We start from the raw sequence: 237,193 nt of genomic DNA on the forward strand, positions 1-237,193 counted from the left end.
CCTACCATGTGTGGTTTTGGCTTCCTAAAAACAGATAACTATTACAGCGTGTCCATATCTTGACTTTTTGAATGAGTGCTTGCTGTTTGAATGACAACAAGTAACCACTAGTGTTTGTGTTAGTTTACAATCCAGTGTTTGCTATATAGAAATCACAAACTGTACAGAATATTACGCTCGGCTCACCTCGGCCTCACTTAGGTCATGGGTGGTGATGACATGGTTCTCAAATATCATGTGGCCATGTTAACCTGCAATCCCTCAGAGCTGGGTTCACCGCATGGCCATGCAGGGCGTGGCTCCCCTCACCCTGCCCCGCCGAGACCCACACTGCCAGCTGTGCTTGTGCTGCCCGCTGTCTGCTCTTAGTGGTGAGGCCTCCAGGCCACGCTGACGCTCCCTCAAACTCAGTGGCATTTATATTGCATCTTGTAAACAGTAGTAGTAGTAGGGATTTTCAGCAGCGGGATATTATTGCCTGCCACATGCCCCCGCCATCCTGTCACAGCACACACCTAGTCTGTCCCAAAGTGGACTAGCAGGTCAGAGAAATCACGCAGGGCACTGAAATATCTGTTTTTGCTAATTATACTGGTCTGTGTCTGTCTGTTATTATCGTACTAGGTGTTTGTTTGTGTCACTGTGTCTTTCCCGTGGTGTTTCCCTGGTTTTCCATTTTTGTCTCCCAAAATTTGGCTTTCTCCTGGGACTTTCCCAAGTGACCCAATACCCCAGTGATCTTGTCCTCCACTTGAATCAAACCTCCTTTCCCCTGAGCACCCCTGAGTGCGTGTGTCTCTCCCCTCTATCTGGGTGTATCATGCCAAGGCTCCCAGTCAATGTGTTTCTAATTACATGTTTTTACTGGAAGCCCCAGTTTCCTGTGTTGCCTGCCCATTTGTGAGTGTGGCCAGACTGGGCCCCGACCAGCATCCACAGAGGCCCATGCCAGCCCCGCCCACTGTGCAGGAGTGTCATTAGCACGACGGCTACGGTTTATGGCAAACCACTGTCACGTTGGGAATGACATGGACACGCTTGTCTGACCTTGGTGTTTGGCCGGCATCGCCATGGAAACAGGTAGCCTCCCCTTCCACTTCCCTTGACCAGGGGAATGTGGAATGTGGATGCCCAGTGAAGGGTGCCATCCAAAGGAATTTTAATATGTATGGGCGGGGTGTGTTTAGGGCTATTCTGAGTCACCCTTTCAGCATTGATGGACATTCCTTTAAAGCCTTGCTTCCATGGAAACACACAGAGTGGCATTTGGGTACCTTAAAATCCTTGATACTCAAAACCACCAAAAGGTCAAATGCTTGACACAAGGCTAGAGGGCTTGAGCTTCAAACTTGCCTCTTGTCTGTGAAAAAAAAAAAAAAAAAAAGGCCGACAGATAGCCTTTGGATATTCGGATTAGAGACAGAAAAAGCTGCATAGTTAAAATAACTGAAAGACAGCCGTTTGATAGCCTAAATTGGTCAAAAATCCTGCAAATTATGCTACTATCAACCAGTTGCTGGTCTCTCTTTCTCCCTGCCATGCCCACTTTCTGTCTGTCCTGTTCAAAAAATTACAAGATGGTTCTAATTTAATCTTCAGACTCCACCCCAGGCAAGAGAATGGTGTATCAGGTCAGGTAGACAGGGATTATTTCATTAGGAGGAAACTGGGAGAGGAACTATCATTAAAGTGTGCCCAGCCACTCCCCACCCCCCATCCTGCTCAAACCCTCCACACCTAATTTATACAAAATCACTTAAATGTGACCAAACTCAGTTAAGATTCAAAGCACAGGGAGAGTGTTTTCTTAAAGTTGTCCAGAAGATTTTTAATCTACCTATGGCTATTTAAAATGTTCAGTATTTATTTCATAAATAAGTGGTAGTACTTTCAACCCAAAATATGAAAATGATCCTAGTGTTGAGGAAGAAAAACAGGGGCAATGTGTTGTATCAAACTGAGTTTCCCGTGAGAAAAAAAGACCCTGAAAAATCAGATTGTCAGAGATGTAGATTGAAGGGGAAACAGCGTGTCCAGAGTGTTTGTGCTTGAATTTGGCTGCAGGAAATGGGCCGCATTTGAAGCTCTAGAGCACAATAGTGCCTCGGACTAAGAATTGTGAGAAAGACAAGAATGTGACAATGTACAAAAGGAAAAAAAAAACTTGTCAGAATGGAGAATTGTCTCCTATTCCCAGTTTTGAACGTTTGGAAAGTTAGACCCGGGATTGTGATGAAGACGCCCCCGCTGTCAAAAAGTTTGTAGTAAATTATTTGCTTTGTGATCAGTGTGCTCCAGTATTTCACTTGAGGTTCTCTTGAGTTCACGGATTCAAGATTACCTCATTCTGAGAGCACTGGAGTGGCCTTCATGGAAGAGATTTGTTGGTTGGATTTCATCAGATTATACTCTATAAGAATGGTCAGGCCTAAACCATAATGACGGTCAAGAAGTGCTTCTAATTCAAACAAATGAGTGTTTTCTTTTTCTAAAACACAGAACAAAAGAGGGATGAAAGATGACAGAAAAGATAGCACAGAGTATAGAGGCCAGCTCTGAGAGGCTGGAGGTTAAAAGACGTCAGTCAGTACGCTGGCTCACCTCTGGAGCTTTAGCGTTAGTCACTTCTGTCATCGGGTTGTTGCTGTGTGCCGTCACTCCTCGGTCTCATTAGTAACTTCAGTGCTGTCCTCACCTCATACATACAAGCGAGGGATGCCTTGTGTCTCTGTTATGTGGCTATACATTGTAGCAACAACAGATTTCTTACAATATCAGAGTAAGACAAGATTGGCGATTTATATTGTGTGATCCTACAAAATTGACCACAAATGACAACCACACTACGCTGGTGCTGTGCTCAAATTCAACTGTCCCAGTACAAATTTTCCTTGGTGGAAAACAGACGATTGAACAGCAAATCCAATCAAATTGTGACCTTTGCCAAGGTTTCCTTGTGGCCCACAGAGCAAGAAAACAAAAATATGTCTTTGATGAGTGGCCAGAAAACAAATTCAACCCATTCTTTTCTACTAGTTTGTGAATGTTTGAAAATGCTGTGTAGTGGCTGACTCTCTCAGAAGCAGAGTCATCTTTCTTGGTTTTCCATCCCAACAAGTTTCATTCAGTGCTGCTCAGGGATTTATCGCTAGGTGATTAGTGATGACAGAGAAGACTTAACTGGTCTAGCCAAAACATTCGTGCAAATGTGATGAGAGATGTGCCATATTTCTCCTCCTCTCTCTTTGCTCAGACTGCTGCTCTCCATCCCCCCTCTCTGTCTCAGCCCTCATAATCTTTGCATTTTTGGAGCCCAGTGTTACACACAGCCCAACACAAATAATAGCAATCTCCTGCTGGGCTGGAGAACCAGTTAGGACAAGAGAGGCCAAGGGTAATGACTCGAGATGTTTCATCACCAGAACACACACAGAGAAAACAGAGAAGGGGATTCACTCTAGACAAAGACGTGCATTGAAGCACAGTGAATGTGATTCTTAAGCTTCTCATGTGTCTATATACAGGATAAGTGAACATGCACATCAACGTGTTGAATATAGGAAAACAAATTTCAACACAAGCTTAATATTTTCATTTTTAGATTCATGTGTTGGGCACAGCAGTGAACAATCTATTGAATTGAGCTTAACTAGTGACATAACATTGGCCTTATTGTCCCCTCTCATGCTACATTTCTGCTTTGAATTTGTACCATGTTTGAAATTGAGTCCTGTGTGTAAGTTTGGAGAAACCAAATACCAGAGAGAGGGTCTGTTTCCTGTCAGAGAGGCAAGAGAAGCAACACTGAGATACACACCTTTCATGTGCTGATTTAAGTTTTGCTTGAATGAACACAAGAAAACACACGCATACACACGCACGCACACGCACACAACCGAACACGCAAACGTGAGCTAACTTCATGGAGAATGGCCTCCAGTGTCTGTAGCCTCTCTGAAACGTGTGAGGTTGGGACACAGTTTGCGTCTTGAGGCCTGTGAATTAGGCATGCTGAACCTGTTAACCCAGACCACACACACACACAGGCAGACACACATACATACGTGCACTGAATTGTAATTCTCCAGCCATACAGGGACATCATGTGAGGGGAGTGACGGTTGTCAGAATGAACAGCTGCCCGGGCCAAAACACATCTATCTTTCACAGGAAGTTATTGGTCAAACAAACGTAATGAATCCGTTGTTCCTGTGTTGTTGCCGGAGCCACGTTACCATGACCATATTTGTCCACCCCACTCCCATACTCACATAACACTGTCTCTCTCACACACACACGAACACACGTACGTATACACCCGTATGTGCACACACACACACACACACACACACAAACACAAACCTATATGCGCTCTCTCTTTCTCTCTCTACCTCTTGCCCATAAACAGAGACAGCAGAGTGGGAAGAGAATCAAGGTCATACATCCATTTGCTTTCAGCGCTCTATCAACAAAAGCTGTCTCGGTAGCTTGTATAAACACACACAATATGTGAGTGAGTACAGTCCATACAGACGATGCTGTAAAATGTCAGTTTGTTATTGCTCTGCATGGCTGGTGATAATAGCTGTTATCAGTAACATATCACTGAGGACGCATCTTCAGATGTGGATTAATCCGGGACAGCCATTGGATTCAGCGGAAAGATAAAGGGCTAAAATGGCTGTGTGCTGCCAAAAAAACCCTTTATCTCAATGTGTTATTTAGTGTTTAAAGCTTGTTTTTCTAAACAAACAACAAAAAAATTCTGCCATTGGGATGAGATAATCACTTTTTTTCCAATGCACTGTTTTCAGGAATGTTTCCGGTGACTCGAATGATTATGTTGAAATAACCAGCCTACAAATATCAAGAAAATTACTCTTTATTCAAGAAAAAAATCTGTTCAACACTGGGAGCAGTGGTATTGGCTCAAAAACGAGATTTAAACTCTGGATATCAGGCTAAATGACTTAAGACGCAGTGTGCTCACTGACATAACAAAGTGGTAATGCTGTCACGAGCTCCTCAGACTAATGATGTCTGCAGGTGAACTACAAACAGAAAGAGACAGAGGCATTACTGTACAGCAGGAGCGGTAACTGTCATGGTGCATTTCTGTGAAGTTGGGAAAAAAAAAAGAGCACACATGCACGACATCAGACGACGCTCTGCCTCGCTGCCTCGGGGCTGTCATCTACAGCAAGTGATTTATAGGGGCCCGTGTTCATGTTCACTTGTTGGAAAGCTGATAAAATAAGGAAGTGCAGATACCTGTTCCCCAAGCGGTGGTCTGTAAGACATCAGCCTTGATCCCATAACTCCAGGAGCCCAACCCTGTCAGCCTGAAGAATGAGAGAGGCTGACCTGGGTACAGAGTAGCCAGGGCCTTCAGATAGTCATAAATTACCTCCTTGTTATAAATAAAAACCTGCGCCCTGCTCACTGAAACAGTAAGAAGATGCGGAAAAACCCAGCTTCTGTTCACTACCATGAAAGTCGGAGGTAAAACACTGCATCATGTAATCTTTTTGTAGATTGACATTTGAAAACAGTGTGTATTATATGAAAAGAAAAAAAATGCTTTGTTTCCTTCAAAATGAAAATAGCCAGATCCTGAATGAGAACATCTACTGGACAGCAAATGAAAGAGACCTTATTTACATGCTCAGGTTTCAACTTGTGTGGTGACTGGGACAGTTTACCTCCATGTCCTTGAAACAGTCTTTGAAGCACAAACCCTCAGTCACTGCGCCTCGGTAGCAGACAATGATGTGTGTGTGTGTGCGACTTTCTTCTTGTTTCCCCTGCTGAATGTGGGCAACCCGTATATTTAACCTCTGCACCAAACCTTTACAATCGTTGCTCTCACATCTGTCTTTTCCACTGTGCAGTTTAAAGTGATATGATCACAAGTTTACTCATGCACAACACAAGTGTGGACTGCTCACACTGCGGAGCGATATCTAAGAGCCATTGTGCTCTAAGCCGTTTCAAACCCTGTGTTCTTCACGGCAAATGAGTGAGGCGGCTCTCAAGCCCCATTAAGCGGAAGGCAGTTATTTATTTTTTTTTTTTCAGCTCTGGACACGGCCCGCCACAGGTGCAGGGTGAGCCCAGAGACCTTGGGGCAGCAGTCTACCAAAAACAGTAGTCTCTGTGGGACGTGTAATGGACCTTACACCCGCTGCGACTGGGAGAATGGACTTATGACCTCCGTTTTTCAAGTCACCAAACTGACACGGAGCATTTGAATTGGTCTACCACATGTACTCATTTCACATTCAGGCTGGGCGATATGGACAAAATCAAACATCACAGTTTCTTTGACCAAACAACTTGTTATCAATATTACGACAATACTGTAGAGATGACCACCAATGCTTTCATAAGATATTTACATACAAGAGATTTTTGATAAACAGTGGATATGACAGCCATGTAGGTAGATGCAAATATTAGAACAGCTACAACAGTCTAACAAGATCAGAAAACTGTAGCCCTTTATTGCAATGCAGCCTTTTAAACCAGGCAAAGACAACACTTATACCACATCACAATACTATGATATTCAAAATCCCAGGCAATATCTAGTCTTCTATCACGATATAGATACAGTCTCGATATATTGCCCATCTCTTGTTCACATGCATGTTATTGTAAAAATAATTTTTTGTTTCATGAAGCCTATCAGCATCATTATGTTCTCTTAGGATTATGAATGCTGGTGGGAGCATTTACATTACCTTGACATGGTCATGCTCTTTAGCAGCACCCTACTGTTTCAAAAGGACTTCTGTGATTTATAACTTTAGCCACTTTCACGCCATAACTTTTCATAGTACCTTAAGTTGCCCCAAAATGGACCTGTTCTTTTTTAAACCGCTGGATTAGCAGTTTCATTTTATCAGAGCTCATACATGAAGCTCTATCCACAATATATACTTTTCATGGGTCTCCTTCTGGATTATAATAGGCTTTGGATGCCATAACTCGGGGTCAGTTATGTTTCAAGAGCAAAATCACTCCTGGACGAGCTTGTGTGATGTGAGGATAAATTTAGAGTCAATGAGCGTTTCAGTGGTTTGGAAAGTGTTTGTGGTCCATTTTCAAGAAATACTGTACATGTTCCAGTGAGCACTGCAAGGGTCGCTCGGGAAAATCAAATACCGTGTAGCTATTCAGCCGAACATCTAATCACGCTGGTGATGTGATTCTCAAAACAACCAGTCCACCACATGCTCTGGTTTGCAATGATTTTCATACCTCTCAAACCTACTCATGTCCACCTTAAAAACAGGAAATGTCGCCAAGGGATACCGCGGTTACAAGGTGGATTAGTTTGCCACTTAGGAAACAGTCAGGTTATGCTAGCAGCACCATTGGAGCTATGCTACTTTTGAGGGGCGATATTTATTAAAGATTATGTTACAATATATAATCCTCAAGTCAGTGGGAAACAGTTTAATCAGGAGTTTCAAAACACACGACTAGAGGCAGTCAGTTCCAAAACCAGTGTGACGTATTCACTGTCCTGCTCAGTTTTCTGATTGCTGCCATTGGTTTGAAATTGCCATTTGTTTGTTTTTTTAAAGCAGTTTCTCTTCTTCAAAGTGGTGTGGGGTTTCAGTAGCCTCTGCTTTTGCCCGTTACCGATCTGGAAGTCATAAGCAGCTTTAATTGTAGTTTATGCACATGTCATACAGTTTTTAAAACAAAATGTAATTCTAGATAGTAGAAGTACAAAGTTTGGATACATTTGTCAGGCTGCTTTGCAGTGTTTCGGGAACTAGATGCTTTGGAGGGGTCTTGTTTGGAGTTGGCCCTTTTTGTGAAGGACTGGTGTTTAGAGCTGTGAGCACGCTTTAGCCCGGGTCACCTCTGCAACAGCTTTTGATTCTCCGTCTTTGTTCTCCAATCAGAAACGTGTTTCAGTTTGAGTTTCATTAAAAGCATGTCCTGAAATTGGATCCATCCCTTTGTACACTCGCTGAACAGGAACAGTACGCAACCTAACTGGAAGCAGATCATCCTATCCTTCATCAATGGGCTTAGCTGTGTGTGTGTCTGTGTGTGTGTCTGTGTGTGTGGGTGGGTGGGTGGGTAGGTGTGCGTATGTGTGTGTGCGCACGCAGGCGTGCACGCATGCATGGATGGGTGCACACCTGTGTTTGTGTGTGTGTTACTAAGTCCCGTGTGTGCTTGCGAATCAATATAAACCAAAGTGTCACTCTCTCTGTGAAACAATATCTTAATCTTGCATGGCCTGGCAGCAACATTTATTCAGTGTGCATGACATCATTCACCCCTCGGACACATTAATGATTATTTCATTCTCTTCTCCTGCCAAGGAAACACCCTCGCTTGTAACAGAGCACAGCAACACACTTAGCATAGATTTTCCACAGGAAAAAGCAGGAAAAAAAGGACTTGAAACAGCTCTGTCACCACCCTCTAACCCAACAATGTGTCAAGTGTTGGGCAAACATCACTGAAATTTCTTGTTTGGCTCAGAGAAGGTGGTAGCATGCTGTACCTGGAGTGCCTCCATAAACTGTCTCATCTCTCTGCTCTCAAACGAGAGGTCTCAGTTTTCTGAGCTCAGAAGTGACGAGCCCTTCCAAACTAAACAGGTGCTAAAGACTCAGCGTGGAAAGCAGCAGAGGAGAATTTGGAACTTGTTGCAAATTGCTATCATTTTGATCGTTCTTTATGCCCTGTCTGCTGGGGAAAGCGATCCCACAACGTGGTGGAGGAATATGTCCAGAATGCATTCATTAGCCTAGAGCTGTTGTGCAGAAGTCTCAGTCTCCTTTTTCACATCATCACAGGAGCTTCACAATCAGGCCTCCTGGGAAAGGGAAAGTGAGCAGAGAAATGTCTATGCAGCACATGTAGGGAAGAGCTTCCAGATGTGACATGTCAGCAACAACGACACTGAATGAAGGAGGGATGACTGACAGGCTCTCAGCCTGAATTAAAATATCACTCAAGGAGAGAGAGACAGAGGGAGAGAGAGAGAGAGAGAGAGAGAGAGAGAGAGAGAGAGAGGGAGAGAGAGAGAGAGAGGGAGAGAGAGAGAGAGACGGAAAATAATCATCTTTTGTAAGGCAACCTGTTTGTATCTTCACACACTTTTGAGCAAGGTTATCTTCATGTGTGAGTGACTACACTTTTGTGTGGTGATGTCTTTTTGCCATTAGCGTGTGTGTGTGTGTGTGTGTGTGTGTGTGTTAGACAGAGAGCGGAAAACACACATGCATCCTCCACAGAAGAGTGCCACTGTGCATTTATGAGCCTGCCTATGCATGTTGAAAGTGTGTATATCTGCTGAATGTGTGCATCCACGTATGTGTTAATTAGAGCACATATACAGTAAAGTAAAATATGTGTGGTGGTGAATACCAACGTTGGGTCTGTGAGCCATATGGAATGCATAATCAAAAAGGGGGAAGCCCAGCTGGAGAAGCTGAAGCTGCTGAATTTCTAAAGTGAAGAGCAGGTCCAGACAGCCGGTCCCTGAGGTGACACACCTCCACCGGGGCTCAACACACACACACACACACACACACACACACGGAGAGAGAGAATAAGCACATTACTGTACATTAGCTTGGGTATGTCACCCACCTCAGTCACCAGGTCAGCTCCTATATATACCTTCATTATGGCTCAAAGGCAACCTCGTGGCCACACCTCCATACTGGCTCAATGGGCAAGAGGGAGTGGATTAGGGCCTCAGTTTCACGCTGGGCACAAAGTCACTCTTGCAAGCATCGGGCAGCACAACAGCCATATGTCAACCAGATGCTGCTGGCCTCACTCCCCTTCAAAGAAACAATTAAGCACAATTATCGCAACATATAAATGAATTTCATCCGTGATTAAAATGTTTGGGGTAGAGTGGAGTAGGACGCACAGCCAGGTGGTTGTAATCTTGGTGGTAGTCGCAGTGGGGCTTCGCCAAAAAAGAGCGAAAGAAAGAAAAACCTGCCGAGCTGTTTATTCAGGCACTTGTACGTCTAGTCAAGTGCCCCCCTCCCTCCCCCCCCGCCCCACACACTCGCCCTACCAGCAAAGGCATCTGTCCCTTAATACCGCTTTAATGGAGGTCATTCATTTTAATGGAGCCTCATTTCAAACTCCAATAATTAAAGCCTGTGGTGCACTTGTCTGAGCAGTTGTTGAGACGGAGCGAGTGCCAGCTCTGCAAATAAACAGTCCCCTGCAAGCCATGGGCATCTGAACATGGTAATCCAGTGGCCCGGTTCACGGTCATGGAAAGGGGAGAAGGCAGTTCAGCTGCTCAGAGGAGAAATCTAAACCATGTTAGAGAGATGAAAACCACATTTGGTTAAGTGGCAAGAAGGATGACGGGAGGCTCTGAGGATAACAGAACAATCACGTGTAATTGGGTTTGAAATGTTGAGAGCACAGGAGGAACTGTCGAGTGATACAATGAGATTCTGATGTCAACTGTTTTGTCAGACCGCAGCTCCAGACTGGACAGAGCAACCCTCTGCAGTTCCACTCAATGAAGGATCAAACTGCATCGCGCTCAACGTACCATCTGTGTGTGCGAGCTTTCATGTGTGTTTATGTTATCATCACAGGAAGAGGAAATAAAAAGATGAAGGAAGAATACAGGAGAGTGGACTGAAACATAACTACTGGGAAAGAGAAAAACAGGGAAGATCTGTGTAACCCATGACAGATGATAGTTTCTCTGTGTGTCCTCTGCTACACTGATGAGCGCAGAGCCTCAAGGTCTCCTGGAAAATCACCTTAGACCTTAAGAGAGATGTGCTGCAGCAGTGCAGAAGAGTGCTCAGGACAGAGTGACAGCATGCTCTGATTCTTGGTTGAAGATGAGGACAAAAGGGCTGTTCACAATGTCACTGACCCAGGGCTAAAAGACTGTTTGGCCTGGGCTTAAGGATGCTAGGGCTGTGTCCACATGAAGACAATTTTTTTTTGACGTGAGTTCATTTTTCTGTGGAAAAAAAATAATAAATAAATAAAAAATAAGTTAATGAGTGTTTTTGATGCAAGTCGAACTATGATCCTGTATGAACTATGAGCCTGTGCAAAGAAGCTGAGGTGTGACTGAAGTAGTTTGTTTACATCCCAGAGTCAGTTATAACCACAAAAAAACATTAAACATCTTAGTGTCCAAAACTGTATCGAGTTAAATGATAAAAAGAGGGTGAGTTGTTTATATGGGCGGAGAAGGTTGAGCTCCTTCTAAAAGTCACAGATTAATAAAGTTGTTGAAAAATAACTGCATAGGCAAAGTGGCACCTGTGTGAGGTCAGCTTCCCTGCTGTCGCGCCAGTCACATCAGCGTTATCAAATTGATTCGTTATCACTATCCACATGACAAAAGGAAAATGACATTTTCACTCATGCCCTCCACTTTGGAGGGTATTTTCCAAAAGTTATATTTTCAGTGATGAAAAACACATTTTTTTGTGGACAGAGGGACAAAATAGAAAGAAAAAGTGTTAAAAAAAAAAAAAAGTGGGCTTGCATCAGCCATAGCCCTAGGCATCCAGGTTAGTGAAGTTATTTTCAACCCAGCTTTTGCTCGAAAAGTTCTGTCCACACCCAGCCTGTACCTGAAAGATAATTAATCTTAACTCCAGCCCAACTGATACTCAAAATCCACACTGTCCCATAGATAATGATCTCACACTGGAGTCCCACAGTCCTACAGCCAATAATATAGTTTGACGGATGAGAGAAGAGTCTCACTCCTGGAGAGACAGGAATCCTCAGGAAAAAGAGGACCAACTATTGAGCCACCATAGCCAATTAGAGGCTATAATATAACTTATCAAATGGGCAAATGGCTGCTGAGAGCCTATAGGATTACATGCCAGAGCAAATTAAAACCATGCTGCTCTTTGGCTCTGCCCGTTCATTATTTAACAAAAAAAAAAAAAAAAAAAGTCACTCAGCTCGACCCGACCCAAAAAAAGAAATTAAGCCCAAATCCAAAACAACCCACAGGGTACTGTCAGGTATGGGCATAAATGTCAAGTTTCTAGTTAAGACCAACTTTTGGAGCTAATCCCAGAAATGTCCCAAAACACAGAGCCAACTCAACTCAGTGTTAATTGTGCTAGTGGTAACAATGTGAAATGGATATGGATATGGATATATATATATATATATATATATATGTATAAAGAAAAACACTGTTTGTGAATTGCAGATGGAATACGATGTAAACACAGAGTTAATGAATGCTTGTGTGAACATAGGACAGGTAATCCCTGGGCTAGTCGTGGTTCCAGATTAAGGCTAGCCAGGAGCTGAAGTAGGTGCAGTGCGGGGGCGTCTGAGAGCCTATACCACGTTTCAAGGCTGAGTCCTTACTGCAGCAGCTCAGGTTCAATTCTAAGCCGAGCCCTTTGCTTGCCTTTAATGTTTCTCTACAATCTCTACTGAATAAAGCAGATATCCCAAAAAAGAAAAAAAAATCTTTAAAAAAAAAAGTATGCAATGTGAAAACACTAAAAAAATGTTACTAGCACCTATCAGGCTCTTGTTTAGCTGCATGGTAACTGCCAGCAAGGTAGTGAGATAGTGACATGTCAGGGTCCCACACACACACACACACACACACACACACAACTGATGTTATGATTTCCACCAGGGTTAATAAATTCCTCTCAGACATACATCGCTTTGAATTTGTATCATGCCAGTGACATGTGAAATAAACACATTTTCTTCCTCAGACATGCAAAATAGATGTGTGAGCTGCTCGATCTGTTTCAGCCATCAGATAAAATCATGAAGGCTACATCTCAACTAAATTGAAACCAACTTCCTATGGACATGGTTAAGTATATCCCAGGGTAATTTATGTGTTTACTCCTCAGATTAAAGAGATCCATCTTTTAGGTGTGTCATCTACCCAGCATGCTTTGCCGTCTCCTGGCGTCAGCCGGTATAATTTTGATGTATGATCTGTGAAGAGGAGCCTTGTTTTATCTCCAGCGTGGTGACATGGGATGGTTGTTTTATCTCCTGTACGGAGGCATGAGGTGATCGTCCTGCTCCCTTGGCCTGCCTGCCTGCTTAGGGCCTGATGAAAGCGCTCGGCCACCTTGTCCCGACAGGGCACATCCATCAGAGGAACAACATGTCAGACTGCGAGGGCAGCGGAGAGTCATCCTCGGGGTGAAGGAAAGGTACTAGCTCAGTCTAACAGGGTTTAAGCTTGACAAACACAACAGGAGTGCTCAGGTTGGTACAGAGGCTTAGATCACAGCAATCGCTCTAAGTGAAATAGAAGGTAAATCCACAGCAGCATGTAAATACAAAGATACAAAGCAAAGCAAAGCATGGTAGGCAGTTACAGTCTGGCTCCTCTCTCATGCTACTCTTCCACAGTAAAACCTCCCTTTTTGTCTCTCGTGTCTCAGCTGAAGACAGAAAAACAGAAAGATCATTCCGGCAATAAAAAACATTATTGGATCACCAACAACACTATTAAAATGTACAAATGTGTTTAGCACAGACAGATAATTCCACTCACATGCTAGTCAGACCATATTCACAGATCAAGGAATACAAAAACATAAAATTTTGGGGGCTTCCCCCCCCCCCCCTTTCATACATTTCTCCATTCAGCCAATGACAGACTTTGAAGTGGCTTTTGAGGGCTGATGATGGGCAGGCTGCCCAGACACACAAACCAAATGTTTCAATTTTCACAAAGTGACCCCTCTTAAGCAGATAAAACCAAAATGCTTTGGAGACAATTGCTCAAACACTTGGATCAGAGTTTATTTCAATGGGTCCTTTATAAGTCCCTAAAGTTCATCCTCAGGGCGTAGTGACGGGATCTGCAAACATACAATCTTTACATTCTCTTTCTCTCTCTCTCTGTGTGTTTACTGATTGCTTCCACACACTGAAGGTGAAGTCCAGCTGGAGACTGTAAAAATAAACTTCATGTTTAAAAGTGGGTAGATTAGCCCCTTTAATTGGTTTCTTTTCATGTTTGTGTCCCTGTGTGTCCAACCTGGCAGGAGCCAGCAGGTTGAGAACAGAGAGCCAGAAAGGGCTGCATGCTGCATGGCAGTTTTTGAAGTGAGGAGAAACTCTAATTGGCAAGGGAGCAGAGAAAAAGACTTGTCGCTTGCCAGATGTTTCTGCTAAAGCCGTTAGTGTGCCGCAGGTCCGGAGTGAGGTGTTGGAGGCCTTCACATCAGGATCCTGGACTTGTCCTGCTGTACACCTGGCTTCCCGTCTCCTCGCACAGCTGTGAACCGCATTGTGTTGCGTCATGTTCAGGACGTCCCGTCTGGCTCTTTATGTTGTGTATTGTCAGATTTAGTGTACTGTTAGGCGGGCTCACCATGCTGGCTTGTTTCTGTGGTGTGGTCAGACAAAGGCCACTGATAATTCACAAATGGAAAGTGAACCTTTATCTCAAAATTCTTACATAATGAATTTGGCTTTGGTGTTTTATACAGAGATCTTATCGGCTCATCGACCTGTATGCATAAACAGATAAACACACAGTGAAAGGCCTTTTGTAATAGGTTGTTTACAGGATATCAGTGAATATACCCTCAGCATTCCCTCATCATGTTATTCGCCTATCAGGGCTGTGGATTTTCACATCTAAATTGCTGCCTTTATTTTAGATTCTTGTACTTCTTTGTCTTATATAATGTTCAACCCCAGGTCAAAACTTAAGTTTATCTAAATCCCCTTGAAATACTGTGCAGCTTATGTAATGTATTATCATATTACTTAAGAGCATTTCTCTAGATGTAGCACACTGTAGCTCTAATCTAAACAAATGTTTAAGACAGCAACATTTTTATTTCATGGATTGAAACTAAAGACTCAAGAGTTTGTTAAGGGTCAAGACCGGCCCTCATTTTTCAACAGTATATAATTTTTCTATCACACATTATAAGACCTATCACTCTTCACTAATCACTTTTGTGAAGACATGGGAGAAAAGAGGCTTACAGTGAACCTTAAGCAAAACCCATCGAGGATGCTTAGTTACTAATAAGCTCTGTTTTAATAAGCAGTAAATCTGACATCCCAGATCAGCATGGGAACCTCCAGAAGCACGGAAATGTCAGTGTTTGTGTGTGAATGTGTATGACTATGTATCAGCACTGCTGCACTGATGTGATGTCAGAGTTGGCACTGTAATATATAAGTGGTGAGAATAGCGGTAAAAGAATGAGTTTGTCGCCGGAAAGTCATCAGTTTGAATCCATGGACCGTCTGTCAAAAGACAAACAGGGAATTTAATGACTCCTGTCCTTCGACAGCAACTACTTGAGCAAGGCATTCAGTAGAATGGCTCATTTTCTTATTCCCTTTACATGGAAATACAGCTGATAATTTATGAGAAAATGAGACAAATAAAACAAGATGAGACAACCACAGAGGAAATAGACAAGGCAAACAGATATATCAGTATGTGGATGGGGGAGATTCTTAAGGAGTGAGGATGGCTAGGAAGGTTTTATAAGATTGAAAAGAAAGAAAAGGAGGGGAAAAAAGAGAAAATGTAGAGTGGAGCTCCAGTGGAACAGCTCAACTACAACAGTGGAAGACTGTGCAGCTCCCAGCAATCTGTATGTGAAGGTGCCCAACTGTGTGAATGAGAAGCAAGGTGTCGCTGGAAACGAGCAGGCATAACCAGTTCACTTTGCCAGGATAAATTAACATTAAAAGAGTTGATCCTGTACACCTGCAGCATTTGAAAGCTGTTATTTATTTAATTTAAATGAGTTTATTTCCTCTTTTTTTATCTAATGAACACACCAGCACCAGTCTTTCACTCTCGGGAAAACATGATCTATGCTATTCTATTCTGTTAAAACAATAACAGTGCCCTATCCATATGTGCTCACTTGTAAACTGAGTAAATAGAAATACACACGCTGCCAGGCTGTGTTCATTTTTCCATCTCAGGTCCCATTCCATAAACAATTTAGTCACCTTTACACGGCCAGACTTTGCTGTCACAGATGAAGCCATTAAGAAAGGTCCCAAATCCGTTTTGGCTCTTCCAGCAAATCATCGGGTTACACAATAAAAACCTCCACAGAGAGAGATTGCATTTACAAGTGTCGCTGGAGTGTGGAAAAGAGCTTGTGAGATCTATAAATATATAAAACGGGTGATTTCACTTTTTGAAAAAAAAAAAAAAAAAAAAAAAAAAAAAAAAAGGACCCCAGGACCAGCTGTAGGGTTTGTAAGTAAAAAGGATCTGTAAAACAAGTCGAACTCTGCACAGGGACGATGGGAATCACATGTGCACTTTTTGCCACTGACATTCAAGTGTATGTGTGTGTGTGTGTGTGTGTGTGTGTGTGTTGTTGAAAGTTGCTTTATGTTGTAACTGATCTTTACCTTCAGTGAAAAGCTAAATAATATCAAAACCAGGATATATCAACTTCTTTGATAGCGTTTAATCAAATTTTGCGGGTAGGATTGCGTATACTGTTGTACTTCAACATCAGATAACAGTTCAAAAACAGTTCTGCTCCCAAACACATGTTCCCAAACTGCCCACAATATGCAGGATGTGAACATTACTCTGATACAAGCAATATAAAAGCAGACCTCGTGCCTTTTGCCAATGGCTAAATTTATCTCAGCGCAACAGTTAAATCATCTAATCTAGCAGTCAGAGTAAACCACTGAAACAAAATAGGGGCTGAAAAGCAACATCCAGCACTGAGGGGGATTACCCCGAACAACAAAAATATACAGCTCCTGTAAACTCTGGTAGGTCTGATGTGTGAGAAGATCATCTTTTCTGTCGGATGAGATCATCCCCAGCATCTCTCTCTCCCTCTCTCTCTTTCTTTCACTCACTGTCTTGTTACGAAAACATCAGCACAGCAGTTGCAAGTCAAAATTGTAGGCTGCTGGTATCACAGACAACCACAGACCGCACCACAGATACACAGAATTTACAATAGATGCTGCCATTCAGTCTCACTTTCATGGATGCCAAGCACTTAAGGGGAGGAAAAAATTGGCAGTAACAAACAACCACCTGGTCCTTGGCAGTGTGGATCTCTGTGTGTGGGTCTCAGGGGAATTGCCAAAAGCAAGTCAGTCAGACTTCATGAACTTTACACAGAGCACCTTAAAATCCATTAGTTACTCTACTGGAGCTGCACACGAGTCTGAGATATCGCTCTACAAAGTAATGAACACAAATAAGTCATTGTCCAGCGTACAAAGTCAAGCACCGCTTCAGTTAACTGTGATTTGTGGGCGCCATTAAATCCTTTACCTCAAAGTTATTTGGTTTTACATCACCTCTGTCTGTGACAATCTGCCATAACTGAGAGTTATAGCCGTGTTGTCTTCACGTCACTTCAGTCCACAAGTTCCTCAATTATCGTGCTGGTCTGCTGAAGGAGAGATGAAGGATCTCCGACTTGACCATTAGCCCGAGCTCTAATCTGAGCTGTTGATTGACACTGTCTTCAATGGGTTTGTTTACACATGGTCTCGCCGTTAGCGTCTGTCATCCAGTCACCTCTCATACACGTCACGGACGGAGCCGCGTGTCCCCACGAGTCACAGCAACATACACAAACCCAGCTGTCATCGTCGCTAACTTAAATTCCACATGTTCTTGACTCAAAGGCAATAACCTTCTATATGTAGTTTAGAGGATAACCTTTTTGTGTGTGTGTGTGTGTGTGTGTGTGTGTGTGTGTGTGTGTGGTGAAGGTGGCGGCCATCATCTTAGTTCCCTATCTCCTTTACATTATTGCTGGCAGCACGTACGCAAAGTCAATGGACCGGAGATATTGGCTTGTTTTCATACATTTAAGATTTTTTCAGGCATTTTTGCTTTATTTGATAGTTTCAGTAGAGAGAGACAGGAAAGGCAGTGTGAGAGAGGCCTGGGCTCTGAGTGAGGACAGCCTTCATGAGTGGTACACACCCTATCAGGTGAGGTTACCCCTGTTTTCACAGTTTTAAAAAACACCATGTGTCACTCTTCATGCTTGTGTTGTATGAAGAACAACTTCTACAGACGTGACAACCGCCTCAGGTAAATAATCCATCATAGTAAACAAACTTAATTTGTAACACTTAATATAGTTTTGTCAACATTTCTGTTTTATTATTATTTCAGTGTTTTCATGTCAGTGTCCGCATCACATTACACTGCTAGGTGTCAATCATCATATATTAATATTCACAAGATGGATTTACCCATGTGTGGCAACTTTAATGGTATTTCTCATTTGAATGGGAGTGAACTGAAGTTAGTTAGCTCTGATTTCAAAGCATACCTGCCAACAGTCATGTTTTTCCATGGTTTCTCCAGTATTTCAAGGCCAACTCCCAGTGCTTTTCCATTTTATTGTTTCTCCTGGGAAAGTCGTAATTTGCATGGCCCCCAAACTTCGTTATGAATAATTGTACATGGATCCATACGTTTTGTATGTTTATCTGACGTTACTCAAGTTGTCAGATCGTTTATGAAACACAGGCTGCACACACGATCCACACACTAGAATCCATACAATTTCAACCCATCTGTCCACTCTCACAACCTATTACTGTACACCCCCCACCCACCCCTCCTCCCCATCACCACCTCAACCACACACACACACGCACACACCAACCAAGTGCTTCTAAACATATTCTGTACTCACTTACACAACTGATATTTGTGATACGATCATCTCGGTTGACATGGAGTCAAAATAGGACCGCTATAGTCCTTTAAAGCTCTTAATTTCGACAAATCTGGTCTTCTGGGCTGCTCCTGAGGCTGTAATCTTATTTGTTAGAATCTGTTCAGAGCAAATAAAAAACAATCACTTCAAAGAGGCATCAACAGCTAGTAGCTAAGGTAGCTTAACTTAGTTTACCGTAGCTGGCGAATGGCAGAAAAAAGGAGCCAGCTCACAAATTCTCTCTCTATAAAGTTATCTACACAAGCTATAATAGGTTTGACAAGTGTTGAAAAATACAATTACAATTACAATTACAGTGGCAGATACTGCAAAATGATTTTAAGAAATGCAAGCTAGACGTAGACAGAAGTAAATGAGCTATAAATCTAAGTGACACCAGTTAGCTGGTCTTCTTCAAGAAATTATTTTCGTCAGGCACGCCCATAATCATAACAAACATTCACATCCACTTGCCTTCACCCTAAGCAAATTCAGAAACACTTCCTTCATTTGTCATTGGCAATTAATGTCTCATTTCCCCATCTCCATTGTGACACTGATACAGTGTGTGGGGTCTGAGGTATATAATGAAGTATGCATTTCAGTCCAGTAATTACACACTACAAGGTGCTCTCGGGGTTCAGCAACCCTCAGGATATCATGCCATGCCTCTCTGATAAGCTGGGAAATTCCCATTTTAGCAGCCTGCCTGCTCTTTCAGGTGTTCAAGTGAGCTTTACTGTGGAATATCGCCCAAAAGCTTTTGCCATAACCTCGCTCAAGCAGGGTTACGGTTCTGCTGGAGGTCTTTGATGAACAATTTGAACTCCTGCGAGACAGTTTCTACTGCTCTTTGTTGGAAGCAGTTCAATCATCAAAGGTTTTGTGCTCCAGGACCAGGAGACATAAATGATTATGTCTGTTTACTTGCGATACAGGAAGTTACAAGGGTAAAAACAGCAGCCTTTCAAAGAAAACAACTTTAAACTGTGATGGCAGGATCAAACTTGACCAAACCAGAGTGACGGTGGGGGAATAGATTGGGTTTCGTGCAGGAATAATTTAACACTTCTGGAACATTTCACGTCAAACACATGGCCTGGGCAGCGCTCCTCCAGGGGAGAGTTTTATTTCACAGCCCTGTACCTGCGTTCAGAGCTCTGCCGTCACATCTCCCCAGTTCAGTTAACATCACCACACATACCACAGTCTTACTTTGCCTGCAGCCACCACAAATTGTCTTTGTGTACTGTATTTGCTTTGTGGGAATGCATTTAGTCATAATGCATTTGTCTGAGTGCTGTCAGGGTATTCAGTAAGCCTGAGCTTTTTCCATGCCGGGGACCACAGCTATGACATCATGGGATGGACAAAACCCATGTAACATGTAACTTTTCATGACGATATTTCATCCCAGTCATTGAGTGGCGTTCAAACCACCTGAGTCTTGGATCACCTCATTTTGTTGAGGTGCAGCTCTCACCAGCTTGTTTAGGTGGAGTGACATGATGGCAAGAGGAAGTTCACCACCATCACCACAATGTGTCAAGAAATACTCATCGTGGCAGTCTTCTATCAAAACATAATGGCTGACATGAAGGTTGCCAAGTAGTTAAGGCATACAGCTAGCTAGGTGAGGCACTAACCTGCTGCTGCCACCTGGAGGAAAGTATCTTGCTCCACGTTTCTCTGTCTGCAGTGGCTAGAACGGTTGCAGCATCTTATTGACACTGGGTGTTACCAGTCAGCTACTGAAGTGACATTTTTCTATGTGCATAGCTAGTTTACAACACATAGCAGTGAAGCTTTGTTTGGTGAAGTGCATTAATGTTGAACGAACAGGTGATGAGGCCTTGACCAAAGTCAGTTATTCAGAAAGAACCGACCATAGAATGCCTCATAGTAATGATTTATTAACTACATTTCTTATAAACCAGGATAGCCCTATGAGAGGTTGCAGTCTCTCTGAGTTATAGCCTTTATGAAGGTTGTGTGATACCACTTTTACATCAAATGCGCAGATTTTACACTGTTTTCTTTTTTTCACCCTGCATGACCTGCTAAAAAAATGGACTGTCACCATATTTGTCAGCCGACATCCTGGACCACATGTTTCGCCTCCAGGTTGACAGGTGTCACTACCTTCCAACTGGCTGAAACACAGCATCCTCTCCAGTGCTCTGCCCCAGAAGTCAGCCATTATGTCCACCCTATGAACATAAGTCTACGTCCAATCCAAAACATGGTGATTTCCTGCTAATTTATTACGTTATATAGATTACAGTTACACTGAGGTTAGGATGGCCTACATAAAATGTAGAACATGTCCCGTCTCATTGGGCCTATGTAGGTCACAAACTAGTGGATGACCTGTTCATCAACTCTGAATTGGATTTTTGGTCAGTGTACAGTAAAAAGGGTATGAGAAAGTCTTCATTTTATAAAGTTATGTCATCCATCCAGTCTGTGTAGCATGCATACCACTTATTACTGAGGCTCATTTAGCCACAGCGGCCTGGGAAATCACTTGAAAATACCATTACCATATCTACATCCATATCATGCCCAACGAGGATAATGAATTACAGCACTTAACTGCTTCTACAGTCACTTCATAGACAAGTGCCATTTCTTGCCTTTAACCGTTTTATAAAGAAAGCCGCTCAGTTCCACATTTAATTAAGTCAACGCTTGACCGGACTTTGACAGCCAAAACAACAGATCAGCTGTTCCATATCTAATTTTTTCACCTATATTTGGATACTATAAACTTACATATTTTGTACGTTTTGCTCTGCTGTTATCGTGTGGTTTTATAGTTTTGGAGGTTGCAGTGTGTTGTGGGCAGGCAAGCATTGTGAGGATGGAATAGGATCTGTGATAGCGGAGTGCTTGGTACACTATATTTCTCCCTCTTGAGTCAACTAGGACCTGTCCATCTAGTCCTTGCCTACATGCAGTATCTCAGACTTTACACATGGTCGCCACTTGAGGGTCTCTTTCAAAAACAACGTATCAGTTATTCAAAAATATTGCCCCTTGAATTTATCAAACACTTGTCAAAATTATTATTAAATCTTAACAATGTTTGAGATAAATGTCACTTATGGAACGATTGATATCCCATTTTGCAATAAAACTTGAGTTCAAAGTAAGTGCTTTTATTCACACATTTAAGGGAGATATCCAAATAAAGTGCATTGAGTAAGAACTCACAGAGGAAAAATATTGAATGAGTGAGTGAGAAACATAGAGAAAGAGGGAGAAAATGGACTTTGAAAATTATATTTTGATGACTATAATTAGACTAAAAAGGCGATTGCATGGGAGGCTAATTAGCGGTGCAGAGTTTTCACCCAAACTAACATTTGACAAACTCCACTAATGTTTAGGGCTCTACTGTAATCTGTTTTGACCTTCAGCTGTGTGTTTCTTTTGGCAGCAGACTATGTTTGATATTGTTGTTTAGTCCTGAACTTTGAAATGTGATGATTCTGGATCTTTTTTTTTTTTTTCTCAGGGAAGCCAAAGTGTCTTGTTTCCCTGTCCTACCTTCCCTCTTCCATCCTGGCTCTCTTCTCATTGGGTTACAGTCAGCAGTTCGTCCATCTCTACTACAGGCGTCCACCGCTAAAGCTCCTTTAGAGAGCCATCCTCTCAGCCGTGAAAATCATTCCTGTGTTTAGATGCAGCCTTGCGACAAGGGCTTTTAGCACTGTGAGGCCAATGAAGCGTTATCAGCTGTCCAACATGGTCTAAAAGTTCACAGCTACTAAACACAGAGGCAAGACACCGACGGCAAAGTTGGACCACAATCCTCGTTCCAACAGAGGAAAATCAACACTCTTTGTACATTCCTGGATAAAATCAATAAAGTGTAGTTGTGATTAAACAAGAAGTCTTTATGGCAAGTTTCTGGAGAGCACATTACGCCTCTATGGGTCCCTGGGGAGCGGAGGATGAAGGAAGTGGTACAGTGCAGAGGCCGATCCATCACGTAATAGGTCATGATCCAAAATTCCTCTCGCTGAACGCTGATCTTCTATATAAAACTCTAGAGTGCCTCCAGATTGGAGATAAGTAAGGGGCGCTGTGTGCCTGTTGGAGTGAGTGAGTGTCTGCTGGTGTGTGTGTGTGTGTGTGTGTATGTGTATATTTGTGCGTGTGCCTGTGTGTAGGCTTGTGTGTGAGCGTCTCCAGACTGTACAGTAGATAAGAAAGGGCAGCGAGAGGCACAGGGTATCCATTACTCACTGGATGCCTATGGAGAGCAGAAGAGGCAGCACCTGAATCCTGTTTAATGGTGGAAATGGATGCACACTCTTCCCACAGAGTAATCCCCTTTATGGCCAACACTCACCTGTGATATATGGAAAGAAGACAGATGCCAGCAAGGGAGGCAGGGGGACACGGGGTGATTGGACAGATTCTCTGGGTGATGCGGAGGCTGTGTGTATCTTTGAACTCATGCCACAGTCCAGGGTCACGCTGGGGGTGATTGAGTGCCGCTGTGCTCCCATAGGAGAGAGAAAAGGATGAAAACTTACTTCCAGTGAACCAACTGAAAGAAGAGAATCTAAATGGCCATACCTCAGCCCAAGGTCATTACAGTGCAGTCCGACATCACCCTCAGCTCGAAAAAAAAAAGTAACTGTGGTAAATAATGGAGTAAAGGACAAGTATGCTTATAGTTGTGTAACTTGTGTGAACTTTTCCCAAACAGCATCTCTGTTTAAGAGCCAAAAAGCAGTAATAAAAGAACAGTTTCTCCAGCATTTCCACATGCAACTGCTCCCTATACTATGAGCATAAACTTTGACTATGAAACTATAACCTACTTCCATCCACCAGGCCAATACAGGCATCAGTGAGGGCAGCTGCATCTGCATTACCTCCGTGGCATCTGACCCCAAACCTGCTCATTCTATATTGTCTGTAATGGAGAGAGAGAGAGAGAGATTTCTTGCTTTCTCCCAAAACCCAGCAGAAGCTCGAAGGCTAGAAGCCTCATTAAAGTGTGGGAACCTGCAAGCTATCCCATGGTAATTAACACAGGAATCAATTAATAAAGCAAAGCTGCCAGCTGTTGTTTATTTCTACCAAGTGAAGTTTTTCATTGTTAGGTGTTGTGTTCGTGGTCTTATTACCTCATGAAGAATTTATGTATATTTCATCACAGCGAGGATAGGGTTGCAATAAAAGAAATGACTAATATCCAAAGCGATGAGCAAAGGTCATGCAATCCCGTTCAACTCCTGCATGAAATAAAAGCTGATATCATGGGTCAGGCACTTGTGTGGATGTGTTGGTGTGGAGGCTACTGCATGTGTATCTTTGTGCATGTGTGTACATAACTGTGTGTGTATTCAACCTTACAGAGGGTTGGCAAAACAAATAGGAGGATAACTGTTTAATAATGGATATGTTTATACCACTCTACCTATTTTGCATTTGTATCATCAAAAAACTCAAAACTCAATACTTAAGTATTGCTTTGGGGGCATGAACACAATCAGAAAGTGCATCTTGCTGCATGATCCGCCCTGCCACGAAGATATTATTCAGTCTCAAAATTAACGGGTACCCACAAACACAACTCTACACACACACACACACACACACACACACACACACACACACAGGCCTATAGTTCTTGTTAGTGGTTATGGATCTGTCACAGGGCCCCCTCTTTCATGCTGGAGCGTAGGGGGAGTCAGAGCACAGAGGACTGAACTGCCAAGGCTTTTATTGCTTTATTGCTTCCTCCCAAAGAAAAGGAGCACAAAAGATGGTGAAGCCCCCTCCCCAACCTCCCTTCAACCCCCTACAGACCCCCTCCTGCTGGGAAGAACAGGCCTGCAGTGGGTAGGAAGCCTCCCTTTTGAAGGCTGGTCTCTGAATAGTTGGCTGCGGTCATCGTTATCCTCCCAATTAACACTCGTTTGTCTCCAGTGAATTCAATTAGAGCCATATTCATGAGTGACCAGCAGGGGAGGCGTGTGTGTGTAGGGTTGCAGGTCACTTCCCCACCACATCAGAGCACTGTAGGCCGGCTCCTGTTCAACCAAGACAACCACACATATGCGAGGTCACCCCTTTCTCCAACCTTGTGAGGGAACAGAACAGAGCAGGGAAGAGCGGGGGATCGCATGGAATTTCTGACCAACTCAAATAAGGAAAAATAATTTAAAAAGTGAAAAAATGTGTCTTTGTTCTTGTAAAGTAATATATGTCTGAATATGACCAAAATCTTTATTAATCAATTATCAGTTAAATATCCACTGAAACTTGATTTGCATCCAAACCTTTTATAATCATTGATTTTTAAATCTTGGTTAAAAAATAATAAAAGGCTTTTATGAGGAGAAATTTATGAGGACTATTTTGAATTAGCTGGCCATCTTTATTTAGGCTGCATGCACCAGAATGCCGCAGTTTGGATACCACAACCAGAGCAGATGTGGTCTCTGAATTTGCTGAATTATATAAGATTAATTTCAAAGTGTATCATAACCTTGCACAAAAAAGCATTGCATGGAAAAATGTCAGCAGCCAGAAAATACTGCCAGGTTTATTTTCCTGTATTACTAATGGCAAAGCTGACTGTCCACTCTGAGTCTACACCCAAGCACAGCTCAGACTGCTTATCATGTGTAGGCATCCTAATGGACTAAAACTGGGAATTTTTTTGAGGTATTTTTCAGAGCTACCACAGTTGGCTCAAATGCCCCCACATATTTCAATTGCAGAATTTTTTTTTTTTTTTTTTTTTTTTTAACAAGAAGCTTCTCACAGTCGACAAAATTGTTGTATCAAACAAGAGACAACATTGACCTGGCAGTGCATTGCACTGATTTCGTTTCCTTGTTCAGTTAACAACACAAAACTGGGTGCAGTTGAGTTTCAACCATTTGGAAAAGGAGTGTCAGCAACAGGTGTATACAAAAAAATACATGTGATGCAGGTGATTGGATCAGCCGCCTGTATATTAGCTAACCTGCCCAATCAGACAAATAAACCATACGACCTTGCATGAGAGCACCAAAGCTAAACTGGTTAGCATGCTGGTGTATGATTCTTGCTGATTTGTAAGGAAAATCTATGTTGACGTCCTGTTGTTTCTGTTTCCAACTGCACTGTAGCCTCTGTCATCGTCACCACCTCAGCCACCCCTGTAGTTCCTCAAAGGACGCTGATTGGTTTGGTCGTTTTGCAGCTTCCAGTAGAGTGGCCAAATGGTTTTTACATGTCAAACAAAAATGTCCTTCCGACAGAATACAGAAATTCATGTTATTACAGCCCAGCTTCAAAAATACTGAAGCTGTCCTTTTAAGAATTCAGAAAGTCAGACCTGGTAGACAAGCCTTTTATAAAGCGTGAACCTGACCGTTTCCAAGAAAAGTTTGAATGTGTTTTTCTTGGTATGGTCACAGCAGAGTGATGTTAACTGACTGTGGTGTCAGACAGCAGCAGTGGAGAGATTGAGTTCAGGTTTCACTCTGGTGTCTTTGCCTCCGCCCTCAGTGCCGCTGTGTAATGCTGTCCTCGCATGCAATGCAGACAGGATGTGTCAACAGATAAAAGCAAATGAAACACATCTGTTTGATAGTCTGGACCGGCCTCTCTGTGGTCGGCATCATGTCAGCACTGGGACACGCCAATCACACTTACCGGCCCCAGCTTCAGACCCGTCTCCATAGGGAGAACGAGCCTTGTCTAAGTGGTGAGGCAGAATGAGTGAAGCGCTTATTCCTCTGCGTGTCTGACGCTGAGGGTGAGGAGGAAATCAGATAAAATGTCACTGAGGTTGAGCGACTCTGACGTCTTAATTGAGAATCCTGGGCCTCTGTTGCTCTGCGTGAGCCACTAGATGGGATGAGGTTATGGGTTTTCACTTCCTGTCTTACGAGCTAAATTGCACAGCTTAGCTGCTAAAGTGAATTTAAGATACAGTCTCTCTCTCATGCTTTTACAGGGAATGATGAAGGCAGAACTACTATGACATAATGAATAGTGTGTAACATTTGTCATTGTTATCTAGGAGACTGAAATCCAAGCATTTTTTATGCACATTTTCCTGTTACGAATAAAAATACTCAATGGAAATGCCAACTGCCAGCTGCTGCTGACCTCTGACCTTGGACAGACAGCACTGGCTGTCAGGCATGGCAGTGACATCAACAGGTACAGGTCAACAGGTAAAGACATCAGTTCTTTTGTCTCATATTAGCAAAGAATGGAACAGCATTATTGGACAGCAAACAGCAGTGCAATGCGACTATAATTAAAATTATTTTGATAGATTCTGTTCATCTTTGCAAATCTGAGCACAGTCGTGTACCTAGCAAACTATCTGGTTGCCTGTAGCAACAGTCATATGATGATGATGATGATGTAGTAGGATATCATCATTTGGCACCCACTGAAGGATATGATTTATAATATGCATTCTAACATTCTATTAATTTGCTAGATTTCATTTTTTATTTGTTTGCAATTAATTTGGGTGTTTTATCTCATTATATTTATGTAATGAGCATAAAAGCCCTGAGTTGCCTGTTTGGCCTGCTGTGGATGTGCACAGTGCCCTCATTCATACTGAAGGATGAGCAAACTCTCTTAACGTGACACTGAACTAAATCATAATGCTTCACAAATTCAGATGATATGCACTCTTGGAAGAGGAGTGGGGTGGTACCACAGTTTGTGTGTATGTGTGTGTGTGTGTGTGTGTGTGTGAGTATGCCTATAGTTGTCTGTGTCTATGTGTGTGTGAGTGTGCATGTATCGATGTTTGAATGTGAGCAGCCTTGTTGCACTTCATGTCATTAGTCCTTAACGTTCCAGTGTGTGTGAGGTCCGCCCGCTCGGAGACTCCATCGGCCTGTAGCCATGGCACAGAGGCCCTAGCGTCTCCTGAAATCACCTTCATGTGGAGTGACTTTTTGCTCCACTGGCGACAGGGCAATCCCACTCTTCATTTAATGGCTCATAATTACTTCAGAATAGTTTAACGATTGCACTAAATCCAAGCTGAAGTGTTTAGGCCTCTTGTCTCTAGGATACAGGGCAGGCCTGGCGTCAGACAGGGAGAATTTCCCCGCTGCATCCAATACAATGCCCCTGCCATGAGCCCTTGTCTTCACTGTTGGAAATAATCATATGAAAACACAGCAGAGTTGTGAAGAAATGATATCAATTTCAATGCATAAGTTTTCCAGTGAGGGCCAAAATAAAGAATGAAAAGATTGTTTTCCAGAAATGGGATCAGTTTGGCTTCATTTCATTCATGGCATTAAAAATGAAGACTTGCATCCAAAAAGGGAATAATTTTGCCCAGTGGAAAATAACTACATAAAGTCTTGAAAAGACTGGGCAGTTTAAGAGGCTGGAAAGTTTTTTTTTCCTGTCTTCTTTTATTATGAAAACAAATATATTTCATTCTGAGAGACAGCCGGTATGTGATGTGCACCCCAATATTTCCTGAATGTAACAAGGCCAGAAGGACGTAGAGAAAAGAAATAAGGAGAAAAGCAGAGCAAAACATCTTCATAGTGTTGTGAAATCACCCTTGATACAGATAACATGCTGTTTCTGTTCTGTGTCACAGCACCAGATGTGAAGCTGTAGATAGCAGTTTGGCTAAAGACAAATAAAGTTATAAACATAAGCATGGTATATGCTGACAGTTGTTTCACCATCAAGAACATTAGCTAGCTAAATCAGCGCCAACTGTCAATAGTCTCTGTCAGACAAAAGAACAAAACAGTCAGTCAGACAAAATGACTGGAATGAATTTTCTCCAACTAGGACTGTCATCCACTCATTTTGGGTTCCTGATTGGAGAAATCACATTTGTTTGTGGATGGAACAGGTTCTGTCAGCTCACTGAGGAAAGTATTTGGCAGGAGATGGATCTCCTTTTACTAACGAGGTGTAGGCTTTGAGAGACAGATGTACAAAACAGAATTTTTCACAGTCTTCCACTGTCATCACAGTATCCAGATCAGACTCAATCAGCCCCTTCCCACTTTATGAAACATGACTGCCATGCGTGGCACCTACCTTAAAATGCAATGCAAGCAGCATGGGTGGAGCGTCTATGTGAGTGTTATTATAGTTTGTACATGGGGCTCACTGTGTACGACGTGCACCATTTAAAATTAAGGCTAAGCCGCAGCGGTTTGGGTTTGAATCTAGCCCAGACCCTTTGCTGCATGTCAACCCCTCTCTGCCCTGTGTCTTTCTCCACTGTGTCTGTCCAGTAAAGCAAAAATGCCCAAAAGATAATCTTTATTATAGTTTCTATAAACCTACTTTACTTATCTTAATCTGTCTTTATATTATGCTTTTTGCTTGTTGTTTTATTTAGGCTACCTAGGCTATATAGGCTTACGTTATTTAGGCTACCTTTATTCCACAGTGTGTGATTTCTTCCTCTAATCACCATGATCATGATCATCATCACCATGATTTATTCATTCACCCATTCATTCATTCATTCATTTCCTCTTGAGCAAGTGACCTACTCTGGCCTTTAAGCTTCACTGACGAGTTCATAGAAGCGTGAGCTCACTTCATAGTTGTCACACGTGCATCCCAGTCATAACACAAGGAAACCAGTTCAAAAACAAAAACAAGCTTGTATTCTGACCTTTGGGGGTGTCACAGGATCACATATTATTGCCGCTTTCTAGAGGTCACAAGGTTTTGGGGAAAAAAAAAGCCCATCTGGAGGAACCTATGACACAGGGGTGTGGAATATCAGGTAACACTTGGGCCATATTTTTTCCACAAGTGTCAGCTTTGGAAATGTTAAGCTCTTGTACGAGCATTTGAGCCTGACAGGCTTTCATTTAGAAGCTTACAACGAAAGTTTCACAACAAGGATGTCTTTGATTCTGACACTTCACACTGAGGCTCCACCAGCGTGACACTACAGAAATTCATGTGAAAAGGCAGCCGCTGTGGGCATGAAAGCAATATCCGCAACTACCATTTATTTTGAAATGTTATATGTCTTTCTTTCTTACTTAAAGAAGTCTTAACTCTGTAAAACAACATAAGTGATATCCTTTATTAGGTCGTAAATGTTTCTTTTATCTTTGTTGTGACAAATAGCTCTGGTAGCGGTGACAGCGAGCAGCTGAACAGGACACTTTGATTGTATGGAATTAAACACAAGCAGCTGGAAGGGTAATCGAGGGATATGCCATTTGGCTTTAATTACAGAAATGTCATGAAGGAGCCACACTAGCGCAGTCGAGTTGAAAGAAAAGGGGAAATAAAAGAGCACATGAGAGAGGTTGTGTCTTGCAAAGATTTGTAAGATGCAGGGAAAGATCAGTGTAGACGACTGAAAAAATGAGAACAAGGACAAAGCCTCCGATTGTATGTCTTTCTTTACGACTCCAAACCGACACAAAGATAATGCATTTGTTGGCCATACATTTACCATCCTGTGCTCCATTAACAGCTTATTTTCATGACTCACTTAATTGAGTGATGGCCCACTAGCTCACAGGAAAGACACTGAGACCAATACTTTAAAAGGTAGACTAATGTAGGGGAATGAATGTCTTAGTTTGTCTGCCTTGTTTGTGACTGGTTTAGATGTCTCCATCTAAACAAGCCATTAAGTTTTGAAATCGTGCTTTTCCTGAAACCAGTCATAAAATCTGTCAGTGGGATGTGATAATCCCATTTGTTTCCAGTGCAGTTTCACTTGTTTCAGGAATTTTTCTGGGAACAATTTTAAATATATGGAAACAAGGCAGAATTGGGCACAGCTGCCCATTAGTATCAAGAAAATGACACTTGATGCAAGAAACTTGTGGAAACATGTTGATTTGCATTGGAAACAAGTGGAATTATCTCACTCTGCTGGCAGATTTTTTTTTTTCATTTGTTTTAAGGAAAACACTATTTTAAAATATCTCAATATGAGACTGAAAGACCTGTTGAGAGGGTGATTTTTATTTTTTTATTTTTTTTTGCAGAAAACTCTTATTATTTTTTAACTTAACATGCAATGGCACAGCACTTGGAAGCATGGAGTTCAGTGCTGTTGTTTATTCCAGCAGTAGTTCAGAAAATTCCCACTTCACCCCAAGACTGTCTTGTCATCAAATGCTGATCAAAGCGATGTTTGCCTCTGTCGTTTTCCTTCCCAAGAATACTCAGCCCATGTACGATGGAGAGGTCAGTGCAGGATGGGAATCAAACCAGTTAAAAAAAAAAAGAAAAAGAAAAGAAAAAGTATGCCGTGTGAAGTTAAACAAGTCGGTTGCGGGATTACCCTTAAACAGATGCAGTGGATTAGGGGTGGAGCAGGCCACACCCAACCTGGCACAGACTCATTACACTTGATTGATTAGTCTGTAATTAGGTTGGTCACTGATCACTGGTTGACAAAAATACGCATCTCATCCTTTGCACTGTGGATAAACGGGCCACGGAGACGGGACACGACAACCAGCAGCCAAATTTGAATGAGAGTTCATCCACACGGTAGCCTTCAAAGGAAACAAAACCTCTATCTTCAAGTTTTCTTTTTTCAGGGATGACGTTTACCATAGCACTTGGGGATTTTTGTGCGGTTTTCTGGTGACAGCTGTAAGTGGGCATGGATCACGTAATAGTAAACAATGCTGCTCACTGTTTCATAATGATGATTCACTGCTGAGGTGACAGGGCAGCAGATAAAACTGAAAAAAAGGTTTCTATTTTACCCAGCTACAGACAAGTAGACAACAGGCGTACCAAGTACCAAAGTGAACCAGGGCTTGGCACAGCCGGATCAGGACACAATATTACAATAATTCATTGAAGCTGGAGTGTCAAGTGTAGGCAGAACTGCGTCACAGCTGGTCACGGTTTCCTCTGTACGAGCTGTGGCTTTGGCAGCCGACTCTCCAGAGACGGTTATTGTGAGGGGGAAGTAGGAGGAAGGGCTGGCCACCTTTCCCAAGCTAAAGCACAGAGTTCTTTTCTTACAAACTCAGCTTTTTTTCGTCTTCCACTTACACACCCAAGCCACCCCTTCCCCCCCTCCACTCACACGAAACCAAGCTGTCGTCACCAGCGAGACCAGTCCTTCCTCTCTGTCTGTCACATATGGCCAGAGGTTAGCCAGTCTGGTCTGAGGGTTCCTGTCGACCTAGACAGCAGGTGAGGTCCTGGTGAGCGTGGAAACCCCGCAATCCAACATCATAAACAACAAACCATTTAAATGTATTGGGGTAACAAGACCATATGACCCACTGGAGTTTTCCACATTCCACCGTATATAAACCGAATCCATATTTGCCATTAGCAGGTCTCACTTTTACTGCCTAACATAAAGTAGGCCCACAGTAAACATTAAAATCTTCAAAATAAAACACAACATACGTTTTCCATTCGACACATAGGCGTTAAGTTACAGAAAATTTTCCACATTAAATTGTAGTTGCCATTGTCTGCTTTCTAACTCTAGTGGGCAAATAACATTATTGTCATATATTTAAACAAGATTTTTCTTTCTCTTCATTTTGGTGTCACCTTTGGCCATCAGTGATAATTACTTTGGTACATACGGTAATAGTGGAGTTACCCAGTGTAGACGGCACTTTCTTATATTCTTTCCAAACAAATCACTGTGGTTACTTCCACAAACATAAATACACTTTCACTTCCTGTGCTACAGAGGATTATTCCCAGGAAGGAGCGAGTCGGGCCAGCAAATGTAAAAGCTTTCATGAGGTGGATATAGGTTGTATCACCACTATGCGGTCACAACATGTGACAGAGAGAAGACATTTATTGATATGAAAAAGTTGGGGAATATTACTTTAAACAGGGTGAAGTGCAGACCCCGATGTCTTGCATCTGCGAGGTGCGGAGAGCCCCATAAAGTTCTGGAGATGTTTATAGAGGCGTAGAGGCTGGGGAGGAAGATGATGGCTTTACAGCATCATGTGTGTGAAGGTGAAGAGAAGCTGATAGTTCATTACATGGCTGTTAGTTAATTACCTCATGCTATACAGTGTATAGGAAGGCTGAGTGACCCTCTTTGCACTCCCAGCTCCTTAGTGTCTTTTTCAATGAACCCACTGTGGCTTCCCATGGTTAACATATTTTTCTTCTCTTAATTGTGGCCATCCTCAAAAAACAAAAACCCCAAAAAACACAACTTCTAAACATCTTAAGTAAACCAAACTCCCATTTTCTCTGGCTGAAGTTTGTAAATCCATCAGCGAAGTATTTCAAGAGCCCACTTTGTTTTATGGCAGCTAACCTTGGGCTCACTTCCTGACAATACCTCCAGCCCCCTCTGTAGGTTAACAGACATTCCACATAACCCAAGAGGGGACCCGCGGCTTGCACAGGGATCACCAAACACACAAAAGCACTGGCTATCACAACATCACACAACAACATTTTACAGTCATTGTAATGAAGCCATAAAACCACACATGGTCACAGAAAACACGCAAAACATTATTAAAATACTCTTAAATTCACATGCACACACAAAGACGCAGACACGTAGACATGGCTTTTGGCGATAATTTAACCAAGGGCCCCTAATCCTAGCCTTAAGTTGTATCTCATCCAAGGTGTAATGATGTTGTAATGGTGAACATCTTCGGTCACCCACCAGGCCTATGAATATAGATGATTTCCGGTGTCTTCTTCACCCTGCACGTCCCGCAAGAAATACGATGCTTGCAAATCTTAGAGAGGAACAATGTGACACATGACTTTAATATCCGCACAGTGACAGCACATGCGAGCGTGAGCCGAAAGCCTCACAAAGCTGCGAGCCCCTACAACCCGCACCCTTTGGCGCTGAAACCTTTAGCTGCTATTCTTGTCTCCAGCACCATGTAATTAAGTTCCTGTCGTTCTCTTCTCTCAAACATTGCTTAACATAAACGGAGCCCTTGCTCATTAATTAGTTCCAGTGTGCGATCACGAGCCACTTCTCTCTCAGACGCTGAAATGAACCTACTCCCTCCCTGTTTAAGTATGGTGGTGGAGAAAAGGAGGGCCATAAATGAAAGTGGAACATCAATCCTGAGAACGCAATGGGAGGGAGCCCATGTCACATTAATGAAGAGAGCGAGGCAAGCCAGGCATAACACTGGTCCCGATTATGGCTGCAGTGACTTCCTCACTGAAACGATACCTCAAATTGTTTATCTCTGTTCGCTTAAAGCTTTTAGCGCATGTGTTCAATCCCCTGTTTTCACTGTGAGCAGTAAGGAAAAAGTTTTTGCCGGGTAAGTCCTTCAAAATTGGTCATTTTCTACAACTTAAAAGTTAATTTTTCTTACTTGCAATTGCAAATTTCACATGCATTTACTGAAAATTATTACATGAACTATTACTGTATATGTGATCATGCCACCATTGCATACGCTACTCTAGCTGATACTGTATAATCCCATCAAGAAGCAAAGGTCATGCATCTGCTATATTGCTGCATACATTTACGCTGAGAGAAAGATGTGCTATGTTGCTTCCATGTTTGACGTGAATCATATGTGACAAATATGTGATGCGATGTATGGTACAGGTGGAAAGATGAAGTTCCTTGGCTTTCATCTTCAGATGCAATTACTGTGCTATGGATGGGCAGTAGTGATTAATGCAGCCTAGTGATATACAGCACCACAAAATGGAAGGGCATATTTATGAAGTCCTTTAATCTCCCCTGACAACAGCCTCATATGAGCCAACGGGCTCATCTCCCATGGCCACATTAGGCCAACTGTTCTCTTCTCTGCCATGAATTACTGCTGTCACCTGTCGGAGATTTCACAGGACAGCACCTCATTTGAGGTCAATTTCTGTCTTTTCCCGCAGATCAGTGGGTCCAGCAGCGAGGCAAGCCGATAAAGTTTGGGATTTTGAAGAGTGCGGATTATAGGATCAAAAGGCAATGGCGCTAATCCCTCCCCCGTTATTAAAGATGATAGCGCTATAAATGACAACACATGCAAAACTTCTCTCAACTCCAAACTCCTGACTTCTGGTAGCGTATGTAAGTACTTAACGGAACCAGGCTCAAGGGATGGGGCTGCCTCCAAGCAGGATTAACCAGGGGAGAGGGGATGTTGATCCTATAGTTACTCTGTCTCTTTCTCTCTCTTGGTTCCCTCAGTTTTTTTTTTGCTTTCTTTTTTGTGTGTGTGTGCGAGGAAGTGCATGACTATCTGTGGAACTGAGATGGGAATGCTGCAGCAGGGAGGTTGTGGAAGCTCCTGTCTCTCCACTGTACACTGCAATTATCTCCAGAAGCTCAGGAAGCTAATTGGAAGAGATGTGGGATAAATCCCAGCCTGGGGGAATTGTTCTAATTTTCCACTTTCAGCTGACCCAATAAGAGGGCCATTCACTGCAATTGGAATGATGGTACAGTGGATAGAGAGAGTGGGAAAAGAAAGAGAGAGAGAAAGCAATGCCATTCTCATTCTCCCCTAACATGCATACTTAATGACCACCATGCATTGTGATCTAACACACAAACCAAATTATGTTACTCATTTTCTGAATTTGGTGTCCTCTCTTACTCGCACGAACATTCCGGTAATTTCCAAACGCCCAAGTGCGTTATTTCTGGGAATTAAGCCCAGTACCTCTCCAGCTGACACTGCCCTCATATTACTTTGTCCAGCGAACATCCCGAACAGCACGGACACTCGTCTCACAGATTCCTCCTGAGCAGTGGAGTGTGCACGACCACAGTCAGGACTCCTCTGTACATATGACAAATCTAATCCTCCGCCTTTGGGGTTCTTGCAGGGAAGTCTCTATTCAGACATGACCTTAATCACATTAACCCCCTTTTCCACTGTGTGCCAAACCTGGAGCTTGAACTTAGTTCTGGGGTTCCTGCCCCTTTCCACTGCGCTGGGCTAAGCCAAAACGGAGATTACCCAAGAATTCAACATCCTCAACACGGCCAAGTTTACAAGCCGCAGTATGTCATAGAAAATAGGAAATGACTGCTACGGTATTTGATGGACACATAAAACAAACAATAATAATAACCAGAAATACTTGCTGTGTAAACTTGGCAATTATGCAGAAAAAGAGTTTATAGGCAAACCTACCCTTCTGCTTTTTTTGTGTTAACTACGAACATTGTCCAGAGCTGCGTCTTTTTAATCCGTAAATAGCTGTTATTAAAGAAGCACCAGATATTTCAGCTAACTAGCATGTTAATGATTTTTCTGATCAGATCTACACTGAAGGAATAGAGCATGAGCAGCCAACTCTCCATTTTTTTTTTTTTTTTTTTTTAATGTAAAGAGAACCAAATCATGGCTACCACACAATGTACATATTCAGTGCACAGACATGATATTCACACACAATGTACAGTAACAACATTTGGTTGCTAAACCACAGATTTGCATTTATCCACTATCCTTTTCCACTGTCTATCTATGTGCTTCGGTTTCAGACAAATGCCCCAGGGCTTTTGGCTCACAAGTGAACAGTATTTGTGAACAGGCCATCAAACCCCCCCCTTTACCATCTGAATCTTAATCCCACCGGTGTAAACTGGAGAGCACATGATCATTTCAGGCTCTGACATGGCTTTGGATGACTGAGATCATGGGATGTGCAGCACTTTAGCTGAGAGAGGCTTTGAAGTCCTTCTGAGAAATTAAATGTTTGGCAGCTCTGATCATTAACCCGTAGCCTTTGTTGGGCTCACACAAGTGATATTCCTGTTTTTTAAACGAATGTTACACAGTTAAGTAGATTTATTTTCAGTATTGACGCTGTGTGGTATTTTTCATGTCAAAACAGAGACTTTCAACAGATAAGATTTGGTATAACATGTTTTGAAAAAGCGTCTTAATCACCGATGACGATGCTACAGTTAGACAACTTCACTTGGGTGTCATCTCCAGGGTGCTCCCCTCTTTCCCTCTCGGCTACCATCAATATTTCCACAAACTTTTATAACACTTCTGAGCAGAATTATTTTGGAATAATCAAAAGAAACAAGAAACCCCAGAAACACCCTCCAACAGATGCAAGCAATGACACGCAAAAGCCTTTCCAGAGGCCAGCTCATAATGCCTTTTAATGGTCTTGTTTAACAAGCAAGGGAAGTGGTTTCCCCCCATTACCCACAAACCCCCAAATCTTGCTCAGCCAAGGACAGGGATATCCCAGAGTTCAATGGGAGAAGCATCAATCTTCCTGTCCCCAAAGACATGTGCTTATTCAATAGAGCAGGATCAGCCGAGATCTGGACCGTGTCAGAACTCACTAAACACGCATCATACAGCCTTTGCTTTGCTGGTTCAGCCAAACCACTTGCACTAAACTGAAATGCCACCAGAACAATCCACTGTAATTGATGTTTTCTTGAGAGCAGTCTCAACACCACTGAATAAATTCAATGAATCATCTGCATGTTGTCTGGATTACCACGAAGAAACTTCAAACGCTTGGATGGCATTATTCCCACACTGTCATCTGAATGTGCCCTGCAGCTGACAAGAAAATTTCACATTGTAAAAGACATCGTGCTGGATGACGTGAGGAAGAACAGGACATGTGATAAGATTATGAAAATATCTGAAAAAAGCCGCAGACAGTCCATGTTTTCGGTGCTTTGTTGCATCTAGGCTAATCCATGAGCTCATATTGAACAGAACCTGGATAATGATGTAAATATCTTTATTTAGGATAATGACTGAGATAGGAAGAAAAACTAGAATCTCACAGCATTGTACAGCTAAAGCTCATGTGAACCAGTCATTTCGGTGTTTTGACAAAGCTGTGTTTGCCTGTGTATATACAGTATGTGTTTGCATATAACAGTGGGGATTTGACGTTCTCAGTGATCTAAATGCTGTTTTGGGCTTTGGGGATCGACTGGATTATCATGGCAAATGGTTTTGTCTTTTCTTCTACAGTGATCTCTGCCTACCTGCCATCTCACAAAACAGTACACTGATGATGTTTTCTGATGTTTTTCGATGATGCACTATTAGTGCGATCTTATATTTTATAAGACATTCATAAACACATTGTATTTTTTTGTACTGGGACAAACAATTTTATGAAATAAAGCTTGATGCTCCTGCCACATAGTTTTGATAGATCTCCCTGTGAGATTTTTGGGGGAGTGGTGTGGGTTAATTTCAGTGTCTCAAAATGCAAATATGTTCTCGGTGCATGAAAAGTGAGATACATGTTTATTTGATTTCATTTATTAACTTTTATTTATCAAGGAAATCCGACTGCAATTAAAAAACAAGACAAGACAAATATTTAGCCAGAACAGCCATACAAAAAATGCTGACAATTTATATAAAACTAAATACTGTGATATGCAAAACAACAATTTGTTAATATGAATAAAATCAATAAATTGTTGAAAATATGCTTGAAATCTAATCCATGAAAGGATTAGTTGAAGGAGGCACTATGAGAAACAGGTAAACCTAAGCTACGTGGTCACCACCACCGTGTGCTGGACCGCTGTTGACATCTGCCTTCGACTTGTTTTGTACAGTGAGCAGAAAACATCTTTTATTTTTTTCTTTAGCAAAAGTGGTTCTTATTTAGCCACGATCAAAGCCTCTCCTTAACGTTAGCCAGATGTTTAGTTGCCCAACCCCAAAGTTTTTGTAGCCTTAATCTAACCCAAACTGTAACCAAATTGTTTTAGTTCCCTAAGCTTAATCCTGACTTTAACCAAAGTTTTTCCACTAAATTTAACCGTCAACTCAGGGGTTCCCAAAATTTTTACATATCAAAGATACCCCACATGGATTTAAACACATCCAAAGACTATTTTGTTGTTATATATGACTTGATGCAATATCACATAACTGTGGTAGTGCAAAGAGTGAAACCTTTTCACAAGATAGTGCTCCTTACATATACCTTACACACACTACTAACTACTAACTACTAACTACTACTAACTTCAAAGAAATAGGCTAGTGAAAAATAAACGCGCATTTTTCTGTGGACCCCCTGGACGTCATTCAAGGACCCCTTTTCATGAAAGAACAGGTGCAAATGGACTGTCCAGTTTGCACTATTGTCACAAAACCCACACTGCAAAAACTCAAAATCTTAACAAGATTATTTGTCTTATTTCAAGTCAAAAATGTCTTATTCCTAGTCAAAATATCTCATTACACTTAAAATAAGACATGATCACCTCAGACGTAACTTGTTTTTAGACAATTGTCTCTTGTTTCAAGTGAAAATTTGCTTGAAACAAGTGAAAATTTGCTTGTTTCATTGGCAAAATTTGTGTCTTGTTTCTAGCTAATTTTCACTTATTTCAAGTGAATTTTCACTTTTTCCACTGGCAAATTTTGCCAATGAAACAAGCAAATTTTCACTTGTTTCAAGTGGATTTTCACTTGAAACAAGTGAAAATTGTGTAAAAACAAGTTACTTCTGAGGTGATCATGTCTTATTTTAAGTGTAATGAGATATTTTGACCAGAAATAAGACATTTTTGACTTGAAATAAGACAAATAATCTTGGTAAGATTTTGCGTTTTTGCAGTGCAGTCTGCACATAATCTGTGTTAACACCACATAATCTGCGTCAGAGTTTGTTCTCATTTCACAAAATGTTAAGAGACTAATTGTAGTGCCTCAAACCAACATAAAGTTAGGATCCAGGTCTCTGATCGGACAAAGGATTTGAGTTTCTCTTCCATTAAACACAGATAACAAATTTAAGAAATTATGAACATGTGTATTTTTACAATAGCGTGGTAAGTGCAACTGTTGATATTTGATAATGACTGAAAACTGGACAGCCACCACCTCTTTATGAATACATCCTGTTTGTATTATTTCACAAAGCTGTGATAATCTTATTGGTCATAACCATGTAGACAATGAGGCAACGCAGGGAAACGGTGGGTGTCGCTATGCTAAAGTAGGATTGATCTTAGTCATGTGTTAAATGTGCAGCAGATTGTCAGAGACACCAGGCATAAGTAGAATAGTTTTGCAAACTGAACAGGTGAAACTAAAACAGGTGACTTACATGTGAATGAAAACTGAACCTCAACTGAAATTGTTCTCCCACTAAAAATTGTTGTAAAAAATTGTTAAAAGGTGAGTAATTAGTGGAGACAGCTACTGAGAAATAAGAGCTTATGACCAACAATTTGCTTTGTCATTATCCTAAGAGATACTTTGATTAATTAACAGCTTCAGGTCTCTCTCTCTCTCTCTCTCTCTCTCTCTCTCTCTCTCTTTCTCTGAGAATACATAACATTTTCTGAATTCACTGTATGGTGCGTGTAAAACCATATTCTGCAAAACACAATATTGTGTACAATATTGCACCATGAAACATACTGTAGTGAGCTAAAAGCATCAAGTCTCATGAAGTGGAAATACTCAAGTAACATCCACAAGAAAGAAACACTGTGACCTTGGGTCTATCCTACAGGGTGGTAACACCAGGTTGTAGGCACAATGACATTGATCAGATAGGTTCAGGTAGGGTCAGATTATATTGTTACACTGTATCTCCACATTTAACAGGGATTATTATAATTTCCGACAATGTAGGAAAGCGTCACCTTATAATCCTCACCACTCCTCAGCGGTGTGAAAGGTCTGAATTCAGTCACAGTTGAAAAGCTGAAGTTAAACTCATCTCCTCAGCTCCTGATCACATTCATAGACACAGGGTACGGCAGCTTGCTGGTTAACATTGTAATTATAGCTAGATCGGGGTAAGCGCTTGTTTTTAACTTTAGCACAGAGAAGCATGTAGTGTGACGAATAGCTCCTCCTGTAAGAAGGGATAGCATGCAGGCTCACAGGCAGGTGGGGCTGACACCACACTGTAACACGGGTTTGACTGAGCTTTGATGTTGACTGGCATTTATGAGGAGAGTTCATAACTGCTTGTCAGCTCATATCCTCGACTCATGCTCCATTGGACAAGTTCACCTCCGTCTCATAACAGGAGGACATAAAATGTTTGAGGAAAAAGACACAGAGGGGGCCCAGGCCACCCTGCACCCAGTCATGGTAATTAAGGCATTGACAATACAGATCTGCTCTCAAGGAGGAGCACAGATCTGAAAGTGACAGACAGGACAAGAAAGGCTTAATCACAAAAGTAATAGTAAAAGGCTAATTCCATTTCCTCTAAGGAGTTGAAAAGATTTGTATTTGTCATTTTCAAAGGAATTTGGCCATAATGACTGAGTGTATATAAGAGAGTTATGTTGTTGACATATGGGGGTCAGCGCTGGGAGCTGCTCTGTGTTTTCGGAGCCAGAGTCCTGCTAGGAGAGCAGCATAACAAAAGCGTGGCCTGCTTTGTCCTGAGCTAGAAACTATCTGGTTCAACCTCACTGAACAATAAAACTTGAAAGCCAACGGCTCACATTGCTAATGTTCAGGGCAAGATTTCATAAACACGCTATGCTTCCAATCTGTAATATCCGCTCTTCTTCCAGGGGAACAGAGAAAGAAGGAAACATTAAAGCAACCCCCTGAGGTTTTCTATAAGGCCCAGAGACACGCAGGACATTATTGCACAGTGTAGTGCTTCTCTGGAGGAAACTCTGTGGATATCCCCAAGAAAAAGCTGAAATCTGCATCCCCCTCCCCCTTTTCATTCCCATTTGAATACAAATGAAAATATGTCTGCATTATTTTTCTGTTATTATGTTCCATTTATTCATACATTTTGTGATCGGGATATTGGCAATTACACAAATGTGCAAGCCTCACCAGAGCCTTGAATAGCTGCTGAAACATTTTGTGGGTTATGGTAATTTCCTGGAGGCTGTTTTCTTTCTTTCAGTTCTCAATTGTAATTGTAAAATAATGCATTGCATTGCACGTGCAATTCATTCCCCTGTATTCACTGGATTGTACAGTATGTCACATGAAATGGATACAAGGGATAAAATTCTGCTTAGCACCAAGAATGTTTTCAAGAAAACACTATACTTCCATTACACCTGTGTGTTTCACATTTCACACTGCTAATAGTGCTCTTCTCTCACTCTCTCTGTCTCTCTGTCTCTCTCTCTCTCTTGCTCTCTCCCTCTCTCATTTCTCGCCTCTCTCATTCTTCTTCTTCCCACTATCTGTCATGTTAATGATCCTCCTGTTTTGGGTTCCTGATATCCCAGCTCCTCTCAGAGGACCCTGCTTGGCAGAAATAGAGTTGAGAGCAGCAGAGCTGTTTCCTCATTGATTTTGGATCTGACCTTCCTGTAACCTGACGTAAAACAATCGCCTGTGCCCATAGTCCCCCCTGCAGCAGGACGAGATCAGCCGGCCGACTGCAGAGACAGTCAAACATAGAAACAGGCAAAGAAAAGGGAACTTTATCACACTTCCCTCCTGACAACACCCTGCTTAAAAATGTGTACAATCGCAGCAGTGAAAACACAAGGGAGACAATGGGGTCAGACAACCTGAGAATATGAAGAGCTGCTCTGTCCCAGGGCTGGTCCTCCCTCATGAGGGAATTCAATTTCCAATGATCAGTCAAAAATAGACAATGTTTAGACAAGTATTCATAGGACGTAGTCGTTAGCTGCATAAATAAAGTTAAAGGCCATGTAATTAAACTATCATTGAGTATCGTTTTTTCTTTATTTTTCATGGAGAAAAAGACATCCGTAATTGTCTGAAGAAACAGATAAATTAAGGGGGAGGTAAAAAGGTGAGCCAGAAGCTTCCAGCTGCGTGCTGGACTGAAAAGCATGACTGCACCGAATTCAGGAAGACAGACAACCTCAGGGTCATTACTCTGTGATTAAATACTGTATGTGCTAGAGGTAAAATCCAGGAGGGGCAGGGGGAGGGGTGATGTGGTTGTTGTACAACTATGTAGTGCACATTTTGACCAATTCAGACTACTAGAGTGATTTCCCTTCTCCCTCTTGAACCCTAAACATCAAAACTCTTCAAATTCATCAAAAAGCCTATCTTTTTTCACATCCATTCACCTTTTCCACTCCCAGCGTACCTACATTACGCACCCAGTTCACCTTTACACACATCTGTTTCTACACTGTCTTGTTATCACGGTCCTTGGCCGCAGTAGGGAGCTCGCTTCATAATAGTGATCATAGTGATGGATGAGCTGGAGTTTGGAGAGACCTCTGGAAAGAACTTTAGATCCTCCTCATAAAGCCTGATGGGAGTCCAAGAAGTCCTGGAGAGAGGGAGGAAAGGTTAAAATCTGAAGCTGCAAGGTTATAATCAGAGCAGAACTAACTGTTAAAGGACAAGCCAAAAATCTGGCAAACATGCTTTGTTCCAATAAACTAATATGAGTAACTGGGTTGGCAGGGATACAATACTCAGTGGTGGAAAAATAACTCAGATCCTTTATTATGTAAAGATAGCAGTGCCATAATAGAAAAATACTTCATTAAAAAGCCCTGCATTCAAACTTTCACTGGGGTAAAAGTATAGAAGGAAGAGGAAGACAATATAATTATGAATCAAAAGTTTGCATTTTGAAAAATAGTCCCACCAAATTAGCAAAGCATTAACCTGTAAGAAACATTGTTATGCTGTCAGTCTAACTAATCCATCCGGCCGTGTAGTTAGTTTACACCCTAAAAAGGCACTACATTTTATGAACTCACGCTATGGTGCATGTAAAACCTTATTCTGAAAAGTAGCTGGTACTTGCAGCTGCCAGATAAAAGAAGTGGAGTACAAAACACAATGTTGCGCGAGGAAAAGCTCTCTCTCTCTCTCTCTCTCTCTCTCTCTCTCTCTCTCTCTCTCTCTCTCTCTCACCTACACACACACACACACACACAGATGCACACTTCCAGTACATGCCGACCTTTCTGCCTATCCGATTGGGGGTGTGGGGGGGTGTGGGGGGGTGTAGGCACAATGACCATGATCAGACAGGTTCAGGTAGGGTCAGATTATTTTGTTATACTGTATCTCCACATCTAACAGGGATTATTCTAACCTCAGATAATGTAGGAAAACCTCACTTTATAATCCTCACCGTTCCGCAGCAGTGTGAAACGTCTGAATTCAGTCACAGTTATAAAGCTCTCTCTTTCTGTCTCTCCCTCTCTCTCGTTCACACACACACACGCACACACACACACACACACACACACACACAGAGAGAGAGAGAGAGAGAGGGAGAGAGAGGGAGGGAGAGAGGGAGAGAGAGGGAAGGGCAGGTCTCAATAGGAAGTGCTTAAATTCCATGGAGTGGTCAGGGTTCTTTTTAGGACACGACCGCCCATTAAAAGCACTCTTAAACTTAACTTTACCATCCTATTGCTGAGGTGACACATTTTTGAGATTGTCTGTGTACATTTGTAGGTGAGAATGTGTGTGTCTATGTGCGTGTGAGACATTCCTGTGGGCTTTAGACTCGGGTCTGTTGTTGTAGTTGGTGATTGTATGAACAGCAGCAGGACAATGCCTCAGACTGCACCAGCTGTTCAGGACGGGTCGATGGTGAAGCTGCAGACACAGGCTGCTCTGCTACTTGTTACCCACAGAGATATTACATTACAGTGATTAATGCTGCCATATGTTCACCTATAATGCCAAATATTGTCTCAATGAAGGAATTAATGTTACTCATTCTTCTCTCAACCAGCGTGCTCATTTTCATATTTCCAGCTGCTGGATTGAATAAAAGGCCTCTTTGCTCCTTCTTTGATTCTTTGCTTGCTCCTCTGAATGAAATGCTGATATGCAGCATCAGCCATGTCAGTTTACTATGAACAGGTATACTGTATAACCAAAGAAACATTGCACTGGGACCATAGACAGGCCAAAAATAGCTGCACACACTAGCTGAGGTCCACACATCGCCTCCATCTCCTCACCCATTGCGTGTAATTTCTTCTTTTGTACGGTGCCTGTCTGAGGCTGTCAAAGGTCTGTAATGAGAAGTATTAGCCTCCACAGTGCTTGTTAATTGCTTTTCTTTGTCAAAAATGAACAGACGGAAAATCGCTCACTCTGCACATTTTAGATAGCATCTCCCCTTTTCTTGCCTCTTTCTCTCCCATCTGGTTCTCGGCATACTGGTTCTCACCATTCTCTGGAACATCCTTTTAAAATTCCGGCTCGCAGAAATGTGAGGAGCCCAGAGGCTATGAGACAGTGAGCAACCACCAACGAGTGTTAATAATATGGTAAACCACTAACAGCTATACACAATCAAGACCTGTCATGAAAGATAGGAGTTGAAAAGTCAGGTGGGGTGCGTTGGGAACAGATCCAAACAAGACATACCAGCGCCTTATCGAGGGCGGCTCCACAGCAGCAATAAGACGAGGGTGGAGAGAGTTGAGATGTGCAACCTTGACGCAGGAATGACCTTTCTCATGGCGTGCTGAATGTGAAAGCGTGTCTCTAGACTTGCATAATCACAGCTCATGGGGTGATTGGTGTCATGGGTATTCATATCTGTCATATCTCATTTAGGCCATGTTATCACCAAAAACTATAAACAGTATGCAGTGTTGGAGAGCTGCTCAGCTGTTATTGACTTGTTAGTTTCACTACATTTTGTTGTGCTTGGGTAGTTTGGGCAGTTAACTGCAGATACCTCAAACTCCTCTCCGTCCTTTTCAGTCAAAAATGGAGAAAAACAATTAAATCCACGTTTCAGCACCTGTATTTTTCAATTTCAGTTTCACTTTTCCCCTACTGCCCTTTGTAAGACACATCACCTTTTGTTGTGGTTTGACTAGTTAAGTACATCCCATTGGTTAAATTCGATTATAGGTAATTATCAGCTGTCCCTATAAATAACATTTGTATGCAATAAAAAAAAAAAAAAAAAAGTTGAATTTCAGGCACTATCCTTATTTCTTCTTCATTCCTCTCCTCTTTCTGTCTCGATTCCAGATAAAACAGATTTCAGTGTCATGACCTCATGTTCCCTCTTGACAGTGAGTTGTAAGGCGGCTGCAAATTGATTTCCATGCAGGAAAACTGTATTTGAAAGTTCAAAATTATTTTGTTCCTTTCGGTTACTTCAACTTCTTTTGATGTAAAGTTGCAAGTAACTACATTTTCAGAATTATTTCTTCATGATTGAAATTTTTTGCACAGACAACACAAAGGCAAAGAGCACCTGCTTGCCTGTCAGAGGTGGGAGAGGAGGATCAGACAACGACACTTAAGGCACTTAAAGTACTTAAAGGATAAAACCCATATTGATGCCTCCTGAGGAAGCTTCCAAATTTTCAGAAGTGGTGCTTTTGAGAGTTCAGAAAACTATTAAGGTGTTTTCTGGGAAAACTAAATCAGTAAAATCATTAACTTCCTCGTTCCGTGTAGCATTTTATTGGATCTCAGTGTGTCAGGTGTTTCAGTTCATTCTATTTTTACCTTCAATTTTTTTTTTTTTTTTTTAAATCTTATCTCTCCTGGGACTTGGAACAGCATTCAGCGCTTAGTGTTTCGGCCCAGAAGCAGATAAATACACTATCACAGCCAACGATAACAGGTGTGAGCCAAAGCCAAGCTTTTACTCATGCAGCTGAGCTGTTTCATTGGTTGAAAGTAGTTTGCTATAAATCATTGATGAAGCAATAAGCTGTAGTAGTTGTATTTATTGCTGTGCTGTGCTGTAACATCTGCTTTTATGGAGGCCACCCGCGCGCACGCACACACACACACACACACACACACACACACACACACACACACACACACACACACACACACAAACACTCACTCACTTACTCTCTCAAAACTGGCATACTTGAGGCGTGACCACATAAGGTAAAGTTTACCAGGCTTTATTTAGAAAAGTGTGTTCTAGAGATTTTTTAGCAGTCAAGCAAATAAACCTCAGTTTGCTCATCTGAGTTGGACCTCCCTGTCAGATGAATAAACCTGTACAGCAAGGGCAATCCCTTTAATGAGACCTATTTAAGGAAGAGTCACAGTCAAAATCATGGGTTTGTAGAAGGGGATTGTATGACAGATTATAGATGATTAGGTGATGAGACTCATCTCGTATACGTAGGTCATGGCCCCTGAGCCTGTGTCACGCCCCCTGAGTTCTGCTCCACATGATGGAGGAGGTGGAAGTCTGTTTCCCGCTAGAATCACAAACAAGTCTTCCCCAAACTCACTCCTATGGAAAAAAACCTTTTATTTAACTAAATCCACGTGCAATAGGATAGGACTGAAACCTCCTCCTCATTTGTTCCCCAGCTGCAACTCCTCTCCGTCCTTCTTTGCCATCAACTTTTAATTTCTAATCCATTCCACTAATCCGCATCTCTTTCCCTCACTACTGTATGTTTCCCCACACTCATCTCACCACCCTTTTCCTTCCTGCCACCCTTTATTTTTCCACCTCTCCCTCACCCTGCTGTTTTTTCCTCTCTTCTCGCTTACCACCAACCCCCCCTTCCCAGTCCACTTTCCTGTCTTCTTTTTCCATCTTCTTGCTCTCTTTCAGAAAATCTTTTTCCACTGCAGCCATATCACCTAACACTAATGAGAGCTTTAATCATTTATATGGGGGAACAGGGGGATCACATCCAGTGGCACAAGATGCTGTGTCTGCTGAAAACACAGAGAGAGGGAGAGAGCAAGAAACACCCATGCTACTGTGTATACTCAATTACACTTTATCACAAAACGGAGCAGATACCACAATCTAGCCACGGCCTCTTTATGATTGTGCTGAGCAGCCTTGACATTTGCCCCAAAAACAGAGCAGCATTCCGAAGCTGTGTTGTCCATCTAATTTTCCCATTTATCTGGACATAATACAACCCTTAGCAAATGTTCAAACTGGATTGTAAAATATGGCTCCCTCTGTCCCCTTAACTAGCCAAAGCGACGTGCCAAATGAGACTGTCATGATGCTAGATAACAGTTAAATGAGCAGATGTTAAGAGTCTCCTTGCACTCTCCCTGTAGTGCATTTATATAAACACAACACTGAAGGTCACCACGATGCTGCCACCCACCCCTGACTCTAGATGGGGAACCACAGTATTTACTCAGGCAAATGTGTGTGTGTATGTGTGTGTGTGTGTGAGAGGCTTGAGCTCCATGGAGAGCATCCAGACCCAGACACCATATTCAGAGCCAGAGCTGTGATTTCATACACACCGGTCTAGTGGTCCCTGGGCCCTTGTAAAATTAAAAGTGGCTGGAAAGTCGATGCTTTGCAGAGTGAGTGAGTTGCATCTACGTGGTGGTTCTGCTGGGACTGAGCTGGCCGAGAGCACCTGCCTCTTTCTCAGGACTTTGCCCAGAATCTCTCAGCTTCTATCATAAACATGAGCTACTTTCCCTCTGTTTGTGTGTGAGTGTGTGTGTATGTGTATGTGTGGGTGTGTGTGTGTGTGTCTGTGTCAGAACAAGGTCAAATGATGAGTGGAACAAATAATGTCTATTCAGATGTTACAGCATCTTCTCTTGTTTGTGACCTCTGGCTCGTGCTGTGAAGAGTTTCACAGGAAGTTGCCGTTTAAAAGAGACACTCTACATAAAAGGTCAACTCACCTTACAAGTGTAAGGTAGCACTAGCTATTTTGATTATGCTACATTAGATTAACAAAGCCAAAATGAACCTGTACACAAGTGTATTATGTGAAAATAGGGGATTTCTCTATTGTTCATGTTATCCAGTAAAAAACACATATAACCAATTTTGGTGATTTTCATCTTTTTACTTAATTTGATAATTTACCCTCCTCACTATGGTTTAAGAAAGTTCAAAATCCTCTGATTTGATATTAAAGTTTGTCAAAACTAATTAGATAAACTGACAAATACACAGCTGTCAAACTAAAAGCAAGACTGTTTTTCTTAGTCTCTGAAAAACTGACATTTTAGAAACATGTGGTTTTCACTGGACAGCGTTGATATATGACCATATGAAATACCCAGATATGAAACAAATTTGAAAATCGGCACATATTCATATAAACATGCATGTTGAACATATATTACAAATCAAATGTATGCATCCACTGTTTTCATATATACACATATAAGTTAAATGTTTCTATTCAACATCTAAGGGCTACACATGAAAAAAACATATGACAGTATTTGGTATAGAGGCATACATGTTCATAGACTATATATCTGTGTGGAAAATACAATTCTATATGAATAATCTCTCATTTTGATGAACTAGCTCATCAGTTATCTCACAGTAGAGTAAATCAATGGATGATTAGAATCTGTGCATTGGTAGACACATGGCTTTGTTGGCTACAACAACAGTGACACATTTTCCACTGCAGCTGGGACTGTTTTTGCCCCTCACCAATTATTATTGATTCCTCTATTTTTGGTTTTACTACTTAAGGGCACAAAATCATTCATTAACTCCCCACAAATATTGACATCTGCAAATTGCAAAACGGCCCACATGGCAACCACAATAATGATTTAAAGCTGTAACCAGGGCAGAAAATATTTAAAGCTCAGTTTATGTCTGTTTTTCCATGGGAGGGGGGGATGTTGTGTTTTTTATGTCACATTCTTTCACACGAAGTGAAAAGGCAGGAGTTTGGGAGTCCTTGCATCCATTCAGTGGGGCATTACCATGTTCTTTGATGGACTTCATTGGGCCCAAAAGAGGAGGACGTAACCCTGTTTATTTAAATGCACAGCTTTGTGGGCCCTTAAATGCTGCTCTGTCTTCATCCCTCAGTCACTGTGCCTCTATTCACAGCAAAAAACAAAAACCTTTGACCCCCTTTGTCTGTTCAGTTTGTTGGTTCATTTGATTGGAATTTTTTTCACCTCAAAGATTTCTTAATTTAACAATTTTCATGGAAAATGAGGATGTTTCTCCACAGACCTGCCATCGCTTCCCTGGCTGTATTTCTATGCCACTTTGGTGGGAATCTGCACCTTTTTTTTCAAGTGATGTTCTGGTGGGAAAGCTTGCCTTAATGACACCAGCATAATAGATTTAAGTCTTTCTGCTTGCTCTCCTCAGTCGGTTACAATTAAAACCACAAACAAAGACACAAAACTGATTCGTAGCCAAGCAGTGACTGGTTTTGGACATTTGTTCTTACTTCAGATGATAGCAGGATTAAGCAGCAGCTAATTCACAATTGGTCTTTATTTGAGCTAATATGGAGCCCTTGCTCATTACAGTGTGGGCGTGACAGGTCAATCTCTTCATACTGTGGAAGATTATAATATTTCATCTCACTAAAGAGGTTTTTAGACTTCATGTCTTAATTCAGCCCTGTGCACTCTTTTTTTTTTTTTTTTTTTTTTTTTTTAGTTCTCAGTTAAATCACTATGGGTAGCTTTTGAAGGCAATGACATACTAATTACAAAGCCTAAAAAAGCCTGTTATAATGTTTAATATATTTAGATTTACCACACATCTGCTTTAAACCTCTTTACCATGGATGCTATGATAGGTGTACTCAGGTGAAACTGGTTCTAAGAGTTGTTGTTAATGCTGTGTAGTTAGTGCATTTGTGTGTTGCTTTAGGTGCTTTATGTATTGGGGCATAGCTGGCCCTGTTAGTGTCAGTTTATGAGCAGCTTTACGAGGTAGTCACGGCTCTGCTGAGAGAGAATGATGTAGAGGCCTTGAACAGTGCCATTGACTGGGCTAACTGCAGTTCGTCTGGAGAGCCAGCTAAAATCAACACCAGTATTATACGCTTTAGTGAAAGACCTGCCAATAAAACACTTCTTTGAGAAACACTGTTTTGGGCATTCCCTTAGTGACTTTTAACTTCCCCCAATGCTACATTAACATTACCCTCAGCGAAACATGCATCCACTCAGAGACAAGCAAACCACACTGGAAACGTCTCACAAATATTTATCTGATCAAATTAATGACTACACAAGAACAGTGAGGGGGGAGTGCAAATTAGTGTCCCAATAAGTAAAGAGAATGCATACCTTACAGGGAGGCTTGTTCTCTATTGTGTCTTTCACTTTTCAGGCCCCTGGCTATTCATAATAGTGTGGTAAGGTCCCTCCACTGTGCCTCAAGGAGCCTCAAATCCTACAGTTTGGCCAACTCCCTGTCTTAAAGACCATTACATCCTACACCCTTATGACCATTCACTCTGCTTTTAAAGACTTCACATACCAGTTCGGGTTTTGGAAGAAAATATGGCCTCTTGAATGAGCCTCACATTGTTACCAACCGCAGAGAGAGTGTAAAAGAGAGTGAGGCAGAGACAGACAGGGGGAAGCGTGGTAATATGAGGTGTTTTATAACACCGCTAGGGATAGCCTGATAATCGTGAAATACTGTAGCAGCACTGGGGCCAGGAATCCTGCCTTTCGAGATCATGGGCAATGTTTCTCTTAACAGGATCATAAATTAGTTTGGCAGGTGGGTTCTAAACTGGAGGCCAGAGAGGATAAAGACTTAACCTCAGAGTCTGGCTTCCCATATCCACCCCCGGTGCTAATTGGCCAGGTTGGTCCTAATAATTCCATGTACATGGTGAGTCCCAGTCCTAGGTTGTGAGACTCTGATGTCACTGCCACAGAGAATTAATTAAAGACATTCAGTGTTTTGTTGTACAGTGGGCATCACAGAGGCATGGTGCACAAAAGTAAGGGTCAGAATGAGCATTTGTGCTTTTTTTTCTACACAAAAGACGCATTTGATGTCCCAAACAAAGACAATATGTGCGACCTTCCCAAGGGAGACCTCATTGGTCCATGCTGAAGAATGAGACAGCTTTAGTAAGCCAGGGCTCATAAAGTGGCCAAGATTTATTTGGAGTGAAGAGTATGACCAAGCACACATCTGAGTTATGTGCCCAACAAGGACTAGTCCATGCAGAGAGAGAGCAGGGGGGGTAGAGGTGTCCTGGACTGTGGATGTGGAGTGCCTCTTATTGGACCCCTGTTGTCTCTCTTTGCCTTATGATTTATGGACTGAGGATGTTTCTTTACCGTGAGACCCATTGTCTAAAGTGATCAATAACTCGATAATAGTTGTATCCACTATGTCATTATTAGACAAAATTGTGACTTTTAATTTCATTTTTGTGATTTTAAATTGTAGTTCAAAACTGTATGAGGGCACAGCTGCAGTGTTGCAGTGACATGACAACAAGACATTGCAATTTGTCAGATTACTGTCAAACCGATGGATGTCATGAGTTTGCAAACGGTAATACATGAAAGTACACGCAACTTGATCCCTGTCTTGACATTTGAGCCAGCGATCACTCTATCCAGGTTATTTAGGACAGTTAGGGTCATCGTGCGAGTTAGCGCTGCTGCCATGCTGCTATGTTTCCACGAGTCCGCAGCTGTCAGGGTCCAGCTGAACTCTGGCTCAAGACCTGACACTGAGAAGAGATCCACCCCTTGAGGAAATTACTTTGATAGCACGAATGAAACCCACGCTTGACAAAGCAATTCATGCAATTAATATCATCAGCATTCCAGAAACTTTGTGTTTAGTGCCATTGTCTCTTATTTAAAGAAGTCATATCATAGGAATTAAAATTTTGCTGGTACGTGTCGGCTGGTGTGGAATCAAGGACGTTAAAATGAAGACAGCATCATAATTATATTTCAAATTTTGTATAACTGCATAAATAGTAATTAGCATGCAACCTTTAAAAAGGGAACTTTGACTGGATTTGCTATTACAATGCTCTTAATGCTCTGTGTTAAATAAATTCAGTTATTAGCAAATGGATTAATTCTCTGCCCTGATCAACACGTTGCATGGCACATATTGTTATCAGTTAGATTCATTACACTTTCAGCAAGCCCCACATTTACAGTAATGACTATCTCATTCTGTGCTAGTTTGTGCATTCAGCCCTATACATATATAATGGAACAGAGTGGTACATATGTTTTTAACATTTTTTTATTGGTTGATGTTTGTTGTGTTTATTTTTTTATACCATGGCTGCAAAACAAATTTCCTCTTTGAATTTGAATTATTGTTTGCCTCTGATAGTCCATGCATCAGACAGAGATATCTGATCTGGATCGCATTCCGCGCCAAAAGCCGGACCAGATGACTGCTTTAAGAAACAGCTATCATAACATAGTAAACTTGAACACAATACAAGACAGAAATAAAACGCTCAGCTCTACATATGAATTGTATAAAGTGTACTGTGGACTGCAGGGCTTAGATAGATGGCCGGGTGTGTGGTGAGCAGAGTTCATGACAGTGAGGTGGAGCGGGTCACGGGGAGGTCACCAGGACTAGCTTGGTGGTCTGCAGATGCTGAGGGTGACAGTTAAGACCGGGGTTTTCTCTGGGAGACTCGGAGGCTCAGCCACAGCACGGGGTTATCACAGTCACCATCACATAGTTCCCAGGTTCTGGTGACATGTTATGGCTATCACTGACAGCAGCTTAAAAGCAAGTTACATCAAATAAAGAACTGCAGCCATGCATGTAAAAGCCCTTTGCTCTAACATATGAGCCAAATTAAACCTCTGCGTGGTTTATTTTCTGCTCGAGAGACTTTGTGTTATTTTTGCAAACATTAGCCAAGGTAACCAAAAATTATATGGTTTGCTAGAAGTAAATGATATCGGATCAGGAATGACCCAGCGTTTGAATTTGATTGGACGAATTACGGAGACGGTTTGTGAGCTTTAGCTTACCTCATTCGCATTTATTGTTTGTGTGCCAGGCTAGCACAAGGACTTACACAGACAATGGCACGCACACACACACACACACACACACACACACACATACACACAGTGAATCAGAAGCAGATCCAAGGGGTTTGTCCCTACTTTGTGAAATCCCTGGGACCTTTTTAAGTTGTTCCCCAAGTAAGAATGAGTCATTGGCCTTACAATGGGCCACAGTGACAGCCTGTCCTCCATGGAGCTCTGATAGCAGGAGAATGCCACTCTGGGAGGGTTTCAACGCTTTATATTGTCTCCACGTTGAGGTCCTAACCCCCTGTGTTGGCCCCCTCACCCCTCACCTCCTGTCTCCTCTAATGTGGCTTTATTGACTGTGACACACTGAGCATGGAGACGATGACCAAACAATTAAAAGTGCCCCCAAAGGAAGGGCCATTAGAGTCACAAACCATTGCAAGGGCTTTGTGTGAATGTGTGCATGTATATATATGTGTGTATGTGTGTGTGCATGTGTTTGTGCATGCTCAAAAGTGTGACAATACACGAGCAGTAGCAGACAAGTGAGGCGGGTAAAATTCCTCTCACCATACCATCCCCCCATCAGCCCATGAATATGAAACAGGGCTCTTAGCTTTCTAATCTACACCAACACTGCCAGAAACAACAGACACCCCTATGACGGCCCACACTGCCTTCATTTTGGATGAATTATCAGGAGAGCCCAAGAGATCAAGAGGATCGCCTGATTCGATTAGTGCTATTTTTAGCTCACAACTGTAACTTAAGCCTAAACTATTTAAACCAACAGTTTTATAGTGTTCTTCCCTGCGATTACTTTGTGGCAGCGTACCATTATAAATCTAAGCCTCGACATCCTTCAAAGAGCAACAGTCTAACTGGGTTATCACAGAAATCAAGACTACTAAAGCAAGAGCAAACATCTCAGAGATCAACTGGATTATGATGACTTTCAGTCTGGGGTGTATTCAGCTGCCACGTAAAGCTCACTCTCTGCAGAGATAGCTCTCTAATGAAGTGGGGAGAAGCACTGCAAGTGGCTAATGCTCTTAAAGAAACACGGACATACGTGCACACGCACACAAACACACACAGACCACAGTGCAGAGCTGCACAATGATTCTGGTGGCTTTGAGGCCTCTAATCTTGTTCTTGTTTTAGTCCTAGCTCTGGTACTGTTCTGTCTACAGCATGGAAATGTGAAGCGAAGCCCCATAATGAGGCTGCTAATGGTCTGGTTGACCTCTGACCTTTTGTCTCTGTCAGGGTCTTCACAGGGCCAGGGGCCAGCCACATAATCGCTTCCATGAAGAACTCACAGCCCTTTCAAATGTGACTTTTAGCCCTGCTAGAGAGTAAAATGTTAATTTTGTGAAACACAGCTAATGCTCGCCTGTCACTTGTCGTCAGTTTTGATTATGTTCGTGAGCTGTTGTTTGTCCCGCTTTATTAGTTTACGCTGTGATGAAATGATCTGTGTTTCATTACGACCTCCTGGAAACAATCCTCCCTACAATTTAGGCCTGGGTTACACACGCACAACAAACACACACGCCCGAGGACACGCGCACACACACACATATGCAGTGCAAACAGTATTTGAATGGCTAAAAGCTAACAGAAGGGAATAGGATAACAGAGAAGGGATCAGTGGATATAAGACTTTTTTCTGGCTATGCTTGATTTATGCTGTGACTGCCATTCTGAAAACTTCATTAAAGACAGGAAAAAATGTTCAGACATCGTCCTTATTAGAGGTTGTTTTTCTCATCAGTGGAGATCTGTTTGATAAATCTCTGAACCAACATCTTTGCATCCAGATAAATGTCGATAAACTTCATCTGTGTTAAACTTTTACCAGATCCCCCCCACCAAGACGTTTTCATTACTGTTGCAGATGACATCGGACCAAAACAACTAGCTCTTTTATCCTATTTAGGAACGGTAACAATTAGATTTGCTGCTTTTAAAGAAAATTGGAAGAACATGAATCATCTAGCCTGGACAGAGTTAAACTTTTGAGAGGCAACAAGTATGAAGAATTCAGCTTTCCTGTCTGCATGTTTTCATTCACAGAGGAAATCATTAACTTATGAAAACATCCCTTTCTCTAGTTAGCGTTCCTCATCAAAACAGCTACAGCTATAAAAAGTATGAGAGCCACAGGTGTGTAGTTTTGTGTGTGAACCCTACAGACTATGATTGGCTCGACAACCAGACAACACTTTCCCAATCAACAAATACATTTTTGATATGAGGCCTTTCACATGAGCTGTTATGTAATTCTCCAGTCCATGGTTTGTAGGTCCACCCAATGGGATGCACATCAGATGAAAAAAAGATCAACTTTGAGTGGATATTATTAATTTCAGGACGTACAACATGTTCTCCACTCATCCTCTGCTTTGTATCTGGACTTTCTGTATTAATGTGAGGTCTTCTCTTATATTTTTAGGCATAAAAACAAAAAAACACTTTGCCATTTCATCAAGTGTAGGTTTTATGCTGATTCTAATTTCACTAATAAACTACTATCGTAAAAAAAAATATACAAAGAATGAAGTGCAATAAATTTGTATATGCAGGTCCGTTTCTGCACTACAAAGTAATGTCTTATATTACCCCTTGGACTGAAGCCTGCTATGTGTGCACACATGTTATTCACACACACACACACACACACACACACACACATGCTCACACACACACAATCCTTCTGAAAGCAGAGAAAAAAGTCCAAGGTGACTGGAAAAAAAGGGTTACATTGGGGTCATAGATTATACACACTCATGCCCGCTCTGTCATCACCTTGAATATACTGACTATTTTCTTATTAAAATAAGTCAATTGCTAGTTTCTTGTGCACCTGGAACACCTGGAAACCAAAAAAAGAAAGAAAGGAAGGAAGAAAGAAAGAAAAGAAAATTAACACATCTGAAACACTTCATCTCATTATAGACTATTTAATGAACGCACTCAAATATCCACTGCAGTGCACTGCAGCAGCCTTGTTTGAGAGTTACCCACTACTGCCATCTACTGGAAATTGAGCCTTCATTTAACTGGTCCACTCTGACAGAACCACCTGCAGTAATTAAAAAATAAAGGCAGGGTGACTTTAGGGTCTTGTGTTTCACGTGTTGGAGCCATAATCAGAACTAAAGAAGAAACAGGAACCCTAAAGATGGTGCAGAAATTGATCAAATTCTGCTGATGGGGAAGCAAAGTCCCAATTACATTCTAAACACTTTGCTCAAGAGGATTGTTTCTCCAACATCCAAATATGACCTCAGAACACTGGCGCGAGAGTGCAGTGGGTTTAACCCAAAACCAAGAACATACGGACAATAAAACGGCAACTGTGAGCCACACGAACACAGGAGCTACTAACTGTGATGAGGTCAGGCCTCGCTAGACCCTCTCCTATTCCCGATGCCATAAAAATGAAAAACAAAACAAAAAAAAAGCCTTTCCTCTGGTCTCGTAAATAATCACTATTTGATTCGTTGCCAAGCGTTCTCTTGCAAAGTCAATGTTTGCTCTGTAGCAGAATACGGCAAGCTGTGCTATAAAGCTACGTCTCAAAGTGACATTATGGAGGAATAGTTTTAAGGCCATTGCATATTGTACCTCACTAATGGAGAGATAGCGTTATAGCAACTCATCCACAAATTTATCATACACACAGAAACTCATAAAATGCACTTTTCTGACATTTTAGTTGTCACTGAATGGGATTCAGTGCTACCATTCTGCAGGATAGGCTTAAATACACCACACGCACACATTTGCATTGTGACAGATCATTTTTATCATATTGTATGAATTTTTCAAGCATGATGCTCATGCTTCTGAGGTTAAAATACAACATAAAGAGCCACAACACAGTAAGTAGCGGAAGATGGTGCCTCAAAAGGTGTTATAATGCCTTTTGAGACAGTGCCCCCCTCTGGAATAACATAGGGAAGCCACTCTGGTCCTTGCACATCACATAAATGTCAGATGCAGATTATAAGATATAAGGCATATAGTGTGAGATGTCCTACAGCACACAGTTAAATATTAGGATAGTACAGAAAGACAGGTGCAGACTAAATGGTATAGACATGAATAGCTGTCATAACACATCCATGGTTTTTGTGCAATTTGCTGCCCGCACCTTTTTTCCTTGGCTTGTTAAGGAGTGATTGATACCACTCACAATGTGATGTGGAACATCTGCCAAGCACAAAGAGGATGTTGGTCCTGTCATAACATTCCTGAGAACAACAGCGTGACATTCCCTAATCAAAAGACTCTGGGCAAATCCACCGGGATTTTAGAGATTTCCAGTCTCCTTTCCTCACACCCAAGGACTTACACAACCCCAGAAGAATCTGCCCAAAAAGGGTCCCATGGAAATAAGGAGACAAATGGCCACAGCAGGTCCGATGTGAATCCCTGTCCAGAGGAGCCAGACAGACACCAGAGAGGCGGTGAGACAGACAGCAACATCCTGGACTGGAGAGGTCCAAGAAGGAATCTGCACCTGCTCTCATTAGTCGTTCAGGAACGCTGACAGCCACGTGTATTAGCATAGGGCTACTATACATGCATGAAATACAAATCAGGACGAGGACAATATGGAAAACCCTATCCATTAGAAGAAAAACAGGTGATTTAAGGCCTGCCAGCATACATTAAATTGTCTTTATCTTCAGTGTTTATCAAAATCACAAATTACAAAACTTACTGAATTTTCAAACAATTCAGGGAGATTAAAACTTGGAAGCAAAGCATTGTGGAACCGTCCTCTGGATAACCTTTGAGAAACTTGTTCCCCTTAAAGTCTTTTCTTCAGCTTTATCTGTTTTATTGATTTATATTGTTTACTAGTATTTTTTTTGAGCCGTGTAGTTTGCATCCTTGTTTGTTTTGGACTCTGATTCAGTTTTTTTTTTTTTTTTTTTTTTTTTTTGTCGGAAACTTCATGTGCTGCTGCTTATCTTGGCTAGGACTCAGTTCACTGCAAAAAAAAAAACAAAAACTCAATTTCAACAAGTCCTATAGTCTCATTTTTAGTCTTAAAAATTTTGTTTTTCTTTATAAAAAAAATCTGCCTGTTGGATGAGATAATCCCACCTTTCCCAATGCAATTTCTCTTTTTATAAATATGTTGTATAAATATGTTGAAACAAAGTTAATTAACAAGAACACTTGATCAGCAACATGTTGATTAGCTCTGGAAACAAGGGGGTTTATCTCATCCTGTTGCAAGATTTTTTTCACTTTTTTAAAAAAAGAAAAACAAGAAACTAAATGACATGTTAACATGGAATTTATTTAATTGATTTTTATCTTTAATCTTAGTGATTTTATAAATAAAGATTAATGAATAATAAATTTCCTTTGTTCAAAGAAAACATGACAGGAAATTACAAGTACATTTCTCAAGGATAATCCAGTCAGCCAATCAGCAGCAGTGTACCTTCCTTTCTGTCCATTTACACTATACCCACCTATTAGCTTAACATCCACTGAGATATATAAGACAGTATACACACTTCATTCTCAGTAATCTATTCACTTATTTAGTGGCATACTCACCTCATCAACTATCACTACAGCCCCTCAGCTGCCAGCATACCTTCTTTTTATCAACATGGAGCTCCTTCACAGCTAATCACTGCTCTGGGTCCACTGTGAACAGCGGTGCTTTCGGCACCAGGCAGGCCGAACGTCAGCCCGTCATCCCAGCATACACAGAGGAGAGGGCTGAAATCACTAGCACATGGGCCCTAACACACACACACTCAGCTTGTGTTTGGAGAAATGGCATGCACAGCACCACACGCCTGACCCCTGATGCACAGACACTACTCCTTTTAAAGAATAAAAATAAGCCCACCTGGGAAACATGAAGTGCATCAGGAGATATTTAAGCCTTTAAAGGAGGAATCAAAGAAAATGATGCAAACATAATGAGCGTGCAAATGATTTTGCAAACAATACCGGCATTATGAATGCGTGGCACACACTTTTTTTTAATTGTATGTCTGTTAGGATCTTGCTGAAGTTTGAGTTGTGTTAAAGTGTGAGAGCATGTTTAAATGCTCACATGCAACACAAAGAGCTCTTTGTGTATCGCTCTACACTTCAGGAGGCACCACCAGTCCGCATGCTCCAACTTTATGTCAACGAATTTGTGACAATATTTATGTAATGCTTACATAAAAATTTATAAATATACAGGTGTATTTACCTGGAGGGACAGGAGAACTGCTTTTTCCCGTGTCTGCTTTGAGAACAGGCACTGTGAAAGCGGTGTTGGACACATCAGGGCAGTGATTTGTACGTATTTGTTTAAGACTCAAGTTTCAGGCTGAGCTGAGTACGTGTCACTTTCATTAACACATCGGTGCCGCTGGCCATGTGACTGCAAGGTCATCTAGAGTTACAGACTTTTACTTTGTGGTTAACTTAAGTGTTTTCTTTTTACAACCATGAAAATGTATCGAAGTGGACATTAAATTTATATGTTTCTGCCCAGAATGGTGCAAATATTTGCTCTATCAGTATATTATGCCTGTATATTTAGAATTTTTGAGGTGTCATCATGACATTGTAGGGGAAAAATTTCAATGAATCATGCACTGTGCATCTGGCCTGGCCCTCGCTCTTCAGTGGCCTTAAAGCTGCACTATTAGCTAGGTTGCTGGAGATTTATGAAGTCCTCACAGCGCAGTATATTAAACCACCACTGCCTGCCAATTTGCAGAGTGCTGCAGGTGTCAGTGTGAGTGTGAGGTGAGCTGAAGCTGTTCAATGGCCCCATTATGAACCCGACACACACAGAGCGGCGCAAACACCCCGAAAAAGTTTGGTGCTGTGATTAAACTGCATCTATTCAGGCCAACAAATATATAACCACTCATATAGTACATGCACACACATGCACATATTGTGAAATATCATTATGTGAGAAAATTTTTACACATTTAACCTTAAATGTCAGTTCTCAAGTGCCATGTACTATTGCTGAGCTTACACCATAGACAGACATGCGTAGATGGAAATTTACACACATACACACACATACACACACACACACACACACACACACACACACACACACACACACACCAGAAAACACGAGTGCACAGACGCATACACATACTGTGACACAGATAACTGCATGGTTGCAGCTAAGCTGTTAATGCATTTGGTTTGGGTGTTATTGTGTAGGAAATTACAGTCGTGTTGCTTCTGCAGGGTAGAACACATGATTAAATTTCCAAACTCCTTATACTTTCCCAGCATGGTAAAAATATTTGACACGGCTTTAGAAAAACAAGATAAAATGTGCATGTAGAGAATTTAGGGCATCTGACACATTGTTTGAAGTGTCGGTGTGGTTGCATTAAAAAATTCTCTGGTGTTTTTATCTTTTATTTGAGGACTAAAAACAGCGTTCCAGATCTTGAAAAGTAAGAGAACAAAAGAGAGCTCCAAGATGACAAGAAATAACAAAATAATGTGCTATGAAATATGGAGGGGTAATGTGTCGGGAGGTTTTCATTGTTATTATCCATCAGTCACAGCCAAGTAACTCTAGCCTCTGTGGGAGAGACGGCCGAGGAAAGAAAGGGTCTCTCAGTTTTCTCTGTCTGCTGTTTCTTGGTCACTCTGCCTCTGTTGATGTCTCAGAACTTCTCAAAGCATCCCTTTCAAAGTAAAAGTCAGTAGCATATTTTGTTTGTAGGTTAGTGTTAGGCCCTGAGGTTTCTAATTTAACCCGACAGTCAATTTGAGGATCATTAGCCATCAGAAAGTTAGCGTTTAAGGCTTATTATCCTGATTTCCTTTTGATGTTGTGGACTCTGAATCATGGATCTGCTCAGTTCAATTTAAATTCACAATGACCAGGTGGCACGACTACAACCCACAGAAACATTAGTGCCAAAAAACATTCTCCTAAAATCTCTCACAAGAACACAATTAATTTCCATCTCTCACTGAAGTTTTGACTGTTGCAGCAAACCAATAAATGCTTTTGCATGTCAGGATTTTCACTTTTAGTTAGTTAGTTTGCTTCATTAGCCACTAAAGTTACTTGGTTAAGGTTAGGGTAACGTCATGGTTAAGATTTGGGAAACGTCATGGTTAATTTATTTTTAATGCAGAAGCATAAAATACCAACATTTTTTTTTTTTTTTTACTGTTGACCAGACTGAAATCCCACAAATCAACTGCCTTCACCAATTGTACATCTCTGATTGCCTCCCGTGTGCTGAGGTGCTCCCTCATTCTTGCAGAATTGATAGCTGGTTTGCATGAAGAACAGTATGCTTGTCGTTTCCACTCTCCTCCTCAAACACAATAAAATGTCTCTAACATGTCGGGGCCTGGAGCCGAACCCACATTAGATTTGTGAGTTAAAGGAGCAGAGATAATCATAGAGTCTCTGTCTTAAATGACCAAAGCACTTTGTGTTTATGGGTTCATGATGCAAGCCAGTGCAGAAGTTTAAACTGTTTTTAATTTGTCCAACAAGGTTTAAGTTAGGGAGAGTCGTGGGGTTGGGTGAGGGGGTGGGGGGGTGTATGTGGGCGGAGGTGAGTGGGGTGAGAGGGGGGTGGCAATGAATCAAACTGAAATGTGTCGCCACAGGAGCCTCGAGGTGCCCAAATGGAGTCAATTACCAGTAAAAACTCACTGTTTCTGAACTGCACAGTGGGAGAGGTCCGAGGTGGCAAGGTTGCACTGTCAGACAGACTGTGAAAGGAAACAAGATGATGATGGTAAGACACACACACACACACACACACACACAAAGTATACACTGAGCACGAGCGCGATTCTCCTCATCCCTTGTGAAGTATCTGTGATGTGAAGCCCCAGCTGCTGGGCCCACAGGGTGTCTGAGTTTATTTGGATTTTGGTTTCCTTCATCTATCAATGCCAATTATCAGAATAGGGTGTAATTGCCTTGTTATGAATGCCTCTTTCTTGTCTCCTGCTTTCTGTTTAGTTGGCTTAAGGCATCCATGACAGACAACAAAGACATCTCGGCTTTCTTTGTGGCTGTTTTTGCCTTCTGACAGTGACCTCACCATTGTGCTACAATCAGAACAAGGCTCTTGAGGGAAAAACAAATTTGGCTTTGATTTCAGCCTGGACTTAAACTTTACAACAACAAGCTTAAATATCACTTTGCATTTGCTAACACATCTCTGGGTGTGCCTGAAATGACTCAAACCAGAGCGCTGCAGCCAAGTCAGTGCAAATGTGGAATGATGTCTCGACACACAACAGACAGGTATATTCATATACCAGCGATAATGTTTAGCATTCCTTAAATTCTCCATGTGCAGTGCAGGGAAATGAATGAGAAACACTCTCATTTCCCTCAGCAACCACGACCAAGGTGCCTCAGTTCACAGTGGCTCCAGTGAAGCTTAGTGCCCAATAGTAGAAGACTGTGCAGCTCTCACATGTGAAAGTGTGTAAGTGTGTGTGTGTGTGTGCGTGTGTGTGTGAAACAGGGTGTTACTGAAAAATAGCATGCATGCTCAGTCAACTTTCCCTGGATAAATAAATGTTTAAAAAAATACTCACCACAAACATCTGTCATAGTAATTAGAGATAATACATCCAGTCCGTCCTGACTGGGCCTTGCAAGGCGAGGAGAAGAGGAATAAGCTCGGGCTTGCTTCAGCTCAGCAAGCCTCATTAGCCATCAGGGTTGCATGTCAAATATGTGATCCAAAACTGAATTTTAGCCAACCTGAGGGCTGAAATTCATGCAGAGCTACTTACAGACATAATCAGCTCAGACTGGAGCCTTAAGGAAGACTTCACTTCACTGTGCTTCTCCATCATCAGCAACCAGCCACACAGCAGGGAGAAAGGAGGATGGTACCAAAAATAGCAAAGGGGATAAAAAGAAAGGGATCAGATAAGGCATGGAATTAATTAAGTCTATTTTAAAATAAAGTCCTATCATCCACCATTGCAATCCCTCATCTTTAGATGGAACCCGTAAATGTTTGTTGCAACAGTACCAGTGCTTCTGCATTTCCCTCCCTTTAATATAGCTCTCACATAATTGGTAACTGAAAGATACATGTGTTATCTACAAACGCCTTTATGTTCATGTATCATCGTTTTCTCCCTTGAGGTGAAAGGTTATATCATGAACTAACTCACGAGACGCAATGCTATACGTTTATTCCTCATATTTTCCATTTTGTGCCTTACATTAATGACCGATACTGCTCTTTCAAATGACTGGAAACAGAATACAGGCCATTTGACCTGACAGGCCACTAAAATGTGATTTATGTATCAAAGCTCTCAGTTTGCAGCGTTTCCTCAGTCTCCAGGCTCCACAAGGCAGATTCTCGACATATCTGAAAACCTTAGCAGATATACTTGGCCTTAAACAGTGAAGACTGGCCTTAGACAATTTATCTCTGTCATAAGCTACCACTAAATAATGAGCAAATAGGCTAACTGTATTTCTCTTTGGAAACATTTTTTTTTTTTTTACTTTATTGTGTAGCTGGCCACTGTCTCTGTGGAAACTTAGGACTACATAAACCAAAAATAAGAAACCAATAAAAAGAATATAGATGCACCCAGTTTAGAAACAGCTCGTATTATTTTATACAAAACTATTAAGTTTACCGGTCATTTTTCAATGAAATTCAATATGATACTGTAAAATGTTGTACAATATTAAACTGCAGCCATTTTCTCAGCACAGCTTTTTTGACAGAGTTGACAAATTGATAACATGCGCATGCAGTTTGCGTTTCAATATGTGCAGCGTGCTTTAATCAGATTAATCAGGTTTTAATTACATTTACATCATAGTTATTTGATTGTTTTCTAATTATAATAACAACATCTAATCCCGACAGTGATGGCTTCTCGTGTCTTTCATACTCTGTGTCCCTTTCAATTTTCCGTCTGTTTAAATAAAGAAAAAATATATACACTCACAGGGGAGTGGACTGCCTGCTCTAATCAAAACATTACAATGAAGCAATAAAATGGCCAAGGAAACCCTTCCCTATAATTTTGGTGCACTGAAAGGATTATAATTTACTGGAAAGCAGATGAAAAACAGTGTGCACTGTCGTCTACACAATGTTCTGGGTTGTTTTGTCATTATTATTATTATAAAGTTTCAAAACTGCAAAAAGAGAAAAAAAATAAGGGAGGAGTTTTACTTTCTCTTTTTGATCAGAAGCTGCTGTATTTTCTATTTTTGGATTAAAGTTGTCAGAAAAGCGAGTGAAAGTCTCACAGGATAGTGCATGATAAGTCACACAACCCACTATCATCACAGTTCATGAAACAGTCTTGAAATTTAATCAGTAGAGTACAATAGTGTACAATTTGAGTACATGGACATGAATTTTGCACTTCTTTAGTGAAGGAAACATTAGCTACTTAGTTAACGACTTGGTTAAGGTTAAGTCATGTCACTGATTGAGCCATCCACCAGCCCACGTTTCTGCCAGGTCCTGTCCACATGGTAACCCTGGATTTGTGCATTTAGGGTTAAGGTTTGGGCAGAGTTAGGGACTGTGTGAGAGTTTTACAAATCTAAGGTTACCATCTAGACACGACTTCCTCCTAACGCAGATTTTGCGGCTCTTAATTCTACCTCACAGTACGTAATGCAGGCGCAATCGATATTTCCAACTGAAATAAATTAGTTTGAGTTGAGTGTCAGGAAAAAATAAATCTTGTCCATGTAAATCAGTAGGTTATATTTCATGAGAATTTCAAGTGCCATGGTACAAGACTGAATTCACAATATGTCATCAGTATTGAAGTGAATTAAATGTGGTGTAAATTCATTTTATTGTCAAGTGATTGTTTTTTTTTTATTATTATTATTTATTATGATCAATTGAATGCTTTTGTGTTGAGTTTCTGATAAATGTTTTACAAAGCGTTTTGCTCTCTCACATACTCAGTCATAATAAATTACCCGTCTTTAGCTGCCCACCCCGGCACCTCCGGTAAGGAACCTCAGTGGTTTATTCATTGTGAGTTATAACTGCTGCACTGCAAATCAGAATTATTCACAGTTCTGTCACTGGTGTGTTATGCAAACACACTGCACATGTCTGCTTCATAAATCTCTATATAAAATATCTGGTGTGGAGAATTATCATAACACAGCGAAAAAACAAACAGAGCCTTTTAGCTGTTGCAGCAATATTGATTTGATTTGCTTCTTAAAGGAGGAAATTTATAGATGTCTGCTGTCTTCTCCAGAGAATGATATTAATTTCCCAGAGGAGGAAAGGATACTGTCTGAGAGAAGCGTACAGAATTGGGTCCAGACTCGCAGGAGCACGGGCCCCGGCGTAGATGTATAACATGTTATTAGAAGGGGAAAAAGTTGTTACAGGACCATTTCTCCTGAAGGTAACCTAAAGCTATCCCGCTCTGTGGTCACAGCAAGAAAATTTATTTCTCACACAGCGCTAAGCACCAACACAGCTGACGACACTAAGCCCCCCTCTCAATTTCTCTGCTTTCCCTTTCTCTTCCTCCTGTTTTCCTCTGTTCACAGGAGTTGCTACCTCAACCACTCTCATTTTCGCACGTTTACACACACAAACATGCGCACACACACACACACACACACTGACAACAATATGCTGTGGTTAAGTAGATATCTGCATCATATGAAATCCTTGAAGCTCCTGGTTAAAGTGGTAATCCGTGAGGTTCTCTTTCTATTTTTTTTCTTTTGCAATACCATCAGCATGATTAGCATTCACTGTTGTGGTGTTTTTACACAGTGTCACCAAGACTGTGACATCTCTTTCCTGTTGAAAAAGTTCAAATTTCTACAGGTATATAGATTTTTTTTGTCTGTTCCATCATGGCAGCCATCACTGCTTATGCTGTCTACCCAATTCTTCTTATATCCAAACAAACTGATGCTGCTCCGGCCAGAAAGGTAAAACTAATCACTTCATGTGTGCCAGATAATTTTTTTATGAAGCCTTACCAGACACTGAGTGCACTGCTGCCAACTTGAAGACCCTAACTTGATGTAAGCGATGTTATAGTCCCCGCTGATAACTTAATTCTTCTGGCTAACACAAAGAGCTCCTTTAATCTTGTTGGATTATCACACAGATGATGAGGGACACATCCAATGCTGGTTGGATATCACCAATTTGAAACTAACAAATTACAATGGCAATCGCTGTTGATGGTATAATAGTAACTTTGTTCCCATGCTGTAGTCTGCAAAACAGTCTCCACTGTGAAAAAAGGAGGAAGTGGGACACACCCACCATCCTCTGATTGGCCATCCATCTGACATTGATAATAGTCTTAATTATTTTTGTCCTTTCAGTCGTCACTCTTTTCCTGGGGAAACATAATGCAGGATGGGCAGAAGCTGAAACCCCAAAAATTCCCTCCATCTGGTGAAACCAGAAGTTCAAGTAAATAGAGGAACTTTGTAAATGGCTAGCATAGCAGGTTGAGGGGCAATGCCCATTCATGTGATTGGCAGGCGGGGGTGCATTGTGAGCTGGAACATGAGACCCAGTCAAAACCAACGCTCTGAATATCGGTGAATAACGCCAAATGAATGGAGCCTGTCCAGACCAGCAGTGACAGCTTCTTGCTGTCTAACAGAATCAGTGTGAGCCAGGCCATGACAAATCTCACTGCTTTTTCAAACCATCTGGAAAAAAGTTAACGTGTTGACTCCCAAAGCATTCAGCAACAAATTGGTACAGTTGATGCCTGTCTAATCCAAGAAGTTCAGGTCACAATGCTTCCCATACCATCAGGAGGGAGGGAGAGCAGGAGGGCCTGTCAGCTTACTGGTCTGTCTATGCATGCTCATTGTATATTAAAGAAAAATCCACCATAGCACTCTCAGACACTGTTAAAAAATGTTGTGTACTATTCTCTTATTCTTGTAGTTAACTGGCCAAACCTACAATTGAGATCAATAGCACAAGCCCAGGTTTTTCGGCTATGCAAAACATCATAAAACTTGTAAACACGTTCCATCTTTTAACATTAGTTTACTCTACTCAGACTCTAATGATGCTTCTGTCTTAGATAGCCTGTACAAATATATAACTAATCATAACAAAATGCATTGGATACAGCAGGGTAAAGTAATGTAGTATATGTGAATACTACAATAAAATAATGTGGTATATGATACAGTTCTTGCAGGAAAAATAATCAATCTTACATGAGGAGAGGGGATTATAATTTATTTACAGAATTTCCTGGTTTTTTTTTTAATTAAAGAGGTCCTATTATGACAGTATAGGTTTTTAATCATTTCAAAATATCACGTGAAATCAAGGAGGTTTAATGGGCAGGGTAAAAAAATTTGACAGTTTATTGCATTCATCAACTATGACATGTAAATTCAGATTAGCCCCAGTTGCCCCATCATAGGTAGATTTGGTCTTGATTGGCACCTCCTAAAAGCAACAGTTTAAATATTCCCATTTGCATCATTAAAAAAGATCCCTAACTGGACAACATTTTTTATGTTGTCCATAACATATACATATGAAAAAAAATCATAAATTATGTAGTTCTTTTCCTAAGACAGGGTATACTTGAAAACAGAGCATGTGACTGTTAAAATAAGATATTTTTTTTATCTCCTCAAGAGTATCCTAAAAAAGGATCTTTGCTATTACTTGATGTCCCAGCTCCCATCTGCAAACATTTTTCAGATGCTATTTTGCACGGCCCATTGTAAACTTTATCTGAATTTATTTGGAGATGAAAAATGGTATGGTGGTAAGTCATCCGACAATGCAGGCAAGGCACACAGGCACATGGACATATGCAGTGTGAGTCACAGAAATCAGCTCATACTTATCACAGCGCTCCTGTTCTGTCTCTCTTACCGTACACATTTCAGAAGGATCAATTCAGTGTCCTGGCAGTTTCAGTCCAGTGGGCCAAATAATGTGTTGGCTGCATCTGTGGAACAGGAGGTTCTTCCCAGCTCAAATCAGCAGTGGATGCTGATAACAGAGTTCCATAGGTTCAATGTAATCAGCGTCTGGGGTGACAGACGGACTGAGAAGGTATAAGAGAGCTGAAGTGAGGCGCAGCGACGGTACATCTACAATACGGACCGCCACCATGATGTGGAGACTCACCTTGTTGCTGCTCCAGGCAGTATGTGGTGAGTTGCTCAGTTAATACTAACTACTAAATCAGTTGTGGGAAATTAGTTTTATGCATTCAAATCAAAATCTAAATCCAACATAGCATCCTTTGTTGTGTTGTTTTAGTTTTTGGATGTGGTACACCCACCTTCAAGCCTAACACCAACAGGGTGGTGAATGGGGAGGATGCTCGCCCCCACAGCTGGCCTTGGCAGGTAACACTTTTTAAAATATATATATATTAATTCCACATTTAATTTTGAGATGCAATTCTTCTTAGTTAAAAGTATCCCACTTGTATTTGTAACAACTGTTTTTTTCCTCAGATTTCCTTGCAGGTGAAGCATGGCAGCCGTTTCCATCACACTTGTGGAGGAACTCTGATTGGTCCTCGCTGGGTCCTGACTGCTGGCCACTGCATCTGGTGTCTAAAATTAAAACACGCTGTTAGCTACTATATTGTACATGGTTCACTCTGGATACTTGCTAAGAGGTTAATCAGGATTGGCCTGAGAGAGTGGAGTGACTCAGTGGAGTCAGCCAGTATTTCTTGTATGTAAAGCTAAATCAGGGCTGACATGCAACACGATGAAAATGAGATTCACAGAGCTGCAAAAAGAGATGAGAAAAATAGTTGAAAGTCAGTTTTGAAAGGCTGGAAACTGAGTGACATTTGCTTCACAGGCCGGGAGATGTATACCGTGTGGTCTTTGGAGAGCATGACATGAGCCAGCAGGAGGGAACTGAACAGATCAGAGATGTACTGCGTATTGTTGTTCACCCCAACTGGGACATTGACCACGTGGGTGATGGGTGAGTGGTCATCTCATTGTTCAGTTAGCTCAACAACAAAGCATAGACAGCAGGCTGCAAGGCTCAAGTTATATGAGCATTTCATAAGCACACATCTTGAAAAAATGACCTGGATTTTAATGATTTTCTCACAGCAATGACCTTGCTCTGCTGAAACTGGATAAGAGTCCTATAATGAATGACAACGTTGGCCTGGCTTGTCTTCCTGAGGCCGGAGAGATCCCTGCTCATGGAGCCCCATGCTACATTTCAGGCTGGGGAAACCTTTACAGTAATGTCTTTTTGTCCTAGACCTGATTCTGTCATCCTGTCACTCCACTGATCACTACTTTCTGGTCCTGCCACTGTGTAGCATTTGAATTTGTGTGGTCAGTGAATAGGCTTCTGACTTGTGGGAATCTGAACCCTTAAAAATGTTTAAGGGTCTAAGGTTTAAAGTTTCCTTTACTATTCATGTTTGACCACACATGTAAAATGTACATTAAAGCTGTACAGGGCAGCTTTGTATGTTGACAGCTCAAAATAGAAGTTGACTGCTCAAAAATGTTTAACTTAAATGCCCTGAAATAATGAACTGCATATGACACACTCATGGTTACTAACCCTCATGTTTGCCAATCTGTGACTGTTTTATATTAAAGTCAAACTTTGTAACTAAACCCTAGACCGAAATATACTGATCTCTAACTGTGAAAAGTTGTACTCTCTGGGTGATGACATCACCTGCTACCAAATATCAGGCAGCCCTAATTGCTTTTCACCGCTTGAGGCCAGGCTTCAGAGGGATTTGGGTTTGGGGTTTAGTTACTCTTTAAGGAAGAGAGAGGCAAAACGTCTAATTTGGGTTTACAGGTTTCTCTATATTTTTGTCTTTGTTCAAAGTTGTTTAGGGACACTTTGTATTTTAATAGAACATATCCATGGTGCCTCAGTTGGGATGAATGAGATGATCTTTTCAATTGTAGCCCGATTTTGTGACTGAGACAGCAAAGACAAAACAAAACCTTGCCTAGTACAACTTCAAAATAAATAACCCAACATAAACTCAATGGACATTGCTTGACCATGACCACTCTATGTGCTACATGCAGTGTATTGTGTATTTACATGCGTTTGACCAACTACATCCTCTCTGTGTCCCAGCCCATGGCCCCATGCCTGATAAGCTGCAGCAGGCCTTGCTGCCTGTGGTGGAGTACAGTGTGTGCAGTCGCAGTGACTGGTGGGGCATCAATGTGAAACGCACCATGATCTGTGCTGGAGGAGACACTGTCTCTGGCTGCAATGTGAGTGAGGCACCAAAACAATCAATTTGTTTCTGTTATTCCCAAATCACCTGTCATGAACAAGGACAAGTTTCACCTCTCCATCCCTCTTTCCCTCTCTCTCTTTCTGGCTCTCTCGGCCTCTCTCAGGGAGACTCTGGAGGTCCTTTAAACTGTATGGGTCAGGATGGTAAGTGGTACGTCCAAGGTGTCACCAGTTTTGTTTCCTCTCGTACCTGCAATGAGGTGAAAAAGCCCACCGTCTTCACCCGCACCTCTGCCTTCATCAAATGGATTGATGATGTAAGTTAATCAACACACACGCAGTATCACCTCGCCTGCTCAAATGTTCTGTCTGCAGATAAACAAAAATGTACTGCATTCCGTGTAACTGATAAATCAAACATTATACTCATGAATAACACATGAGAACATTTCTGACTATGTCTCCCCAGACCATGCTTCATTACTAAGGATCTACTGGACACCAACAGATGATCAACTAAAAAAAAGTACCGATGTCTCATGACTCAATAAATCTTGTTTTCATTATCCGGATGTTGCTTATGTGACTGCTTATGTGTGTCAGTACTGAAAGAAAGAAAGAAAGAAAGAAAGAAAGAAAGAAAGAAAGAAAGAAAGAAAGAGAGAAATGCAGACCATGGTGCTTAATAATGAAAGTGTTCACTGAAAGTATAGTGCCAAACGTTACAACAGTTTATGTGACTTAATTACTCTCAATGTATATCTAGATAGTTGTAAACACTATTTATAATGGCAATTTGCAAACCTCTTTTAATAATCCACCTATAAAATTAGGTGGTGTGTATCAGTACATTAATGTGCATATGGATATAATATATTTAGCCTACATTTAATTGAAAGCCAGTTTTTTTTTTGTTTTTTTTTAAATTGCAGTCAGCTTTTAGAAAAAGAGAAAGCCTGTCATAAAAAAGCACTTCAGCAAAGAAGACAAAATAAGCCTTTTTTCTTGTCTTAGAAAAGATGAAAGCAAAGTGTTGAATAAATGAACATCCTCGATAAAAATGCAAGGCACCACTTTATATTTCATCCCCCCCGCTGTGTGACAAGAGGATGAATAGCTGACCATCTCTCTGCGAGGAGGACTTATGAACCAGCATCACAGATCAATCATCACCGAGGCCGGCCAAGTGTCAGCGCTTGTGAACCAGCAGCATGCTCTCGGTGGGAGTTAAGCTGGGCAAGGGGCTTTCACATCAGATAAATGGGCAGCAGTAGCTAACCTTGGTGTCAAAATGCTCTTCCTCAGCAGTCTGCAAGATCAGACAGGAACATCTCCAGTCATTTTTGACAAACGCATAGCTTATCCAGACTCTGACAGTGATTTTTATATTACTTTGAGCATGGTGCATCATTAAAACAATGCAATCTGATTGGTCCATATCAGCACACGGTGGTGCACTATGCTTCATATTTGCAATATGATTGGTTGGAGTAACAAATTAACAAGTTAAAATGTGAACACTGTCTAAGAATAATATAAAGATCATCTACTGTAGCCTACTTGAGGTTGTTGAGAGAGTTTTTCTAGCCCACTGCATGTTGACTTGTCTTTTAAGTTAAACTGATTTAAAACCACTTGGGTAAATTTGTAATATGCCTACATTTGTCATTAGGTATCCTGAATGCATCGAAGCTCTATGTAGAAGGCCATGGTACATCCTCGCACACTGTATGAACGTTGTGTGTCTCTTTTTAAAGGATAGACAAGTCTTGCCCATCCTAAACTGTTTAGCAGAGAGAGCTGTGGTCCAAGGATTTATTTTTAGTCATTAAAATGCACAAGACTAGCCACAGGTACAGACTGCGGGAGCACACTTTACCACTCGACTGTCTCTCAGGAGGTGAAATGTATTAGGTAGATAATTTAGCCCTTCACATATTGTACCTTCTGCTAAGATTTCAGACACTTCATACTAAATAATTCAACGTGCAAAGTGGCTCTCAATGTTCGCCTCTGTGTGATGATGTGAGAGAGATAAGAGACAGATGAAGTCAATCTCAGCTCCATTATACATGGGGCGGCTGCAGTTAGTGTCAACCAATAAATTAGTAGATTAGAGAATGTTTTCTTTGGTGTTTAGCTTTTGGGGAGGATTGTTTATGTTCACGAATACTGATTTAAGTGGCTAAAGTCATAGGATTACAGTTTTAACGAGTGAAGTTTTGATTTAAACTATGAACCTGAACTATGAGAACAAACTGATCTTTATACCTGCCCCCACCTGCTGGTCAAGAGGGGAACAAGCTGGACTCTGCCAGCAGTGTCAGAGCAGCTCCACTCAGTAAAGAAGCTGGAGAAAGGTCAATGCGGCATGTCAACTACTATAATCACTGTTAAAACAAAATTACAGATATTGCATTATGACATATAAACTCTTATGATACACAAGAGATATATTACTCCATGATCAAAAGGCAATTTGTCACTGATTAGTGTAAAATTACATTCCCATTACAATAACTATTCATAGGGATTCTATGTACTTCACACGGCTGTTGGCCCATTATTATCTTTAGTCACCACTGTAGCGGCCAAAGTATGAATTGTTTTATTCTTAGTGATCATTTCTTCATTGTTAATGTCTCTATTACATTACATGGGTCATGGGAATAAACCCAACATTCAACACCACCTTTTGCAATTAAGTGTGCCCTCGATGGAACATGCAACACAGAGTGTGAAGATGACAGCAAACTCCAAAAGTACAGTTTTTGCACTCCATCCAATAATTTATTCATTTTTTAGATTAATTAAGTCACAGTAACATACAGCAATTGTGTAACAGTTGCTAGTCAATTAGATTATGGCCAGTCGGGGGCAGTAGTGTCTCACCCAAGCCAAAAGCACCATACATCAGTATATTCTGGCATTATTAAGAACTTAGAAGGAGTAGTGTTAAAAGTAGTGGTGTCAAATTATCGCGTTAATTGAGATTAATTAATTACAGTCATATTTAGCGCGTTATGTTTTTTAATCGAGTTAATCTAATTTTTAATCTCTAATTTTACTTTTTATAAAATCGGTTTGCAGGCGTTGGGCTTCCTGTGCTTAAGTTGTTGGGGGTGGAAAACAATGGTCAGTCACACCCTGAAGTGGACATTGATTGGCTGTCATTGTGTTTGTGCCGGCCTGTCACTGGCCCGGTGGCCTGACCGTCTTTTTTTTTTTTTTTTTTTTTTTTTTTTAAACAGGTCGCCGGCCAGGCCAATCAGCTGTCGGTCCGGTCCGGCTGGCCTCACCAGTCTGATCTTTTTTTTTTTTTTTTTTTAAGTCAGAGAGACAAGCCAGGCCAATCAGAGGCCAGCAACCTGTGAAGAGGTCAAGACATGATTGGTTTGTTTTGATTAACACCCGCCCCAACAGTCCGAGTCCGTAGTAAACAGGCAGCGCATGTTGAGGAGGGGGTGTCGCGACTCGTGTGTGTGTGTCTGACTGTGGAGGAGAGGAGAGGAGAGGAGGTGGAAGAAAAGGTTGCGTGATCGAAGTTAATACATTACCGTATGCATCCGAATATAAGACGATATTTTTTCCATTGAAAATGCCCTGAAAAAACGCCCTCGTCTAATATTGGGGGTCTAAGCAAATATACATGTATTGTGCATATGTAAACCAGTAGGTAGGCTCGCCTGATGCCGCGATTACCGGCGAATGGCCGCATTGCGCAGTCATTGCAGCCGCGTATGAACAAAAATTGATATGGCAGTAGGCTATGTGTGCGCCGCTCACCTGTCAGATCCGGCAGACCAGACCCGGTGCCGCGGCCGGCCCGCCTGATGCCGACCGGTGGCTTTTTTATTCAAACAAGATTTTGTCCATATAATTTTTTTTTTTTTTTTTTTTTTTTTTTTTTTTTTTTTCCAAAAAAGGGTCTTGAAAAAGAGGGGTCGTCCCCCGACCCGCATCGGACTGATCTGCTACAATAATGTAATGAATTTAAAGGGAAATACCTCAAGTTCAGGGCTTTTCTCAGCAATTTTAGGTGAGATTAAAAAAGAGATTAATTAGATCAATTAATTACAGATCATAATTAATTAATCTCTCAATTTTTTTAATCTCTTGACACCACTAGTTAAAAGTTTCATAATTTATTAATCAAATAGTTGGTTGTTCATGATTTTTTTTTTTTTTTTCTGAAAGGCTGTTTTTACAATTTTTAAATGTTATCTTATGGAGTATAGGATTACTCTGTTATGACAACATGTTCAGGTACCAAACATAGATGTTGCATAACGAAAAAAGGTGCTTTCTAGGCTGCTACAGGTCAGTGTGGGTGAGGTTACCGTTACTGTCAAAATCAAAAACGAGCTTGGTTTTTTTTTGTTTTTTTAATAGTTAATCTAAAAATGGTATCAATGTCCATTTCTCTAACAGATTAAGATTTGAGATTAACAGGGGCAAACTCACACAGGCTGAATTCGCTGTATCCTACTTTCCATCACATCCCAAATCAATGCCATTACATGGTCATGACCTTGATAGCAGCTCCGTCTCACCACCCTCAGAGATTCAACCAGTTAGGACAAGTTCTCGCAGCTGAGTTTTATGGCTTTATGGATTCCAGCACAGCCCACTCATAGTGTAGTAGTACAGGGCGGCCCCCAGCGGTAACAAGAGGGCAAACTCTTTGACCTTCTGTGGACTGTGCCAGCATGGCAGATATGTAGCATCAACTCAGTGGCCCTGAGGGAAATCATTGACTTTGATGCTATAATAATTCTCATAAAGAAAACATGAAACATTCAAGAATCATTATATGAGGCAGTGGAGGTTATTTTGTTCTTGTAGGAGGCTTTATATGCATATACAACAAATACACCCAGGAGACTGAGAAAGGGCATGCTGTGCTGATCACTTCGTGCATATTTTTGCAACAGAAAAAAACTGGTCAAGTGAACAGAAAAAGTTGCAGTCATAGTTTTGATTAGCGTGTGGGTGGAGGGCCAATGAAAGCAGCATTCCAAAGGTTAAAGGTAAGGCTCAGCTGATCTTTCCAACTTATGTGGGTCTTCTGAAGTCACATGTGTAAGGGCATTGCATGAAATCTAATGGGTTAGTCAATGAATAACTGGGTGAACTGTAAAATATAGCCTCTGCTAGATTCTTTTTTTTTTTTACACTTTACTGTAGGCTACCCACAAAGTTGTAAACTTTTCTTTCAAGGTTAGTGCTATGAAAACAATTAAGGGTCATTAATGTTTTGAGCTTGTGATATGATGTTCTCAAATAATTTAACAGCGTGCAGTTGTATATTAAAAAAAAAAGCATGCTCTTATCTGAATGTGAACAGAATAGAATCTAGATGGTTTATTAAACTCATTTACCACAGCCTACTTATTTTTAGTGCGTTAACAATCATCGAGTATGTTACTTAATAAACCCACATGTAGCTGATTGAAAGAATATGGCCGATTTAATAGACACACTTTTTTATTTTACCTTTGGAACCTCAACTGTCATTTAAAACAACTGTAAACAAGGTGGTTCAGGAAGCTAGTTAGCATTTATCATAAAACTGGATAAAAATCTAAACATCTCTGCAAAACATATTTGAGATTCATGTCATTGAGAGCCAATATACAAGTACTTTGCAACCTCTGGCTAACATTTGCTTACAAACTCAGCTTCCTAATTTAATTCATCAATACTGCTGATGTGAAGGAAATCAGCTTAATTTACCATCATTTCCAGTAATGTCACTTACATAAAGATATTTTCTCCTGTGGCGCTCCCTTCGATTCCCATTCCAGACAAAGTAAATGTAATGTAAACTCTTGAATTTGCATCAGTTCACACATTTAAATACACGCATGCAATTTTGATGTGTGTATGTTGATAAACAACTGCAGGCTGTCACATTATTTGTGAACACCATTTCACAAGCTCAAAATATTACTGACCCTTATTTGCTTTGCATGCACAGCAATACATTTGTATTGTGTGCATTTGTGCTGTGTCATTCACTTGTGTGAAAAACCACCTGTGGAATTTGCACCCAGTTGTGGTAAAAAACAGGATTTTCACAGGTTTTGAATCACCATAGCTGCAAGAGGTCCTTGATCATACAGTTATAACTGTGCACAAAAAAAATTAGGTTCTTAGTCCCAGTAATATGCAAAATTAGTTGCGGACAGATACACACACAGATGGACACACACATTTACGGACACACACAACCAAATGCAATATCCCCTCCAGGCTATGCTGCCTGGCAGAGATAATAGCTATCACACACAATATCGTGTGGTCATAATTACACTGAAACTAAATCATTAGGTGAGGACACAAACAGTAAATTATCAGTAACTGATGATAAACATATATTTAATCACTTTACCTCATTAGAATCTATTTTTATAAACAGTTCTGAACTTAGTTAATGATTACACCTGCAAATATGCAGTGATTCAAAATTTAAAGAACAGATCAATCTGTCTTAAAGAAAGAGAAATTTGGAGCTGATGTGGATATAAAAATTAACAACATTTAAGCTTTTCATGGTCAGATTCAGCAACCAATGCTGTATGGGGTCAGAGGAATAGAAAATTAGTTGGAATAAAACAAGATAAAACTCCATGAGAGGCAATTAAAAAAAAAGGAAAAAAAAAAAAAAAAAAAAAAAAAAAACTTTGCACCTCATTTAAAAAAAAAAATCTGTTGATGTTGCAGGGTCAATCAAGTGTTTCTTTTACATATTTAGGCTCAAAAACCTTTTTGAAGAAAAAGATAGCTCAAAATAGTTAATGGAATTTTATTCATTTGATCTCTCTTTCTCTCTCTCTCTCTCTCTCTCTCTCTCTCTCTCTGATTGTTTTTCCATTTTTTGCTTTGTCATTTCTACATGCAGTCAGAGAAGTATCCCCACTTTATACTCTGCTGGTACTTGTCACAATGCACTATAATTGCTACTCCAACCCCCAAGTAAAATTTTTGAAAATTCAAAATGTGTTCTCTATTCAGCTGTCAGAGGGTGTGAGGAACAGGAAAGATCCAAAAATAAGACACATGAGTTTTGTATTTACGTGCATGCAATAAATGCATTGTTTTAGTGAGTTTTCATGTGGCAGTGTTTGAGTGGAGGCTTTGCTTGGCCGTGTTATTGTAATTGACAGATTGAGGACTTTGGTTGCTTTTCATCTCACCTCGGAAACAGAAAGTTTTTAGTTCTCATAACTTGACTGCTTTATTGACTATTTGTGATGCCTCTGGTCTCAATACATAAGCTAATACAATTTTCTTTGTGTGTTGTCCCCTAGCCATATTTTATTTTAGCAGTGTGTCACTTTAATTAACTATGCTGACGATTTTGCTGTACTTTTCTGTTACATCCGGAGGTTATGGATATTCACTTTCAAACCCTGAATATCTTGAAATGTCCCTGAGATAAACTCAGACAAAACTGAGCTCCATGTAAATACCTAAAGCCTTTTGTTGGCCCACAAACCTTTATCTAAACTGTTTCAGGATTTTTATTTGAGTGATAATCAAGAATTTATTTATTAATTAAGTATTAACAAGTTTGGTGTTTTGAAGAGAAATTACAGAAGCTATGTTATCTTTATTTTAGTTCTGTAATTAATGTTTTACCTGGGGATTGCCTTTTTTTTCTTGCATTTTACAGTTCTCATATTATTTTGATGCATCCAAAAATACTCCAGATGAGTATTTATCGTATGCACCGATTGCACTGGTAGGCCATAAAGCTTGTGTGTGACAGGCCCAGCTTATTTCATTATGTTGCAATTGATGAGGCTGATAAAGCTCAGGAGAGTGGTTATTTTATGTTATATTATTATTTTGCTCTTCAGTTAGACAGTGGAAGTTTTATTTAAGATTATTTATTTATTATAATCATAATAATAATTAGTATTATTATTGCAGAATACTAGTTGTCCTATTTTACATGAGAACAAACCCATTATATTATTTATCCTACAGGTCAAATAGCTTATAATTATTGTCCTTGAGCTGTTGTGCTGAAGTTCTCAACCCTTGCTGAATTTAGCTATGAGAATAAAGAAGTGTTTGACTAATGTGTTGACTAATCGCTTTAAAATCCTGTAAGAGACTGAATACATTGTTATGTCATTGTTTCTCACTCGGTGTTGCTGTTACATGAGGACCAGCAGCTGGCCTGTAAGGGTTACTGCCACAGGTATTTACCACATGCAGTTCAACAAAGACCTAAAAAAAAACATACAGTTACACAGTGACATCAGGGATTTTATACCTCTCCTGCTGACAAGCATAAAATGGTTGAACAGGGCTTGTGCCATTACGGCCAAGTCCTTGACGCAGCAGCCCAGGTTTGCTGCATGCCATCCCCTCTCTCTGCTCTGGCCCTGTCCTATCTGTCTCTGTCGATTATGAGTGTTTAATGAAACAAAACTCCCCCAAACAATGCTCTTGGGACAAAAAAAAAAATGGTTTGCATCAGGGTGGACACTTAGAATCTGCTGTCAGAGTTCAGTTTCAGAGACAAAGTCATAATCTCAAAAGAGCTCAACTCAAACAACACTACTCCATGACTTTATTATAGTAACATAAAAGTTTAAACATTAAGAACTTTTCTCATTTCCAAGTAAAACATTCTGTTCAACGAATCTTATGAAATAATTTATATTATATGCAATACTTTGTAGAATTAATTGCAGACCAAAATCATAGACAAGATTGCTGACGAGGGCAACCTTGAGCTGAAATGAGCTGATAATCTTTTGGTTGAACAAGAACTAGGAATTACTTCTTGAACTACTTCTGAGAGTACTTTTAATTTGAATTGTTCTCCAACAACTCGAATGCTTTTTATAGGCAAGCACGGCGTGAAGCCTGTACTTATTATTTTATTACAGTTTGAATCAAACTGAAAAATAATTTTGTTTAATCTTTTAGAGATATATAAAGGACAATATTTACTCCATTTATTTCCAAAAGTAATATACTGTGTTGTTATATTCATATCTTCTGCCATAAAGTTAGATTAATATGCAGTAAATGTGTGTGTATGTGTATGTGTGTGTGTGTGTGTGTGTGTGTGTGTGTGTGTGTGTGTGTGTGTTATCTCAGAGGCTATAAACATGAGAGAGCAAGAGAGAGAGTGAAAGAGAGAGAGAGAGTGCTCATGTGTGCCAAATATACAAAGCTCTACGTGTGTGTGTGTGTGTGTGTGTGTGTGTGTGTGTGTGTGTGTGTGTGTGAGAGAGAGAGAGAGAGAGAGAGAGAGAGAGAGAGAGAGAGAGAGAGAGAGAGAGAGAGAGAGAGAGAGAGAGAGTAAGGAGCAAGGTAGGTTCTTGGGCATTAAGATGCATGGCTGGACCTGTGTAATTGCACTTGCAGTTGTGGTCACAAACATTATGCTGATTATACTACTATCAAACTGACACATTTTTAAATTTTATCTTCAAGGCATGTGATATCAGCATGCTGAGTTCTTGATTAAGGCACTGCCCAGATAATGAGATGCACTCATTACACCCAGTTATTGCTCCAGTGTGTCACCAAACACCGAGGGCAAATATATTGCAGTAATATTTGGGGGAGTTTCATACAAGATGCTGTAAACGTGTATGAGTGTGGTTGTGGTTGAAACACCCTCACCCAGGGTGTTTCCCTGCCTTTCGCCCAGTGCATGCTGGGATAGGCTCCAGTCCCTCTGTGACCCTCAATATAAATAAATGGATATGGAAAATGGATGGATGGATATCAATGCACGGCACATGGCACCTTAGAGAAGGGAGCATGCCAACAGAAGAGAGATATTTTCCTAAAAGGCATGTAGATGAGGGTAGTAACCGAGTGCTCCATTTACAGCCACCAGGGGGCAGATCTATTGAGGTGATGATTGACTTATGCACTGGCCTATGCCCTGTGCCTTGAGTGAGGCTGTGTATGTGCAAACTGATGATGTATTTAGAGTATGTTCCATGACACAATCCAAAAATAAATGAATGATCACACTGAATGATTAAAAAAAGTCTACAAAATACAAATTACCACAACAGACAGTGCACGCTCATATCAGTAAATAATGAATATTCATTATACCTCAGTGAACATCCAAAACAAAAATATTGAAAAAAACAACATAGATAGATAGATAGATAGATAGATAGATAGATAGATAGATAGATAGATAGATGACCATGAAATAAAGTTTGGCTCTAGTGTTCGCCACTAGATGTCGTGGTTTCACTATTTGCTGTGGTTTCTTTTACTGGATGCATGAGAGTTTGTTTGATGCGGTAATTTATTTTTTCAGTATTGTAAGTTTTTTTCCATTACATTTTTTATTGTTGATTTGTGGCCCGTATGCTTCAATGTCCAACAACATACATTGAATTTTGATTACTTTTACTTTTAATGAATTCATGTATCTATTTATTGTCTATATTTTAACCACAGAGCCAACTGTAGTGGGCCAACAATATTTTCAGGCTTTACTACAATAAAAGAGCCAAAACATTGATGTGTACAGTGAGAAATAAAGCTGTATATGGCAAGCTTTCCACATTATTTATTTATTTATTTTCCTTTTTTCCAGTTTTCCTTTGTGATGGACTTCAGTTTTACTGCCGTTCTTCTCCCACTGTGTGGAAAGTTATCTGACTGGGAATTTTCAGTTTTATCAACAGTGTGGCCCATATTTCATAAGGATGCCCGGTAAGGCCACTTTTCACCGGCACATGTGTGCACGACCTTTGAACAGAGAGCAGAGGGTTCCCCCTGCGCGGCGCTATAAAAGCAGCACCCGCAGCCTCTCGTGCACAACAGGTAACCCAGGTAAAGCCTCCTCAGCCTCCAGTTCACCGGCCAGAGCGCCTGAGCAACAAGCACTCCGCTGCAGGTGCGTATGCTGCCAGCATTATAATCATCATGTTGAAAAGCGCGGATGATCCCATATTCACATATTTCATTAGGAACAGTTATCTTTTGGACATTGTGGCAGCTTTGTTAAATGTTTTGATATCATGAAGAAGTACTGCAAGTGTCCAAAGACCGCGGAAGAGTGTGTAGGAGATTGTATTCACACACGCAATTACTAGATTTATCCAATCTTTTACTGATTTAAACTGACTTGGAGGTCCTGAATCCTGCAGGTGAAGAGAGTTTTGCCGCTGGTTTTTGTGTTGACACGTTATTTTTATCTCTCAACAATCTTGGTGATTTACACCAGCTGTTGAAACTAGGTAGTCATGAGGGGATGTTTCAAAATAGAATATGATAATATACAATTTCTCAAATAATTTTTTGAGGTTGATGCCAAAATCAGGATATTCAAATTTGATTTATTTATAGGGACTGATGTAGTGTGCAGCACAGAAGAAGTTTTGTTGTTTTATTCAGCTTAATTATTTGTTAACTCTATTATTGTTGTCATTATAACCTTTTTCCCCCTTTATTCACCAGATAGTCATGGCTCCAAGGCCAGAAGTGGGGACTGATTCTTCTCCCACTCTTGGTATGTTCTTTTCTCTGGGATGAGTTACATCTGCGAAACTGTGCCAATGTGCCATCTTGTAACATTTCTCCTTTCTCTCCATTAGATGATAATAACACTCCATCCAAAGATGCAGCCATTCTACCGGCTTATTCTACTGTGGACTTAGTGGATGAGGATCCGGCAGAAGATCCTTGGGATCTCCCAGAGCTGAGAGACACCGGGGTCAAATGGTCAGGTGAGGCAGCTCACGATTCTTAGTGCACAATGATGTTAGGACAGAGAATGTCTTAATGTCTTCACAAAACCTGCTGCTGACTAAATTCTTTATTAATTTATCCTTATTTTATTTGTTGTTGCAGACCTGGACACGAAGGGAAAGATTTTGAGGGTACTGACTGCTATATTGAAGCTTGCCATGCTGCTTGGATTCCTATACATGTTTGTCTGCTCTCTGGATGTCTTGAGCTCTGCCTTCCAGCTAGTCGGAGGTAATCTGAACCCCTCTGAATTCACAGACTGTTTGCTCTATGGCATTTGGTGTCTTGATTACTCTCTCTCAACACAGCATATTGTGCTGCATAAAACTCAAGTGGAGATAACTGGGATTTAGAGGAGGATTGTGACACAGAATTTTTGGGTTATTATCAACACCCATCACTGCGCATTTACCTGATTCATTTGATCATGCCACACACCGTTAATGTTGACGGACCTGCTTGTGCAATGCCTGCGTCCATACGGAGTAGTGTCTGCTTTGTTTTTGACCTGAGGGTATTTGTGTGCACAGGCAAGGCTGCTGGTGACATCTTCCAGGACAGTGCTGTGTTGTCCAACCCTGTGGCTGGACTGGTGATCGGGGTGTTAGTCACAGTGCTGGTGCAGAGCTCCAGCACCTCCTCCTCAATTGTGGTCAGCATGGTGTCCTCAGGATGTAAGTGCATGATCGAGGCCAAATGCACACACACATGCAAATTTATTCACCAACTTGCCCAACAAAACAGCTTTAGTATCCATTAACATAATATATTTTAAATTCTCTAGTGCTAGAGGTGCAGTCTGCAGTGCCAATTATCATGGGTGCCAATATTGGGACATCAGTCACCAATACCATTGTGGCTATGATGCAGGCAGGAGACCGAAATGAGTTCCGCAGGTAAACATGAGTGTGAAGTGATAATTTGCCCTGAACACATGCAGGATAACAAGAATGGTGCAGTAGTATTCCTTAAAACAATACTGGAATTTGTTCAAGAATACTGTCCGTTGTCCTTCCAGAGCATTTGCTGGTGCTACTGTCCATGATTTCTTCAACTGGCTGTCTGTGCTGATCCTTCTGCCCCTGGAAGTAGCCACAGGAGTTTTATACAAGCTCACCAAGCTTTTGATCGACTCCTTCCAGATCGAGAGTGGGGAGAATGCCCCCGACCTGCTCAATGTCATCACAGACCCGCTTACCGACTCCATCATCCAGGTAGCATCGGTGATAATGAAAACATTCAAGAGACATGAGCAATAACAGCATAACGCAGGCTTTGACAGACTGCAGTAAAAGCACAGACAAATCTTAAGTCATAAATGTAGAGCAATAAATACAACATGAGCAAAAAAAAAAAAAAAAAATCCCTCAGTAACATATCGTTTTGGTCAAATTTGTGTTCCTGCAGCTTGACAAATCTGTCATCAGCGGCATTGCCACTGGTGACGAAGCAGCCAAGAACAAGAGCCTGATCAAAATATGGTGTAAAACGAAGATCAACACGGTAAGAAATCCGCAGCAGCTTCGTCAAATACAGAAATAAGCTTGCCACATGCTGCACTGAGCACATCTGCATGTACACGTTTTCAAACAGTAGAAATAAAGATAAAGCATGTGTTAAGAGAGGGCAATCGTTTTACCACAGTTTATTTCGGTTAATGATTGATATTATTGCAGTTGTATCCAGGGATTGTGTTGTCACGTTATACTGTCAAGGTGCACCTTTGCTATTTTATAGAAGGTATCAAGTTGTGCATAATAGTTTAAAAGATTACGAAGATGATTAGATTATGATAGCTCTTCTAAATTGTACAACTACTGCGTATTTGTTTTCCTGGATCACTGTGTTGTATTCATTTTTGCTTCACTTCTTTTTTTCTTTGAATTCTGTTATCCTAGACCTTTTATAATGAGACAGTGGAGAACTGTACAGGCAATGCCATTTGTTGGGAAGAGGGCAACCTAACCTGGACTCAGAAGAACATAACTGAGACCATCTATCTCAAGAAATGTAAGCATGCCTCTCCCCCACTGAATAGCTGTGATCTAAAAAACTACTACAAAGCAATTAGTATTACCTGATCTACTAAAGCTCTGTGAAATATGAGAGACTCATTCTACCACATCCAGACTTACGGCCATACGGACAATGACTACCATTGAGTTCTTATAGTGACTCAGCAAATGCCCTCGCTTGCCCGCTCTACCTGGTCAATAGGTCTATTCATGCTGTCTTGCTGAAGCACCTGATCTCCACATCAGCATTAAGTGATCACCTCTTCTTGGTCTCATACAGCCAATTAAAGCAAATATTTTTGTGCTTGGTTTTAAAACAGCCAAGCAAAATAAGCAAAGAGCCCATCTCTCTGCTGTTTGTTCAGATCAAAGCCTGGCTTTATGTAATATACCTCCTTGTTGTGGGTCATTGGCCGTTGGACTGCTAAGTGCTCAGGCTCTGTTCGAATTAAAGGGACAGACAGTTCCTTCCACGAAATACCAATCTTGCTGTTTTATCAGCTCCATTTATCAGGGAAGGATTGTTAAGGGCATTTTATGAAGTGAGTCACCCACAAGAGGCTGCTGTTGTGTATTGCTAGCCTAGACAGAGAGAGAAAGAGAAAGAGAGAGAGAGGCCAGTTTAATGTTAAACATGTCTTCAACTGTCCTTTGCAGGTGACCACATCTTTGCGAATGCTAACCTTCCTGACCTGGCTGTTGGCCTCATTCTTCTCGCCCTGTCTTTACTTGTCCTCTGCACCTGCCTCATCCTCATCGTCAAGCTGCTCAACTCCATGCTGAAGGGACAGGTGGCTGTTGTCATCAAGAAGGTGCTAAACACAGGTACATAACAAAAAAAAAAATCTCCATATAGGTGTAAAACATCCTGTTTGATAGTCGGCACATCTGTCTGTCAATGGTGGTGCCCGATGAGCAACACAGGAAAAGCCTCCCTGTTGCTTTTGGCTCACCTCCAGGTTCATCAGTCCTGCTGTGTGAAGGAGAAAGCTCAGGCACAAGCCCTGTTTGACAGAAATCCTCATTTGCTGTGGTCATGTGGTCATAATGTGAGCAACCATACAATGTTCACTTCATCAGTTTTATTGCTCACCTCCTGTATTTCTGTTTGTCTAGACTTCCCCTTCCCCTTTGCTTGGGTAACCGGCTACATTGCTATTTTGGTGGGAGCAGGAATGACCTTCATTGTTCAGAGCAGCTCTGTCTTCACTTCAGCTATAACTCCCCTTGTCGGTAAGTCAGATTTTTTCCATTATTTACCTAATTGTTTGAATCTGCTTTTCCCCGTTTTCACATTTGAAGCTTTAATTCAAGCACAATCAATGCAGTTCCTTCAGTGTCTGGTTAAGTGGTTGTCTACTTGGCACTGCACCATGGCTTATGTCTTGTCACAAATTCACTTCATCAGGTATTGGTGTCATTAGCCTTGAGAGAGCCTATCCTCTGACCCTGGGGTCAAATATTGGCACAACGACCACTGCTATACTTGCTGCTATGGCTAGCCCCAGTGAAACGCTAGCCGAGTCCCTGCAGGTTAGTTGCAATACATGGTTTCCCTTGAATTAGCTAATTTTTTTTTTTTTCATATTTGCTGTGAGAGGCGCATTAGAATCTGATTGACTCTTTTTGTGTTCCTTCTCCTAGATTGCACTTTGTCATTTCTTCTTCAACATTATGGGTATCCTGCTGTGGTATCCTATCCCCTTCACGCGGATACCCATCAGGTTGGCCAGAGGACTGGGGAACCGCACGGCTAAATACCGGTGGTTTGCTGCATTCTACCTCTTCCTTTGCTTTTTGGTGATGCCTCTGACTGTATTTGGCTTGTCACTGGCGGGCTGGCAGGTCCTGGTTGGTGTTGGTGTGCCCATCATTGTTCTGATCATTTTTGTGATCATTGTAAATGTGATGCAATCTCGTTGCCCACGCTACCTGCCCAGTATCTTGCGCAACTGGGACTTTTTGCCCCGTCCTCTGCACTCCTTGGCACCCTGGGATAGAGTGGTGACCTCTATGACGGGCTTCTGTGGCAAACACTGTTGCTGCTGCAAGTGCTGCAAGTGCTGCAGGTCCACTGAGGATGAAAAGATTCGGAAGAACAGCAAGAAGAGTCTGGAAATGTACGATAACCCAGCCATGTCGAAGGATGAAGATCCAGACGAGACAACTAAAGAGGGTGTCAAAGCTACACCTCTTTAACATAACACAGTGTGTTAATATTAACTGCTGTATCTGTAAGAAATATTCTATGCAATAACCTATTTGTAAAGTACTTTAAATTTCTCATCACTTCTCAGGTTGTAGTATACTGATGCTCCCTCGTTATTGGATTATACACCATGCACTGTAAATCATCACACTGGACAATTTCACCAGAAGTGTTTAGCACACACTTTGTTTTTTTTTTTTGTTTTGTTTTGTTTTTTTGTACCTAGGACCTACTGTAGTTATGTCTGTGATATTTTACGATGTTTTCCAGGTCTCACTCACTGTCTGTAAAGCACTATGGCAATGGCTTAACTATGGGTGGCTCAGAATGTTATGACTTATTTTTATATTTTTATGGTAAGAGGCATCGGGTTCATCACAGATTATATGAGGAAATATTTCATGTAGCATTTAAGTATTTGTTATTCTTCAGTATTTAAGAGTATATGATTTTTGTAAATAAAAAATTATTATTTATAAATTGTCATTGTCTTGTCACTTTTGTTTTTCTGGTTCCATCATTTCAATATTTGAAGGTTCGTCATTATGGAGGCAATATAAGCCTGGTCAATATCAACTCAAGTCAAAATATTAGCTATAGTATGTGATATATAATTTTAAAAAATCAATTTATTCAAACTTAAGCCTGGATAGTGATGGGCATACACACACTGCGTGATGGTTCAGAAGATTTACCGGCCGCAGGTAAGTTTGCTTAAAGAAAAAGACAAAGGCTTCATGCGGTTCTGTAGCAATAGCTGCTCACTGACATGCCTTTGAACAGTAGCCTGATGAAAGAGGACTTTGCCTCGTCTTGCGACCTCTGACCTGCCGGTTCTAATGAAAAGAGTGCACCACCCACAGTCTGCTTATCCGCTACACTCCCCTACAGCACTATCTTTATTATATGGTATCCATGAGCAGCAAGTGGACCTGACATAGGGTATGTCAGATGATCAAAGGGAGCATTTCACCAGTTATTACACTGTTTATTGCTTTATTATTACTAACAGTCACTAAATGTTATTATCAGTCTAGATATTAGGGTACACAGTTGTTGGAAAACAGTGACACAGTTATGTAATTAGAAAGACTGTATAGTGTTTCCTGTAGCTCGCAGTGAGCAGTGTTCATTTTTCACAACTAAGTGTTAATGGTTCCAGGCTCACCTTGGATCGAAACAGCTTGTAGTAACCCCTATTAAATAAATTAATTTAGTAATAACAATAATGCAAAGAAAAAAAAAACTTAAATTAATTAATTTACCTCAATACTGCAAAACATTTCATATGAACTCTACGAGCTTTAATATATTTTTAGCGCCCAAAAAAGATTTTCATACTGATTGTATCCACAAATATCAACCTGTAATGCATGTAGTGTTTTTTGTGACACAGCAGTGAGACAGTGTAAATTTATTGGGAATTTCCATTAAAACAAAAAAGTGTCTTCAAAATTTAAACAGCAAATTGTCAAGTGCTTTTATTTAAAATTTAAATTCATTGTACAGTGGTCCACGGAGTTGTCAGAAATGGCAGCTTTATCCAAAGAATAAACGACTGAAATGGTATTCATGATTGCGCATGGGGCTCTTAAGAGAACAATTGCTCAGGCGTGAATGTGTTGTGCCCTCGAGTTCATGCAAAGCTTTACCCAATTTTATCTTCAGTTCAATTCCTCAAATAACGTTTGTTCAGTTTTTGTATTGTGCCACATTTCCAGCCTTCACTTAAACCACTGGCACGTTTCTGGTGGTTGCACAATTGAAAAGAATGCCATTAAATACACTGAAAACAAGTCATTGTGTAAGGAAGCAAATATAATGATATCTAGTAAACGCTGAGTGAACACCATAAAGTCACATAAGGATCATGAACAGTGCACCGAGTCACTCATGAACAAGACTGACTGGCTCCCTTAGTAGCTGTACTAGCAGTGGTGGGAGTAGCAGTAGTATTTGACCATATACTGTGCACACTAGCAGAGTATTATTAACATGAGTATAGCAGAAACAACTGCTAAAGAGTATGTTCAGTACTAGCCTGCACCTCCACCAGTGGGATTTCATTAATTATGAATCATTTCACATTAAGACTGAATACTGACACCAAAACCTCTTAAATCAAACTACACTATATTACAATTAATATACAGTTTATATTACAGTAATTAGCTGCGGCTAAATTTTGCCAACAGGCTTCACAGGGCAGTTAGTCACATAAAACACTTCAGTTTCACTTTGCTGTAGACTTCTTACCCAACATCCAGCGTCCATTTAATCCAACGGAAGGAAATAGCTGTCCATTCCACTCCTGTTGTCACACTTTACCCTCCCATTATCTTTGAAGGGCCAATTTCACCTCATTCAATGTTTAACCTCTCTAAAGATGTGATTAACATTGTTTTTTAATTATTATTATTTATGCATCTATTTTGTTTCATTTTTTAATTACTTTTCCTGATTTAATGTTTTCAAAGTCATCTACATATTTGGTAGGCATAGGTGTTTCTTTGGGGTCTATTTGTCCCCAGGCTTTTTAAGCTGTGTAAAACATATAAAAAATACTAACATTTTACACACATTTTGACATCTGCCGTCACTCTAACTTCAGTCATGACAAACTATCAGCAGTCTTGGTGTGTTGTTGTAATTCCATCACAGTGAAAACTTTAGTTGAAAACATTTTTGCAACAAAAAGTCAGGATTGTTAAAGAAAATGCAGCCGCCATCAGAGCCAAGTGAAGGTGGGCTCTTACTGGCATGCATTGCCATGGGCAGAAACAGCTTAATTGTTTTGATGCAACTCTAAATTGCTTTTTCTGATAGAAATTCCATGTGAGTATTCTGCATACGGGAAACAGCGAGGTTATGACAGCCAAAATAAACGTCTGATGTAGATGGAAGGGTCTGGATGAGGAGCGTGTCATTTTGAAGCGCTGCCTTCACTGTGCAGGTGAAAGCACTCAGACTGTCGTGCGAACCCAGCAGCCGCTCTCCACTCGCTAATGAGAGCGGCTCTTCAGGGACTGTCTGAACTTTATGATGCACAGACACTCGGCACCTTGAGCAACACTGATCAAGGTGTAATCATAGAACAAAATCTCTTAACAAGGCAACACTTGAACAGATGTTTAAACTAGAGCCTGACCCATTTATCAGCTGGCCAGTATTATCAGCTGATGTTGGCCAATCACACATATATCAGTGTGGGCGTATATATTGTCTGACTTGCACCAATACGATTTTTTTTTTTGTATGAATTCAAATATTTAGATAGATAGATAGATAGATAGATAGATAGATAGATAGATAGATAGATAGATAGACAGATATTGTTGTTTATAATTACTAATTCCCTGTGGAGTTTATTTCACATTGCACTGTCATTTTCAACAATAAAGTTTATTGTTAAACTGTACAATATCCTGTCTTTGTCACATCTTTGTGTAATGACCACATTTGAGGGATAACTGCAAAAAATGTGTGTATGTCAGTGTTTAGGTATATATATATAATATATTATATATATATATATAATATATATATATATATATATATAATATATATATATATATATATATATATATATATATATATATATATATATATATAATATATTATATATATATATATATATATATATATATATATATTTTTTTTTTTTTTTTTTTTTTTTTTAATTCCCTGATATCAGTGTCAGCATTAGCCTCAAAAGTCCAGTTTTTTTTTTTTTTTTTTTCCCCTGCCAGTGTTTTGACTTGACTTGATTAGTGCAACATTTGGGTCAGGCTAGCCCAAGGAGATGACTAAACACAAGAATTTGTAGAACATATTGTCGTTGTTTTGTTTGTTTGTTTGTTTGTTTTTTGTGCCAAGTCAAATGACCTCAAAGGGGAGGGTAGTAATTTTCTGTAATATGAAACATTAGCAAGGTCATACCACTGTTTGATATTTGTGCTTGCTGGAGATTTGGCAGAACTGTGCAGTATGTACAAGAAGTACAGCTGAGGCAGGAGGATGAGTCTTGATGTGGAACTGCACGCTACGTCTTCATGTTTAGCAGTAAGTACGTTCTGTCATGCTCTTAACCAGGGGATGCCAGAGGACAAAATGCAACGTTGCCACAATTGCCACTTCATGTGTGTGGATCAATGCACATACTAGAAAACATGACAGAATTTCATGTGGAAAATAGATGAACTCTAACAGGATTATGATTATTAACAGGATTATGTATGTACCAAAAATTACCAGTGGGTTAAATTCACCCACATGCCTACAAAATGGCCATAGATTATCTTAGTAAAAACACATTTTTTCAGACGGGCCTTTTCTAAAATCACATCAAGAAATAGAAGCAGCTCATTATTTATGTTGAATTTTTCCTGTTAGATCAAGAAATGCAATTGACTATGTGAAGGAGTGAACAGTGGTTAGGTGTTACAGCGGGTTGTTGAGTTTGTTTTATGTCTTATGTTTTCAAAGGTAAATGTACTGTGAACTGTCACAGTATTTTTGTTTTATAATGAGCCGTGCACTTTTTAATCCCAGTGCATCTGATCACAAATGGTGCTAAACTCTGACTCTGAAAAGGCTCATAATTTCTGAACGGATTCACACATCATAGCAACAGGATATGTCACGGGCCACAGAGGACCTGAGTAGCTCTTCAGGCCATTCAGGCAAAACAGAAAGTCACATAACATGCCAGTGGATTACAAAATTGGGCTAAAGAGCAACATAGTAATGTCTCACACTGATTGGGTGATCCCACCCCCACTTCAGTTTTGTGCAGTTTCTCCTAACGGGGCCTTGCCGGGTGTCCTCTGACTCAGCATGTAGCTGCTGACACACAGCTGCGTCCAGATTCTGGATCAGAGCTATTCATTCCACTGAGGCTGATTCATTTGTTTGTTAATCTGATCAGATCATGAAAAACTCTCCACCAACATTCTGTTGTTTTACATCTACAGTAGCTGCTTCACATGCTACTGATCAAAGCGTGTGTGTTGGAGGGGTGGGGGAAAGCATGTTCACTTGTTCTGATTTGCCTCGTCGTTGGTCTCTTTTCTCTTAACTCTGTCACTCTTCACACACCGCTGAGCTGAAACTTGAATACAGCAGGCCTGTAAAAATAAATGGGACAGCGACTTGCTTCTCAAGTTCTCAAGCTGCCATGAAGCCGTGCTCCAGACTCGCAGGCAGAACACGCTGTGAGTCTGTGAGCGAACATCACAGCATCTGTGTAGCAGCAGCACAGGCTGATGTTGATCATAAGCTAAAGTAAAATTATGCCAGTGCTCTCTCTTTAACATTGTGTGTTTGTGAGTGTGTGACAGAACGCTGCCTTAACCTCAACCTTCATGTTTTCATCTTACTACACTTTGTAATGACTGTTGACTGGCTGTATTATTTTGTCTCTCCACTCCTGTCGAGTATTTGGACCTATCAAATATCAGTTAATTACTCACTTTTGGCTATCAACTATTTTAAAGGTGCACTATGTAAAACGATTGACAATTTAGACACAACCGACAATTATTTATCAGTTAGTAAACTTACAATAAAATTATGACTACATCTTCTTTATTCCATATTTTTTGTCATTTCAGTCTCAACAATCCTCATTTCAGTTGACCCTCTGCAACTTTGCAAAGTACACCTTTAAATGTTTTGGCCAAAATATTGTATGTGTTTGTATATGTTATATTGTATATGTTTACAACTTGCCCAGACTTATACATATTGTACATATTTCATGTAAGCTTAGCATAAAGACTTGAAGACTATGCAAGTCATTAGCCTAGCTCCATTAATGTGAAAAAATAAATTCCGCAGCTGCATTATTTACTCGGTGTATCATGTGTATTTGAAATACATGTCTTGAAATTGTATAAATAAGACAGCTCCAGAGTTGCTGTATAGTTTATTATTTCACTTTGAAGGAGCTAGGCTAAAGATTTCTATGGACTTAAAGTCTTTAGCTATCATGAAATGCTACCCATGTGAACCAAACCACCTGACGTGCAGAGGTGAAAATGCTATTGACCATCTTCTCTCAGTCTGGGTAAGTTGGAAAAGCGATATATTGCTCAAAATGTTGGAGTATTCCTTTAGGTTCAAGTGCCAGGCAGTTTGTTTCACCTGAAAATCCACTGTGCTGTTTCTGCAAAGGCTGTTTGGGCCAAGCTGTGAAAAGTCCATAATCATCTTTATTGGCAATCTTTGTCAAACTGTGTGTTACATCCCAAGGATCAAAACATGGCAGTGAAGGTGACAGTAGAACATTGCATCTTTGGCTTTTCATAGAGGATGTGTGTATGATTATGATTTTTGTCTCATGGAGAGGCTCTCAAGCTCTCAGGCTGGATATGACTGGAAACTGTGCTCGTTGTGAATAGCAGAGCCACCTTAATAAAATGTCATTGAGGGTGCATTATTTTATAGTGCACTGACTAAATGAAATTAAGTAAAATTATCTTATCATCACATTGTATGATTAATAATCATGGAAATTAAAATTTCAATATACAATTATACACAATTAATTGGGTAGCCATAATAATGTGTGAGGTTTCCTGACAGCACATGCATAATAAGAAGCATTTGGGTGCCACTAGGTTTGAAATCATAGGACTCTGACACTTCCACAAATCAAATATACAGATTTATTCTTGACAAGAATGCACCAGCGGTCAAAGTTTTGATCCCACCCTGTTACTCAAACAGGGCAGAGAGTTCAATGAGAGTTTATACTCCACTGAATAAGAACCAACAGTGTGAAGGCAATAAATCAAATATGAGGCTCTGTCACTTTGCAGTAATACTGGTCAGGTGTCCATTAGCAATTAACTCAAACAGAGTACATAAATTCAAGGTCACATCCATCAATATGTTATCAACCCATTAAACAATCCAATTTAAATCTAGAGGATCTATTAATAACTTAGCACTGCATCGGAGGCATGAACAGCCAGCTAACCTCATAAAAATTAAAGAAATGAATTACTAAAACATTTAAAATGGCAAAAACACCCCTAATAACTAATGCTTCTTGTTGATGGGATGACTGAAACGTCTCAGTGGCAGAACAGTGCTTTGGAGCCAAAACATTTGGCAGTGTTTGCTTTTGGTTTACGGTAGTGCAATTTGTTTTCCCCGAAGTGTGCTGGCGTCTCTAAAGCAAGCAAGGTTGCTTTTGAGACACCAGCACACCACAGCCAGTCTAATTGACTATCATACTTGGGCGTCACCTCAGTCTGGCAGAAAGGAAAAAGGTAAAAGTTACATCTTAAAAGACAAATTCATCATGGTGGTCTACAGAGGGATATTTCTTATTAACTACAGAGATTCATGTCTTTTCTAAAACATTTCAGTGTATTTAGCTGATGTACTTTTTTTGGGATATTTATTTCCAAAATGTAAGCCAGGTGGGCTTACAGGCTAATAAAAATTCAGCAGAGAGGTGCCCACCAGTAGGGCGCGTACCACTTACTCCTTAGGCTAATTCAGCCTAAGGAGTAAGTGGCTGCATGTCCTCCCCCATCTCTGCCCTGTCTGTCCTGTCTCTCTCCACCGTGTCTCTCTAATAAAGCAGACATGCCTCCCAAAAATGTTTCTTTATTTAAAAAAATAAATAAATAAAAATAAATTTACACATAAACAAAAACAGCAAGCAGGTACTGCGAACACTATAGTGAATATCTGATACACTGAGCAATTTTTAGATTTGATGACCTCTCCCTCTAACTGGGAAAAGACAGTAGAGAAAGAGGACAAGGACAAGGATAGAACAAGGAAGAGGCAGATCATTATTCCATTCCCAAATTACATAGACGTTGTCACTCTAAACTGAGGGAGCTCCAAATACTGCTGTTTACACTCTGAAACTCCTTATTTAACTAATGACAGCTCCATGAAGCCCAGGCAACAACACACGTTGCTATAAACTCCACGTCATGACAACAGTCATCTAGAGCTGTAAATAACACTTAACAGAATAACACAGCCTCTTCAAGATTGTTTGTCACAGAAAAAAAAGCCTCTATCAATGTATGATCTTTGTAGAACTGTAACACCAACACCACAATAAAAGCCCCCTCCTTCTGGCTTCAACTCCAGGAAGTGGTCTAAAGGTGTGTTAGGGCAGGTAGTCTCCTACATTGCTATGGTAACTCAGCTTTAAAGCCCAGTTTCCTGTTGTCACCTCCCTTAGTGATGGGTAAGACAAACTGTGTTGCCTCGTTGCCTTATCTTATGTATCGACCAGGACTGATGAATCTGCCCAGTCAGGGACTAAATCAGTAACTACTAAAACACCAGTGCACTGGCCTTGGACAAAATGTTTAGGAGGAGCCATGTGTGCTGTTGTTGCATGTCCAGTCTCCGGATAGACACTTATCATCAACATGACACTGATAGGGCCAGGAACAAGCCTTAATAGCTGACCTATTAGAACACTGTTCCTGTCCAATATCTCCCATAATCCATCAGGATCTGGTTGAGCCTTTTGTGTCGAAGCAGTTGCCAAGGCATTGCAATTTTAAAGCTATTGTCATAAAGGAAAGTCCTACCAAAAAAAAAAAAATGTCTCAAGCAATTAATTGGTGATATTAAGTTAAGACTTCCAGTGCACATGTTGCACAATAGAGGTTCCATTGTCTTCACGTGGTACTCCCCCCACAGGAGAATATATCATATAGATCAGACAAGGTATTAATAAAAGGAGCCGCATGATAAGCATTTTGCACAATGGAAACAAACAATGGAATAATAGTGAGTGATGAAATCATTATCAACTGCTTGATAAAATAGTGCACACACATTCCTATTGGCACTTTTCTTATGTCATCACCCCAAAGTCAAAGTGAGTCAGATTCCTCTGAGATACAGATGTGTCATATGAATAACTTTGTAACCCGTCCACTACATGTGAGCTCTTATGTAGTGTCTGGAGCTTTGCTGTGGCTATTGGATCACTGTGCTGTGTATTGTGTGTCATAAGAGATGATAGAGTAGTGTGGTCCAGAAAGCACACAGACACACACCTGACACAGTCACAGCCAAATCACCGGTCTGCCTGAGCCACTGTTCACCATTCACAATGGTAAGCCAGAGAACCTCAGCCACTCTGTGAGTTCTAGAGACGGCACCCTGTCTTCCCATGATGCCATCTTGTGCTCTATTCCAGTTGACTGGAGTTTGATTGACAGCTGACATCCTTGTCCTCAGCTGCACTGCATGGTGACTGAGATTCCTTTGGCCTATTTTAATTTGCAAAGAAAAGAAGATGTTATGTGTTCATACATTGTTAATAATGTCAGCGTGATCATCATGTTAAACCACAGAGGTTTCTCTTAATGATAAACAATTTAAAACAGCATGATATCAAAGAGTCACAGTAACATAGTTACATACATTATCTTTTGATGTAGTATGGAGGTAGGTGTCAGTAAATCAGTAAGTGGGGAAATTCTGCCACCTTGTGGCAAATAAATGCAAATGATGGATGGGAGAGGATCATAATTGCAGACTTACCAAGGCAGATTTGCATTGGCACAATAATGATTATGATGAAGAAACCAATAAAAGATGCATATACCTATGGAGAAACAGGAAAGGAGAGATTTAAATAAATTATCACATTTTTTCATTCTATAGCCACATGTCATGTTTTAAATTTCTTATTTATGCCGGTGTTATTTGCATTTTACATATACTAACTCAGCAGAAGATGATACAGAATACATCCTTTTATCAAGGGAATATAACATAGTGGTGCACCCTGTGGTATGTTGAATTCTGTATTACTACAAATGAGATGATTACGTTATGCCTACCAACAAGAGCTGTGCACTGTTGTGAGTCATTTTCCTCAAGGCTTTTCCCATCTGGACTCTGAGCAGAGCTAAAGAGCATGGCGTTACAGCTTCCTCATCTTCAATCTCTACACATCTTTACGAACGACACAATGAAAACTATGTCACACATTGTGAGATCAAGCCTCTGTATTGTTCATCCTGCACAACCAGAGGCACAGCATACTGTATTGCCACCACCATTACTACAAGTACCATGGCTATCCAACATCATTAATCTGAGTAATGATCCGAATGTGATACATTATTCATTGCTGTGGCAGTTTTTTGATCAAAGACGCACCTTTGTAACATCTTCTCCACCAAAATGTCCAGCTCATCTTGATGAGACACATTTAACAAGCCTTGGATGCTTAATGGAGGAACATGCCCTTGTTGTGCCAAAACAACTAAGTTGTACATTCCCTGTGAATCAGTTGGATAATAAAATCAGGAGACCTTAACAGGGAGTTGATGGGTTGTTGAGAAGGTTTCTAAATAATAACATAGGCATACTTCTGTTAGTTGTTTTTATTAGAGCAGGCTTAAGCCAGTGGAAGGTTAATTAAGTTTATTATAGGGTGAGTTGTGAGATTACAGCCTGAGTCAATCTGTCACCTGAGGACTGCCTGCGAGAGCTGCTCTGCTGTACATCGATATGGCCCGGCCAACCAAGGATAATGAGTCTTCCTGGTTGCTGCAGGAATTGTAGAAGTAGTCTCCCATTTTCAGTAGACCTATAAAACAGGATATATACTTGCTGCTTAATAACCAGATTGAAAAACACAGAGTTTAGGTGAACATGGCAGGATAGGAACTCACCAGACGGATGGGGATCATAGTTAAATGTGGAATAGTTATAATATCTCCAGTGACAATCATTACCAAGGTTCAGCTCCTGCAATTGGAAAGAAATGAATATTGAATGAAACGCAACAGAGGGGTTCAGCAAGGATGAAAGTTACATTATCAATCGTTATAATTTCTCTCTGGCATGGGTTTTGTTGTTTCCCATGTGACTTGATTTATGTGCAAACATGTTGATAAGCTACATTCAGTGAATACTGATCTGAGCTATTTATCTGAAGCTACAAAGAATGAGAAGCAAATAAAACAAACACATTTATCCCCATTGCTATCAAACTACTTAATGACAATTGTTGAGGAAAATGTATTCACTTTTGACTGCTACACTGTTTGAGTGATGTTTTTATTTATTTTTAATGATTGTTATGCGTTTGTTCTGAGAGTTTTTTTATGTGAATAGTTGCTTTTGATGGATTTTGATGCAATACAAATTGTATTTTGGTATTATAATAAAGATGGAACTGAACCAAAGTGAACTGAGCTGAACTGAACTATGATTGTAGCATGTGCTTAAGATCAGATTTAAAGGAACTGTCAGTGTTTTGCTAATACCGACTGTCTCGGGGACAGAGATGATGAAATAAAATGAAATAAATTCAAAGAAAACATACCTCACACAGGTGAGCAACATTGATCTGGGCAAAACCCAAACCAGTTTCAGCTGCCAAAACATACTTCATAAGAGCGTCACTCCTGTGAAAAGAGTGTTTGAAAATGTTCCAACAATACAACATAAATATGTAAAGAAGCAAGAGACACTTGACAGTGACTAGGGTGGCAGTGATGAAATGAGCATCAATGAAAAATAGTTAAAATTGCTGTACTTACCAAGAACCCTGGAGGTAGGCTTGGAGAGCCACTCTGGTCATGTATCCAAGGTGTCCGTTCTGTTCACAGGTATTTTTTAGCAACCTACAATACAAAAGAGTAGATTGTTGATAACATATTATGGAGTTTAATTATCCTGGGCAAAGCTGAATGGAGAGTCACGGATTTACCAAAAGAGTGGTACAATACTGTAACATGACCTAAAACACTTTGTTATTACCTGAGGTTATTCTAAAAACAGCCACTACAGTAGCTTCAGATTTAAATTCATAGGACACAAAAGAAACAATGCTAGGCACGGTCTCTCTATGCGAGACAATAATGCCAATGACAGTGGCACTTATTTTTAGATATGCAAATACCAGGTTCTGACCTTGAATTAGCCACTGTCATTGAAATTAGATTCCACTGTGCTGCAGGCTATGGTGCAACAGCCCATAACAAAGCTTTCTTCACTAAGCTAATGAAAGCCTCTTACATCACAGCTCTTTCCACATCCTGAGACACCCCTTCCAGGCTTCCTGTCGACAGGTACCAAGCCGCCTCCACTGATGCAGCTACATGACCAAAGCTGGATGCATTTAGAAACTGCTGGAATGCAGCCGTCTGTGGATCACATAGCAAACAAGAACTAGGTGCTTGATCATGCAATGTGAATGATAACACAACTTGCTGTTAATTTTGGGACTCAAACCTCATTTCTCCGCGGGCTGTCGGGGTTGTCCCCACTGAGGTGGTAAATCCCCAGGTTATACATGCCATCATCACTCCCATTGAGTGCAGCTCGCTCAAAATATTTCACTGCAGTTTTGTGGTCTTTCAGTATAGCGCTGTGATACCATCCTAAGCCATTCAAGGCATGAACTGACCCCTAAAACACAGAGATGGACACTTGAATGCATAGAAAAGTCACATACTCTAAACAAAGACATTGATCACCAGACTGTGGAGCTGTACCATTGCTGCAGCTTTCTTAAGCAACTGAAGACCAAGGCTGGTGTTTTTTGTTACTCCATGGCCCTGGAGGAAATTAACATCAATCAGTCAATCAATAACTGTCAAAAAACACACATACACTAAAAAGAAAAACATTTCCAGTATTCGGTTCTTGGTAAATGAGCTGCAATCTTGCAGTACCTTCATCAACAGAACAGAGTAGTCATACATGGCCGAGGGATCCTTCATCTGTATGGCACTCCTTCTTAACCACTTGACTCCACTTGCCATGTCTTTTGTGGCTCCATTTTGTCCCCAGAAAAGAATCCTCCCAAGGTTTTTCTGGAGATAGTGGGAAGTGTTTTAGCTCGCATTGGCCTTATCTCAGGTGTTTGTGAGGTAAAGTTACATTGAATGCACATAAAAAGCAAATTCTTTTGTATTTCACACATACTTGAGATTCTGTATCTCCACTCTCTGCTTTATATTTCAGAAAGTAAAAGGCGTCACTTGTCTCATGGATCATGTTGTTTAAATCCTCCTTGTTGCTCAGATAGATGTGTTCAGGCTGGTACTGCTTCATGGGGGACGGGGGAAATATTAATTTAGCACACTAATGATTATAACAATATAAACAACATCTACAACAACAACAATAATAATTGGCATTATTATTATTATTATTATTAGTAGTAGTAGTAGTAGTAGTAGTAGTAGTAGTAGAAATAGTATTTCACCAACAATTTCAGACCATTTTACATTCAGCATTTATTGTGAATTTACCTGTTTTTCCTGCATATTCCCACGATCGATAATGCTCTGCACGCCCACGTTGGAATAGTAGCTACAAGCCATGTCAAAGTCTTTCGGAAACTGATCGATTCCTTGTGTGTGCTTGTACCCTATATGCATGAGGGCCAAACGATTATCACCCAATGCACCGATCAAACTGTAAACATGACCCTGGAAAAAAAAAAAGGTCAATAACAGAAGTCATCGATGCAGAAATGCCAATACTGCAATAAAGTAGTAAGGACAGAAACAAGGAGAGGCAAGGTGTGTTGATTCTACCTTTTGTTGGTCCACTGAGCGCCCCAGGCCAGCCAGGTGGATTGTGGCTAGCAAGAGAGATGCTTGGTGATTTCCAAGGCATGAGGACGCCTGCAGCAGAGCCATTTTTGAGGATGTGAGGCGGATCTCTCTCAGATCCATATTGAACATTTGACCGACTGCCTGCTCAAACAAACTCCTCCTGATGTGGCGAAGGTTGTTCATACTCGATGATCCTACAGATATCAAGAGACTGATGTAAATAACCAAGAAAGAAGTGCGTGGGTTTTAAAATGCATTACGTGGGCTATATGTATGTATGTGGACAATGGAAAAAATGTATGACACCTGCTCTTAGGTCCTCTTCTTTTGTTTGCAAAAAGTGGAAAAGTGCACTGTACTTAAGTTGTGTCTCCCAGGTCCATGTCTGTCTGCAGATATTCTCTTTGAATTGGCCCCTGAAGGGTTTGAAGTGAGGATTGCAGAAACCTGAAAGAAAAGAGTTTTTTTTATTTCACACACATGCTTTGTAAGTCCCAAATATGGCCTTGTATAGCTGTTTTTGTAGAGTATGACACTAACATCTCCAGGGAAAAAGGGTTCAGTTCCCTTGGGAGCCACCCTACAAAAAAGTCTCCCAAATGGCGTATGTTGTGTTGTGTGATGTTTTTTAATATTTCAAGGCTGATATTTAATTCAGTGATCCCAAGGGAAGGACTCCAACACCCGTTAAACAGACTCATTAAAATAATATTTTACCTTTGTTTAAGGTTATGCGACTTCCAGTCACTCCCTGCAGAAAAGCTGCTGTAAAGCGTTTTATTTCTTGACACTCAAGATGAGTCTTATCCAGATCCTCTAAAGTCGTCTTTGGGGAAAGTGGATTTTTCACCTGTAACATGGTTGTAATAGCATCATATTTCAATGCACTGAGATTAACAGGAAAGGTATTTACACAGCTAATAGAGTGGTAGTGGTAGCAATACGAGTAGCAGTGGTTTATTAATCCCAGAAGGACAATTTCTTAATCACAGAAGCCTTCACCAATGATACAAGAGCACAATAAAGTTGACATAACTCAAACAGGGCAAACACAGACTGAAATTGTAATTGCAATTGTAATTGTACAAACAGTCAAACTTTCTCTGATAAGTACTTTTAGACAGTCAGGTTGGCAGAAATCCAGTAACATCATTCCACAATCTTTTAATGCTGTGAATAAATTATTCTTTATGCGTTTGTGTAGTCAATTTTGAAAGCATGACTCTACTGTTTAAACAGATCTAAATGATATATTGTTTGGCATTATGTTGGGATCACTGTGCTTCATTCAGTTACTGATATTTGACTGGTGAATAGAAAATCAATAAATAAGTAACATTCGATCACCGTACCTTCTCAGTTCCAAAACGATAGTATTTGACATTCCCAAAATAGCCATGGATGCCAGGCAAGTATCTGCTTCCTCCAATTGCAAAATATCCACTGGTGTCCTCATAGTGGATGCTGCTTTGAAATCTATGGGACAGTCAATACCACTCAGAACTGAAAAACTATCATTATGACAGCTGCATGCAGCAATATCAAAGCCACCCTCTTCTACACCATGTCTCCTTACTTTGTGTAGTCATTGCTATAAATGTGTAGCTTGCAGCACCTCTAAAAAAGGAAGTATTTTGCATGGAGTCAAGTCTGAAAATGCACAGACTGGAGTAAGTGATGGCAATAAGTCAGGCTGTGTTTTGAAATGGCGATTGCGTGTTTTCACTGATGTTATAATTTGTGCTCACAGTTCATTTCACTTCAATTTCACTTTCATTTCAATAATTGAGACACAAGAAATATGGACATATAGAGCATCTTTAAAAATAAACAATAAAACTTCTTACTCATATGTGTGTCTGCGAGTTTCATTATCCCATGTTGTATCCAGCATCACCTACAAGTCAGGCAAAATAAAGTATTAGCTCATGACACACTGATAAACCTACTCAGCTGTGAACGACTCCAAATTGCAGTACACTCTGCAATCGCCTGGAGTTTCCCAGCTGGAAATGAACCATCTTACAGGATCTTACAGCTGTTCCTAAAGGAAATCAAACGCTGGAACGCCAGGATTCCAAGCTAAACCACGATGAAAAATCCTGACTAGAAGGTTTTGTCATGAGCTGGATTTGAATTGCCATTCCTTATCCCGCCTCCCGGAGGCACCTACTGCAGTTCCATACCTTGGAGTCCTGTATGTAACAGTCTAATCTAATCCATTTCCAGAGGGGCAGCGCCACATGGGATCGGAAAGCTTCATCTCTTCCAGTTGTCAAACGTGCCTGAATAATGACATCCCCTATACAAGAGATATGACAGTCTTATATTTCACCACAGGAGACGCACTGCTCTTTATTAATACGTAATGCAGTCTGCTCCTCAATCTCACAAAATACACATCATCACTCACAATAATCACATGACACCTCAGTCTAATCCCCTACGCTGGTATCAGGTGTATCCACAAGCTGCTAGGACCCACCTGTGTCTGTAAGCTGCATCAGGAGGGTGTCATATAAATTTTGACTGTCAACATGATGGATGATCCCACAGAGGTCCCTGTGACACCACTTGAGCAGGTAGATCCACACAGATAAGGTGATGCTGAAAACCAGGCAACCAAACATGATTTGAGTAAAACATATTTCTTTGGCCACTGAAGCATAAGATTAAATCGGAATCACTATACTCTCTGCTGGAAATGACTGGCCTCGGTGTCTTTCATCAACCATAAATAAACAGCTTACGCTCTGATGAAGAGGCTTCATGAAGCCCATGAAGTCGTTTATAATGACAACAAAGTAAAAATGAAAGTGGGGTGTGCTGTAACAGCTGCAAGCACTGAGAGGGAAACAGTCATGAACCTGTGGCCCACTGAGACTGTAACATCAAACTGCTGAGATCAACACAAACCCCTCTGCCTTGAGCCCGATCTGGCCATAGTGCTTTAAAAACACTGGCTTTATCTGTCGCAATACACAGGGATATCGCATCAGAGCTGTTTTAACTGTTGCCAAGATTTTGGGCACCACTTTACAATAAGACCACCCTTATAAAGGGTTTATGAAGGGTTTATAATAAGATTATCAGTTGACTTTATCAGTCATTAATCAACAATTGTAAACAAGTTATAACACAGTTTTCATACATCTATGCAGGCTCACTATTTGGCGAGGTCAAGTTACTGCTGTACCGCGTCTATTCTGTTAAATCTCAGATCTTGCTTAGCTTACTTTATCTTTTCCCTTTATCTGTCTGCCATCCTTGTTTATAATTGCTTATTAATCATTTATAAAGTGTTTACAATCTATCCCAATTATAAACTATTCATAAACCAGGGCAGTCTTAATGTAAAGTGGTACCGCACCAGCTAAAATAAACTAAGTGAGACTGGCTGATAACTGAAGTGCAAGTCCAACCTGGGACGTGTCACAGCATGGAGACGGACTCTCTCCAGGTTTTTGTTGATGAAAGGCTGGAACTTTCGGACCACTCCAAAGTGTTCCCCGGTGCTTGCCAGAGGGAACTTTAGCATATCAATTGTTTCTGTGGGAAAAAAAAAAAAATTAGTCAGCGAAAAAATTTGTCTTTGACAGTGTCCTCTCCTGGAAAAAGCAATGTTTTATTCTTCCATTAAAAGCTTCTCGTTCTCAGCGTGTGACCTGCAATAGTGATGGAACTTGGGCAGTGTGCAATATGAAAACATGACAGGGTGATTGAGGTCTGACCTGACTCATGTGGACACTGATAGATTTTATTCCTGGTCAACTGCCACATCAGTTCAGCAGGCCACGAAGGGCACTGAGTGGGAGGTTTAGTCAGACTTGCAGACAGTGGCACAATCCGTAGCACTTTATGGATCCTCACCAAAGAGCCACGGTAGGTTCTGCGTTCATAGCCATCTTTAAGACGCTCTAGCCAAGCATGAATTGTCACATTCTGGGCCTCAATAATGTGCCTGTTGAAAAAGTCACGTTGATATTTAACGGCTCGAGGGAGCCTGAGCAGCACCAGGCGGGTGCAGGGGACTCTGGGGGGTTTGCTGCTGATCCATTTCCTCCTAAAAACCACCACCTCTGTTCCTTGTGGTATGGATATCATCGCTTCCACTGCAAGCTGACATGGCCTGGAACATTGATACTTCACACTGATCGCTGAGCCATCTATCACTTTGTCACTGGCAGAGTCAAACCAGATAAAATTGCCATGTGGGCTTTTCCCACTCAGGGATGAGGAGGTTGATGAGGCTTGCAACACACATTGTCCCTGCATGGAATGAAATTAAAATCTAGTGAATGTAATGAATGAATGACATGAGTGTCCTGTTAAACAATGGTAGCACTGTAATTCAAACACACTCGACAGCAGACATATTTAGTGGAGATAATCGCGAGAGGATGTTTGTTTAAATTATACATGCTTGTTTGTTGAAATACATATTTTAAAAAGTTATTTGAAAAGATCAGTTTTTCACAATAAACAAATTTGAAATCATATTCATTATAGTAAAATGTAATAAAATTCCTTACCATTAATATTACAGCAGCTGTAAACGTATATCCAAAAATGTTAGCAAGCAGCACACTCATTTTTCAACAGGTTGTTTATCTGTTGAGTATAGTTTGCATTTGGTTTAAGATCAATTAATGAATTAGATCAAATAATGATTTAAAAAAATGAAAAATGTACATAAATATTCCATGATCCATTGTATGTGCAACGCGAGTACAGCATGAGATAAAATTGCCACTGTGAAGGGCTTTCCAGGTAAGATTCGTTTCAGCACACACCCAATGTGATGTGGAACAACCTGAAATTCTGGTGCTGCAAGTCCAGCTATTTCCATGAAATGCCTTTAAAAGCCTAACTTGGGCTTGGCTGGATTTGTTTTGTTGTGTCACAGATTGACTTGCACCTAGTCTAACACAAATGGTGTTTGTCAATTTTATTCTTCATTCTGTTCTATTCTAATTCTGTTCTTTTCTGTTCTGTCAGAAACTGTCCATAATTGTAATTCATCAAAACTGAATTCATATGATATTCTCATTCAGTGCCTCAAGTTTAGGCTTTGTCATCATTTTGTAGTTATCCTCTTTGGACTCCAGGCCACACATATAACTTTGATGAAATCATGTTGGTGCAAGAACCTGATCTCGCAGCCAAACTTAATTACCCGTGGGCGATTGAGGTTTATGCGTCCAAGTCAAGGTAATGAGGCATTAGAGGCTGCCACACCAACTTCATTGTCTATATAAAGGGCAGCTACTGTTAAAGAAGATGTACTCTACACCTGCATGGCATGTGAACCCTGTATTTGTCAGAGAATTACCTTGAATGGTTACACGGGATAAAGAGGGACCTGATGGATCAAAGAAGCAAATCAAATGATAGGACATTTTACTAGTTTTTTTGGTTATTTGTTATCAGTCTGCGTTATATTCAATGGCTTTGCAGGATTTATGCAATTTCAAGGACATCTTTCTTGACAGTATTGCCACAGAGCAGTCTTCAGTGACTTTTGGAAAGAACAATGGACGCAACTATATGAGCGGTTTGCCCTTGAACAAAAGCCTGAGCCTCTTTCATTTTTATATACCAGCTGCAGAGTACCTAGATGAAAGCCCAATAGAGTTTGGCCAAATCAGAGTTGTTCAGAGCTCCAGTGCCATGCCATCCCAGGACTCAATGGAGCCAACCTTCTCCTTGCCCATAGGCCTCCCTCTTTCTTCCTCTCACTCTGTGCCTCTACCTTTCCCCATGTCTCATGGCACCACAACCCTGGCCTTTATATTCCAGGGTGGGGTGTTGGCTGCAGCAGACACCCGTTCCAGTTGCTCTGGGCTTGTTGCATGCCCAGCCGCACAGAAGATCCTGCCCATTCACAGTCACTTGGTGGGTACCACCTCAGGTACTTCAGCTGACTGTGCCCTCTGGAAGCGAATTTTGGCTCGGGAACTGCGGCTTTACCAACTGCGCCATGGCAGACGGCTGTCCACAGGTGGAGCTGCCAAATTGCTTTCACACATGCTTCAGCCATTTAAGGGCACAGAATTGTGTGTGGCTGCCACGTTGTGTGGCTGGGATGGAGGAGAGATGGATGGTCATGGGGGCAAAGAGATGGATGTGGACTCCCACACAAAGACAACAGATAATCAAATGACTGACGTGGAAAACTCTGCAAGTCTTAATCTGGAAAAGGCAAAGACTCAGTGCCTCTCCACAGCTGTTGGTGGCCAACAGTGCTTCGGTAGAGAAAGATCTGGACCCAGTCTGTACTATGTGTGCAGTGATGGCACCCGCCTGAAGGGAACTCTCTTCTCTGTGGGCTCAGGATCACCCTATGCCTACTCTGTGCTGGACCAAGGGGTGCAATGGGGACTGACAGTGCAAGAGGCTGTTTCCATTGCCAGAGAGGCTGTATTCAGGGCCACGTACAGGGATGCATACTCAGGCAACTGTGTAGACCTGTATCACATCACCTCAAAAGGTTGGACTCGCAGAAACCGAGAAGACTTGAAAGAGGAGTATTACAGAGAGAAGGAGAGGCAAAGGCAAAAACGTGAGGAGGGAGAGACATTGCATGACATCTCGGTAAATAAATGAAAGAAATAAAAATGGTTTGAGGAAAGTGAGCAAATATTATTTGGGGGTATTTTGGAGAGACACGATGGCATCTTGGCAGCAGAGACAAAATTAATGAACAGGACCAGCAGTTGCATCCTTCAGGCTATTTCTGAAATGATTTGGGCATGCATATTGGTCCCTCCAATAAACAGCTGATGTTATGTTTCCACTTATCATAATAAATGTATTACAGCATTTATGAATTACTAGCTGACATTTTGATTTAGATATTGAAATGAACTGAAATAATTTCAAGCTGGGTGGATGATTTTAAACCCACTATGTATTTGATTCAGATAAAGCTTAGAAGGGTGTAGAAGTAAGGAGCAAGGCACACAATAATTGATAGAGGGGATAGCACAAAGGGAATAAAGTTCATACATTTTAAATGACAGTATCATGTGCTGTGTGTTGGATTAAGGTACATATTTTTGGTTGTGGGAAAAGTGGTTATGGGTTGAATACTGAATTCTACAAGCTGAATTCTTCAAAAGTTTCTTCAATAAAAATTTCAACAAATGATCTTTTGCTGATCTTGCCTGCTCATTCTGTCGGAGTGGTCTTGTAATAAATTAAACATACCAAGAATTACGAGTGACCATAGCTCTAGAAAGGATATTAGAGAGAAAGAGATAGAGGTGTTCACCCTCAGTGGAGAGTTTCTTTTTCAACTTTAACAGTGGAGACAGCCAGAGAATAATGGTGAAGGATTTCAAGGGCAAAGCTTTTCGCAGAATGGGAGGGGAGTTCACAGCTCATAGCTTAGCCCTCTGCAGAAAGGTGCAGAGCAAAAGTTTGCAGCTGGGGGTTAAAGGTGTGGATTGTCAGTCCACAAGCCGATACTGAGCATGTTTTTACAACTTATGACGGAATTTCTAAAGGTAAGTGTGTGCATGTGTGTGTTAGTGTGCACGCAGACAGTATCTATGTGTGGTCCACAGTTCAAGATGTGACCATGCTCTAACGACGAAGATCATATTGCACCGAGCACCTCCACTTGAACATCCGAAGTCTTGAATGTCTTGGAATAGCCAGCCATGGTTGTCTTAAAAACGTTGGGGGAGAATGCAAGGCCTCACATCTACATCCTCCTCACCCGCATCCAGATTCCCAGCTGGGTACCGCAATATGAGGAGAACACCCCGGGTCACATGCTTGCTTGCAGCTCCCCTCCGTCCCCATTTGCAGAGCTCTGTGCAGGCTTTTTTTGTGTGAGTGACTCAATCAAAGATTTTTTTTTTTTTTTTCCCCACAAAAGGTCAAATCCTCTCTCATGTCCATCCCTGATGAAGACATTTGTGTCACATTCCCATGTGTACTAACATAACAATGACTCAGTCTTAAGAAGCCTGTAGTATTATTGTTGTTTATGGTGTGACCATAATGCTCTTATAGGGTGCATGGTTTTAAGTTTTGCTGTGATATTTGCAGGCTGTTGTATCTCTCTCAAATATAGCCCGCTATAGTGCTTTTTCATATGTAGTACTATAAAAGTAAAAAAAAAAAAAAAAAAATACTGGGGCAAGGGAGAGAGAGAGAGAGAGAGAGAGAGAGAGAGAGAGAGAGAGAGAGAGAGAGAGAGAGAGAGAGAGAGAGAGAGAGAGAGAGACTGGGTAGTGGACTGACTGCACATAGGACTCAAAAGGAACCTTGGTATTCTCCTTTCCCACGTTGGATCATTTCATTTCACTTAAACCAGCGGCCAGTCGGAGGAACAGCCCGCACAGATTTGTCTTGGACGGTAAGATCGATACATCACTAATCGATTTTTTTTCTTTATTTTGAGGAATTCCCTCGTAGCGTCCTGCGGTGATGGCTTAATAGATCTCTCAAGTTTCCAGTCGTCGGCTTTACTTTACGGGCTGTGTCGTTGACTTATTTATTCTGGATGCTGCCGGTCATTAATCAACGAGGGGGGGCTATAAAGTGTTTGAGTGTGAATTTTGGAGCTGAGTGCGCTCTCAAAATAAGAGATTATGGAAACAGTCCTTTGGGGTTTCTTCCTTTTTGTACCACGAGCAGATGTTACCGTGTGCTATTTAGATGAAACAGACAGCAAGGTTTGCAAAAACAGACAATATTCTGGGTGAATGAACTAGGCGCCAGGCTTTGACAGATGGTACGGATAGTGCTTAGCATCCCTCTTCGTTTTCTGGCTTCATACAGTACCTGTGTTTGTGCGTGCGCGTGTGTGCATGTGCATGAGTGTGTACTTGCGGCGTGCGCACGCCCGTGCGTATCTCTTTGTGCCTATATCTGTATGTTTCTACGTGCACGCGCGTGTACTGTATCCTATGCCGTTGCGTGCGTACTCACCTGCCGCGTGCACTTTAACAAGGGGACGCACGCTTCCCAAAACGCTGGGCTCGCTGGAGCTCGGTGAGCAGCCTACAGTGATATTTGGAGCTTTGCATTCATTATAACAGTTAGACCAAGTGTGCAAATCACATTAACATGCATCAAGGAGGTCATTTTTCTAGTTCTCTCTAACAAGACAAGGTCATGCTCCAGGCTGTTGGGTGTATCTCTACTATATGCTAATGAACAGTCCTGATGTGATTGTGTGTGTGTGTGTGTGTGTGTGTGTGTGTGTGTGTGTGTGTGTGTGTGTGTGTGTGTGTGTGTGTACACACGCGTGCATGTATGACTAAAATAGAGAAGCAGGATGAGCCTGCTTTGAGTAGTGTTATAATGCCATCCTGTGTATATACTATGTAACCAAATGTGAGAGAAGATATTTTTTATCACCTACCTCCACTCTCAACTCTCAGAAGTGTAATTATTTGCTCACATATAATCTCATTTTTGCACACGCTCTCTCTCACACACACACACAAACACACACACTCTCACTGGCTGTCTCACAGTACCTTGTAAATGTAGATGTTGCAGTGGGCCTATCACAAGCATATTCATTTGACAAATAAGAACACGGCGCAACACTTGTTCAGCACAGTGCTTTCACTGCGATATCACTTGGGATTAAACTGTCTGTCATGTTGACAATGAGGAGGTGACTGACATGCTGAGCACAGTCAACCTCTCCTCGCCAGTTTGATTTGGAAAGACTTAAGAGATTTCCACATCCACACTGAGCTGGAGAAAGAGAGTGAGAGAGGGGTAGAGAGAGAGAGAGAGGGAGAGAGACAATGTATGAGCGATGAGCAGTCTTTAAACATTAAGACAAATGGCAGTAAGGGAGAATGTCAGTGACATGCATGAATGGAGCGGTCTCTCCATGTCTTGGTCAGGGAGGCTGTCCCCATCCAGTGTACTTCTACCCCCTCTCTCCCTCTGCGCCCTCTCTGTCTCTCTTGCATTTTCCCTATGTAAAAGCCTGACATGCACAGGCTATTTTTAATAAAAATGAAATAGCCTTGTTGCAGTGAAGCGACTCGACACAGAGTGAAGTGAGACTGAAACAGCGATTTGCAATTTAGAGCTATGTCACCACTCATCATTCCTTTCTGAGCCAGCAACAGCAAATCGCCCTCACTCTTTCATCCTCGATGCCTCCCCTTACATTTCACACATATCTTATGCACACTCATATCTCCAAAGGCTTCAAACAACAGTGAATGACATGTATTGCTGCCAAAGCTTGCAGGGAGAAGTGTGTCCCATGAATTCAGTTTCCAGTGGGGATGCTAAAACACAATAGCAGAGAAAGACAATGGTGTTTGGGGAAAAAAGACCACTTGGGTTTCCTTAACAGTTAGAAGATGATGGGAAACAGACACCTTGATTTACATTTAATATTAGGCATTAATATTTAGGACATCGTTTTACGTCTGTGCAAAATTAAAAGAAAAAAAAAATCCCTTTCAAGGGTAATTTCTCTTTTGAGAAGGAATGATGTAAAGAGAATAGAATTAATTCCACAATATTTCCTGTGATCAAAAGCTGAAATTCTTCCTCTGTTCTCAAGCCTGCTTTTTTAGAAAGTAGGTCATTTTAAGTGGAGAAAAAGAGTGAGGGTGATTATTCTCATGTGTCCTTTTTTTAAAATAAACATTTCGATTTGGATATACACTTTCAAACATGTTCTAGTCCATATTACATAGTGCCATTTAAGGTTACGCTAACTAATTAAAAAGGTTAATAGTGTCTTACAGTAGACCCACTCTGCGCACATTTGCATTTAAATTAATGTATTTTAGAGCAATGATACACTTTTTCACAGTACCTCCATTTAGCCAGAGAACAGAAATAGGAGCAGAGGATTTCAAAATGCAAAGTTATGGGTTTATAGATATGCACTGTGTCGTTTATATTCTATAGGCATCACAATGATCAAGTGCAAATCATGACAGCTCTTCTATGAACATTTGATTATTTTCAGAAATGCATCATTAAACTTTTTTTTTTTTTTTTTTACTGTCAGCCTGATCTAGACAGAACTTTGTTGAATTCTTGTTTGAAGGCCACATCAGCATGTATTCATCATTTAAGCACGAGGCTCATTAGGTGTTTCAGAGCAGTGGTTCTCCACCTTTCCGGCTCGTGACCCCGTAAAATGAAGCGGCACCCACTCGCGACCCACGTCACAGGCTGCACATGCAGAGTGTTGAGCACTTCAACCAAAGAACGATTTTCCCCTTTCATGTTGTTTCCTTTTGATTATCAGTGGAAGCAGAGAGGTTGGAAATGATTAATTATTCCACATGAAAAAACTAAAATAATTAAAAAAGAGGGAAAGAAAGTAAATAAATACATAATAATTGAACAGGGAGGGGGGTCACAATCGTCAGCCCTTAGATTGAGAACTGTCTTAGAGTGTGTGTGGCGGGGTGGGGGGATGGGGACGGGGGCATTCATAAAGATGAAAAGTTTCAGCGAGAACCGAAGATTTAGATTCACATCAGGAAATAGTAAGGCAGAGTGATGGATGCAGACGAGGGGTGGATGGACAAATTGTGATTACACATTATCAGTCTTGTTAAGCCATTGACAGATTTCAGTGCATCATGTCTCAAAGATCGATGGCTGGGATCTGACTCTAATACTAACGAAACTCAGATCGTTAAACTTTTTGGAAATGAGGACATAAATTGATTCCATTATTTATGAGTCTAATTAATCTCTTAAGGGGGACTTCTTTCACCACTGGGCGTTGAGTCACGGGAAGACCATCTTTAGGGATGACATCAATCACCTGATAGCCAGGCAATTGTGTGTGACAAGAAACAGTGAAGTACCTGCACTCTTCCTCATTACCGGGCCCTTAGGCTCAAAACTAATTGAAAAATTTTAAGACCACACTTCACAGTGTGAAAACAGCTGCATGGCCACGGCACCGAAGCTGAAATTAACACAAGCAGGATTCACATTCAACAACAACAGCAGTGACACCTGTTAAATAATGAATTACCCTTTTTCAGTCTGAACAACATGCGTATAGGAAATGCATTTATTGAATGATGAGGCACAACAATAGGTTTGACTTTGGCAGACTAGGTCTTCTTTTAGGTTTGCTGCTGCACACATTTGGTTTTATAAATCACTGCGGCATATACATATTTTGTAGGGATAAAAGCAATCCCCCCTAGACCATAAAAAGCGATGCAGGTGGAGCTGGGGAGGAGGAGGGTTAAAGCGATGCTATAACGCCTGAGAAGCAGCGACAGGGCAGCTAGGCAAACAACCTGTCAAGGTAAGCTGACATGACATTTAAAAGGCTTTGAATTTAGGGAATGAGGTGATGATTGGTTAACTATGAAAAGTGTTCCTGTCAAGAACCAATCAGCTGACGGTACCTGGAGAGTTTCCTGTTTGAACTCACTCTTCTCGTTAGTTTATCATCATGTTCATTGCATAAAACTCACAACTGTTTTTTTGGCACAAAGTCACAGGAAGCTCAGCTAAGCAAACAGTAGCCGTGTAAATATCTGTAAAAACAAACAAAAAAAAAGTCAAATTTTCTCCACAAATCTGCCTCATAAAAACATCACACCACTCCGCTTCTTTATAAGTTGATGAGAAACGTGTCAACTTCTCTGCATGTCTTCACTTCTGTACCTCGAAGCAGTTTGCTTTCATTTTAATTAAGACAGCAGAGATTACACTAATTATCTCTTCTCTCAGGTAATCCTGTTCTGGCCGTGGGATTCCGGCAGCATGTGTACTGCATGGGAAAATCTGCGAGAAGAAAACAAAATGAAGGCTGGCCCTGGGGAGACCAAAGGAAAACATGATGGAGGAGAGGGAAGAAGACACTTAGAATAAAAAGACAGGATGGAGCATTGTGAAAATCTGCCTCTGATCAGCCATTTTCTCTCAAGCACTCATTGACACAAATTGACCAGTGAACCTCAGCCATGGCAACGCAGACTCTGCTTCTGTTTCTCCTGGTCTGTATAGGGGAAAGGCTGAGAGATGGCACCTCAGTCGCTGTTAGCCTTTCAGAGGAAGATCATGAATTCCAGGTAAAATCTCAGAAAAATCTAAAAATCCTACCACACCCAAAGTCAACTGATACATTTTCTTTTCAGAGAATCAAAGAATTGGAGGACCCTGTTCAAAATAACAAGGACGAAATGAGAACGCAGCCAGGTGTGGCTTTTAAATTGAATGAGACAGAGCCTAATGATTTTGACTTTGCAGAGAGCAGCTTAGCAAGGCAAACAGTTGTAAATCTACGTTCAGAATCCACTGCCAAATCCCTGATGCTCGACCGTACCCTTCAACCCACAGTGACTCCTGGAAAAAGGAGCAATTTGACTAACAGTGAGGATGAAGTTGTAAATAATGGTTACAGTCTAGACCCCAGTTCAGCGGAGGAGCATGCTGTCCAGCCTGAGCTCCGTTTGGAGACAGGTGTTGACGTTCTGCTTCAGAGGACACAGGGCCGCTCTAAATGGGTTGTGGTGTCTGAAGACAATCGGTCAGGGCTGCATCTGCTGCAAGCGGAGCCTCGCTCTCGCCGCCGGCGGAGCTGGCTCTGGAACCAGTTCTTCGTGATTGAAGAGTACAGAGGACCTGAGCCTGTGCTCATTGGACGGGTAAGCTGTTGTCACAACCGGTCAGAAGCAGAGCACACATGTGAATCACCTCTGTCCAGCTGCAGTGTTTGCACAGCAGCCACCACTACCACCACCACCGCCATCACCCCCCATTGCCACCGCACACAGACACACACACTTGTCAGTTCACATCGTAGGGCTCAAGGTTGTTGAGTCTCTACAGTCGCCACACCAGCAGCGTTCAACCACTGTCGGTGTTGCAACAAGAAAAGTGTCTGAGATGATTTAATCCACGGCACACCTGAACCATTTGGATCCCCGGAGGTTACTTGTAGCACTTCACAGGCAGGCGCTCCGCAGCTAATGCAGCTGCTGGCAGCTTTGCTCAGAGTGTGGATTATATCAGCTGTAACGCTAACAGGGAACGCTGCCAGGCACTCTAGCTGTAGCTAGCAGCATACTTTATACTGACAGTCTAGATTGGATTCTTACCAATGCTGTATACACCTCATAAATGTTTAATCTTGCTCTCTGGCTGTTATTGATACAGTCAGAAAGGGATGGTAGAGCAATCAGTAGGCACAGAAGACTGCTCACTCCTCTGTAAGATGTTGATTACTTGTAATAAAGCAACTCTGCGCGGTGAGGGGATTGGATGCCCCATTCTTGCTTTTTTTTTTTTCTCAACCACTGCTACTTTTATTTGCCCAAAAAACAAAGATGATGATGTCAAACCCACTGCAAGCTTTGGGGCGATCTATCAACAGCTCGAATCTCAATATACCCATAATATAAGAAGCTGCAATTTCACTGTCAGAGAAAACAGTAATAAGAGGATCAGAAAGGTGAATATACTGTAAATGTGAAAGGAGGAGATAAATTTAGATTACACAGGAGAGTAAGTGACGAATGAACAGGAGGAGAGAGCTTTTCCTCCTTTGTTTTTATGGATTAGATCATTTTCCTTCCCACCGTGAGAGTGGTTTACCATGCTGACTGATGCTCAGCAGGACTGAGCCAGCAATTAGACAGAGAGGAGAGTATGGCTGGAAAAAAGAGAGGATGGGGGGGTATAAGCAGGAGAGTGAGATAGACACAGACACTGACAAAGATGTCTCTTGTGATGAAGTGTGGGATCAAAACCGAAGCTCACATTAAGGAAGAGAGAAAGAAGGGGTGTGGGTGTAGGAATGAATAAAAAAAAAAAAACTCTGAGTCCCTCATCTAGCAATTTGTAGGGTATGCTATCATGAGTGTCTATAATCCCCAACTTTATCCTCCAGCACACACACACACACACACGTGTTCACAGTGAGACACTATTTTTTCCCGGCCTATGCTTACATATCTGTGTGTATTGTGTGAACTGGAGCTGACATGAACATATTACTCGGGAATGTGTAAACACTTTCAAGTAGAACAAATGGACAGATGCTTTGACGCACTGATTTAACTACATACAAAAATATATATGTGTGTGTGTGTTTGTGTGTGTAGAGAGAAAGAAAGAGAGAGAGAGTCAATGTCGGTGTCTTACAAATAAATGTAACCTTTCATAGATAAATAAGCCCTGCCAAAACATTGCTTTGTAAAAGTGAAACATGTTGCCGCTGAATTTTTAACATCCAGGGTTTCGTTGGCTTCACTGTGAGTAACCAAGGTCCACAGCAGAGGGTGTGAGTAAGCCTTGTGGATTATGAACATGTGCAGATGTGCCTTAAGGGTAGAGAGATGTGAAGGTTCCTGGTCAGAAAGCTCTATGTGATGAAGGCTGAGTAATCTCTTTAGCTTTCTATTTCTGTGTGTCTGGCCTTTTACCCATCCAGCTCACACTAATATCCTCACTGCCATTAAATACTGAACAAGCACTCTGCACCGGAGAGCAAAATAGAGAATCCGAGGGAAAGAGCGAGGGAGAGAGGAATGTGAGCAGATGGACATTCTGAGTAACAGAGGTAGCTTAATAAAAAAGACAGAAAGGAAACCGGAATTGAAAAGGAGGTTTAAAGGTACAGGATAAGGCAGGCAGATGGATTAAAGAGGGGAAGAAAGAGACAGATGGGTAGAAGAGATAGAAAGACACATACAGATGGACACTTTGGCTGTCAGTAGTATGCATCTGTGAACACAGGACATTTCCAGGGCCACTGTCCACACTGATGTGCTCTTGCCCTCAACAAGCCCCCAGTGGCATGCTTGGTCCAATGGCTTAATTAGCTGTATGCATCAGTACTCATCCTGGTCCCATATGTATCTTCCACACCTGGTACCATTCATTTCAGACTCACCGAGCACATCTTGTCTTAACATAAATCATCTATTTCACACGGTCATGTTTGCAGTACTTGCCAGACAAATAGACTAGCGTTAATGAGGGATGTGGTATTTGAATTAGCATACGGTGCCTCAGTGCGAAAAGATTCACAACATGAGATCAGACAGCAGAACAGATAAATTGGTGTTTGTGTTAATTTCATTTCCTCCATGTGTTTTTTTTTTTTTTTTTCTCACAGCTGCATACGGATATGGACAGAGGTGATGGTCGCACTAAATACACACTGGAGGGAGAAGGGGTGGGCTCTGTGTTTGTTATTGACAGTAAGACAGGCAACATACATGTCACCAAGTCCCTGGACCGGGAGGAGAAGGACCAGTACCGCCTTATTGCAACAGCAACAGATCGGCAGACCGGCCGCGCCTTGGAGCCATCCTCTGAGTTCATCATCAGAGTGCAAGACATAAACGACAACCCGCCCATCTTCCCCAATGAACCTTATGTTGCCATGGTGCCGGAGATGGCCAACATAGGTATTTACACTATGACAACATTAAGATGGCTCAAGAATTAGCTGCCACTGTTAATTTAAGTTCCTGGCGTCTCCCTTTCCTGTGAGAGCCTGTCATCCATACGGTCTCCTCTCTCCAACAGGGACGTCCATAATCCAGGTAACAGCCAGAGACGCCGACGACCCAACATATGGAAATAGTGCCAGGCTGGTGTACGCCATCACCCAGGGCCAGGACTATTTCTCTGTGGATCCTCAGACAGGTCTGTGCACGGCTACACATGCACTGTGCATCCCTTCGCAGCTTTTCACCATAATGTGCCTGGCTGGCTAATGATCACTACTGTATACAGGAAATCCCAGCGGCCTGTTTAGATACCATATGTTGTATCTGTGCCACCATATGTCCAGCATCCATCAGTACATTTTATCTTGCATTTTACATTATCCTTGGCTAATACAAATATGGTAAGGCATCATGGGCTTTATGAAACTGGAGTTTAAAAATGCATGCCCGTGCATCATTTTGATGGTAACTTCAAGAAACATGGCATCACTTTGATCTTTGTTGCCGTAGTGTTGTGATTTACTGTTTCCTGTCCTATTCACCCTTTCCTCCAGGTGTCTTGCGGTCAGCCGTACCTGACATGGACAGAGAAACTCAAGATGAATATCTGGTTGTCCTTCAGGCCAAAGACATGGGGGGCCATCTGGGTGGGTTATCGGGGACGACAACGGTGACAGTGAAGCTTAGCGACGTCAACGACAACCCCCCTCACTTCAGACGAAGTAAGCACCGCTGTTATCCGATCACCACTTAACTGTTGGCTGCTTTCGATCGCAGCAACCATAGGAGCGTGTGTGTGTGTGTGTGTGTGTGTTTGGGTGGGGTGGTGTGTGTATAAGATCAAAATGATGAAACATCTTGTAATGGCATTTGTGACAGTAGTCTGATATTTCTTTGCCTCCTTTGGGTTCTTTTTGTCTGGTCTGGCACAAGATAAGATATGAGCTCTAAAATCGCTTGAGATGAACTGTACATTAGTCAATATTCTTCTCTCATTTTATGCTTTGCTGCTAATTATTGTTTTCAACATCATTTGCAACATTTTGACCTTTGCTGATATAATTGGCATTAAAATGTATGCAAACACTTTTCCATTCGATGCCTGAGGTTCAAATGGACTGTGTCTTGAGGAGGAAGAGTGAAAGATCATGTCGGCCTTTTCTTATCCGAGCTTTTCCACGTTCCACGGTATTAATATTTAATCTTCAAACTTCAGTGCTTTCTGCTTCAATAGACAGCAAAATCACTGCAGAATATGTGTAACACTCTGAGACATACAATGCATTTCTCTATGTATCTCTCGTCTCTCTACTCGCTTCTTCCTCCTTCTCTAACTCTTCTCCTTGACAGCCTCTTCTTACTGCCATTCATCTTAATGTTTAAAGACCCCCCCCCCCTTTTCCCCTTACGTTGATATACTGCACTATAATACAGTGCTTTATAGACGCAATTTAACCCTCCTGTCGTGTTCGCGGTCAAATCTGACCGGTGTACAAGTTTTCTCTCCAAAAAATGCAGTTAATTTCATCTGTTTGTCATGAGGTTCCATGACTTTGTTCACACATGGCATCTGAACACATAAAATAAATTTGGAGAATTTTCATTAATTTTTGAATGTTTTATTTAACTTGTATACACCCATCGTGTTCCCGGTCACAAATGACCGGTCATTAGAAATGAATGGGTAAGACTACAATTAGTGTATAAAATAGAGTTAAACACATTCTCACACTCCTTTCCCACACCCCAACATGCGGGTGTCTTCGAGCAGACACAGATGTGTGTGAACACACACACACACACACACACAAACACATCTTATACCCCTTTCTGGCTTCCATGGCAACCCCCACAGGAAAGTATCTCTCAGACTTCTTTCCCACACCCCAACATGTAGGTGTCTTTGAGCAGGCACACACACACACACACACACACACACACACACACCTTATAACCCTTTCTGGCTTCCATGGCAACCCCCACGGGAAAGTATCTCTCAGACTTCTTTCCCACACCCCAACATGTAGGTGTCTTTGAGCAGGCACACACACACACACACACACACACACACACACACACACACACACACACACACACACACCTTATACCCCTTTCTGGCTTCCATGGCAACCCCCACGGGAAAGTATCTCTCAGACTTCTTTCCCACACCCCAACATGTAGGTGTCTTTGAGCAGGCACACACACACACACACACACACACACACATGGACACAGACACACACAGACACACACAACTTTGCCCCTTTTTGGCTTCCATGGCAACCCTCACGGGAACCTTCCACGTGAACTGCCAACACCTGTCACCTGACACCTGTCAGGTGTCAGGTGTCAGGTGTCAAGAAGCCCCAGCTGAAGTTGTGGTCACCTTCAGTCCAAAAATGGTCATTTTTCCTGGACCTCATCCCCACCTGAGAGGAACGGTAAGCTTCCATGTGAAAATGTCATGAGGATGACTAGCTAAATCATAGTGGTCAATGCTGACGGGAACACAAAAGATGCTATTTTTTTGCCAATATTTAGAAAATTGAAATGTTTTCAAAACAGTGTCCTTGGAAAACATTGAAATGAAGTACTCTGTGATAAATACTACAATATGTTTCATCTGAGTATTTGTTATAGTCAAAATAAAATCTATATAATGTTTTTTTCCCTAAAAAACGAATGGTATGATCTCAGGTAAATTAGGCCTACAGCACATACATAGCAAATAGAAGTTCAAAACTTGTCATTTTCACAAGAGCAGAAGTTGATAAAAAGATCTAACACAACATTAGGTGATAATATGTATCATAGTGGATTTATAATCAAATACAATGTTACCGGTCACATGTGACCGGGAACCTCATGAGTGTTAGCCCAAAATGAACAGAATAGGAGGGTTAATATTTCCAAATGCTGAGGTTTTATTATTTATTTACTGATATATTGCTGCATCTTCCCCTCCACACCAGCTCACACTAGGTCATTATTTTCTATTTGACAATAATGCCACAATTTAAACAAACAGCTCATTCAGTATTCCCTTTGAATGTAATAAAGGTGGGATTTTAAATGTCCTTTATACTGAAGGGGCTCTGAATTATTAACAATGAGCAATAGATGGAAATATGCCCTGCTCTGCTTTAACTGAAAGCGTTGCATCGATTTTGCAGCTAGTTACCATGCAGCACCAGAGAGAGCGGCAGAGATCATCATGTAGTGCCAAGCAAACGACAAGACCTGCCACAGATTATTGCCTGCCTTTTTATGCCCATTCAGTGCTCAGTCTGTGATCCAATCAAAACAAGAGCAAAACTGCAGCACCAAACAAATTATGACACTGAGGAAAGTTTGAATCCTCAGACTGATTAATAGAACTCGAGATGCATTCGGCGTGTGACAGGCAAACATCAGTTTTCAATGTATTTTGTCCATTTTAAAATGTTTATGTTTCTTATGTCAGTTACATTTGTTTTACCATTAGAGCTGCAAAATGCAAACATCTATCTTACATCTGCAATTCAATCATTAAAACAAAAAACTATTAGAAAATGGCTGCAGTTCACATGGTCACAATAAGTTGCAGATGAGAGCCTTACTCTCAGATTTTGATTCAATCATCGCTTATTAATAAAGCGGGGTAGGCTGCTCCTTAGGTAAGATATTCAGCTCTTGTGTCTGTAAAATATGCAAATGAAACACTAATAGAAGTGAAATTATGACAGCAACAGCAGTGACATAACAAGTTATGTTAATATTCAATTTTTGCAAAAAATAATTGCCAATTCAGTTTGCATCTGAATTTACAATTCAAATGTTTTGGAAACAACAGTGGTTTCATGCACAAAAGGAGCTCTGCAGACACTTTCCTGTGTTTTTTAGTCACTTGCTATGTCCTGTTTTTATATGTCATTTCAGCCCAGTGATTGGCATGATTAATGGTTCGATGATAGGGAGCTAAATCAATCATTAAATTCATTATTTTTCCTCCTGTGCTCTATCCACTGCAGGTGCATGGTCATTTTCTGTATCTGAGTTGGCAGCACCAGGGGTTGAGGTGGGCCGTCTTACAGCCACAGATCCTGATCTGGGTGAAAATGCTCTGCTGGAGTTCACCATCCTAGAACCCGAGGAGGGGGACATGTTTAATATAACTGGAAGAGACCAAGAGGCGGTAATCATTCTGAGCAAGGTGAGCGAGCGATGAGACTGAGCAAAGAGAGGACACAGAGGCACGGACAGAGAGTACATCTATACAGCAGCATTCATTTCATGCTAACAAAAAGTGTACATACAATGGCAGTAGCAAACAAAAGCAGAGGACGTGGGTGACCCAGCTCATTGGATGTGCTCCCTTTCCTGGCACAGAGATTACGCTGAATATCATTTCAATCTGTGTCTGTCTGGGCTGCTGATACGTTACAGTAAATAAACAAGATACGAGACAAAAACAGATTCAACTCCAGCCACCCAATGTTATCCATCAGGTCTGCTGTGTTACCCACATGGCTGAGGCTGAATAAACTTTAACAAAGCCTCCTTTCACCTTGGATGGGTTTAGAGGTCCTTTGGAGCTTCATTTAGCTGCAATGAAATGAACTCAAACATTTTAAGGGCCCTTTTTGAATGTATGCGCACACTGTTGTTCATATTTTGAATAGGCATTGATGTGCTCTTCAAAGTATCAAAGTCATGCAAACAGTTAGATTCCCTCTGTCCCCAACAAATTCAAATTAGCAAATTTCCACAGTGTGCATTTCAGGGAATAGAGCTGAACTGAATTCAACACTGGCCATTGAGTGATAATCATTGTACAGTGCAATGTTGGATTAAGAAAATGAGTTATGATGAAAGCCTGAATAAGAAAATGAGGGTAATGAATAAGCAAAAAAAGAAAGAGAAATTTTTGATTTATAGAGGGATATGAGTGACACAAGAAGGAAGAGACTTTTATGAATGGTTGCACAGCCAGCGTATATATTTGAAAGTGGATATGCAGCCATACATGAATCATTTATGGAGGGGCCTCAGTAAAGCATGTGGTCTAAAGATGATTTATTTCCCATTCAACAGCTGCTGGATTATGAGACCCGCAGTTCGTATTCTTTCACCGTGGAGGTTGCTAACCCCGTGGTGGATGCTCGGTACCTCAGGAGGGGGCCCTTTAAGGACCAAGCAACAGTCCGGATCATGGTCCTCAATGCTGATGAGCCCCCACGATTCTCCAGGGCTCGGTACCATCTGGATGTGTCTGAGAACTGTCCCCCTGTCTGCTCTGTTGGACGCGTCTACGCTGTAGACCCAGACACGGGACAAAGCACTAACATCAGGTTATTGGTCATTACATGCTCACAGTCAATCAATCACCTGCTAACTCACTCTCTCATTTCCCTCTCCTCTAACTTCTTTCCTTCCTTCTCTCTCCTCTGTCTGTTTCTGTATCTCAGGTACTCCATCGATCCCCAGTCAGATCCTGAGGCGCTGTTCCGCATCGCCTCTGATACAGGCTCCATCAGCACAGTGATGGAGTTGGACCGCGAGCGGGAGCAGTGGCATAATATCACTGTCATCGCCACACAGAGGGGTATGTCAGCCCTCCTGCCCTCCAGCACAATGAGCACTAGAGCTTAGCACAGAGTCATATTTCACTGATAGTATTGCCTGTGGTTGAGAATTGAAAGTGGGGAATAGAAATGTTAGAAATTCAGAGATAACTTCACCATTAACGTTGGTTTCCTTTCTTCCAGACAATCCCAATCTTGTGTCAAGGGTTGTGGTTGCCATAGAGACACTAGACCAGAATGACAATGCGCCAGAGTTGGACAGGCAGTACACAACGTCCGTATGTGACTCTAGTGCCCCTGGCCAGGTCAGTTTTTGTCATCACTCGCCTGATATTCCATTTCACCTCAGACTGTTTTGTGCTTTTGATCCTTTTTTTTCCTCCTGACTTCTGGCGAGTGAGTTCTTTTTTGAGAGCCTGTGTCATTTTATTCTCATTTCTGTTTTGATGTTTTATTTGATTTCTTCTATTGCTAAAAAAAAAAAATTGCAAAAAGGGATAAAGTGCAGGGAAGCTTGTCTAATCTTGGTTTTTAATTTATAAATAATTTTTGGAGGACTTCTTTTAAGGCTAAAATGAACATATGATCCAGAGTTATTGCAGACTGTTACAGTGTCTAAGAGTTTTCAAAATGTTCTTTTTTTCATTATAACAATGGTTTTATGCCTTATCTTCATCACCTACTGACATTTATCCTTCTGCATTAATATTCCATACCTGCAATAAGTAGACTACTGCTCAGTTCAGTTCAGTGGTGTATTTTCTCAGGTGGGAAATATGGTTTCTAGTCCGGCCTCAACACAAAATTTACATTTTAACATTATGCAGTCTATCAGCACACCTTAGAGGGATACAGATAGACATAAAAACACAGCCTTATCATAGAGTGCATTTAAAGTTATCATTTGAGTTCATCTATGGTGAAAGAAGAAAAATAAATTTTGTATGAATCAAGAAGGTTTATTGAATGGGGAATGAGGGAGCTTTCCTTTTAATATGCCTGAATTCTTAATGCAGTTCTAATCACCATATTTGCTAAACCCATTTTATCAGATGAGAAAAAACAAAGTGTAAGCATTAGAGAACTACAGTAATTTTATCACATAGAATAATTCTTCACCGTATTATGCAGGTAGTGCAGGTCCTGCGAGCCATCGACAAGGACCAAGGCGGACAGGATGCCCCGGTCCATTTCAGCATCCCTCCAGAATCAAGCTCTGCGCTCAACCTCACCATCAGGGAAAGTGGAGGTAGAACTGTCTGTTTTTCTGTTTTACACACCATCGCAAAATATAATGCCAGCCAAAACTGGTGTGTGCTAGTTGTCCAACGGCTGTGTTTGATGTTTTGTTTTTTGCCCTGTTATCAGGTGTGACAGCCAGCCTGGTGCTCCAGTCAGCCTTGGAGCCCGTGCCTGGCTTTTCCTCCTCTCTGCTCACCCTCTATGTGCCAGTTGTGCTACGCGATGGGGCCTCCGGTCTAACCAACACTGGCACAGTCACTGTAACCATTTGTCCCTGTCTGAGAGGAGGCATGCAGACAGAGGATAGGGGAAGGCAGCGGGACAGGAGATGGGAGAGGCACATGGTGTGTCTGCCCCTGCCTTCTGCCTCTCCATCTCTCATTTTCAGTATGGTCACTTTACTAGCCATGCTGGCCTGCATCACCACGCTGCTGGGTACGTTTGGAAAGCCTCACTGCAGAACTCAGTCGTGTCATTCTATCCTTTATTATCCTTCATGGGAAATTGTTTTTGCCGCATGAACATGAAAACAGAAAAGCATGAGCATATGGAGATGTGTGAAAAGTCTAGGATACAGACAATTTCATAAGAAGCTTATGTATGACTCCATGTGGCCTATCTAGTCTAGTTACAGTTTACTGAGCAAACTGCATGTAGACGGTGTGTGGTGTCCTTTAAAACATTTTGTTCCTTCCTCAGCAGTCTTCAGTTATAAAGTTCAGCTACACTAGACTGGGGTGGCCTGAAAAGTTTACCACTGATGTTTGAAATTAAAGTTTATTCAGATCAGCTGCATTTGGGTTGCAAAACCAGCAGATGATGCAGTAAGTTAAAACACCTTCAATAAAAAGGTTCATAAAACATGGTAAGAATGGTTTTATCAACTACAAAAGAAGAGTTTGCTCGAAAGTAAAAGTGTCTGCTCTCCTTTGTTGTAGAGCTGGTCATAGATATATGATAGCACAAGCCGCTTGATGTGCTTGAAATATTTTGAGCACTTGTGTCAGGTTGCGTCTTAGGAGCATGTGGTCATATGTCTCTTTTTTGCCCTTTAGTGGTGTGTGCACTCTCGCTGTCATTGCGCCATCAGAAGAGAGACTCCAGCTCACCATTTGAGGAGGATGATGTCAGGGAGAACATCATATCCTACGATGACGAGGGGGGAGGGGAAGCAGATACTGCCGCTTTTGACATCACAGCGTTGCAGAGCATGCACAGAATACAGCACATGCAAAACAACAGGAACATGTGAGCTGTGTCCTAAAACCGTAGCCTTGTGATGATTGGCTTATGGAAGTGTGTGTGCGTGTGTATGTGACACTCTGACATTCATCTCTTGGCACAGATGGTACACCCAGCAGAATCCGCCAAGGGCCAGGACGTACAGCTGGAGTCGTAACCCCCGCCCTGGCCTGGACCCTCAGCGGCCAGGCTCTGCTCCTCTCTATGGACGTCTCTGCTATGGCATCCACACTCTGCCCGTTCTCAGAGACTATCCAGAGGGGCCACTGGAGGCAGGTTTGCAGCTAGCCCAGCTGACCCACGGGTTCAGTGGCAGCCACGCCAGTAATTCCCTCATCATCCAGAACCAGAGCACCTTTGAGCCTGCAGAGCCTGGAGCAGCTCACATACACTCTGCTGAGATGGGTAGTTATGAAGCAGACCGCATGCCGGCTAAGAGCAAACACACCGACAAAAATGGAAGCAGCCAGGCAAATTGTGACACAAAACAGAATCAGGAGCAGGTTAAGGTCAGATATTAACCGAAATGAAATGAAATTCACAGATGAAATAATGTCTTTGTGTGTCATCTCATTTATTTTCTCTCGCTTTGCTCTCTACAGACAAACCTGACAGAAACGGAGTCGACACTCACAAACAAAGCTGCGACTGTGACCTACTCTGACCCAAACGAATCTTCGTGCCAGAGTCAAGCCAGCTCTTCATCAAACCAGCCAGAGGGAAGGCCAGGGTCATCTCAAACACAGATCAGCACCGGGGTAACCAGCTCCACAACAGATGAAATTGATACCGATACCTCTATTCCCTCCATCTCAGAGAGAAATGATTCTAACAGTGGCCAAATCAATACTGTTAATGGTCCTGTTTACCTGAAAGGGGATGCATACAGCATTGTTGGCTCACTGAACCTGAGTAACAGAGGGATATCTATAAACGGGACCGGCAGCAGTGGTTTGTACCCAGGGGGAGTGCAGCTTCTGAACATGTACAGACTGGGGAGAAGGGACCTCACGCCACAGTCTTTGCCCTTACCTGGAGGGATGTTTGGATGCAACAAGGGTTGGCCATGTGGGCCACAGCGTGCGCCCGAGAAAACAGGGCCGGCCAAGCCTCTCAGAATGGAAGATTTTCTGAATTTTCGTCTGGATCAGGTGACCTTTGACCTGTCCCAGCCACCCTACGACTCACTGCAGACTTACGAGTTTGAAGGACGTGACTCAAGGGCCGAGTCTCTGAGTTCACTGGAGAGTGATGGGGACAAGGAGGAGGGAAGTGTGGTGCGCGGGATGGAGGAGCTAAACCAGAAGTTTCAGAGGCTGGTGGAGATCATCAAAGAGAGGGAAGAGGAGAAGGAGCAAGAGAGGAAGTTAACAGAGGAAGGGACACCGGTGGTGGAGGAAGGACAGAATATGGAGGCTGTTGTCAAGGAGACACATAAACAAGAAACTGAGGAGAGCAGTGACAAAGAACAGCAGAGATGGGATTTCTAGAGAGGACTTTAACTGTATGGAAAAGAAAGTTCAAGAGAGCTGTTTTGACAGTGATGGATTTTAAACGTGATAGGATGGCAAAATACACAGCTCCTGACAGAAATTGTTGTGTTTTTCCCCATACCTGAAAAAAAAATAATCCAGGATGCTGACAATGGAACCAAGATTGTGGCAGAATCAATGCACATCTCATAGATTCACTTCTACTGTGTTTATAGAAATGCATTGGAAATCTGTCACTTTTACACTGCACTTGTAACTGATATTAATAATGCACTTAGGCTTTCAAAGCTAAACTTATGAAAAATTCACTTTCTGAAATATTGATTCTCAGCCCTGAAAGCTGCATTGTTAGAAAATAGGCCTCATCAAAAATTGAATAGAATTGTGATACTTAATATTGATAATTTAATAGGGGCACACTCACTAGGATCACTTGGATTTTCAACGTTAACTTTTGCTCTGATTGGAATTGGTAATGTGAATCAAATCAGTTTTCAAACTGCACAAGCATACAGTATGCATCCTATAGACCGACACTGCCACATGCATTCACAGAGCCTCCAAATCAGTGTATAATGCATACATTGCTCTGTATACATTCACATTTTGTAGCCTTGTAGACCCAGTGCAACATGGAACTCAAGCAAGTAGTGATCATTATGGTAAAACCTGCTCACTATGCAATTTACACACAGACTTAGGAGTGATTCGTTTGTTTGATATTATACTAAGCACTGTCAAAAGACCGCTGTGTGCTGTTGTGAAAGTACAGTAAATGATGTCCATATGTAGATACAAACTGACCTCGGCCTTTGCAGTTATTGTTCTATAATTGGCACTTTTTTGGGAGAGACTTACATTGTATTCACTCACTGGAAATTGTGTGTTTTTCGGTGATTACTCTTAGCAATGTATACATACCGTGCCCCTACTCCGCACACAGTTTAATACAAAAAAAAAATTGCACTTGTCACATTTGTATTTGCATTTCCTCATTTAACACTATTTCATATGGCTTGTTTAGCTCCCGGCCTTTAAAGCTGCCAAATTAAAACACGATAAAATCAGACGTGCAACTTTCTTGAGTGATGAGTGAACAGCAGCAAAATAATTTACTTTGAAAAATGTGTAATGTTATTCAGACAATCTCTCATTTGACCATGACTCATATCTATTCATTTGAAAACTCATTTATTATTTAGAAGGTATAGTAACAGGGTAAGTTATTAAAATATTATTTACAAATACCATGATAAAATGTGTTCAATTTGCCACATTGCTTGCCACTCTAGTTTGCTTTCTGTGGGAAATTATATCTTAATCAACCCACTATTCCTATAAGAATACAGTGTTTTAAAACCAAATTTGAAAATCTTTGGCAAATTAAAAAGCAAGATAAGGTGCATTAAATTACTAGGCTCTACTTTGGACAATAACAGGAAATTAAGAAGGAAAGAAATGTAAAACTAAATATGACCACCCCAATGTTAAGCATATATCATTACAATGAACACTGTCAATATAAAGTGGCAGATGCCTCCTGTTGTAACAGTGCAAGCTGCAGGAATACATGAAATATTATAGTATCAAAGACACACAGCATGACAGTTTCCTGAGATCATGATCAGATTTGATGTCATATTTAACTAAATATGTGAACAGAGTACTAACAGATTGCTGACTGAACTGCTAGCTGAGTACATTCAGCAAACATGTTCAATCAGTTTGTAGCTACGGCAGTTATCAGTACAGTGTTGCCACCTCAAGGCAAACATGTGAATTACAGCAGTGCATACTCCCAAGCAGAGAGGTTAGCAGCATAATGGCTGCAAACACTGATGCTAAAAAGCAAGAAAAAAACGGATGGAAGTTACATGACCAAAAGAAGTATAATGCTGAGGAAAAACTGAAGTCATATCAAGTCTTCATGTAGGACGCTTGGAGGAGAACGCAGAAAGCTCATCTTGCACCAGTTTTTTAGTCACTCCATTAGAGACAAGAACACAGTGCACACCTGGGGGAGCAGAGAGACAAGAAGGTAAGTTGCCATGTTTTGTCCGTCGGGCTTTAGACACAGAGCCCTGAAATGTTAGGAGTTCTCAATGTATGTGAGTGCATGTTTTTTGTGTATCCATCGCCAAGATGTTTGACAATTTGATTAGAGATAATAATTGACCACTTGGCACCCATTGGACACCTGGCCAGCCTGGAAGGAGCTTCCCTCTTTCTGTGATCGCTCCCACATTTTTTCTTGCCTGCTATGGGGATTTAGGTCAGAGGGTGTTGTGTTTTTTCTATAAACTCTGGGCCTGTAAAGCCCTTTGAGACTGTTAACAGTGATCAAGGGCTCTAAATAAACTTGAAAACTTGAAAAGCTGAACTTGACGTCTTCATAACCATTCAGCATAGAACCATGAGAGAGGAAACAACACGCTGTGGACACACAGGGCAAAATGATGAACCTATTACCGCAAATGGCCAGCAGGGAGAACTATGATCACAATTTAAATTACAAAAAAAAAAAAAAAAAAAAAAAAGAAAAAAGAAAAAACAGACACATTGGGTCCAATAATTATGGCACTCAGATTACACACATTAAATTTTGACATTTCCATATAAATATGCAAATTGAAATAGAAAAGTCTGTCATATCAAAATAATTGCCAATTCTGTTTTCCCCCACATTTCTATCTCATCCACACTAAACTTGGTCATAAAGCATTGAAATGGCGTATATACATTATACTCCTGTTAGTAAACCATAGCATATGGTCACCTATTTTGAAAATCCACTCAAGAGGTTCACCTCAACATCACGTCTTCATGTGGACCTTTTACACGCAGCCTGAAATGTGTTTCTAACTGGTCGTGGAGGCTTATTACATAATAGTTAGTGTGTCAAACTTGATTTTAATAATTAGTGTACATGTAACAACTCTACTTTCAACATGCAGTTTCATTCAGGGTTACATGAACCTCTGTGTATGCAAGTACACATCCCGACTGTCCATAAATATGGCTGACAGGTTTGACAACTACTAAATTAAACTACTGCATTTTTTTTAACTCGCTCAGCATAAAACCAAAGTAACGACACTTACAGAAATACAGCACTGTAGCCTACAACTGGTTTTAGCTCTTTCCGTAACAGCTCGCCTGATTTACAGAGCAGTTTCTCTGCTGCCAGAGCACATCTCTCCTAATTAGAGAGCGAAGGCTATTAATATGATGGTCTTTCCACATGGCCAACAGGGTGCGATGTGAGATATGAGATAATAATCAGGTTATTTGGTTTATTTGATTATGTCTGGTGCTGGAAAGCCAAATTGACAATAAGGAGCATGACATGTTGCAGACATCCAGTGAAACCTAATAAAATGAAGATATCATCTTAAAATGATGATTAAATGTGTCAGTAAATACAGATAGTGTACAACTCCAATGCATATTGGTGGGGATGTCATATATTTGCATTTGATTTCAGCTCAGAATGGAGCCAAACACAGGAAAACATCTAAAGGAGAGCCTGCTTGAGCCAAATAGCCTTAGATCAGGCTGATACATGCATGGACACAAAAATGTGATGCTATATATATGTAGCTTACGTGGGAGTGAATTCATGTGAGGTTGAAAATACCTAGTCGACTGACGTCCATTATGTTTCTGTGTTCATCATCAAAGAACATCATGTCTTGGAACTGGCATCCACTGTCGGCCTGTATCCTGGGGAAAGAGAGAGGATGACAAGTCCATATGTAACCAACTCCAGCAGTTCAGCTCCAATCCCACCACATGTCCCTTCTGGGGTCACGTTTTGATAAATTATGTATGTGGAATTGTGAGTTGAAACATTTCTGATCATGCCAGTCACATTATTTAAGAATTTCTGATGGCATGAAAATCAATCTCACACACCCCACATTCCTCGAAGAAAATGACAGTGAAACATTATCAGAAAATGCTTAAAAGATAACTAGCTCCACCTGGGAAGCTTCAAGGTGTAATTCATTTTTTTTTAGCTCAGAGATGAACATCTACACTTACTCAGCATTTGGGGTGCAGAGGTGACATCTAACAGTGGCTGTATTTTACCACTTTATATCCAGCTCCTTTCCACTACATTCAAAATAGCAGCATTACTGGCAGAAATGTCATAAACCATTTGAATGCATTTTCAGACTTACCTTTTAAAGTGTGTGACCTTTGAACCAGGGTATATTTGTTTAAAGGTGATGTACTTGTTGAGATCGAAGAGCGACAGCAGCTGATTGGCTCCATCTACTTCCCCGGTGCTGGGAAACAGAGAGAGGGGGGCGCACACCAAGAAAAAAATTGCTCATATCCGTTTATGGTAATGCAAAATGTCCTGGTTTCCTGTTGGGAACTCACCGTGAGGCGATAGCAATGGTTATACCCTGCTGGTGGAGCGAGGTCAGGATCTCTGCTGTGTCTCTATAAAGAGAGATCTTGCTCTGCCTTGAGTCCAACACCACTCCCCTACAATGCAACCCAGATGGCATATTCTCAGTTAAAACCTCTGCAATCTGCTGTGTTTATCCTTAATATCTGGGAAGATTAAAAACACATGTATACATGTAACAGTGAAAAAAGGCAGTAAAACTCAGGAGTCCAACAAATATAACTATAAAATATATTTTCAGACGCTTAAAAGACCCAATTCGCTATTATTGTAGTTTTGAATCTCTTGCTGACTTACTAGGTGATTAATGTGATATACAAGGCTCATAAGGCAAGGAAGTTCACACTGACTCCAGTATTGTTAGGGTGTTATTAGTCGACTACCACATTCACAGCACCTGTCAAACCTGTTGAATTACATTTATTATTAGTTTGTGGATGGTTTCCTGCAGTACTGTACTTCTCTACATTTTAAATCACATCTACAACAGAATGCAGATATTGTGGCTCTTCATAAGCATGAGAAACTGCACCATCATAGTTTAGACGGGCAGCTTTGTCGCACTAATCAGCTCAGGAAATTAACCACCCCTCCAGTAAATCACATTCTAGACGCAGGTGCATATCCTGGTTTATGCTCATGGTCAAGACATGTGTCAGTGTTTCATAATATTGCATTTGGTGTCATTTTAAAGGGGTCCTTCGCAGCTTTCATTCAAGCCCAGTTTTGAATCTTTCTGACAACACATGTTACCCTGGATGTCTTCATAACATAATGAATACATTTTAAATGAGCTGAATTTTGCTGCTTTTACTTAAAGTAGCCCACTTTTAGGTACAGCAGGTCTCAAGTAAAACAGAAAATTAAGATTATGTAAAGTCCCTCTCCACTTAAAAATGTGTTCCTTATGTTAATTTCCCCTAAAATATCTGACTTTGACTATACTGACCAGCCTGGACTGCTGGTTGTGTTTCGTTTCCAAAGAAGCAACAAGAACAACTCACACTGGCTGCTTCACATGAACACAATTAGTGTAACGAAGAGGTTTGCTATTATTTTAATGATTACATTATGAAGTTGGCACAGTTTTCCTGAGTGTCTTGGGACAGGACGTCCTGTGAACAGAGCTCTGGTTACCAGCCGGTGTGCCAGCAGGCAGGAGGCATATTAACACATCTATGCATTTTTAATGAAAGCAAGGTGTAGGATCACATTAAAGGGGTGTTTTCTCATACAATTAACTATTAAATATGTCGTAGTGGTGAATTTCGGCGGCTTAATAAATGACTAGAGGGGACTTTAATGGCTAATTGATTAGGTTGTGCTAATACACTGCTACAGTAAGCTACAGTAAAGTCTAATGCACATCAATGAGGGACAGTGTGTGTCAGAGAAACTGTTTTACTTACTTTTTATCTTTGTGAAAAGGTGGGTCGACGTGGGTGTCCACCCAGAAGGGCCACAGGGTGTAGTCTGGGATGAAAACAAACAACCAGGCAGTTCAGAGGAAGACCGCTAGCTAGTTAGCCACACAGACAGCTGGAGTGGAGACAGAGACAGGAAACTTACCCAGGTCGAACACCACCAGCCGAGGCTTGCTCATGTCGACTGATTTGCCTCTTACCGAAACGGCGTCAGTTCCCGGACACAAAACAAAACAACAAAACAGCTAATGAATGACACAAGGCGGTGACAGTCCAGTCATGTGCTGTCGGATATTCACCAACCCGGAAGTGTCCTCCCCGTGCCGGCCGGCCCGTGCATACCTGTCATGTGATTGCCTGCCTCGGTTCCGCTCTTCCATGATGTGTGTTTTGATTACACTGAAAATTTGTCATCGATCATCAGCCTTTAGCCCACTGATCCGTGAAAAAAACACGTGCATCCCACCGGACAATGCCGATTTACGAGGGACACTTGAATGCTGCTTTCGGGTCACGTGAGAAGAGTAATCGTTGTGGGCTTTCCTCAAATGCTGTCCATCTCTGGCTTTTAATTTGAAATACTGAACAGATTTTGTGTTGGCTTTTGGCTCGACCATGATACTGAATATCAACAATAACTTAAAAACATGTTGTCCACAGTAAACAGCTGTTGTTTTTAATCTGGCTTTTATTTTAGAGCAATGTTACAGCATTAGTTTTACAGTTAAATCAGTGGTTTTCATATTTATTTTATCTTTGTGTTTATTTTATTTTATTTTATTGACTTCTATTTGTTTTTAATGTTCTATAGTTGTTACTGTTGTACTTGTAGTCTAGCATAATTTTATTGTTTTTTATTTTTTTGTCTGTGTTCTTTTAATCTTGCAATGTGAAGCAGTTTAGGCTGCATGCTTGTATGAAAGGCGCTATATAAATAAAGTTGAGTTGAGCTGAGTCAAGTGAAAGAAGAGAAATAGCCTGTCGTTTCAAACAACATCTATAGTAGCAATTACAAGGTTCAGAATAACTGAAATCTAGTATGCAAGTGTGTGTGTATGTGTGTGTGTGTGTGTGTGTGTATGTGTGTGCAGTACACAAAAACTTGTTGACTGCTTCTGACTCGACTGAAAGAGTTCAAGTCGTTTTAACCATCATGTCTTGTCGCCAGTTCTACATAAATGCATCATATAGCTTTATTTATCAAAACACATTCAAATACATTGCACTGCATGTAAAGTTTGTTGAACAGGTTTTTATATTTAAGTCTCACACATCCAATCACATAGCAAACAGCATGTACATTACACATTTGTGAATCAAAATAAGATTAAAAGAAGCCATTGACAGTAATTTACAGTAATTTTTTTAATTGCACATGTCTTCACTCATCAGAATAAATTACACAGCTGAACACTGTGAGGGACAAAAGCAGATGTATTGATTCGTCTCTCTGTTACTGTGGGCTGGAGGATTGATCCGTTTCTTGCCAGACATTAGATCAGCCAGCTTGATTCAACAGCTCTGCCACAAGTTCTACTTTTTAAGAAAGTTAATAATGTTCAGTTTTTGTAGACATTGTTGTGAATGTGTATGTTTATTATTGAGGTTGTAGTTTGCAGAGGTCTTGTACTGGACTACATTATACTGAGAGGTTTTTCTAATTTTTTTGTCCTCCCTATACATATATAGAATAGTGGAAACACCTCTTAATAAAATGCAGTCTAGTACAACAGCACCACTAACTATGAGTTCAATGCCAAACATAAAGTTGAACACCTCTATTACTGTCACAAAAAGAAAACCTGAGCATAGGGATCATAAAATCAACTTTATGGCAGAGCAGTTGTTTTGGATTGTATTAGATTGTGCAGGTGTACAGGTACACCTGTACAGGTAATAAAGTGGCCTCTGAGTGTGTGTATTCAGTCAATATGGTGCTCAAAATACCTTTCACAGAACAGATCACATTAAGGCTACTGAAAATTACCAGCACACAGATGCATTTATCTTTAATTTCTGAACTGCATATAATGTTAAAAAAAAAAAAAAAAAAAAAAAAAACTTTTAAAAGCCTGCAGGTAGCTATTTAACTGTTCAGTGTGTGGTGGGGAAAACTCATCAGGGCCCCAAAATACACACTCCCTGGTGGCCTGTGTTCACTCTGTTGTGTCCTGCCCCCCTCACCAAGTGATCCACGTATTCATACCCCAGAGGGGGTGAGTAAGATCATCATCTTTTAATGCCTTTTTAGAGTGAGGCATGGTGAGCCTCGCTACTTTTAAGTTTTTCTTTTGTAGGTTCACCTGCTGTTGTTTTTACTTTGTTTTGCTTTTGTCCCCCTGTTGTGTTGTTGCCTGTTTTTGTTTTGCTACTGTTTCATTTGGTTATTTTTGATACTAGCATTTTCTTAAACCAACTGGATTTATTTGTTTATTTACTGCTTTACTTGTTTGCCTGATTAACTTGTTTAATTTATTTTTGTATTAATCCCTTTTCAATTTAGTGAGCAGAGAGTCATCTTGTTGGGAGGCTAGACACCCGTGGTGAGGTCCCAACACTTGTTTTGTGAGGAAGCAGTGAGTGAGTAGTTTGATTTGTGTTGGACTGACTATGTATTTTAGAGTAGGACAGTTTTTAGCAGTATTAAAGCCTTTTAGCATAATTGTATTAAAGTAATTTTGTTCCCTATCTTGGTTTTTGTACTTTGTATTTGACTATTATTCCTTCTCTCTTTTCCTCAGCAGTTCCAGTCCCTGCTCTTTTGAATTCATTTCAATTAAATAGTTATTCTGAAAAAAACATCTGTCCTATAAGCAGCTAGTCTGTGGCTACATTAAAGGTTATAGGGGTTTCAGTTCCTGGGGTGCAGCTCTCTAGGTGTCGTTGTCTGTCCCTAATTCCCACAAATTCTCCCCTTATTGCCCTCACCACAAGCATATGACCTTTCAAAAAGATTTCCAAGGAACATTAAATCTATTTAGGCTAATCTGTTTTAAAGGATAAAGCACAGCATTACATTAGCAGCTACCTTTCCACATTCCCAGGTCAAACAGTGCAACAGTAGTCCTAACATGGAACTATTCTGATATCGCTTTTCATCTTGCTTACATGCAGCAGGTTTCAAAGATTTTTTTTTTTTTTTACATTTTTGTAAGCCGCTCATCATCTGGGAATGCTCTGTTATAAACACCATCCAGGTCCTCACATGCGATGCCATTCTCCACCGCTTTGTCCTGTGCCTCCTCTTCATCATTCTCATCTTCTGTGAGTCCCTTCTTTTTGCTATAAAATAATTCAGAATGACCAGGATTTAGTCATCTCATGTATTTACAAAATGAATTGATGTACTGCAGCTAAAATCACTCGCATACCGTCTCTTTTGCAGCACAGTAGACACAAGCAGACCGATAATGCCAGCGCAGACAGCACCCATGACCACCCCGAACACAATGAGCCATGGAGGGGTGGCAGGGTTGACTGGTGCCGCGTAGGTGGGAGGGATGCCGATAAACTCCAGGGTGCTATCTGTCAGCAGAAAGGCGCTGTTGATGCGATGCCTGGACATTCTGTTGGACAGATAACAGCTTGAGATTCAGTGTGCACTTTATTGTGCAAGGGCCTCAAGAGCTGATTTACATCCAGTCAGCAGAACTACACAGTAATAGTTTTTACAATGGATTGTTGGCCATACTGTTGGCATTTTGAGAATTAGTGCATTGAGTTTTTATAAATAAATAAAATTCTTACCCTTCCTGATAACTGACAGGATGAAACTTTTTTTTTTTTTAGCTGTTGTTTCCTATTCATCAACCATATGAAATGCCATAATTTATCCAAGTATTTGTACACATCTCTCAGTTGGTTTTCTTTTTCTAAACCTATGCATATCCTTTGTAACATGTGTAATGACTTTTTGTTAGGTTGCAGTAAGTGTATTTTCTTTTCCTTTAAAGGAGCTGCCAGAGGATATCAAAAACGGAAAAGAGATGAAGGGCAATCATCCAGTCTGTGTCTTCTTTATTCATATCTCTGGCTGTCTGGGTGGATATGGTGGCAGGTGATGAGGAAAAGTGAGAAAACATGTGTCAATAATATACGATGTTCTGATGTAAAAAATAAATAAGTGAATAAACGAATAAAAAAATACATGGAAATAGTGTACATTATCTTCATCATCCGCAATCTGATGTGCCAAAGTACAATAAGTACTCCAAGATTTAATGCTGATACCATATCTTACATACAGCCACCGCAGAAGTCCCATGTTGTTGCTGTATATGATGCATGAGTGTCACTGATGCTTTGTGGCACCATCCCTAAAGGAGGAGTAGTTTGTAACTTGTACACATACACATCAGATCAGATCATTCTACGATCTGAAGTAAGTAGTTCTCACTGCAGTGCTAATGAAGCGTTGATAAGTAATGACTTTTATCACTACGATAGCTCTGAGTACCAATAATGTAGCTCATAATTTCAGAATTAACAAGGATTTATTATATTTGGCAGCTGAAAGGTTGGATGTCGGCATGTGGGCAGCAGGGTTGCACAGAGAGTGGGAAGCCGGCCCTTCAGAGAAAACCCATCTGCGCTGCTGAAATGCCCTTGAGCAAGGTGCTGACACCCTGCCAGCCTCAAAAGCTGCTGCTCTGAAGCTGACACTGCGGTCTGACCTCCCTGTGGTAAGAGGCAATGGCAAACAGAAAGAGTATTTCATAAAATATCATCATCATTACCTTATGGCGTTCTCCACATCTGCCTTATCAATTAGCTGTGAGGCGTTCTGAGGAGACACCACCACAAACCAAAAGGACACCCGCGGAGTCTCGTCACACACAAGGATGCTGGACACACTGGTTAAGTTCGACAGCACAATAAACACCAAGTCAGTATTGTAACATCTTAACAAAGTGTCACTGGTTTACTTAGGGTTAAGGAAAGACAATATACTCAGAGTCAGAAATACTTTATTGATCCCTGAGGGGGATACTGTGTCAGCGGCTGTTGCTCAGATTCTTGAAAGAAAATATATATAAGCTCAAGGGAAATTATAAGAAATAGAAAAGGAAAATAAGAAATATAAAAAAAAAATGTGCATTAGAAATTTGTTTTTTAAAAGTGCATTATGTAAAAGTATGTGCAGTAATCCTACAATAATTTTACAACAATAAATACACAGATAAGAAAATGAGTATATGTAAAAAGTATACCAATATATACACTGTTGGTATACGAAAACTATACCAATATAAAAAGTATACCAATATATACACTGGGTTTTGTATTATTGTGCCTATTTTTTAAACACATTTTCTTACTTGAAATCCTCTCTGTTGAAGTATCTCCTCATGGCAAAGGCCAGAGTTGCTCGAAACAGGAACATTTCATTTTCGTTCCATTCATACTGTAACATCAGAATAGACCATCATGTAATTACATGCTGTTTGAGGTGAGGACCTTTAAGGCTGCATGATCACCAGCTGGACCTTGTCCTCATAATAAGTAATCGTGCTCACTCAGTCATCACTTCAAAACAAATTCTAGGAAATACTCGACACGTACTACTTTTTTTTTTTTTTAACAAGAAATGACATGTCCAATTACATCTGGATAAAATAGTTAAGACTTCAAATGTAAACAATGATTTGTGACGTACTGTTTTGATCTTTTTTTTCTTTCAACTTGATAAACATTTAGATAAGATACATACAGCTTCGTCTCCCAAGGCAGTTTTGATGCTGATTCGGACTTTGTAGCCATCTGAAGTATCTGTGAAAATGAGACATCACTGATTGCCTGAAAAGTTTCATGAATTTGTGTCACATATCTCAAACAAAGGGCAACATGCAGTTGTATGGCACTGCTGGAAAGCGTCCAGGCGGTATTGACTGAGAACTGGCGAAGGGTGTGCATTTAGATTGTGCTCGCTCAACACAAAGACTGTTCCAGCTGTTAAACGTGAGTTACTGTGAGGAGAACAAATCAGAATGTATTCAAAGCTGTTTTCTGCTGCAGTGAAAATTTGTCTCCAATTGGTTTTAACTTTTGAGTGTCAGCTGTGCCTTGCTGTGCTGCAGAGTCGACCATGTAGACCTCCAAATATGCTTTTTAGGATCTCATCTTTATTCTAATGGAAGGCAGTCTAATGAGGATATGATTGGAGTTATGTAGCAGATTTCATTTTGTTCTGATTAAAAGACTGTCAGCTGCATTTCACATTAGTTGGAGTTGAAAAACAGCATGCAGTTTAACAGTATTGGCTTTACTGTAGCCATCAAGCGACATGTTTCCTGAAACTATGTTGAACGTCAGATTAAATACTGTATAGTGGCAGAAATACACTTTGGTTAAAGTACAAATAAAACACATAAAGCCAAATGCGTACAAGCGTATAATTTTTAAGTGACTAACATTGGGAAGAAAGTTTCCCTGTGTCGAAAAGGGCTTAACAAAGTACCAAGGATCACTTACCTTTCAAACAGAGCGGTTCTGACAAGGCAGATGCCAAGCAGAGCAGAAACAAGGTCTTCCCCAACATCGCCACTTATTAATACAAGAACTGAAACAACATGAAACCACAGCAACTCAACTCAAAGTCCCAATCGACAGGAATCGGAAGAGGTCAGCTTCAGGTGATGAAACCTGGGTTTAATGGTTAAGCTGGGACACACCTGGACTAACTTGTCCTATTGAAAATGGCCCCAGAATCGTCAAAGAGCCAGCTTTCCCTCACTGGAGGACCAGCACAGCATGGAAACAGTAAAGTGGGCGCTGCAGTGAAAATGCTTTTGTTTGTTCAAGCCTCTAAGGAGCCAGATAGGTTTGAGAGGCAGACCTCTCGCAGAAAAAACACACTGGCCTGGTGTGCTGTTGTTTACTCAGTGGTGTACAGTATGTGAGAACTGTTTGGCGTGCCAGGCACTTTTATGGAGATTAGCAACATCTTTTGCTTTAAGAAAGCAGAAACACAGATAGTATCAAACCAGCTATTCAAGCTGGGGAACAGATACAGACTCATATCAGCATTTAATAAAGATATACACATAGCAGCAGTTATATTTTCCCCGAAATGTAGAGAGAAAAAGCGTCATTTAATATAGAGGTTACAGGATGGTGATTTGTTGTTCAGCTTTTAACATTTCATGCTTGTGATTTGTCCTATACATCACATAATGAGGGCTTTACACTTGATACAAAATTACAAGTTAAAAGTTAAAAGTCATAGTCATAAAGTGATCAAAAGGAGCAGGTCATAAAGTGCATCTTAACATTTAGACCATGTTATGTTTAATCATCCTTCCGCCCAACAAATATATTCACAATGTGGATAATTTTTGTATTACAGCCCTCTACGTTAATGTTTGTTAGAGTTTTACTTGGAACATTATCTTGGGCTAACGCGGTGTGGGCAACCAATTTACTGTGGGAGATTTAGCTGACATCATTCAATGATTTACTTCCATCACATCAGTACTTTTTAACAAATGTACACACAATGTGGTTAATTTTTTAACCGCTGCAGTTTGTGGGCTGCCTATATCAGTATTGATGAAAAAGGTTCCCACTTTCTCAAGGCAAGGCCAGGGGCTACACGTTCGCTTTTTATGCGTCTCTCCTGCTGACCTGAAATAGTTTGATTTTATGTATTGGATAGATCCACTTAAAATCCAGATCACAGCCAGGATCATAAAATTGTGCTCTTCTGGTAAATGACCTTGTGCTCTCATAAAAAGTCATAATTGTTTTCCATTAAACAGGCAACACCCATGAGGACTGATACAGCCTGAAAACATTTTGCTGAGATTTACAGGCCGGTTGAGCCATTTCCTCTGACAAATGGTACGCCATGCTTGTTTAGTATGTAAAAATGTACTGTGTGGCTGCCCTTGGCTGTAGTGGAAAAAAAATATATTGTGTTGAATATTTTCTCATTAGACATTTGGTTGTTTAGGAAACTACAATGGAAAATCTGATACAAACATCAACCAGCTTTTAGCCAAACCTGAAACTGTCTGACTTACCACTGCAGATGCTTTCCTCAACAGTGGATGGCAGTAGAGGCATTGTGGGTACATCTGGTGCTTAGAACCCTGGAGTGTTTTGCTTCCAGAAGCCCTAATTTGGATTTGACCAAGTAGAAAGAACAGGTTATTAGTCAGTGTATGAACTACATTCATGGTTTCTGACATACTCCGACCTTAAAAAAGAAAAAAAAAAATCTCAAAAACTATGTGGGACTCATTCATCCACAACCTTCTCCTCTTGATGGGCTGTCATCCAGTGTTGACTCTATCATGTGCAATTGAAATAAAATAAAATCTGCTCATGCAAACACAGCTTTTGGTTTAGTTTAGTTTAGTTTTTTTTAACTGAAAATAGTAAATTAATGCAGGGGATCACTTGCTGAGGAGGGTTACAAGGGCTCTCCAGTAACATGACAGATTTATTTGTTTGTTTGATTGTTTGTTTATTTGTTTGTTTATTAATTTATTATTTCATTGTTTATTAGTAAGTGCTGAACAGTTGTAGGATGATGACTATACAGTTTACTGTAATCTCTGTAAGAGATATACAGTCCTCAGCTAATTCACAAAATAATTATAAAACTAATAGTACAAATCTTATCAGGTGGTGGTTGGTGGAGTCACACGATAAAGACAAAAGATGTGAGGGCCTTTGTGATGAAAAACTTTGGGAGGTGTGACTGTTTGACTGGACAATAGAGAGAAGACTCACCGCCTTAAAGCTCTGTTCTAGCGCCCCCACAAGGCGCAGGGTGGTAAATGCTACAATCAGCCATAATAGGCAGTAGTGGAAGAGCCGAGCAGGCAATCCTCACAGAGAACGTACTTGTCGGTGGTGATTGTGTCCTCCCCTTGCCAATCCCTCATCGGACTAACAAGAGACGGTGGTGGTCAGGAGGGGGGATGCGGGGATTTGTTTGGTCGTGCGGTGCCACCGGTAAATCCATGGTGTCAGCCTAGAAATGGACCAGGAATCCGCCGGTGTGGCGTCTAGAGGGAGTTTCATTCCCCTGAATGAGAATGAACAGAGATATTACTCAGGTCTCCATAAACTGTGCCAAGCTGACACTTCAGGAAAACTATCGGCCAGCAAAGTGGGCGAGCTGTTCAAGGCGTCTCAGCTGCCTCCTGAATCCTTGCATCAAGTGAGTATCGCTGCCTATCGCACATCTGCGCTTGCTTGGACATCACATGTATCAAGTGTGAACTGCGGCTGTACTGAACCTCTGTGATCTGCAGGAGGCTGACTGGGATTTCAATTAACAGCCTGCCGTCACCACCGTATGATAATGTGCCAAGTCATAAATAATTTCTCCTTGGTGTATTAGCTTTGTGGTGGTGCGTGAAAGGTGTGTGCATGTGTGTGTGTATCACAGATTTTACGCACAGCCCACCCCTCCACCCCCCTGTCCTCGGTCACACAGTAACGGGCACTCCTTCTACTTAGCTGTACCTCTGTCTTTGTCAGCCCTCACAAGTACTGTACAGCCCACTTTTACCCCAGTTCCTGGCGTTTTTTGAGGTTTAGCAGAGGAAGGGCTCATTTTATGGTTAGATTACAGTGAAGGGTGGGTTTAAATTAGGGAGAGGGGGATGACTATAGTGGGAATATCCTCCCAAGTGTAGAGATGTGTGTGGGCGTGAGTGTGTGAAAGAAAGAGGGAGAAACCATCTCAGTTGTCCGGATCATAAACCGTTATTAAACAGGTTGATTAAAATGACTAAATAACTTATAACCAACTCCGCTATTTCAGAGGAGCTTATTTACTTTCAATACTAGACAGGAGGCAGTGAGCAGGCGCACTTTTCAAGTGTCAAGTTGTGTGTCAAGTTGTTGATGTGCCTACCTGCCACCAAAGTCAGATATACAGAATGCCTTGTGTCTCAAGGTCCCACCCACACATTTACTCACTGAAGCCTTCAAAATCCTGTCATACAAGTCTGGGAATCTGATTCAAGCCTGCCAAAACAACAATACGCGAGACAACAGGGAGAGTCCTCTGTTTTCTGTTAGACACCCAGGGTTGAATGGCTGAACAGCCCCTGTCTGTCTGCATGTTGTGATTTTTATTTTCCTGGGATGATGGCAGCAAAACATTTGAAGCTGTAGCGTTAAAATATTTTCCACTGGTTCCAGCACAGAGCTAATGTGTTGGAGGCCTTCAGTACAAATGCTGTCCCGTCACAGAGCTAAAACTGCAATTTTCCAGCAGCACATTTCACAGCAGGTAGTGGCCCCGTTCACGCCACACACTGTCACAAGGGGGTCCACTCCCAGCGATAGCAGCCTATTGTGTCTCTGTGTGGTGTCAGGAAGTTTGGCATTGAGCTCTGCTTCCTTCCCATCCGGCCTGGAGTCCCGCCATAGCATGGAGGTGATTGACACCCGGCCTTTTGAGCGCTGCTAGGTCCTGCTGCAGGATGCCTGCAGGATCACTTCTGGACTCAGCACTGACTTTTAGGCCATTTATGTCACACGCTGTCAGAGAGTCATAAATATTGTGTTTCCGTCAGGTTATATGATGAGTTAGCAGTTTGGTTATGATTTGGTTGGGCCTCTGCCACTTTTTGGTTCACGGTGTAGGATGAATGAGTCAGGATTTGGTTTCAGAGGGTGTTTGAAAACAGACAGGATTTAGTTGTGAAGTTCAAATTGTCATTACAGAGCTCAGCACTTCTGTCATAGTCTGTTTGTCCTTGAATCTTTCTGTGCTGACCATTTCTGTATAGGCACTAGGACCAACAGATAAATCCACCACTCTTCTCTAATACCTATTACTGATTCACTTTGGGAGATTATCAGAGCTACTGAAAATTGGTTTGTTTCCTTGGTGGCACATGAACATGTCAAAGGGGATTTTTACCAATATCCTTACAGGCAAAATATAGGGAGTAGGATTAGGATTTTATTAGAATCCCCATTAGCTGATGCAGAACATCAGCTATTTGTCCTGGGGTCCACACAAAACACAAAAGCATGACAACAGATAAGACACTTGCAGACAAAACATCTACATGAAATTAAAATCAGAAAAGCATGACTAATATTCTGTCTTGCAAACATATTACTATACATGTTCTTATTCATATAGACTTATGTATAGTAATATAAACTGAATTCATAAGCACTGAATATACAAACAAAGTGTAATCCTACACCATGTTCATATACATATTAATTGTCCTGTTAAAAAATGTGTTGACAGGTGTAGGGCTATTAGGTGTTGCTTCAGTTGTTTTTTTAAAGCTTGTTCGGGAGTGTTGACACAAACTGTCATGTTTAAATTTTTTTCTCTTGTTGATTTTATTTTGTTTGTTCACCAACAGATGAAATTCTGCAGGAGCCTGTGAAAGGACATGAAGATTAGGAATTAGATTTGAAATATCAGATGTGATGTTGAAACGTCTGGCCTGTGTTTAGGGTAAATATGTATTTACAGCGTGGCACTCCTCGCCATCGGGCTGTCGCTGCTCTCTGTGAACAGTCTTGCGACAAAAGGAAGCTCTTACGCAGCTTCCCTCATGTTAGTCTGCAATGAAATCAATTGCTATGGTGATTACATGTGCTTGGAGCACAGAGTTTTAGTCATCCTGTCACTGACTGAGATTCCCTGCCAACAGATCAATATAACTTTACCATCAAAATTTGTAAACAGCCTTTTTCAAAATAGTTGACTCAGCTCCTTCTCTGTGTTGCAGATCTCTACAGTGTATGAAAATTTGTTGTTGCTGTTTTTTATCACTACATTTGCTTTGAATCTGGATTGGAAATTATTTTTGTCCATACTAACTCATGCTGAAAGATTTGAAAATCTCTTTTCCAGTCAGTCTATTCAAAGCTTGATTCATGAAATCCACATCGTCAGCCAGGGCAAAAAAAGGCACATACATGTCTCTGATTTTCCAGACTGAAGTTTAAGTCATTGATATATTTTTGTGCTGCTGCCACATCAGTGCACAGTAACAAGCTTGGGAGCATGTAATGATGTGTTGCTCAGGAACCTGTCTGGGTGTGGCCCCACAAGTGACAGAGATCTAGTGGTCAGATGCAGGTCTGGTAGTGACTCAGAGTGTTAACAGCAAATCTATATTGACACAAAATGCACACTGATCTTGGTTGCCTGGGTCATGCTGTTCCTTGTGTTTTTTTTGTTTGTTTGTTTGTTTTTTCATCTTTTCACAAGTGATACTGAATCTGCTAAACACAAAGTACTGTGTATGGTTTCACACAGGAGTTATAATTTAGCCTATTTGTCATTCTGTATGATTTCATAGTTTTTGAGCTATCATGCATAATAGGGGGAAGATATGGATGTCTGTCATCTGCTGTGCATCTAGTCTGAAGCAAAGTAAAATAAAAGAAGATAAAGAATCTCATACGCAGTGTTGCTCAGATGTGCCACGTAACCAGCAGCCTAATTAAATTTTCGTATATAAAACCCCATGGTTACCATTCAAATTAGATTTTCCTCCTTCATGTTGTCAACAGGGTATATGATTCATTACTTTGAGAAATGTAACACCAGTGATGACGATATATGCAGAGGTGTTTTTGGCATTTTCCCATCTTCTTAAAATAACCATCCCCTTCAGGCTATACATCTGACTTTCCTGTCTGGTTACCCGAGGCATTCACTCCTGAAATAACCCCTGCTGTCTCTGCCCTGCGACCTCAAGTACACTCACCTACTGTAGACACGAGCTGTATCGCCTCCTCAGCCTGTCAACGCACAGTAGTTGTTTGGATTCTCCTTTCTCTCTGAAAGCTGCTGGGTGAATACAATGCAGGTCAAGCAGAAATAATTTGTCATAAAGCGATATGACCCTCCCACCCGCCCCCCACCCTCATTAGACAATAGATATATTAACGGCACTGCTGTCATTCTGTATCACTCTCTTGGCATTTCTTCCTCCGCACATACCAGCAAATGTTCCCCTCTAAGCCTGTCGCACCCCTGCGACAACAAAACCTTCCTTACATATGCATATGTTGCTTTGTGCAATATTCCACTGCACTGTATAGTACTTTGTTTTTGCATGAACTGGACTCAAATTCTTGGATCTTGAGTGTTTATTGAAAGTGTTAATCCATTTTAATCCTTTGTTGCCACAAGAAGAGTGCAATGTTTTCTCTATTTGATGGTCTGTCGTCCTGCAGGCGCCCCAGCCACCTTTAGACAAAAAAAGAGTCCCGCTCAGGGCCGCTGATTTGAACAACATTGTCTCTTTGCTATGGAATGCTGCTGGAAATGAACATAAGTTTTAAATGGGAGCCATATTGTTTACTTACATAACAATATTTGTGTCTACTGTGCATAGCAAGGGCTGCCATAATGCGGAAGGAAGCACGTTTTGCTGACACTGGCATTGTGTTCCTTATTGAATGGTTTTAATTATTATAGTTACGTTTTGAGGGATTAGCTTTCCAATATAATTGAAAAGTGAATGAAAAGTGTTTTTCCGCTGTAAATTTAGGTCCACACTCTCTCTCTCAGATATAGTAAACATGATAAACATTCAAAAATTCAGCTCAGTTGCCTGGCTACAGTGAGACTTGCAGCAGCTGCAGAGTTATAATGGCTGAAGTTTAGAAAGTTCATTCAGATCTACATTGCTGCTCCAATATTGCGTACTCATTGTGCTGTATTTTTTTTTTTATTTTTTTTTTTTTTGCATCGTGATCTACTTCTCTTGGCATTAACGCTTCAGTGACAAAGAGGGATTAGAGTTACCCAGGGTTCCTTTGTTTTAGCAGTGTATTAAACAGCGGCCCGTGCTTTGGGTCACGAGGAGGCTGGTCTTTACTCTCTTTATCCACTTTCAAAGATAGAAAGTGAACTTGCAATTCAAAACATTAGACTCAGGTATATAGAACATGTGTGTGTCTATGGAGGTTTTCCTGCAGCTGTATTTTGTGGAAGTCCTCTTTAATTGTCTCTCATAATCGTAATCTTCTTTGCTCCCAAAAGCTGCTCCCAAAGCTGTCATTGTACCTCTAATCAAAAGAGGTCTGCTACAGGATAAACAGATCCTACTGTGCTGCTTATCCCCCTCATTCTGTATCTCCTGTTCGGTTTAGTTGAGCCCATCATTTAGCTGTACACATTATTTGATGCAGCATATGAAAATCATGCATATACCTAGTCTGCCCCTTGCTAGAACATCTACTGCTTTACCTGAAAACAGGAAGCTTAATACTGTATTTCAATGAGCTCTTACTCGTTCTGAACTTACAAACTCTGGAAACCAAATTGTGACTGAATCAGCCTGTCCAAAAACAGGAAAGCAGCCTTCTGACTGGCGTGGAAATTATTCTGAACTTTATCTCTCCTTCAGATAACCGAGGTGTGCGGAGCCAAGCGGCTGGGTTACTTTGGTACAGCTCAGTTCTACGTGGCCCTGAAGCTGCTGGCTGCTGCTCAGTCTGGTCTGCCCATCCGCCTGGAGAGTGTAACGGCCAGTAAGTCTGCTGTTCAGGGCGGAGGCGTCTTGTGAGAGCAAAAGGGGATCAAGAGATTATCTTAACATGCCTGGATTTAGTCTAATCTGGATAAAGGGGGAGTCGCGTGGAAAGGGCTAAGTGGGTTTGCCCTGATTACAAGTGCACACAATCAGTCACACCCCGACCAATGAGAAAATCTGTTTTGTACATAGTTTGGCACATGATAGCTCAGTGGATTACTGCAACAAGTATTTTCAAAGTTTTAAACTCAGTGTAGTTCGTTTCCAGTGGTTAAGTCACTACTATCACGTAACATTTGTTAAGATGCTTATCCTGTTTAATACCTTCAGTTCCGCTGGTATCAGATTTTATTATTCAGGAAGCCACTGATCAAGCGAAACTGAAGAATCACCCCTTCCATTCACTCTATGTTATCCTTGTGTGTGTGTGTGTGTGTGTGTGTGTGTGTGTGTGTGTATAATAGTATAATAATAATAGTGTATATATATGATATAAGGACAGTTTATGTTATTTTTCATTATATAATTTCATGTTCATTTTTGTGTTTTGCTTCATTTTGTGTTTTCTTTTTCATTTAGTTAACGTGGACTGGTCATACTTTAACACTGACATGAGGAATCAGTAGAAGTGATGTGATTGAGACAGAACAATTATCTCATTTTCCAGCTCTTTTTTTAATATTGTAACAATTTTCTCTGAATTAATTTAGAGTGAAATTAATTACTCTTTTTGCTGAGCACATCTAGAGGGCCCTTAAGATCCCCTTGCCACACTAAAAAAAAAAAAAAAAAAAGATCAAAATGCCTTGAACACACACTGATATTGTTATTAAACAGCACTGGAGACTGGCATGATTAAGGCAGACTCATAGACACTGATAGCATAATGAGCAACAGTAAATAAGCATCTTAATGTCTCTGTTCTGTATTTAACACAAACTGTCTCGGGCTCCCCTGCAGATCTACCTCCACCCAGATTTGTTGGACTGAAGAATGATCCAGATATGAGGTACTCCGCCGTCCCTCAGAGTATAGACGGTCAGACAGCACAGTGTGGGACCGCAGCGGTTTCTGTCAGCTGGACTCCAGCGGACCGGAGTGCCTTCAGACATCTGGAAGCCAGTGTAGAGAAAAAGGTGGCTAAGTTATGCTGCTTCATGAGTTGCAACTTAAACTATCCACTCTTAGCTGTAACAGATCACGTTGTTGGAGTCTTTGTCTTTTTGTTAAGTTAGTAATATAAATATTAACTCTGTATTTGATCAGTGGTTTTGAGTTGTGAATAGAGTTGAGAGCCACATTGCATTCCTCAGTCTGTCCTAAAAATACACTCTGAGGCCACTATATTAAGCACACATCTCCATTTGTCTAAACAGCTCATTCCTTCAAGTCACATGAAAATGCAATAAGGATTAGGTAAGCAGGCCAGGTTGATAGGGTCAGTTATTGGTTGACTAAACAGAGTGGGCAAAATTTGTGGTTTAAGCAAATTTGGGCATTCAGTGATGAGTTGGCACCAGACGAGCCAGTTCCAGTGTCTCAGAAAGAGCTGCACTCTTGAGATTTTTTGGCACTGTAGCATTTAGAGTTTACTAAGAATGGTGCAAGGACCAAAAAACAAACAAGTCAGAAGAGAATTGCACGACTTTGTTTAAGCTGACCAAGTGTGTCTCCTCATAGCCACAGCCTGGTCTTTGTCAGATGGATGGTTCCAGGCGAATAAAGCACCTTATCACTAAGCTCATCTCAAGATTGTTCCAGGAACATGACAGTGACTTACGTTCACTACATTTACCTGCACAGTCCACAAATCTTGGCCTAATAGAGCTCTTTGGGATGAGGTGGAATAGTATTTTTGTAGCATCAATGAGGCCATGTGAGTTATGCATGGAGTAAGTGGCACTATCAACTCATCATGGACCGACATCTAGAGTAAAAAGGGGTTCCACCAGGCACTACTTAGATAAACCTAATAAAGTGGCCACTGACTGCATGTGTTTTTGGAATATGTCATCTGCATGCTGTTTTTGCGTATGCCAAATAACATGCATACTGTGTTTGTACTGAAAGGAGCCTTGGTCCCCGCCACGGTCACCATGCAGCTCACCACCTCGCTCGCCATCAGCTTACCGCAGCTACCCTTACACCATGCAGAGAAATGGGGCGGACTCACAAATGGGTAAGGCAGCTGCCAGTTACTTAACGACAGTACACACATCAAATACCTCATCTGGTTTGTTTTGCAGTTTTACTCTACAGGCCAGAGGAATAAGGAAGGCTGGATCAGAAAGGCTGTGAGAATGCCATGGCCTTATGTGCTGTGACATTCATCACCGCTGATCTTTCAAATCTCTATTCTCTTTCCTGACAGCACCAAAAACCTGTCCTCAAATTCCTGAAACTTATTCAAACATACTTTTTCAGGTGTGGTCATCTTCAGAAAGTCCCAGGTAGATAAGCAGCTTAGCTAGAGCTTTATCCATTATTTGTTTTCACCTGTTCTAATACAGCTGGGTCACTCTCGCTTCTCAACAGTTTTTGAATCATCATACAGGCCAACTTTTCATTTAATAGCTGTTTTTGAGAGATCAGTTGTCTTTATTTTTAAATCTCAATGTGTATGAAATTTACTTGTAGCAAAGTGAAAATATTTCAGCATGTTTAGGCCATTTTCATCACATCACATTTCATTTGTTTGGGGGTCTATTTGATATTGCATATTTCCTATTGATTGCCTGTGAAGTGAGTGAATGCTGCAAGGAACTAACACTCCAAGAATTGGAGGGACTGTGCATATAAATTATGATTGAATTTAAATGAAAAACATTATTTGACAGCAGTGGGTCCTCCATCCTGTCAGCCGTTCTCTGAGTTCTGTCTTCTTGCTTCCCCTCTCCAGGTGCTTTAATCTGCGAATCTTTCTCGTCTTGCTCATTCACTGAAATATTCATGTTTCACATTTTCTCACTGTGTAATTGACTGCAAATCACTGTATTTTGCCCTCAAGATTATCCTTCACCAAAGCAGTGTTTTTTTTACCATCCCTCAGTCTATGAAAGCAAACATTCAAGGCCCATAATTCAGCTGGAGCAGCACTCCTCACCCAGTAACTATGGGACCAAGCCCACTGTGGAGCACCCTGCTGTTCCTCGGGTAAAGCCAGAAAACTTTTTTGCATAGCCTTATTGTTGTGAAATTCTCTCTTGTGTCTTTGTTAAAGGCTCTATATGTGTATATGTGGATGATTGATCACAGATTCATTCTGGACAGACGTCTCTCAGTTCATAGGGGACGTGTGTGTGTAATCTATTCTCCTCCTATATTTCTGTGCATTCTCCCAGGCCCCCTCCATGGAGAGGCTGGATCAGCAGGGCGTGGTGGATGATTCTGATGACGACCCCTGGAGGATCACAGAGGAACAGCAGGAATACTACACAAACCAGTTTAAGACCCTGCAGCCCGACCTGGGGGCTCTCATCCTCGGTATGAATGCCTTCCATTAATCTTACACTGGCAGACAGGACCTTATGCGGTGATTCATGCACTGATGCTGAAAACAGTAGATGTGTTGCAAATTACAATTCAGGTATGCTGTGTTATTCTACTGCTGCATTACTCTTCACTTTTTCTAGGAACCGTTGCAAAGAATTTCTTCACAAAGTCGAAGCTTCCAATACCAGAACTTTCCCACATTTGGTGAGTGCTGATTCACTGTACTGTCCCTCTTTATTCAAGAGTCATCTTGGTCTGTGTCAGCCAAGCACCTCAGCATGCCCACTGAGTCAAACAGCATCCTCATTGTAACACCGCACAATTATACCGTCTATTCAGTCTCAAACAAATAAGTAAATTACGGATGCACTACAATGACATTTTAAACTATTTTAACATTTACTGCAAGAAAGAGGATGAGATATAGCATAGATAGAGCATATTTAATTTGAGAACCAGAGGAGTGCACTCACTTAGAGTGAAGATCTCCGCCAGGGCTATCTCCTTTTTTCCAGACTGTAGACTGGCTACAATAGGACAGTAAATGAAGGGAGAGCGGAAATAGTGATAATGTTTTTCAGTGGTTTTGAATCAAAGCAACCACAAGACACACACACACACACACACACACATACGCACACATACACACACATACACACACAAACACAAACACAAATACAAACACATGATCTCCTCCATGCTGCCACCCGGCAGAGATAACAAAATGTCTAAGGAGCAGGATCCTACTTGACCTTGAACACTGTTCTACTACTTCAATCAGCTGATGAGAGAAGTCGATCATAACCATAGTGTGGATGACACTAATAATAACTTACATGGTTCATATCGTCAGAATGTGTTTAGTTTTTATTTGTTTATGTTTGTTTTTTTTTTCACTCAGAGATGCAAAATAAAAACTGTGAAAATGTGAAGCCACTTACTACTGCCATTCCTCTAGCTCACTGGCAGCAATCTGCCACCCCCAGCTTTTCAAGCCAGTCAGAGTTTGATCTATCAGTGTTGAAACAGAATAATTGGCAGAGATGTTGGGCTAAAATTTGTGTAACCTTGCCCCTCCACCACCTACTTCTTCCCAAAATCTGCTCCCAGGTCACCTTGTGAGTTGATTTACACTTAGTGCGCCGCTCAAGGCAGTTATCAGCCTATGGGAAGCAAATCACAACATTTGCTCATGAATATTAATTACTAATAGATGGTTACTTTCGCATAGCACTAAGAACTGACGTGTGTGAGAGGAACAGGCACAGGCCTTCATAATGGGGTAAAAACAAATACATACAATTTTTATTGTTAAAACAATTACAATTGTATTAAATAGACATGCATCAACAGTAAGTGTTAAAATATGGGACCTTAACCTTCACAGTTTATTAAAATGACATCATGATTTTAGACTCCACTGTTAATAATCACAGAATATAGATACGTCTGTAGTACTGAAACATCTTATTTCATTCTGTAATTGAAAATTGTAAAGATTTGCTCTGTGATTATTATATTATATGTTATAAGATGGCAAAAGTGGATTAAAAATGTCTTTCAAATCATCATGGCAATAATCATGTTAAATAATCCAGATTATCATGACGGTCATAGTTGTATACTCCTGCTCTTAAATTCTACGGGTGTTCTTCATTTTTTTCAACTGTAATTTTTTAAGGGAGTTGAGTGATGTGGATAGAGATGGAGCTCTCACTTTCTCTGAGTTCTGCACAGCCTTTCACCTGATTGTGGCACGCAAAAATGGCTACCCTCTCCCAGAAACCCTTCCTCCAACCCTGCTGCCAGGATTTTTCAAGCAGGAAGAGGACATAGCTGGTACTCCTGAAGTAAGGGAGGCACAGTTATCCATCAATTCAATTATCCATCAATTCATTCTTCAGTTTTTGTGATCATTCTTACCTCTAACTGCAGCTCATTCAAATTGTTTTCCAGAGTGTGCAGCCTCTTATTGTCTTTGAGGATGCTGAGCCCCAACCCAGTCAGCTGGTAAACAACATCCCCAGATTATCTGATGCTTGTTCTCAATGACAAGGTAGTTTTAATGTACAGTTCCTCTTCAGTGCCTCTAGGAGGCACTAACAAGCTGCTTTTCACTGTTTTGCAGGACATGAGTGCTGCAGAGAGGCTGCAGCCAAGCTTGACCACAGCAAAGCAAGATTTGAAAGACGATTCCTGTAAACAAGGTAGTAAATAAAATAATAATTTTAAAAAAGACTAAAATAATAGCATCCACACTCTGAAAGATCAACCCATATTCCACTCATGCATTTCAGAAAATTTGCTCAGTTTTTTCATAGAAGCATGGAAAGCAAAAATGAGGGGATTTTTTAAGCACAAAAAGACATAGCATCTTTATCTAGCTTAGAAATGTATATATAATCAATCAGTTAGATCTGCATATGATAGATTGGATCTTACAGTTGTCATCTTTATTACCATCTCTGCAGACTTAACTTCAAAGAGGGTGGCAGCATCTCAAGAGAAACAAACTCTGCAAGTTGGTGCTTTTGCTGAGAGGCCAGGTGATAACAAAACTCCTCTCACATATGGAAATAAGGGAACTCCCCTCCTTCCTTTCCTTTATACACTTCATGTGTTGTGATTTTTAGTTGTCAGCATTGAGCACAAAGGAAAATGTCTTGCTTGCAGTGAGAATTCTGCAAAGTTCATGGTAATGCTGATCTTTCAAGGCTCAAGCTGAGAGGCAAAGCTCATATCTGACCTCTGTAATCAAGAGACCAAACTGATATTGGTCCACTTACAGTGAGGTGATGATGAATGCTTAGTTGAAGTTAAAGCATCCAGCTGGAGTTTATTTCATTGCAGAGTTAACAGAAAGTAATTGTGGCTTTATTGTGGTACTTTCCTCTTTGCCCACACAATGCAATTCAGCTCACTGTCATTACCACAGGGTGTCTAAGATTTCTCTTCTTTTGATTTCCTCACAGTCTTTCAGACTCTAACCCTCTTGCTTCCAGTATAATAGGAATATGAATATTTTATGGTGGATAGTCACTGTTGATGTTCCCTACAATGTACCTTCCCTGCATCTGCTCCTCATTAGTTGCCAACTACAGAAACCACTATAGACTTTTCATTCAAAAATGGTATAAACATAAAGCATATTGACATATTGTAACATAAAACTTCCAAATTGAATGCAAAAGTACCTACAACAAGTTGGTGGTTAATTAAAATAATTCTTGGGAAAATGGTACCTCACATACAGTATATATTTTCCAATAAGGAGGATGTTGCTTTAGTAGAGCTCAGGTAAAACCAAAGGTCTGATCTGCCTTTTGTGTGTTTATTTTATACCCTTTCACAGAGCCGCCTCAAGACCTGGACCCACAGCTGAAGACAAAAACGAGGCCGAGGTGAAACTCAATCCTGCTATTATGAAATGATGATATAAGTTAGCGTGATGAACTGTTCATTAACCCTGTCCGTCCTCTGTTGCAACATCATCTCCAGGTCGTACTCCAGCACCTCTATTGATGATGCAATGAAGAAGACGGAAGAGCCACCCACGCCTCCGCCTCGACCCCAGAAAACCCACTCCAGGGCCTCCTCGCTGGACCTTAACAAGCTCCTCCAGCAGGGCACTCCAGGTGCAGCTCACAGGCTCCACTAAACCGCTCTCACACCATCAGCTTTCTCACATGGCCGCTTGTAGAGCCTCCTATTGTCGTAGGACACCAAACACCTAGAGCTACGGTGCATTTTGCAACCGAGATATTGTTTTGTTTGTGACAGTTCTCCTTTATAGTATAACAGAAGGGGAACTGGAGACAGGTGCTTTCAATTGTTCAATTTGACAGATGAGAGGTTCCCATGAGGATGGAATACATACAAGTAGTGCAATTCTCTGTTTGTGATTAAGAAAATGTGGCTGGGATATTTGAGTTTTGGGAGTGAAATGTGAATCTTGAATGAACAAAGAGCAGGTACAACTACCCACACTGGTATAAAAAGCTTGGTAAATTTTGTCTGTATATTAGGGGTAAAAAGTGGATGGTTGCCGCCTCCTCCAGCCCTCCCTCCCAGACCATCAGCCACACAGGTAGGCCTTGTTTTATTACAAACCTACACGATAATTTGTCACTTTCCAGCTGGCAATCAATGTGTCAGTGGTGTCTTAGAGAACCAACTTTTATGTCACATTGTGCAGATTACAGGTCTACATCTGTTATGTGAACTCATGATGAAAGTCATGATGAAAGGGTTGTCTAGTTAGATCAGCTCTGCCCTTTTGTCCCTCTTGTCAGGTTTCTCACTTCATCACTGCACCTGAGAAAATCCCCCAAAACACAGTGCAGCAGCCAAACTTTGCTGACTTCAGTCGCTTTAGAGAACAGGTGAGCAGAAAATCTCAACATGAGTCTGTGGCTTTTTATCAGAAACATTTTCTTTTTATTTGATTTTTTTTTTTTCTTCACTGATGATTACTTACTGTTTTTCCATTTCATTTGTTCTGGTATGTGTTCATGTATGTACAGTGTTGTAAAAGAGAAATTGTTTTTGCAAAAGGGGGAAAAAAAAGAAAACATCCCAAATTGTCAGCGTTTTTCACTTGTCTATTTTCCAGCCCCCATCTCAGGTAGAGGACCATAAATATGTCATCTAGGTCATGTTTGTCAAATATATGGGTTTCTATTCTCAGACAGACACAAATGCAGAGGCTGTGACAGCAGTGTACATCAAAGCCTGTTGTGCTGTGTGCTGCATGCAAGCAAATGCATCTAGGGTTTATTTATGGCTGAGCATTTTGTCTCAACCCTTACCACGCTCACCCTCTCTTTGTCCTTGATTTGTCCTTCTTGACACTTTATTTATTTTATTTGTGTGTGATAATCCTGAATTACAATACAGAACAGTCCAGTGTGATGTTCAGTATTGATGCACATCCAAAAATTATTCCAAAATATTAAAAAGTACATAACAGTCTCCAATAAAATCAAAGCGGATTTTTTTTTTTTTTTTTTTGACCAGCTGAAAAAGTCTCTACTAATTTATATTTGAGATTTTTGATGTTATCACCACCTCCACCCACCTCTACATCAACCCCAGAAAACCACTCCAGGGCCTCCTCTCCAAACATCAAAAGTCCAACATTTCAAAAAATATATTTATTAATTACAATGAATAATTGACACTCTACTCTATGTTTAATTTCCCTTTCATAGCACATTAAAACAAAGTTGATAAATAAAGGCATAAATGCTAAATATCGATGCCTCCCCTCGTTCCAAAAAGCTGGCCTGAATGTGTTACTTTTATTTTTATTTTTTGTAACAATTTTACCACAAACGGAACAGGCATCTGCACACATAGTACCCCAAAATGTAAACTACACATGGCTATGCAAATTGAGGCAGCAGTTTTCATTTATGTGGAGAATAGCACACATGGTCCCAAATATCACAATACTCTATATTACTGAATATTGGACCAAGCCTGTAACATTGTAACACTTGTAACACCCACTCCTAAAATGTGATCCTGCCTTTAGGCACTGTTCCCTGTCGAATCCCACAGCATGTATTTCTGATTAAAGCCTACTCATCCTGCAGTGTTATTTTACAGCCTCACAGAGGGAGCGGAGGGAGCGCTTTATCCCGTTTTGTCAACCCCGCCCAGTCTTGTCTCCATGTCTCAACCTCTGGCAGCGAGTTGTGTTGTTAAAACCGATACCTTAATGAAATACACTTGTCATTCTCAGCCCTTCCTTTGTAATTCCAAGTCTTCCAGGACCTTTTTTTTCATAAAACTTGTTTATAGAAAACAGATTTCACGGTTGAATGTAGACCCACTGATATCTTTTTTTTTTCTTCCCATGATTTCTGCGGTGCTACAGACACGGATCATTAACACTCCCTGTTACTCCAGTGAGGAGTATAATCCAGGGAGCATGGAAAAACACCACATTAAGTCGCATTAAATCTCTTCTCTTCATAATCTGTTTCTACAACTATGCCTCCTCCTACAGGATGCTGGCTCATTGGTAATTACACTGACATATTGTGTTGTTTTCCACCCATGACTTTTCACGATTAAATGCACATCCTTCGCTTAGTAGTATCATTTTGTAGAATAAATTACATGGTAATCTCTATTTTGCATAATAGTTTAGAGCCTGCTTATAATGTTTGTTTGTTTTTTCAATGTGAAACAACCAAGAAAACCAATGATATTCATTCTGTTGATAATACTAAATTTTGTCTAGGGTTTACACTGTCTGTTTCTGGCACTGTCCAGCCTCAGACTGCTGATGCCCAAATTTGAATATCGAGGGAAAAGCTTACTGAAAACAGTTCTGTTTTCAAACCTGCTGTAACTAATTTTCCATTTTCTAATCTAAAGCCAAACAGGCACAATGAACAAACTATGTGAATGCATAGTTGGAAACCTTGCTCAATGAATTGGGATCGATTGTAAGATTTTGCTGTTTCCTGTAAAAGCATTTCCCACGACAGTTAAACTGTAAGAGACCAGGAGATCATTACATACTTGTTTTGAGTGCTTTTTTGTCAGGTTTTTTCCTATTTCCCAAGACTCAAACACAATCCCGCACTCTCAAGAGTTTAGTTTTTTGCAATGCTCTTCTTTCCATTTGTCCATCCTCATTAGGACAGAGCTTTATGTAAGGAGGTGGTGCTCTGTCTGTCCTCCTGTTGGACCTTTGAGATCAGGTGTAGTCAGTTTTAAGGTCAAAGGGCACAAGAGCTCCTAATCTTATTCAAACACACTGACACTATCCTGCCGCTTTTCCCATACATGTTGTCTAATCCCAGAAATCCTGCCTCCTTTTTTGAGTAAGGCCTGATATCACAATAAAGGGCGAACCGCACACATCTTTTTAAACTTAATTGCATCTTTCACTCCTGGTTTGTATCTCTTGTGTCCTCTCTCACGTGTGCTCCTCTTCTTAAATCTGTAACGGCTTCTTCCCACCGCTGGTTGTGCAGTATTATTGTCTTTCTGTCTTCCCACAGGATGCTTTACTTAGAGTTAATTAAAACCAACCAGATTGGAGGATCCCAAGGTGGGGAAACCTCGTGTGTATATTTTTGACCTAGTAAGACAAGCCGAAACTGATACCGGCCCTGCCCCTCAGAGAGACATTCTACAAATGAATCAACTATTGCGGTAGTCAAAAATAGCTTCCTTAATGTGAAATAGTCTCAAGTTAAGGATGAATATTTATAATCAGGTTTTATGTGGCACTCTTGGGATCAGCATTGTGTGTGAGAAAAACGACATGTTAGAAAAATGCCTTGGTATCTTTGGGCAGCCAGAGTTCTAACTAAAGTCTCACGTGTTGCACACACACACATATTTTAGAGGGTTGAGAAAACTTGCATGCATGTACATGTAACCTGACTTTGCACATCACTGCACATGTACAATTTCTTTATTACCATCCAAACAGGCTCATTTGCATAGTAACTAGAGTCTCTCTACTACTACTGTAGATTTTGCTCTGTTGAAGAATTATATTTGATTGCATTAGGCATTTAAATGTGGAGCAACAACCACATTTAGCTCTGATGTGAACAGGGCCAAAGTGACCCGCAACAGAGGGTCAGTAAGAAGAAAAATACAGTTGGTGAGCCACTGGGCAGGCAGCCATGAGTGTTGCTGCTGCAGCCGTGACCTAAATGTCACATCTTTGTTTTTCTCTGAGCACAGCAGAGCTAAATATCTGCCAAGCCTAACAACCATCAGGCTTACCACAGCCCAGTGTCTCATCCAGAGAGTGGAGAGAGTCTGCATTGACCCATTATAGAAGTTAAGACGTGGTGAGCACTAGTGACAGACATGGCCAAGGCCCCCTCGCCTCCCAGGACAATCACCAGATGGGGCTGTAGTGTACACAACTACTTTCTACCTGGATTAGATTTGATATTTTTGCCACCTCCTGACCCCATGCCCCCCAGTAAATACTTTTTACCACCATGAAGGAGAGCAAATGTCCGGGTCTGTCCATCTGTCAACACAATAACTCAAAAACTATTGGATGGAAATCAGGGCTATAGTGTCCAAATCCATACACGTAACACCATAAAGCCTGCAGGAGGGCTGCTCATGGGTCAAGGCAGCACTGACCACCTTCCCACACTCTCTGGTCAAAAGGGTTGAGAAGGGGCGGGGCTTATCACAAAAAGAATCCTAGCTTTGAAATGCATCCATATAACATCGTGAAAACTGGTGGAAACTGGTGGCCACTGAGCAAGGCAGATCTCACCAGCTTTTCACACTGATTGGCTGAACAGGGCTTGGCCTAGTGCCTGTCTAGATGGTAACCGTAGATTTGCGAAACTCTTGCAAATCTGGGGTTAGGCTGGGGTTAGGTTAAGGTTATGGTTATGGTGGAGTCAAGCGCTACTGTGCGAGATTGTGCGAGAGTTTTGCAAATGTAGGGTCACCATGTAGACACGACCCATGGCCTGTTACAAAAGAGACACTAAAAGAGAGCGTGGCTTAGCTTAAAGAGGCCTGTAACTTCCAGCTGCAACCTTGGTGGAGGTCTGCGCTCTACTTAGTGCTGTTTTTTTTTTGTTTTTTGTTTTTTTTTTAAATAAAATGAGTCTAGTTGTTCCTCAACCTTAACCCTAACCCTTAAAATCTCTGTGACAGTATGGTACCCTTTTAATCCAGACCATGTTTGATAGGTTGGCGACATGGTAATAAAAATAATAGCCTAACTTTACTGGAGTGAAGCAGCCATGACCTGTGACTGATAGGACCGTGTATATGTGCGTGGTGCCCCTGTGGTTTATTGCCATCGTAGCAACTGCTACCTTCAAATGTTTCCATGCTGTGGTTGTATCCCATCCAATAGAGCAGTGAATCTTATAGCCACGTATTTGTGTCTGCCTGCTAGTCAGTTGCGTGGCTCAGCAAAATAGACTTTTATGTTCCTAGGGCCCAATTTACAGCAGTAGCATAAGCCTGTTTAAACCATCAGTAAAGCCCTGGCATTGCAACTGCAACCACAAGTGAGACAGCCTACCCTTAAAAGTTAATGGATCAAATTCTGTAAATACAGCATTAACATATGGGAAATGTTGTAACGTTGTAAACTTACAATGGCCCTGCCTTGTATAAAATGCCTTGGCTATAGATGGCCATGTGTTGTATTCTTACGTACCCAGCAGCTCTGACTGATTTTGACAGTGACGTTATCTAACCCCATTCCTTAACTTTTCCAAATGTAGTATCCAGGCTATGTGATGAAATTAAGTAATTAACCTTTAACTGCAGGACCTGTGCAAAATGGCCTTCAGGCGTTCTTACTTTATTAGCCTCTCTGGTGAATGAAAGCAGGTGGTGGTACATTATATACTGCGTCTATGAGGGAATAATGGATTAAATGCAGGGAGGAGACGCAAAAAAAAAAAAGCAGGTCGATCCATCATGGCTGCCCCCAGGAAGGCAGGAAGCCATGGCTGGAGAGCAGTAGATCATGGTCCCTGTAGGGAAGATGCTGATTTATCCTCGGTGAGGTTGGATACATTTCATCCTGCCACTTCAGCAGTTCCTCCATGCCATTGCACCTCATCACGACTAGACTTTGTTCATTCTTGCCATCATTATTAATATTGAGCTCTTTCCTTGCAAGTAGGAAGTTTTGTGAGTTGTGGCCTGGCGATATTTCTTGTACATTTTAATGTTGGTCATGGTTTTCCTTTTTTTTTTGTTTTTCTGTGCTGCAGGAGGAGAGTAGTGTAAAGCCTGAGGAACAGAGTCCAGTGCGCAGATTTGGGCCAAGTACTGAGGACCAGACAAACACACCAAAACAGGTCAGAACTGCTGACATGGAAGTGTGTGTGTGTGTGTGTGTGTGTGTGTTGCATCTGTGTTGGGATGGGGGGTATTATGGGTATACACTAGGCTCAATATGTTTTGTTTGGTTTCAATCTTCTTCCAGGGCATTACTGGAGTCTCACACAATCAGGCTCCGCAGAAGCCAGTTCGAAGGAAATACCACCCAGAGAGCCAGAACCTGGAGCCCATTCCACCTCCTACCATGTCATTTGCTCCCACCACCAAACCTGCTCAAAAGTCAGTGAAAAATCACACTTTATTAATCCTAAAACACAACCACCTTCACATGTCAGCTAAATCCTCTTTATTGAAAAACAACAGTCTAAACTGCTTGGACTCTCTGTGGCTGCTGTGGTCCAAGATCTATGACGGAGTTGGCTGATGTTGAAAAATATTTAAGATAAGTGTTAACCCTTGAAACCAGATAGCCAGACGGTGAAATTCAACCCTGTGCACTGATAGTAGTGTAGAGACATCATGCCACACCCTGACTTACCATAATGGCTCAGACATATGTGGCTGTGGCTCCTGAGTGTCCGGACAGCTTGTACAAAGTTGTGTCAGTCACTGCAGGAGAAGGTGACCGTCAATAACAGCGGTGATGGCTAACGATGTCCTATTGACGGATGTGAAGCCCCAGTCCTTTAGTCTGGTTGTTGAGAGGCCTTAGTCATTGATCACTGATGAATCCCTAGTTTGTTTACTGTGAAAAGAATGCCTCATGATATTTAGTCCCATGTTCATACACTGTACGTAAAGCCTTAATAGAGTAGAAATAAGTGGAATTAATTGTTGAAGATTGTTCAGTATCTGCATAAAAATGTATTTGTAGAATCCCACCGTTGGTGTCAAGTAAACGCATGTTATATTACTGCAAAATGAGGTAAAAAAAAAAAAAATGGATAAAATTGGATGAAATACTTTCTTAGACCGCTGTCCAGACAGAAGAGAGAGATCCAGATGGCCATCCGTAAGAACAAGGAGACCAATGCGGTGCTGACACGCCTCAACAGTGAGCTCCAGCAGCAACTTAAGGTGAGTCCCACCCTATGTATTTTTTTCCAAGAACATCAGGCAGAAACTTTAAAGTGTTTGGCTTCAGGGGTATGTGTGTGTGTGTGTGTGTGTGTGTGTGTCAGTCCATATGCATGAGTATGGACTGCATTAGTGGCCGGCCACATGGGCGTTGTGTCTTTCACAGCCCTTCGCCTGCCATGGGTCCCTGTGAAATAGGAAAGCCAGTGCTGCATTCCTTAGAAAACACATTGAAAGGCTGCATACTTGACCCATTGAATGCAAAACAAAACGCATCCCAGGGCAGGCGTACTGCCTCTAGTGCATATATTCTTGGCGTCACAAGAAAAACCTGTATATTTATTGTGACAGTTGCTGACAGACTCTATGTACATATAATTGGTATGTGATGATGTTTTGTTGTGAGGGATCCTACCAACATCGTTTTACAATGTGAAGCTTTGTGTCTGACAGCTTAATGAGGGTAGACGACTGTGTTCTTTCCCTCCACAAGTATGAGAGCGCAGTTGTGTTCGCTTTAACGCTGTTTTGAAAGTTCACAGTGGTGTGGCAGAAGTCAGATTCTGCCCGTTCTCGGCCGAGTGTGAGAACAAATGCTCCCGTTTTCCCAACATGCTGAAATACCCCTGAACTGTCTGCTGCCCTACCCATCACTCATAGTTGAACTAGTGCCACAGACTTGGCTGTTTGGATTAGGGATCTTCCTGTGACACGCTCACTCACATTTGGAACACATGCTGCATGCCTGTCATTCTCATCGTAAATGATCCTGTAGTGAAACCTTCATCCTCACATGCCCGAGTGTTTTTATAGCTTCAATACAACGGAGCCCAAATATTAAATGCAGGAAACAGATCCGGCAGTTCACAGGCAATTCTCAAATATCATGCAATGTCTGAGTGGGCAATTTGATTTTCAGAGTTTATAATAGCTTTCTGCCTCCATTTTCACCAGGCTGACCCAGGTTGTTATTTATTTGCTCCAATTGTGCTGGTTCCTCCAAGCATCTGTGGAATTTTGTAGAGAAAGGCATATGTGTCTTTATATAGATTCTTGCTGTGTCGAAATACCAAACAGCCATTGGCATTCACAACTGCCTTTTTCAAAATAGAGCATTGGCCAACCAGGCAGTCAGCTATGTGAGCATGGAAGGGAGGGTGAATGGAAAGAAATAGCAAGCATTTCTTCCTTAGCGTTTCCCTAAAGTGCTATGCAAATGGAAATAGAGAGGCATATTTTCTGATGTTTAGAGGCTCATCAACAGTTCAAGAAAGTTCTCTCAAGTTGTCCACAAACCACAAATACCAATTTCTGCCATTCACGCCAAGGTTTATTATTAACCATCATCACCATGTCAAAAGGAAGCAGATAAGGGATGTCCTGGTGGCTCACCACATATCACTTATCAAGGCTGTGTCCTTGCTGCAGTGGCCTGGGTTTGAATCTAGCCCTTTGCTGCATGTCGTTCCCTCTCTCTCCCCTGCCTTTCCTGTTTCTCTCCACTGTCACTATCAAATTATCAAAAAAAAAAAAAAAAAAAAAAATGAAGCAGATAAAGTTAACAGCACCTGAGTGGGGTGATCAAAGCTCATTCAGTCTTGTTGCCTGCAGGTGGTTCACCAGGAGAGGGTCACCTTGGAGTCCCAGCTGGAGCTCCTTCGGCCCGTCGCCTCCACGTGACTGGGCCACAAATCTGGATAGAGTCATGCTCCCAGTATACATCACCCTCTAGATGAACCCAAAATATTTGAGCCAAGCCTGTTGTCTTCCATGACATTTAGGGAATAAATATAAGGGCTGATGATAATATAAGCAAAGGTGCATTATAAACTCAATGCTAGGGACAGGACTTTGCCCATCTTTGTAATGGACAATGCGTTCCACATTCAAATGTAATGTTTATTTTGTAATTTGAAGCTTGGACAAACAAGGGTCAACATTATATATATATGTATATATATATATATATATATATACATTGCAGGAGTAAACTGTGCATTTTTTAAAATCATTGTAACAAATGCAAATGCAAAATATGTGAATTTTCCTTGCCAAATTTAAAAAGAAAAAAAAAGTTTATTTTGGTGTTACTAATAGTTACTCCCATGGGCAATACCTTGCTCATGAAACACCTACCAGTTTGTGCACAAATAACCATGAAACATGGTTATTTGTACAGCGTTCAGTGTATTCTCACTTTAGTTTTATTGTGTGTACATTTGAATTTTATTTGTGGCCACACATGGTGTAAAGCAGGCGATGGTGCTACTGATGAATGTAATGTTCAACAGATGCACACATACAGTATTAAAGAATGAATGCACATTTAGCAAGTTTGTTGGTCAGGTTTGCAAAAGTCAGATCTGTGTGGTTGCCAGCATGCACACAAAGTGAATAGTTGAATGAGAGTTGATTCACTGGACATCAGACCATAGCACTGACAAAAGTGGCATTTGGACCGAAGAATGTTTTTTTTTTTTTTTTTTTTTTTTTTTTTTATAATTGGATTTGTACTAAATGTCTACATTTTACTTGAAGATTTATAGATTGTTTGGTTTCATTTACACACTGTCTTAAAAAAAAAAAAAACCTACACGTTACATCCATTATATCTAGCCATACTGCATCCTGTTAACATCCATACTGACATTAATGACTTTGATGGTGTTCAGTTGTTTGTTTGTTTGTTTTTGTTTTGTTTTGTTTTGTTTTGTTTGGGGGGGGGGGGGGGGGGGGGGGGGGGATATACAGGAAAATAAGTATTTTCAATCTCAAAATGATGGTAGAATAAAGATGTGGGCATTGCTTTACACCATTTACTTCCATACATCTTGATGACTCTGTATAGAAACTGCGGTATAACTGTGTTTTATGAAGGTAAATCAAATGGTTGTATAACATGACAGCATGCTTCCTGTTGCATGTTTGCCAAAATGTTGTGAGCACTGAGCTGTTGGTCTGAGTCCCAGGCTGTGGACAGTAATCAAACTAATCAATAAAATTGTATATTTTTGTCTCTTGTTATCATTTTAATGCACTTACTGAATGTATGAAGACCCTATGCAGTTCATGATTAAGTTAGATAATATAGGAAACTATAACACACATTCTCCCCTATAGATCAGTACACTCAGTTGCACATGTCGTGGGACATCAGTAGTCTGTGATCTGTTTCTGCACACTCCCTGCTGTGGTGTAGTAGTCAGCCGTATTCTTTACGATGCAAGTACGATTTTTATCATGAAAAGTACATCATATATCTGTATCACATACTGTAGTTGTCTCCTAAATCCATCAAATCTATACACTGAATACCAGACTTCTACACCTACATGAAATACAAGATATTTCCCCTCCAATCATCCAATTTGTCATTGAATGTGAAAAAAGAGTGTACTAAATACACACACACTGAGAAAGAGAGAGCAAAAAGAGGGATTTTGATCTTGTGTTCAAGCACTTTTCTGCCAAGAAACCAATCGGGAAACTACATTTGCCCGGGTTCATCAACAGTTCAGCCTGAATCTGGAACCTTGCAACTAAGCTCAACTTCCTACATGTCTCCCTTAAGCACTAAGAGAAATTTTCTCAATGAGAGAGACTCTTGAGCTCCAGCAGCAGTGTTTTACTTGTCATTTTCACTCCAAAGCCTCCAACATTGAGTGAGTGGCGATATATTTACATTTTACACGCATATTATACGTAAAGTCAGCACTAAATCCCAAGTGAGAGAGCAACACAGATGTACCAGGCTGCTGCCATAACCCTCCTAGTAACCTTCCAGCTCTTACAAAGCAGCTGCGCTCTCTCCAGTGCAGACACAACAACCAAGGGGCACGGAGATCACCCCTGATGGCTGGATTCCCAGACCCTCGTCCAGCGCTGTCCAGAAATAACCATTGACACACTTGGCTCCCATTAAGACACCTTGCACACTGATAGACCCATTTCTCTCTCATTCATGCTGCACTCAAACTCCCTACTCATTTCTCCACTTATGTCCATCTACACGCTTCAATTCAGTTCCCTCAAATGTATTACAGTCACTCATGATCAGGAACATTATTTTCACATAGGCATTTCATCTTTTATGCTTGCCAGCAAAATGTAGTCATGTCTTCACTCCTCCAAGGACATCAGTACAGCTTACAAGGGGTGTGACAGTTCATTCACTGAAATTGTGCTGATCACAATCTCTGCCTTTTCAGCTGCATCAATCAGAAATAATAAATCAAAAAATGAACAGAATGTTTTGACTTTAGCTTGAATCAAATTGAAATGCTTTGAATGGAATCATTCATAGCTCTAACATGGTTATCCAAAAGAACACTATAAAATACAATATTTTGTCTTTTTTTAGAAAAAATGTTTATGTGATTCTGTTGTCTATTTTTGCCACATTTCATAAGAAAAGGGATAGCCCTTCCATCATTATTACATGTGTTTAATATTTAAAGGTTATACAAAATTTGGCTACAAGTAAGGGCTTGAATTATTGACTCAAATTATGGTTTACAAACTCAAATCAAATTGAACTGTCCCAATTAAAAATGTTCTTAAATGAAATTAACAACTAGTGAATTGTGAACTGAATTGCGTCTCTGTTTAACCAAACATCCACAGCCCTACAAGTTAACATTTGCATGGCTAATATATTTTGCCTGAAGGATGCCTCTGATTTTTCCTGGGAATACCAGTATGCATAGCTCATATTCAGGATACAAGGTACTCTAGCAAATGACTGAACACAGCACAAGACCAAATGTGACTGCATAGGTCTTCACTAGTGATTAAAGATGTGGGGATTTTTTTTTTTTTTCAAGAAAGAACAACATGCAACAGATTCTTGATCCAAGTCTCAAATCCAAGGAAAACAGCTGAGCAGTGTTTGATCCTGTGTTGAAGCACTCTGGCCTGATATGTTGATCCCACATCTGAGAGAAAAACCAAACGAGCTGAAATGAATGAAATCAGTTGGGGAGACAGACACAAGATGCCAGACGGAACAAACTGCTCACAAATCCTCTTTCCCATAACCAACAATTGGCACCGTCCCGCATGTGAGCGCCTGCAACCTCTGTATTAGCCTTACATCTCAACTACTTTTACAGGTAGATGCAAGTCTCTGTGCATAAGCTTTATATTATCTCATCTTACACATTATAGGAGATGTCGGGTATATGCATTCATTAACTCCTCAGCAGGGAGTCATTCTCATTGAGCTATAAATACCACTTGAGACTGTTTGCTTTGCATTTCAACATGACAGCTGCACGTGATGATGAAACTATATGTGTAAACCATGTGTCGCCTCTAAGTATATGCTGGTTTGATATAATTATCATATGCACTCTGGTATCGCATACGAAGTAAGCGAATGGCTTATGATTACCGAGTTATCTACATGGTTATTACTATTAAATGATTCCCCTGGCTGGAAGCGCTGATATTTAGTGCTCTCAGACAGAAATAGAGCAGATCATCAGTGACAGAATAAGGCCTCTCCACCTCCGCATGAAACTTTATGCCACAGAGAGCAAGGGAACTCTGCAATCTACAGTGTAATGAGCAAATATTAATTTGAGCGTGACAAAAACTCAACCATACATGTGTTAATCAGATGAATTGAACACTATTCAACACAGGATATTCAGTAAGTCTCTACAAACAATGCATTAGGACCACTACGTGGAGATTACATTTATTTAAAATCAGTATAATGTAAGTGTGCAATACCATTCCAATAAACCATATCACCCCAGTGGCTAAAAGATAAAGCTGACTGTTCTAGCAACAAAGATTACCAGCTTTTGTCTGTTCAAGTTAGCCCTTTGTTGTTTTACCATGACTCAAAGATGACGACATACACCATTTCTCTGGTCTCTCCTTTGTCCCAGCCAGGCTTTGCAAAGGTTGCACTTCTGGTGTGGACATTAGTTAGCCCACAGGAAGGGCTTTAGGCTGTCACCTCTGCTGATTCTGGCCCCGTCAGCTGGGATTTAGTTAAACACTCATTCAGCAAATGTGAATGAAGCTCAGTCTAGGCTGTCAAGTCTGCGTACAGAGGTGAAAGCAAAGATTAACCTATGTAGGCATATGACAAAGTAGCACAGGAATCCTCAAAGTTCCACTGTGCATTGAGAATGAATTATGCAGATATTTAATTTATGTATTAATAAACCAAATCATTATGTACTCTGCCAGTTTCAAAGATGGATGTACTTGGAATCACTATAAAACTTATCTTTAATTTGGTTGGCAGATTTGGTTCTTGGGCTTGATGTGACTTATAGGAATGTCACAGACAAAATAACCCAACTGTGAGGTTATTAGAGGACACTGACATGTAGCAGGTACAGACTGCAGCCAGAGAATAAGCTGAGACGCTGACAGTCTCCATCCATCTCCTTTTCCACCCACAAAAACACCAATAGGCCAGCTTTTCCACCTCACCTTGTGTGAATAACAGAAGCAATGTGATGTTTGTGTAGGACATGTTACATAATCTGTGTAATTTATTAATGACTTCATCTGTTGTCGCCTCTGAAAATGGAACAGTAAACAGTTCAAAAGTATGAAAATACATTTTTAACCTCACTTCACTGAAATTTCTTTGGGTAATACACTATATGGGCAAAGGTATTGGGACACACCTCCTAATCATTGAGTTCAAGTGTTTCAGTCAGTCCCATTGCCACAGGTGTATAAAATGAAGCACTTAGCCATCCAGTCTGCCTTTACAAATGTTTGTGAAAGAATGAGTCGTTCTAAAGAGCTCACTGAATTCCAGAGTGGTCCTATAATAGTAATGTAATAGGATACCACCGTTCTTCCCTCCTCGATATTCCATCATCAACTGTAAGTGGTATTATTGGAAAGTGGAAGTGTTTAGGAACCACAGCAACTCAGCCACCAAGTGGCAGACCAAGTAAAGTTACAGAGCGGGGTCACTGAGTGCTGGGGTGCATAGTGCGTAAAAGTGGCCAAAACTCTGCGGACTCAATAACTGCAGTGTAACAGTGAAATCTTACTGCTTCAGCTTACCAATACATTTTGGACAATTCTATGCTTCCAACAATTTGGGGAAGGCCCTTTTCTGTTCCAGCATGACTGTGCCCCAGTGCATGGTTGGATGGGTAAATTTGGTATGGAAGAACTTGACTGGCCTGCACAGAGCCCTGACCTCAACCCCATCCAAAACCTTTGGGATGAACTAGAACACCCATCTTTAGTGTCTGACCTCACAAATGCTTTGCTGGATGAACAGGCAAACATTCCCACAGACAGTCTCCAAAATCTTGTAGAAAGCCTTCCCAGAAGAGTGGAAGCTGTTCTAGCTGCAAAGGGGGGACCAACTCCATCTTAACCCTTTATAGGGCAAGTGACTATTTTTGGTAATTTCAGAAATTTTACATATCAGGCCCATCCCCTGTCTCAGTTAGTTCAATAATCATTTGGTCTTCACCCAGCCAATCAGCAAAGATCACTCTACATCCCAGGTCACATGATTGTGGCATTTGACCAATCTCAATGGCTTTGATTTTCTATTACAAAATGAAAATTTTCAAAAAAAAAAAATTATAGAAGTAATAAAGTCCTGTCATGTTCTCTAATAACAGTCTAGGGTTGTTTTTTGAATTTCAAAGTATTTCAATGAGTGCCCTATAAAGGGTTAATGCCTATGGATTTAGAATGGGAGGTCATAAAAGCTCCTGTAGGTGTAATGTGCAGGTGCCTCAATACTTTGTCCATATGGTGTAGCTGCTTTGGATATTTACAGGAGTGGTCTGTGTGGATAACACATTCCACTCAGACAGAAAGTCATCAGGATAATTTACAGACTGTGTAATTTTAATCAATTTCCACCGATTGAAAAAATAAGCTCTGTTTCTACATGCACTATTAGGGATTTGCATAGGGTTACCTTATTGAACTAGATGTTGTTGTTGTTTTTGTTTGTTTGTTTGTTTGTTTGTTTGTTTGTTTGTTTGTTTGTTTGTTTGTTTGTTTGTTTTTTACCTCATATCATATATATGATATTGATATTGTACTTTTGCGGTTATATTTGGGGGTGCCCCTCTTACATTTGTTTTAAGATCCCAGTTACATTTGCTACATGGGCTGGGAGGCAGCCCCGCAGCTTGAGCTGTAGCTTCAGCAGGCAGGGAGTCCGGATCCAGGAGAACTGGGATGCCGCTCCAGGTTTTAGCATTGTCTTTTTTTAAAACCACCTCTACTTTGGAGCCGTGAAAAAACATACTAGCAATAGGCAGCAGATGACCGGAGCAGCAGCGAGGAGCACAACAGTCCTCCCTAACTATGCATATGCTCACCAGAATTAGAGAGTGAAAGGATGGGGGGCATCAGCAGTTGAATTCAGTAAAACTGGATCAGGGGGCGGGGGGCGAGAACTGTTTTTCTGCTCACTCTTGGGTCAGTTTTACTGGATTTACTCCCAGGTCCATATCAACATGCCATTTGCCAAACGAGTCGTGGAACCTCAGTTACTGTGCAGGCACCAGATCCCAAACGTAGAGGGCTTGCTTTTCGAGGATCTGTGCTCCATCAGTAATGTGGCTCTTTCTCGGACCTTGCGGCAGCTCTCGGACCTGGCCAAGCATGCCTGCTCCATATTCCAGGAGCTGGAAAACGACCTCATGTCAACCAACCAGCGGGTCCGGGGACTGCAGAACAAGATTAACAAACTTCAGGAGACCAGCTCCCAGTTGGATCCCAAAAAGGAGGCAGTGCGTGAGTACTTCACCCCACTTTGCTTTCAGTTTTACTGTCGCTGCCTGCGCACTCCAGCCGGTCCACTTTCCTACGGGGCTGCGCACTGGTCCAAAACAAAGCGCATGTGGAAAACAGAGTGGGACTCCCTCACTCTCACAACTAACATTACAAAGAGCCATCGCAGCAATACGAGTCCCTGTTGGAATATAACAGGAATATAACAGGAGATGAAAACAATATACAGTTTAGTAAGGTCAATGTAAACTCACCACTGACCATCTCAAACCATACGGTGCCGTAGAAATTAGCTATTGTGAAATCACAGGAGATTTAAACTGTCACAAAGTGCGATCAGGTCATATTTTAACTCACTTTTAAGTGCCATCAGCACTCTAAGCTCCTGTAGGAGTTTTGTTAGGGTAGCCCTGATTTTTCGTCGAGGAGAGTGGATGCTGGTGGCTGTGAACAGCCTCTGTATCCTACACAGTTTTTGGCCCCAGTCCATTTTAGATGTAATTTTTGTCATCATTTTGGAAATGTGTTATACTTATTCCATAAAGGGAGACATGCGCCGCTGTTTTCTCTCCCTCCCACGCTGAGGGGCGTGTTGCAGCCTGGCTGTCCCGTGTCCATGTTAGGTGATTATAACACTGCTATAATTTATGACTGAGACGCTCTCTCTCTCTCTCTCTCTCCTGGAGTAACATTGCAAGTTACATTGCAGGCTGGACAACCTGATGGGTTTATAACCACTTAGGACTTACAGGGAACTTTATGCATTCTGCTGTCGGGAAGCAGTTTTGTGGAGAGTTTCTCCAGTTACATTTTCTCAAAACACTGTTGTTTTAACAGTTAAAACCACTGTTATTTTAAATATTTCCCAACTTGCGGACGCAGATATGACAATCAGAGACACGTAAGCCCCAGGGCTACTTAGTATTGATCTATTTATTGAACAGACTTTTAGGTGCATCTCTTATAGATGACGTGAAACTGGTGAACGGTTAAAGATGAGCCTTGTTAAAGTTTCTGTTTCACCTGATATATGTGGCAAAGTGGTGAAAGCAGTGTTTCCTGGTTGTTTTTGTTTCTTTTCATGAGCTGAACTTTGCTTGGCTGGCGGTAAGAATTCATTACACTGATAACACAGCATGGGGCCACTGGCTGACTCTTTAAATCCCTGTGTCCCCCCTGAGTTACTGGGATTGATGTTTGGTTTTAGTGTGTGTGTGGTATGGTGTGTGTCGTTGTGTATACACCCACTATCCAGGAAGCTCTCATGAATCGTGTGCACCCTCGTACCCCCCAGAACTGTCCACCCAGGCAAAACTCCTCCGGCCTGGACATAACCCAGAGGATTTGCCCTGCTTAGTTAGCTTAGACTCTACAAGCCCTTGCATGTTCTCCTTCCTGTGGTCTGTGAATGGGCTAGTTTGCCTAAGGGTGTTTATCTCCTGCATACATAAGGGCCACAACCAAAATAAAAGACTCTTCTTAAAAAGCCTTTGGTTTGCCCCCCTGACAGATAAAGGCTCTCCTGTTTCATAATTTTTACCTTATTTAAATTTTGAGGTATGAATTCAAATTCTTCCCCAGTGGACATTGACCGTTCTGGTTACAGGCAATATTCTCAACTCCTTTTGTCTGTGTGTCTTCATCTTGAGTGCGGTCAGAAAAGGCTGGTTGCAAGTTCTCATCTCACTGGGCTGGGATGATGCACAAAGGTATGATCTGAGGTGTCACAGTATCTAATTTCCCACAAGGTAATCATATTTTTCCTCAAAGACTTGCAATTTCCAGAGAGTTCTCTAAAGTCCCATCCAGACTCATAGTTTGTAGTTCAAACTTGTTTTTTTCTCTAATCTTGCATTGACTTTACACCAAATGCTGAATTTTGAATTCAAGTCATGCACCAGCTAATTCATCATACCTCTCCATAGTTCTTCTTGAAGTGAATATGACTGCATGAAATGGTAGACCAAATCCCTTCATGCCAGACAAGATTTTGCTTGCCAGTTTACCAGAACACCCCTTTGCCTGGAAAAGCCTAATTACTCTTAATTGTGCTTTTTATATTAATGGTGTCAGGGGCACCCTTAAACAACAGGGCCCTCCCTAATCTGAATGACAATTAGTGTAAATGGAGCAGTTCAAGGCACTGAGCACGGGTGGGGTGGGGTGGGGGGTGGGCTTTTTACGATGTGGCTGCGACTTGTCCACAGGACGACTGCTGAAGGACACAGCTGCTGCTTCGCCATATTGGATTATGCAGAATCAGTTATTGACCCATTGGTAAGGTACCACAAGTGCGGTCCCCAGTTTGCAACCCCTGGCGTTTTTAGTGTGTAGTTGCAGAGCACCAGTGAATCACTTCTCTCTTTGATGTGTAATACAGTAAATACTTATCTATTCCATGTGCAGCTGGCATTTTTGATACTGACACTGACATAATTAGGGCAAATGATGTGGTTTGCTAGAAGTGCAGTCTCCCTTCCACTTCCCCCATCTCATATTGAGCTTCCTACAGTCTATTAACAGAACTCGCTGTCTCTGACCTATACTTATATCAATAGGACACCTCACTGATGCCCCTGTATGACAGATTGACTGACATGGGCATTAAGACAGGAAGAACAATATAAAAGATCCCTTTTAACAAACAGTACATCATTTAAAATGATTTTAGTAGAGGAAAAAGAAATGGTCTTGTTTCTATGTGGTCATCTCTGATCCAAAACCACAAACAGACGATGCAGAAACTTTCCCTCCCTCTCTCTCTCGCTGTCTCTCATCCTCTGTCTCACACACACACACACACACACACACACACGTGTACATAGACACACACTCCAGGCGCCTGGCGTGGATCCCTCACCCCCGTGTTTGGACAGCTATCCTGTGACACCCCATCAATGTCTGTGTTGGACTCACGTCAGACCTACTCAACCAGACCAGGCACTAGATAAAGCAAAGTCCCGGGTTAGAGCACTCTGGTGGGTTTTAAGTTACACTGGGAGAGCGTGGAGGGGGAGCCGTAATGCTTGTGGCGGCAAGTGGCGCTCCCTGGCTTTCTTGTCCAAGAGCACATGGCTGGCAGTTTCCCACATTCCTCGCACAGACCGAGCCAGAAACTGTCTCAGAATACTGAATCGCGAGGCGCAGAGGTCGTGTAGCTCCAGAGACTAAAACCGGTTTTGAGCACAATCGCATACAATAACCCTTGCCTCATCCTTTTCCCACAGCATCATGCTCTCCCTGCACTTAAGCCATAGTGCATTTGTTTTGTTGCAAACTGTGTGCTGTGTCCTACGCAAGGATCCTTAAATATATAGTCAAACCGCAACAACATGATTATTAGTTTTGGTAGCACAGCAAACTCTGATATACTGATGAAATGTTTTGATCATCAAAACTTTGTGACGGAGAAGCAACAACATTGCAGTATCAACACATAAGGCCATCACATGCTTTACCTTCATTGCATTCCAATATATTTGCACCACAAGAATGCAGTGGTAATGTGATATCTGATTTGAAATGAATGAGCATCTATTGCAGAGTAAAGCCAGATTAAAGTGTGATCCCTACGTCAGCCTGGTGCACAAAGAAGCGTGATGCATATTTTTCAGTGTTAAAACCCTTAAACATTTCTATCAAAAATACATGTATATACAGTTTGAATTGGCATCTGCAGCACGATTAGTTATTTAATCTACAGAGTGATAACCAGAGAAGCAGTTTCACTCATTTCCGATTTTAAGTACATAATGTTCACAGATGTGCAGGGAGTGTCACAGCATGTTTGTGCATTTACAAAAGGGCTTGTCCATGAAAAATCAAGACAAACAGTATGGTACACCAACAACCCACGTACAGGACCAAGCTGGCGGAAAATCCATCTGTGTGCCTCGGCCTTTTATGTTAAATTATCCTTGGATGTCATCATTTGCAGAGTGATCACTGAGCCATGAAGTTTGTGTTCCAGATACGTGATCGCATACAGCACAGTTTGTACCAGCTGTCGCACAAGTTATATGTTTTTTTTTCTCATAAGAAAGTACACTGTGTTTTTATAAGATTTTAGTTTGGACACAGGTCAACGAGTCATGCACACATGGAGCACTCCACACACACAGCATTACTTTTGAGCACACCACCTATTCAGACTTTGCATATGTTGCCGTTTCTGCTGCTATAAGTAGATGCAAGGCACGCATATATTGAATAGCAGCATAGCATAGTTCTGAGGTCATGAATGGTTTTACAGATACCAAGGCATTATGCCTGTGCATGATTTTTGATCTCTGTATGTCACCATGTTGAAGGAACTCCTGAACGAGGTTTTGCCTTGTTGAATACATTGACCAGTTTACCACACCTTGTTCTGACACCGGGGCATCTTAATTGTCAGAACAGGTTTAAAGACTTACCCAGTCAAACATTAAGAGCTCAACCTGGGTATTGACACAGGCATAACAACCTGGAAGAATTTGCAATTTCCTCCTACAACTGAGGCTTTTTTCACTCTGAAATAGTGACTATGAACAGCTGATTAATTCGGAGGTATTTAAATTATACCATTACCGTGTTTGTAATTGCCAAGTGCAGTAGGCCCCTTTAGTTTAATCTTAAATGCTTGAAGTCTAAGAAATGTGCTTGCACAGTGCCTTACTTGACACAAACTATTTGTTATGCAACTTTAAAAAAAAAAAAAAGGCGAGGGCCTGCGGCAGTTATACTTTCTCTCTGCTCTGCATAGAACCAGCTAAGAGGTGAGAGCTGGTCTGTCGTTGCAGAACAATGACTGAGCCTCAGTGGCGTGCTATTAAAGTTTCTGTAGCACATCATCATGCCACTATAAACTCCACTGAGGTAACTTAGCCCAGAAAACTACATTAGCCTACTCACTGTCCTTCCCTGTCGCATTTCATTGACCCAGTCCACCCATTACCATGACTTTGATTTACTAAGTGAGGTTGTAACATTGAATCAATGCACACTGCATCCTAGGTCAATATCAATCAATCAATCTTCGTGATAGAGCATCAGACAATGGTCAAATGAAAATGCACATGAATATTTGTGTCAGTCAATAAAGTAATGTTATTTTCAATGCAGCATTGTGATGATCTCTGGTTTTGATAAAGTTTATCAAGTGGTTGAGCTCAAATTATGTGGTTTTAACTAACATGTTGAAGGAGATAAGCTGAAATCTTTTATTAAACTTTTTTAATTTAATGCTTCTATGCTTCTACCAATCCAAATTCATGCAATTTAAATACAACTCGTGCAGGCAGTAGCCTCGTTCCAGAAGAAGAGCAAGAAATACGGAAGGATCAAGGATTTAAAATCAGTCACACTCAGCAATATAATGCATCTTGGATCACATTTTACGATGGGATCAAGAGCTTCTACTTTTCCTTCCTCTTTCATTATGAGAACTGTAAGCATATTTCTGCAGGTCCAGACAACCTGCCGTAGATATAGTGCCCCTGCTAATTATAGACTAGATTTCAAAGGTTTGCTCACTCATTCCTGCTCCACCCCCCACATCCCAGACAGACACTGAGAAGACCTAGACAGCCTTGTCGCTGCGGCTTGTTGTTTTCATTCAAATCTCTTGCAGCTGATGTCATCCATTCTACACACTGTAATTTATTTCCACTTGTAGGTCTGTGTGGCCCCCAGTTCATATCCAGTACACTGACTTTGCACTTTTGGATGGAGACAGAGTGTGAAAAGTATCAAAAGTATCAAGTGACTTTGCACTTTTGGATGTAGACAGAGCATGACAAGTATCAAAGTATGAATGATTCATCGGTTTTCTTCAATATTCAACATTACAGCCAACCTTCACAGTTTGGTATAATGACTTTTTCTGTGTCAGCAACAAGTTTTTTTGTATATATGCATCAGTATGATTTGACATTGAAATGAGAGGCATAGTACTTACACCGGTAAGAATTGGAGGTTTCCCCCTCAGTAGGCTTTGCGGACTCCATTAACTGTGTGTGCTTCTCAGCACCTCAGCCCTTGGTGGATTGCCTGGTCTGCGTTTGAAGTGGTTTCTGCTGAACCGTTCTGTCAAGTCAAGCATTCCAAAAAGCCAGCGACCAAGAAACCACAATGCTTGCTTGCACTTATGGGACCTTGCGCCCCACACATGCTCCCTAAATTGGGCAGCATGGCTTGTGTGATCAGGGGAGGGTGAGATGGAAAGCGGAGACAAACTGGGAGTGGTTTGAGGTGTGCTTGTTTATGAAAGAGGGCGTTTTTTTTTTTTTTTTTGTGAAGGTAAAGTTTATGTTTTTCATGGCTTTGCTTGGGGGAAATGTGTGAGTGATTACACTTGTACATTCCTGCGGTGAGACCCTCAATGAGAGCAAGTGCTTCCGAGCATGGGCGTCTTAAGGCCTGCTACTCACTCTGAACTAAAACCCCCACCTCTGGTCTACTGTATATTTTCAGGTAAACAAGCTAACATTTGTGTTGTGAAGGAGATTATTATATCCATCATGTTCTTCCTCAGAAAAATAACCTGTCCCCTCCATTGGAATGCATGCATGTGAAAAACTCTCCCCTTGACGTAGCGCTATTTATTTGTATCTTGTTTGTCCTGAGATTCCTCCAGAGGAGGCTGAACACTGGTTTGCTGTTGTTGAGAGCAGATTGTTTTTGTTACAACCTTATACTGCAGAAGGGGCCATGACAAGCTACCTCCTTGCCTTGAGCTGTGTAGGTGTCACACTCGCTCAGGCACACTTATTAAATAATGTCCCCCACCAATACTCCACACACAGTTCTGAGTGTGGGACACAAGGCACCAGGGGACAATTTAAGCCTGTCCTGAAGAAGAGGTGGGGGGCCCCCTGACCTCAAAAGCTTGTGTCCCTCCCAACCCCCTTCATGCCCCTTCAAGACACAAAAGAGCAAACACAGCCACCTCCATCCTGCTTATCACTCAGTCTCTAAAGAGTTGTCTAAGTAATTAGAGTGGATTTAACGTTTGACATTACACTGAATAGCCACAGGTCAGTGGACCAGCAAAACCCCAGGCCAGCACCAGGCATGATTAGGCCTTCAGATTCGACTGGATAACTAGAAGACTGCTTCCGTCCTGGTTTACATGCTTGACTAACGAAGAGCTGAGCCATGCACACACGCATGGAGAGTTGTTTTTTTGTTCTACACTTCCTGCAACTGCCACGACTTCAAACAAGTTTTCCATATCTAATTTGACATATCTTAATGAGTTACAGCAAAATCTGTTCTCTTGAAAAGTTACTGATTTCATAACCCCGTTTTTAAAGGCAGATCAGTCACATACCTCGCGCAGAGTAGTTTAACCTACAAACTAGCCACACCTTCTGATCTTACATTTTCTACTCTTCCAGAGAGGGCAGTTCAATCAAAACCAATTTCATGCAAGTGCTCCATGTAATTTAAGATCGCAGTGATCTCATCCATACTTATTCAGTGTCATGAAAGACATTCTTTTCTTTCTTTTCTTGGCTCAAGGAAGTCTGGCTCAGCCTTCTTCTCTGTGAACAAGGCCAAATGTGGCTGTTGCTGCTAATACTGAGGTGTGGCATGCTGTTTAAAACATCTCACCCTATAGTGTGGTCTTTTCCATGGCAACCTGGAGAAATATTGACAGGTCCGAGGGCTGTAAAACCGTTGTTGGCCAGTCTTTGTCTTGTCTCCGCTAGCCAGCAGCACTTCAGCCCACCTGCTTGAGTTTCCTCTCATAACTCGAGCCATCTTTCTTCAAATGATATGGATCTCCCGCTCTGCTTTTGTGCTCCTCTGCAGTCCCTCCTCCCCGGCCACCACCATCACAAAGACAGACTTAACCATTACGCAATGGCATTATTCTCACAAAAATGTTAAGCGCACAACTTGGGATCTTTGCAAGCAGACAATGAGGAGATAAAATGAAAAGTAAAATAGTCATGAACTCCCCTTCTCTAACTCTCCTTGGGAAAATGGCTTGTTATCAACAGGGAGAGATTAGGAGGAAGAGAAAGATAAAGGATCTCAGGCACTGATTGTAATTCACAGTTCTCATAAAAAGAACCTTATATTGTATGAAATCCTCCCATTCCCTTTGAAATACATCCCTTTCTGCCAGTAGGATATGCGAAGACAAATCCACAGCTCATTCAAGTGTGTGGAAAGTTATATCACGTTGTTTTGAAAAGAAATTCCCATCTGAAATTAAGACTTTCTAAATGTGTGAAAAACCCTGGATGATGGGGAAAATGTGTTCTGAAAATGACTTGGTATTTTAACAGGAAGGAAACATATGTGAATTGGAAGTCTTTTCCATGCAGGTGTTTAGACTGGGATTTTAGAGGAATGTGAACTCCCTTCACCTCGCCTCAGTATAAGAGCCGGTGGATCTGCCAGGTCGACTCTTTAAAGCTGAAAGAGCCTTTTCATAAATCATCCCACTATCACACGGGGGCTTCAAAAAGAAAGCACCTGTGGATATGAGGGTGTGCATAAAAGGTGTGATCATCAGTTTTTAAGCTAACTCAATTTGCTCTGACTTTTTTTTCCTCTCTTTTGGTTCAGTAGAGTCATCAGAAGGGACTTGTACAGGCAGAGCGATATTCAGCTATAATTAATTGCGTTTACTTCTGGGGATCTCCCTAAGCTGATATCACAGATCAGTACTGGTCCCAATCCAGGCATTTTCAAATCGGGATTGGCCAAAAAAAAAAAAAAAAAAACACCCAGTCTAATTCTGATCAAAATCCTTTCCCTCTTTTGCTGAATTTAGGACATAGTGTTGCAAGACATAGTGTTGCAAACCATCACTTTCCACTACTTGTGGCAGTAAACAACATGAATTATTACACTTTGCAAACTGAAAGAAGCTCATCAGCTACATGCACAAGCTTTTCTAGAGGAAGAGAGAACAAACTCATACAACACAGCAGAAGTTCATATTTCAAATAATTTTAAATACCTTATTTATGTTTATAACTGGAAGACCAATAAAAAAGAGGCTATTTTTCTCAAAGCAAAGCAACTACTGAAATATTGAAATGAATAAATCTGGAAATATTGAGTGACTTCACTGACTTGGGTCAAAAAGCTGATTGATGAATGTTGATGAAAAGTCGACCCTCCACTATCATCAGCATTATGAAACACTCAGAGCCACTTGGCAGCCTCCAGCAAGTAAGCGGCAGTTTCACACTCCTGACTCTCAGCTACCTCTCAACTTGATTTCAAGTGTTTGGCAGCTTTTTTGGTTTTGTTTTGTTGTTGTTGATGTGTTTTGATGTCCATTTGTGACACATCATGGTCCATCTCGACACAAAGTTTGCCTCTTCTCATCTCGACTGTGAGTAACTTGTGCAATACACTCAACAAGAGCCAGGAACTCCCATTTCACCAGCAGAACAGACAGTACTATTGCTTTTATTGTAAAATAAACTAAAGAAAGAGCTATGGGTGGAAAAATGAGTGAATTTTTTAATATCTTTTCTGTCAAGTACTTGGCAAAAGCTTGTTTACGTAATTAAGCCGCAGCATCCCGTGCTCCCCTCACACTACCTCTGTCATTTTAGGGCCAACTCCCTCTCCATGGTCTTATCTGGCAGCCTGCTGTGTCTGTACCCTCCTGTAGGCCCTCACATGTCACACTGATTTACACTTTGTGCAAGTAGTGGAACAGGCCATGTAACAGGCAAGTGGAGTGTTTGTGAACAAGCGTCGCTGACCTGGATACAGAGTTTTTGGTTTTTCTGCTTCTTGTCACCTCAACACCTTTTCTCCAGTGAACGGCGTCACTTTCAGCACAAAATCCCTCCCAGGTTCAATAAAATGTGTTTCTTGTTAAAAATTATTCTTATCTAGATCTGTGAGTTTTATGAAACAGCGCCAATTATCCCCTAAAGCAGTAATTCGCTGAGAGATGGTGCATTTACTTAACCTGCTCAGCTTTCTTGGCTCCTTTTTATGTTCTTTTTTATATTTGAGATTTCATGCCAGATGTGCATAATTTTAATGCTCCAGATACCACTGCTTGTGGCATGGTGAATGACCCCTTGCCTTCCCCAGGCCTCGTTGGACAGGTTAACGTGATAGGAGGACTCTTTTCCACCCTCTTCATCATGCTCTTGCACACATGCAATTTCACCCTCCTGCACCGGCTTTTGTTCCTGCCTCCTTTCACTCTTCTCCTCAAGGATTTTTCCTAGCCATCCGGATTCATCTTTTATTCTTGCCAGTAATTTCTGTGCCTGCCTGCACCCTCGGGCATTTTATATACTTTGTTCTTCTTCTCTGACTGCGTGCTTTCTCCCAGCTTCTGGGTCTCTGTCTCCTTACGTGTCTCCGTCTCTCTCTCTCTCTCTTTCTGTCTGATTCTCTGTGTCTCTCTCTTCTCTTTTTCTCCGGTCCTCCCTTTTGCTTTCACTCTTGCTCTAGCCTCAGTATCCTAGTTTCTTATTTTGGGACTCAGCCAATCCCGCTCTCAGCAGCCCCACTGGGGAGAGACTGTCCTGCTGTAGCAGCAAAAAACGGTTTGCCATAAAAATGGATGACCTGTTCCCCATTATGTTCTCCTCTTCAGTTTGCAATTTTCTGTATCAAGCTTTTGCGAACTGCACTCATCACAGGGTAACTCTGTACAGATGCATATTTTTTGGCTTCATATATTCTCTGTGCAAACATATACATTTAGGCACATTGTTGACTTTGCACATGGTAATAAATCATTTGAATTGAACTTGTAAGTGTATTCCTGAAGTCCCTGTTTTATATATAGAGAGAGAGAATTTCAAATCATATTCAAATGAGAAGTCAAATATCCCATGGCAGATCCTGAAACAGTGAGAGTGTTCATCCCAGGAAATCCCTCAGTATTTTACCGTGTGCATTGTTCCTGTTCTCCTGAAGCATCGGACGTCTCAACTGTAATTATGTCGCATTCTCAGAGAATTCCTGCCATCAGAGATATAATTCTGAAAATGGGGGAAATTCTAGCTCAGTAACAATTCATCCCATATGCTTCCAACAGAGGGACGCTTGCCCTGAAGAAGGATCTTGTTACCAATTTGAAGTTTGCACTCACAGTACTCAGTGGGGAGCTCTGACTTAGAGGGGACTTCCACTGACATCTGAGTGCTGGGAACATGTATTGAACAAGACATGCTATTGTGCTTTGGTGCCACTTTTCTGCAATCAGGGTGCAGAAATAGCTGAGCATCCTAATGCCACCTGTCCAGTTTTTAAGATACTTTAGTGCTTTGCTGAAAATCCACTTTTTATCTCTCTCTTTCTCTCTTTTTTTTTTTTTTTTTTTTTTAAATCATCTAAGTCAACTGTGATGTGACCATATACACTTTAAAGTGAAGAAACTGTATGACGGATCAGGGGTGATGGGAAGGGATAACATTTTCAGGTAACCTAAATGATCTTCAGCATGTGATCAGTATGTCTTGTGAAGTGTCAGTATCCCCACAATATTAAATTTCAAGACTTTGAGATGTGCTTCTGTGAACACAGGAGCATGATGAAAAGCTCACACTTTGATGATGTGTGCCGCTAGACTGCACTCTGTCAATACACAGGGGACCATTAATAAGGCCTTGTTGTGTTGTTTTTTTGCTTCTCTATGCTGCTTCCTGGTTGCAGATAATACGGTACTGTGGGACCAGAGAAAAAAGGGCCGGCAAAACTTTTGGGACATACCCAGTTTCATATCCTCCATGATAGCTGCTGTGGGCGGATTGTGATGATATGCCCAGTCTGGGCAATCATTCTCTACCAGGCAACCTGCCATCGCACAACAATTAAAGAGCCTCGTTGTTACAGTTGTACAATGTTACACCAGCCACATATGCTCTTTCTTTTCCTTTCTGTTTCTTGCTGAAAGAGCAAAGATAATATCAAGAAAGCTTTTTAAGAAAGAAAGCAATTTTAAAAGCATTTTTTGCTTTGTGTACAATTGAGGAATTATTGATTGTACTGAAGGGACTGTCATTCTGAACTAAGTGATAAATGGAGTCTATGAGGTGGAAAGGAAAACGGTCTGGAAAATCAGTGGCTGGATATCACACAGCTTTTACTCCTCAGTTATTTTGGCAAAGATGCGAAGACTGTGGGCACCAGTAAGGATCAGGGACGAGTGGTGAATAGCCCCGGTCTGAAAGCCGCCAGAACAAACAGGAGGGACTTCAAACAGGGATCGGCATTGGAGTAAATCTGTGATGCTACTGCCGAAGGTGTATAACAATGATGCTTATTGGTGTCAAAGGTCATCACAGCTGGCTAAGCCTCTAGCTTTTGTTCTCTTGTGACCTTTGTCTGGGAAGCGTGGCTTCACCGTGAATAATTCCTTGCCTGTAGGTCAAGAATTTGAATTATATTTGAATTCAATAGATGATAGTTGTTGTTTTTTTCTCAGATATGTATGTGGTTATGTTAATGTTTTGAAACAAATTAATGACAATTTCTGTGTGGATTTGATGTATTCACAAGACTTACAGTTTCATTTGTAGTTGTGCTCTATTGTGGTTTATTTTTTTACCGTCAGACTCTGGAGAAATAGTTCTTGGAAACAGCTTTCCCATGTTGAGTCATTTATGGGAAATCTGAGGGCTGTTGTCCCTTGTTGCATCAGAGGACTAATGAAGGGTCAGGTTGGTGTGGACTCGTTCACATCGCTTCATCTCATGAGAATATTCCCGCAGTCAGGCTGTATGTGAAATGGTTGTTGGACATGCTACACGAGGGAAAGTACCTACGAGTGTCACGTTGTTACCGGCTCGGGTCTCTCCTGAGAGACAGATAAGTCCCATCTGTTGGCAGTCGGCCCAGTCTGCTGCTCGCAGCACTGTGGAAGGTGTCTTTCATTAGGAGCACGGACTTTCATTTAGACTCTCTCCACCCACAATCTCACAATAATACCACTAAAGTGTAACCAGACATCTGTGTGTGTGTTTGTGTGTTTGAGTGTGTGTGTAACATTTTCCTTTTCCTGTGTGGGAAGCTGAGATATCTCATGAAATGTTTTCTCTTTCCAACTCTCCAGTGCCGTTTCTTGGCCCAAATAATCCCCACATAATTCGCCATACAGTGCGAGCCTAGATTTTTACAAGACCAACTTTATAGATCCTATAATGAAAATTAGAGGTTTAACTTAGCCCAGCATGGCTCTGAATTACTCGGTGGGCAGAGCTTTTTTAAAGTATGTATCAAATAGTCAAAGTTACTGATCCGTATTTTAAAATTGCTTGACAGCTGTGATGTTTATCAGTAAGGGTGATTATGACTCCGACAGTACCTCATCTTCAGGTACTAGCTGTTCACTTTGGGAAACCCCCCTGACCCCACCAGCGCAATAGACAGCTCTTTGTTTGTCTGTCAGACCCACCAGCTAGAAAATGGGAGTGAAGTGGAGGTGTGTCAGAAGATACAACTTAAACAGAGGGTAAAGAGAAACTTGGCTGTCTGAGATCCTGACACAAAAGAAAGGCGCTTGTTCAAATTAAATTGAGAACAGGGCTTGAATGGCTGCCACAGTGAAACAGACTGGAGTTGGGATGGCAGCCTACCCTCGCAGATCTCTTTGTGCGAGGTAAGCGAGAGGCACACCAGCTGGCTGGCTGCTGGGAAGTTTTGTGTGAGCCATTACCTCTCTGTTAAGCGGCACAATGCTGGGGCGCGCTCACCGATCAGGACCCAGAGTCTCCCAGCCTCCCGCCTTCACCTCAGCTCAAGGCCAAGGTCACAGCCTCCTTGCTGCGATAAGGTCTGGCCGCTTCATCATCTAGCAGCCAATCAGTGACAGAGGTCAGGGTCGCACGGACCTGTCTGAATGAGGCTGTCAGCAGGAAGCCTCCATTCAGTTCATGTCTGGGCAGTTGCCTTGGCAGCACCTTGTCTAAGGAAAGAAATGTCCCAATTGAACCCATTTGGCATGACACATTCATGGCCACTGATTTGCGCGCACCATTCTTTTCTTTTCTGTGTTCTTAAAGTGTGTTCCCTGTTTTATTGGCCTACTGTTTGTTCATTGTCCAACTAAACACTGCAGTGGCACCAGCTTGTGACAGAAATATCTCATTTATCATGCTAATTACTTTTATTTCTGTCATAAAGACTGTGTTTTTTTCCTGGTTGAGCCAGTGATCCTTCTTGTTAGTTTAAACAGAGCTGACCCTAAGGTGGAGAAACTATATTAAGCAATGTTTTGAATGTGTTCTCTGTATGTTTTTAGAGGTAAAGTGCCAAGGGGAGTGTGAAAAGGTGGATCAACGATGGCTTAACTCTGACACATGAGAATAACAGCGTAATCAATGGCATCTGCAGCATGTTTGAAAGGATCTAGGTTGTAGATAGAGAAGTCTGACAAGAAAACAGCTGACGTGACGAACGGTGTGAAGAACAGCCGCGGTGTTAGTCTGGGCTTCAAAAAAAAAAATATCCAGCCACATTCCAAACCATATTATGATGACTTACCATTTTCTGTGTGTCGCCTCTCTGCTCTCACTGCCTGTGTGGGGTCTTTAAGTGTACATCTGTATAGATTTTCCATTTTGGCTAAACAGATCATATCAGGTTAACCCAATAACCAAAAGTGGGAACCTGTGAGACTTTGCTGGGACCATCTGTGACTCTGCAGATGGCTGTGCTTGTTAAAGTGGGCCGTGGTCGGACCCTGCCGTCTACCCCAGGACGGGACAATGGAGATTAGGGGTGTCTGATCTCTTGGTTTAAGCACATTCTCAGGACTGCAGGCCAGTGGGAGGGGCACTCTGCCCTGATCTTTGAATCACACCACTGTTGTTTTATCCAGATACAGGAGTAATAACACATGCATGCTTTGTTATGCTTGGACTATGTAGCATTGTCACCTTGTCACTTACTCTGTCACTGGGAGTGCATTACATGTATTCACAGCAAAAGTTGTCCCGGCTTTATGAGGGTGACTTGGGGTTTGTTGTCTATTGTTCTTGGTGGGCGTTTTTATGTTGGCATTTGTTTTTACACCAGTTTTCCCTCAGCTGGTGGTTGTGCTCCCTTTTTGTTGTGGAGGCCTTTTCTTTTTATAGTAGCTGTTTGTTTAAAGGTGAGCTTGAAGAAGGTGGCGTACACAATGGTATTACAGAGTTTAAAACTACAGAGAGAAAGTTTGGAAATGTGCGTTTTACTTCTTTAACAAGTCAAGTTGAGGATTGCCTTCTTTTCTTTCCTCTTTTTAACAAATCAGTATCTATCGAGCATCTGTCTTGACCATACAAAGAGCGCATTCCCACACCCTATTTGGTATTTCTTGTTTCTTGATTGCTGTTGATATTGGTGCTCTGCCAGAGAGCTATCTGTTGCACACAGACTGCAGGGCTGCCAGACTGAAACATAGTAGGCTGGCAGATGGAGGAGTCTGCAGAAGCTACAGGGGAAGGAATGCATTACCTTTCCTTTAACCTTTATGTATTTCACTGAAGTTATTGAGCACAAACACACTTTTTCAGTAACACCCAGCCACATAGTCATACCTGGGAGCTACCCGGTTCAATCACTTATTCTTATTCTGCAAGCCATGAAATAATTGCGGGCTGAGTACCATGCTCAAGAGCAACTCGACTATAGTTACTGAGGGCAGGGAGATTTTCTTTTGCAATTTCCCATGACAAAGGCTATTAAAACTGAAAGTGTTTTTTTTTTTTTTTTTTTTTAAACAAATTTGTCTACTGTTCCCTAAATGTAGCTGAATTTACTTTCCTGCCCAAACTTTCCTAGCCTGCTGGATTTTAACTCTTTAAGTATTTGTATTAATATGTGTGTGCATATATAAAGGTGAATGATTTTTTTTGGATTTATGTTTCACCTTCCCTTCTGCTCCCACTCATCAAGGAGTCAAGAAGTTAAAGAAGAGCTGATCCTGATCTCACTGAAGAAGTGGAGGTTGAAGGCAGAATGAGTAGGATTTTCCTAAAAAAAAAAAAATTCCTGAAAGACTTTCCTGAAAAATAATCTCTCTCCGTCATCACTTACAACCCATACAAGTGTGTGTTGGTGTGTGTACCTGCAGAGACCCTGATCTCTGCCTGGATTTTCTTGTTTTGCTGAGCTTGGGACTCCTCTGGACATCAGTGTTTGGGCAGTGGGTGTGTAGCTCCCAGCCAGTCACAGAGCACAGTTGCAGATCAAGAGCACAATATCCAATAGGAAGCTACGAAAATCGCAGGCTGTGGAAAAAGGCAAATATAGTGAGGCGAAACACCAAGCGGCCAAATCTCGATTTACAATGAAAGTGAATCTGGGGTTGGTTTTCACCTGCTGGCGAGAGGATGAGGATGAAGAGTGATGCAGTGTTAGCCTGTTTTCTGTTAGACAGGTTCATGCCGACAGGCCAAATTTTTCCTAAGATGACAACGTTACATTTTGGGTGGTCACTTCATTCCGTCGCCATCCTAGGAAATTAAAACTCGCTGCCTGTAATTAGCTTAGCCGGGGAGATGGGGCCAACTTTGAATGTAGTGTTTACAAAGCCCAACCAACAAGTCCTACTCGTTCTGCCTTAAAGCAGCGATAGTTTATTAAATGACAGACTTGTGCAATAGCAGCATGACCCAAACTCACTTGGCTCCCTCATTGAGCATGCACAGCTGATACGCTAGGCATCGTCATCGGTTATTTGTCAAGGTTTGCTGAAAACCTTGTGAGAATAATCACTCTGTCTCTTGAACATTCTCCAGAGCGTGGAGATCCTGTTTGGCAAGCATGTGTTTTGGAGTCATGTTGAATATTTTGTTATTTCACAACAATCACTTGACTGGTTCCTCTTCTCACAGCTTTGTTTTCTTGACCTCTGCCCTTACAACAGTGAGGAAATCGGAGATGTTGGGAATGATCTGAGCCCGAGGTATCCAAGAGTGATTTACTCCCCTGTTCAGGCATGACTCTTAATCCGGGTAACACCTTATAATTTATGAGCCCTAGTGAGGGAGTAAAACAGTCTCAGGAAATGTCTAGGGGTGACATTTGAATCTAAATGATAGAGGTTACTGCAAGATTAAAAAGCTCAAATGCATTGAGATGTGCCACTTCAGCTATATTATCCTCTTCAGTGGGCCCATGCCTTTAAAACTCCACTATAATACCATATATTTGCACGTTACATTCAGCTGCATGGACTTGAATTAGTGACTCATTCCATTGTCTTTGCTGATATATGTTTTTGATCCACGAACAAGGTATTCCTCTCACATCAGGGGAGCTAATGGCATCGAAGTTAGAAAACTGATCGAGATGAAGATCAGTGTCAGCTGTAAAATATAGACATAATTCCTTCCAAATGGGTTTCTTGGAAGTTCTGAAGTAGCCTAAATGCTTGACTCCAAGTTTTAATGTCTTTGATCATATCATGTTGCACCACATACAATACCGAATCAGATTTCATGCAGAACAGTTGTGACAATGAAAAACCATTTCAGCATGGGTCATTCTAAGAGCTTTTTATGAGCGTCTCAGAGCCAGATCAAGGACTAGCTTATCATGCAGGTTTTGTTCATGCCTGCTTGGTTTTGTTTGTGTGCCTCTATTATGCTATAGATTGAGGGTTACGCTTAAATCAACATGCAACAATATATTGCTAATTTCAATCCAAAGTCCGTGTGCCTTTCTTATGATGTCATATATAGCCAGTCATGCCTTGACTAGGAGTTATGGAGAGCACAAACATTGGTATCTGACTGTTTGTTACTTAGTAGCTCTTACACCGCTCCAGGGTCAGGGGTTTGAATCCCGCTGTGGCCGCCCATTCTAAAACTGCTCACATTCATGTAATTTTAATAAGTTTTAGGGCCAGTGCCATCCAAACTGCATTGTAAAAGCAGCTGAAATGGGACACACAAGTTATTCAAGGGGCAACTGAGGTTGGAGTACAGGAGATGCCTCAAACAAAATAGAGATACAAGAAAGGGAAATGGCATTAACAGAGCCATCTGTCTATTTTTGGGTGTGTAGAAGGAGTGTGAGGCACGCAATCTCTTTTCTCATAGTATTTACTTTTACTTCTGTCTCAGGGGTATGTTAAATATTGTTTTTCCCTCTGAAAAAAAAGCCAGTTTTCTGCACAACTATATTGTCAATATTCTTGTTAAGACAGTCAAGCTTTGTGCAGTGGCTTGTGAATATCAGACTTTCAGCTCTCGCATGTGTTGTTGTTGGAATCTGCAATGCAGATCATGTTATTTGCATTGTGTGACTATTATCTCATGGCAGAAACATGCACCATTGTCTCAGCAAACCAAAACAGTTTCAGCACGTTAAGATCATTTGATCTTGATGTGGTATAGCTATGAAAGGCTTGCAAATTCTGCTTCCCTCAACACAAAATGTTTCCAGTTTACAGCTGATAGAACATCAGATTATCTGCGTCACGAGTTACCACTGCGACATGAAAATAAACATGGCTGGTCGTCAGCGAGTAATGCTGCATGTATTGCCAACCAGTCCTGAATCCATCCTCAGTGAAACCAATCAGGGATCATCACAAATTCACAAAGTCAGAATTTGTTATCTTTGCAGCTTTGGATAGGTTGTTGTGTTCTGAAAACTAAATTACAATAGGAATGTGACATGGATATACCCATAACTGCAACACAGTATAACTTGTAAGTTGTCTCACACATCAGTCAAAGTAGAGTTTGGTATGAGATGAGCAGCGGTGCTTTACCATGATGACAATAAACCCCGTTCTTGTAGCAGGGCTTGTTCCAGATGTGAATCCATTGATTACCCCTGGACACACATACACACACACACACACACACACACACACACAGGTCCAGATTTATGGGGGTGCTGCAGGTGAATTGCTCGCTGGCTGAATGGGTGATGATAATGGCTTTACAACAGATTTTAAAGCCCTTGTTTGCTGTGCGTCCATGGAAGAGAAAGGAGGATGCTGCAGCAGAATGAGAAGCAATACACCCATTTTAAGGATGAATACGAATCGGTCTGTATTGCAGCTGCACGATGACTCACACCAGTCAAAGTTCACTTGTCTTTCCGTTTGCTGTCTCACATCCGCTGACATCTTCTGTTAGTAGTTGTGTAAGTGGGGCATAATGAACACGGGTTACGCGGTTAATACTTTCATTGCCCGTGGTATTTCAGTGGAATTAATTTACAAGTGGATTGTGTGGATTGCTGGTGCTCAGTGGGGTAATCCAGTTGCATATGTTGACATGGTAAGCTGTCTGTGGAGACCCTGAACAACGATGTACACTCAACACTGAAAAATCCTCAGCTGGAACAATGGACCTTTTCACCAGACCTTAGGAGGAGACAGAAATTCTGTGATAAGTTGTCAGAAAGGGGCCAGTTCTCAAATCCCCAAATTTCACACATAACTCTGAAAGCATGCTCGGTGCTGAAAATGCATGCGTCCAATTTTTTTACAGTCTGATTACTAAGGTTCATGACGTAGAACCAGTGACCGATAAAATTTGCTGCATAGATATTAGTCATTGCAGTGAATTTGCATATTCCCCTGATCCCCTTGGATTATGATGTTTTATTTAATCTGTCTTTTATGATGCTGCAGGATTCTGATGAATAAGTAGCTTGAGGCTTGATTGTTTTTTGTGTCTGCATCAGCCTCGTCAGATCTTATTTTTGTGTGTCTAATCTCTGTGATGTGTTTTCGTTCATCGTCTACATTGCTCCTGCCATGCCACATGGCTTCTGTTTGTCATGGTCATCAGTGAGAGTTGGGAAAATGGGAATGGGGAGGAGGAAAGGGAGAGGGGAGGATAACCTTACGGTCCCAGTGTTGCCCAAAGCCCTGAGGCTAAAGGCATATCGACACAGGGAAGAGAGGAGAGCTGCCAGAGAAGAACAGTTCACATTCCTCCTGTCAGGACAGATGTGACCTGTCTGTCTGGGCTTTTACTTTCAGCAGGGTCGTAGAATTGATGAGTGTGTCCAGATAGCGTGACAGGGGCAATCAGAGGTCTGGTTCTGACATTTGGCTCATGTTTCTTGTCAGATGTCACACCACAAACATGTTGTTTCCGCACCAAAGACAGTCACCAGCCTAAACCTCAGTCCATTTAGACCTCACTTCCCTCCATAAACAAACCGTGGAGGGCCTCCCGAGGGAGGTGTCTAGACCACAATTACTCATAGCTGCTAAATGTTTGGCAAATGAAGTTCATGCTGCAACACACACACAAACACATATCGGGTCAGTGCCAGTTAAAGAGCTTATATTTAGAGTTATGCAAGGTAAATCAGAGTTCCTCCAAAACTGTTCCTTCCATTTAAGATGGAGAGAGGGGGAGATGTTCAGTGGATCAGACGACCAGCACAGCTCTCACAATGGGGTTGGACGTTATCCCACCAAATATGAAAGTCATTGTTACTATACCTATTTCACTGCTCCTTTGAGGGCAGGCCGAACTCAGTCATGTGACACTGAACTGCAAACTGGGTTCATGTGGCGAAAAGTCAGGTGGGCCTCTTTTGAAAGTTATTCAAAAACAGCATGATGAGACGGTAGTGTTACACTTTTTTCAGACATAACATTTTTTTTTTTTTTTTTTTTTTTTTTTTTTACCAATGATTCCTTTTTAACATTACAAGTAATATTTTATGTCCTTTTGGATAACAAACAGTCAATTCTGAAAATCCAATTGCTTCCAAACCTGGAAAAAAATAATTTTCATTGTTGATGCCAGGCTGAACAAAAATAAAATAAAAACTAATAATAACATCCCATTTTTGAACAATCACACATGAAATGAAAATGTTTTTCTCTCTTTAACTAATCATGCGTTTGTTTACACTTCCTCTCCATGCTAAGCTCCGCCTCTACAATCTGTTTCAGCTTCATCAAATTAAGGAGCCAAGAGGCTCTCAAAGTACCATTTCAGTCTAACTAAAGTGGTTTGGCTCTTCTGCACATGCAACATTTCTATTGATCAAGTGAATGGGAGCATTAGCATAGTGGCTGCTGACTCCCTCTGATGATTACAGCACAGTCACCTCTAACATCTGTTTCGCTCTATTTAACCTCACCCTGATCTTTTCAGAGGTGCCGTTTGCCCTGTGCACCTTGTCAGACTGTATTGGGCTGAAGCCAGAGGCATTTCTGCTGGCAGGAGGCGTTGATTTTTGGTGCACTTGTAGGCTACTATATCATCTTTAAAACTCAAGTTGACTTTGCTTTTTGGCCATTTTTTCATTCAAGATATTTGTTTCTTGTTATCACAGTTTCCCTCAGTATTTACTATGTATGTATGCATATTATGCCATGGGATTATGTTGAGTGTTCCTTGAAAACAGAGCAAGGATTCTTGTCTAATGTGCACCATACTGCTTACCATGCTGGACTGGGAAGCACCATGTTCCTCTTGACCACTAATCTGCAGGGCCTTTGTGAGACACAATATGTATGAGTACCTTTCTATGAATAAAAAGCACAGGACATTCACCTCACCTCAGACAGATCTCCTCAATCTGGGACACCCTCACACTGGCTGCCCCTAATCTGCTGGCTAAAAAGGGGATCCTGTGTGAGGTGACACACTTCTGTCCCTGTGAAGTGAGTTCGGTGTCAGCGGTGACCCTTGGTCGGGCAAAGACAAAGCTTGTTTAAATGCCCTCCCTCTTCTCATTTGTATTCAATCACAGCTCTAGCTCCACCCCCACAGGCGCTGCCGACATCTGTTGTATTCTGGGCCAGTGTCACTGACCCAAGCCGCCTCTTTAATCAGATGTGTGTTTTTATTCAAATATCTGCCAACTCTCACTCAGCAGGCTTGGACAATGCGCATTAAGCAATTTAAACGGCTCTGCAGTGTGAAAAAGTCTGTTAATGCCTTGTGAGTATGAGATTGTGGGAATATTTCAATTTAGGTGAACAGAAGCAAAAACAAAACAGCACACACAAAAAAAACAAGATTAAGCATAACCATGCATTTTTGCCTGTATAAAATCCCAGCCCTGTTTTAATCTCACTGTAGTGTCTTCATTCCAAATATTTATGTCTCATTTAATGTTATCTCCAATTTTTTTAAATTTCAATGTAGTGAAAGTATGGTAATTTACCATACACTATCATACCCCACTGAAAGCTTCAGTATCAATAAAGGATTAGTTCTTTCTTGCTTCATGTTGAGTAGCTTTTAGCAATCTTTGAAAAAGTAGAACGACTTAATATCAAAGAGGATTTTTCCTGAAGTAAACTCTGGTATGTGCACGGAGATATCAGAACTCACTTGAGAAGACTTCTCCCTCTGAATATCCGCGATGGCGTCAGTAGTGATGTTATGATCTGTTAGCACTAAGCAGGCTGCTCGTTAATGTCCCGAGCATCTTATTTGCTATCTCACAATCCTCCTGTCCATGGTTAGAAGACCTACATGGCTGCAGTGTAACTTTGGACCCTGAGATTTGTGCAGCATTATTGGATTTCCATTAGGGCCTGCCAGGGTGGGATAAACGAGCAGCTCTCGGTGATGTCACTCTGCCCCAGCTACAAAGTTGATGTGATTACCATCTTAGAAATCACTGTCAGACTGTGGAGACCAAATTACCGTGCATGTTCCCTCAGCTTCTCTCCCCTCGCCCTCCCACTTTCTCTCTGGCTTGTAAGGGTCTCTCTCTCTCTCTCTCCCTCTCTCTCTCTCTCTCTCTCTGTCTGTCACCACTGGCCCTTCACTCCTCATCTCACTCTTTCTCACTGCGTCTTCCTCATCTCTCTGCAAGCGTTCCTTGTCGGACCCAGGTTTGCTCTGCTGTGATATTGTGCCCAGTGGAGCCAGACTAATCACAGTCACTTCCCAGGAGTGTTCCCACAATGTTTAACCCGTTCATTTTCTGGACATGGGTTTGTCTTTCCTGTGTGGCCAGAAAAGGAAAAGAAAATACTGTGCTGTTCACGGAGCATTGATGTTTGATTTAAGCTTTGCTCTTCCTGGTTGGGCACTGCAGTCCATCTTTTCTGTTTCTACTTTTTTTTTTTTTTTTTTTTTTATGAGGAGACAGGGTTCACAGGGATTGGGAAGACCCAGTTCCTTAAAAGGACTATGGGCTCTGTCTGCCAATTAAAATGACTTATCTTATTGTGCTTCCTCTTCAAAGGGAGCTTATTGTGCACATCAGGAACCACAGGAACTAGACTGGTGGCGTGCGTACACGATTTTGGTGGCTCTAAAAGCATTGTTGGCTTTCCTCGCTGCTCACATTCCTGTAGCTCCGTGGAGCAGACCTCTGACCACACAAGAAGGCTAACACAGAGCACTCAACCAGCCAAAGGTAGAAACAGGATCGCTCGGTAATCAAATATTTACTATTCCCAGTTATTCTTGTATTTGCACGTTGGCTGCTCCGTGTTTTCCTGCTCTGACCCTCAGAGATATCAGGAAGCAGATTAAAGAGTCAGAAGGAATCAGACTTAAATTTATAGTTATTGATTATTGAAGTCTATATAGCTATAGATACACACACTCACATTCAGTGGCCACTTTAGTAGGTACACAATCCAATACAAATGTTCAGCCATAAAGTTTACTTTTATCTTTTTATAATGCTCATCCTCCACAATGACAACAAAAACGGAACATTATAAACTTTCTTAAAAGGTAGAACTTGTGGCAGAGTTGTTGTGTTAAACTGCGTTACACTGCACAGGTGGACCTAGACCTGGATCTATAGTTATACATATAGATATAGGTATAGATACATGTTTATATATGTATATTTTTAGGGCCTTTAAGAAACACAACACCCACGCAAACACACAACTGTGTCCTCTCACAGATAAAAGCTCATTTAATATGAGTGGTTGGTGGTCACGCATAACTGAATGGCAGCTGCTGAGTCTGGGGTTTTTCACATGTGGACACACAGACACAGACACACACACACACACACACACACACACACACACACACAGAGATCTCACTATGCTACATCTGAAGGAGGCTTAATCCAGGGCTTGGCAGATCCTTTCCGCTGTTCTCTGTAAAAGCACCCTTTCCCTCAAAGTCTGCAACAAAGTATAGTCATAGCTGCCACATCTTTCAACCAAGACCGGAATTGCAGATTGAATGGAAAATATTAAGTCTTGGCTTCATCTCCCCAGCAAAATGCAAAGCAATTTGTTCAGAAATCACATAAAAACAGTGTGAAAATCTTGTGGTATATAGGAAAGTTTTTGGATATGACATTTGTGTGTGGATTTTACAGTGCTGTGAGAACATATGCGACTATATGGTGATTTCCTTCAGGCAAATAGTTCAAAATGTCTAACAATACAAGGAAACACACCCTGTATAGGTTTTTTTTCTATCCTGTCCGTGTTTTAAAAAATGGATGAGTGATCATGTTAGTGCATGTTCATGAAGTCATTTTGAATTCATGAAGAAAACATCAGTTGTATTTATAGTTCTCCTTGTATCCTCAAATTCGACAAATGTTGAGTTTGTGTGACTTAATTTTAGTCAAAAATATTGGATCAGCACGGGAACATGATTGATTGATGGGGCCCAGTGATTAGTATCAGTTTTAATTGCTTTTCAAAGGCTTAAGTGTATCACAAGGAGGCTGAGGGTGGGGCTGCTGTTTCATCATTAATTTAAGAAGCTGTTACACAGGTATTTCAGGATGTAATATTTGAAATGTAGCTAGATGCAGAATGGATTGAAGATTAAGTAAAATCGGACTGAGACTGTAACCTAGATTATATAAACAACATTTTTGGTGTGGATAAACACTCAATAGATTGTAACAGACGTTAACAATCATATGGGGATGGAAGGCCAGTCAAAATTACAGCTGCCGCTTAAAAACGCTCATTTTGAAATTAAGGTGGGTGTAATTGTCGCCAGATTGTCTTAGTTGCTACTTCAGACAACCTGCCTTAGTTTAGTCTGCAAGGTTCTCCTCTCAGACAAGTTGCAGGAGGTTTCATGAGGGGAAAGAAGGAAGTAAACTCCGGTCAGGATTATCTGCTGTCTGGACTGGACTGGTGTTTGCTGCAAGCAAACTGCCAAAGCTGTGTTGCCAGGCAAGCTGAGCTAAAGCTGCCAGCCTGTATTTATACTGCCCTAATATGCCTGCTGACAGAAGACATACATGAAAGAGTCTGTAAAAATTACATTTTTCCCTTTTTTGCTTGAAAACAGCATCATTAAATCAAGATAATTTTACACAAGATAAAGCACAGTATTTTGATAAATAACTGAATTTTGTCCAACATTGTAGTTATGCCAGTTTGATTTTGAATGATAAAATTATTAGGTCTTGCTTTTAACTAATTCTTTGCAGTGAAAAAGTTACCTCATTGTGCTTGCATAGGTTGGATGATGAGTGATAAACATTGAAACTTCAGTGGTGTTGGGCAGGCACAGGCAGCAATTCAGATTATAACTATTTGTTGTTGTTGTTGTTGTTGTTGTTGTTGTTGTTGTTGTTGTTGTTGTTGTTCAAATCATGTAAAAAAGTGGATCTGAGTGCAGCCCAGGTTTGCTGCTGCGAGACATCCCGTCCATGTATAACCAGACTGAGAGCTGTGTCCACATTCTTAGCATTAGGTCAAGCTCGTTCCCCGTGGATGTCGGACTCTGCCAAGGTTGTGCTTTGTCCCCAACTCTGTTTGTGAATTTCATGGACAGGACTTCAAGGCGCACTCAGGGGGTGGACAGTCCAGCATGGTGAGTTCACAGTTGCCTCTCTGCTCTTTGCAGATGATATGGTTCTGCTGGCTTCACCGAGCTGTGACCTTCAGCACGCCTTGGGGCGGCTTGCAACCAAGTGTGCAGCTGTTGTACTGAACCAATTTGGTGAAGAGGAAGCTGAATAAGAAAGCAAACTTCTCAATTTACCAATCGATCTTTGTTCCAAACCACAGCTGTGGTCACAAGCTCTGGCTGAGCAAAAGAATGAGATTGCAGACACAAGGAACACAAATGAGCTGGGTTTTCATTTATTGTTATCCATTAATGGAGTTCATTTAGTCATTTTTGTGTGCATGTATGTGTGTGCACATGTGAGAGTGTGTGTGTGTGTATGTGTGTGTTTTCATATCGACAAGCAGATAGACAGAGGGAGATAGCGGGTAGTGAATGTGCACTTTCTAGTGTTTATTTTCACGTGCTGCTATAGGGAATGTTCATTTAACATTTAATTATGCACCCAAACGGGAAAGAGTGATGAGAGGAGAACACAATGAAATCATCTTGCTTGGCTGGCTTTAGGACAGCCCCTTTTAAAGCAGCCCTCCTCTCCACTTCCCTTCCCTGCCCCACAGATCCCAGAGCAGAGGGGTCAGAGCAGGCAGGGCAGCGCGGCACGCAAACAGGACCGCAGTTCTGGATGGATGGCTGAACACAAACACACACAGTAACAATACAGAGTGATGCCATTGGCTAACAGACCACACACTTGGGGTCAATAGCAGCGTGCAGTAATCAAACTGTATTTATAATCCAGTGACTGTGATTACCTATTCACAGTGCTTTTTGTTTGAACTCTTGCATAGCAGAGGTGATGGCAGGGACCGTGTGTAAACAGCAGATTTCCAGCTGAAAATGCACTACAGCAGAACTGCAGCCTTATTGTGGCTTTGCTGGTTTCAGATGTTATCAGTGTGGTCATTCTGAACTGACCACAGTGGTGCTGTAGACAATGAAACTTCACACTACCTCTGTCAACAACATCCCCCTCCTGCGTGTGATTTGTAATGTTTAATTTTCCTCAGAGCAAATGGGCTCTGAACTGCAGTTTGACATAATTATGAGCTATCAATCAGTTGTAGGCTATCAACTAGTTCAGCTTGTTATTGATAAGCCCAGAGTGCCACATCCATTCTGTGATTTCAAAGGAAGAAGTTGACTGCTGTTTGGAAGTTTGCACGTCCGGACTGATGTGATGTAAGTTTTACTCTGGGTTATGGTTACGTAATGTTAGTCTGACATGCAGGGCAGGTCTTGTAATGACATCATCCCCTCTTGGCAGAGTATGTCAACTTCTGAGGCATTTTCTGGGAAGTTGTTCTGTTGTTTGAAACATGAGAGCTGCTGAAAATGGCTGGCACACACTTGTAGGGAAAATAACTTGTAGGTAGTGTTGTGCAAGTTCACACTTCACCAGAATTAGCTCAACGTTCAGTTACCACAGACTAAAATTAACTATGCCATGTCCATAGTTCATCATTTTTTGATTTGAACCAAGTTTAACTTAGATCACACTCCCAAAAATGAACTAATTTACATACATTTCTTCCATTTTTGTAGTCACATACTACTTTTACTGAGCTATTCTTTTTCAGTAGAGCTCTTCCTCAAATCCATCCCCACCCTTCAATCACTGTCAGTGCCACTGCCCACTTCCCAATCCAAATGAATTACTGTACACTACTATAGAATCACAGACAGAGATTACTTTTAAAAGCCAAGAAAAAACAATGTGAGTATATATGTACCACACAAACAATGGCTAATATAGCAGGACAAAATACATCAGTGTCATCATGGTCTTACCTTTCGAAGAGATTTTGTGTGATCATCATTGACTCAGAAATACTTCCCAAGACTGGCTGGATGCTTAAACTCAATGTGTCGATGTGCCTGATGTTCTGACTTGTTTTTTCAGACCCGGAGGGCACAATTTGCACAAAAATGTGAGATTTTTCTTTATTGGAATCATACTGATTTGTTAAAAAAAAAAAAAAAACTCAAGAGTGAGTAACACTCACGTTCAGTTCTCTCAGTTCACCATTCACCAAAAAAATGAACGTTTTCAATGCACGCCATTCGTTTAACATTTTCATGCTCAACACTGTTCGTAGACCTCACCTCATTCTGATAATCACCGAACATAACCCTAATCCGTTTTTAGTCACCTCATATTGCCGAGGAATTCCTATAATCCTGTATAACCAGGAAACACAACATGGATTCAGCATTCAAAGGGATTGTGTTTACTCATGCCAGAATATAAATTTCATGTGCATGACCTCTTTATGTGAAGGTCAGAAGTTCACGTGAAGGTAAACTCAATGCCCTACAGACACACAGGCATGTGACTCTGAGGCATCCCATTCAGTGAAGTATGTTACATCAGTTTTAGCTGCCTTAGTTCATTAAGAAATGTAATGTGGAGAAAAACAGTTTTCAGTGCCATTTGGTGTAATCCACATTACGAGTAATGTAGCTCCTCTTTTTTATTATGCACATTTTTATGAGGGGTTTACACGCAGAAGTACACATAACAGAAGAATGAAACATTTTTACAACAAGATTACACGCTGAATTGCAAAATAGGCCTCTACCTTATGCAGTTGGTTAGAGGCAACACAATACACGCTGACCTCTTCAAGCCCCAAAGTATATTATGTTTCATTCCTTATGGAGTCAATCCACAAGGCCCCATTTATATAGACCTTATCCACTGCCTACTCTACCTCATTTAATTCACACTCTTGTCCTATGCTTAGGAAACAAGTGACCGCTAAACTGTTAACCAACTTGCAATGTAATGAGGGAAATATTGGAGGAAGCAAGTACAGTGGATATTTCCAGACCTTTAACAACTATTTTCCTCTGTGGTTGTCACCAGGCCTTAAACAACTATGTTCTGCTATTTCTCAATATGGGTTATTATGGAAATATTTTATCCCTCAAGTGGAATAGTGCTAGAGCTAATGAGTGCAGAGGACAGCCGCTGGTTAAAGTTTCGGTGAACTTTTGAATCCTGTTATATAATTGTGTTGCTTAAATGTTTATTCACTCTTAACATGTCATGTGCTCAATCATTGATGTGCAACTTAAATACTACCCCAGACAAATAGTGTGAGAGGCTAAAACAGTTGGAGTGGAATTTAACTTGAATGTCTGCAGCCATATTGACACTGATTTGTTTCAAAAGGGTGTGTCGCAACAGGACACATTGGTCGTTTGATTTGTTTGGTTTCTGGCCGCAGCACTGTCCCAGTGTTTTCTCAGACTATTCCAGTAACAACTGGAATAGTCTGTGATCAAAGAGATCAATGGGGAGAGGTCAGCTCTTTGTTTCACTGGCCGGACACGGACCAGTGTGGATAAAACAGAAACCATCTGGGGAAAGGCCCACATCAACATGGTGCAACCTGAACCACAGCCCACTAGTAGTGTAAACTGTTTAAATCTTGCTCATCCCTCCTGGACATGTCTTAGCGAAGGAACATTTTGTTGCTTTGTGGTCTCTGTTGCTGTTTACAAAATTCCCTGCCTCTAACGGCCTTCAAAGTTGAACATCACAAGTCATGTCAAAACTGAGAGTAGCTAAGCATTGTGACACAGCATTTAACAGAGTTGTGGCATCCTTTCAGCGAGGCTTTGCCCTCCTGCTTGGGCCGGACAATGCAGTGCAGAAATGTGTGGTTAGACTGTTGCTGAGTGGTTCAGGCTCTGCCCAGCCAGTGTTAAATCCTAAGCTGTGGAATTCATAATAACACAGTGTGTGTTTAATGAAAATTTAACAGTTTGTCAACAAAATGCTGTGTGGTTGCGAGATGTGGATTGAAAGTGGCTTAAGTGGCAGTTTACACTTGGGATAATGCGCACATGGTAAACACAGCCACCAGACATTCAGCCTCGCAGGCCTGAGTCAGGCCCGACAAGTGTGGCGATTTTGTTGGAGCGCAAAGATAATGAGGAACAGAGCTTAAGGAGCTGGAGAAAGTAATGAAGAAATTCCACTCTCCCTGCTGATCCCTCCACTTCTCTGCCTTTTGTAGCTTCCCCCCTTTCCCCTCTTACTGGCCCCCTGTGCCTAGTTTATCCTAATGCCTGTATTATAGGAAGGGACAGGCAATACTCCTGGGAGCGTCCTCCAAGGCTCTGCTCATCTGAAGACATGCTCTGAGTGGGAGAGAGGGGAATGTTATCTATATAAGGTAAAAAGCCTCAGATCATAGAGAGAGCAACTGATCAGCAGATAAAAGAAAAATGAAACATAAACAGGAGTCGAGTCCTCGGGCCCACCTTTGATGTGCACATCCACAGATCCTCTCCTGCCCGCTGCCCTTTCTGTGTGTGTGAAGGATCGTACGTTGGCTGACCTCCGCATAGAGGGATGGGATCTGTCCAAAACCCAGCCTCCACCCCTGATTATCCCCCTCCCACACACACACACACACACACACACACACACACACACACACACACACAAACACACACTCATACTCAGCAACACACCAGCGTGCACACACACACACCAAAAACACACTTTTCCCTCCTCGTCATTGGTCCCTTTGAAATCCGGCTGTCCAATGAAACCTCGCTGAATGAGTGTACTCTGGGATAACAACAATCATCTCCATGGTGATACGCTAGCTTCTAAAGAGGCAAGATGTCTTTCTCCTTCCCTCTCACTCCTTTGTCCCGCTTGTTGTGCGGTTCTCCACGGGTTATTGCTGCTCATCGGTTTCCTCATTTCTCTTTTTGTGTAGCTGACTGGCAAGATGCAACAGCTTGAATTCTGTTCTGTGCAACTTCAAGCCAGCCGTCAGTACTACAGCCTAATTATGGTGTTAATATGCAGGCAGCACTCAAGGTTCAATGATTCTTTTTAAGTAGGTAAGGTAAATTCATTTTGCAAGCAGAAAATTCAGCACTTGGGATAAAGCAGACATCACCACAGTACAGAAGACATAACACAAAATCATAAAATTTATAAAATACTTAAACCACATATTAACAATGGCTTAAGATAAATTGAGCAGTTCTTATATTTATTAATGTTATATGTGTGTATCATATTTATTACTCATGCCATCCTTATTTTGCAGTGCAGCTTCTGGTACAGAAACATTCCAATATATCTCTTAGTTTTGCACCTAGTGGCCCTACAGAGCCCTTCAGAAGGAAAAGGTTGTAACTCCATATGTAAGGTCGTTATCAATCCCGGAGAACTGAACTGGCCTTGTGCTGTAGCCGTGATGAGTGAGTGACATTGGATAGAGAGAGTGGATAGAGAGAGGGCTGTCCTCAGTAACCGAGGGATGTAGAAACATAGAGACAGTGCTGCCTGTCTCTAAGAAGTGTTTGTGGTCCATAGTATGACCACTGATGATTTCCACTGCGCTGCATAGTGAAGGAAATGTCCTTCCCGCTGAAGAGAAAAGGCGTGTCTGGCATAACCCAAGCCTGATTAGAGGGAAAACAGCTCAGCCTTGTCAGAACCCGTAAACAAAGAGACAAAAACGTCAAACTCCAAACGTAACACTACCCTTATGGGAATAGCAGCCTGAGGAAACTCTATATGCTCACCCTATAAAATACAATGCAGCTGCCTGGATAGGGTTCGCTGCTCCGGGAGGAGATGCATCTCAGGCTTCCGGGTGACTCCTGATATTTAGGCGAGCAGGCCCACCGCAGGGTATTCCTTGGGATGCCAGGAGCCATGTTAGATCCACGGGGGATCCAGTTTCCCAGCATGGCAGAGCAGACTGACACCATCATGCTCCGGCATGGTTTGCTCTGGAGGCCATGTGGAACCAGAGCAGCTTACTCGGCGGCTTTGTCTTAATGCCAGAGCCTGCAGCTGAAACATGTAACCTGCAGCCGAGTGTTGGTTGCTCAGTAACACCATGTTTTTCCCTCTGGTGTGATTTGTAGCTGTTAGTGACAGTGAAATCTCTACTAGTTTGTGGTTTTTACACCCTCCTTCGCCACATATGTGAAGTATTTACCGCAGCATGAATGAAACTGGCAGGTGGTCCTTCTCTTAAAGCCCCTCAAGGGCAAACATCTACTGTATGTGATGCATCTTTTAAGGCGTTCATTCTGTTTCAACTTGTGAGCTCGGTTTCAGTCAGTCATTCTGGGCTGAGCAGTATCCATGTTATTTATAGAAAAAAAATGCTCTTCTTTGGGTTATGGCTAGCTAATAATTGGTAGGGTGCTGAGCCATCTACTCAGCAGGCTTAATATAGTTTGCACTGCAATTAATAGCGATAATTTTTACTTTCACAACTACTGTTTACACTAGAAACATCATTAAGCTTGGCTCCAAGTACTTGTTGATTTGTAGCTGGCACTGACCACGGGATTTTTTTTTTTTTTTTTTTTTTTTTTCACAGAATGCTCATATTACCAGAGAGTAGCTGTTGAAGGGCCTTTGTTCCAAATCATAACAGCAAAGAAATGGATTTGGGAATGGCCCATGGGTAAATTACAATAGCAATAACTGGTGCTTTGACGGTACATTTCTTTGCATACGGAAATCATGTAAAATGAGGAAAGCTCCTCTGTGTGTCAGGAGTTTGAGTTTCTGTGTCATATTTGTGTGTTATCAGCGCTGCTGGTATGCTGAGTGCAGAAGGTCGGGGTTGAGGCTCACCTCTGCGCACACAGTTCCTGCCTCTCTGCCGGACACACCCTCCCAAAACCACTATATGCTGCAGAGTGCTGTTTGTTCAGCTGGGGAGGGGATCCTCCTCTTCTTCCATGGAGGAGTTTGGAGTTGGGAGGTTAAATTCTTGACTCTCTGGGGCTACAGATGGAGCAATGGGGCACCGATGGCAACTGCACACAGCAAACACATGTTCTGTTTTTCATTCCTGATTCGCTCTTCGGGGCTGGGACCTCGGGAGTGATGCAGGGCAGATTTAAGGGCTTGTGTGCTTTTATTACTTGGCTGCAGCTCCCACAGGTGCTTTTGGGGAAAGAGCTCAACTTGCTTGTTATGATTATGGCCCTGCACTTCCTGAAAATGAGTTATTTTTTGTTTTTGGTCAGACCTTGCATAAAATTACAGGAAATTATGGTGATGTGTTTGCACTGTGAGACTCCACAATCAGTGATAACCAGCTCCCCCTCACTCAGGGTTATATATTATCTGTACTGTATGCACTCCGGTTCACAGTTTGACATTAGTCTCTAAGGACGTGTGTATTGTTGTTGGAACATGTAAAGTTGTGGCTTATCTCTGTCTGAATATCTCACGTCATGAGAATGTGCATGCTAAATTTTGCGGCTGAATCTTAAAGGGATGTGAAATGTTTTGAAGAAATGAAGGCAAAATTTGTCCTCAGTTTGATCGTGGGATTTGCCGGGGCAGGTTTAGTTAAAACTCTGACTGTATTTGATTTCATCTTTCCTCTTGAAGTCTGTTGTCTGACATGTCCTGTGGTTTCTTTCTGACTGGAGTCTGTTGAGAAAAGCCATCTGGTGGAATTTGGACACTATTAGAAACAGCTTGACTGGATGAAGATAACTTTTCCCTCCGCCACCTCTGCAGCGCGCCGGTGGTCTTTTGTAAGCAACCACCCAAACAGACTGGAGAGCACACACCCAAAGCAGAGTTTTGGAGGAAAGGAAAATAATCTCCAACCCATGTCATACTACCGGAGAAGACACTGTTCATAAATAAAAAGAAATGTTGTGAGCCGTGAGCATGGTGGTATTTTCACATTACACTTATATACTTATTGTACTATCTTTCTTTTTTGTTCCTTCTCACCTCCCAATGCCCTGGTCCTTCTGAGTTCAGCTCGCTCTTTGTGTGTTGTTTCATGCTTCTCACGTCAGCTCCAATGAAATGAATCAACTTGGAGGACAGTTATAGAGGCAGTTTAACTTCCTTTAATGTAAATTAGTAGTATGGTGAATTACATTTTAAGAGTAATTTCCCAATGGCCTCAGAGCTGGATGATTGATTTGTACGCATTAATATGTAACATCACTTCTCCAGCAACATTGGCAGGTGTGCTGTTTGTAGGTTTTATAAATCGCTTTTGAATTATGTTTTGCCCATATCTTCATGTTTTCTTTGGTAAGGGTTCTGTTTTCCAAAGTCAGTCAACATGACTTTTACACTGATTTGTAGTTATTTTCATTTACATCAGTCTTTTGAGTTTATTTTTCTTGGTCTTTAGAGGTCTGTTTTTCAGTGGAAAAAAAAACTGAGTTGAACTTCACGGTTGAGGGCATATCACCCCTGTACATTTCCCATATTCTTCCACTGTTAAATGACTTACGAAATCATCTGGTATGTTTGGGCGGGTGGGCGGGGGTTGCGGTGGCATATGGGACGGTAATGGGGTCGGTTTCTCCCACGTTTGTGCCTTATGGGCCAAAATAGAATTGGTAAAGAGGTGTTGCTAATGCTGATCTGAACACTGAGGAGCTGAGAGACATATAACCACACTGAAGGGCAGCATGTCCACTACATGCAGACTATTTGACCCTGGTGTCAAGTTTCCTCTCACCATCCACACCACTGAAATCAGTAGATCAGACCCGCCCTCCATCCCCCCAAGTATAAAGGTAGCAGTTTATATCAGAAAATACATGGAATGTCTTTGTTTTTTTGGATTGTATGGATTGTGCACTAGCCATAACTTTGTTGGACAATAAACTCTCAGGAATGCGTCTATGTGTAAAGTGATGTTGGCACAGAGAACTGCTATGGCTGACCTCTCCTTAAGACCTCTCATTACTGTATTTTCCCTGGAAAGGATACACATAGACCATGAAAAAAAAAAAACTCACCAGAAAATGTTTTTAAAAGCAGATTTTTGAAATTTCCCTCCCAAGGGGTTTGCCTCGGGACTGCTTTAGCATTTCTGGGGAAGTGGCCTTTGAGAGATTTCAGCTCCTGACAACAATACTGACCCCCAAGAGACTCATAGTTCAGCATAGGCCAAGAATAGTTATCCGCTGATAGTATCTGTGGAGTCAAGATTGTGCTCCCATCAGTGCAGTTTTCCCGATATTGATACTTTAATGTTTGCGATTATGACACATAATAAAACTTCCAACCTCCAAAATGATGAAATGTAGCATTTTGTGAAATTTATATTATATTTATAATGTTTAGAGCCACATATCTGTTTTCTATCTGTTAATCTACTCTAAATAAGTGATTTTTGAGAGCATGCCAGTAAGATGTGTGTGACTAATGTAGAGAAATGAGAAATCACATCCTCTAGTGGATGTTATGCAGTTTTATTTCTATTTTGTTTCCTTTTTCTCTTTTAGTTGATTGAGGAGAGCCATGCAGTAGTCGGTGTATAATATGAATAAATAAATAAACAGAAATGCTGCACATTGTCCAATAATTGTTTTTAATAAGCTACTTTTTTGTGACATGACAGACTATAAATTGGGGAGCACTTGGATCAGTAGGCTGGTATTGGCCATTTGTCTGTTTCTGTTAGATATTTCTTTCTGTGTCAAGGCAGAGGAGAGAAGTCTGACCTACATTCTCTTGGGCTGTGACTAGTGTAAAACTGCCTGACACCACAGAGTGTGTCACCCACTGTGCCACGCCATTGGCTGCTCCCGCTAATTCCTTGTCACGGCATAACAACAGCACCCATCATTACCAAGATGCTGCTGCTGCAAATTAGCAGTGGGCACAGAAGGAGAGAGAGAGAGAGAGAGTCCAGAAACTGAAGCAGAGGAGGAAGGGACATAAAAGGGCAGTGAGTCAGAAGGTAGTTCCCTGGAAAGGACGGAAACAATGTGAGGACGATGACGACAGAGATTTCAGAGACCAGTGCCATGTCCCAGATGCTTTAGCAAATAACAAATCTAGAGGGCATAGCTGCTCTTTGGTTACAGCTTTGTGGAAAGCCACAAAGACGTCCCGCACTTTCAGCTGCACGGCTGTGATGTCTGTTGCTCGCAGCGTAATAACCAGCGACTGCCATGATGCGTCTATTGGCATCCAGTCCACAGGTCTTGCATTCAGGAAGCACTTACATGAGAGAGGCCTCCAGGGGCAGCAGGCCATTCAGAACGCAGGCCTACTTACTTCGCCCGAGACTACCTCTTAATTTTTTTTTTTTTTTTTGAGCAAAGGCCACTGACATGTGAGCTGCGTCCCATCAGTGGCGTGAGTCTGGCATGTGTAAAGCTGTGTCAAAGAGAAACACTCAAGGGAACACGCATCCAAAGATTAGAGTGAGGTGAAGATATTTAGTTCCTGTTCTGGATAACCTCACAACCTTTAGTGGAGATGCATGGGGCTTGTCTTTGAGCAGCAGTCACAAATAATCCAAACATAATGAAAGACATCTCGGCTACTTTAGCTACCATATGCTTTAGTGATTCCTCTTGAGCTGACAGACCAACTCGCTGTGTAGTACATTATGAAATAGTGTCTATTGCCTGATATTCAACTGTAATCATCTAATAATCTGTTTTTGCTCTCTTTTTTTTCATGTGTCTGCTGTCCTGCTGTTTTCTACTCATGAACAATAGGTAAGTATCATTGATTTTTTTTTTTTTTTTTCGTGCTACACCAGGGTTGGAATTACTAAAGGCTTAAACAGTGCTGGGAAGGTTACTTTTTAGTAATGTAACTATTTTAGTTACTTCATTAAAGTAAAGTAAATTATTACATTTGATTACATTTTCATTACTTTTCTAACAAATGTTTTAAACTGGAAAAAACAAGTTCATATCAGGCAGTGTAAACCTTACAACAGTACTCAACACCGAATGTCAAACATCATCAATTTAACTTGAATTAAAATCAGAATGTGTTGATTTTAAGCACAAACACAAAAACGAATCACAAGTATCTAGATTGCAAGCAACACACCGCCTTGACGAGGTCTAGTTATTTGTTATTGTTGTTTTCTCACTGTAGTTCAACACACATCTGCAGCCACAGACACAGACACACTCAGAGGAGCTGTTTGAATTTTTTTGTTCCAACAGCTGAGGTAGGACGAGCACACACTCACTTGAGCACATGTCTCCATGCATATGTGCCCATCACCATGGAGACACTGACTTAAAAATAACACACACAGTGGCATCCCTGTGTCACTTGCTGGCATGGGCCCATGTGAAGTGTCAGCGTGTCTTGGGTTTACATCGCAGTCATGACTCCCTCGGCTTGTGAACACACATGCACACTCATGATTTCCACGTAAACAAGCTCCTCTCTGTTTTGGTCTCATTCACAACAGCACATCGGACAGGCCAGCTCACCACACACACACACCCATATTGTCATACACTCGTTCTCCCTCCTGACACTACCCTGAACCCTGACACGCACACACTGCAACTGACACAGCAGGTTAGCTCTGCGACAGGACCATCTCCATTAGCAAATATTGAACATTTACATTCTATTATTGTGCCGAGTCAGGGCGGCAAACAACAGAAAGGTACATGTACTCTGAGATGGGCACATTCCCGTTGGGTATTAAGCTGAGCCTGGCATCTGTTTCCTGGCTTTTTCATGTCCCTGGTGACATGAGTGTTGCTCATGGAGCTTTTTTTTTTTGTCCCTACACCAATAGAACCCATGAAGATAATTTGTTTGCCGTGTGGTAGTGGTAGTTTTGTGGTCAATTTGCAGACATCCTAAAAGGTGCTGTTATGCCAGTCTTAACACCTGCAGTCATTGCGACACCCTTAATTGTTATTTGTGTGTTTAGGGGCTATATGGGTGTGGTGGAAGCCACAAGAAACCAGTATTAGTCTGATCCTGTCCATTGTTTCCATCGAAGCGAGCTGAGATTTACCACTGGCTGTCATTCCTGCCAGCTATGAGTCTGCACTGAGCCGTGCGGGCCGTGGGAGCTGGCCCTTTTAAAGTCTGCCCAAGTTGCATCACATCAGTCCACCAGGCCCTGCAGGGTTGTGCGGGCCCGCCCTCTCTAACTCCACCCACCTCTGAGGGATGGCACAGGGTCAACTCAGCCTTGTCCACTCCCTCCTAATGACTTTCCCACAGACGCAGACTCAGGTCACTGCCTACGGACCTGCCCTCAGTCTGACCATATTTGTTAGTTAAAGAGGTTTCCATTGCAATCATTCGGCTAAAATTTTGTCTTCGTTCTCTCTTTTTCCAAACCACACCTCTCCCTGAGTCTGCGTTATGGGTTTCCTTTTTCCCCTCGTCCTGTTTCTCTCCAGGCTCTCTGGCTTCACAGGCTGTCTGTTCTGCTTATTGTGCTCCGTGTGAGTGGCGAGTGATGCCAGTAAACTGGTGAAACCAGAGTCTGAGACGCACACAGCCTGAGTGTTTACACAGGAAACTGTGTGCAGAAAACCCTCTATGATTAAGCTGCTCAGACACTTATATAACAGTCTGCATATTCTTGTGTACCTTGAGCCAGGCCGGCAAACTAACAGCACAGGTCACAGTGGTGTTGCTGAATTTTGAGATTTCACCCAGCTTTATTATACTGGACATTATCCTTCTCCTATCTTTGAACACAGTGTTTTGTATGCACCTGCACACACACATACACACACACATAAATATATGTGCACCAGCCGGTTCACTGTTTCCATAACCCCCACAGCTCAGTCTTTGACCCGGGACTTGAATGCTGCACGGGCTTGTTGTACCCTCTGACCTCCCAGCCTGTCAGATATTGAATAACAACTTGATGAATGAGCAGCCTGCAGAGAACACGGGTTGTAGTTTTTTTTGTCGTGAACAAGTGGTCTGACACGCATCATATAGCATGCCAGTATTTATCGCAAACATGACACAAATTTCTTTCCAGGTGATTTTATCTATCATGAATCAGCTTTATATTCCTGTGTGCCCCCATTAGAATGGAACCAACTTTGTGCTTCTGCTTAACATCGGTGAAGTTGTCATTGCTATTTAACCTAACCGAGGTCTTGGCCGAAGAATAATGCCCATATTAGCTCTTAATAAAGGCTTATTTTTGTAATGGTTTTTGGTTACATTTCAGCTCTTTTTGATCTGTGTAATTTTACTAATACTGCCTGATATGTTGCCAGTTAGAGTTAAACTTCAGCCAAATCTGTCAGCACATTGTGTTTTGGTTTTGTTTTGATTACTAATTCAGTAGTATTTGGACTGCTACTTTCCATGACATTGCATGTTAAAACTATTTGTTGGCAATTTTTTTTCTAGTCATTCCTGCCTTGAAACCCTAAAATGTTGCCAGCTTGAGAAATATCTCTTCTGTCATGTAGCGGTTGTGTTCAAATTGGTATGTGTATTGGAGTTACAGGCATGGAATTATATATTACAAATCTCCATGCCTAGCGGGTGCTTTTGTTTTGACATTACATAATGTCTGCATCTATAGAGGCAGCATTTGTGCTATTCATTATACAAGTGACATCAGGGAACAAAATGAGCCCGATGAAGCATGTTGGCTTGGCAAAGAAACAGCCTGATGAAAGATTAATCTTCTTTGCTATTCTTTTCTTGTTTTTCTTGGCTTTGTGCTCATGGAAAGGTAAATCCAATTCCCCTCTGCTCATCCTGTCTGGCCACAGAGAAAACACTTTTGTTTCACCTTTTTAAATGCAGCCATATTCCCGTAAGTGCTCATTCTAGTGTTGACAGACCTTGCCGTGCAGTGGATGCTCACATTACTTCTCCTTATTCTGACTTCAAGGTTTTTCATTATCCTGCACATGATGGCTAACACTGCCCACTTCCAGTAAGCCCAGAAACTGAAATTCCTCTCTTGAATGCTTTTTACACTCCTACCTGGCATTCCCGCCTTTCTTGAGGCGCCTGCATGGGGAAACAAAAGCGGGAAGTCAAAGGGCACACAGTCTCATTTGTGAAACTAATAGCCCAGGTGTACCTGGAGGCTACAGAAACCTAGAGAGCCATTTGAGCAAAGGGACCAGAGCAGACACACCCCTTCCTCCTCTGCAGTCTCGTGAAGCCGAGCGTAAGCCTGTGTGAGCACTTCAAAGGGCCGGCGAGAGCAGGGACCCAGGCCAAGCTCAGCGGGAGAGCCATTACAGCCCAATAGGAGTCAGCTGTGACCTCAAAGACCGTTAAATGATGTGATATGAGAGGGTGTGCTGCAGCCCCCGAGAGGCGTCTGTAGCGAATCAGGAGGGCAGCGTGGTAAAATGAACTCTGTGCTGAATTAAGAGGTGTGCAGATTTTAATTATATTCGAGAGGACCTACTCTTTCTTATTTAGTTTTATTCCTCTAACTCATTCTTCCATTCATTTAGGTTGCACTTCACTCTGTGGTGCATTAATTAGACTTAATTGTTCATACTTTGTATTGAAATGGACATAAATTAAAAATAATATAACCCAAGTTAGACGGTAAACTACCAAAACACAACCTAATTAGACACCATAGTACAAATTATACTGTTATTAGGCACCAAACTGTACTGTTAGTCACCAAATATGGTGCCATATTAGACCCAGAATATGCTTTATTAGCCGGGACAAATTTCTAATTTCTGTCCACTTAGATACAAAGCATGACTAATTTTGTATAAATAAAGTGATTCAAAATAAAGAGCTGCCATTATTTATTTCCTCCATCTGGTGCATAAACACTCAGGAAGGGAGGGCTTGACATTTTGGAGCTGGTTATTTTGGCCAGAAGGTAGTTTCATGGGTAAGTCATTTGTCTTAATACAAGACATTTTCTCATAAACAAAAACACAAACAAGCCCTAAATGTAGTTTCCTCATATCAGCAAGACGTTATTTGCCAGTAGTTATTTGCCAGTAATTATTTGCCAGTAATTATTGCCAGTAATTGCTTTGAGGAATTAATTTTCATCAAATTGGGGGGATTGTTTGATTATTTTCCAACCAGTCTGCAGCTAGCAATTACTCTGATAGAACTGGAGGCAAAGTGAAGTGAGTGAGTGGAGCTCAGACAATAAGATGGCGATTTACTCAGTGTTTACTGATGTGGGCTGACCTCCCAGTCTGTATGCAGACCTAATAATGAGGTGTCTAGAGGTCAAGAGGTAGAGGTTCCTGAATGCAGGCCCTGACCCCTGCCGACCCAGCTGAGTGCCCCTGTAAAACACAGACAAACAAAATGATCACGTCCGTTAGCTTGGGATTGCCGTCATTGAGTTTTTGTTGAGCCTTTGCTTTCCATTTCGTCGCTTCATCACAACTGTGAGTCAGTCTTCCCCAAACAAGGGCTTAGCAGTATTGTTCAACATAATAGACTGGTGGATAAAAACAACTTCACAGTCTTGACAAGGCTCGATTTTATTCAAAACTTATTCAGCTTCTTTCTATATGCATAAACAAATAAGTATGATTATTTTTCCGAGTCTGGAATCAAGACAGATCTATCCAAGACATATTGTGGATGATTTCCTCTCTGTCTTCACCTGATCTGTGGGCAGTAACAGTGGAAACTGTGGCAGTGTGGTTTGACTTGTGAGTTTCTGGAATTGCATAATATTGTATAATTGCAGGACCTTTATTGTTCCACATGCTGGGAATATGAGAAAGGAGGCTGTTTCTTACTTTTTTTGTTCTTCAGTAAAGTCATGCTGTGTTCAGTCCTGGTTTACACAATTATATGCTGCGCTGAACATTATCGGCCTTGTTCTTTTGTACATAGCAAAGCCTTTATTAAACGTAAATGTAACAGGTTATAGACTGGTGTCAACATATTTAGATTGTAACTTGTCTACTGGAGAGAACAGTATGTAGCTCAAGGCCAGTACTAACCAGATGTGTTGCCATTATTTGTTCCTCTAACTCAGGGGTTTTTCAAACATTTTGTGGCCTGGACCACCAGGTTGACTCTCACGGTGCCCCGGACCCCGACTTCAAGTGACTTTACCCTCAGGATTCAGATATGAAAAGATGTTTTGGTTTGCGTTAATCACGGAAATGTCTAGGTGTCATATTTGTCAAATAAAGTCAAAGATAATGTTAAAATAATCACTCATACATAGTTTTGTGTCATAGTAATGTCTAGAGAGTTAACCCTTTGAAACCTGAGCATATTGACTTGATTTTGTTCAAAAACATGGGAAAATATTAGCAATAAAGAAGAGTAATAATTAAAGTTAAATATTTAAACATCACATCAGTGATGCTGGATTGACATAAGAGTTCCCTTGAAATTAAACTATTCCTCATTTCACTAAGGAAACCCGAAACCCCTGGGGGGCCCCGGACCCCCCTTTGAAAACCAGTGCTCCAACCTCCTCGTTCCTTCACCATTCCATCTATTAAATGCACAAATCATTGGCCTCTCAAAATGTTCATGAAAACCTTTCAGTCGTCCCTCCAACTGGATGTGAATTTTACTTAAACATGATGTGGGGCAGTTACAAAATGGTCTGTTCATTACTGAGCCATTAAACATGCTGTTTGCTATTGTAAACATCTGATGCACTGTAAATACTTTACAAAGGACCAGAGCATGCCAGTCGTTTTAACTATCAGTCAAAAGCAATCCCCACATCCCGCTCTGAGTTTGATCTTCATGTTTCTCTGAAGTTTCCTGCACATCTAGACTTTGCGTTCTCTCTCCAGAGGGAGAGATCTTCCCATGGGCATCATGCCTACTCAGTGATATGTGCCACTCTGGAGGTTTTAAAATGGAAAGTATTTCAAAGTGACCACAAGCCTGCTGTCCAACCTTGTTGTGGTAATATGAGCCAGCTGAGAAAACAGACCTCAGTTGCACACCACTCCTCTCCTCCAGCTCTGAATGCTGGGTGATCTGCTGGAGGATTTCATTGTCAGGAAATGGCCTATGGGCAGCATGGTTTCATAAATCATCCAAAATAATTTAAAATCATAGCGGTTAAAGCATGTGTGTTTAAGAATTGGATATGCTAAACATAAGAAATTTTATCGCTCTGTTGGGAAGTGTGTCACAATAGGGAAGCTTTGAGGTCTTGTCATAAGTGATGTGGGTTTTAGAATTTGATAAGTGTTTTTCCTGGGCTTTGCCATTGGTCTGAAATGTTTTTCTCTCTCACCAAGCTAATTGTGTGGGGATCCAGGTAACCACCGGTCAGTCTGACTGCTGTCGCTGTCAAACTAAATTATCTTGATAGGTTGCAGATGCTAAAGACATCTATAAAGTTGCAAGAATTCAAGCGAATGAGCTACTGTTTGAAATGGCTCATTTGCTAGATCATTTTTTGGGGACAAGCAGAACTTTTTGTTCATTGTTGGACACCACATTTCTTCATCGTCTTATTTAATGGAAAGGTTGTGATATGTCTTGGATTTTCCCCAACTCGTCCTTCCTCACGCATCCCTTTATTTCCAGCCAGCCTGTACCTCCCAGCACACGCAGACAAACAGACAGTTTGGAGGTCCAGGCACCGCTCCAAAATCTGAGGGAAGACCAATGTGTCATGAAGCCCTAGTATGATTTAGTTACACCACCAGACACGTTTTCATGTGTGGGCTTGTGGCACAGCCAGCGCGTGCTGACGTTTTGACCCCGAGTAAGGAAATGGAGCCAGACGTAAGTGTAATGCAGTTAAATACGAGCAATTTCAGGCACCTGAATTATTTTGCCGTCTGTGGTGATATCAGAGTCACACAAAAGTGCAACAGTGTTGAATGAAAAATGGATGAATGCAACTGCATATACTTTGCTTGTTTAAGAAGTTAAGAGATTGTAAATAGATTTACATTTTTATTGTCTTTAGTTGAACGAGTGGAGCTGAGGTATAGTAAAAGTAGTATACCGATGGTTTTATTGCAGCTTAGGAGCCCTCTGCTCTGGTACAGTACCTGAGGGAGCTGAGAGCAGCATCAGACTGCAACAATAGCTCATTTAGCCCCCCGTTGGCCTTGTGGTTCCCAGCATCGCATTCCAGCCAGAGGTCACAGGGCCCACCCATTATCCCACATCAAAGTTACCGACAGCTCCAGGTGAGGCAAGGCGGGCGACATTTGAATAGGTGTGCTGGCCCTTTTATTTTTAACCACTTTGGAAGAGGACGAGAGAGAGATGCAGTGCAATAGATCAGACTTTCAGTTTTCCACTACAAAGTGAGTCTTAGCTTTGTTTGGCCAGCACATGCTGAAATGTGTATTTGTGTTGGATGACAGGTCTGCAAGTTTTCTTAATCTCTGGCACACGTGTGCTGGCACTGAAAATGCTATGCAATCAAACACATTTCAGCTCTATCTCAACGGACTCCTTGGCAGTTAAGAGCCAAGCTGGCACCAAATCACGGAGCAAGCTAGGGTTTGGCCCTCTGTTATGTACACTGAAAAACCAGATTAGGAGTTTGACCATCTTGTCCAGTAAAGGTCTCCATCGGGTACAAACTGAAATCACTATATGAGGATGCCGTAGTTGTTTAAAGGAGGTCACGTGCATATGATGGAAGAGTAATAATTGATTTTCATGGGCAAAATGGCAACTTATGACACATTTTTTAACAGCATGAATGATTTCACTGGAATTAATGATTTAATATCACATTATTATAGTAGTAGTAGTAGTAGTAGTAGTTTTAGCAGTGATATTAGTAGTAGCAACAGTATTAACAGGGAAAGAGACAGAAACACATGGCGAGAGTGAGTGATGCAGTGGAATGACCAATGATGGAAAATATCTTTATGTGAGAAACATTGTTTCAGATCATTGTTGTTTTACATCATGTTGGGTAAATGTATATATTGCCTCTCAGCACACAGAGACATGTATGCTGTAATTATCCTCTCTGTGATGTCGAAAGTTGTTGCAGATCCACTCAGGGTTTACCTTTGCAGAGCGTCCCAGCAGGGGCCTGGCCTGTCGTGCTTTGCGTCTTTGAAAGCATTCTCCTACCTCTCACCTGCTGCAGCGGGTCAGCAGCGCCGACACTGCCATCAGTTGAGAGGATGTGGGCTCAGAGCGGATTACCGGGGAGACGGGTATTACTGCATGCCTACTGGCTTGGGACTCCACTCTTTGTGTGTTACTAATCAGACCTCAGAAAGGACTTTCTCCACCAGATGACCACCAACACTCACTGGAACAGCAGCATTGTTTTCAGGGTTGGACCGCCTTTCGATGGTTCCAAAGATATTTAACTCTTAATCGTGTTTGGCAGCAGGAAGAGTTTGGATAATTTTCTCATCAGACTAACCTGTAAGTAACCAGTAACATTTTATTTCCTGCTAGCTTCAGGTGAGCTCAGTTCATTCATTTATCACGTGTATAGCAAAATCCATCTCGCCCTTAATCCAGAAATACTGTTCTAAACATTTGTTTTCAGTCATATATAATTTATTGAATAGCCCATAGATTACTGCATTTGCTAGCCACTTGCTTACATTTAATTTACATCACAGTTCCGGATTTGATTTATTCAGAGTGGATTAACAATTTAGCCAAAGACTGAATCACAGTGATACAACATAACGGTGCTTTTACACCGTAACAGTTTATCATAATCAAGTGAAGGATGCAAGTATTCACAGTCGTACGCATCATTTGGCATTCCTCTAAACCCTCCATGATCCTCTATTGTGGGTTAAGCGGCCAGTATTGTTTCAGTGGTTTGGATTAACGCTCCTACTCTCCTCTAGCAGACCAGAAACAGATTAGTGGCAGCCCAAGTCAGAGGCAGGCTGGGCCATCTGTACCCAGCTGCGGGGGGCTGGGGTGGGGAGAGGGACGTGGGGGAGGAGTGTGAGTAGGCCTGCAGATGTTCCAGTCGGTGTGTGGCAGTAGAGCTGAGGGACATGCCTGTAGAGACATGGCTCTGGGAGGACCAGAGTCATTTCAGGTGACTGTAGGAGGCAAAGATAGCGAGTAGGAGAGAGATACACTGACTGACAACTGAATGCCTCACTGACAATCGGACAGCTCCGCCATGGCTCTAGGATGCTGTGTTGCACTCACATCCCAAGGTATTGTATAATTCACCGAGTTGCATGTACTTTACTTTTCTTTTGCTCTGCTGTCTCTTTGACCCGAAAGTGCAAGTCGCTGCATTGCCTACAGTTGTTAGACATGTGTGCATGTTGTCTGCATTTTGTTGAGCATCGTCACAAGAAGTGAGTTGTGTTGACAAGTTCAGAGTGCGCTCTCTCTCTAAACTAAGTGTTTGACACGCTTGCTTATCTAATTTGCATTGTTAGTCTACCCTCTGACAGGTTGCCACATTGCTGGTGACATGTTGAGATGTCTGCGTTTTCTGTGCCATGCCGCTCAGTAGGAAGGTTCATAGCGGCAATGTCTGAGCCTTTGTTTCCTGTGTTTGAATTAAAAAAAAAATAAAAACATAAACAGCCTAAAATCTCCATCTTGACAAGTCATTTAGTCTCCTGTTCTGTGTTAAAGTCTTTCTTCAAACAAATGAAAAAATCTACCACTAGGATGAGATAATCCCACGTGTTTCCAATGCTAATCACCTTGTTTCCAGAATTTCAGATTTTCCAGAATGTCATTTTCTTGACATTGGTGGGCTTTTCTGCTTTGTTTCTGCTTTATTTCAACATATTTACACTTGTTACCAGAAAAGTTCATGAACAAAGTGAAAGTGAGAATAAATGACTTGTTAAGATGGAGATTTTTTGCAGTATATTTCTTTTGACTTTTGAGTGTGGATGCCTCCGCCTCAATGCACCCGACTATACACATAAAATGCACAGAGATGATTGCAGTATATGGTCACTCATCAGACTATTCAATGAAGTTCAATGAGGTCTGTCTTACGTGTGACCTAATGACTGACATCTGTGACAGTGTTTTCCCAGGCTGCTGGCAAATTGTAGGTGTGTGAGTGTAAGTGTGGGTGTGAGAGTGGGCTAGGCTCCTGTCTGGGCCAGAAACTGAGTAATTACAAGGCAGAGGTAGTCTGAGGACGCAGGCTTTCATCCCCTTCTTCTGCCCTGGAGGGCTGCTGCCAGTGCTGCGAGTGAGGTATGGGATGGGAAGATCTGACAACACAGTTTAGATCCTGCTGCAGATGATGAAGTGGACAGATTGATAGGCTCTGTTGAAGCGCAGATAATAGACTCTGTGATTTCACCCCCCAGCAGCGTGCTCAGGCTGATTCTTAGTGAAAGGAAGTCAGAATGAATGAAACCAGACAGAAGGTGTCCAGCTTCCTGTCTCCCCCAGTCAAAAACTCCTTGTGCAGTCCAATAGGAATGTCCAAAATATAATAGAATCCATTTGGCCTCCTCATATTTTGGATCCAAGGCTTCAGAGTGATATTGGACCGTCCAGCTCCTATAAATTCTTTCTGCTGGATTCTTAAAGGACCTTTTGCTGGAAGACTTGCTGTTCTTCTCACCCACAGACATGTGGCTCTTATCTGTGCTGTTGAGTGCTTTTGGCTGAATAAGGCCACGTTGAAGATCACTCAGCGCGGCTGTGAAAGAAAGGGAAAGCTGGCAAGAGGTCAATGAGATGACTGAGGGTTGATGTGTGTTTTCTTTGGCCTCATTTGGGGCAACAGCTGACCATGCTCCCATTAGAGGCCATTCCCCACAGAGGCAAGACTGCTGTCCTCATTAAAATAATAGATAGGCCTACACATTTGTTTACATTTTAAAACTTTTCTAAAGTCCTTTTAAGCATTGTTGTACACAGCCTCATTGAAGTAAAAGTTAGAGACTTTGCTGAGCTTTCGTGGAAGGAAGTCCTAATGTGTTTTTTGGCCTGGGGAAGTCAATAACAGGGAGCGGGGGATGGAGTCAAACGTAGTTGCTGTTACCCTGTCAGATGGGTTTTAGCTTGCTGGAGCCATTACTACCAGGCCTGTCAGAGGGTATCACACTGCCAGGCCAACAGTTCATATCTCAGCAGGGAGCCAGGGAGGGGAGAGGCCTGACAAACACGGTCAAAGCACTCATAACTCCCTGACAGATCACTTGTAACTTTCTCTATAAGTTTTTCACCACAGTCCTCACCACAATTGCATAATTTGTCATGCATTTAAAAGACAGTGCAGGCTTGTATCATCTTGTGTATTATTACATGCATGCAAACACACACCTGTAGGGTGAAACAGAGCCATACAGTGAGATACCTACAGTATTACCTGTGACTGAAGTAAGTCATTTTCTCAGCAAGAAGCAGTGCTGCTCCGCACATGGACATCCTCCTTTGATCTCTGTAATGCTGCTCACCTCCCACAACTCCAGCTGCTCTCTTCGTTGAGGAGGAGACGCAGCAGAGAGCTTGTTTTCAGGTCAGCAGGGTCACTGCAGAGAGTTATTAAATCACTCTGGGATGTTCTATGCTGTATGGAAAGATCAGAGTGTCTCTGGGTAATACATGAGCATATTGCCTCTCCTGGGAGCTTATTTTTCTGGGCATTGTAGCAATGCTATGGTGCCACCACACATGCCATTTGTTGAAAATGGACTGTGCCGCTTTAATGTCAGAGAAATTAACAGTAGCAGAACTGGTAGAAAGGTGGACAATAGTTTGATATACACCAGGATGGAGAGAGGCTTTGATCCAAAGCAGGGCTGAGCAAAATGATCTGCTGGGGCTTCAGTGTGATGTTGCTCTGGGTCTCTTCTGGGCTTTGGCAGCAGTCAGGAGCTGAACTCTTTTGAATCTCTTTTGAGGGAGAGAGGCTTAGCTGCTGTTTTCTGGCTGAACTACAAAGTGAAGTGAGGGCCTGCTCAGCTGAAGCTGTGCGGTTGCACTTCCATTAGACATAGAGGTCAGACAGGGTGTCTTTCAATCAAGTTGCCAGGTCAAGGCCAAGCCTACAGATGTCAGCCAGGTAGGGTATGTCTGGCAGATGTAGATGTCTGGTAAACCAAAGGATTAGCAGCATTAATCCTCATGATATTACTTGGATCCTTCCTACACTTGTAAGATGTTATCTCACACTGCTCCTTCGCTGATCTGTTTATTCATACCATAAATGATATGCAGTGTAATACCTGACTAAAGTCATAGATTACATTTACATTACGCTTTCTGTTTCTAATAAAAATGATCTGTAGCATAGATTTGGTCTTATAAACTTGCAATTTGTTTAGCCGCAGTGCTCTGTAGAGATTCTGACCTAGATTGGTCTGCCTTAATACTTTTGCTTACTAATGACTAAAGCATCAGAGCAAAGAGGGGGTCACAGCAAGGGTGTGTGTGTGTGTGTGTGTGTGTGTGTGTGAGAGAGAGAGAGAGAGAGAGAGAGAGAGAGAGAGAGAGAGAGAGAGAGAGAGGGGTTCAGGGGTATTTGTGTTTTGGAGAGAGGTCTTTGTCATTGCTGACAGGTATCAGTTTATTTGTAAATGATTTTCTATTGCACGTTATGTAGAAAGATGCTAGTTTAAATCACTTTTACTTGCATTTTCATGCAAAAAAAAAAAAAAAAAAAAAAAAAACACACCCAGACAAACAGGCCAAACAACACTTTTCACTATCTAACCCTTTCCCTCTACCCCAGGCCTTACGTGCACTACATGTAATCTGAGAGTTGAGAGTCTCCCTCAACGCAACCTGAGGAGGTGTGAGGGGGTAATGAGATTACTCCAAGGAGTTTTCTGCATTTAGAGAATGAAAGTCACAGTATCAGGTTGCATTAATCCCTATTGTATAGCTGTAGTTAATAGTATTGCATTATTAACAGGCTAGTTAACGTTGTATCTGATTATCTCTGCTTGATTTTCTCAAGTTTCAACTATACTCTACTATTCCTCCATTTCACCACTACCTTGGATCCCAAAAGCCTTGTTTGCAATGACTGTTTCTAATATTTCTTTCAGTGTTAACATCTAGAAGTATTTTTACAAGACAGAAGAAGAGTGTGCTGACTGATGATGGCACTTAATAGCAGCTTAATAGCAGCTCAGCATTTTCTTTCATGCTTGTACCCATCAATGCATGCATAGAAAATACATTCATACAGAACCTCAATTGCTCTCAATGGACTGGCACTGTAATGGAAAGGTCATTAGCTACATTTGTCAGGGGCTGTGGATTAAATTTATGTAAGGTTAACCCAATACCCTGCTCAAACCTTAACCAATATATGGCCATAAGTATGCTGCAGTGGAAATTCAAACATTTCCTTTGGTTTGTTCACAGTGCAAGCTGAGCTCAGTTAGGCTGCCGCTTGGAATAAATGCAGTGCAAAGATACTGGCTTTTAAAAATAATACAGGGGCAGCAGGGTGACGTAGTGAGTCAGGCACTTAAACTGGTGCTGGCAAGCATCCACTCTGCTTAAGTGTCCTGAAGCAAGGCACTGAATTCCTGTGGCTATACTGTTATTTAGGTCTAACTTCACTGTAGATGGGATGTGGGAAAAGAGAAATGGAACAATAAAATGTCATATTAACACTACATTACATTATTATTGTTAAAAAATAATAAAAATAAAAAAACACCTATTTTTTTTCTCCACTGACTTCCTTTTTGTTGCAGTACTTGCCATTTCAAGAATTTTTCAGTTCCTTCACTGGCATATGCTGTTATCAAGAAAGATATTATCAAAACTATATGAAATGGTAGTCTGAGCTTTGTTCAGACTACCACTTGTTGCTGGCTCAAAAGAGACTTTGGGGAGCTGTATGCAATTTGAAGAGGGAGCAGTTGCATCATATTGTCCAAAGTCTGCAGCTGATTACACAGTATTTTAATAGTATTTTAGGAGTGGGGAATAAAACAGCAATGAAGCAGTAATTGTTACGGCACCTGGGAAATAATTCAATGTGCCAGATAAATACTTTCCTGATCTGTTAATGGCTCACGGTGTCTAATAACAGCTGGAGGCCCTGACACATCAAAGAAAAGCATCTGGATTTATCATTAGAGGGACTCCGGCACTACCTACTGTAGTTAACATGACCTGTGTGAGGTATCCTGTTAGTCATGGCATTTGCACCATTGTGCCGTTATTCTTTTTCCCCATTATTGCATGTGATGTAACTTTGAGGAATTTCCTGACTGGCATGTAGTAAGAAATATATGACACGGCTCCAGCTCCACCAAAAGTTGAACATTTTGAACCATTTTCTACAGAATATAGGGGATTGTAGCTGCTACCGTAAACAGTGAATGAATGGAATCTAGTCTCTGTCTGCGAACAGTCCTCTCTGACTGAAAACTGAAGATACAGGTTATTTTAGAAGCATTTCAATAGTTTCATAGTGTCATTATGTATCGGCTCCCTAGCACTGATATTACGTCGATTGCACTTAAAATCAGTAACCAGTGGGTTGTGTTGGTGGCTCTGTTGTCTCAGGTACATCCCATACACCAGTGATGTCTTGGGATCAAATCTGGCCTCCTTCACATGCCATCCTCCAGTCTCCCTTTACTGTCTAATGAAGCAGAATGACATAAAAAAATAATTTTTAAAACAAAAGTCAGAAATGAATGTAAGTTACTGGTTCAGTCAATATATGGTATTGGGTGGCCTACGGGTTCATAGATGCATAAGGACCTCTTAGTGGCTGGTGATGTTATTGGCTATGATGCTGTATCGCTTTAGCAGTTTTTTGGAACTTAATTGCAGTCAACACGTCATATCTGCATCCTGACTTTGTTACAGTGCAATACTTTATACATGTTGAGGGCTTTCTTGGCGTGTGTGTCAAATTGGTCTAATTCAAGTGCTTAATTTGTGGAATACAAGTCTCACTGTGTTCCTCCCTCTCCCTGACAGCTGTGTCTAACCTGGATGTGGAGAGTAAGCTGACAACACACTACCAAGCCCCCTGGCACCAGCAGAGGAACGTCTTCCACCCATCCACACGGCCAGCATGTGTAGAAGAGCTTCACAGGCATGCCAAACTGAGCCTGCGGGCCCTGCAGAGAGGTGAGGCCCTGAGCACCACTCAGCCCCTTCTGTCATGCGCCCTCACTCTCTCCATGCATTGCTTTTTTCCAAACTGATCAGCGTTTTTTATTTGTCTTCTGCATGCCCTAAAGAAACACTGACTTCTTTTACTTTTTGTTTTGCATCATCTCACAAGCCACTTCTGGGATACGTGCCTCCCGCCGTAAAGGTCTGCATCTTGTTTTCTGTAGTTGTGTCATTCTGCCCCTTAGTGGACATTACTGGCTACTGCACTTTAGAGCTTCAGAAGTAGAGTGTAGTACTAGCTATTGTGTGCCCTGTATTTGCTCTCGTAGCCTGTGTCTGCTCTGAATTTCCTATCATTGTGCCTCTTATCTCTGATTCATGTGTTTTAGAATGTTTTAATCTTCACCATTTTACACCTAAATTTGCATGAGCATTTTTGACTTTAATAAGTTTTACATCGTCTCTATGGCAGATCAACAGCAGAGAAGCAGCAGGGAGAGGAGAGTCACCATCTCGATCTCGGTGGTGCCCCCTGCGCCTTCGTACCCCTCACCACACACCCAGAAGCAGGACCAGAGGGCCAGGCATTTGACAACGGTAAGAGCTCCACATTAAATAAAATGTTACTAAATCTACCTGCAGTTAACCTTGATTAATGTTATGCACACTTGTTGCTGCCTATTCCAATAGATACTTTATTATAGCAGCATTAAAAGATTTCCTTTAAATATGTTGAACAGGAGAGCATGTGAGCACAGCAACAAAAACAACGGTTGACTGTCTAAATAAACCTTCTGCTTGAAAAGTTTTTTGTGCAAAAACATGTATCTCCATTGTAATTATGACTGTAAACAGTGTATTTTCCAGGTAACACCAGTCAAAAAATCAGACTAGTAGGTGAAAGCAAAGGCGATATTGGATTTTGTGACAAAATTTTGGCTTTTAGATTCAGAAAGTAGTTTTTGTGAAACATTACATACAAAAGCCAGTTGTTGTTTTTTTTTTCCAGGATTGGCATTTATCTGTTGTTTTTGTTTTTTCCCCCTTTATTTGTAAATGTCACATTAAATTATTTGACCTTACAGCTGACATTTAGGAACTCCATTAAATTAATGGTGTGCACTTATTGTTTCTCCTTTGATTTTCTGTTCATACAGCATTGCATTTAATAAATTGTTCATTTTTATAATAATGTTTTATAGAATAATATGATATAAATAATGTTATAAATGCATGCATTTGCTCTTTTTAGCGTGAATTAAGTCCCTATAACATTTTTCATTTGAAGGGGACAGTCCCTCTGCTCATGAACTTTACATGGAGATGCTTTCCATGCCACTTTATTAATGTGCTTTTGAGTGAAATGTGTGTTTCTCCCCCCAAAGCAGCCAGAGAGACATGTTAGAGATGCTTCGACGCAGCTAGTGCAAACACAGGTAAAGAAGGAAGTGGACTGTGTTTGTACTACGTTTCATGTGCCATATTTCTTTTCTCGGTCGAGTATAACCATTTTTTTTTTATTTCATTTGACACTGTTTTTGAAGTTTGTTTTTGCATCATCATAGATGAGCAGCCTGAGATGATGGTGTCATAAGCCATCTTTGTTTTTATCAGTAGCACTCCAGGAAGCAGTGCAGTGCTTTTGCCCCCCAGTTCCACTGATAATTCTCTAATACACTCTCAAACACACTGCCGCTCACTGGTCACAGATGTTTTCTTCTTCAGCTCCACAAGCATAGTTTTCCCTGTCTTGGATGGGTTTCCCTGTCTGCACCAAGTCCATACATTCCTCCTCTTTCAGTTGACCTCAGTGTTGTTGTTTTTTGTATGTCCATGTTGAACAACTTTATGTTTGTGAGAGTTCATTTTTTTTGTTTTTGTTGTCCTTTTGTTTTTTGCCTTTGCATTTAGTTTGAAAACACCCGCTCCTCCTCCCCTACCGAATGTTGCCACTTCTCTCCCTGGAGCAGAAAGGTATTTGTCTCCTCCCTGCTTACTGGCTCCTGTGTGCTCTAACACAGTATTTCACAGTTCCTTACCTGTCCCTGTTTACTTTAACTTTCTAATTTACATAATGCCCCCCCCCTCCCCTTTTTTTTTTTAAATGCATGGCCACATTCAGTACATTCAACACTGGGAGGCCGCTTTCTCTGGCAGTGTTATTGTCATGCTCCGCCCACTGAGTGATATATGACAGCATCAGTATTAAAAAAAAAACTACAAATTAAAAAAAAAAAAAAAAACTGCTGGAGAGCACAGATGTAAATCAGCTGTTTTCATGGACACTGACACATCATACACTATATTACCAAAAGTATTCGCTCACCTGCCTTTACTCATACTATGAACTGAAGTGCCATCCCATTCCTAACCCATAGAGTTCAATATGATGTCGGTCCACCTTTTGCAGCTATTACAGCTTCAACTCTTCTGGGAAGACTGTCCACAAGGTTGAGGAGAGTGTTTATAGGAATTTTTGACCATTCTTCCAAAAGCGCATTGGTGAGGTCACACACTGATGTTGGTCGAGAAGGCCTGGCTCTCAGTCTCCGCTCTAATTCATCCCAAAGGTGTTCTATCGGGTTCAGGTCAGGACTCTGTGCAGGCCAGTCAAGTTCATCCACACCAGACTCTGTCATCCATGTCTTTATGGACCTTGCTTTGTGCACTGGTGCACAGTCATGTTGGAAGAGGAAGGGGCCCGCTCCAAACTGTTCCCACAAGGTTGGGAGCATGGAATTGTCCAAAATGTTTTGGTATCCTGAAGCATTCAAAGTTCCTTTCACTGGAACTAAGGGGCCAAGCCCAGCTCCTGAAAAACAACCCCACACCATAATTCCTCCTCCACCAAATTTCACAGTCGGCACAATGCAGTCTGAAATGTACCGTTCTCCTGGCAACCTCCAAACCCAGACTCGTCCATCAGATTGCCAGATGGAAAAGCGTGATTCATCACTCCAGAGAACGCGTCTCCACTGCTCTAGAGGCCAGTGGCGGCGTGCTTTACACCATTGCATCTGACGCTTTGCATTGCACTTGGTGATGTGTGGCTAGGCTGCAGCTGCTCGGCCATGGAAACCCATTCCATGAAGCTCTCTGCGTACTGTACTTGGGCTAATCTGAAGGTCACATGAAGTTTGTAGCTCTGTAGCAATTGACTGTGCAGAAAGTTGGCGACCTCTTTGCACTATGCGCTTCAGCATCCGCTGACCCCTCTCCGTCACTTTACGTGGCCTACCACTTCGTGGCTGAGTTGCTGTTGTTCCCAAACGCTTCCATTTTGTTATAATAGAGCTGACAGTTGACTGTGAAATATTTAGGAGCGAGGAAATTTCACGACTGGATTTGTTGCACAGGTGGCATCCTATGACAGTTCCATGCTGGAATTCACTGAGCTCCTGAGAGCGGCCCATTCTTTCACAAATGTCTTGTTTCACAGTCTGCATGCCTGAGTGCTTGATTTTATACACCTGTGGCCAGGCCAAGTGATTAGGACACCTGATTCTGATCATTTGAATGGGTGAGCGAATACTTTTGGTAATATAGTGTATATTCACATGCACACCCATCTGTTTTTGTAGTTCATCTGTAGATCCAGTCAGCTGCAGTATGCCTGGAATGTGTGTGTGAGGGCCACAGTCACAGCCGCCTAGCAGCCTGGGTTTCTATAATGATAGGGTCGGCTACATGCAGCTTGTGCCTGTGATTACCCATGATCCCTCTGTGCTGTGATCACCCTGAAACCCTTCCTCACTGCACCCATCCTTGAAAGACTTGACAGCCTGCTTAAGTTTTTCTCTGTAGCTGCACTGCTGCTGCTGTTTCGTCAGCATATATGATACCGTTTTTTGGATTGCCGCTGTGATTAAATTAGCTCTCTGGACAGGCATGAGGCACAAGCACCAAAACACTGCCTCTCCTTTTTTTTGTCTGCCTTTTCCTCTCTCTTCTTCTATCACGCATGCTTGTTTACTGTCCTTCCCTCTCTCTGTTTCTCTCTCCTCCTTTTTTCTTCTGTGACCCGCTCATCCTCTCTCACTCAGACACTCCTAAAATAACCAATGCGCCTTTCTATTCTAAAAACAAATCAGCTGTAAATGTACTCCCTTTGATTTTTTTTTTTTTTTACTAGTTGAGAGAAGTTGCCAAGGAAACCGGTTTCTTTTGTGGCCGGTGTTTTGTCAGGGTCTCATTGGTCTGCTGGGAACAGAGAGCACAAAGGCTCAAGAGCTGGCTTTAAATGGGGGTGGGAGGTGGGGTTTTGGAGGTGGGAACCAGTTCAGCCTGAGAATCACTCCCAGTTTCACATGTGCCTCTCTGTAGGATTCCAAAGGTAAGCGCTTTCTTCCCCAGATTCATTTGGCATTGAGACTAAAGTTATAGGAGATCTGTTACCATATTCCAGGTTTGAAAGAGAGAAGTGGGCCACGGTTAAGGAAAAAAGTTTTGGAGTTGTGTAATACTCACACAGGAGGACGATGCATGTGAGAAGGAGTGCAGTGATTGATACTGAAGCTGTTCCTCAGTGGATTGCCTCTGTGAGCTATTTCCTCTCTGATACTGCAAGACAGCACTTATTATGCAGGAGAATCACATAGATGCAGTACATTGTCAAAACATGACCTAAGAGTTTAGGCTTTCCAAAGTGGCGCCTTGCAGCTAGAAATTACTGTTTACACTGCTTGTCACATCTCTGTTATGTGCAGTAGTCGCTGGTTGAAACTTATGGAGTTTTTTTTTTCATGTGGAGCAAATATAGAGCAACTGAAGGTGTCAAATTTATCATGATATATACTGTGTGTGCCAAACATTTTACTGTACACTCTCACAACAAACTCGGGTACTGACTTGTATTTGGTTCTTTAGTATTTAGTCAGTTTGGTGATCAATGCTGTAATGATTTTAGCATATGTTTCCCACTTCTGTTTTTAATGTTGGAATTCTTATTTCTACATTATTTCTTTTGCATGAAGCCTACAATCTTGATTCTTTGAATGTTTCTTGTGTTTTCCTTTCTTTTAAAGGCATGCCTCTTACTTCTGTAATTTAATGTATTCTGTGCAATGCACCATGAGCCTTAAACTCAGTTCCTGGAAGGGCATGTGTATTGATTTTACCTCTAATCACAGAGTAAGCAGTTCTTGTCTCAGCTTAATGCGCAACTAATCTCTACATCTAGTCTACAACCCTTTCCCAGATAAACACTTAAGAATTTCACAACACCAATGTAATCGTTGACTTTCATCACTGGAGGTGTTCTGTTGAAACACCAGCACATAACCCTCTCTGAAGCTGAGTTTCATATCTAATATTCTTTAGTCCCTTTTTCATGTAATGCCTCCTGACAATATTAACTTGAACATGCAAATGTCCATCTGTTACAGGCTGTGCCCTCTGACCCTGACACTGAAGGGGTGGCTCTAGGCCACCGGTCTAAGTATCCTATCCCTAACATCCCCTCCACCCTGGACAAGCAGACTAACTGGTCTAAAGCCCTGCCGTTGCCCACCCCAGAGGAGAGAATGAAAAGTGATTCCCAAGTGATCACCTCATGTATCATCCCCATTAACGTCACTGGTAAATTTCAAGCCCCATGTCTGGATTTTCTTATTGTTGTGTGTGTGGTTCAAAGGACAAGTTACCCAAATACTTTCAGTTTTCAGATGTGGCTAATGCGAAGAAGTAAAATGTGGTGCATGGGACTCCTGACGAAAGCACATCATGTCATGAGCCATCTTGATTAGATTGATCAAGACAAGTTTGACTTGTTGACTAGGTTTGTTCAGCTAAGAGGTAGCCTCAGCAATACAAGCTTTCTTCAGTGAGTCTTCCTTTCACTGTCCATTCAGTGTGTTTGTCAGTGCTATGAAGAGGGGAAACTACCAGTCACATGGAATGAGACACACATTTCCCTTTTATGTATGTGCCTTAAACTATAGTGTGGCTGCAAGGATTGTAAGGAAAGTTTTGCTCACAGTCACCACTGCTTTCCCCACTCATGAGTTTTGGCACTGAAAACTTGAACATTTGTGGCATAGTGTTACAGACCTTAAACATTCTAACAGAATTCTTTAATTTCTGCAGTTAGTTATAAAACCTCGTCATTAACAAAGGCTTAAATTGAATGCCAAAGAATAGCACATGCTCAGAAAATTCATTTAGAATGTGCAAGTCATGCTTTGTACCCTATTAACTTCCTCATGGTTAGATGCTTTGTTTGTGCCTGTGATTGCAAAGAGGGAAGATGCTGTGACATGAATGCCAATTAGTCCTGTCCAAATTGTGAAAAGGCCTGCCCAATTTTATTTACTCTCACTTGCATTGACTCAAAGGAGAGTTATAAGCTAAACGCTGGCTGGGTCAGAGACAGTTGGGAAGAAACCGCACATTGTAAGCAAAGTGTAGCAATCGCCTTGGTGCTGAGAGGCCTGACCAGGTATCACATGACAGTCATGAAGTGAGCTAAGCATCACAACAAGAAAGTACAGAACCTAAACTTAAGCAGAGCCCTTTGCAGATTTACATTAGTAAGATAGGGCCTAACATGGTAAGTGATAAGAGAGAGGACTTTCTTTGTGGAAATGTTTTTCGCTTTTTCCTGACTGTGAGGATTTTTCACCTCATGAACACACATTTTAATGCTCATTGAATCATTTGTATAATTTCTTATCTATGTGCAAGATGTCTGTTATATTGGTTGAAAGTCAAAATTGTTCTCCATTTCATTTGTTTGTTTGCTATATGTTTGATGATGCAACAACTTTGGTGTATTACAGTGCGCCAAAGTGTACTCTCCACTCATGTTTGAAAAGCACATCCTGAGTTAAGGCTCTCAGTTATATCTGGGCTACACTGTGGTTGGTAGCGCCCTCAGACGTCCGTCTGTCCATTTTTCACTGTTATTTTTGTAGGATATGTAATTTTGTTGGACTAAATGTTATGGGTTTTCCAGAGACAGCGTGAGAATTAAAGGGGGAATCACTGCAGTCACCACCAAACAAAGATTCCTCACATGTCCTGTCTCCCTTGCAGGGGTTGGCTTTGACAGAGACGCTAGTGTGCGCTGCTCGCTTGTTCACTCGCAGTCTGTGCTTCAGAGGAGGAGGAAGCTAAGGAGACGGAAGACTGTCACCGGCATTCCCAGACAGGTGCAGCAAGACTTAGGTATGTAACTTGTTTTGACTAAACTTTATCTTGTTGTGACTGTCAAGACACAGATATGGTAACCAACTAAAATGTTTTGTGTCCAAACTGAGATTATATTGCTGAAACGTGATTCAGCCTGCTGCTGTTATAGCCTACTAGAGTTAGGACTTGTTTAATATTTGCAATAGATTTGCTGTTTATCTACTTAATATATACCTCATGTAAAATATAGCTGAAATTAATTCTTGTTGAAGGTCTAATATAAATAGCACACTATTTTTTTTACTGCACTGATAATTGAGTTACTACAAATAGCTCTGTAATGCAGTATGTGCTACTGATTGATTTATCTAACAAAATAATACATATATAAGAAATGAGCATGAGAATTATTTTTTTTAGATATAGAAATATGGATCTTAGTGATAAGCATCATGTTTTCTGTGTTCTTATGAAGACCTGTAGTACAGTTTCTCATGTTATCTGTATTGCCATGAAAAAGAGACAGAGGTATTGCATTGTCACTGCATTTACTTATACGCACCTTGTTGTGTTTTCCTCTTTTCAGACTCTGATGACTCTCCCAGTTCCAAAGAGCGAACAGTGATAGTTCATGCCAGTCCAGATATCACTCCCTGCAGCGAGGACCTGGCTAGCCGTCTCAGCACCAAGGACTCAGGTTGCCAGACGGAAGACTTCCTGATCTCAGGAGCTCCTTCTCGGAGGAGGATAAGAGCCCAGCGAGGCCAGGGAGCCTCCCTCTGCCTCTCCTACTCTGCAGGAAACATCTCCTGCCTGCCGGACAGCACTGACACCATGTTCACCACTTCAGTGGGCACACGCCTGCGCTCCCGGAGCCTGCCCCGAGAGGGGAGCCGTCTGATGGACAAGGGGCATAATGACAGTGATGAAGATGATGAGGAGGAGCTTTCCCCATTTGAGGCAGAGGACTACCTGCCTGGACCTGGGGAGTTGATTCTGAAGGACGAAGAAGAGAGCACAGACGATCAGACAATGCCTGGCTGCCAACTGGGTAGCCTGAAGTACAAACAGCATGCAGAGAGTCGAGAGCATGGCTGGATGGAGAGGGGCCAATCACAGCTGCCCAGAAAGACTGATATGGGGAGCTGTGAGATCTCATCAAGCTCAGACACGTTCAGCAGTCCCATCCATTCAGTGTCAACTGCAGGGGTGTTGGGAGGCCAGATGGACCATAAGGAGGACCACCAGTCTTCCAGTGGGAACTGGAGTGGAAGCAGCTCCACCTGCCCTTCCCAGACATCAGAAACGATCCCCCCAGCAGCCTCACCACCACTTACTGGGTCTTCACACTGCGACTCTGAGCTGTCTCTGAATGCTGCAACTCACACCAACGATGACCAAACTAGCTTCATGCTGGACCACTACCAGATGGACAGATTTCAGGGCCTTAGGACTCAGCGGGCGGGCTCCTTCTCCTCCACAGCCATGGATATTTTAGAGGATATAGGAGTCAGCACTGCTAGCGAGGGGGAGTGGACTTATCCCCACCCAGACCCTCCAAGCTCCCAAGAGTTCAATCCTGAGCAGAGCAGAGAGCCTGAAGGCAGCCTAGGGTGCCCCAGTTTCACCAGCATGGCCACCTATGAGAGCAGCTATTCTGACAAGCCACTGTCTGAGAAGGCAGACACAGTTTCACATTATTCTGTAGACACTGAAGGCTACTATACCTCCATGCACTTTGACTGTGGTCTTAAAGGTAGCAGAAGCTTCACTTATAACTATGCAGCCACTGGCTCTGATTGTGGCCAGACTGACTTGAGTGGTCACATGACTCTTGGGAGACGCTGCCTCTCCTTAAGAAAACCAAAGGTGAAGCCATGTCCGCCTAAGAGGAGTTCATCCTTAAGGAAAATATGCAGTGAGGGAAACATCCCTGACAAGAGAGAACCAAAGATAACTTGTGGGCAGCAACTTCCATTGTCTTCCAAGGAGAGGAAATTGCAGCTGGATTTGGCCGGCTCCCCAGGCCATTTAGAAAACCCGTCACTAGTCAGGGAGCCCCTTGTGGCCTGGGGGGTGGAAGGCTCAGTGGACCTACCCGACTTAGGTGTGTTTAGCTCCACAGACACACATTCCTTTAAGGATGGGGGGGTTGTACAGTCTGACTATGCAGATCTCTGGCTCCTAAATGACTTAAAATCCAATGATCCCTACCGATCGTTGTCAAACTCCAGCACAGCTACAGGTACAACTGTCATTGAATGCATCAAATCACAGGAGAGCTCTGAGTCCCAGACATCTCAGTCTGGCTCCAGAGCTACCACCCCATCACTTCCATCAGTGGAGGGAGAGTTCAAGCTAACATCCCCTGAAAAGCTGGCAGGTTTGGCATCCCCATCCAGTGGCTACTCTAGTCAATCAGAAACCCCCACCTCCTCATTCCCCTCTGCCTTCTTTCCTGGACCACTGTCACCATCCAGTGGCAAGAGGAAGCCCAAGGTCCCAGAGAGGAAGTCCTCTCTTTCATCACTTCAGTCACTGTCCTGCAAGGATGGAGGCTCCTCCTCGAAAAGGGACCTGGAATTGCCAGTCATACCTCCTTCCCACCTCGACCTAAGTGCCCTTCAAAATGTTGGTAGCAAGCCTTCAACTCACAAGAACCAGATGCAAGTCCTCCATCAGAACAAACAGAAAGCTTTGGTGTCAGCGCCAGCCCAACTTATCAGACCTCCTAATTCAGAGGTCCTCAGTGCCCATCCCATGTCCATCACACCCTCAGTGCTGCAGTCGATACAGCTGAGATCCATCAGTAAGGAAATTGAAGGTCATCATGACGAAACCAGGACTGCCGATACTGCTACCAGGCCCAAATGTCCCACTGTGAACATCGTTAGCACACTTTCCAGTAGTAAACCCTTGGAGCTAAAGAGTCCCCTACAGTACAACTCATATCATCATATATCCTCTCGGGAGTCATGTGAATCTGTGTTGACCCCAAAGGAAGAACCTGCAGGTGTGGGAAATGAAGTATCTTATCATAGTGATGTGAGGAACAAGCAGGACAGACTAGCTCCAACCCTTTTAGAGAGTATAACAGCATTCACACTCCAGTCAGAGCAGTCATTAGACCAGGAGCTAAGTCATAAGGGCACTGATATCCCTGAGTTGCCCTCGTGTCAGGAAGGAGAGATGTCCAAAGACTCAGCAGCAGCTTCCCTCTGCCCGGGGGAGCGCAGCGTGGAGTCAGAGCCTTTCCAACCACAAAAAACTGAGCCATCTGATGAGGAACCGTCATCATGTCTGATAAAGCAGGGTTCTCCTCCGGTTCAGCGCAGTTCACCCCACAGATCTGACAGTCTTGATAAAGTGCCTGATGCTGTCTGTCAGTCAGAGACATCAAAAGTTTGCCCAATCAGTGATGATGGTGGCAAAGAATTAGAAAGTGAGTCATCAGATGTTCCAGCCAGTAGTGCCTTGCATGATAGCAAGGAGGGGTCAACACCGGACACAGAAGATTATTTCAGTAAAGGTAATTTTCAGTCTTTATTGCCAATAAAAACTGTAATGGATATTGACATTCTTCTTTTGTAGTATCACTAAATCAGTGCATTACACATAAAATAATCAAGTTGAAAGTGACATAAACAAATTTTCTTAAGCAGAGTCTACAGCCAGCACACCCAGTGACAATGTGATGTCCCCACTGACGGATGAGACAAGGGCAGAGGATGACAGTGTCTTTCTGTCACCCACCAAAGCTCGAACAACTGAGGATCTGTTTGCTATGATACACAGGTAACCATTTTGGATAATGCAGACACAATTATGAATATGAATCTTTTTTCTGATGAAGATGTAGGAACATCAAAACATTATTCTCCTTGCTCCATCTTAAAATAGAAGGCTTAACCTGATTGTTTTAATCCAGAGATCCTTTTTTTATGCTTGCTGTCCTGTTCCTGTGACGCACCAATCCACCGGTTTCTAAAAGAGGCTGATGTGTGGAAGGATGTTTTTTTACGAATCTTTATTGTCCACCAAGTAGAAATTTGCCCTTGGCTTCACAACTCACAAGACATAGGAAGACATTCCTCCTTTAAAAAAGAACTGCTTTGTAACAACTAATCTTTAAAACATGAGATTAGGAAAGGGTGCAAATGCTGTAGAAAGGCAGTACCATCTTTCCTAGTTTCCATTTAAAATCCCAACAGCACTTTTTTACTGTATATATGTTCCTTTTTTGTCTTCTATACCGTCTCCCTGAGGTTACAAGGTCAAGCTCACTATGCAGAGTTAAGAGATCCATAAATGCTGATGAAATGCTCCAAACACTCTAAACAAATAAAAACAATGGTCTTAATTTATAAGTAAATATAAAGCCAGCATGTTGTGACCACACCTGGTCTTCATCAGGGCATATTCACATCTGTTTTGTTTTTTTTAAATAGCTTAAGTAAGCATCAATAAACACTGCCATCACTTTTTCTTCTTTGTGGTGCAAGGAACATTTTTTTCATTGTTATCACTGTGAGCACTCTCATAGTATTTTAGCCGTGAGCACCTGGTATTTCTGCATCTTTTGCAGACCCATAAATGGTTTTCTCCTCTGATTCTCAGGTCCAAAAGGAAAGTGTTGGGCAGAAAGGATTCCAGTGAGTTGGGTATGAGAAACCGCCTCGGTGCTGCGTCAGGGAACACACCACCCAGCAGCACTGTGACCTCTCCAAGCTCACAGGCCTCCCCAGCCTCCGCCGTGACACCAACAGGCCTGCAGAAAGTCCCCGGGCCCATCTACAGGAGCGCAAAGAAGTCAAGCACCTCCAACGAGGAATTCAAACTACTGCTGCTTAAAAAAGGCAGCCGCTCCGACTCCAGCTATCGCATGTCGGCGACAGAGATCCTCAAAAGCCCCATCACTCCTAAAACTCCAGTAGACTCACTGGTGGAGGCACCAAGGCAGCCAGAGGAGCCTGCCTCCCCGCTGCAGCAGTTTCTGTCGGGGCCAGATCAGCTCCTCAGCCCCTGCCCCAAAGCCAACGCTGAGGGCTTCTCCCCAAAAACCCTCCCTACATCTGCTGCTTCCAGGCAGGGCCGCTCCAGGATCCCCCCGCCTGCCAACAGCAGCCGCTACGGCATCCGCAGACTCTACACAGCGCCCATGCAGGCCATCTCTGAGGGGGAGACAGAGAACTCAGACGGAAGCCCACATGACGACCGCTCATCACAGGGCTCCACTTAGAAAAAGGCTAAAAACTGTGGTGAGCCATTGACTAAGGAGAGGACAAACCATCATAAGGTTTGAAATTTATCTGAATAGTTTACAGAAAAAATCATGGACCACAATCAGTTATGATATTTTAACTGCGGTCGACCAGAAGTAACGGCTAGTCATAGAATTTTATGAAAAACACCCAGGAAGAACAATTTGGGGCAAAAATAATCCTTAAATTTACTGATCGTTGCAGAGTTTCGTAAGAGTTTCATATTATGTTATTCTGTGGATATTTTCAACTTGTTTACCTGTATTTGAGAGTATTTTATTCATATGTGTAGTGATTTTCTCACAAAAGAAACATTCACTAGTAGGATCAGGGAACTGGAATATTTAGTATTGCTTCCTGTACAAAAAAAATTATATATATATATATATATATATAGATAGATAGATATATTTCAACAGAAATGACACCAATGACAAGTCAACAAAAAAAAAATGGTTCAATTCCAACAAAGGAGGAACCCAACCTCTCTTTTCTATCACTGGTCAATTTACTGTAACATTATCTCCCATAAAAACTGTGCTGTTCTGAAAACATGTTAAATGCAAGAGTTCAGTCAAGGTCATAAGAAGGGACGAAAAAATAAGAAACTGTGGCCTTTTCAATGAGAGTTATGGGCAAGGGCTTTCTCTGAGTATCTCTCGCTGATTGAGGCATAAGTTACTATTCTATGAACCACAAATTGTTTGCACTTGATTTCAGCTCAAATCAGTAATAATAGTCAATGAAATACGTAGCATGTGGAGATGAAATGTGTAAGAGGAGATGCATTGGATTAAGTTGTTTGGGACACTCTGTTTTAAAAAGTGCGGGGCATGTATTGAGATCCAGTGCGGCTGTGGATCCTCTCAAGCCTTTGTTTTTTTTCTCCTACCCATAGACATGTGAGATGTTGAACTGGTAGCCTGTCTTCACTGCCCCACTATATTGATGTTTTATCTCCTCTCAGTTGTTTTCTACAGAATTGTGGAAAAAAAAAAAAAAAAAAAAAAAACTCTTACAGGTTGATATTTTTTATCAATACCTTGGAAAAATAGAGAAATATGCTATTTAAAGTATATGTATTCTATGAATACCTATGCAATTAGACACACAATTTAACAATGTTGTTCATTAGCTAGAAAACACAGCAGTAATTTGCTCATCTTAATAGCCAACTATTTTGATACCCCACTAATACTGAATATCAGGAGTAACACTGTGTAAGAAAAAGCTGAAAAAAAAAAAAAAACACGTGAAGCTCAAAATATGTGTAACATGTGTTTGCATGTTGCTCAGTCCCTTTGTAAACACATACTAAATTATAGAGAGGAACAAATATAGAATTTTAGATTTTAGATCATTATTACAACATATAAGGTATTCAAACATGAGATTTTTAAGAGCGGAGACTGAAAAAAGTCAAAGCTAAGCACTAACTTGACAATCTGGGGAACAAGGACGGAGCAGGCATTAAAGTGAGAGGTGTTTTAATTAAGAAGCGACGCGTAAAAGTAAATGTGGGAGACAGCGACAAAGGAGAGCTGCACAAGAACAAGGCGGTCGGTGTGAAACAGTAAAGGTCATTTCAGGTTTGTGGACTTGATGCGTTTTAGGAATTGTGGAAAGGGGCAAGTGGAAAGTGTACGAGAGGATCAGATATGCCTTATTTTACTCTGCTCGACAGAATTCTTTTATTTCCATCTAAGTTGAAGTATTTCAGCCACGATCGTACAGTAAGTGACAAGCAAGTGGAGTGCTTTGTTTGATTTTTAGGCTTTGTCAGAGGATGTAGGGATAATTTGGAGGCTGGTTGTAGTCTGTCAGGTCAGTGGTGGAAAGACTCAAGTTCTGGATTTAGAGACATGGCATTGGCTGCTATTTGTACCATATGCCCCTGTACTTTTTTTCCCCACTAAAATGTGACTTGTCAAGGTTTGTTTTCTGTGTGGTAACAATCTAAATGTATTTATTTTTTTAATAAATACAACACTAGGTCATAAGAATCGAAACAGCTGAACTAGAAATCTCTGCACACTCCATGATTAGGTTTACACCTTTAACCTAAAAAAAAAATCGAAATCTTTTGATGATGACAGTATGAGATGAATCGCTGGTATTTTTAATAACATATTTTATTCAGATACTTATTTTGTTTATGAAGATGATTTAGTGAGACAAATGCTAAAACCTTATTTAAGACACTGGTTGCAGAGACAAGTGGGAAATCAACATGAATGTCATCAAACGATGGCATAAACAATCATAAGCTACAAGTGAGAGTTTTAGTCGTAACCCTGACACCCTGAGAGGGCGCCTGATTTTTTTTTTAGTGGTATATGGTGTTTATTAAAACGATGGTACTCATCCATTATGCAAACTTGACAGTCTATGTAGCCATATTTGCCCTATAGCAATCTTCCAACGGCACTACAGGTGCAGCTGTACGTCCCGAGGTACACTGTAAATATGAACTTTATTTTGGCCTTATGATAAACACCACGGACAGATGATTCCTTTTCGTGTCGGTAACTTGATACCACTCAGCCGAGCTGTTTGTAGTTCCACTAAAAACTCCACACTCACGCGAGAACTGCTCAGCTTCCTGCTACAACAGGGTACACAATGGGTTATTTCTGTGAACCTTCATTCCAACAACATATATATCTAACTTAGACTTTTGCACTGATAAAGTGACGTTTGTGAAGTTTCATTTGTCTCTTGCTGTACCTGGGGCTGTGTATAGACCTTTCCCTGGAACTGTTTGACTTTCCTTGAATAATATTCTACATGGCTCATAATCTGAGTATGCTTTAGGAGTGGAGTAGATGCTTTTGCCAAAGGCTGTGACGTGTACACGTGTTAGTGGCATTGAACTGTTTTTTTTTTTTTTTTTGGTTTACTTGACTGAGATATTTTGTTGAAAACATAAACCAATAATAAAGAAGAATTACAGTGTAACTTATGGTACTAGATGCATTTCATTCGGACTAAATGCTTCAAATCAACCTCTTAGCATCAGTTTTGTATTTTTTGTACAAACTTGTAAATACAGTAACTTTAAAATTGTTACAAAGGTTGTTGAATTGTTTCTTTTGTAAAAAACAAAATGTTTTCAAAGTTTACATTAATTTCAGACCTTTGTATATTTTTGAGCTGTGCAACACTTTGTCTTGTATTTATTTTTTAGTAAACATTGTGGAAATCCCATAGTAAAACCTATCAAAGCCAACTGCCAGCACAACTGGTTGCTTAGCAAATGTGTATAAAAAAGGCAAATAAATGTGACTGCTTTGAAAATTACTGTGTCTTTGTTTCAGCTGTGGTGTTTATTGTTCATCTGAGTCGGCGTGGTATGAAGCGCCACTTGTGTTTCAAAAGAAATTTATTTTGGAGTTTGTGGGATTTTGTCAGTTGATCTTTCACTCAAAATATATTTTATGTGTATTTTGTGTCATTTGGAGAGCCTCCATCTTTTTCCATTTTTCCTTTTTTTTCCTTTTCTTCTTTCATTTTACATTTGGTAATGGTTATGATACTTAGGCCTTTCATTTAAAGATTAAAAGAACAAGTTGACGTAAGGTTACAATTCTGCCACAAGAATAAAACGCCTGTAACAGGGCTTCACTGGACTGTAGAGTTTGTTTTCTCTTCATGCCTCTAGAGGGAGACATGTCAAAGCCTACAATATGGGCCCACAGCATAAATACAATTCAATACAATACAATACAGTACAGCACAGCACAATACAATAGAAAACAATAGAATAGAAAATTTACTGAGAAACTGTCTTTGA

General features: G+C 41.4%; 9 protein-coding genes across 15 annotated transcripts; 6 read left to right on the forward strand and 3 right to left on the reverse strand.

The window, feature by feature from the left end:
• The first annotated feature begins 68,473 nt into the window (after positions 1 to 68,473).
• Positions 68,474 to 71,050, forward strand: LOC115357968 (proproteinase E-like). The gene is made up of 8 exons (XM_030049729.1): positions 68,474 to 68,516; positions 68,626 to 68,714; positions 68,826 to 68,923; positions 69,184 to 69,312; positions 69,447 to 69,583; positions 70,456 to 70,598; positions 70,728 to 70,880; positions 71,033 to 71,050. The coding sequence occupies exons 1-8, from the start codon at positions 68,474 to 68,476 to the stop codon at positions 71,048 to 71,050; spliced, it is 810 nt and encodes a 269-aa protein (XP_029905589.1).
• A 10,982-nt stretch (positions 71,051 to 82,032) lies between these two features.
• Positions 82,033 to 86,531, forward strand: LOC115357969 (sodium-dependent phosphate transport protein 2B-like). Its single transcript, XM_030049731.1, has 12 exons — positions 82,033 to 82,078; positions 82,164 to 82,295; positions 82,420 to 82,548; positions 82,848 to 82,991; positions 83,102 to 83,213; positions 83,336 to 83,531; positions 83,725 to 83,820; positions 84,216 to 84,327; positions 84,990 to 85,157; positions 85,449 to 85,565; positions 85,741 to 85,865; positions 85,977 to 86,531. Exons 1-12 carry the CDS (start codon positions 82,033 to 82,035, stop codon positions 86,529 to 86,531), a joined length of 1,932 nt encoding a protein of 643 aa, XP_029905591.1.
• Positions 86,532 to 93,202: 6,671 nt separating this feature from the next.
• On the reverse strand, positions 93,203 to 104,844 carry LOC115358525 (protein sel-1 homolog 3). The gene is made up of 24 exons (XM_030050557.1): positions 104,654 to 104,844; positions 103,853 to 104,390; positions 103,544 to 103,670; positions 102,607 to 102,728; positions 102,308 to 102,423; positions 101,969 to 102,018; positions 101,474 to 101,597; positions 100,839 to 100,971; positions 100,428 to 100,568; positions 100,101 to 100,315; positions 99,813 to 99,992; positions 99,484 to 99,606; positions 99,231 to 99,371; positions 99,051 to 99,113; positions 98,788 to 98,964; positions 98,572 to 98,699; positions 98,094 to 98,177; positions 97,877 to 97,958; positions 97,221 to 97,296; positions 97,017 to 97,135; positions 96,703 to 96,824; positions 96,381 to 96,495; positions 96,079 to 96,142; positions 93,203 to 95,804 (listed from the first exon to the last, which is right to left on the reverse strand). Exons 1-24 carry the CDS (start codon positions 104,711 to 104,713, stop codon positions 95,539 to 95,541), a joined length of 3,366 nt encoding a protein of 1,121 aa, XP_029906417.1. The 5' UTR covers positions 104,714 to 104,844; the 3' UTR covers positions 93,203 to 95,538.
• A 947-nt stretch (positions 104,845 to 105,791) lies between these two features.
• Positions 105,792 to 107,594, forward strand: psmb11b (proteasome 20S subunit beta 11b). The gene is made up of 3 exons (XM_030049733.1): positions 105,792 to 106,224; positions 106,273 to 106,675; positions 107,429 to 107,594. The coding sequence occupies exons 1-3, from the start codon at positions 105,792 to 105,794 to the stop codon at positions 107,592 to 107,594; spliced, it is 1,002 nt and encodes a 333-aa protein (XP_029905593.1).
• Positions 107,595 to 113,665: 6,071 nt separating this feature from the next.
• Positions 113,666 to 126,297, forward strand: cdh24a (cadherin 24, type 2a). Its single transcript, XM_030049734.1, is given in 13 exon segments — positions 113,666 to 113,749; positions 116,224 to 116,518; positions 116,640 to 116,759; positions 117,118 to 117,285; positions 120,574 to 120,755; positions 121,637 to 121,893; positions 122,011 to 122,200; positions 122,274 to 122,432; positions 123,259 to 123,376; positions 123,496 to 123,804; positions 124,425 to 124,617; positions 124,715 to 125,120; positions 125,214 to 126,297. Coding segments are annotated over 12 exon segments (3,273 nt in total). The 5' UTR covers positions 113,666 to 113,749; positions 116,224 to 116,235; the 3' UTR covers positions 126,102 to 126,297.
• A 981-nt stretch (positions 126,298 to 127,278) lies between these two features.
• Positions 127,279 to 132,329, reverse strand: mdp1 (magnesium dependent phosphatase 1). The gene is made up of 7 exons (XM_030050110.1): positions 132,291 to 132,329; positions 132,094 to 132,143; positions 131,934 to 131,997; positions 130,494 to 130,601; positions 130,289 to 130,396; positions 129,742 to 129,827; positions 127,279 to 128,118 (listed from the first exon to the last, which is right to left on the reverse strand). Exons 1-7 carry the CDS (start codon positions 132,326 to 132,328, stop codon positions 128,030 to 128,032), a joined length of 543 nt encoding a protein of 180 aa, XP_029905970.1. The 5' UTR covers position 132,329; the 3' UTR covers positions 127,279 to 128,029.
• A 2,746-nt stretch (positions 132,330 to 135,075) lies between these two features.
• On the reverse strand, positions 135,076 to 140,848 carry cltrn (collectrin, amino acid transport regulator). Of its 4 annotated transcripts, none has more exons than XM_030050416.1 (8): positions 140,799 to 140,848; positions 139,970 to 140,063; positions 138,420 to 138,507; positions 137,659 to 137,717; positions 137,267 to 137,352; positions 136,685 to 136,801; positions 135,320 to 135,514; positions 135,076 to 135,230 (listed from the first exon to the last, which is right to left on the reverse strand). In XM_030050416.1, exons 3-8 carry the CDS (start codon positions 138,484 to 138,486, stop codon positions 135,089 to 135,091), a joined length of 666 nt encoding a protein of 221 aa, XP_029906276.1. In that variant the 5' UTR covers positions 138,487 to 138,507; positions 139,970 to 140,063; positions 140,799 to 140,848; the 3' UTR covers positions 135,076 to 135,088. The 4 variants fall into 4 exon arrangements, with proteins under 4 accessions (XP_029906276.1, XP_029906277.1, XP_029906280.1 ...); XM_030050417.1 differs by lacking the exon at positions 140,799 to 140,848 and adding an exon at positions 140,685 to 140,696; XM_030050420.1 differs by lacking the exon at positions 138,420 to 138,507 and having other exon boundaries at positions 140,685 to 140,820.
• reps2 (RALBP1 associated Eps domain containing 2) lies at positions 140,766 to 163,830 on the forward strand. The gene is made up of 19 exons (XM_030050415.1): positions 140,766 to 141,117; positions 146,309 to 146,432; positions 147,395 to 147,570; positions 148,505 to 148,613; positions 149,484 to 149,587; positions 149,776 to 149,917; positions 150,067 to 150,130; positions 151,608 to 151,776; positions 151,883 to 151,936; positions 152,055 to 152,133; positions 152,398 to 152,472; positions 153,279 to 153,327; positions 153,425 to 153,561; positions 153,952 to 154,013; positions 154,219 to 154,308; positions 159,670 to 159,756; positions 159,885 to 160,018; positions 160,711 to 160,816; positions 162,428 to 163,830. The coding sequence occupies exons 1-19, from the start codon at positions 140,935 to 140,937 to the stop codon at positions 162,494 to 162,496; spliced, it is 2,013 nt and encodes a 670-aa protein (XP_029906275.1). The 5' UTR covers positions 140,766 to 140,934; the 3' UTR covers positions 162,497 to 163,830.
• A 5,285-nt stretch (positions 163,831 to 169,115) lies between these two features.
• nhsa (Nance-Horan syndrome a (congenital cataracts and dental anomalies)) lies at positions 169,116 to 236,700 on the forward strand. 4 transcript variants are annotated; one of them, XM_030048972.1, is made up of 11 exons: positions 169,116 to 169,567; positions 220,871 to 221,023; positions 221,181 to 221,213; positions 221,484 to 221,608; positions 222,397 to 222,447; positions 222,923 to 222,985; positions 226,396 to 226,588; positions 228,044 to 228,175; positions 228,726 to 231,668; positions 231,802 to 231,934; positions 232,757 to 236,700. In XM_030048972.1, exons 1-11 carry the CDS (start codon positions 169,288 to 169,290, stop codon positions 233,376 to 233,378), a joined length of 4,728 nt encoding a protein of 1,575 aa, XP_029904832.1. In that variant the 5' UTR covers positions 169,116 to 169,287; the 3' UTR covers positions 233,379 to 236,700. The 4 variants fall into 4 exon arrangements, with proteins under 4 accessions (XP_029904832.1, XP_029904833.1, XP_029904834.1 ...); XM_030048973.1 differs by lacking the exon at positions 221,181 to 221,213; XM_030048974.1 differs by lacking the exon at positions 221,181 to 221,213 and having other exon boundaries at positions 222,400 to 222,447.
• Positions 236,701 to 237,193: the final 493 nt, after the last annotated feature.

This window comes from Myripristis murdjan, chromosome 4 (genome assembly GCF_902150065.1).
Source record: "Myripristis murdjan chromosome 4, fMyrMur1.1, whole genome shotgun sequence".
Classification (NCBI taxonomy): domain Eukaryota; kingdom Metazoa; phylum Chordata; class Actinopteri; order Holocentriformes; family Holocentridae; genus Myripristis; species Myripristis murdjan.

What these genes read in the sequence shown, in the direction of transcription:
- LOC115357968 (XM_030049729.1), top strand. Translation starts at nt 68,474, where the DNA reads ATGATGTGGAGACTCACCTTGTTGCTGCTCCAGGCAGTATGTG. An exon ending in ACTGCTGGCCACTGCATCTG is followed by an intron (nt 68,924 to 69,183) that starts GTGTCTAAAATT and finishes TTTGCTTCACAG; the next exon opens with GCCGGGAGATGTATACCGTG. An exon ending in ACACTGTCTCTGGCTGCAAT is followed by an intron (nt 70,599 to 70,727) that starts GTGAGTGAGGCA and finishes GGCCTCTCTCAG; the next exon opens with GGAGACTCTGGAGGTCCTTT.
- LOC115357969 (XM_030049731.1), top strand. Translation starts at nt 82,033, where the DNA reads ATGGCTCCAAGGCCAGAAGTGGGGACTGATTCTTCTCCCACTCTTG. An exon ending in CACCGGGGTCAAATGGTCAG is followed by an intron (nt 82,296 to 82,419) that starts GTGAGGCAGCTC and finishes TTGTTGTTGCAG; the next exon opens with ACCTGGACACGAAGGGAAAG. An exon ending in TGCCTTCCAGCTAGTCGGAG is followed by an intron (nt 82,549 to 82,847) that starts GTAATCTGAACC and finishes TTGTGTGCACAG; the next exon opens with GCAAGGCTGCTGGTGACATC.
- LOC115358525 (XM_030050557.1), bottom strand. Translation starts at nt 104,713, where the DNA reads ATGAGTGTGCTGCTTGCTAACATTTTTGGATATACGTTTACAGCTGCT. An exon ending in GGAATATGCAGGAAAAACAG is followed by an intron (nt 99,607 to 99,812) that starts GTAAATTCACAA and finishes TCCCCCATGAAG; the next exon opens with CAGTACCAGCCTGAACACAT. An exon ending in GCCAATGCAAATCTGCCTTG is followed by an intron (nt 95,805 to 96,078) that starts GTAAGTCTGCAA and finishes AAATTAAAATAG; the next exon opens with GCCAAAGGAATCTCAGTCAC.
- psmb11b (XM_030049733.1), top strand. Translation starts at nt 105,792, where the DNA reads ATGCCATCCCAGGACTCAATGGAGCCAACCTTCTCCTTGCCCATAGGC. An exon ending in GGATGGAGGAGAGATGGATG is followed by an intron (nt 106,225 to 106,272) that starts GTCATGGGGGCA and finishes CAAAGACAACAG; the next exon opens with ATAATCAAATGACTGACGTG. An exon ending in AGAGAGAAGGAGAGGCAAAG is followed by an intron (nt 106,676 to 107,428) that starts GCAAAAACGTGA and finishes CAACTTTAACAG; the next exon opens with TGGAGACAGCCAGAGAATAA.
- mdp1 (XM_030050110.1), bottom strand. Translation starts at nt 132,328, where the DNA reads ATGGAAGAGCGGAACCGAGGCAGGCAATCACATGACAG. An exon ending in CCTTTTCACAAAGATAAAAA is followed by an intron (nt 130,602 to 131,933) that starts GTAAGTAAAACA and finishes GTTGCATTGTAG; the next exon opens with GGGAGTGGTGTTGGACTCAA. An exon ending in AATGGACGTCAGTCGACTAG is followed by an intron (nt 128,119 to 129,741) that starts GTATTTTCAACC and finishes CTGCTCCCCCAG; the next exon opens with GTGTGCACTGTGTTCTTGTC.
- cltrn (XM_030050416.1), bottom strand. Translation starts at nt 138,486, where the DNA reads ATGTTGGGGAAGACCTTGTTTCTGCTCTGCTTGGCATCTGCCTTGTCA. An exon ending in AGAACCGCTCTGTTTGAAAG is followed by an intron (nt 137,718 to 138,419) that starts GTAAGTGATCCT and finishes TCATTTTCACAG; the next exon opens with ATACTTCAGATGGCTACAAA. An exon ending in CTGCCTTGGGAGACGAAGCT is followed by an intron (nt 137,353 to 137,658) that starts GTATGTATCTTA and finishes CTGATGTTACAG; the next exon opens with TATGAATGGAACGAAAATGA.
- reps2 (XM_030050415.1), top strand. Translation starts at nt 140,935, where the DNA reads ATGGACCAGGAATCCGCCGGTGTGGCGTCTAGAGGGAGTTTCATTCCC. An exon ending in AAGCCAGTGTAGAGAAAAAG is followed by an intron (nt 147,571 to 148,504) that starts GTGGCTAAGTTA and finishes TTGTACTGAAAG; the next exon opens with GAGCCTTGGTCCCCGCCACG. An exon ending in ACATAGCTGGTACTCCTGAA is followed by an intron (nt 151,777 to 151,882) that starts GTAAGGGAGGCA and finishes ATTGTTTTCCAG; the next exon opens with AGTGTGCAGCCTCTTATTGT.
- nhsa (XM_030048972.1), top strand. Translation starts at nt 169,288, where the DNA reads ATGCCATTTGCCAAACGAGTCGTGGAACCTCAGTTACTGTGCAGGCAC. An exon ending in CCTGCGGGCCCTGCAGAGAG is followed by an intron (nt 221,024 to 221,180) that starts GTGAGGCCCTGA and finishes TCATCTCACAAG; the next exon opens with CCACTTCTGGGATACGTGCC. An exon ending in ACAGGTGCAGCAAGACTTAG is followed by an intron (nt 228,176 to 228,725) that starts GTATGTAACTTG and finishes TCCTCTTTTCAG; the next exon opens with ACTCTGATGACTCTCCCAGT.